We start from the raw sequence: 288,358 nt of genomic DNA, 5'->3' as shown, positions 1-288,358 counted from the left end.
CCGGCTTTTAATACAGTCCAGGGAACAAAACGCGGATCTTGGCAAAAGTAACCATCATGTAGCGTCGTCGCTAGATATTTTTATTCTGAAGTCTCACGCGGAAGCCAAATAAGTTGAAACGATATTCTAGTCACTGTTCTGTTCGGTGCTCGCAAACAAGCGATTAGAGAGAACGATCGAATGAACCTGCCACGAGGCCGAATTGCTTCATGCCATAGGCATGGCGCAAGAATGATTCAAAGGTCAGTGGCACATTTTAACCGGATGTACATCAGTTCGAACATACAAAATTCGGATTTCGATATGAATTGAAACCCACATCCAGAATATGATTTGTACTCGGAAATATCAAATTTGCATATGTGTGATTTCATCAACCTACGATTATAAATTTATACAATCAGTAAAGACACGAGGAGACGTACGCCGTAATACGTGCGCCGCCCCGCAGGACATCTACAGAAAAGAGTCAAAGTACAGACCATATATAAACGCCATAACCAATCCTGTCAAAACACGCGAAGCGTAACCTATGACAGTTAATTCCAATCCTATTACATTTGCATGATAAAGTCACGGGCTTACGGCATAATATATTACCGAAAGTTCAATGTAACCATGCCTGAACACGAAAAGTATTCTTATCTGCTACAGTTAGCAGGTTACATCGCCAACAAATTACGAAGCAATGTCAGTGAATTCTTTTCGGCGACGCTGTTCTCAAAAAGCACGCAAAATAGGACTATTTGTCTGATACAAATCTATATATGAGTGATATAGACGATTATCTCTATGTCTCATATATATGTCTGTATAAAGCAGTGACGCTACGAGTTGCGGTGACTACGATGAGATGTTCGTCATTCGTGATGATCAGTTGATTTCATTAGGATTTACTTTGGAAACAGAAGTGAGATTAACAACCATCAAACCGAATCTGAATTTTGAGTCACGCCGCTTCCCATGCGGTGAGCAAGAAACGCGAGAATCGCAAAAATAGAAGAGAATCTAATTTTGTTGGGAAATATATATACGCGCTCTTATCCCTCCTTCAAACGAGAAGGCTATAGATGCTCTTGAACTAAACTGCTTCTAGAGGAGAGGAGTTGAGTGTTGTGCTAAAATTTGACTTGCAAGACGCGCTGACGGAATATAAAACATGAAAGAGGGCAACGCCTATGAAACACCTGGACCGGGGACTTCTGAAGTGGCGCCAGGTGGAAAAGTTACCGGACCAGCACCTGTCAAACGAGAAAAATGGGCTAAAAAAACTGACTTCCTCCTGTCTGTAGCAGGCGGTTTCATCGGCCTGGGAAATATTTGGAGATTTCCCTATCTCTGCTATAAAAACGGAGGAGGTATGTTAAAGCGAATTGCATTGCTTGTGATGACCTAATTTCTTATATTCGCATTATAATCACTCGAATCATCAGCTATACGACGCATCTATAAGAGCTTCTATACCAAAATGCCTAGTTGACAATAGACTATATCCTAACGTGAACGAAATTGAATAAGTTATTGAAATGTCATCCCCTGACTTTGAAAGTCAGAGTTGAGTCGCTCGTCCCGCCTACGGGAGCTACATGGTTACGAGTGTTCGCATCAATTCAATTTTGTATTCATTTTACTGCATGCCGTTGAGTCATCGCCGTGTAAATATCATGTTTATTGCTCTGTAATACGATTGTAAACCATTTCAATACGTGCACGTCTTGAATGGGTACATTATTACGTTATTTTTAAGGTGCATTCCTCATTCCGTACCTGATTTTCATGGTTATCGGCGGGATTCCTATTTTTTTCCTCGAAGTGGCTTTGGGACAATACACATCCGAAGGAGGAATTACTGCATGGAAGTTGGTGCCTCTTGGAAAAGGTACGTAATAACTTAACATTGCAAAGAGCCAAATTTGCGAAATGTTTTGGTGATTTCACAATCAACGTAAATACGCATCGCTAACAGCAGTCACGTACGTTTTGATGATTGCGTCTATATTCATCGAGTGAGATAGATTGGTAATTGAACAATGCCGACTTAAGCTATGTAGATCGCGTTACGGAATATTTCCTATGCTTTCCCGTCACAAACATATGCAAACGGTCGATGTTAGTCCACTACAGCTTGGAGCAGACAAATGGCCCGAGGTTAGTATATGACTTGTAAAGGAACCCACAAACCAGTTTATTAATTAGAGGAGACGTGTACGACGGTGCGATTCTATGATTAAGGCATATCGTCTATAAATCATTGTAACACGCGGTGAAGGTCGAACATGTTGGCTATTATTTCCTCTTCAATTGGTGGCATGATTTATGAAACCCTTTTCAAGTGAAAACTGCGGTAGCGTAAGTCATATATATCTGCAATTAGCGGGTACTATTTTTTGACATTTGGCAAACTCGCGAAATTCTCCTTATTCCATTGTTGTTGAATCTTCAGTCACACTATTCACCCAAAGACGGACGATTCATATTGGGTCAACAAACTCCAGTGTCTTTGAATTTTGCTCCGCAATCTCTAACACGTGCCTCAAAAGGGATGTTGTTTTAAACTAGGTCCACTTATATGAAATTGGGCAGGATAACTTTTACAATTCTCGCGTTCAGAGTTGCAGCGTTCACAACTGCGTTTTCTCCTTGTTCCATATTCATTGTTCAAGATCATGCTAGCACGTGTCGTGTAGCTTAGATGCCCATTACCCTGCTCATCCTGACGCTCACTTCACAGAACAATCCGGAATCGTCGTGTTGGGGGGGGGGGGGGTAATGTCACATTTTACTAATTCCCCTTCCCCTACTTGCAGTTCACTATCCAAATGCAATCATTCGCTCGCAGATTATTATTCGCAGGGTATGCATATAATACAGATATTTCGCAAAGGCCATGTACTTTCTTTATGCCGCTTGAGGAGATTAGGAAACAGATCGCAGCCTAAGTGCGTTACGCTTACTTACTACTACTTAAGCATCTACCAGGTATCAAAGCCGGTAGAACGACGCTTTTAGCATATCTACTTTCATAAAATGAAGCTGTTAAGCTTGCGTTTGATCCTTGAAATATTTTTGTTGCTGCGAGCTAATCATCGTAGGTGTGTTTTATTTATATTTTGATGAACGCATCATCATAACTCGCATACGTTTGTTTTCAGGAATTGGATATGCCTCGCTTGTGATCGTTGCTCTACTCAACATATACTACATCGTCATCTTAGCTTGGGCGATATTCTATCTTCTTCAAAGCTTCACCTCGCAATTGCCATGGGCTCTGTGCGGGGAATATTGGAACACCGACTGTTGCGTTCAGGACTTTCAGGAGGACATGAAGTATATGAACTACTCGGAAGAATTCATGCTAGACGGTGGCTATATCAGCATTAACAACGGCACAAGTAACGAGTCCATTCCAGCTCTCGGCTACTACATAAATTTTACGGAATGCAATGGAACCTTTACGCGTCCGGAGACTGAATATTGGGAGTAGGTATTTGATGTCTCCGCCAGCACCTAAAGCGTAATGTCGGGTTACGTACGCGACAATCGTCGAATTTTAGTGAATATCTCGAGGACATTTCTTGAAACGAGCCATGATCCAACATATGCAATCACTATTTTGCACTCATTTTCCGCCTGTAAAATATGTTCATGTATTCAATACCTCACTTCAGATACACGTGTTGTTCTGTCAACCATGACTAAGTTCACCTAAGCTGAAGTGATCTCAAGAATCACATCGTATAAACTCCGCAAAACTTTTCATTCTACTTGAAAAGGAAATGCACCATCCAACACTTGAGAGAGTTGAAGTTAGATCAGATATCCAACAAATCCTTTGACGGTATATTAAATATATTGTAAAATGGTGCATGTGAAATCGGACATTCAGCGTGAATGTATCTCGATAACGAACATTCGAATACTGTATTTGTGAATATAACTGCCTTCTGCCCATAACACTATGCAATATACAAGCAGGCATATTCCAGATTTGTTTTTCAAATAAATGTTAACGCTGTATTGTTTTGTAGACGACGTGCCCTAGGACTGTCTGGAGGTTTAAACGAAGTTGGGAACGTGCGGTGGGAGTTGGCGCTGTGTCTGTTAGCGATATGGATTATTTGCTACTTTTGCATCTGGAAGGGAATCAAATGGACTGGAAAGGTAATATGAAGTTTGCTATATTCGTGACTAAAAATTTCCAACAAATTTTTTGAAACTTGCGAAGGTTGTGTATTTCACCGCCACCTTTCCGTTTCTGATGCTCATCGTCTTGCTGGTTCGTGGAGTGACTCTGCCTGGTGCTTCTATAGGGATTCAATTCTATCTTACTCCAAACGTCACCAGACTCGAAGATCCGCAGGTGAGTGGAGCAGAGGTGGTCAGCAACGAAGTACTTCTACTTTTTAGAAGGACTCAAGTAGATTTTGTGTACTTGCAGGATCTACTCAAGTGGTTCAAGTGATCGACTCAAATGATACTTCTAATTCTACTTAAGAGTTTTCAGTTTTCAACACAAAACTCGGCTTCCAATAATTACTTTTTCATATACTTGTAAATAGCTACTTTTGCTTATACTTAAGTAGAAATTTACTTGAGTACCAACGAGGACTACTTTGATCACTCTGGAGTGAAAAAAAACGATTATGTTTGTAATGGGGAGGAGTCTGAATTCCCATAATAACTTATGCTCAGCAAATGCGATTCCCAGTTATTAGAACAGGGCCATAACCGCTGCACCACTACTCGCTTACCCCCAATTCCAAGCTGTCCAATCTTGAGCGAGGTAAAAAATGCTTACTTTAATCTGCACAGAGTAGAATATTCCTTTTAAGTTTTAAGATTACTTATAAACTAGCATTCATGTTAGCCACGTTCAATCTTCGATTTGAAACAGGTCTGGCTTGATGCTGGTACTCAAATCTTCTTCTCTTACGCGATTTGCCTCGGAGCGATGGGATCCCTGGGAAGCTATAACAAGTATCACAACAACTGCTACAGGGTAACAACCTTCTATTATTGATTACTGAACCTTCGCGGTGTATATTACGCTGCCAAATTGTTGTAAACTATTTAACCGAATCGGAAGCGTTTATAGCCTACGCCCAAACTCCTCTTTTACTGCATCATTGCGTTATTCCCCGTATTCTATCGGTGCGTTACGTGCTATGCGTCGTTAGAAACGGTCTGATATGTTTGAACTACTGTCAATTATGTGTATTCGTGACGTACTAAGTTGGGTATGGCATTGAGTATTATATCAAATATCGTTCGCAATCAGCAGCCGATGCGGTGCCCTGATCACACGTCATCACATCACACTATGTATTTCATTTCTACTTCCGGCCTTGGTCAAAAATCCGTACCTGCGCAGTGTGCATCCGGTCGTGTCTCGCTGTTTCCAACGCTTATCGCTTCCAGCCTTACAGGCTGTTTGTCAATCTGTCAATCATATTAGGCATTCTGACCTTTTTAAGTTATCGTACCGGGTCGCCCTTCGTGAAAAGGCGGAATAGTGATTTGAGTTGAAATTCGGTTGTGTACATTCTGAAACCATCTCTTTAATGTGTAGATTTTCGAATTTTATGTGATTCTTACTTCATACGAAATTATAGGCCCGGCTCAAGAGAAGTAATGCTCATCCGGGATAATTGACAGGTGATCTGTTTTTGTCGCAGGATTGCATTGCGCTCAGTCTTCTCAACTCGGGAACCAGTTTCATCAGCGGTTTTGCAATTTTCAGCGTACTGGGCTTCATGGCGCAGGAGCAGGGAGTTGATATTGCCGATGTGGCCTCTTCTGGTGAGCACTTTTGTAGTTTCTGTCACAGATCTATTGATTCGGCAATCTGCATACGAAGTGCGAGTGCTGTCGATGCGAGCGATCGGCAGATCACACGCCATTGTAGAACAACATTTCAAGTATTATCTCAATCAACCTTCATGAAGCTAACAATCACTGGCATTTCAAAATGTATAGGATTTACAAACTGAACTTTTCAGTAAGTTACGGGAGTGTGTCGTTCCATCGGGACAACTGCATATTTTCAAACTTAAAACTATATCCAAAGTTCATTGTGATACACCGGCATGTACTAATAACCACGTACGACCGTGTACGACGTATGTGTAGTTAAATTTCAGTTTATTTATCTTATTCTATTGCACAAAGCAATGGTATGTTGACGATCTGTGAATTAGCGAGTCATATTCAATTTCTATTCAACCGAAAAAGAAGTTAATGACGCTGGGTTTCGCTGCCACCAATACATCAACTAGGTTGGACACATTTCGAAAGTAATGAATAAACAGACACTCCTTTATTTCAGGACCGGGATTGGCATTTATTGCGTATCCAAAAGCTATCACGTTGATGCCGGTGTCTACATTGTGGGCTATCCTATTCTTCATTATGATTCTTCTGTTGGGGTTAGACAGTCAGGTAATGTCTGAATGAGTGTGGCGGTTCGCCTACCGCCAATTCCTATAATGCCTTTTTAAACAAACGAAATCAGGAATGCTTCAAGACCCTTCGAAAGGCTCTGCTTACTCATGTAGAGTTTCGTGGAACCTTCGCGAAACACAATGCCTTCTGCTATACTTTATGTACATTGTACAACTCAAGTTGTTGCCAATATACCTTTCTAATGACAACATTTTTTATAATTTTCAGTTTGTTGAAATGGAGGGCTTTGTGACTTCAGTGGTTGATTTATTTCCTGTTCGACTGCGAAAGGGCTACAATCGTGAAATATTCATCGCCATAACTTGCGCCATATCGTATTTGGTCGGTCTCTTCATGGTCACCGAGGTATGGAATATTATTATAGATTCAAAGCACGCAGGCAGTAGGATTTTGTAATTATTACTGATACAAGCACGGTCTGCCTATATGACGTAAACTCTTCGGTGATATAGGTTGTAGTTCAGGTTTTGAAGATGGTTCATGGATCATATGTGACACCGCAATGTAATAAAATTATATACTCACTACTGAGTCAGGTTAATTCAACTATATTCCACTGTAAACATATCTCAATTCCCATCCTACTTCTATTGCATCAAAAGCATTCTTTTCATTGTTCACAGCATGCTTATCCACCTCACGGCTTAAATGTTTTACAGGGAGGAATGTACGTCTTCCAATTGTTTGATTATTACGCAGCAAGTGGCGTTTGTTTGTTATGGGTTGCCTTCTTCGAGGCCGTTACGATTGCTTGGATTTACGGTAAGTTTATTCAACCATTGTTAATGGACCAAGCGTTCTGTAGTCTCTGCTGTTCGTATTTCTTACCGTCCGTGATGGAAACCTCATCCATCAAAACCTTATTTGCAGTAGCGTTTCATATTCATGTGTATATCCGCCGGAGCGCACTAAGATGCGAATCGAATAACTTGTAACTCGTGATTTGTATCGGGATGATCACCGAATGTGTGATATATTCAATGCAATATGTAATATATTCGCATTTCCCACATCCTTGAAAAGTGTTACTGAAAAAATGATGACATACATAACTTTTCAATGAATAACACATTACGATTTGATGCATATCACTTGCTGGACCAATCTTTTCATTGCATCGCAGTCTTGTGATGTTTTGAAACGATGAAAATATTTATAAACCTGAGTGATTGATGCTTTGAAATCGAAGCATTTAAAGGCTACGTTCAGACGTAATTTGGTGAGAAATATTTGAAGCATTAGCGAGTTGATGCACTACATTTCCAGACTTTTTCGCCCATTGATTTCCAGTCTAAAACATTGCTACATCATTTCAATCCTGACGTAAAATGCGATCACGATGTCATTTCCCACTTGATAATTTCAAGCGCATCTGTTGTGAAAAACAGCGAGGAACAGCGATTTCGAATTTTGATAAAACAGTGATTAACTCATATACGCCTGCTACTGACTAAGGCGAAAGTAATAATGATATCAGGTGACCGCATTTAAATCTGTCTGGACCCGTAAAATATATGATGATATTCATGTCATATGTATGTCGACTCTTTCCGCTACAACTGTGATATATATTCTCGTCATTCAGCAGACCGAGCTGCGACGTCACAATTCCGATTATTATCTCATTAGTGACATCATCGTGTCCTATATGGTGTGGACACAAGCAAATCTCACGGCTCAGTGAAATTGATCTACGTCACACTTTCCATTTGGTCAAAGGCAACTTAACGGCCATTTTTGACCGGCTTCGAAAATATAAATTTTATCCTGCTCATGGTCCTGGAACCCCCCAAAATCAGCCTAAAATTTTGCATTGTGATCAAGTTCTGATATTGTGACGCAACAATTCTGTCTGGCAAAACGAGAGTGAAGCTAAGAAGAAAGAGCCAGACAGTATTGTTGCGTCACAATTTAAAACTCGATCACGATGCAAAATTCGAGGCTGATTTGACCCGCTGCTCCCACTGTGGAATCCTAAGTACAATAGTTCATTTCAACACTTTCGTGCTATTACATTTCAGGAGCCGAGCGCATGTGGGGAAATATCTCAAGCATGATCAGATACCGACCTTTCCCTCTTATGAAGTATTTCTGGCTGCTGTTCACTCCGGCCCTGACGACGGTGAGAACGTTGTTTGAATATCCCGATATTTAAAAGAATGTTCTTGCCTGAGTGGCAGAATTCGTGCAAAATGTGTATTTATTGCAGGGGTCTACCGCACTGGCGTAGCCAGAGAGGGGCGAAAGGGGCGATCGCCCCCCCCAAATTTTTGAAACTTTTTCGTAAAATCAGTAAAATTAACAGTGTTTTAGGGCAGATGAATGCAACCTAAAAATTTTCTTCGCGCTTCGCGCGATTTAGTGGCCAGGCATGTCTTGATTTTATTAACGGTATCCCGAAAAAAATTCTTCCGCAAATACCTATATTCTCAATTATGAGAATACAACAGTACCAGTAGATACACGAGAGTAGCCCGAGGTCGTTGGGTTGATTGAGTCTATGGGTGTCAGTTCAGTATGGGGTTTGGGGACTGTTAGTTCTGGTAATTTCCGTACCGGGACACACAAAGACATATAAAGTAGGCTACATGCGACTCCGCAAAGTGCGATCCCAAAATGATTGACGGTTATAAAACCGACGCATGTATTCCGAAGCCTTAGATATAGCTTTTTGGGTGCTTAAAAGGCTGGCGCCTAATGATCCTGTCCCTGCAATCAGACCCCCCCCCCCGACATAAATGCGACTGGCACAGGAAAATATCGCCACCTCCCGTTAAAAAGTACTAATTTGAAATCGCACGAGTCTCATCAAAGGAGTTCTGTAATCTGTTCAGGTATGTATCCGCAACTGCAATCTTTAAAGTGGCGCCAATCTTTACCAGAGGTTGCTAAATAACCGTGCTTCAGCAAAGAAATTGATAAGACTGGAATCCACTTGCTCATATGCACACATCAGTATTATTGATAAAACTCTTTTGTTTATTCAAAAACATTTTACGCTCCGCGCGACTAGGTCCGAAATACACACTGATTGTTCATCACTTAATGTCAGCGATTTGGGTTCGTCCGTGAAAAGATCGCCTTATGGAAGCTATAGTTGGCAACTGGAAGCTTCCATAGGGTATGTGTGTGTGTGTTTGTATGTGCGTCTAGGAATCGTATGGATAAAGGGTAGTGATGAAATTGCCCATGGCAGGATGTACGGTTCTGCGAGGTGTTCTCACGGGGGAGCTCCCCTGAACTCATAGGGCCATGTCTTGAAAATCCGCGTCGTCGATTTGATATGAACAAGTGCCGAAAATCCATTTCCACAAAGATAGGTGGTGGCGAATGTGATAATAACGCGTACTTTGGCTATGATGGTAACATACATGGACCAATATAACCTCCAGCCTAGTCATTTCTATCTAGCAGCTCATCGTGAAGTTATTCTGGAATAGCGCTCTTATAGATGGATCTCTGCAAACAGTTTTTTCCAAAACCCCAACATCCCTAAACATCAATAGGTTAGTATAAGTAGGCGATTGGCAATTTGCAATTAAAATGACTTATGGCCCAGTGGAATATTTCATCTCAGACGGCCATTTGTGTGAGTCCTGAAGTTTTAACAGTTATGAAGCGAAAGTGCTTCGAGATTTCTCTAATTTGAAACAAACTAAAAATTAGGTTATCAACCATTTTGCAAGTTTGGAGGTTTCGCGTACCCCTTGAAAATGCTTTGCGGATCCTCGGTTGAGAACCACTGCTCTAAATAGTCTTGCCGTATGGTATGAACATATAGTTCAAGTGTGCGCCCTGAATGTTCGATGACAGCAGTTCTATCAGCTCTACCGGTAAATCTGATAATGAAAACGTATTTGCAATATGCAAGGGACAGTATAATGAACGAATTCCATTCATTGACCATGAAAAATTTTCGCGCTTCGCGCGAAAGTGTTAACGCCCGAGTTTTACGCAATCATTCTATTATCACATCACTTTATGTATGAGTGGAATATATGCCCCAGATGTTGTGCTAATCATCCAATAAGGGCCCAAGACCATCGTTTTGACCTATTTTTTCCTTGTCTGTAAGGGGGATGGGCTTATTTACGTCATCAAATTTTTCGCCCCCCCCAAATATTTTTTCTGGCTACGCCCTTGGGTCTACGTAGAAAGCGTAATGTATATACAGTAATAAACCACAAGTTTGACATGCCGCCACATATACTTCTCTGATGTTAAGTGAGCCATCGTTGCTGACGCATTAGGCCATGCAATTTTTACTTCGCGGAAGATGCCAATGGGATATCAATAATCCTCTACCGTGGTTGCATTTATAGCCTGTTCCTTTGAATTCTTGTCATGCGTTCGTAATATATGTTTATAGGTCCGTGTAATTGGTATTGGCGCCATCGGTTGATTTACTTTATGGCAGTGACGTCACATACGGCCCGCGATGCCTTGCTCAGTAAATGAAAGAATGACAGTATTACTTAGCACATTTCCATCAAAATCGGAGATTTCACAAACAAACGCTATGATCCCTCGACATAGCAAATGTCGAACATGCACAGAAGCCACACTACATCCATCACCAGCTGCAGTAGACTCGATAATCAACAGATCACTTCGATGCAGCTTCATCTTGCAATCATAAAGCATATTGACCTTATTCTATTAACTGTACATCGTACAAATCTCTCTTTGAAATTGACACTGTAACCATTTTTTTGTATGGGTCCGTGTGTTTCTGATGTTTATGCTATTTTGTTGCCTGTTTTGTTATTTTGCGATGACGAATAAAAAATTTCCCCTCTCTCTCTCTTTCACCATATCGTAACAAGTCTGTCACGTCAACACAATTCCAAAAAATGTAAAAAGTACACACGAATGCAAAGTTTCCAGGAAACATGAACCAAAAGCTACTCAATAAGAGGCGACAAGGCTCAACGAATCCATGCAAGTTCAAATAAAATAAAACGGCAACTAGGCCTATATGTGGTCACACTGCAGCTTAATAGGTAGGCCTACCAGCCTTATAAATCCATTTGGTCAAATTCTATCCAGCAAATGCGCATTTTAAAAGTATGTCAGTTGGGGTAACATAATTTCTTCATGTCTCGAACCATTTAGTGTGATTGTGGTTCAGTGCGGCGTTTCCGTTCCGAAATACTTATGGACAAAAGTCGTTTACGTAGGCCTATATATGGCTTTATTTTCTTGTATTCCTGCACACGCAGGGCCAACACCGCATCACGAATGCAACAAAAGGAGCATGGAAATAGGTCAGCTTATATTGTTGTGACCCGCGGCTAATGTTATTATAGGAGTGATTTTGAGATCACTTGGCTGGTGTGACCCGCAAGCGATTAAAAGGTCCACGGCGCGGGACCAAATTGAGTTTGAAATTGCTACTTTACGAAATGCAATTCAAGTCATCAGACGTATGGTGCGGGCGCACGGCTGTACGAATACGACCTTATTCGCTTACATATATGAATATAGTAGAGATATGTCATGGTGTTTTTTATTGTTACATGTAAATTACGCAGCGATTTTAACGATGCAATATTTTCAGGGAACGTTCCTGTACGCGCTGATAAAATTCCAGCCGTTGGTCTACAACAGTGTCTACACTTATCCTGCGTGGGGTGAAGGAATCGGTTGGGTTTTAGCTCTGAGTTCAATGATAAATATACCGCTATACGCAATTTATGCTTTCGTTACAACTCCTGGAACTATGCAAGAGGTGGGTAGTGCACGTTATTGTTTTCCTCAACTGCAGTAAAGACATGTAGGATCGACGTTGTCGCGTCACGCAACCTTCATGTATAGTATACATTGGTAAGATGTTCATTGTTCAACTATAAACAACCGTATACTTCAAGAAAGTTTGAAACTACTTTCTTGCAGTATTTCACGAAGCAGAGAAGTCCAAAGCCGATCACTCAAATTGGTGACTCAGGTTTGAATACCCGACTTTAAACGTCAAGATAATATCTGGGGCAAATCGCTCTGTATATAAACTGACGCTGTCCCGGCCCTAGGTTAACTTTTCCATCAAATCTCACCACGCCCGTTGTTATCAATTTTCAGAGATGGACGAAACTCACCACTCCACAGCTTCCCTCAGATCATCCCGATTACAGGAAAGTCGAAATGGAAAAGCAACTGCCAAAGCCGTCATGCCTTGCTACCCTCAATGAAAACTTCAGCTACTTCGGCAAAATAGATAATCCGCCAGCTTACGACTCGCAATACGACAATGCGGCGTTTAGCGACAAGCTCTGATTATGTTAGAATTCTGTACAGACCATGCGGTCATTGTTTTTAAAATGCTTGAAATTCTTTACAAAACTGACGCACAGAAGCATCTTGCATGATCCTTATACCGGGCCTACAATCTCCAAACGCGAGTGGTAGCTCTGCCTTTGGTATGCATATCGAATTATCGAATGTGTCACATGCATTCAACAGTGTGAGCTATTTGACTTTACCTTAACTTTACTTTAATATGCTGATGTTGGATATTTAGAGATGAGACACTATATGCACCTTGATTTTCGAGAAATATAGTCTGCCTATATGGTTTGCGCTTCTATAATATCCGGAATGATATGAAGTGGTCGAAGTCATGTTATTGCGCGCTTGTCTGTGAAACGGAAGGCAGTGAGAGTTGTGTACTATTTTCTATGTTGCTGGCCATACGCATATTCTCAATTGGTTTGTTTCAAAATCACTTTGCTTAGCAGGCTACAGATAGACCTATTTATCCAAAAACTTATTACCGAGCAGGCATAACGGATGACATTCGACGAAATGATGATGCCATTTTTGTGTACAGTCAAGGATGAAGTCTGACGTTGAATTGTACGCGAACATCAATTCCCACACATTATAATGGACTATTATTATGAACTTCCGATATACTAACAAAAGACGGGTCTTTCATGACACCTCGTGTTTTCCGTGAGAATTATAAGTTTGAATTGTTACGTCGTCGATATACTTCTCGCATTCATGTGTGCGCTGTTCTAAAAACAGTGTTTCTTAACCTTGTCGCCAGAGCCCTCCACCCCCCACCACAGGGGCGATTTGGATTTTGAAGGGGCGGAAACGCTCAGGGGGTGATATGGGGGCGCTGGGCTCAGGGGCTGTATGAGGGGGCGCTTAAGAAAATGGCGTCGCAGCATAGGGTGCGTTAGGGACATATGGTTATGTAGTAGAATAACAGTTCTATGTATCCGCGAGTTCTCATTGTAAATTTACATTCGACAAAATCTGTCCAATCGCGAAATTTTTCGTCGCGCTGCGAGCGAAATATATGTCGACAATGTTTGCTATACATGTTTCCATGATTGCAGTGGTTTACAATAATTCATGTAAAATTAATGGTGCGTACTTTTAGATCGCCAATTATCCGTTAAAATACTCCCATCACGCTAGCTCGGGTTATTTTCCACAAAATGTTTCGAACTATGTATTTTATCCCGCAGCGCACATCGTGTCGAAATCGAAAAAAGAGGCACTGTGTCGCATTCGAGAGTGAGATCCCTTTGTACAATGGTGAAGCTTTTTGGTCAAAATCAATAACTAAATATATTTGTATTTGAGAGCAACAAAATTAAATTTTCAGAATACATCTTCGTGGTGTTTAGAGCAGGAGTTCTTAAAGTATGGGTCGGGACTCAAATATGGTTCGCGAAGGGTAAAAATTTGAGTCGCGTCAGCACCAGAACGATCTTTTAATATGCATGTATCATTAGCTGAATTTCTTGCGCGGAACAAAAAACTTTGCTTGCGCTTCTCGCGATCTCTTGTCGATTGTTTATTCCTTCCACTCAGGTTGTGTTGGGTACTGTAGTCAATATGCAAGAAACGCAGAAAAGTTGTTACGACGATATAACTTAATCTTGAAAATTACCGACCGTTCTTAAATCATGTGTACAATGTAATTGCCTGTTATTTACAGCAGACTGTAGGCCACGGTGGGTTTCTGATCAAAATACTAGGCTACTCCAAGTCGTTTCGGCACCCTCCTATCTTTTAATCGCAATCTTGTGGAGTATTTTTTGATGATGATGATGATGACGATGATAATAATGAAATTGGTTTGACGTCATGATGAGATTTGTCTGACTGGTTTCTATGGAAAGCTCAACCTTACGCCGTTAATAATTATCGTATGGATTTGGGGGGAGCGCGCGGCCATAATTGCCGCACCCCATATTTTTTTAATACGCGCAATTTACAGAAATGACTCTAAATTTATGCGCAATTGAGAAATGCCTGTATATTCCTAGTACCATCTATCGCGCCGGAGACCATGGGGATGCTTAAGTCTAGTGGTGTACAACCTGCAGGTATTTCTTGGTCTACCCTTTTCGTACCGGGACGTATGAAGTTTTCGCCATCATGCAGCCGGGCAAAGCGCGTTGCCAATAAGACCGTCGTTGTCCGGACTTCGAACTGTCAGCACCAAATATAGCCTACTCGTCCTTTCAATGTGAGACCTGCAGTACAAATGCGGCTTGCGAAGGAAAATTTGCGACAGCACAACCGTTCGTCCGCATCATGGGATGAAAATGCTAGCATTGATATGGGAATGCAATACTAATCCTCTGTTTACTCGAAGAGTCGAACACCCCGATTTAGAACATATCATGGTATGGCGCCCTCTCCCGTATTATAAGGCCCGTAGTTTGGTCTAATGTCTAATTCAGGGGTGTCAAACATACGGCGCGCGGGCCGCATCCGGCCCGCCAGACCATTTCATCCGGCCCGCGAGTAGTATAGATCGCTCTGGGGGTGGCAGGGGTTCTTATGGGCGGGGTGGTGAGCGGCTGGGAAACCGGGGGTGGTGAGCGGCTCTTATTTCTTATGGCGGGGGTGGTGAGCGGCTATTGCGTCTTATGGCGGGGGTGGTGAGCGGCTCTTATTTCTTATGGCGGGGGTCGTGAGCGGCTAGAAAACCGGGGGTGGTGAGCGGCTTTTATGTCTTATGGCGGGGGTCGTGAGCGGCTATTGTGTCTTGTGGTCGAACGGTAACCCTTTTCAGTATAGGGATAGCTCGCACGCGGCTTCGTTGTTAGCATGTCGTACTTCGTGTTGAATATGTATCAAGTAAATAGTCATGTGATTGGTCCTTAGGTAACGTGTATATTCCAAATTACGGCGAGTACGACATTGATATATCGTTATTCTTATGGATGCGGCGATGATTCGTACTTTCAGGCATCTCTCGACCGGTAACCCTTTTCGGTATATGAATCGCTCAACCGGTGCTAGTATAGCCATCTCTCGACCGGTAACCCTTTTCGGTATATGAATCGCTCAACCGGTGTCGCGGTGGTAATTCATACTTTCGGGTATATGCATCTCTCGACCGGTGTTGAATATGTATCAAGTAAATAGTCACGTGAATGAATCTTTGTTAATGTGTATATCGTGAAAACTCGCGGTCGTGACTCGCCTTTTTTGCTATAGGTGATCGCCGTTGTTTCTTATGGGTGCGCTCGCATGTCGCACTTTCAGGTATAGGCATCTCTCGCACATCGCAGACTCGCCATGTGTTCTTATGGGTGCCGCCGTGAATCGCCCTTTCGGTATAGACATCTCTCGCACGTCGTACTTTCGGGTATAGGCATCACTAAACAGGAAATTCACTAATCCGCAGTGCATTGTGCGATTTTGAAAACCAGACGTTGGCGGTTGTATTTTGGACCTGTGTGACCCACTAAATACGTCCGTTTTGGAAATTCGGAGCGCGCACTATCGTATCGATTATTCCACTAATCCAGTCGGTGCTATTACGTTCGGCAGTATTCAGTATTCAGCAGCGTCACGAAAAGCGAGCAACAAATAACCGCGCTCGTAAATTGACACTTCAAAAAGTGTAAAATAGATTGCAAATCCCGCGATCACTAACAAGATAATGTCTCGAACATAACCATTTTTAGTGACTTGGTGTTAAAGACATACCGATCGCTCACAAGGTAATATTTCCGCAATAAGTTTGTCACAGAGCCGGCGCAGACGGTGATTCGTAAACCAACAATTTGACACTTTCTGGTGGTCGCTATATGTTTTGACACTTCGAACAGTGGCTGACTTTAGTTGCGCGATAAGAATTATGAGAATATTCAATCAATGTATCAATTTGCCAACTCGAAATGAAACTTACTACACAGCTCAAGTTGATTCGTATCTGAATGTGTTAATTCGGTACAATTCTAATTATTTCGAGAAATCTTTTCGTGATCTTTTGATTCGACCGTAACTCGAATATTACTGACACCGACTTTCAGCCACATTGAATTATTCGCACACCAGCGCCGCTGTTTTCACAACTATAACTCTACAAGAATCAAGAATCACAAGTATGTGCATTATACAGTTATTGTCTTTATCAACACGAAATCAAACTCTTAACAAAAACACGCATCTTATCACTCGTCAACTCTATCATGAAAATCCTCGAGTCCTTATCATCAAAAATGTTATAGCGCGGCGTCGGAATCCATTCGTGGGATGTACTAAAGGTAAATCCAAATAATCCAGAATGAAATATTTGGACTTGACATTGTGTGAATTGAAATATGTTTGACAAACATGACTACCAACTTTCACCCAGTCACATTTCGAGATTATACGCACATTGATTTGAAACAAGTAATGAAACATTACAACTCTATTCGCGACCTGTCTTTACGTTTGTCAAAGAGAGTTTCAGAAATATTATCACTATGACATCTCAACATTTTAACATCTTGCCACCAACAAAAGAGTAAAATACAAAAAACCTTGTCAAGTCAATCCGTTTGTAACTCACCGAACCAAAGCAAAAAGTGTCCACACGAAAAGTAGACAAGACTACGCAAGTAATCACTACAACCCACAAACATATCAAGTTCGGTTTTAGGTATATACCACCAACTCGTCTTTTTTGTTCAACTGTAAAAGTCGTTACTATACCGCAAGACTAAGAAATTACTATGCGGTATATTTTGTAAGACAAAAGTAATTAGTTCTCGGTGTCGGCGACTTGAGGTTAACATAATATATTTGAGTATACGACATTTGAAAGTATGACCATCGTAGTTTCTTACAATCGAACGCAGGTGTTATATCGAAAATTATCGTGATGTAAACATAAGGATTGTCACATCGATTTAACATATGAGATTTTGTAATGGTCTATCATGACTTGATTATTAAATTATTCGCGTTAATTAGACCCGGCGTTGTGGTAAAGGTTATTAGGACAGCAACAAACTTTTCAGTACCGTTGTTCTTAACATATTGAGTTGTAAAACTATGCGTGTCTGAAATGTTCTTGAATGGAAAATTATTCCACCTTGGTACATATCACCCTGCGTATCGCAGATATCACTAACCAAGACTAAAGATGAAACAACAATTTCCTTTGTTAAACAATAACCGGTACAATACTTTATCATCGTAATCAGCAGTGAGAATTGAAACACTTTCGCACATTATCCGGCGTCAAGATATCACACTAGGTGAATTGACATATCGCCGCTTGAATAATACCTAATCCGTTCGAACCATTTCACATACTTTGATCATTACAAAAGTAAATTGTGATATGTTTGTTAGATGCATCCAATTCAGTTAGAAGTGTCTAGTGCCCAACACTCGTAATATCAAAAAAGTACTTGCTACACTGTTATTTGCTAAACGTGTTTTGCATTGTTGTTCATTTGTAGTATTGATTGAAATTGTTCTTGAACCCTCAAATAATAATTCCCGACATGAAACCAAGCCGCTGAAAGTCGTTACCATCACGAAGATACAATGTGCACGATGTTTGTCAAATGTGTCCTACCTGGCCAACAGAAAACAATTTTCACTCACTCGAAATGAAACCAATGTGATGGTCTCCATTCGATATTTTGTTTGTGTCAAATACTTTGCATTGAACACATTTGCGTGGTTGAGCTTTACATCATCAAGCTGTTATTTGTAAATCAAGATTTCGGTAAACTTGTAAATGTATCGTTTAACTAACCGACATTTAGTGATTGGGAAACATACCAGACGATACACATCCATCTCCGAAATACTGCATTGATCTTAATTTCCATCATCGTGATAATCGAAGTACATTTCTTCCGAATTCGTAACAACCGACTATGACATGATAAATTTTTGACAAGTTATGCTTAAAAGATTGGTTGCATATCGCGAAAAAATAATATACCACTCATATTGATACTGTTACTCCATTGATCGATATTTTCAAACGAGTAAAATTTATTACTTGAGTTTCCCCGCTTAATGTAAATGAAAACTCAGCCGTCTTTTAACATCACAAAGACATTGATAAAAAGTAGGCAATCAAACACACTCTACGTGGTTAACATTCTCGTCGATTCTATTGTGATTAATGTATACTTCATGTGATCTGGATTCATTTCGATATGGTTAAACATTCAACCTCGACGGATACGAATTGTCACACACTCAAGTAATATCATACCAAATAGTTATTTACAACAACCGAGACACAGAAAATTTGTTTTGGCCATTTCGATTTTATTACTGGAGATACTCATCACTTTGCTTAATACAATCTAGATTTAAACTCCATCGAACCTTTGGTGCCTATCGTTTTGTTGGATACGAATTATGCTAGTCTAAGAGTACACAATTTTCACTATCTTGGGTTATGAACTCAGTGTGTTAGCGAGCATTCAATATTTTGTAGTATCAACTAGTTACTTCGTAATATACGAATGATCATCCTCACAACTCTTACAAAAGTACGAAGGATATTTACATCACACAAAGTAATCGACTTTACTCAATATCCTCACACTACGAAACTGAATGGTTTGTTTGACTCTACAAACTGTTCTGATGTCACAAGAACTTTTTCATACGCATGGTTACGTATCTAAATATTCAAATAATCCAACACACAACTATAGTACTTACAGAAATATCATAGTTCTTGTAACAAAGTTGTATAAGTATAATGTTTATCGTAAGTCCTACATAGCCATGATATCCGTCCGAGTTTGACTTTTAGAAAACATTATACCGACATCGCGACATCTTTCAAAATTAAAACCACAGTGACTGCTTCAGAGACCTACCAATGATATCACAGTAATACAGTTACTTCCACAAAAGAGTATGTATTCGACTTACTTACCACAAATCTAACGCACAAAACAATTTACTTTGCTAACGAGAAGCGCCGAGCCTCACATCAAAACAACTAGAGGGTGGAACTATATTAAAAAACGTCGCTAACCTTTGTGCACCAGCTGTAAATCACACAAGCAACATGTTTCAAGATTCTGGTTATTGAAAAACGTTAAAGTGTTTCTCCTGCGCCAAGTCGTTATGTTGACAAAAGCATATATTGTAATATCATGATCGATTTGCATTCGTTGGTCCCAAACTGTCACTACTCCAAATAATTATTTTTCACCCAAACACAAAAGCATACTTGTCACCATTCGTTTTCATCAAGCACGAGTTCAAGAAACTTACTTACTACGACATGAATTTTTATTTTTATGTTGTGTAAATAGGTAATAATTAATTCAAGTAACACTATATCAACATCATCGAGTTGTGCTAATAGATTTACATGTGGTCTTGTGGTTTTCGTCGGGACATACAGCACGAACTAACTGTAGACTACTCTCTGTTGTACAGCTACTCGGTAATCGAAATGCATTAACATGTAAACAACGATCTTGTATCGTCACACCAAAAATATGTTCACTGTCGCGATACTCCGCACAAGACGTGCATAGCCTTTTCACACTCGTAATAGTATACCAACGTCAAGCGATAACGTTTAACAAGACCAACGACACTGAACCCACGACGTTTACCTATGTAAAATTACCACTTTCACTTGCCAGTCCATCGTTTACCTGACTAAACATATTATTTTCCTTTGGAGATCTGACGTTTACCCAGAGTAAGAAACCATTTTCACTTGTAAATATTTTTTTTCCTCGGCTAACAAACCTTTTTTCACTTGGAAATATATTTTTTCTCTGGGTAACAAACCTTTTTCACTTGGAAATATATTTTTTCTCTGGTCAACAAACCTTTTTCACTTGGAAATATATTTTTTCTCTGGTTAACAAACCTTTTTCACTTGGAAATATATTTTTTCTCTGGGTAACAAACCTTTTTCACTTGGAAATATATTTTTTCCCCGGATAACAAACCTTTTTCCCTGAGCAACAAACCATTTTCACTTGGTGGTCCGTCGTTTACCCGAGTAAAAATATCATTTGCCTTTGGAGATCCGGCGTTTACCCAGTGTAACAATACATTTTCACTTGGAAAAATACTTTTACCTAGAGTAACTAATCATTTTCTTCTGGGTAACAAACCCTTTTCGTCTGGAAACTATCATTTAACTGAGTACCAACACCGTTTTCACTTGGAAATACATTTTCTCCCGGGTAACAAACCCTTTTCGTCTGGAAACTATCATTTAACTGAGTACCAACACCGTTTTCACTTGGAAATACATTTTTTCCCTGGGTAACAATACCATTTTCGTTTTGAAAACTGACAACCACACCGGCCAATTTGATATTTTTGTATATTGTTACAACGGACAGCGACAAAATATACACCAACAACGACTCCGATACATTTGTGTAATCGCATACTCACTTGCTCTGGCGCATCCCATCAAAATCGACGGTTAGCCACACACACACACACACACAAACACAATAACAATGCGCTATTTCGATATGACTGCGATGTCCGGGTTCGTGCTTTAGATTTTCCAGAACCAATCCGTCTAAAGTTGTAATCCCCCACCTTTGTTAACTGGTTGATACACGGATAACAATCTTCGGAAAATGTAGGAACGCATACTACCCATCGTGCTAACGATTCCGGGTTACTTGTGATTAATTTCCTTGCTCACCCTATACAGATTATACGTACAGCGATATGTAGCGGTAATCGGTTTGGTCAATACACATTGCCCCATTCAGTATGGAATTACAAACCCAATACAGGTCACTTCATAACCGGATCCGGATATTCAATGCAAAGCGATAAAGCAGAACCAATGACCAAATGTAATTAAACATGTAGATTTACAACCCTTGATTTTTTTTTCGTGAAAAATGACAATACATATCGAATATATATTTTACGATGGTTCAACCCTACCAAGTATTCACGTAAATGTGGTTTATGACATTACATACAATGTATCAGTGTATCAATGTTAAGTGTTTATGCACACATCGGTATGACCCATAGACAACATCATCATACCCTCCAGGACTTCGTTATTGCATCGTGAGGTCAATAAAATCAATCGGTGGTATAGACGACAGAAGGCTTGGAGATCCAATGTAAAATTGAGACAAACAAACGGATATATTTGTCCATCTTGGTTATTCACTCAACTACCATTGGTGCTCTCGATACAGCGAACGGTACAGTATGCAACGCATATCATTAGAGTGATATATCCACAGGTAAATATGGGGCCTGCCCACAATAATTGTATCGAGATTTAACCCAGATTACTATCCGTTCACTGATTCACTCGATGGTTTTAGCAACTTGTAACAACACAAGATAGATACGACTGGAATTACTAATATTCATAATGTTTATGATAAGTGTCGTTACCGATCGTTCACTAAGTCGATATGAATATTCGAAAAATCGGATATCACTACTCTCAACACCAGTGATTCGGTTTAAGTTTAAAATCGATTTGATAATGTAATCCAAGGTGTGTTTCTGTGGGATCTGCTAACCTTTACGAGAGACTGCTGTCTCTTCGATACAGGAAACAATTATTATCAACCACACCTTGCGTGCATCGATTTGTCGGCGTCGTACAATTATTGTGGGCAGGCCCCATATTTACCTGTGGATATATCACTCTAATGATATGCGTTGCATACTGTACCGTTCGCTGTATCGAGAGCACCAATGGTAGTTGAGTGAATAACCAAGATGGACAAATATATCCGTTTGTTTGTCTCAATTTTACATTGGATCTCCAAGCCTTCTGTCGTCTATACCACCGATTGATTTTATTGACCTCACGATGCAATAACGAAGTCCTGGAGGGTATGATGATGTTGTCTATGGGTCATACCGATGTGTGCATAAACACTTAACATTGATACACTGATACATTGTATGTAATGTCATAAACCACATTTACGTGAATACTTGGTAGGGTTGAACCATCGTAAAATATATATTCGATATGTATTGTCATTTTTCACGAAAAAAAAATCAAGGGTTGTAAATCTACATGTTTAATTACATTTGGTCATTGGTTCTGCTTTATCGCTTTGCATTGAATATCCGGATCCGGTTATGAAGTGACCTGTATTGGGTTTGTAATTCCATACTGAATGGGGCAATGTGTATTGACCAAACCGATTACCGCTACATATCGCTGTACGTATAATCTGTATAGGGTGAGCAAGGAAATTAATCACAAGTAACCCGGAATCGTTAGCACGATGGGTAGTATGCGTTCCTACATTTTCCGAAGATTGTTATCCGTGTATCAACCAGTTAACAAAGGTGGGGGATTACAACTTTAGACGGATTGGTTCTGGAAAATCTAAAGCACGAACCCGGACATCGCAGTCATATCGAAATAGCGCATTGTTATTGTGTTTGTGTGTGTGTGTGTGTGTGGCTAACCGTCGATTTTGATGGGATGCGCCAGAGCAAGTGAGTATGCGATTACACAAATGTATCGGAGTCGTTGTTGGTGTATATTTTGTCGCTGTCCGTTGTAACAATATACAAAAATATCAAATTGGCCGGTGTGGTTGTCAGTTTTCAAAACGAAAATGGTATTGTTACCCAGGGAAAAAATGTATTTCCAAGTGAAAACGGTGTTGGTACTCAGTTAAATGATAGTTTCCAGACGAAAAGGGTTTGTTACCCGGGAGAAAATGTATTTCCAAGTGAAAACGGTGTTGGTACTCAGTTAAATGATAGTTTCCAGACGAAAAGGGTTTGTTACCCAGAAGAAAATGATTAGTTACTCTAGGTAAAAGTATTTTTCCAAGTGAAAATGTATTGTTACACTGGGTAAACGCCGGATCTCCAAAGGCAAATGATATTTTTACTCGGGTAAACGACGGACCACCAAGTGAAAATGGTTTGTTGCTCAGGGAAAAAGGTTTGTTATCCGGGGAAAAAATATATTTCCAAGTGAAAAAGGTTTGTTACCCAGAGAAAAAATATATTTCCAAGTGAAAAAGGTTTGTTAACCAGAGAAAAAATATATTTCCAAGTGAAAAAGGTTTGTTGACCAGAGAAAAAATATATTTCCAAGTGAAAAAGGTTTGTTACCCAGAGAAAAAATATATTTCCAAGTGAAAAAAGGTTTGTTAGCCGAGGAAAAAAAATATTTACAAGTGAAAATGGTTTCTTACTCTGGGTAAACGTCAGATCTCCAAAGGAAAATAATATGTTTAGTCAGGTAAACGATGGACTGGCAAGTGAAAGTGGTAATTTTACATAGGTAAACGTCGTGGGTTCAGTGTCGTTGGTCTTGTTAAACGTTATCGCTTGACGTTGGTATACTATTACGAGTGTGAAAAGGCTATGCACGTCTTGTGCGGAGTATCGCGACAGTGAACATATTTTTGGTGTGACGATACAAGATCGTTGTTTACATGTTAATGCATTTCGATTACCGAGTAGCTGTACAACAGAGAGTAGTCTACAGTTAGTTCGTGCTGTATGTCCCGACGAAAACCACAAGACCACATGTAAATCTATTAGCACAACTCGATGATGTTGATATAGTGTTACTTGAATTAATTATTACCTATTTACACAACATAAAAATAAAAATTCATGTCGTAGTAAGTAAGTTTCTTGAACTCGTGCTTGATGAAAACGAATGGTGACAAGTATGCTTTTGTGTTTGGGTGAAAAATAATTATTTGGAGTAGTGACAGTTTGGGACCAACGAATGCAAATCGATCATGATATTACAATATATGCTTTTGTCAAAGGGGCGAAAAATGAAAATGTTATTACCACTGTAAGAAAGTTGTTGTATGTTGATTTGATTTGTCGGAGTAGCAACCCTATCATTCGCATATGACAAGCAAAATCATTACCGTGAATACATGTAACTGACTCGCTAGGTCTCGACCAATGCAAAATAGATGATTCGTTTTTTGAAACCGTAGCGAAGACCACATGTAAATCGATACGATAGACTTCTATCCCCTTGCATTCAGTTGCGCCGTGTCCATTTTAATACGGGGTCCACAGGTATGACATACACACACTAACGCCGTAAACAGAAGTCGATGATTTTGATTAATAAAAATATTTCTTGACTACATCGGAATGTCTATGTTGTAGGAAGTAAATACTTTTATGGAGTTGTGTGTTTAATGAAAGCGATTGGTTACAAGTATGTGTTGGAGAAAGAAAATTTATTTTTCTGTATGTGACAGTTTGTGACGGAATGAAAATAGATTCGTGGTTTTAATTGAATTGTGACTGTGTTGTTTTAATGTACGTTTCAACAGGTAGACTTGACGCTGAACAACAATTCGATTCACTAAACAATTTGTCACTGGTGTGCAAAGGGTTAGAAATATTTTTTGAATGATAATATCTTCTAGCTGTTTTGTTGCGAGGGCAATCATGTGATGACTCAGCACTTTTCGTTAGCAAAAGTAGATTGTTTCGTGTGTATGATTTAAGGACTGCGACTAGAAAACATATGTACTCTTTTGTTGGAGTAGCTGATTTATTGTTATGACATTGACAGAACCCTCGGGAAGTGGGCATGCTTTTCTTTCACGAAAGTTTACACGGCTTCGTTGTAATGAATTTGTGTTAAATAAACTTGGATGGATACCGCAATTGGGCTCGACTTACACATGGTATTCGCATACTGCACGCATACAAACTTTTGTGTAAACAACTCTGATGTTTCTGTTCGTACTAGTTCTGTGTTGAACTATTTGATTATTAAGATACATGAACAACCATTCAGACAATAAAGTTCTTGTTACATCGAAACAGTTTGAAAGCGCCACCAATCATTGTACAGGTTCGTAGCATGGGAATATCGAATATTTTCGTGTGTCATGAATATCTTTCTTATACACTTAGTATGAAATGAGATAATAATTAGTGTCCTACAAAAGTAAAACATGTTGTGTTTGATTGCATACTTTTTATCGTTGTTCGTTGTGGTTTTGAAGGAGGGATGAGTTAACATTCAAATATAGTAAGCGGAACAACTCAAGTAATAAATTTTACTCGTTTGAAAATCGGCTCGTTTGAAAATATCGATCAACGGAGTAACAGTATCAATATGAATGGTATATTATTTTTTGTGATATGTACCAACCTTCTAAGTATAACTTGTCAAAAATTTATCATGCCATAGAAAAGTCGGTTGTTACGAATTCGACACAAATGTACTTCGATTATTAGGATGATGGAAATTACGATCAACGGAGTATTTCGAGGTGGATGTGTATCGTTTGGTATGTTCACCAATCACTAAATGTCGGTTAGTTAAACGATACATTTACAAGTTTACCGAAATCTTGATTTACAAACGACAGCTTGATGATGTAAAGCTCAACCACTCAAATGTGTTCATTGCAAAGTATTTGACCCAAACAAAATATCGAATGGAGACCAACACATTGGTTTCATTTCCGAGTGGGTGAACATTTTTTCTGTTGGACCTATATGATTTACATTTAGAAAAACGATCTACACGGATTAGGTGACACTGTTTAATATCCAGCGAGTGAGTGAAATTTCTTAGGGTTTTGATTTACCGAGTTAATTATCAGCGATGGCCAGGTATGATTTGTATTTATAAAAAGCGACCCACGCCGATTAGGCGACACTGTTTAATATCTAATGAGTGAGTGAAATTTCTTAGGGGTTTGATTTATCGAGTTAACTACCAGCGATTCAATCACATCCAACTAACGTATTTTAGTGACCGAGTATTGTGACGAATGACAATGGGAAAATTTCCAATTTCTCTGATCGTGTGCGTTGCACAAATAGTTCTAGTATGCAATCAGTGAACATCATACAAATTGACAACGACTTTCCTTAGTTTGGTTACATGATGACAATTATTCTGGAGGTTCAAATCGATATCGCTACTATGAGCAGCAATACAAACACATTTTTGTAGATTTCAGTGTAGCACATACTTCGATATTATTGGTATGGGTTTTGTATTAACCAAGACCAGTTGAATAGAATCGATCCAGTAAAGATCACTCTATTTACTTTTTTGATGATCAAAGTCTTAGAGTGTGACCTCGTGATGTTTTTACATTTCACGCATTTTCGACAGAGAGTGTGAACAGAGTTTAACACAGATTAAATGACACCACCCCGGAGCCCAAAGTGATATTTTCGTACTGCGTAATGTGCGTATGTTTCAATTCGATGTCGCAGATTCCGACAATAAAGTATTGCACCGGTTGTTAATCAGCAAACGAAATTGTTGTTTCATCTTTAGTTTGGTTACTGGATACAATTACATTTGTAAATATTTCCTGATATCCGCGATACGCAGAGTGATATGTACCAAGGTGGAATAATTTTTTCAATCATGAACATTTCAGACACGCATAGTTTTACAACTCGATATGTTAATAACAACGGTACTGAAAAGATTGTTGTTGTCGTAATAACCTTTACCACAACGCCGAGTCTAATTAACACGAATAATTTAATAATCAAGTCATGATCAACTATTACATACGGTACATCAATGTATCAATCCTTATGTTTACAGAATGGTAACTTTCGATATAACACCGGCGTTCGATTGTAAGAAATGAAGTCGCAACTATACGTTGATCAGACTTTCAAATCTCGTATACTCAAACATATTATGTTAATCTCAAGTCGCTTGCACCGAGTGGTAATTACTTTTGTCATACAAAATATATCGAGTAATAATAACTTTATCTTACAGAATATACCGCGTAGTAATTCCTCTATCTTACAGAATAGTAACGACTTTTAAAGTTGAAAAAAAGATGCGTCGTAGGGATATGAGTAAAACCGAACTTGCTATGGATTTTAGGTTTTAGTGATTGTATGGACTAGTGTATGCTTGGCTGTTTTTCATACTGATACTGTTTCAGTTGGTCGGGTAACGGATTTACTTGACACTGTTTTGTGGTTGACTCTTTGAATATCGTAAGATGGTAAGATGTCGAGACGTAATACTATTTCTGTACACTCGATTACAACAAAACATAACCCGCATTCAAATAAGCCGTAAGCTACAAGTGGATTTAAAACTTGATGCTGTTTTGTGGTTAACTCAAGTCAGTGGTCATGTTTGTGTTGATTTCGGGAATGATCATGACGAGTTGGTCGGGTAAATTAGCGGTAGTAACTATGACCTTACAGAGTTGCTGACATTCCAATATCTTTTACGCTGTAATATACGGATTTAATTGTGATAAATTATTTCTCAGTTATTGTTCAGACATTCAAATCTCGTATACTCAAAATATAATATGTTCAAGTCAAATCGTATATGTACCGAGTAGTAATTACTTTGTGTTATAGATTAGTAACGACCTTTACAATTGAATAAAAAAAGACCGATCATACGAATACGGCCAGGATGAATTAATTCAAATTTATGAGTTGCAGTGATATAATCAAGTAAGTGAAAACTAGATTTTTAACACTTTTTAATGTTGTGAATAATTCTTTTGAGTATGGTAAGATGTTAAAATGTCGCTTTGAAAAACGAAAAGCCGGATCGTGAATAGAGTTGTAATGTTTCATTACTTGTTTCAAATCAATGTGCGTATAATATCGAAATGGTACTTGGAAAGATGGTAGTCATGTTTGTCAATCCTATTTCAATTCACACTATACCAAAGTCAAAATATTTCATTTTTGATTATCTCAGTCTACCTGTCGTACATCTGACGAACGGATTTAAAGTTGTCAAATTACCAAAATGATTGAATATTAGCGGGTTAGAGATAGTTGGTATTGACTCTATAAGCGTTAAAACAGCGGCGTGGGATGTGTGAATGATCCGGAAACGGAGTTGAAAGTTGGTCAAGTCAAGTAATATTCAGTTTCAAGAGGATTATACTCTTAAAAAGATTCGAGTTATACCAACAATTGACAATTTGCGGGTATTCAAGTCGTTGTCGTTGTGGTTCTGTTATTCCTTACCCTTGTGAGCGATCGTGGGATTGTGCAATTATTTCACACCTATTTGAGTATGCGGTAACCATACAAAGGATTAGGGTTAGGGCGGAAATAAGTGGTAATTTGTTACCGACACTGGCGGTTCTGTTAGTCGTTACTTATTAAATCTTACCAGCGGAATCAAGTTCTGTGACAAACTGATTACTAAAATTTCACCGCGTGAGCGATCGGTATGGCTATAACACCAAGTCGTGAAAGATGACTATGTCTGAGGTGTTATCTTGTGGGCGATCGTAGGATTTTACAAATATTTCACACCTTTTTGAAGTGTTAGTATGTGAACGCGGTTATTGTTGATATTCGAATCACCGTCTACGCCGGCTCTGCGGTAAACTAATTACCAAAATATTACCTTGGAAGTGATTCCTAGATTTAGCAAACTATTTCGCACTGACTGGATTAGTGTAATAATCGATAGTAGCACACAGCTGCATGGGAAACAATTCAGCGCGCAGGTCATTCGAAATATAGGTCGCACGCGCTGCGTAATCCTCTTACACAAGCCACGTTTCCGTCTGTGCGGTTATTGTTGGTGACTATTCAACACCACGCGAGAGATGGTTGAAAGTGCGAATCACGACCGCACCCATAAGAATACATAGCGAGTCACCACAGATCCCGTAAGAATACATGACAGGCGAATCACCGCCGCAGCCCATACCTGAAAGTACGAGTCACCAACACGAGTTTTCACGGCGAATCACGACCACACCCTATACCCGATGTAGAAGAAGTGGGTCGTCTGATAACCTGCTAGAGTTGTAACCTGAGTCCCACGTAATGGGTGGCTGGGTAGATATACTTAGCTCAGGGTAGTAGGCACACGTCCCTGCGTTAGTCCTTGGTCTGACAACTTCAACGTGAATCCAACGACAGTATTGCCTCAGATAGATATATTGGTCGAATATGCATGGAATATATACAGTAGGATATCGCAGATGAGTCTGGTTTGTAATTGAAATGCACGAGCTGATAAATGGTAAGTCACGTGGTAGCGAGAAGAAAGATATAAATCACGTGATATACGATATGGGCGATGTACCATAATGATGTTGTATCTTACAAAGTGTATGAACCGTGAGAGGGCGCAGGGCGTCCTACATCGCCTCTGCTAAAAAGGCGTGATTAGCGACAATAGAAAATGAAATTTACATGCATTGAATAGCAGTACGATTACGAAACGTAATAATTTCAACATATAACACATAGCATGTGGTGTAACGAGGTAAGGCCGAAGTGTGTGGTTAATAAAGTATTGGTAGAAGGGTGATAACGTCAATTTAAAATGCGATATTGTATGACCGCACTATTTATACAACATGATAGCAATGAAACCGCATAGTGTATTGATAACACGTTAAGGCTAGGTTAGATATAGTCAAAATGGCGAATTGGTTATATCTGAGGCAATTTTTGTATTTTATTTAAAAGAACAATAAATGAAAGAAAAAATATGTTCACAAAGGAATTGACATTGGGTCTGGTGAATGCGTCATACGCTAGAACGAATTGGTGGTAACTCGAAAATGAGTGTCTGTTATTTGTAAAGGCAAAATCCTATAAGCGGAATCCAATGTATGGTTTGGGAGCATATTAAAGTCAAAATTACTTTTCAAATTAATCGAAACACGTGGTATTAGAAGATAGGAAGTAACGAAAGTAGGAAACTGATGTCTGGGTTTTCTAGCGACCAGAGACTGCTTTTATGAGTCAATGGAGTGAAATAGAGAAAATTATTCAAATGGCGTCCCGTAGTCGAACCGCGTAGAATGGCGAGATCTGTGGGAAATTTCTTGAACCATTAAGATTAATGACCAACGGAATAGTCACAAAGACCGGGGCCCGAAATTATGTGAGCCGTATATATTTTCGGCAAGAACAGTCGTATTGACGCATTCGCTAATGGGTAGCCTATACGAATGAATTTTAAAATGCTAATAAGTCCGCATGGGAGAGATAGATACAAGTATATGAATCATAATCGCGTCTATAGGGATTACGAAATTCGCCGCGTTTGAAAAGTGAACAGTCCATCAGTCTTTAGGAAGACCGAATAATTATTTATATACAGTTAAGCCATGCACCGTGGGCCGCGAACCTGCCTGGAATAATTAACAGTCAATGCTCATTGCTCAATAATGATTGTATTTAGATCCAATTAGTTCACTCCGCCAAGGTTAAAACGCGTATCGCCTGTTCTGCGAATATTCTTCACGACTGTCGAAGTCGACTTAAAAGTGCGTATATATAAGTGGTGTTACCAAAGCCATGTTGAACTTGTATGTCCCGAAATATTGACATATGTGGCTGAATCGGAGAGCGGAGGAATGTCGTGTAGTAGTGAGCATTTCGGCAGTACGCGAGACCCGTTGGCAGAAGACGACGAATCTGGGATGCAAAGCAATATCGGCAGCAAATAGGCTATTTCACAAAGTAGGAAAATAATAATAGCAGTAATAGTATAGCCTAATGACAAATTGAAAAAGAAATTAAACACAATAAACACATTATGTGTCAGCGAACCAGATATTTAGTGGTGAAAATCTGCACCGATAGGGATGATACGATAGGGAGTATACGCTATAATGTAAGCGTAAGTGCTAAGTATTGAATCGATTCCATATGTGACGGAGTGACGCAAGGCGTTTATATAAGCCTTGTGAGTAATTTGAGCTTTCAAGTAGAAATTAATAAAAATTTACGTAATCTCGAAGTGAATGGAAATTATGCCGGGTTAGCCTGGTGTATTAATTGGCTCAAAAGTATCTAGAAATGGAATATTCGCATCAAAGCATGTCAAGATGAATGTAATCGTAGCGTAACGCGGGGAATTCGTCATTTAATTATATGACAAAGTAAGTCGTGAAAGTATAGTGTAAAAATTATAAAGAGAATGTAATTACAATAGCCGAAGTCATGACAAATGTGTGTATTGTTAGGTATAGCCTAATGGCATGTACGAATTTAGTGCTGCGAAAACGCAGTCATGTCAAGAAAAGTCCCTAGCGATATGTACGCCGAATGGTATACCACAAATCCAGACATATCGCTGGATCTGCGCGCCATATGCTATCCAGATATAAAAAGGTTTCCGGAAATAAATTGACGTGTGCCGTTAAAACACGTCGCGACAGTTAATGCACAATTGCGTAAGTAAGAATCGTGCCTCACATTAAAAGTATATATATAATATACAGTGACTGTAACGCTTTTGTAAGTACGGACTTCCTAGGTAGATCGAAGAAATGACTCAGATTGCGGTGCGAACGTCAGCATCAGATTTCGTAAATATCGCGAGACTGAGCGCTGTAGACACACGAGTCTAATCACAACACTGACCCCGTCCAACCGCTTGATCAGGGCGGAAGTTCCGGGCCAGGGTATGCAATCCCGTGGCCGACGCTTTGAGAAGACTCGGATACCCCCGGGTCGAAATCGTGCCTTGGATCGCAACACCACCGAAACCACTCTTGATTTCCTAGGTCGGAGTAGCATATATGAATGGGAAATGTCCGTGGCCAAAATATATCACGGGATGTTTAGATAATATTGCGTCCAAATGGCATTGCGGGTAAAATAAATGTATCGTTAATCACATGTAACTAGGTTGTAAAATCTGAGTATGTTAAGATGACATTATCGCAGGTAGGTATTAAGGACGTAAATTACGATGAAAAATGACAATTTGTCAGCGTGTTGAAGAGGCCTTATGTAAGTATGGGTAATTAGAAGTAAGCGAATATGTAAAAGACCTACTATAAAGAAAGTAATAATAAGTCAATGTTAAAAAAAATGGGAAATTAATTCCGTATTCACAAATTCCAGCTTAAGGCTGAGTTATAAGTAATGCAAATATGTGATTAAAATCAAATAACCATTATGAGAAATTGTAGCAAAAGCGAGGCTAGGCGAATACGCGCAATTAGATAAGGTGAATTGAAGTTAGAAAAAAAAATTAATTATGAAATCCCAATTCCCAGTGCTACTGGTATATCTTAATAGTTCATAGCCGAGAAAGAAACTCTCGGTTAAAAAGATTCGATTTTGCCGCGGAATTATCATATAGACTCCCGGTGAAATGTTATGATATAGTCGGGCGAAAAGCCGCGTCAATATTTTTATCGAAGACACATTGACGGTATAGTTACGGTAGGTAAAAAAAGACAGCGCTCAAATACGCGCAAAAGTCAATGTCGCATGAATGACATATGAAATCACAAAAATTAATGTATGAATTAGGTTTAAAGAAATATCCCGAAATTTGGTAGTTATGTTCCACGGAGATGCCGTGAATATAACAAAACGAACAAAAAATAGATTGGTAAATAACCATGGTGATTGGTAGTGATTTACGCGGTAATATGAGGGTAGGAAAACCGCAAAATTTATAATAAAAATCGAAATGGAGTTGTTGAACAATTAAACAACTGTAAGCAAATGGTTTGGTAAACGAGTCAGGTAGGCTAATCGTGCGAAAGTGAAGTTCTATATAAAAATATTGAATAGTGGATCGGTGGTTATTATTAGATTTCGCGGGGTAGAGAAGCGATTTTATCGGGCGGCCAACAGTGAAATTCCCGACGCATAATGTATGTGATAATTTCGTTAGAAAGCCAGACGCTAAGATTCAAATAATAGTTTTTAAGGCCGTAATATAAAAACGAAACCAATGAACAATGTTCTGTCAGTGTCAGAGTATCACTCAAATCTGGTTCTCTGAATGGCATGGCATTGAATATAGGAACACGAACAAGTAATATAATTATATAGAAAGTACGAATCGAGCAATAACGATGAAATTTGCTGCTAGCCGATAAAGCCAAGTGAGATAAATCATTCTCACTGCAAAATGCATTCCCGAAATTCGAAGTCAAATGAACGGATTTACCGTGTAAGGGTGGAAAAGTCCTGGATGGTTCCATATAGCAGTTGTAAGTCAAATTGTGTAGGAGGCGATTCGTCCTTCGTTGAAGCTGAAATCATCTCACGAGTTGGCACCATGTAGAAGAAGTGGGTCGTCTGATAACCTGCTAGAGTTGTAACCTGAGTCCCACGTAATGGGTGGCTGGGTAGATATACTTAGCTCAGGGTAGTAGGCACACGTCCCTGCGTTAGTCCTTGGTCTGACAACTTCAACGTGAATCCAACGACAGTATTGCCTCAGATAGATATATTGGTCGAATATGCATGGAATATATACAGTAGGATATCGCAGATGAGTCTGGTTTGTAATTGAAATGCACGAGCTGATAAATGGTAAGTCACGTGGTAGCGAGAAGAAAGATATAAATCACGTGATATACGATATGGGCGATGTACCATAATGATGTTGTATCTTACAAAGTGTATGAACCGTGAGAGGGCGCAGGGCGTCCTACACCGAAAAGGCGAATCACGACCGCACCCATAAGAACACATGGCGCATCACCGCCGAGAGGGGGGGTCTAAAAAGGCGCATCACCACCACGAGTTTTCAGGCGCGTCACCGCCGCACCCATAAGAACCCCTGCCACCGGTTGTGCGATCTATACTACTACTCCCGCGGAGCAATTCTGAGTATATTGAAATATGGTTATGTTATCCACCAAATTGGTGAGAAATGTTGAGATTTTTTGTAAGAAATACTTCGATTACATAATCTCTTAAGACAGCAGATATCGAGCATGTCCATTGTCCATAGGCCTCACTAATATAGGCCTCATTATATTCATCCGACTGTTGTGTTGTGGTTTCACTCTAGTTACCATTAGGATCAAGTCGGTGACAGTAACACTCTATTTCGAGAACGGGAAGAATCCGCACTAAGTTTAGTGTTTTTTTTTTGAAAAGTGGACCAAAAATGCAATCATTAACAGAAGCGAAACCGCTATATGCAGTTTACGTAAAGAATGTATTAGTTATACAAAATTATATTTCAAATAATTGTTGCACTGCGGTGTCGATTTTTAATTAAAAGGTCCTCAGACTCCAGTAAACCGGAATCGGGATTTAAAAATATTAATAAACAAATTACAACGGCCGCGTTTACAGTTAAATCTTTTATTCATCACTCCTCATACGCCGGGCTAACGCCTGATTACGACTAAAGCAAAGCAAGTATAGAAATATGCCAACTTATATCGTCGTTAGCGTCAGTGACGTTGGTATTCAACTGGTCGATCATCGTATGTTTGCCAATTCCATTGTTCTCGAATAGGAGTGCTGCCACTTGGTAGACTGAATAAAACCACTATGATCCGTGGTACATTGGTACAATGTAGGCTAATGTAGGCCTAGGCTACTGGTATCTATATCTTCTTGATGATAGAGTATTCAAGTGAAAAGATGGGACATGACATGGGGATACATTTTGGGATCAGTTGAATGGTGCGGCCCGCGAGCTATTTGAAGGTTTGAATCCGGCCCACGAGGCAATTTGAGTTTGACACCCCTGGTCTAATCAATCAATCAATCAATCAGGTTTATTAATATTTTCATCGTTTCAAAACATCACAAGACTGCGATACAATGAAAAGATAGGAAGGTGTCGAAACAACATGGAGTAGCCTTTAAGATCAGACACCCACCTTAGCCTCTAGGCGAAGTAAATAAGAGGCATGCACACTCAGGGCCGTAACAGCACTTCGTCAGGCCCCTCCTAAACGTTGGTCTTGGGCCCCCCACATAATGATGAACCCAACCTCTGGGCGGCTTCGCCCCCCACACCCCCCTCACGCTATCCGCTGTTTACCATGATACTTATCATCTACATTGGGGGCCTTTCACTGTGTCAGATTTTCTTGCCTAGACGCGCGAAGCGCGAAAAAGTTATATAATTCATGATTGAATCGGCCAATATGATCGGGAATTGCATATATATTGCTATCAATTTTTATCCTCTCACTGATCACGTAATCAGATTTACAGGGGAGGTGTGTTTGAAAAGGTAAGACCCCTCACCTTCGGGCGTATACCCGTTGGCAGGAAGAAAACAGCACTTCATCAGGTCCCCCAAAAAAACTTGGGTCTTGGACTACCATAGGGTGATAAACCTACGCCCAATCACGATGTTCGCTTTTGCCACGAAATTAGCCGTACTGTGCAGTTGAGGCAGCGCCAAGCGCGAAAATTTTCGATAAATCATGATAAAATCGGTCAAAAAGATAGGGAATTGCATATCTATTGCTATCAATTTCATGTCCTCTCTGATCACGTAATCAGATTTACCGGTAGACTTGGGTGAGGTGTCTTGGGAACTGTAGGGCCCTTTGATATGACTCCGTAACATGATGTTATTTAGTGACCTCCTGTCTGCTATATTAAAATATATAGAATCGCCCAAACGTAGGCTACTAAACTAAAAGACCCCTCCCAATTGGGGGTTTTGGGGTGCGGCAGTTACGGTCCTGTGCACACTGAATGAAAAGTAATGCAATATAGAGAATATCAGACGCAAGCAATGATATATATCATTGGACGCAAGCGACAAAATGAGGTGGTTCTCAATTAGTCAAATTTTGAAATTATGCGCAAAATGATTCTAGTTTATAGCAAACGATCTGTAATCTAAATCGGCTCGATGTGAAGTTTGTACACTTGACAAATCAAAATTGATGCCATGCCCACAATCACCACTTCCCTAAATTTGCTTTACCCGACATATTATCGCGTGCCCTGAAGGCTGAATTCAGATTTGCACAAAACTGATCACGAATGTCATTGGACCATGACAAGACAACTCAGCTGGCGGCTCACCACCGCTCATCTCATCTCGCTCAGTCAGCTGATTTTGTTTTACCTGGCTACATCCGGCCAACATGATGTTAATGATATTCAAAGATATATTCTCGAAGTAGTCTAGAAAATGATTTGAAATGCACGTGCATGTAATATCCGATAGATTTCAAGATGTCTTCATATTGAAGTCGATTTAAATATTATGGGTCGCCTTGATTATAACATTGCCAAAAACATGAGAAGTCAAATTCATACATAATGAGGACGGTCAGATTGTCAGAATAATACAGCGTGCAACTTTGTAATCATGATTTTTTGGGACTCGAGGTGTTCGACTGATCCTAATTTACTTTATTTACCTGTCATGCACTTGACCCCCGCTATAAACTCGTATTGATATTTAAATGCTTCTTTCGTTTCATGACTTTGAAGTATCTAGTCTATACCATCGGGTTTTATATGCTTACTTCTAATGAATTCTCTGCGGTTCAACTGTGTTCTCGAAGATACTGTCCAGCATGGTGAAAAGTGTGGTAATCTGTTATCTTATCTTACTTTGTGACAAAGTGTTATGTCATGGGGGTCACGAGGAAAAAGGCTCATCAGCCGGCACATCAGCATGTGATGATGGGAAGGTAAGATTAATTTATTATAAAAATAGGACAGAGTTGCAGTCAAATTTGAAGTCTGGTCATGGGCATACTAAAAACACCAACTGGTGCAAGATACCAAGATTCCACTCCTAACGAGCACTTGAGCAGAGTGTATACTGTGTCTTTTAATACGTGGCTTTGCCTATATATGATACTATTGTAGGCTCTAAAATTTGTCGTACCTGTCTACCGTCCGGAAAACGTAGACAGGTAGACTGCATAGAGAATTGTCTCTTGTTTTACTGTTGAGGGACTTCATTCCATGTTGAGAACTTTTTCATTTTATTTGCTACATTAAAACCAAATCTGAGTAATCGCTTATTGGTTGTTTGTGCTTTAGACTGGAATAGAAATTGATTTATATGCGGAAAAAGATTGGCAATGTCACACCGATTATTGGCCTGTGAGTCAATGGTATATGGAGAATCAGAGGTGCTACACACTTGAACGAGTAAGTACTAACTAGGCTGTTCTTACATCCTCATTGGGAGTAAGCAGGGTACTGTAGAGTATCCAATAATGCAGTCCTTCGCAACTTTTGTGCCATGTCACCGTTGTCTTTGTCAAGCCGAAAAACTAGGCATGGATTAGATTTAATGCTTTTGAAGAAATCCTCGCGTAGCAGCAGTCCGTTGTGTGCTCTGTATGATTATTACCTAGTACTAAGCAAAGCCATTCATTGTCACCATCACACAAGCATCCTGATATTTTGAAGGTTGCCTCGGTTTGTTCACCGAGTATTCAGGGCATGAATTGACCTAAACCAGTGGTTCTTAACCTTTTTTCCTGCAGCGCCCCTTTCGAAAATTGTCAAGGTCTGCCGCCCCCTTATTTTAAGGACAGCAGTAAAAACAAGGGGTAAGAGTTCGAAGTCTGGTCGGTCTTTCCGGGTTGACACTTCACTATTGGAAATAGCTTGAATCGTGCCCAAGGACCAATCGACTAATTAACGCTATGATAATTGTATGACTGTATGTGCTATATTCGCAATCAAATCAGCCTTGATTTGATAACAACCATCCGGTGCGGGCTCATACCTTCCGTTCTATCAACTTCAACATTACTGTATTCCAAACAAAGAAAACCATGCTATATAACGTTCATGTAAGGTTGCGGGTGACAACACCAAACAGTCTTATCCTTCATGATGCGATGAAGAAATATTCTGAAGATTTAATTTTGTAGCTCTCAAATACAAATATATTTAGTTGATCATTTTGCTCAAAAAGCTTTAAAGCATCTGTAATGTACAAAGGGCTCTCACTCTCGCTCTTAAAATTGGTGCAGTTAGGGTTGCATTTAAAACAATCGGTGTTTTAAAACACTTTGTTTAAAACATGTGAAAACAAATGCCTTTTTGAAAAAAACATTGTTTCTTTTTTCAAACGTTGTCTAATTGTGCCATACTTGTGTAAATGCGCTCGAAAAACCATGTAATATGAGCCTACAGACGATTCGCACAAAAAATAGCCAACGCATACGATGTGGGGTGGCTGGAACCCTCGAAATCGTCATCGGTTCAACAGTTTTTGCACCTAGATATAGATCATTGGTATGGAATAGGTGTTTTGATGATGATGACCGCCAACCGGAAAAATGCTACATAACGATGTAGTCCTGGTTAGAAGCCCTTTTTGTCGAAGGAGCCATATTTACCCTATGTTTTCACTTGTCATTGCCAATCCACTGTGATGTCACAATTAAATATTCGTGACGTGGCTAAAAAAACAGCAACAAACAAGGGCCTTGTTTTAAGCTTGTTGTTTTAAATTGATCTTTGATTTAAATGCAACCCCAGATACAATGGCTTTTTATTTGACTGCGGCACGCAGTTTGCTGCGGGATAAAATACCTAGTTCGAAACATTTTGTGGAAAATATAATAATAATCGTTGATTTATATTTTGCATCTAAACAAGTCACACACAATGTATAATGCGATAAGACACAATGCGATGTCATGAACAGATAAGAGGATGTCGAACGTCACGCAGTTGCGATCCTTTTAATCTAACATCCACCTCGGCCTAGAGTTCCTTATGTCACAGTTCTTTTGCGATGTTGGTCTTATTGAAGCCGCGGCCCTTTCTACTAGTTCTTTCCATTCCTTGTTAGTGCTTTCTTTCGTCGGGTCTTTTTCTGGGCTTTTTTGTCACCGTAAGAACGGGGGAAGAGGGATCCAGATAAACCTCCGACGGGAAGCGAACCGGGTCAGCCAGATTAGTAGGCGCTTTTCGTCACCACTACGCTATCTCCCCCGCCAAATAACCCGAGGTAGCGGGATAGTAGTATTTTAATATGGGATTGGCGATCTAAAAGTATGCGCAATTCATTTTAAAATGAATTATAATTAACCACAGCATACATGGAAACATGTTGCAAACATGGCTGGTTTACATTTTGCGCATATCGCGACGAAAAATTTCGAGATTTGACATATTTTGTCGAATGTTACTTTGCAATGAGAACTCGGGCATATATAGAACTGTTGTTGTACTATGTCCCTACTGCACCCTCTACTGCAAAGCCATTTTTCTTCAGCGCCACCCCTAAGCCCAGCGCCCCCCATGTCGCCCTAATGAGCGTTTCCACCCCCTTCAAAATTCAAAACACCCCTTTGGGGCGCTGGAGACAAGGTTTAAGACACACTGACCCAAACTTACTCGAGCATTGAGGCATATCTGACATGCTATAAGAGGATCTATACGGTACTGTAAACTGTATAGGCAAATAATTTTCACCAAACCAGTGAGCTCATTCTTTTCCACAAATTCGTGTTCATTGTTCAATATTTGAATCGCTTCAACTTCTTACTCTTGATTTAGGTTTGCTTTCCAAATAATCTAACTCTCGTGTTAAGTAACATTTCCCAAAATGGCACATCCATGTTTGTTGATTATATGACGTAGCTATGTTGGACTTTAGTACCAATAAAACTTTCCCAAGTTTAAGAAAGCCTGTTATTGATTTTGTCACTAAATGTAACAAAAGAGCATTTCTGTTTGTTATAAAATAAAGCAATCCAATCGCGTTAGGCTTATGTTGTCATGAATAAGAGAATAGCCTAGTATAAAAGTTTGCTGCAAATGATTCCATTATACTCATGGTGTTTATTCTGTACAGGCATATCATGTCTGCGTCAGCGATGACATAGACAGCTTGTATAAAGCAACAATACCCCACAGTGGACCTCACAGACCAGTTTGGGCACAGTACGGAGAATATAAATACCTACCGCCGGGGAGATACGTACATAATCTTGAGGTGAGCTTTAGCTACTATTCTCACATACCTCAAATAGCTAAGTACAGTGCATTGAAAAACTTGATCTTGCATAGCCTGTAAAATTTCAGTTACTTGCATTGCGATTCAAATTCAATGTATTTATTTTTCACAGCATGATGCTGTTGTCTTTATGTATCACCCATGCGCTAATCCCAGAATGGTGGATGACCTTCGTCGTACGGCTACCGGCTGTTTGTCTCGTCACATAATCACAGCTTTTCCTAATCTGACCATGGAATATGTGAGTCAATTTCCTTGTTTTCGTTTTGTGCTGGATCTACCTGTATTGTATGAAATATATTCCGCTGACTGAAAATAATCAGAGAAATCCAGCTAGTTCTCAAATGGAGATGTGTTTTCATCGGCAACATCATCGAAAAACGCTCGACAAAGTTGGTTTGACAAAATGACCTCGTAAACTTCTAGTTTGATGGCCAGCACCATCAGAATTTTGATGCAAAAATGGTTGCGCATACGGTAGCTTTGCCTGGCGATAGTTTCATGAGAAATTGCCATCATGTTTATTTTATTGTGTCTATTACTATTTAGTGGGTAGACTACTAAAAACCAGCTACGCAACACGGCTGACGCCTACACCCATATGTAACTTGGAGTATTATATTGTATATCGATCGACTTTCTAGGTCACTGTGTGTGGATACCAAAATTGAGGTAAATTTTGTCTAAAACATAGAACAAGGTATCAGGTATGCACTTCTTGTGATATCTCTTCCATCTTGATTCGTAAATGCAGATTTGGCTCAAGGAGTAGACTTACGTCAATGCGCTCCCTGATATCAAGCTCGAGGCATAAACATATTACCGATTTACCGGTATTGTAACTCGCATGCTGCACCAGGCTCCAGTATTCACTTCACAGTTCACACCAGTGCACGGACTGGTATTTAATTTGACAGTTTCCATGCTATGAGGTATTTATAAACACAATAGATCATTCATATTTTCATACCGTGTGCGTGTGTTTCTATTTATTTTTGTTGTTAAGTGTTTTCTAGTGGGCTGCTTCATGATCTCGTTATGATGACCACGAATCTTGCTACTCGTTGGTACATATTTCATTAAGTAACAAAAATCGTTGGTAGCTTGAAGACGTTTAATTTACTAGTGAAGTAATTAAGTAGGCCTACACTTCATCTTCTATCAGGATGCTATGAGTTTTGTATTGCATACGACTCTATTTCTACAATAAACCAAGCAATTTCACATCTCCATTTTATGGTATTTCCAATCAAACTAGCCTCAGGCTTACAGAATGGATTCAGATTGTAACCGCATCATTGTAGTGCAGTGCTCAATATTTTCTTTATCACAAGGGTGTCGAACACATTTTGATGACGCGTCACTTCACCATAATATAAGTTTTAATTTGCCAAGTGTTCAGTAAATGCTTTTCACACGAATATAGAATGCAGCCGCAATGCCACAGTCCTAAAAACGAATGGTTTCCTTCCTTCTCACAGCCATTTGCAGTTGTCACATATGGATGCGTTTTCCGCATGTCGAAAGTTGATCCTGCGGCGATCAGGAGCTGGGTCCGTGGTCGCTTTGGAAAAAGCCCCGAACCGGACGTTTATGGCAATGGGAAGTACAATTACGGATTAATTAACCCGGCTCCAGAGAGAGACAATTATGACTATGATGGCGAATCATCTCCTTTTTGCCCGGACGAAGATTTGCCGGCACCACCACCGCCACACTACACTGATAAGGTAACAGATAAACATCACCACCATTCGACCTTCTTAGGTGGAGATGTTTCAAAATAAGCTCAATTTTTCTTCGTTAAATTCATTTTTCTCTGCCAGAATTTTTTGTGTTGAGCCAGCTGGGCCGTTATGTGATGTGTATTATGCGCAGGTCGTCCGGGTAGCCTACTATTTATCCACTGATATGGGAAGTGTCTTTGATTACAAAAATTCGGTGTTGCTACTCAATGGCAAAGGCAACGTCTACATATTCCATCGGCATGTTTTTATCTCATCGGAAATATTAATGAATATGAACACACTGATAAATGCAAGAATCTGCTGTATCACATTTGATCTTTTGTTCTCTAAATTTTTAGATCGTTTTTTCATAATACAGTACAGTTCTTTGTTTTGAGGAGATAATTGCTACTTACTATCTATTTAAACTTGAACAGATTGCATACCCTCCATATTAGCGGCATTGACCATCGACAAGTTTACGCAACCTATGTAGCGCCATACAGCTCAAACATGGGACCGCACAATTACGGCCCATAATAATAATATTTCCGCTTTGTAACTTGGGATATCATAGGCTTCTCCTATTCCGTTAAATGCCCAAGGTTGTCTTTTTTCAAACCGCAATACTATAATGTGAACACAGGAACTGATTCCATGTTTGTGAATGTGCTAAATTTGATTGAAATCAATTTGAAATATAAGAGTCAACCCACCCTTGCTCTGGTGTCAGAAGTATTTCTGTTCAAGGTGGTTTAAACATTTCGCATACTGACAAAATGTTGAGTTACTCGCATTCAATTCAAGAGATTTTTAGGCAGGGTTGTTACCATGTGGCATGTTACAACCAGTTGCTAAATCCGTGTTTTGCGTCATGGTTGCATTTGATTTCCTGGTATCATCGCCTGTCACTCTTTTACGCGTTCGGATTTGACCATTCGATCTTGTTGCAATTGGTTTACAGTCATGAATTGATCCACAACAACCTTATTTTCCAGGCGATTCAGAATTCGTTGGAAACCAAGACCCTACCAGAAGTGAATCAGTTCATAACCGACAATCCTGTCCCAGTCAGAAGTAGCATGCCCGATCACAATAATATTCCAAATGCTCCAGACGTTGACAAAACGTACTGGGATCCACTTCGAGCCTGGCCAAGTCAAGCCAACGCGTACACAGACTCTTTACACACTACTTTATCGTACAAACCCATCCAGGCCGAAAACAATTATAATGCAGTCACAAATGAAATTGTAGCAAGTCAAAAATCAAATCTGAAATCAAGTACAGTGCTTGGCGTGGATGAGATAAAACCCGACTCGCGTGGTATCGATACTGCAACTTTATTACGAAATTCCAACATACTAACGCAAGAGCCTTTTGTGGAAACAACCCTATCCTCGAATCATGACAATATCGATTCAAAATTGTTCAATCAGGATGTTGACATCACCACAACACACACCGATTCAATGGACGATAACAATAGTCACAGGCAAGCAAGTACAATGCCGGAACCAACTTTGAAATATGAAGGCGTGCAGATGGAGGATACTTCACAAAACCTCCCGGATACTGTGAGCACTATTTCAACACCAGATTGGCATGATCAGAAAATCAATGAAGACAAGAAACCCTATCACTATAAAGATGAAGGCGTGCAGATGGAGTATAATTCACAAAACCTCCCGGATACTGTGAGCACTATTCCAACACCAGATTGGCACGATCAAGAAGACAAGAAACCCTATCACTATAAAGATGAAGGCGTGCAGATGGAGTATAATTCACAAAACCTCCCGGATACTGTGAGCACTATTCCAACACGAGATTGGCTCGATCAAGAAGACAAGAAACCCTATCACTATAAAGATGAAGGCGTGCAGATGGAGGATAATTCACAAACCCTCCTGGATACTGTGAGCACTATTCCAACACCAGATTGGCACGATCAAGAAGACAAGAAACCCTACCACTATAAAGATGAAGGCGTGCAGATGGAGGATAATTCACAAAACCTCCCGGATACTGTGAGCACTATTCCAAAACCAGATTGGCACGATCAAGAAGACAAGAAACCCTACCACTATAAAGATGAAGGCGTGCAGATGGAGGATAATTCACAAAACCTCCCGGATACTGTGAGCACTATTCCAACACCAGATTGGCACGATCAAGAAGACAAGAAACCCTACCACTATAAAGATGAAGGCGTGCAGATGGAGGATAATTCACAAAACCTCCCGGATACTGTGAGCACTATTCCAACACCAGATTGGCACGATCAAGAAGACAAGAAACCCTACCACTATAAAGATGAAGGCGTGCAGATGGAGGATAATTCACAAAACCTCCCGGATACTGTGAGCACTATTCCAACACCAGATTGGCACGATCAAGAAGACAAGAAACCCTACCACTATAAAGATGAAGGCGTGCAGATGGAGGATAATTCACAAAACTTCCCGGATACTGTGAACACTATTTCAGCACCAGATTGGCATGATCAGCAAAGCGATGAAGAAATCAGTGCAATCGCCAACATGAAGCCCTATCACTATAAAGACACAGAATCAGACACACGCTACGAACACGTCGATGCTACAAGTGCATCAAGAGCATTTGATAATCTGGACAACAAGAACAGTGCAGATGCGTTTAATTTTGCCGCGACGCCACCCCATGACAATTTCTTAAACCCACAAACTGCCAATAGTTTATCGATTAAAAATGGCTACGACGCCACAAGATTTCAAGGGATGATTCGCAACAACGAACAAGCCGTCGATATCCACGACTTAGACACTGCTGATAGCCAAAATATAGATCAATCATCAATAATTTCCAACACCAATCAAGGACAGGACGACATTGCCACGAAATCAAGCACCGAATCTACACCGGTCGAGGTTCTGACATCAGAACGCTCGTCGTTATCGTCTGTGTTTTTCATGGCAATTCTGCTTTTTGCGGCCGGTATTGCGATGGGCTGCCTCGTGATAAGGTGCTGTGCGAGACGCAGTTTGGAAAACCTGCAGGAAAGCAAGGTTTGGCGGGATCACGACGGATTGGGCTCTTTCAATATTGCCGGTGAGATTTTTCATCCTATCTGCATATTGAGATGTCTCCTGATTTTGAAGGAAATGTGTTATAAGATCTCGTCCTTACAGGTTTTCACTTTATTTTTAAGAATTCGTTGAACCGAATGCACACGATATAGATAAAATAATAACATCTTGGTTGCTTTCACACCTTATTTAACGTCCACTTGCAAGCAAAATTTATAATGAGTATGACCGATTCTTTTGGACACAGCATGTTTCGTTGAGTTTTCTGTCTATTTAAACTTGTACCTAACAGGTTCTGAAGCAACACTATTTATTTAACCCACACTATTAATTCTTTTGCACTTCGGATATTGTAAGGTAGAAAGCAGTTTTTGGGTAGCATCATTTTCACAAGTGAAATTGTCATAACAACCGGTCAAAATAGCCCACGTATCATAGAAACTGAATACTTGTTCAGAGAGTGTATCTCTTTGTAGTGTCATTTGTAATTTTGTGTTGCTTCCGAAAGATGTAACTAACTAACTTTCAATTTGGAAGGTAGCCGACGTCCAGGTGACTATTAAAACTGACACTGGGCAAGGCTATTTTTTAAAACTACTTTATTAATTTTTGGCCCTGTCATTTTTCAATTCTACTCCAATTAGTTTGGTATATCTTTGAAATTGCTAGTTCTACATAACTTGAAGTAGAAACTTTATCGCATTATTTCTACTTAACTAAATAACTAGCATTGCTTTGTGCTTTGACCAACTTCAATCTTTGACACCGTTAGAAGTTGCTTTTACTGTATTTAACTCAAGTCACACAGAATGGACCATTCCAATTTCCGTGTAGGACTCGCATCCGTCAGATGTCATGGCTACTGATCTAAGACTAGAATTTCATATTATCCGCTTAATTCCTGCCACATTGTGACCATTTTGTGTACTGCATTTGATTTATAGAATGATCTTTCCATTGCAGCTATTGTACGAAAAAGGCCTCATTTCTCCAGGCGGGGAGTATCTTACGATAGCTACCAAAAGCTCGAAAATGGCTTTTCTGATGATGACAATTTTGCCTAGCGACTAGGCCAGACCTGCGGCTTACACTTTGCTGTATTATTATAACTGATTCATCGACGCCCTTCTTTGTTTATAAGTGTCTTACAGACATTTCCTTTCGTATGTGTTTTTAACATCCACGACAAATTGCACTTGTTTTACTTACTGCAATCTGGTACAGCAGCCAACTATTTCACAGGCATGATACGACTAGTACTTGCCTTTGAGTATTCGAATGAGATTTCTTTTTATCAGCGAATTTCATATCTGACATCATGTAGTGAATTTATTTAATCATGTATTTCTTGTTTTCTTTATAACACTGGTCAGTTTCTGATTTAGGACTTCAGTCCAACTTGCCTTAAATCGCGTTCCTGATATCTATTTCTCAAATAGCAGACTCTCACTTCATTGTAATTCTTAATTCTTTATTTTGCCTGCACTGACTTTGCTTGCCATGGGCTTCGTAAAGTGCTCCTCCACATTCTGATCAATTGCGATCATATATTTCATACTCGAGTCAACACAGCCCGATTTCTTCGTCTTTTCACGCTATACTCGTTACTAGACTGGTTTGAGAATCTGTTAGTTGAGGCATCAAATTTTCCACAATGAATATCTTGAACACGGGCGATAGTGGACCCTAATTTTTGATGTTCAGAACGTTGAAATTTAGTGCTCTGCCACATCCTCAACGTTCTTGAGACCAACGATATTGATTATTTAGTAGAATATAACAGCTGTTTACACTCCGAGCTCCCAGTATCCTCCCACAGTGTCTGTGTTGTAGGATCGGTACTTTTTCTATCAATAAAATTGTGCAAGTTCTTGTGCGGCGGAAAAGTTGTTGGTGGTGGTGGAAGTAGCGGGTAAAATGCTTAAGATGAATATATTATTACGGAGCACTGAAATGACTGGACCCAGAATAGTTATAGAAGAAAGTTTATGCAGAAGTCAGGTCTTTACAATTGTGTAGTTTAACTACCAGGCAATCATAGACATACCAGTTTTAATAAGATCACTATGCCCACAAGATTGCGATGCAACGAAAAGATAGGAGAGAGAGAGAATTTATTTGGTTCCATGAACATTGAGAATACATAAAAAGCACAGCATATATAATTTAATTCAGAACCAGGCTGTAGCGAAGGGGTCGAGAGATCAACAAGTCAGCTACAGCCTGAAAGGATGGTTGTAATATGTAATAGGAAGGTGTCGAAATGACTTGGAGCAGCCCTTGAAATGGTGAGTTTCGAATCCACTTATACTGGCGACCTGGGTTTGACTCCCGCCGTCATAGGTTTGTCTGGGCTCCTCTTACCACGCCACAAAAACGTACTCAAGAAAAAAGTGAATGGAAAATTCGCATAGAATGGACCTCTGACCGAGCGAGATAGTGTAATGGTTATGCGTCCGGCTTCTCGAGCGGTAGGTCGTGGGTTCGTTACCCGGACGGGTCATACCAAAGACTCGATAATTAGTATCCGCAGCTATTCTGCTAGGCGCTCAGCAATCACGGATGGCATGGAGGAGAAAATAACGGGGGCGCAGACTAGATGACCTCATGGGGCCGTATCGCAACTCCGTAGCCAAAGCATCTCGATGGTGCAGGCGAAAAAGAATATCATATCTCTCTCTCCTGAATAAAGATTTACACCAAAACACTGTGACATCGGGCACTAGGCCGAGGTGGATGCCAGATTAAGAGACAGCAACTTGTCGTTTTGGCATCCTTCAATCTGTTTATTGCATCGCATTGTGTTTTGTGCATCGCATTGTACATTGTGTGCATTGATTGGATGAAAGTATAATCTGACCTTAGATCAAGCACTGACGATCATAGATTTGGTGAATAACATTAAAAAAAGAATAAGCGTTAAAAAGGAGATGGCACATATCAATACTATATCACGATAGTCGCTTCCCGTCCAGCAGTATTCAGTAATGAAGTATTTCTACTTCAATTAGATTTTGTTTCCTTTCACTCCTTCCCTATACTACCTGCTTAGTAATGTATTCAGACTACTTTTACTTGACAGTTTTCTTGGCAAAAATCACTTAATTTTCTAGTTACTTGGAAGTCTTTACTTCAACTTGAGTACCAACCATAGCCTTTGACCATAGCCTTTATAAAGGGAGAGCGCGACATCTAGTGAGAGTAAAATGACTTGATTTTATCAAGAGGAATGTTGCGATGACGAGATCGAGAAGAATGAGGAATATTTTCGATTCTTCATCATCTCGTATACGAATACATCTTAGAGAATTTGTTCTGGGTGGAATGATGATTATTGTCAACCTATTTCTATCGATACGTGAAGGCGATGGGAATGAAGTTATCGCATAATGGACATCCCGTGGAGGGCACGGAGATTCTCGATGTCGTATGCGTATTGCGCCACAGTGTTCTAGAACCTACCGTAATCTGAGGGTTTATCAATGATTGGTATTTGATAATCTATTTTCTGTTAAGGCGACATGTCTATGATATATTTTTCGCAGCGGGTATAGTATTTTATACTATATAACACTCATGATATGTCCAGCACTCGTCTGTGGTTTGGTTAGTACGGTACTTATTATGATGGCCGGTGGTCGCTACCACGCTCGGTACCGGTATCCGTTATCATACCTGGTTTCTGGTTGATGTCTTCAGAGGTGTCGGGTGAGCGCGCAAGTATTCCGAATCGACATGCCTAATTTACCGAGCCAAAATAATATAATCCTGAAGTATACCTATTGTAACCTATGCACATACTGGTCTGGTTCTGTTACCATTCTAGGTTTTTTAGTTCATATATACTAGCCTCTTCTGTAAGGAGATCTGTCATAAATATTAGTACGGTATTTAAGTGGAAAAATTGATAGCAAATAAAGTTCCTTTGCTGCGTGGCATGCAATGCAAACTCTGCATAAGCCAGAGTGGAATTGGTGGCAACGTCACGCAGAACTTTCTGTTTAATTACTGGATTATTCTATGCAGAAAAGCTCTCATCACGCAGGATTTATTTTAAAAAATGAACCGAGATTCCATAGGGGTGCATAAGGGCTGTTACTCTATCCTTAGCCTCAGTGGGCCTCAGGTGGCAACGTCACGCGCAACTTCCCGTTAAATTGCGAAAGGAACCCTTCTGTCACTCGCAACTTACTGCCAAAAAAAAACCATTGTTTCCAGTCTGGCTCTACCCCCGAGACTTTACTTTGAAAGATGATTTATTTTGATTATTAGCTCCACAAATTTAGGCCTATCAATAATAATAAAATGTCAAGAAAGTGGACAAATATATTTCGTAAGAAGAATAGTGCCAAGGCCGATAGCCATGGCACTACAACTGCCGACGAGGAGTTTCAACCAGTGTGGAATCATCACAAAGAGCCATCTCATTTCCCTACTAAGCAACATGCCACTGTGGTGAGTATGAACCATAATATATATATAATAGCCTATCAATAATTTTACATATGTGAGCACTGAGCATTTCCAAGTCAACATATGTAGCTATTTTACAAGGCCCCGTGGATATACTCAGATATCGCAGATATCGCAGGTATCGCAGATATCGCAGATATCACTACTGTGGATACACTCAGATATCGCAGATATCGCAGATATCATTGTGGATATACTCAGATATCGCAGATATCACCAAAAACCGCAGACATCGAGGTCATATAAAGGTCACGCTTCGTTTAGAGCGCAGATATCAGGTCCGGACAATGCCTGGGGGAATTCTGTGCGCAGATATCAGGTCCGGACAATACCTGGGCTCTTTTGGTGCGCAGATATCAGCTCCGGAGCATGTCCGAATACAAATAGTGCGCAGATATCAGGTCTGGACCATACCTGGGCTCTTTTGGTGCGCAGATATCAGCTCCGGAGCATGTCCGAATACAAATAGTGGCACAGATATCAGGTCTGGACCATACCTGGGCTCTTTTGGTGCGCAGATATCAGCTCCGGAGCATGTCCGAATACAAATAGTGCGAAGATATCAGGTCTGGACCATACCTGGATTCTTTTGGTGCGCAGATATCAGCTCCGGAGCATGTCCGAATACAAATAGTGCGCAGATATCAGGTCTAGACCATACCTGGTGCTGTTTCCTGCATAGATATCAGGTCCGCAGCATGTCTGACGCCAAGCGATACGAAGATATCAGACCCGGAGTATGTCTGGATACAAATATTGCGCAGATGTCAGGTTTGGACCATGCCTGAGCGTATTTCTTTGGTCGATATCAACTCCACATCATGTCTGGATGGAAATGGTCAGGCCTGGTCACTGGTCAAAGCTGACCAGTAACAGACCACTTACAGTTATTTTGGAGTCCTCAGGCAGATTTTGCCTGCTTGCATCACTTAGGCTACTCTAGTGCAGGGGTGTCAAACTCAAGTTGTTTCGCGGGCCGCATTCAAACCTTCAGAACATAGGGGATTATCGGGGTTCTATTCAATCGACACGTTTATTCGCAAACAATGGAATTTGCAAAAATACAAATATTGACTGGTTGAATATAGTTACAAATCGCTAAAACATGGCCTCTTACGACGTTATAAGCATATTTCTATGATCTACTTGTTTCAGTCGTAATCTGGCGTTAACTCTGCGTATGCGTTGGGAGGAATACAAGAGATTTAACTGTAGATGTGGCCGTTGGAATTCGGTTCATTCAAATCGCGATTCGTTTTCCTCTGGTAGTCGGGAACCTTTTCAGTCAGAAGTGATACAGTAGTGCGAACGCAGATATTTGAATTACATTTTTGTAACTACTATATTCTCCATATATTCATGCATGCAACGATTTCACATTGGCCTTTTCGCTTCTGTGAATAACTAATTCTAGGTTAATTTTATCCATGAAACTCTGAACTCAGTGTTCTCCATTTTGACTTCCCAGAATTGCGTGTCAATGTCACCAAATTTTAGCTAATACTGCTAAAGCGAAACCACAAAATAATAGTTAAAATGTGGCCTATGCACATATTTGACCTTTGTTGCATTGAGGGATTATTTAATAGAAGTTTCACGGACTAAAAATCGGAACATTTGTTAGAAATATGCAGGACAAGCATTTCTCCATCAACTCGAAATTTTTTCGCGGGCCGGATAAAATCGTCTGGTCGTATGTTTCACACCCCTGCTCTAGTGGTTATATATCTTTGTACTATACATCCAATTCTACTTGAAAAAAAATTAGGGAAATAATAATATTTTTTACACTTTGGATTTTGTAAAGTAGAGAGTAGTATTGGCACATGTTTCTATCACGCTTATAAGAATAATTGTCATGATAAATGTTCAAATAGCCCCACACTCCTTGCGAAAAGAGTGTGTATTCACACCCGAAGGGCGGAGAAGAGTGGTACAAGAAAACATAACCTAGGAATTATATAGCGGTCATAAATCCTACGTGCCTGTACGTGCATACCATTCTACGTTACTACGAGCATGCAGAATTTGGATTAAAATGTTGTAGGCCAGGCTACTGTATTTATGCCGTGGTTTAAATCTGAGGTACTTTCAGGTTTTGTGTGTCATGAGTACGCAGCGTCGTTCAACAATAACTTTTTTTCCAGATTCCAGCCATTCACTAATAAAATTGTCAGGTTACCCTAAAAAACGCTGCACGCTAAATTTGGTTAAATTCTAACAAGTCTATAAGCCACCGCAGAGCCAATTTAAATTTTTAATTTATTAGAAAAAATGTTTGAAAAAATTTCAAATTTTCCTGTCAACCCCCCGAAATTGTTGAATTTTCTTCAAAGACGATGCAAAACAAATTTGAATCAATTCCAACTAGTAGAAGCGGAGTTATTTGAGTTTTTCGTTGATAATTCTCGGATTGTTTACCAATTATTCCCGAAGAATTCGACACGGCTCGAATTTCGTGCTAATGCGTGAGCCGAACAAAGCGCAGATGGTCGGAGTTTCTCATTTAGCTGTTTAAACAGTATTTACCATGTTTGTCGACTAGGCCTACCTGCGTATTCGATTAAGTTGACCGTCGCAACGCTCTATTTGTATCCGGACATGCTCCGAAGCTAACATCTGCGCACGAAAAAGACGCCAAACCTGATATCTGCGCACCATTCGTATCCGGACATGCTCCGGAGCTGATATCTGCACACCAAAAGAGCCTAGGTATGGTCCAGACCTGATATCTGCGCACTATTTGTATTCGGACATGCTCCGGAGCTGATATCTGCGCACCAAAAGAGCCCAGGTATGGTCGAGACCTGATATCTGCGCACTATTTGTATTCGGACATGCTCAGGAGCTGATATCTTCGCACCAAAAGAGTCCAGGTATGGTCCAGACCTGATATCTGCGCACTATTTGCATTCGGACATGCTCCGGAGTTGATATCTGCGCATCAAAAGAGCCCAGGTATGGTCCAGACCTGATATCTGCGCACTATTTGTATTCGGACATGCTCCGGAGCTGATATCTGCGCACCAAAAGAGCCCAGGTATGGTCCGGACCTGATATCTGCGCACTGAATCGACCTAGACATGCTTAAGACGTGATATCTGCGCACAAAATTCCCCCAGGCATGGTCCGGACCTGATATCTGCGCACTGAATTGACCTAGACATGCTTAAGACGTGATATCTGCGCTCTAAACGAAGCGTGACCTTTATATGACCTCGATGTCTGCGGTTTTTGGTGATATCTGCGATATCTGAGTATATCCACAATGATATCTGCGATATCTGCGATATCTGAGTATATCCACAGTAGTGATATCTGCGATATCTGCGATACCTGCGATATCTGCGATATCTGAGTATATCCACGGGGCCATTTTACAACTGTTGATTTGAGAATTTATGATAAGATTATTTTGACTAGGATTTTTGTGGAAAGATCCATATGGCAGATATTACGTGATTCGATGTCATTAATGGACTTTGTCTTGTGATCACATTAGCTGTAGTAACTGTAAATTATGAACAGAAAATTATTGAGCACTATAATGAAAATGGACCTAGGGCTTAAAGAGTTTTGGTTTTGTAGGGAAAATCTGATGAAATAATTGATCATGTCATGGCTTCGTTAAGTGCTGGCCATATTGTATTAGAGTTTCTCTACCAGAGATTGTTGAAGTATTCACCTGTGATTTGTTCCTGTTGATGTTGACAGTATTGGGCTTGTTACTTCTTGTCAACTCATTCTCAGTCATGCTCTTATTAGTAATTGTCCATTGTTCTTGGTACTTTTATTTGAACGCTCAAACTATGTTACTAAAAATCGCTGTATTGTCACAGAAATCAATTGCACTCTTGACGTCAAGTACATTTTAACAGTGATATATCCAATATCAATTCCATTTTTACAAACTCCGAGATCTATTTTTCAAATTGATAGAAAATCAAGTTTTTGTACAATTTCTCATTTTATCAGCCACATCTTGGCCATATCTATGTTTGTCACTGGCCTCAAAGTTAAACACTGAAGCCAAGATTAGCTGGAAGAAAATGAAACCTTTATAACAGTCTCAAAATTTGTAGAATGGACATGCTCTTGTCGTTGGAGCAAATACAAAATTGGTTAGCCAGGCTATATGAAGGGTTGGTACTTGGAAGGCTAATCATTAAGTACATCTCCGTATCAAAAGGAGGTTTGTCGCGCAGATTATTTCAGGGTGAAGCAGATAACTATCAAAAGTACACTGTTACGTGGTTGATTATTATTGAACGTGTAGGTTTAAGGTGCTCTAAATTTGCAGTTCTTGTGGTGGATATTTGTCAAACAACAAGCAAAGTGTGAGCACTAAACAGATTGCTAGTAAATATTGATTTGAAGTCTCCAACTTCTAAATATATTGTGATTTTAAATGTCATAATTGTGTCATACCATCCACAGTCCACATGATGATGCTACATTTTGACTGATACCGAACCTTTCACCAATCAGAATATGTCCCTGTATGAAGTGTAACTGGTGAATGCGTGTAGCTATGCCATTGGTTTTTGATTTGACTTATGGCAGTTACGTTCCTACTAAGCCCAAGTGGGTTAATAGAAGGGATTAAGCACCAAAATCGTTGAAATAGCCATGTGCTACCATTTCACCTGATTGTGTTTAACAAAATGTTCAACTGGAATTTTGTTCTCGCTTTCCGCGATTTACCTCCAGTTCGTAATTATTGCTCTGTGTATAGTCCGAATTCCATATTTGACACGTGTCTCAACAGCCATAACACTTTCGATGCTACCAAAGTACCAAACAATGCATTGGGATTGCAAATATTAATATTTTTTGATATGACGATAAGGGGGCGCGGAATTCCTCTCTATCATCAATAGGGCCGTGTCGAAAAAAGTGGAAGAACCACTGTTATCTATACCCTTTGTAATCATCAAATGTGGAATTGTGAATATCTTTTGAGGAGCGTTACTTTTTCGATTATTACCTGTCTAGTTAAGCGGCCATCCTTTTCTGCACAATTTTGTTTCTCATCCTGGAATTCACACTTGGCACAAATCAACACAGTAAAAAGATATAATCTGTATTGACGTCGGCCACCTTGGCATCATCATAACCACTATTACGTGCTTTGTATAAGAGACATGTTAGCTTCTCATTGTCAGTCAAAGATTTCCGCAATATCTGAAGGTTCTGTACATGTATGGTTTATGTGAATAAGTTTGTGTCTTGGTAAGGTGGCAAATTAATGCAATTATATCGTAAGGCATGAGTAATCTAGGGTCTTTTAGTACCACAATCCTGCAGGAGAACCGAAATAGAACATAAGTACATTGATGGTAAAAGTTGATTAGAATAATAACGTCTGTGACTCATTTGGAATGACCACGTACCTTCATTGTATTTAGTTATACTTCTGCCAATTCAGCATTCACAACCATACACCTGAATAGTCATTGATAACCGGATATAGATGCTCACAAACCCATACACATCATCAAAGTAGCATGATGTAACAGCTAGGTGTGTAAACGGACCGTGGATTTGAGCTTGAGACTGGGCAACTTACTTCCAAATGATTCAAAGCCACAGCTTGAAACTTTGATGTGTTGGATCATTTCAGTATGCTGACAAGTACAATAATATTGACTGTAGTGTGGCTGTCAAAATTCTAGCCAGAATTGAATACTATATCAATTGGAGTTCTAAGATTGTACAGGCCTACACATATCAGTGACTAATTCCAAAGAAAGGGTATATAATTCATAGGAGAAAGTGACATGATCAAATAGTTCACATGAACTCCTAGTACGCAACTGTGTTGACATTTTCCAACTTGACAAATTCTACGTTCCAAATGTTACTATACATCAGTCATACCTTTCAGTAAGCTTTGTGTTGCACCACACATTATAAAGTGTTATTTGATTGCATAATAATTATGTTTGTGCTAAAATGAGCTGTTTAGCTTGGCGATGGTTCTATGTGTTGAGTTTTGTCATGTAAAAACGTGATATGGATAGGTTCAGTGTGTTTTGTAGGGGGAATCTAAGCAATCACTGTAGCTATAGGCTGTAGCAGCCTACATTACTACAAGCGTTTAGAGTTATTTCAGAAATTCCACATCTTCGGATCATTCTGGTTTACAGATACGATGTGGTTTTCTGTCTCCAAGCTCCATCTTAGTATAAGCTTTGGTCAATTGTTATCAATTTTATCTTGTTTTGTAGAAATCTTATCCCGGGTCCAACGGGTTGGAGGATAAATTGAAAGAATCGCTTCATATAAAAAGAACAAGGGTTCCGGAATCTGTCGGGCCATGTACGACAGTTGTGGGTCGTTTTCAGCGGAGAAGATTTCATATCATGTATTTTTTTGTCACAGATAATACCGATAATCACAATAACACTGAAGAGAAGGTTCATAGAGCGATTACAATTGAGAGCGATGCTCGATACGACGCTACTGATCCACATTCAGGGGTTTCAATAATAAAGCCACCGGCTAATTCCCAAACGCTCGGCAAGGTACAGTACTCGTCGGTTCTGCATTATGTATGTGTTGATTTCTTTATTTTCATGGGATCATGCTAGAATCATTCTAACTGGGAAAAATATTTGCACCCCTAACTAATATTCCTAGGCTTATGTTGTAGCTGCTTAAGTGTGGGACACTGGGACTAGCCTTAATAATTATGAAACGGGATAATTTTGTGTCTTCTGTATACATATTCAGAGCAACGTACATGCAGAATGTCCAGACTAGATCGGTTCGATAATGGAAGGAATTTAATAACTTGACGTTGCCTTGGTAATTGTCGGGTTTCCTTTGCTTTGAAGGATTTCAGCCTAGCGGAGGTACTTAACAGAGGTTACTAAAACCACTAATCGGTTTAATCTGTCCGCTGGAACGCAATTAAATTTGATGTGCCTTGTAGGCGGTTGTAGTGTTCACTTTTTGTCCAAGTTGCTTTCAAACAAGGGTGCGAATTTATTCCCAATGGTCTACGGTGTCACCTGTGCGGCATGGTACTATTTGTTTTCGCACTATGGCATCTTCAAAGGTATTTGTGGGCCTCTATGCTAGGATTTGATTTGACATGAATAACAAAGTCAAAATTGGAGTATTTACAATCAAAACAAATACAGAAGGAATTATTTTAAAATTTATCTGTAATGTTTTCGTAAAATTTTTGACGTCGTACGCACAACAATGTACCGCAAGTTTTTGTACTTGCAAAGAATCACCTCGTGCTGATTATTGTATCTCTATCTAGGATGTGACGATACTAAACGAATACTCGGATCCGTTTGACATGCTGAAAAAGAATGGCGAGTCGCTGGCGCAACAAAGCGCAGACGGGTACAGGGAACCTTACAACTTGGACCACTTGCCGGGTGAGACTTTGTCCCGGAAAACGAAAAACAAGGTGACGTTAATCCGAATTTATTTTTAGACGATGGGCTGAGCGGGAGTCAAGGACAAAAGTCTCACGGAAATTATCATGATCCTTGGGATAGCAATAACGGTGAGTGATATGTCGTGCTTGCATATGCGCTAGCATTTCTGCAAGTCCTTGATTAGCGATTAATAACTATAGTAGCAGGTAACTTCAACTAGACAATTGAATTCTTTATGATAAATCACTACCCACTCATAATTTTAAATTATAATTTAGGATTTGTAGAAAACCTAATATTTAGAGAGATTTACCAAATTCCATTCCTGATTTGTCGAGTGAAATCCGTGTGCATACCCGATGTATCTCCAGTTTAAATGTATGTGTTTCCCTTGCCCCTATGAGTTATACTATCAACAAAAAGTTTAGTTTTGATACTTTCTCCCTATCGTGTATGTGGCTCACAGTTACGCATGTTCATGTGATGTGAATGTCGTATCTGTGAATTTGTGATCAACCCACAGCTTTTCGATTACATATGTAGGTCGCACCTTGCACACAAAATTTTTCAAATGTTGAAGCAGAACGCCCTGTCAGACTTACTATTCATACCGAAACCGCGAGTAGTGATGTTATGAAAAGCAATTGGCACTCTTCGGCCAGTCGCGCGGAGCGTGAAAATTTTTTCCACTTCATGAATGATTACTTCGATAACATTGGTAGTGGCACTCTGGCACATATCATTATCAAATATCTATCTATTGTCATCCACATGATCAGATTTACTGGTAGAGTTAATGGAGGGGTCTCTTCGAAATTATGGTGCATCTTCAGGTTCTTATTATCTGTTTCCTGGCCGCCCATCAGGATTGTCGGTATGGTCTAAATATGTATTGGAATCGAGACGCACCATTCCAAGTTGTTATTCCTTTATGGGCCGGATCATTTTCTTCTGCGACTCGCATTTGTACAATGAAGTTCATATCACAAGGACACTAATATATTAAAGACGATTAAAACACGCGACAACAATTCAAAAAGCATCTTTACGGCCGCCAACACACCCTTTGAATTCAATTATGTGTAGACGGCAGCAGGTTGGCCACCTGTGGTCTAAAACTACCATTATAATCTTTAATGTGAATCAGAACTGGCCTTGGATTCTTTGTGGTTGCATGTGGTCCTATTTGAACCTTCCGAATCATTGGTACTGTTTTGACGACATAACGCTAATAAAAAGCCTAATACTCTATTCAGAATCTAATCGATCAGTTACTCGATTTTGCCCTAATGAAAACTCCTTCAAATCAGAGTATGAAGACCCATGGAGCTCCACCATCAACAGCGGCCTCGTCGAAAAGCTGACCGCCGGGTCGCCACGCCCGCGAAGGAAACTCGACAACGGCGACGCCCAAAGTTCAAACGCCTCTTCCACGTCCGCGTCGCCCGACCCGGGAAACAGTTCCGGTCGGCGGCCCCGAAACCCCCACGTCAAAAACCCTTCGAAAACCTCGTCGGAATTTGACGGGAGGCTGATCCTAGCCAAAGGCGAATCCGGCGATTACTGCGAGCCGTGGTCGCGGAACTCGACCCGGCGACACTTTGACAACAGGCTCGTGAAAGCAGAGCCTTCGCTGGAGGAAATGAGAACGGCGTGCGGCCACAGCACGGACGGTACTAACAGCAGCGGACGCGCCACGCCAGGCGATTCGTCTCCGTACACGAGAAAGCACCTGATTTTAGACCAATCTGCGAAAGCGCAAGTTCATTTCCCGCGTTTGGTACACCCGGGGTGGGCTAAAAGCAGGTCGCTCGATATTCACAACGGGGGCGACGGTTGCGCCAACCCCGCGTTCTCGAAAGACTCGACTTTCAGACGTAGCATGTCGGACGATAATCTTATCGCCGCCGCGCCTTCTCATGCCACAGCCACTTCCGCTTCTAATCCTCAGCTTAACGGTAGTGATATATACGACGAGCCTTGGGACAGGGCTAGTTCGGCCGGTTCGGGTCGAGATTTTGTAGATAACGCGACTACGGCGCCGCGGAATCGGCGCGAAGTCAAAAATCCGTCCGATCACTGTAAGTCTAATGTTTTTTGCAGTTGTTTTTAGCGGAATGTGCCCGCATGGTCGTTTTCTTTGTTTCCGCAGTGCAATCTATGCAGAGATTTCAAGAGCGCAAGCTGGAGCTGCATCCCGCGGAGGCGATCAACGCGAGGGATATCGACCCGTTCTTGCCGTTGCATAATCAAGCGTGAGTACGACTTTAGAATCGTTCGAATTCGACACGCAAATACTGTGGAGCACGGATTTGTGGATTTAGTATTTCTATTACAAAAATATAGTGCTCACTCTAGTAATACTATTGAAAAATGTCATGTATTACTGTTGTTTTCGGTACATTGCCTACATAGTTGTTTTACCCAGGCCGATATTCTTTATAATGATTCAGTCAAGTATGAAGGTTAATTATAATAGTGCAGGACATTTGCGACTGTGCTAGTGTGCTTCTACTTTTCGGAGTACTATGGTAAGTTTTTCCCACTCCCACTTGAATGGTTGTGATTTCAGACTTCTTCTACTCAAGAGTTTTCGGGTTTTAGGTAAAACTAGGACGAGAACACTTGCTTTTCCAGTTGCTTGCGAATCGGAACTTCTATACTCACACGCAAGGTTGACTTTCCCCGCTTGATTACCTATGATGATTGCATTGACCAACTATGTGCTGGCATATGCCGATGCGCGACTATTCGTTACGACACCCAATACTTTGACTCACTGTCTGCTCGCTGTGTATTGTCAGGTGGTATCACGGGGATATATCTCGCGAAGAAGCCGAATCAAGGCTGTACGGTCACTATAACGGAAGTTTTCTTGTGCGAAAAAGCAAGACTTCTAAAGGGGGCTACAGCCTTTCCGTCCAGTAAGTCTGTGCTCTACCAATGTCTGTTCCGATGATCTAATTTTGTTTCCTCAGATCTTCCCAAGGCTGCGTTCACATACTGCTCAAGTGCACGCGCGACGACAACTGGATCTTGGGCGAATTCAGCGCTCCGTTTTTAAGTGCGTCGGATATGGTCGCGTATTATCGGCGGCATCAGCTGCGGATTAGCGACACCGAATCGTTGGTGCTTTCAAATCCTATCGAGAGCGGCGTTCCGTAATCGGTGATTCCAATCCTGCAATGTTCATATATACTTTGTACGTACTTCATAAATTATTTCCACTGCACGTACGTCTGTTGTGGTTTCTGAGTGGGGCGGCGGGAGGAAAGGCATAACGACACTATTTCGCACGATTCTATTGATTGGGCGGTCTCTCGCATGATCCGACGCGATCTGATACGTGTGGCGGCGTCGGTATGATTACGAGGTCTTGGTGACAAGGCAGATATAAAGTGCAGTTGGGTTACCATATTTTGAAAATCTGAAAAGAGGACACTTTTCAGGCTTACAAAACTGGAGTAAAATCCGGAAGAAAAGGTGAATTTTTCCCGACTTCGTAGGTGAGAGGACGAATTCTTGAAAAATAGGACACTTTCGAAGAAGTAAAAAAAGAGGACACATCTTCTCACGAGGACGTATGGTAACCGTAAGTTATGTCTTATGAGCGTTATTAGCCAAGGTGGGTAACAACGGAACAATACGTTTTAAGATGGTTATCAGTTAATCGATAATAATTTACACCGCGAGATTGCAATATAATGAAACCATAGAGAGGTGACTTATAGTAGGCTAGTGTTTGAAATCAGGCACCCATCTGGGCCGAGTTGGTGGAAAGAAAGGCATGCGCAGTACGCAGTGAATGAATGATAGGCTGTCATAGCTGATAGTAGGGCTGCAATATTTTCAGAACCCGAAAATAGGACACTTTAAATTCTTGGCGACAAGTTTGGTGGTTACAGGCCAAAAAGTTACAATGACCGACGGGAAATTCATACAAATCATTTGTGGTAGATTATAACGTATTTCAGTCTTCGTCAGTCATAAAGAGAGGACATTTGGGCGTTTAAAGAGAAAAAGTACTAAAAGAAGACATAAAAAAGAGGCGTTGGAAGGCGAGGTCGATATATCAGATCGAGGTACGGTATAATCTCGAGCGCAGACTAGTAATAAATCATGTATCAGTCTATTAATATTTTCATCATTTCAAAACACCACAAAACTGCGATACAATGAAAAGATATAGGAAGGTGTCGAAACGACTTGGACCTTATTGATCGAATTCATTAATCACTTTAAAAAATTTCGTTCTTCGCGCGACCATGGCATGTACAGTACAGTTGCACAGTGTGTTTTCATGACATAATTGTTATCAGTTTTAAAGCATAGTCATATAAGTCTTGTTTTCAATGTTATCGAATTCGGTTCGTTCCTATCGAGCGACTAAAAAAAGGTTATCAACATTCAAGTTGCCTGTGCAATGGTTCGTAAATCTCATGTGGCCCTTTGGCCGAAAAGGTCGGCCACCCCTGATATAGATAGAATTGAACAATATTTGCAAAAATACAATTCAGTTGCACAGAGGAAGAACTCAGCAATATGCATCTTCGCGATGCAGTCACAAATTGATGCAATTTTTGGAAGTATGCCATGATATCAAAAGCGCACAAGTAGGCTACAACACACCGATAATAATTACTATCTCTTCAAGTACCAGTAAAAAAACACCAGGTTTGCCGAATTTAGAAAGAAAATACGCTGGGACACGAGGTCAAGTCACAAACTAGATCTAGTGTAAAAACACTAGAAGTGACACCACTGACCATAAATAACGATAACGCAGGATACGTAAGTAGCTATCAATCACACACCACAATTAAGGGTTATAGGTATTGCAGTTGAACGCAGCATAAAGGCAACAAACAACGACAATGTAGCCTATGCAAGTAGCTATCACATATAGGGCTGGGCAAAATGATTCGAGTACTCGAATCTGAATCGCGTAATAATTTTAATGATTCGAGTCGAGTAGTAAAAGACGATTTTTTCGAGTACTGAAATTATACGGTCCTCGCAACTGAAAGTTAATTTACTGACGAGAATTATAGCTTTGATACTATTTTCCACTGAGGACGCCGTGAAACCTTGATTGGCTGTGTTTTCGCATACCAGGCACAGTACAAAGCTACGGACATTACTGGAAATAAAACATTTCCGAAGTCATTATCATCCAACAAAATTGTTAAGAAGTGCAATGAAATCGGTTTGGTCGAAAAAATACCAAAGCATCTTTAATGTGATGGATAACAGGCATTACGTTCTTTGTGGTGGCATAAAAGGTTCATATTTGGACTTCGACATACTACATCCTGTTGTGACGTCATAATGAATGATACTCGATTACTCGACTCGACTCGAAGCATATTACGTGATTCAGAATCGAATCACTCAGGTACTCGATTTTGCCCAGCCCTAATCACATACCACAATTTAACGTAGCTATGGATGGAAATACATAACAACTATGTAAGTAAGGGAATGTATTTGCTCCGCATTACGTGTTGGCCGTCGCTACTATATTATTCCTACAAGACTGTTGTATTCCGAAATCGATAACGCGTTTCACTGTGCTGCGATTGTCCAATTGTTAGCGAATAGTGCATGAGGCAGATTCATTTGTGCCTCACCTGGGTATTGTTTCTCTGCGATGGCATTTTCTGTAATAAAGCCGAATGCCACCTTCCTTGGCGATTTTGGGAGGGTTCTGATGCTCTGATACCGGTAATATTTGGATTTTCGGAATCAGTGTGACGATAGCATTTGATTGATACCAGTTATCATGAATTCCTCGGGAGCTATTTATGATGAATTGCATTGTCGCAGGTGAGACACGACTCGCCCGTGCCTCACCTGTGCCTCACCTCTCCTTTCGCGCTGTATTTTTGAATAATAATTACGCAAATCGATGATGTTGGGTGAAAAAATGTTCAAATTTAGTTATTTATGGCATCGATGTAAAATATCAATAATCATCGACTCATGGAGGGTTTTCACAATTTTCAATTATTTACCCTGACGACAGGTGAGGCACTGCCTCACCTGCCTCATTGGACCGCACGTCACTGTAGTGCATCCTCAAGATAACCGGACCACGACTGACCTATCGATCTCGCCTTCCATGACATGCCACCCGATTTTTGTCGCTTGCTTTTTTTATACTATCTTCTTTACTTTTAATTCAGTGTGCTTGCCTCCTCTTTACGTCGCCTAGGCCAAATTGGGTGATTGATTCAATAGACTACTCCAAGTCGCTTCGACACCTTCCTATCTTTTCATTGTATCGCATTTTTGTGGTGTAATGAACTGATAAAATTGCTAATAAACCTATGATGATGATGATGATGATGATGATGATATTGATATAGAGCATATATATCGTCTGGTAGTAAAATCGATGTAAATATAACCAAACGCTCCTTCCCATATGATAAAATTAAAAATATTTGTAGTGTAGCTTAGCTGCTTGGGTCGAACAAATGATTAAGAAAGACTGCAAGTCCTAGTCCTTGAATACTTGACTATTAGTTGCATGTAGACTAGACATATGCAATTTGACTACTTCCTAAATTTTGTTTATGACCAATGTCTATTGGTGAGAGTGTGTGTGCTTGTAATCAGTATAGTGTGTAATGAGAAAATTAGTAAGATGTATCTCTGTAATAGTTGCTGACTCATACACAAGAGCAACACTTCGATTGTTTTACCTACATTTCAATTATACAGTATGGGATGTATGTCGTGTTCGAATGATCCACACATATTAGGTTATTAGTCCATGTTATGAAAACTGATAAAATATGAAAAAGGAAGTAAATTTAGAAAGGCAATCTTTCATGCACATTGCACATTGAATAATTCGAGCTGTGTCACAATGAAACAATGTTGCATGCCATCCTTAATCATATGTTCGCATATGTTTAATGGTTATTTGATAGTCATTTAACCGTCACTGTGGCATATAATTTTGACGTATAATTTTCGAAGTAAATTGGTAATACTGTTGGAGTAGGGTTGGAGTCGGAGTCGGAGTCGGTATTTTTAAAGACTCAGGAGTCGGAGTCGGTCCATTGAAAATGTGTGGAGTCGGAGTCGGAGTTGGAGTCTATGGTAAAATTTACCGACTCCACAGCCCTGCTTCCAAGACATGTCCGAATCCAGTAAAACACCAAGGTATTTGGCATTTTTAGCGTTGGAAATTGGTGAGCCAGCGATGTCAACGGTAAGGTTATCGCAGGACGTCCGGCGCTGACGATTTCAAGCGTTCTGCGGTTCAAACGGCTAATTGCGCAATTTTAGCTTTCAACCGCTAGGGTATTTTAGTATCATATTAATAAAAAATATGGCGGATTGTAAAAATGCCATATATACTGTAATTTTATTTGCGGAAAATAGAGGCAATACTATATTTGGTATTAAACTTCAACACCTTCAGACAAAAGAATTGAACAATCAGAACAAATAGGCCTATATTTCTAAAATCGGTAAATATATTTTGTTGTCTTTGGTCCAGAAAGCTTCAACGGTGGTCTGCTAAAACAGGTGTGACGCTAAAAAAAGTTGGCGGAGACCACTTTTCCGGATTAGGACAAAGCCATACGATACGATATATCGGTAGATTGCTAGATTGCGAAACGTTTTGATGAGCCATATTTATTGTGATGAAACATGTCACATGGGCGATATGCGGTGTGAACGGAACCACGCAACCCGCTACCTAAATTACATTCACCGATACTTGAATTTCAAGAAAGCATATTTGCGACTCCATATCTACGTGACGCGAAGCATGGCGAAAATTCTGGGCTGTACTTAACTTTTGTGAAAACTAGATTCTTGTTGGCACTCCATGAAAACAGCCCCGAAGACCCTCAGTCATACCTCTAAAATTGGTGCAATTTATTACTTCTACTTGACTCTGAAAATAGCTAAAAATTGGAAAAATACTAGAGTACTTCGAAAGAGTAGAAGTACTCCGTTACTGATCCCCTCTGGTCAACACCAGGACACTATGGTTTCAGCCAGTCACTGGAATCTAGACTTGTTCTTGAATCGCATATATGCGGGCCGGTAATCCTTTATTTTGAGTGGCATCAATGATTACTTTTGACTCCTCTCGTGATTCACTGATCTTGCAGAACATAAGGCGGAATGGAAGTTCGAATGCACCACAAATGACTACAGGTGCAATGCAATCGAATAGAAGGATTAAACTGCACAGTGCACAGGCACACATACAGCCTTCTGTTTCTGACCATGACCGACCGAGCCTCTTGTACCGGAATAATTCTTGCTAAGCATTAGTAGTAATTGAACATTGATTATCGCAGTGTTCTGCAGCACACAATCGTGATCTCGTTATGCTTCGACTTCGAGTTCGACGCAGTGTCAAGGACTCTGTTATCAAGGTAGCTGATAATGAAATATTTCGCAAAAAGGACGCGACTGTTGAAAATCTCCATTGGATCTGTACTGTCGGAACTAAACAAATGAGCAAAGTTAAATCTATTTTCCCGGCGAAACAAAAATACACATATGTCGCATGAACGATGTGAGTTAAGCATTTGTCAATATTTTGAAGAACGTGTACGCTTTAGTTCAGCGATGTAGTGATGGAAAATACGAAAATTACGATGTGATATGTAGCCTACTTGGGCATATATACACAACACATTTTTAACAGACATATATACACAACCCATTTTTAACAGACATCCTTTTTCAAGAAGACCTCGACGGGCTTGAAAATAAATCTGATCTTGATCACATGTATCGAATTAAAAGATGTACTGATATAGCAATTATTATGTACCTAACTATTCAGCTAGAAATTGATATTGTGTTACAATTTGGGTTGCATTTAAAACAAATGGTTGTTTAAAACAGCCAAGGCCTTTAAAAAAAACAGAATTGTGTTTTTTTCAAGTTGTTAAATCATGACATAATTGTGTAAATACCTCCCAAAAACATGTATTATGAGCATACGAACAATTAACACCCGATTTAGCCGACGTATATACGATATGGGATGGTTGGAACCCTCAGAATAGTCGGTTCAACAGCTATAGTGCGTAGATATTTCGTCAAAGAAGCTATGTTTATATAGCTCAGTGTATTTACCCTATATTTTCGATTGTCAATGTCAATCCATTATGACGTCAAAATTGAATATTCCTGACGTCATAGCTTGAAAAATAAAATAAAAAACATGTTTTAAACAAGGGCCTTGTTTTAAACACGTTTGTTTTAAATGATTTTTATTTTAAATCCAACCCAACAGTGCAACCCAACAATGAATTTACCATATGTTCGAAGTCCACAATTGAGATCGAACCTCAGTATCTGCCGGCTACAACGCAATGGCACGTCGACGTAGGATTAGTGCTAACATAGCTTCATGGAGGTACAAAACTTTAATATGCAATTGAATAGTACATTCATATTGAAATGAACCCGAAGATTTTCGGCTGACACTCGTCAGGGGTAATCGTCAGCAACAAGAAGAGAATTGGAAAAAACATTGTATATCAACAATTGTATCACAAAATATGACGTCATCAGCATGAAATGAGAAAGCGTTCAAATAAGAGAGCGTTCAATGTACTATTTTAAGATGGTACACAAACTCCTTTTGTAGACAAAGCTTGGGCTGGTATATTTTGATAAAGGTCGACTCCAAGGCACACAGATGAAACTGTGAGCGACGTAGCGTAGCGTAAAAAAACTCGGCCGCAGCAAATTTCAGCTTGTTCAGTAATTCACTGTACTGAATTCAGGCACTATAGTTCGATGGAATATTAGGTCTTTACATGTCTTCCTGAGCTTTCCACGTAACACTAAAAATCGCATGCATTTGCAACACAATGAAGATGATCATGAAAATGAATGAGACAGACAACTCCATATGCGCTAATTGCTAAGTATTGGCTGTTGTACCTGATGTTATCCGGTTATATATCCGTTCTTAGAGCCATATTCTATTTATCCAGGAGACCGATGCGAACCAGTAAGATTTACCATTCATATAAGTTTTTCAAGTTCGTAGTCACAACAGAGCTATTTTCAGAATCGAATTTTGGACTATTCTCCTGATAAAACTGCTTGAACCATCTTCTGTGTTTGGCAAGGGCGGCTTCCTCCTTGACCAGCATAGGAGCCGTTTCGTATTTCTTGTTGTTCCACACTTTTATATCTCTTTCAATCTGTAATCATTGAGGCGTGTCTCATATTAGCTGTGCATTACGAATATGCGTAACCTATTCTAATCACGTAACCTCAGTTCTCGCAGGTCTCACTCGTAAGATTATAGATTCTGGCACGATAAACTATGAGTCTGAAGCATCACGATTAGCCTTTGTCTGAGGATAACTCTTAATCCTACATCTCAGTATATCATTCAAAGATTCTAAAAATAGTTTTTATCGATCTCCAACATGAGGTAGGAGTAGGGAATTGAGATTACATGGGTTCCCACTTCCCATAGCTTCAACGAAAATTGTGCGCTTTTCTTTGCGAAAATAATAGATCTCCACGTGGATACAGAAGTTCCAGGCAATTTCAGACATACAATATTTACCTGGGTGGCCTCAAGAATCAAGAATAATTTCGCGAATGCTAGGGGAACCATCGGGTGGATGTAGAACGAATGCCGAAGTCTCTGGACCATCGGCTCCGTGGGCGTTATTGTCTGTATCAGCACTCCTTTAAAATACGCCGTGTTCACGTATATATGGACGTTGCCAGGACCCAACTAAAACAGAGCAAAAGATGCGCTGAACTTTGTAACTACGCCGAGTATAGAGCTTTAAACGATTGTAATTTTACCTGCTCGACATCGAATACTAGCTTTTTTATCGGGATCCGAAAGCCTTTGACTGTGCAATGAATGTTGTCTTCGACATGCATAGTTGCTCTATGCTTTGATTCCTCGTCAGGACTCCAACTGGCCTGTATTATAGTTACGGGGATAGATATAATTGGGACATCACTCGATTCGTCTTTCGCGAACCGCGATATTACCTCGATCACATGTTGCAGAAACTCCGACACAATATTGTGCGAGTTTCCAACGTCCGAGCTGAAAACAGGCTTGTGCAGGTGACCAAGATGGGCGAAATCCGCCGCGTTCTCCGGTATTTCCTAGTGAATAGTTGCATCAAGTTCTATTAGGAGTCTCACGTACATCATCCAGCAGTGGAGGTTGTGCAGTAGCAAACTTCTCTATGGTAGCCACAAGTAGGCCTACATGCAAGTAAGATAAAAAAAGGCAATTTCTGTTGGCAAGACTTACATGCATTTGCTTTTCTGTATAGGATTATAACGTCGGTTTACGACAAATTTGTATCGCTAGTTAATAGTTATTTAGGGCCTGGCGAGAAGGAGCGTGGCCAAGAAGACGTAGGCTATATGGCATCTGCTCGTATATATCAAATCAGGAGACGACGAAATTTGGCGGTGCACGCACACTCGCATATGTAGGCTCATATATAGTATGTAATAATGTATACTGTAGTCAGGAAGATTCGAAATATGATTCCAGTCCCCCTGTATAGCTCCCCAGAGAGAGATTTGTACAAATGCTGTCGTGATGTCACGGTGACTTGAAAACATATTTACTTGATGAAGTATATCGGTTATCCAATACGCAACGGTATGATCTTGACATTAATCACCTGTACGTGTGCGTTGACGATGTGCTCAGTTCTTCCGGCATATTTAAATGTGTTTAGCTGCGATATTTCGGGTATGATCCAATCCGGCTCCTTCCTGTCACAATGATACCAGAAATAGATCTTTCCATTGACTTCGTCCGCTGGCCATTTTCGAACAGCAGCTTCTGAAGGCACTGAAATCGCAGACATCGTTTTTTTACAGACAGTGTTGTCTTTATTTACTACGCGAGATTAAGCGTAGTCATAAATACGTGATGGAATGCAGCATTAAGTACAAAGATGGTCACTGGCCAGCGGAGGTGGTCAGTAACGAAGTACTTCTACTTTTTCGAAGTACTCAAGTAGTTTTCCTCTACTTCTGGTACTTACTCAAGTAGATCTGAATTTCACTACTTCTACTTCATATTTTTTTGTGATCTACTTACTTACTTTTCGCTATTTTCAGTTTGTCAGGTAGAAGTAGTTTAATCCTTCAATCAGGAAGATAGCTTGAGTAATGTCGGGGCTGTTTTCACGGAGTATCGACTTTAAATTTTCATAAAAGTTGAGTTAAGCCTAGAATTTTGGTCGCGCTTCGCGCGCTGTGAATGCGGAGTATCCAGTATGATTTCACGAAAGTATTGTTGAATATAATTTACGTAGCGGGTGGGCGTGGTTCCGTTCACACCGCATTGTCACCCTTCGCCATATCAAATATTTCATTAGTGTATATTTTGCTTATCATGATGTTTGAAACTGATGTTTCGCAATCTAGCATTTACTTATCATATCGTAATCTAGCTGTCCATGGCGTGTCCTAATCTGGAAAAGTGGACTCTGACTTTTCTTTAGTTTTAGAGCTGTTTCAGCATACCAACCTTCGAAACTTTCTGGACTAAAGACGTTAAATACATGTTCCGTTTTTAGATTTAGATTTCCCTTGCAATTCCCAGTACCATATATTTTGATTTCTAATTAATATCAGTTTTTTTGTGTGGATAACATACATGTTGAAGTATAAAAGCAAGTGTATAGTAATGCCTTCAATTTCCAGAAATAAAGCTTGCAGCAAACAATACGTTCATATTGCCAAATTTATTCCGCTGGTAGCTTTTCGACTTGCTCTCTTCAGCAGTGAACGCCAGTAAATGAGGTTAACCAAGTTCGAAATATAGAAAGAATTTTGTTGTTGTGACATAATAATGACAAGTACACACGAACGGCAGTAATCAGTAGGGATTGTGTGAACGTGAGGTTCACGTTCGCGTTCTGTGTGGGAACCTTGGAAATTTAGAGGTTCACGTTCACAACAGAACCTTGGTAGGCTCTGCACTGTGAACCTTTTTCATATATTACAATTTTCACTTCATTATGACATCTTCCGTTCGAATTTATTGCATTTCAACTGCGGGCTACTGTATTCATGGTGCTGGCAGTATAAAAATCTACAGTAAACGAGCATGCACCTTGACAATCTCAAAAGTTTTACTTGCTTTGTTACAAAAGTTTGCTCGAAATATCCAGCTTAATTACCGTTTGTGACTCTCTGCTGTGAGCTTGGCCCGCAATCACACAACATCACGAGCAATGATGCTTACTCGAACAATCAATGAGATTGATATCGTTTTCTGATGTAAAAAATCTAGCAGGTGTTCGGGGTCAATCTTGACTTCATAGTTTCACTGTATCATTAAAACCAAATCCGTACGATTGAGGTGTTGGCTACTGCTGTACAACTTGTTAATGGAGTAAAATCGGTAGCAAGTATAGAAACTCGTTTTACACTCTGCCTAATATCAATATAGCAATACTCAGACGCCGAATACATTGTCCGGTCTGGGCTAGACCGTTAAGGCGTAAGCTTTTATTCCATGTTAAGTCGTCGTCGAAATTGTTGGCTAAACGACGGAAAATATTGATTTTATGGGATTATTATGTCCTTTGATTGCCTCAGTTGATACATTTAGCGACGTTTAAAACGCCAATATGTACCTCAGCATTGTGGCATTATGTGGCCCGAGTCATCGATAGGTATCGTGTACAGTCAGGACCGTAACTGCCACACCCCAAACCCCCCAATTGGGGGGGGGGGGCGAGCTCGAAGGGGCCCCCAAATTATTTCGTGAATTAACATAAATTATAGAGTATTTTTTGAAAATTTATTCAAAAAAAAAAACGCGATATAAAGTTGCCGAATAACTTAATTATTTGGTACTCTTCCCCCAAGAAAAAACACGCACGATTTATAGAGATGGACATATCGGCGTTGGCCATTACCACACCACTACGCACCAAGATATATAACGATTTAGGACATATTACATGCGACTCCAAGAAGTGTGCCAAAACGATCGGCAGCGCGAAAAGCTTGGCCGAAAAGGACTGCCCTTACGCTGACCGAAAACTTCGTTATAGGCCTACATACAAAATAATAGGTTTAATTGTCCATAGGCGCCTAAATGACTGGCACCATATGTTCCTGTCTTGGCAATCTGAACCTCAGAAGACAAATACCATCTCGCAGGAAAAAAAATATATACCAGTGAAGAAATACCAATTTGAAATTGTGTGCGTCTTTTAGTTTAGTACGTTTGAGCGATTCTATATTTTTTATATAGCAGACAGGTGGTATCGAAATAAAATCATGTAACGAAGTCATACCAACGGGTCCGCCCGCCCGAAGACGGTTAATTATTGTTTACCGGCCCTACAGTTTCCGGTAAATCTAATAACGTGAGCAGAGAGGAAAAGAAATTGATAGCAATATATATGCAATTCCCGATCTTATGTATTGACCGATTGTATCATGAATTATCGAACATTTTCGCACTTCGCGCTGGCTCACTAAACAGTGCAGCTAATTTCGTGGCAAAAGCGAACACTGGGATGATGGGGTCGGTTTATCACCCTATGAGAACCCAAAGCGCAAGTTTTTGTGTGTGTGCTGACGAAGTGCTGTTTCGTTCCTGCCGAGGGTATACGCCTGAAGATGTTTAATTATTATTGGGTGGTCCTACGTTTTCAAACACACCTCGGTCAGCTCTACCGGTAAATCTGATTACGTGAGCAGAGAGAGGATCAAAATGGATAGCAATATATATGTAATTCCCGACCAATTGACCAATTCGATCATTAGTTACTGAAATTTTTCGCGCTTCGCGCGTCTAGGCGGGAAAAGCTGACTCAGGAAACGGACACCCAATACAGATGTCAAATTGAGGCAAAAAGCGGATAGGCAAAGGGGGTTCGCTTTATCACCCTGTGGGGGGCCCAAGGCCATCGTTTTTTTTTTGGGGGGGGGGCGCTGACGAAGTGCTGTTACGGGGCTGTGTACAGTGTACACTGTACACATTTACATTGATATAGGCTATCACTTCACTGAAAGATAGGATTGGAATTAGCAATAAGACGTCACGTAACGTCATGAGGTTCACGTTCGCGTTCACACTGAACCTGAACGTTTCTGTGGTTCACACCATCCCTAGTAATCAGCGCACGGTTACGGTACAGCACACACAAAATCAGCTGTAAAACTATAGATAACTAACCTACGGACGTTAGTTATCTCTAGTAAAACAGTCGAATGACAAAACAACACGAATGGAAGATTCCTAGCGTGTAGAGATGTTCCTTCTGGCGACACAATATAGCATTTTTACGGTCCACCATATTTTTCATTAACGTTTACTAATCGCACAATGTGTTTACACCGTATCCAACACACCATCACCGTATTGCTCTTCGACTAAACTGCAGGCCTTATAGTATGGGGGAGTGCGCAATACCATGATATTTTCTAAAACGTGCTGTTTGAGTGAACAGAGGATTAGTATCGCATTTCCATATCAATACTATCATTTTCATCTCATGATGTGGACGAATGCTTATCCTTATGATATCGGAAATTCGATACCTGCTGGTATGCATCAATATGAATCAAGCTCGTCACCTTTCGCATAGCTCAATTTGCACCTTTTTACAATCCATGTGAACGAATTAGGATCGTTTTCACAACTACTTACTTACTTGAGTACTTTTAAAGTCAGTCAATTCTACTTCTACTTCAAGTAGTTTTAGGTTGCTCATGGAAGAAGTACTTCTACTTGTACTTGAGTAGATTTTTTCGTCGCTACTTCTACTTCTACTTGAGTAGCTTTCTTGACTACTTTGACCACCTCTGCTGTAGCCAGTAACCTAGTACTCATACTTGTTCGCAATACTCAATTAGGTCTTGCCTACATGCTGTACTTACTCAAGCGTATCACTTCCCCATCTACAACCCGAATGAACCGGATACCATTTTAGGACAAATCGACAACAATTTTAACTTACTTTTACAGTTTAGATTTTACAGCGTAGTATGCATATTTTGGATGTGCTTGTTCGTGCGAATGAAAATGTGTCAATTAGGGCGAAATAGATCACGTATCACGGTAACTGTATATATTTTCGAAAGTTGTGCCTATTTGTCGAGTCATTGGTCATTTTGAGTTAGTCGTGTAGCACCCCCCAATTTTGAAAGTTGCCACATCCAATTAACTGCTGAAAGTAAGCGAACCGTCGACTATATCTACTTTTTGAAATTAATATCTTGATTACTTTTAAATCTTCATTTTCTACGTCAAATCTATACTCCTTCATGGTTCATTCTTCAGTATATTGGCGCTTAAACATCAAATTCATTCATTCAACTGTTTGTTTTAGTTACGACCATAGTTAGCACCCTTTGCATTTCCGTCTGTACTGCAGCAGGATATTTTGTATAACGGTTTTGTTAAGTCACAGTCTGTTTGGTTTAACTGTTATGTTCGTGTATTTACGTTGGTATCGTCTCACTCTATTTTGTATAGGACTAGTAATTAGCGCCAATCATTATTTCCTCGTGTGCCTTGCGTTGTATTTATACCCTGTGTTCTGTTGTCTCGTCGTCTTTTCATTTAACTGCACTCTGGATCGTGTCGCCTGTCTTAAAGTTATATTGCTGATAATATACTGATTACTTATTGCGACCTCGTCGCATTGAGTTATTGTTCAAACAAGATCAAGAACATAACAATTGGTGTCAGAAGTCGGATTCAAAGTTTTTCTGCGACGATTATATATCATGGAATCGGGTATTTTGAAAATTCTTGAGAAGCAGCAAGAGATGATGGTGCAACAACAAGCGAAGCAGCAAGAGATTATGGCGCAACAACAAGCGAAGCAGCAAGAGATTATGGTGCAACAACAAGCAAAGCATGACGAAGCAATGGCAAAAGTCATGACAGAAATGGCGCAATTGACGCAGAGGTTGAATCCCGGTGCGTCAACATCTGAAGCTACCGCTCCCAAGTTTGATTCGTTCATCAAATCAAAGGAGAAATGGGACCAATATCTGCAGCGATTCAACCATCACCTAGCAATTTACGGCATTTCCAACATGGAGAAGAAAAGAGCGTGTCTACTCTCATGGGTCGGACCTGAAACGTACTCGCTCCTACGTAATTTGTTTGGTGCTGCTGATGTCAGTGCGCAAACCTTCGACGCGTTGACTGAGAAGTTGTCTACACACTTCAAGGACTCAATCCATGTGCAAGCAGCCAGGTACGAATTTTACAATTGCAAAATGCAGCCGGGACAATCGTACACCAATTGGATCGCAACTCTACGCGGAATCTCCAAGGATTGCAACTTCACATGCTCAAGAGAAGGCTGTGATCAGAGCTACGTTGATGAGCTAATGCGCGATCTCATCATTAAAAAAACGCCGCACGCGGATGTGAGACGGCATTGTCTACACAAACCAATCCATCCCTTGACGACGTTCTCAAAGTAGCCGCAACATACATGAGAACGCTGGAAACTGATAGGGTTATCCAGGGCGAGAGTAACGGTAAAGATACTTCTATCGTCAATAAAATGACGGGAAGTTATCAGAAGGGGAACAAACCTTCCAAATCCAACCAAGGCAACTTCCCAGAAAGACTGAAATCCTGCAGCCGCTGTTTCATCGATCACCAGAGAAAAGACTGTCAATATCGACATGCAGTAGGCCTATGTCAGAAATGTGTTCTTAAAGGTCATATCAAACCTGTGTGCATGTCAACCAAACCTAGTATTACGCAACAGGTCACATCCGTCAATTTCTGCTCAGTGCCGCTCCTCTCCTTCGACATCGAACAACTATATCGACGCGTGGGAAACCAGCTCTGAACAGACTTGTACAAACTACTGAATTTTCAAAAAGCGCAACTATAACTAGAACTAGAACTACTCAATTTTTAAGACTCGCGACTAGAACTAGAACTAGAACTAGAACTACCCAATTTTCAAATTCCGCAACTAGAACTAGAACTAGAACTACTCAATTTTCAAAACTCGCAACTAGAACTATAACTAGAACTAACGAAATTTAAATATCGGCAACTAACTAACTAAAACACAACTAACTAAATTTAATTCTCAATCAACTCATCCATTTTTTTTATTTGAATTCGGCGTTCCAGCCTTCCACATGAACGTCGGTACAACGAAATTACTGAAAAATCAGACAGACAGAACTATTCTGTAATCAGTACAGGATAAACTAAACCAGCGGTTGCTGATTGCAGCGAATCAACATGAGTCGCGAAAATGTTTTTTCGTTGAATTTTGCCCTCTTTGGGGAATACAAAATCCCAGCATGCGAGAAAGTCCTTTCACTGGGCGCAGATGTTGCAGTCATCCCAAGAAAATCTTTCGCCAAGTTCCGTAATTCTGGCAAGTCGGTCATATTCCGCCAACACTTTAGCACATTCTGACCCAGGGGTCGTCGCTGTTCCCTGGCATACTTTTTCACCTCAGACGGGCCGGAATTAACTTCAAGCGGACGACACTGACTTGGAGGTAGAAAGTTGAAGAGTGAGAGTCTCGGTTTCTTGTGCATTGGAGAGCCAGGAGGAGACGACCCAGGCAATTTCTGCAATTTCCTTTTAAAGATACCTTGGGCGAATCCAGATCGTCTTCTCTTTGTACGAATCAAATCTCGTAAGTTAAACAGACACGACAGCTTAGTTCCGAGATAATACTCTCCAGCGCACAGCAGGAGATCACTAATTCACATTCCAATTAGTAAACAACCTCAGCGGGAGATCGCGTGCGCTGCGCACTGTCGATTGTTGTAAATTTGCCGAGTTATCAGTGAACTCGGCATAATCAATGAATTAACTATGATCCAACAATGAGCATTTGATCCTTTGTCATTATTACATTAGTAACCCTAGTAACCTCACTTGTCACGCGAGGAGAGTTCTCATCACGCAGGACACACGAGTGTTTTCTAGTTGTTTGGCAACTAATATTTTTTTGAAATGCCCAACTAAAACTAGAATTAGAACTACTGAATTTTCAAAATCTGCAACTAGAACTAGAACTACTCAATTTTCAAAATCCGCAACTACAACTAGAACTAGAACTACTCAAAAAACTGTTAGTTAGTTGACCGTCAACTAACTAAATATTTAGTTTGTACAAGTCTGGCTCTGGATCAACTCCAGCATCAACGGCATTCCGTTGCCGACTCAGTAGGACACTGGTGCACCCTCCGCCATGGTGGGATTGACTGGGTACAAAACTTTGGGCTCTCCGAAACTCTCAACATACCATTGCTGTTTCGTAGCGTATGGCGACAAGCCACTGAAAGTGAAAGGTATTTGCACTGTAACTGTGCAGGTGGGTTCCGAAGTTCGAGTTGGCTTAAAATTGGTGGTTCTCGACGAACACTGTGGGCAAAACATTTTTGGTCTCGATTGGAGCGATGCCTTCTCCATGACCGCTAAGGGGACGTCTCCTTTGGATGCAATTTCCTCGCAGATGGTCACATCGCAATCATGTAATACTATTGACATTTGTGATTCGAACGACAAATTGGTATCTTTTCAGTCCAAATTTCCCTCCGTTTTCTCTAATGTATTAGGACGATGCACCAAGACAAAGGTGACGATTCACTTGCAACCTAGTGCCAAGCCCGTATTTAACAAGCCACGTCCTTTGCCTTTCGCAAGACAAATCGCTGTTCAAACCGAATTGAATAGATTAGTCAATCAAGGTATCCTCGAACCAATCAATTACAGTGATTGGGCAGCACCAATTGTTGCCGTCACTAAATCAAATGGATCAGTACGCATTTGTGGTGACTTCAAAGCATTGAATCAACGAATTCAGATAGATTAACATCCCCTGCCCTCCTTGGATGAAATTCTTCACAAGTTACAGGGTGGTTGTATGTTCACGAAAATTGATCTTGCCGATGCTTATTTTCAGCTAGAATTAGATGATGATGCGAAGAATTTGTGTGTCATCAACACGCAATTCGGTCTATTCCGTTATCGACGCATGTGTTTCGGAGTCGCATCTAGTCCCGCAAATTTTCAACGCTGTATTGATGCCATGATCGCTGGCTTACCCGGTGTTGCTAGTTTTATCGATGACATAATCGTTACTGGCATTGATGAACGCGATCATTTTCGCAACTTATCGCTACTCTTTGAGCGCCTCACCGAATACGGTTTCACCGTCAACTTCGCTAAATGTGAATTTTTCAAAAGTAGTATCGAGTACCTTGGTCGTATAATCGACAAGGACGGCAAACGCCCGTCTAACAAATCCGTTGAAGCAATCAAACAGTTGCCTAAACCTCAGGATGTTCGCCAGCTACAGGCATTCCTGGGCAAAGTCAATTATTATCGCGCGTTTATTCCTAATTTCACGAATAAAGCCGCTGCCTTGTACCGTCTTCTTCAAAAAGATGCGGAATTCATTTGGAATACGGACTGTGACGCAGCTTTTCGCATTCTCAAAAACGACGTAATCGACGCTACGCAGTTATCTCATTGTGATGTAAACAAGCAGCTCATTTTGTCAGCGGATGCTTCTCAGTTCGGAATCGGCGCTGTCCTTTCAATCGAGCACAATGGCGAAGAGAGACCGATCGCGCACGCATCGAAAACACTTTCAGATTCGCAAAAATCCTATTCTCAAATCGAGAAGGAAGCTCTGTCAATCATTTACGGAGTCACTAAATTTCGTCAGTTCTTGTATGGTAGAAAATTTACGCTCGTTACGGACCACAAACCGCTTTTAGCTATTTTCTCGCCGGACAAGAAGATTCCCGTGAATACAGCGCAACGCTTACAGCGATGGGCACTAACGCTCATAGCTTACCAATACGATATTTGCTATAAACCGACCAATCAGCACGGAAACGCCGACGGCTTATCTCGCCTACCAAAGGGTCCAGACCCTGAGTTTGACGAACTGGAAATTCGTGAAAACGCGGAGATCGTTCACGCTATTAATAAGGCATTCGATGGCTTACCGTTAACTCGCAATGAAATTCGCGACGCGACGCTGAAGGACAAAACCATGAAACTAGTAAAATTATCTGTCACTCATGGTAATTGGAATCCAAAGACGCACATTGATGATTTTTCTTGGTTTACGACTCGCAAACATTCGCTTTCTCTGCACGAAGACATAGTCATGCTCAATATTGATGGTTTTCAGCGCGTAGTAATTCCGCAGTCACTTCGCTCGCAAGTCATTATCATTGTTGCACGAAGGACATTGGGGTATCGCGAAAATGAAGCAGATGGCTCGACGTTACATCGCATGGCCTTCCATTAATCGCGACATTGAAAATCTCGTTAAGAGTTGCGACGCTTGCCGTAAGGTAATGAAAGCGCCTGATCGTCAGTATCGCGAATGGCCTAAAACGTCTGAAAGCTTTGAACGAATTCACTTGGATTTCGCAGGTCCAATAAACAATAAGATGTTTCTTGTCATCGTCGATGCGCATTCGAAATATCCTTTCGTTAAAGTAATGAATGTCGGTTCTACCACAACCTTGTGTGTGGTCAGTGGTCAACGCTTTGCGGGCAGTCTTTTCTATTGAAGGCTTGCCCATAACAATTGTCACGGATGGCGGGCCGCAATTCACATCGAATGAATTCGATACGTTTTGCTCTAATTTGGCAATCCGCCATATCGTATCACCCGTCTTTTCACCCTGCCTCGAACGGGGAAGCGGAGCGTTTCGTCCAGACTTTGAAAGCTGGATTAATAACAAATTGCGACGGGGGAAAAGATCTCAACTTCGCGCTCCAAACACTTCTCGCTACGTACCGATGTGCACCGCACCCGGGCATAGACTGGAAAACGCCTGTCGAGATTTTACATGGTCGACAGCCGCGCAATTTGTTAAGTTTGTGCTCGCCCTTCGACAAATCGAAACCCGTTACGCCTGGACAATCAGTCACTCATTTTGAGATCGGTTCCTCGGTTTACGCTCGCAGTTACCGAAGCGGACCAAAGTGGGTTGCTGGCGTGGTGACGGGAATACTGGGACGTGTTGTGTACATATTAATAACAGATCATGGTTATTGGAGAAGGCACAAAAACCAACTCCAACCACGCTTGATTTCAACTGGCAATGATACAGCCACACAGGAAGTTGCTCAGCCTCAACAGTCCCAAGCTGAGCAACCATTGGTCAGTAATAGGGCACAACGTCCTGCAGCTAGTCCTGCTCGTACGTCGGTTAGACGTTACCCCGTTAGAAATATAAAACAAACAGATTTCTATCGGCCGACGTGAATCACCTTGTACCATTTAACTGACAGGGGAGGACTGTTATGTTCGTGTATTTACGTTGGTATCGTTTCATTCTATTTTGTATAGGACTAGTAATTAGCGCCAATCATTATTTCCTCGTGTGCCTTGCGTTGTATTTATACCCTGTGTTCTGTTGTCTCGTCGTCTTTTCATTTAACTGCACTCTGGATCGTGTCGCCTGTCTTAAAGTTATACGGCTGATAATATACTGATTACTTATTGCAACCTCGTCGCATTGAGTTATTGTTCAAACAAGATCAAGAACATAACATTAACCAGATCCAGTATATCGCACTCGTATCAAGAGTTGCGATGCTCTTGAAAATAGTTTCTTTTACGAAGAAACTATAGTCTCCTAAATGGGTGTATAAAGTGCGGAAATGTCTAGTAAAAGTCTAGCTGAATCACCTTTCCGTGAATATGGGATATCCACGCATTTTCCGGTTTCGCCGCTGAATACCCAACCGTGAAACGGACATTCTAAGCAACCGGATCCCACTACGCGCCCACCTTCCGCCATATTAGCTCCCAAGTGCGGGCAGTAAGCATTCAGAACCTTCACCTCTCCGTCGCTACCGCGGAAAACTGCGAGGTGCTCCCCTGTCATCGAAAATTTTCAGTTTATCGGCCCGTGATACAGCGGTACTTCTCCGGCTTTGCACGAACTTACCCATTGCGAATATACTTTTGACTTCGCCCTTTCCTACGTCGGTAGAGTCCAGTAAATGAAACCAACCATTCGGGTACACGGGAGGTAAGGTTCCAATTACTCTGCAGAAACATGTGAGAGAGTTTGGTTTACTGGTCAGGTGAGTGAAATTGAAGTTTAGTCTCATGGTGAGTTTCTTTTGATGTTCTCGGGAGCAGGGTTGTAACCAAGTCAAAAGGCTCCGAGTCACAAGTCAATCTCACTTTTATATTTTTGACTCGAGTCAAGTCGAGTCATTTTCAATTCCCACCGAGTCAAGTCCGAGTCCAAGTCAGCGAACAGAGGATCGAGTCCGAGTCATGGTATTATGACTCGAGTCCGAGTCCAAGTCATTGTATTGACTGCTCAGTTTCCAGTTAAAGTCTTCCTAAACACACTTTTTTAACTCTGTTTGGTGATATTGAATGGTTCGCATTTATAATATATCAATTTTCCTCACTTTTAGCAGTTTCTGGTCGCATTTTCAAGCACCAGTACCAACAAACGAAATCTCAATAGTGTGTGTTGGCTTCGAAATTACAATAAAATGTCGGTCTTGGCCGTCTGAATCTCGAGTCAATGACTTGCTTCGAGTCATGCGCAATGACTCGAGTCCAAGTCGAGTCAATACACAGATTGACTCGAGTCGAGTCGAGTCATTTCCGTATTTTGAGAAAATGACTCGAGTCGAGTCGAGTCATCCGAAAATCGTGACTCGAGTCTGACTCGAGTCGAGTCATGACTCGAGTCGTTACAACCCTGCTCGGGAGCCGCATCATGTTGGAACGCGAATAACTGAGACAGTAAGATGAAGATTTGTAACCAAGTCACAAGGTTCTGAGTCACAAACCAATGTCATGTTTTTCGTTTTGACTCGAGTCAAGTAGAGTATAGAATTTCAATTCACCACTGAGGCAGGTCCGAGCTCACGTCAATCAAGTCAGTGAGTGGAGGTTTGAGTACGAGTCACTGTTAAGCTTGTATTTAAAACAAAAATCAATTAAAAAAATATGTTTAAAACAGGACCCTAATTTAAAACATGTGTTTTATTTTTTTAAGCCAGGACGTCACGACTATTCAATTGTGACGTCATAATGGATCGACATTGACACAATTGAAAATATAGGGTAAATATAGCTCCTTTGACGAAATATATCCGTATTATAACTGTTGAACCGACTATTTTGAGCAGGGGTGTCAAACTCAACTGACGTCGCGGGCCGGATTCAACACTTTCAGATCGCTCGCGGGCCGCACCTAAATTCCTCAATCCCGAAATACGTCAAAATCCATGTTCTTGTTTTTCATTTGAATACTTCATCAACCAGCCTATATATACACACAATAGTATATTACATTATATTACGGATCATAGGGGTTATATTCCAGCTGCACCTTTATTCGCAAACAGTGGAATTGACAATACTACGATGATAGGCGGTTGAATACAGTAATAAACCGATAAAACAGTGGCTCTAACTATAGAGTACTCATACTCTATACTCTAACGATGATATAAGTTGGCATATTTCTATGCTCTCTTCGTTTTAGTGATATATTAACATTAACCCTGCGTATGCGTTGTGGGGGACGCAAAAGATTTAACTGTAAACGCGGACGTTGGAATTTGCTTCAAATTATTATATCGAGATTCGGGTTTCTCTCAAGGCTGGATATAGGCCTACCTCTATAATATTTTCCATGTAACCTGCAAGGGTTTCGCATTGGTGTTTTCCCTTCTTTAAATAACTACTCTTTGGTCAGTGAAATGAATTCGCACTTTCTTGCCTTCTCGGAATTGGGTGTCGATGTCAGCGACCTGCTATAGTAATGGTCACCAGAAACCACAACACCGCAGTCGGGTGGTTATAATGTAACCTATAAATAGGCTTACCATATTTTGGAAATCTAAAAGGGGGACACTTTTTCAGAAATTTACGACTTGCGAAACCGGAGAAGTATTCTCAAAAACCGGTGAATTTTTCCAACTTTGTGATCTCAAAATACCGTTTTTCTTCCCCTCATTGCCAGGTGGATGACTAAAAAAAAAGGTCATATTTTCGCTCAGAGCTAAAATCAGCGTTTTTCACTCCGAAATACCCGCTGGAGCGTCACTTCGGTGCTAATTAGCGGCCAGTCACTCGCAATTTGCTCTACATCTGACCTAAATTTTCAAAAAAGAGGACGTATGGTAAGCCTATACCTTACGGGCTTAAAAAGCGGGACGTTTGGCTGACTGGTCGGGACGCTGGGACAAGACGTTAAAAATCGGGACTGTCCCGCCTAAAACGGGACGTATGGTAAGCCTACCTATTAACATACTCGACATGGTGATGTCTTGAAGGACTATTTAATGGAATTATTTTAACTAAGAATCTCAACATTCGTTAGAAATGTGATGGATAATACACGCATTTTTCAATCTACTCAGAGTTGCTTCGCGGGCAGGATGAAATCATCTGGCGGGCCGAATGCGACCCGCGAGCCGTATGTTTGAAACCCCTGATTTTGAGGGTTCCAACCATCTCATATCGATATACGTCGGCTAAATCTGGCGGCAATTGTCCGTAGTCTCATACAACATGTTTTTTGGAAAGTATTTACACAATTATGGCATAATTTTACAACTTAAAAAAAACTCAATTTTTTTAACGCCGGAATCGGTCAACTTCATCGGGCCCTATCTATATTTGTCTACGTCATATAGGCTTCATTTTTGTTTGTAGGGAAAGCTAGCAATCTTCTGATTCTTGTGATACCAGGTTTATATGTATAAGTCGAATATTTTTTAAACACCAGCGATTTTACACGAGACGCTCGGTCGAAAATAGACGAGTCCAGCGCTTGAAATGCGTCAGCCAACTTTATGCGTACATCGACATACGGCTATTAGCTGTGCTCAGTCAGCCGTGATGAGCCAGCATCGCCGTGGAATAACGCGCCTACCGAAATTCTGAACAGTCAGCTCAGCATTCCCTACGTAATACCGAGATGAATAATGCTAGAGAATTGAGTGATGTTTTGTTGAAAAGATATTATCATAATCTCTGAAGTAGGTTATGTTCGAGAACGCAGAACGAGGCTACCAGAGTTCACACCAGGTCATAAACACAAAATTGCTGATCAGAACAGACACTTTTCCATCTTCAGCAGACCATAGCACTATGATAACTCTTGTGGATAGCTGTTTCTTAGGCGTAAAACGCTAGAGGGCAATCTTCTCGTTACTATGATACCAAACACGCCTTGCTTGAGCGTGTAGAGATGTAACTTAATCGCAATTTTAGCAAACCGATTCAAATTCGGTGAAAAGTGCAGATTTTAAAAGGGTTAAACATGTTTTAAACAAAGTGTTTTAAAAACCGTTTGTTTCAGATCCAACCCAAGTCATAGTGTTGTGACTCGAGTCCGAGTCCAATTCAGTATGTTCACTGTTATTTTTTTGAGTTTAATCCCGTTCAACCCACTCTACAACTCTGCTCGATTGTTGTAAAATGGATCACATTTATAATATCGCAATTTTCCTCAGTCCTAACAGTTTCTGGCCCTATTTTCCAAGTATCAGGACTGATAGACTAAATATCAATAATGTGGTGACTTTTTACTATTCCTTGAAGTTACCCAAATTGACTCGAGTTGAGTCATTTTACGCATTTGAAAAAATCACTCGAGTCAAGTCGAGTCACCAAAAAATTGAGAGTCGAGTCATTACAACCCTGGTAAGATGGTAACATTTGAGCCAAGTTTTGATTTATTTTTCCAAATGGTTTGCAGTCACGAATCTGGGTATATCAAGGTTTTGTTGTGGGTTCACGCAAGGCTCGCGCCCACAACAAAAACTACAAAGGTGAACGCGCGATTACGGCGCCCACCATTACCACCTGCTTTTCGATTTATTTCAATGTGTAGGCTATTTCTATGCTTTTAACACAGTGAATTGCCGATTCTCTCGTTGCGTCCGCACAAGATGTCCCTCAACTTCGGCAGAGCATTAGTGGGTTGAGTGACTGAGTCATGCGCAATGACTCGAGTCCAAGTCGAGTCAATACAAAGATTGATTCGAGTCGAGTCGAGTTATTACAAAATCGCGACTCGAGTCTGAATCGAGTCATGGCATTACATCCCTGTACTGCAGATACTCAAATTAATTGAATTGACAAACTGACAATAACATTGACAGAGCCATTGAACGTTAAACTTCATATTGTATACCTTCGTCGCAATGATATTTCTCTTGCCTTCCTTCTTCTGCCTCCTTTCAGTTCAGCAAACTCGATTTCCTCCCGAAAGATGTCTAGGGGCGAGAAAAGCAATTGCCACGTCCAATATAATAGTAGAAGTGCGGCGAATCCAATCGCGTGGCTGACAGACGGTTTCATAAACGATGTTGAATAAGTACTGCAATGAAAGTTGGTTGAAAATGTATAATGACATTGCAAACGTGTCGCTATGTGTATCTCGCTGGATATCGTCACATTTAGGCTATGCCATTCATTGAATCGTAATAACTAGCCGAGCAGCCGAATGACTAATATGTAAATATGCTATAAGTCATAGATGATTTTATCATTCAAAATGATCGAGGTTTTATGGACGTCCCTCGCTCTGTACAATAGTACCACATAACATGTATAAAGGATATATGTTTCTGCACGTAGTATAGGCCTATTACGAAAATATCCTTGAATATGAGCGTATTTTCATGAATGGGTGTAACAGCAGTAACACTCCCCAACGGCAGAGCCCATTAGAGAACATATTATGTCTAAAATACGCAGTCTCTTTTATAGTTGCGCTAATTTTTCAGTGATGTCGTGTTATCGCGAACGGTAAGCTACAATTGATGGTTTGCCTTACGGATATTAATCGGTATCTGTCTATTGAAGCATCATTCACCACATTCTACTGAATTCGGAACATTCTACTGAATTCGGAACAATCCACGTTGCTGAGTAAAAAATGGTAGAAAAAAATATTTCCTCAATCCACAGTCCGCCATCCCTGTATGTGTTTTGACATATCGCAATATATCAGGAGCCTATTAAAGTATTACCGTATTGTGAGTTACAGACGTATACTATAACCTAAAACAATGAGTATCCACTATCCAGCTGTGTTATACCTAGGGTTGCATTTAAAACAAAATTCGCTTATAAATTCAATCAAAAATTCAATTAAATAATTCAATTAAAAACGAACATGCTTAAAACAAGGCCCTAATTTGAAACATGTTATTATTTTTAAAGCCATGACGTCACGGATATTCAATTGTGACTTCATAATGGATTGACATTAACAATTGAAAATATCGGGTAAATATAGCTCCTTTGACGAAATATCTGTACTATAACTGTTGAACCGGCTATTTTGAGGGTTCAATCCATCCCTTATCGATATACGTCGGCTATATCGGGTGGTATAATTGTCCGTAGGCTCATACAACATGTATTTTGGAAAGTGTTTACACGATTATGGCATGATTTTACAACTTAAAAAAAACAATTTTTTTTAAAAAAGGCCTTTGTTTAAAACACTGTTTAAAACATGTTTTAAACAAAGTGTTATAAAACACCGTTTGTTTTAAATGCAACCCTAGTTATACCGATTCGTGTGATTGCAATAATATGGGAAATGTTCAGCGAATACAATATGTAGGCTATGCACTGCATATGTCTTATCTTAGGCTATATCTGTTTTTCGATAAACCATTTCGCTACATCAAGCATCAAATTCACACGAAGTGTAGATATATAGGCTGAGCAATAATTCCATGTTATCATAGATGAAAGAGTTGCCTATATAGTATTAACCATCCCGAGTTACATATAACACAGAAGCGGTTATTTGCTATTATATAGCGATAACTTTTTTCCGATTGAGAATTAATTGACAAAAGCATGACAGATTGAGGTATAAGTAAATGTTGGCTTAGATGCGTTTTAGATAACACCCCACTAAAACCCGACAAAGTCTCCAGACATGGCGTAATATAGTGCACCCGAGAAATGTAAAAATTGTTACCACTGTATAAGAACCCAATTATTTATTAATAAAGTCCAGAGGTAAACCGTTCTGGTTTCCCCATTGGATGAAGTTTTAACATTTCGTTGCACTCGCGACCCGTGGGTTACTATTATCGCGTTCAACGAATCCGAAAATTGACAGCGGATTCACAATCCCACTACAGCCATTCCAAAGCCAAAATGCACCAATACCCAACCACACGAAAGCATGGAGCGTAACCTACAATCGAGACTCAAAAATCTGGAAATGCAAACCGATTGTAAAATGACCTATCTTCGGCAGACCATTACTTTGCGGACGAATGCTTTGATATTGAATTGACTGAAAGTCATGAAGTCCGCACTCATGATTCGTTTCTTTGTATCAATTAGCAACACTCTTATTCTAATCTTGGGAGTTTATATTTGTTTTTTGTCGTTAGCTCTGATTATATCATCCTTGTCATAGATCCTCGATACGCTTCCAAGCCATGGAAAACAATCAGTTATGCACCGGCCTCTCCTATCTCAATCCTTATCGGTCTGAAGTATTGACTTATAGTAGCGATCCAGACGCATATCTATAGGCAGAAAAATAATTAGGCTAACCCGTGATGATGAAGCGACGTTGTTTCGCAATTTAATCCAGCTTTTGCAAAAACCTCGAGTCTATGTTTATTGTTTAGCGATCGATTGTATGCTCCGCCATTTTCTATGATTTAATGTATTTCCTCGCTCAGTATGTGATTAGCTCTTGTAGATTACTTAGCTTCACTATATTTCAATGCAATTTTATAGGACCAGGTGCAGCGCTTGATAAACAAATACACTTCATAAAGTCGTTTCAACAACTTTCTGTCTTATGGCAGAATGACAATGTTGTGGTGATTTGGAAAGATTTAGATAATATAATGTATGAATAACATAATATCCAATATTCATGCATTCGTTGAAACAGATCACAAGAAATACCCGTACTTCAGTCTTGAATATAAAATACGACTCACCTCATGTTATCAAGAATACCATCTCGCAGCTGTGAAAAATGCAGCGATGTAAACTCACGAATACTTCCAACACCCAATGTGTTGTTACTGGGCAAGCCTCCGTAGCAGTAATTCATTTTTTCAATATATATATATATATTCAATAAATATAAGTGCGCCTGCCCGACCAAACAAATCAATCAGACTGTCGTCTAAAACAGAATGTGGGAAATTGATGTTGACTTTTTCATTCTCTTGAATGATGATACCGCTTTTATATTCAATACACCAGGTCATTCATGCACAGCGGTAACTATTCGATGTTGGAATTACGAGTAAAATTAGTAGGCCTATTCGGCATAGCCTACACACGGCTTGTGTGCTATGGACTGAATTCATAATGACCTACTGGTCACATTATTTCATTCAACATCCTCATCCTCATTGTACTCCAACTATTGGCTTTAAAAGCAAAGTAGTGTTGTCGTTGGTTTTTACGGTAACAAACTTCTATTTAACTCTACTTTACGGTAACAAACTTTCACGTAATTATTTATATATGCATCAAACACTCCAAACGGGTGGCGACTGACTCTGAAGGCCTAACGGCCACTCGTCGTCTCCTAGTCTATACCGCAATTTGTTTCGTATACTTCTTTATTTATTGATGTGACGAATAAAAGACTATCTATCTATCTAAATGATAAATTGCCGGTACCTGATCCTGTCGCTGAGTTCGGGTCTGATTGTTGATTACTACAAAACAGGTGTTTTGTGATTACAGGCTGCATTGCAAAGATTCTTGTAATTAAATGTTCACCTATTCAGTTTAAATGCTGTATTTATCACTCAAACCCGTTTAAACTTCGTTCCCTATCGACTTTGAGAACATAAGGAACTAAATTCCCAAATTATACGTTTCTCGTCATTTTATGGTGTAGCGCAGGGCTGGCCAACCTTTTTGGCCAAAGGGCCACATTCGATTGACGAACTATTACGCGGGCCACTAGCCGCGCGAAGCGCGAAAATTTTTCGAACTTTATAGGTCAATAATATTGTCACTTGACTATATTACGGGCCTGCTGTATATCGCTGGGCGCAGTTTGCAAGGACTGGACTATTCGTCGCCTGGACATATCGATATCGAAAGCTTCGACCAACATGCGTCAATCATTTTGTGCCTAGGTTTCATCGTCGACGGTCTTTCTGCTAGCGCAAACGCAAGGTCGCATATGTTGAACGACACTTTGTCTCGTAATCGCGAATAAAATTAGACTCAATCTGACACATAAGGCGTTCTTTCATTTTCACAAAGGGGTAACAATATTTAAAGCAAGAAATCGAGTGACAACATGTTGCGCGAAACGTGAAGAAAATTTTTACTTTTAATAAATCTATCTCAAATTATTCTGCTTTATTGTAGTGTACGAAGATCTACCAAAATGTGACTGGCTCATGGATCTGCCAATACGTCGGAACTGATATTTTGGTCATCACATCTCAAGTGCTACGGCAAGACTAATCAAATTTTTGATTGGCCTTGCAAGTTCACAATCTGTGCAATCCATTTTGTATTATATTACTAATTTCGGAAATTTGCTCGCGGGTCACTCAAAACCTTCTCGCGGGTCACATGTGGCCCGCGGGCCACGGGTTGGCCGGCCCTGGTGTAGCGGAAAAGTTGTCGGCGCAGTGTACCCGTTGAATTGTCGCAATCGTTAATAAGAAAAATGCCTCTCGTTTTGCAACATCGCCAGCGTACAGGACGGTAGCTTTAGAACACTATTTTAAACTCATGTACCCAGGCCGTATTATTTTTGGCAATATTGTCAAGTCATAACCGCGAATTCACGACGATTGTTTTCTCGATATGTTACGGAACTGATATAAATAGATGTCATGGGAAGTGAGGCATCCGACTTCAAGCAGACGAAAATATACGTGACCCGACCCGCACTGTAGTCAGTGATATTATTGGATACGCATCCAACTGATGTCGTCTGTAGCTTATGCGTGTTTGTTTGCGTCATCATGAGTATGTTCCGCGAATATTTACCAATTGTGCCGGGCATCCAAACTACGACTGTACGATGATTATGGTTACAACCTGACAACGTATAAATGACAGTTATCGCCCCGCTCGTCAATAAAATTTTGGACATTGTTAGATATGGATTAAGAATAAGAAACCAGCTACTACCAAAGTCACGAACTAGAGTCTTGATTATGACGTATCGCTGATTTAATTGGGATAGCACCGCGCTGCTGTCTTCCATCGATTTGCGCCAATCTATCGTCGTGACTCGTGAGCCAGGAGTGGGCAAACTTTTCAGCTCGCGGGCCGCATTCAACATCTTGATCCATTCGCGGGCCGCACTATATAAAATTGGGATTATAAACCAGAACGCAATATCGGTATTTGAATACATAGTGAGGATATGGAAAGAATGTATATGTTTATTTAAAACAAACCAGCCATTTATTTGATGATGTCGTACACGCGTCAGAAACATTGTCGAGACTTCAGAAGCTGATCAACCTCAATAACCAATTTTCAAAAAAGTCGGTTGTCCCGATCCTTAGAACAGGACGGGGATTTAAATCTGTGAGCAGTGATCTGTTTAAAGATTTGCTGATTCTACTTTTGGTTCAACTCCAGGACGCACAATGCTGACAGCGTCATAACAATGCTGCCTTCCAATACTGTCACACTAAAATATATAAATTTTATAAATATAAATAATTCTGCACCTACAGAGAACGGATCTACCTAACCACATGCGCGAATCGGGTTTTCCAAGTCCAGCATGCACTAAAAGTAACAAACTTACTGAAGTGGCTAATGTGAAATTACACTCGTGATCCGTAAGTCATTCCCGTTTTGACTTTCTGCGATGTTTAGCAGTTGAAACCTTTTAAAATGCGTGGGCCTTCAGGTCGGGCTATCGCGCCAGCAATGAAATAAAAATATACCGGGGGCTGGCAACCTTTCGTAAGCAGCGTGCCAAAATGTCGAAAAATTTCACAATATTACCAAATGGCGTGCCAAACCGCGGGAAATTTTCTCAAGATCAGTAAAATCAGCCTCAAAAGACTCTATTTGATCTATTTACTAAATAATTTTGGGTCGCCAACGAGCTTTGTTCATTTAGACGACCAGGCATATCAATATTGTAGCTTTTGGCAACCAGCGACGGTCAATTTTGGCCAAGCTTTTATCGACATCGATATTTTTGGCACCCCACTTTGCCCAGCCGTATGTTGGCCGAAACTTAATGTCTTCATGTGTCGCGGGCTCTCGGCACACCCGCGCCTCATAGTTGTGTACTCGCTCGTTGTACGTCCGTACACTAAAGCATCCCAACGGTATCTGGCGGTATTTTCCAGAGCATCCAATGTCGTACAATGTCGGCGCATTTTCATGATCAAGTGTAACAAATTCTCCACGTGTTTCGCTTATTGAACCCAACATACAAATATCCCGCGGAGCGCGAATAAATTTTTGTAAGTAATTCAACAAATGTCACATATATATTAAAATGTCCCTCTGATGCAATCGCGACCCAAAATTATACCTTTTCGCGACCCTTTGTTTGGGTTGCGACCCATACTTTAAGAACCCTTGTTTTAATATATCGTGTGCGTCAAATCATTTGTCGTACCATGAAAAATCATCTCGCGTGCCACAAATGGCTCGCGTGCCGGGGATTGCCGACCCCTGAAATATAGTATATAGTATTAATATAACATATAATTATCGTGGTGAAATATTATTAGAAAAAGTTTAATCGAGTCCCTGCAGTAATTAGATTTTTGGTACGCATTTTATCAATATTTTTAATACGTTTCCTGAGCCTTTCGCGGGTCGCACAAAACGGTGTTGCGGGTCGCATGCGGCCCGCGGGCCGTAGTTTGCCCACCCCTGTCGTATAAGCTATACTATCATCAAGTTTATATACCGCTTTTAGCTTCAGCCTATTTCGATGAACATTGCATACTAAATATCGTTGATGTCTATGTAGTTTCAACTGACCCACGTGAGGAGCTACCAGAAATACTTTCGGATCTGATCAGTCTGGTGTTTATCTATATACTCTAACGCTAACCCTTCTCCTGCGCAACGGGTGTAATAAATAAATCCTCTCATGTCCTCTTACCTCATTGGGGCAGTCTGCGATCGCAACTTTGAGGAATTTTGCAACGTAATATTGTACACTTAGGCGTCCCAAAATGTCACGATTTACATCTTCTCTTGGCCTCATTTTAGTGATCCCATCACGCTATCACTCATAACTTATTGGCTCCACGTCGCTAATACATTGGTTATTTTTTGTGCCATCTCTACATGATCCACGAATAGCTTTTGAGTATCGAATGTATCAGAATATTACGAAATTATTCATTCCAACCGGTAACTCAACGTCTGCCTCCAATCTGGCCAGCGGAAGATGTGAATGACTAACTAATCTACAGCATATATATCAGGATGCAAAAATTGTGTCAGTGATTTCGAATGCGTCAATTAAAAACATGACGCATTGTTAGTGCAATAAGAATCTGGCACAACAAGCGCATGAGAATTCGTATGTTTGCTAAATATGACCCTAACCCTCAGAAACTTTCTCGAAATGGCGTTATCAAGTTTATCGGAGATTTTTTATTTGTCGAGGTTAACCCCATTGACCTATTTGTCTGCAAAATCTGTAAATTACACTGGTTGTAGGATGATCGTAAACAATCGGCCAAAAACATTAACCGATATTGTAGTTCTCTTGCTGTGTGACTTATAGAGTAGATTTAGAAACTGAAATATTTATTATGTACATCCTTATTACTTAACAGGATGCGACTTGTGACTTGTCGAGCTAGCGATCAGCTGCGAAACACATATAAACTTGACACCAATAGCAAACATTGCAATTGTTTCTTTTGTATACTTAGGATTCCTGGTTTTGCATTCTTGCGAAAGTAATACATCACTTATATTTTCATTCAATTGCATTCACGTTTTTCCGTCTCAGCTGTGGACTATACCAGTTAGGACAACCGCGACCCGCACAGTAAAAGAATTAGGCAGGTCCTGGCGGGACAACTTATGATAATAACCAGAATATTACGATTCACATCTATATGAGTGGCGAAGGCAGGCCTGTGTAGCTCATGGGTATTTTCAAAAATTCGTTGCGACTATAGTCGATTGATTTGATAAGATGATGATACTAATTATATCTCGTTTTCAACGTACGAAAATTCAGTAATGATGATCGAATGCCAGATTTTGCAAGTCATACTACTACAATTAGGATATACAGCAGCGGGTTATTAATATTACTGTTGCAAATATTCCCCTTCCGACGACTTGTTGATATTTGCCATCCGGCAGTTTCCCGCTACTATGACGTGAATTTCTATCACAAAATGTTGTGTATTTCATGAAATAATACGCCTAATATGATGTAAGTCACCAATGTAAGTTGTATTGCATCTTTGTTGTGGTTCGCCTTCCGCGAGAATGCTTAGGATCAGTGTGTATTTGTGAGATTCGCGAAGTACGATTAGTCATTGGTTGAAAGAAGGGGCGGTTTTTACATGTGTTTGTTCGCGCTGTGTCATTATCATTATTATCATTATGTGCGGTTTCGCACGTAAACGTTAGTCGAAACCAGGGATATCTAGAAACTTCAAGATATCCCTGGTCCAAACTACTCGATATGACGTCAAAATGAAAACCTGGAAATACTCAAGTACCTTGCTCGAATATTACCAGATTGGAGTTGAATCTTGCATAACACACGGAAGGAATTATCAAAGCATCATAACCCCGCTGTCTCCAAAGGAATACGAGAGACTGCCATCGGCGCGAGAGACCGCGGTTTGAGTCTCGACTGCAGCACGTTCGGGAGTGTAGTCGGGTCTGCCGTCAACCTTGGCCATTGCTTTCATCCCTGCCTGAGACCGACTCTCAAGTCCCAGAAGTTCAAATTCTATAACTAACCCGAAACAAACACACCTAATTCGAGTGAATGAATATTTATGAAGTGAAAAGTACCGGTTAACATTCAAGTCGAAATACAAGCAATTACTACTAAATAAATACAGTCCATCCTCAAGATTACCGGACCACGACTGACCTATCGATCTCGCTTCCCATGACATGCCGCCCTATTTCTTGTCGCATTCTTTTTCTATACTATCTTCTTTACTTTCATTCAGTGTGCATGCCTCCTCTTTACATCGCCTAGGCCAAGGTGGGTGTCAGATTCCATAGACTACTCCTTGTCGCTTCGACATCTTCCTGTCTTTTCATTGTATCGCATTTTTGTGGTGTATTGAACTGATAAAATTGCTAATAAACCAATGATGACGGAACCAACATTCAATAATACCATAGGCCAGAGATGCTCAATTGTCGGACCGCGTTCAGAATGCGGACCTTTGAAGTGTTTTGGACCCGGACGCCGGACGTTACATGTTTGGTATCCACAAGTAAAATATTAGGATATTGAAGACAGGCGGGAAATTTACCTTATTTTTAGCCATCACCACAAGTATACTCTTACGGAAAAAAGTATGTGTTTTTACACCCAAAGGGCTGAAAATGGTGGTGCCGAAAACAGAACCTAACTCAGAATTATATCCCGGTCATAAAACATCCCTGCTTCCGTAGGCTACATACCTTCCTATGTTCCTATATCCATGCATAGTTTGTATTAAAATGTTGTACTCGATTTATATCGCTGTATTACTCTGAGGTAGATTCAGGTTTCGTGTATATTCGCGTCCGTATATCAGTTGTGGTATGGTACACGGGTGGAAACACACTCTTTTCGCTAAAAGTGTAGGAGTCAAGCAAAAAAGCTCGGTATGATTTTCTAGTAGATCTTATAGAATTTCAGACTTCTGAAGATGGACCTTCGCTAATATTAGTTGAGTATCACTGTCATAGGCGAAGCTCCCGGATATATACAGTAGGGCTGTTCAAAAATAACTTTTTATTCCGGATTCCTGCCATTCACTGATTAAATTGTCAGGTTACCTTAAAGAACGCTGCACACCAAATTTGGTTCAATTCTAACAAGTATAAGCCTCCTCAGATTCAATTACAAAATTTAATTTATCAGAGAAAATTAAAAAAAAAATCAAATTTTTTTGCCAATCCCGTAAAATTGAAGACAGAGGTTGTCTTCAAAGACGATGAAAGTTAATTTGACTCAATTCCAACCAGTAGAAGCGGAGATATTTGAGTTTTTCGTTGATAATTCTCGGATTATCCTTGATTGGTGGACAATATCATGGGGTTGACAGAAAAATTTGCAGTTTTTTTTATTTTACCTAATAAATGAAAATTTTTAATTGGTGTGCAGCGTTTTTTAAGGTAACCTGACAATGGAATCAGTGAATGACTGGAATCTGGAAGAAAAAGTTATTTTTGAACAGCCCTAATATACAGTTCTATATGACATTTTTACCGACACACATTTTTAGACAATGGCGTCACGTCACGAATATGAATCACGTTATAAAGATTAAGCCGAAATTTCTAATGGTTATTCCCGTCTTTGATTATTACGGTGAATTTAATACATTATCGTGATTTCGTCAATAGCTTCCTTTGAGCCTGCCATTGGTAAGTCAGGATATACGTTGCGTCGACCAGCATCCCGCGCTCGGAATGTAAATGAATGTATATGCGCGAGATTTCGTCTTAATTTTAAGCGGAAGTCAAAAGATTGCAGAACACGTGAATAATTTGTGAATTTCCGGACTCTTCTCGTATAACCTTATTGGTCTTTTAAATCAATGCATTCCACTTATGGGTTTTGATTTACTTCATAATTTTGGCCTAAATTCAATCAATAGCTAGTGTATTTTGTCAATATAGTATTATGTTGTAGGCCAATCTAATGTTTTGTTCCGGGGTACCAATAGAATATAAGGAGTTACCTTATCTCCCCACAGTACATACAGTGACTCGATATAATTTTGAGTGCAATTCGAAATATTGCGTCAGTCCCGCCAAATTGCGTCACACCGATCACCGCTCTGTCTGGCTTGTGTTGTACTTACGTCGATCGGCAAAGCGATTTGATAAGAAATGGTCGTAAATTGACACATGATTATCTAAATTTCTACCGTAAACTATGAGACATAAATAAACATGTTGAAATCCAAGCCATAAGGCCTACAACGTGGGTGCTATTGTATTTCAATACATATAACTGGCTTTAGTGCAGTAGCCTTTTAACTGAACTTCAGAATCAACAAATCGTGTACGAAGTAGGCCTGTAAAATTATAATTATAGATCTGAGCTTCAAATTTACTCAGTCAGAAATACGGTGCCTGATATGTAGGCTAAGCTCAAATAGCATCTGAACGTATATTTCCTCGTTGAGTATAGGGTTACCTAATTTGAGAATGCGAAATCCTGGAAAATTATTGATGCTATATGCAGGTAGAAGGAATATGCACAAATTTCTACTCAAGTTGAAGTAACTATAGTTCTGAGCTGTCCCAAATGTAGAGCCTACTTGAAGAAAAAAAACAATATTAGCTAGGGTTACCATAATTTGGAAATGTGAAAAGAGGACACTTTTCCAAAATTGTCCTACTTACAATTCTGGAGTAAAATCCGGAAAAAATGGCAAATTTTCCGCGACTTTGTAGTTGGTTGACTAAAAAAAAATAGGTCAACTTTCCCGCTCAGATCCCGAAATAGCCGCCGGAGCGTTACTTCAGTGCTGATTTACCGTATCTCACTCGAATTTTACCCTACATTTAAACAAAATTCTAACAAATAGGACAAAATCTTAAAAAAGAGGACATTTAGGCGTTCTCCGAGGACACTTTCAAAAAAGTCAAAAAAGAGGACAAATCATCTTAAAAGAGGACGTATGGTAACCCTAATGACAGCGCTTTAATGAGCGCACATGAAAATAATTCAAAAAATACGCAAAAGACAAGCTTCAAAGTCTTCTGAATTGGTTCAACTGGCCAGGACAACAAAACCACAATAGTAACGAGCGCAGTGCACGTAAACACAATTTTCCAACTTTAAAATAATACGAACATCCAGTGGTGGCCCTACGAACGGGGGGGGGGGCGGGCGAGACTTACCGGGGGGCACCTATAAGTATCTAACCGTAACTCCTGGGGGGCTCCGCCACCCAGACCCCCTTTCGCGTCTGTTATTATTATCTATCTTTCACCACGTCAAGGTTTGGCCAGATGCTATGGATTCGGCCATATCTATTATTGCATGTGGGCGAGGATAGACTACATCAAAACTAAATAATCCTACCGCATGCATAGGCGTGATGATTATCGGGATACGGGACTTTTCTAACAAATGCAGAGATTTGATGATGATTGACACATCTGCACGGAATCATATTTTTGCTTGGTACACGGATTTCCATGTTTATTCGCTATTATCCTTAAAAAAAGCGCATAAACCAGGCCCACCCCAAAAGCGCCCACCCCAAAAGCCCACCCCAAAAGCGCCCACCCCAAAAGCTACCACTGCGAACATCTATAGCCGTTATCGATATTTTATGAAAAAAGATGAAAATGTATATAGCAGTATGAAAACAGAAAATAAATGTTAAAATGCGATGGGCTAATGAAAACCGTAATGCTACATATGGAAAAAGTGATGACCGTATTACAAGATAATATGGGCCGGTCGGTCGGCCGAGTTGCCAGCAACAGCGGGTATCGGCTTAGTGTCAATGACCATTGCAGTCGAAAATCGCCAAATTCGTGCCAGCCAACAACTACAGCTTTTGAACGCCTTCTCTCCGGTTTCGACCTGCTATACAGCTAGCGTAGGGAGATAGCGTAGTGGTGACGATAAGCGCCTACCAAGCAGGCGGACCCGGTTCGATTCCCGTCGGAGGTTCATTTGGGCTCCTCTTCCCCCGCTGTCGCCGTTCTTACAGCGACACAAAATCCCAGAAAAAAGACCCGATAAAAGAAAGCACTCACAAGGAATGGAAAGAACTAGTAGAAAGGGCCGCGGCTTCAAAAAGATCAACATCGAAAAAGAACTGTGACAACGGGCACTCTAGGCCGAGGTGGATGTTTGAGTAAAGGATCGCTACTGATGCGTGTCGTTCGACACCCCCTATCTGTTCGATACATTGCATTGTGTCTTATCGCCTTGTACATTGTGTGTAGCTTGTCCAGATGAAAATTATAACCCAATGTATTGTATTGTATTGCATATATGCAGGGTTGCATCGGGGCCTACGATATCGTAGGCCGCAGTTGCATTTAAAACAACAATCAATTTAAAACAAACATGTTCGAAACAAGGCCCTTGTTTACAACATGTTTTTTATTGTTGTTTTTAGCCATGACGTCACGAATATTCAATTTTGACATCACAGTGGATTGGCATTGACAATTGAAAATATAGGGTAAATCTATGGCTCCTTCGACGAAAAGAGCTTCCGATCACTGTCATAAACTCACCAAAAATATCTTAACCAGTACTACATCGTTATGCCGCATTTTTACGGTCGTCGTCATCATCATCATCAGAACACCCATTCCGTATCAATGATCTATATCTATAACGTGAAAAAAATGTTGAACCGACGAGGATTTCGAGTGTTCCAGCCATTCCACACCGTATACGTCGACTATCTTGGCCCTTGGGTGCAAATCGTCCGTAGGCTCATACTGCATTGTTTTTCGGACGTATTTACACAATTACGGCATAATTAGACAAACTTTGAAGAAAAAAAATTTTGTTTTCTAAAAGGCATTTGTTTAAAACACTGTTTAAAACATGTTTTAAACAAAGTGTTTTAAAACACCGTTTTTTTTTAATGCAACCCTATATATATGCAACAATGCCTAATTTAAATACTTGGTTTCAAAATTTTGTCAAAATTCATTTTTTTTCATGTCAGAGTTTGCAATTTTTACGTAAAAATTGTATATTTTTTAGGTAAAAAAATATTCGCTCTATTTATAAGTAGATAAAATATAATGAATTAGTCAATGCTTCACTGCCACGGACATCTGTATTCAATTCAATTCAATTTATTGCTACAATTTTCATCATTTCTATGCATTACAAGACTGCGATACAATGAAAGATACGAAGGTGTCAAAACGACTAGGAGTAGTCTTCGAAATCAGACATCCACCTGGCCTATAGGCGATGTAAAAAAGGCGGCATGCACACTGAATGAAAAGTAAAGGTAGATAATATAAAAGAACAAGTGCAAAAATAGGTGACACGTGTCGGAAGGCGAGATCGATATGTCAGGTCGTGGTCTGGTAAACTAGAGAATTAACTAGTAGCCCATTTATTCAGAATAAATTATTTGTAATTCGACTTGAATGTGGTCATGCTCGATGACTGTCGGATAGCCGGCGAGATGCTGTTCCACAAATCAGGTCCGGCATATATTTGATAGAGCGATGATCTTTGTTTTGTCTACCATATAGTGGTAGACAAAACTCAAACTCAACAATCCAGTGTGATTCGTACCCCAAAAGAGTAATTTGGTTGGAAGCCATGGATATATTTAACAAAGACTACAGTTTTTGACTGATTCAAAACTGCCACTCACCCGCGAAAAGATTCCCAAGGCCAACAAGAGACAAAAATTGCGAGAAAGCTGCACTTAAAGTTGCAGTTAAAATTTGCATTTTCAATTCTTAATAAATTATTAGGGTCTGAGACAGTCGAAGGGTTTCGGTGCATAAACCAACAGGCTAACAGTTTGGGATTTGCAGGGTGCGTAAATGCCTGTTCTGGTTCTTTCCTCGCTATTCAAACACTTCTATGTTCTTTTGGTTTGAATACTGTGGAAATAACTTTCCCGCAAAAGCCAAACAACGTAGCGATAACTCCCCCTTTCCCCCTCCGCCTACAATAAGTCAAATACCACACCCCAAGCCCAAACACCCATGGGTTTGCAAAGATTACCCAATAAGGCATTGCAGAAAATCTCATTGTTGGCGACTCTAACGAATCAAAATCAATTTTCGGCGGTGTCTCCTGCTGGGGGTCAAATTTAAACGACAGTAATTAATATAGCGATCTATTTAGTATTTAGCCTACATATTGTTATCGTACGGTCTTGCTTGGCTGGGGTAGTTGAGCTTCTAGCTTGCAAGCCATTATTGTGTCATATATAATGTTGAAATGCAGCTAGCCCATTACATATAGCTCTTCGTTATGCAAATCAAAGAGAATAGAACCATAGTAGAAATAGTTTATTGCATTTTTTTAAAATAATTCAAGGGATTTCTAGAAATTTCCATTTCTAGAAATCCCTGAATCATCCCTTTACATTTTGCGCAATAGGTCTACCTGACAAAACTTGCAGTAAAAATGTGCATGAGAAATAGAAAAAGTTGCAAAAAGTCGCACTATAAAATTCCTCCAAACAGCTTCAAACATCATGGTACATAGATTCTGAGTATCTAGGAAGCTATGCGCGAAGCTGTAAAGTTGCAATGCCAGTAATCAGTTTAGGCCGAGCTCTGAAAAGATACGGAAAATTTGTATGATAAACTTTCGATCATACACCCCTTTGACCAGGGTTGTAACCAAGTCAAAAGGCTCCGAGTCACAAGTCAATCTCACTTTTATATTTTTGACTCGAGTCAAGTCGAGTCATTTTCAATTCCCACCGAGTCAAGTCCGAGTCCAAGTCAGCGAACAGAGGATCGAGTCCGAGTCATGGTATTATGACTCGAGTCCGAGTCCAAGTCATTGTATTGACTGCTCAGTTTCCAGTTAAAGTCTTCCTAAACACACTTTTTTAACTCTGTTTGGTGATATTGAATGGTTCGCATTTATAATATATCAATTTTCCTCACTTTTAGCAGTTTCTGGTCGCATTTTCAAGCACCAGTACCAACAAACGAAATCTCAATAGTGTGTGTTGGCTTCGAAATTACAATAAAATGTCGGTCTTGGCCGTCTGAATCTCGAGTCAATGACTTGCTTCGAGTCATGCGCAATGACTCGAGTCCAAGTCGAGTCAATACACAGATTGACTCGAGTCGAGTCGAGTCATTTCCGTATTTTGAGAAAATGACTCGAGTCGAGTCGAGTCATCCGAAAATCGTGACTCGAGTCTGACTCGAGTCGAGTCATGACTCGAGTCGTTACAACCCTGCCTTTGACCAATAACTTGTGAATAATAGGTATACACAATGACTTAAAAGTAATAGAAGGGACAAGCGATGAGAATGAAGTCGCATGTGTATGTAGCCGAAATCAAGTAGGTTATATACTATAGCCTAGATAAGATAACTAATAAGGTCGCAGAACAGAACGGGATATATTGTCAGTTTTACTGGTAATAGAACTTAATAGGTTGTTTCTGTGAAGAGTACATACCCATACAGTTAGTCCAAACATGCTAACAGTCGAATGCAAATCGAAGTAACTATCCAATATTACTGTGCGTATATTCCCTGCCAACGTGTGGCTATGCAGTATGCACGTATAATAAAAAAATCTATCACATAGGGACATCATACTCAGTAGTAATGGTATTCATTTGTCGTTTGTTTAAATTGATAACACTCGCTAATCTGTGTCTATCAAAATAACAAACATAGAATCTATAGAAGTCTATGTGCAATTGTGCATGCCGAATGGTGGTATCCTCACTCACTTCACGTAGGCTACATGCATTCAACTTTTCGTAATAAGTACTTGAGTGTTTTCATGTGGCTGCATACGAACTCTGAAGTTTGAAATACAGCGCCGACACCCAAAAAGATTGAAAATCACTGGTATATTCTGTCAGATATACGACCCAATTTGCTTTTGACCACATTGACGAGACATGACAGTTGGGATATGGCTCTGTGTACAATCTAATCATTCGAGCGTGAAAATGCCGGTTAAGTTAGCCATGGAAACGTGTTTAAAGTGCAGAAGCGGGGACGCTATCTCCGTGCGAGGTTTGTTTGTGGGGATTTGGGTCTTGGGATTGCATTACATTGTGGCGTAATCAAGTAGCCAAGGTATCCAGTAATACATGCCACTCACAATGCACGTAATCTGATTAGAAACTTCACTCTGCGATATGTATTCAACCAACAACGGTACCAGTAGTAAGGAATAAGGATAGGTAAATAATTGAAGTGGAGTCGGCAAGTGTTCCGATATGACTTTCTTGAGCTGAAATATAGGAGGCCATTATATTTGGTTTTAAGTTGCAGTTTTGTTTTCGGATGTGGTATTTACCGTGAAGCAATGTACAATTTGATTATATTTAGTGGTGCTGGTTGGTCAGTTACCGTACAATGTACTGTACATGTATACTGGTGCAGCAGACTGGAATCAGTCGTTGCTTTCGGTTTTCGGAAAAAAAATTGCGCGTGACAGAATGGTTTCTTGCATAGCATCATTTTGTAAATGAATAAAAATTGTGCGTAACGTTGCCACCAATTCCACTCTCGATGAGTTCTTGAAAATAGATATGATCAATTAATGTTAGCTAGGCCTATAGCTAATGAGTAAGAAGCTGATAGATGACTTTTGGCAGTTGATATTTAACCAACGTCTAGGCGTTGATAGTGATCTCGATACGAAACCTGTTTCCCACTTTAGTCAACTACCACTGAATCTCATGACCCTCTCTGTGAAGACTGTCCTCTAAATTGTCACTAATTAATATCAAATACAAATACTTACAATCATCAATATTACCTCTCTGATTTTGATTGATTAACATGCGAATGATCGTGTACTGCACGGTAATGCCTTGGTAATATAAAGCTGAAGTAAGACCTTTCAATACCCCTCAGCTCAATTCAAATCTAGTATAAATCTGTTTAATAAGTAATGACCAGTCTGTTCTGTCACTTGCCAGTTTAGTTACACAAAATAGGCTTTATAGCCTAGATATCTTCGTGTTGATGTGGTGACAAAGAATACATCAAGAAAGGTATATACGTTATTTCTGTGACAGTTTTTACTTTAAAAACTTATTAATACCTTTTTTATACCAAATATTTTCTCTTATAATAGGAAGCTTTTCAGTACAAATCTTTGGTTGTGTTGTGCAGATAGAACTATCGATTCTGACACCGTTATTGTTTTGATATCAAGGTAAATGGACAATATGCGGACATCTTTTTGGCCCTGTTCAAATACTGTCAATATGCAGTTTGACTTGCATTTTGTACTTGTGGACTAGACAATGTATCCTAAATCAGAAATATGCCATAATTTTACCTCACAGCTATTTCGAGATAAATCCTGTGCATGGCCTTCTCATTCAAATGTCTTTTTATAACTTACATATTCTTGATAGGTGACATTTGAGTATTGATGCTGTTGATTTATTCCTCTAACACCCAATCCTAGCCGATCTATTTTGGACATAATACTTTTGGAATTTATAGCCTCAAGATTTTGTTACTCCGTTGGGTGTAAGAGTTTTGTTATGGAAATGGCTTATTTGTCGTTTCATTTTTTGGGACACAAATACACCACTAAATGATTCTTCATGCATCTGCTTTAGCATCAATACGGAATCATGAGTAAAGACCGACTCAACAATTCAATGGAAGGCGCAACGACGCTGGAAATTGCGTCATTAGAGGCGAAAAATCGAAGTAATGAACGACTAATTGCTCATCTGAACATACAGGTAAATATCTCTCTTTTATGAATACCATGGATCTATACCAAAATGGTCACTTCTTAACTTCATCATCGTATGGTATGGGCTAGGGCTGTTAAAAATCAACTGGTACACTGATTAAATCTTTAGTTAGTTTGCTTAAAAATGATACATTGTATCTGTTACCCAATATTCTAGTCCAGTGGTTCTCAACCTGGGCGGCGCGCCAAGAAGCAGTCAACTGATTTTTTTTTTCGCGCTCTGCGCGATTTATATCCAATTCACGCGTGTTTCTCTATATATTGACCGATTTTCGTATTTTTGAATTCTCTCATCAACAGTCATAACCTTCCATGCCATCAAACAATCTGTTGGGGTTGCTAGCATCCCGGTGGGATTTTGTGATATGACGATAAGGGGGGCGCGAAATTTTTCACTATCATAAAGGCGGCGTGTCTCAAAAAAGGTTGAGAACCACTGTTCTAGTCCATAAATTCTTTTAAGCCATTATCAATATAAATGAAGGTGGATCTGTCACATCTGTGTATAGTAGGGTTGTCCAAAATTTGGAAAATCTTAAAAATACCCCGTGATTGTGTCGCATTCCATAGATTATTGATAAAAAATAACAATGAGCCTGAAAGAAGCTCACGGGAAAGCCGTTAAGATTTCGGCCAAAGCGTTTGAAAGTAGTTGCCCAAGAATGGGCGTGCCACCGACCATAGAACGGCGAGAAGACTAGTAATCAAATAACCACGGCCCTTGATTGGCTAATTGGCTATGCTTCAATGATCACCACAGCAACAGCTTTCTGATTATGTGCTCAAGGAGTCTGCTAACGGTGGGATTCTGAAATCGCGTTCTTGGTAGGTTGGCAGATGATGATTTAAGATTAATTCAGGACATGTTAAGGTACGAAATACATGATGAACAATCAACAGCTGCTTCACAAAAACTTCTACAGCATGACTTCTTTATTGGAAGGAAACGGCTGTAGCCTACATGCCGTGTTTTCATCGAGGGAAAGCAAAGGCGCTTATGCAAGCGGTAAACGAATTCCCCGTTTGGAAAGGATCCATCATCAGTGAACACAAATATAAAGCTTAACAATGACACGATACCGTAATTTGTGTGATCTTATTAGGCTCAAGCTGTAATATATAGGTGACGTTTTGAATGATATTGGAATCGGCTGAATCAGCGGGTTATGCTTGGCACTCATCAGATGCTTACAGTAAATTGAATTCACTTGTAAGTGTTGCTAAAGTCCCTAATGACAACGCACACTCGCACAGGCTATGCCCAATGTGGTATGTCAAAGTCCCTATTGATCCCGCAGAAAATAGGTGTAAAGATAATCACAGACTATACTGCATAGTATCCAGCATAGTTTGGACATGATATCCAGCATTGTGCTTACTTTACACCTCTCTTCTGCAGCATCATTAAGGACTTTAACAACACTTACATGTGAATTCAATTTGCTGTAAGTATAACTGCCAAGCACAACCGGCTGATTCAGTCAATCCCTAGAGCATTCAAAATATCAACTATATACTACAACTTGAGTCCAATAAGCTCACACAAAGTATAGTGTCATGGTCAAGCTTTATATTTGTATTCACTGATGATGGATCCCTTCTGAAACGGGGAATTCGTTCACTACTTGCATAAGCGTCTTTGCTTTCCCTCGATGAAAACACGGCATGTAGGCTACAGCCGTTTCCTTCACAATAAAGCAGTCATGCTGTAGAAGTTTTTGTGAATCAGCTGTTGATTGTTCATCATGTATTTCGTACCTTAACATGTCCTGAATTAATCTTAAATCATCATCTGCTAACCTACCAACAGCGCGATTTCAGAATCCCCACCGGTAGCAGACTCCTTGAGCACATAATGAGCAAGTTGTTGCTGTGGTGATCATTGAAGCATAGCCAATTAGCCAATCAGGAGCCGTGGTTATTTGATTACTAGTCTTCTCGCCGTTCTATGGTCGGTGGCACGCCCATTCTTGGGCAGCTACTTTCAAACGCTTTGGCCGAAATCTTAACGGCTTTCCCGTGAGCTTCTTTTGGGCTCATTGTTATTTTTTATCAATAATCCATGGAATGAGACACAATCACGGGGTATTTTTAAGATTTTCCAAATTTTGGACAACCCTAGTGTATAGTCTGTATAGAGATATAACTTGTGTAAATGAACATGGACGGACGGCTTCAGAGTACTTAATCAAGGTTTCATGGATAGTCCAGTAGTATAGATGTACTGTTTATGAATATGAGCTACCCAATACCATTCGCAACCCTTGTTTTTTTTGGGTCATCTTACATTCACTTATCTACTAGTAGTCTGGTACTTGCTGTAGCCTATGTTTGAGATGCCTCTCATTTTACTGGATTGCGGCTTGCATTTGTGACATTGGTATGCATCAAAAGCTAGGATAACTTAGCGATGCATCTTTTTCAATTGGCATTTGGTTGTGAGAAGGGGATAACCTTTGCTGTTGCCAAATAATCTCTGTCGGAATTCACTTTACACTAATCGCAACTACGCAGGTAGAAAGAATCCCACATTGAAATTCAGGTAAATTCCATGATTAAATTTTACACTTTGGGAAACAAAGGCGCAAATACCATTATAATCTGAATTCAGTTTCACAACACGTTACTGCTCAAGTTTATCTAATATTTGAAAACTATATATTGCCACCTTTGGATTTTCCTTTGAAATCATTAGCCAAGTAGTGACAATATGTGTTAGTAAAGATAAATTTGATACAGATATAGATATCTTGCTTGAGACATCTGAAATGATCAAACCCAATAATATTAAGACTTGCAATATTATAAATTCCACTAGATATTTACTATCGGGATGGTAGTGGATTCTCCATATTGTTGTCATGATGAGCTATGCACTTCAAATCAGTTTTGTTATAGCTCCACCTACGCTGTTTTTCTTATTCTAGCTGCTATTAGAACAGTCTTACCTCTTCAAATGCAATCTGCCTTTCTGGTTCTAAGGCATGACAGTCAACTCTTAATAAGTAATCTCTCTGGACCCTAATAGTGCATCTATTATTATCCGGCAAAATATCAATTACAAATTCGTTCTCTGGAGGGAACAGTATATAATCGAGGCAATAGACTTAATCCTTTAACTACCTGATCTATAACTCAGGAGAGAAGTTAGAAGTTCACTAACAGGCTGCGCGTCAATAAATGGGACTGTCATAAAAGTGTAGCTGATTATATTTCAACTTGGCGACTTTGACGATGTTAAAAGGTTGAATATCTGCAAAAAACGAATCAAGAGCTGGAATGCAGGATTCGGGAGCTGGACGAATCGAAATCCATGACGGCGAGGGCGAATCAGCGTTTGGAAGGCGATGTGGATCGGCTGCATGCTGAACTACGAGACATCGATTGCCTTGCGCAGCAAATGGAGGCTGAAAAGAAGGTAGGGGCAATGTTGTGTTGGAGCTGATGCGACTTTAATGATGAATACAGCTGCAATCATGCTATGGTAAAGTAACTAGGTGATCGTGAAAATGAAAGAAGTCAAATTGCTAGCGTTCAGAATAAACACAAACTGTATTTACTGAATACCGTATGATTCAATTCTTACTAAAAATACATTTTTCATAGAATCATATTCACATTTGAATGCCTAGGGCGTGTATTCAGTTGGTAGAGTAGGCGTATTACTGTTCTTGGTATTAAAATATTAGTTTGCTTTATATTCTTGTTGTTGGAATGATAAGTCGTAAGATAAGAAGTAGCTTTCAATTAGGCTTGAGGCCTACGATACAAGACGGCGTTGGTATTGAAACGATCTGTTCTCAATTGTTCAAAACTTTGAACAATCAAATACATCTCAGATGTTGCGATGACGTGAAACTTGCTTCGGATCAGTTTTTCCTTTTAGTATTGAGTATTTTTGCCAAGTATCCATATTGAATCATACCCATGTTTCTCACGTCCATTGACCGATACAAAGCTGCCTATGCACAAAAATGTTACTGCTTTTCATAGTCTTGTACAGTATCGTGCAAAGTGTGGGTGCTGCTGCCCTTGATTATGTATTTCGTCATTCCACACCAAAATCAGGGAGCAACTGGTGGAATGGATACCGGTGCAGAGTGAGCCATGATCGCGATAATAAAGAGCCAATATGTATACGGGCAACTATTATTATCGTGAAATTATGTACGAATGACGGCCTGTGTCATAGACCAGTGTGGTAAACTGGCTTTGGAGTGAGATTCATCTCGGTGATATCAGAGGTACAAATATATGAAAGTAAATAAGCAATAAACTTAATGGCTCCAAGAACGGGCATTGTTTGCGTAGTATCGGTGATATAGGCTCGCAATCTCACAAGTTGTATATCCATCACAATGGGATGGCTGAATCTTGCCAGCCTGCGGATACTCAGCACCAATGCAGTTGAACAGTAACAGTGTCAATTTGTTCGTTCAGAATGCGATTCAGTTGGCCGACCAAGAGCTTAACAGCACTCACAGTGAATTGCGCGACTCCAAGAAACGGGAGATTATGCTGGAGACGAAGCTTCTCGAAGCGGAAGAGGTTTGTTTCCTTGTTGGCTTATAAGGTGTACTTTTCTCTTGCCGGTCTGATTCATTTAGTAGGATGCGTGTTATTATGTGGGAAGGGTGAAATTTGAAGTTTTTTTGGTTACGAGAATTGTGGGGGGTATAATCTGATAGGTACCAAGGGTGGCCTTTGCCCGCTCTGAATTTTATCCTTGATTATTTTAACATCATCTGTGTTCACTACGCTATAATGGATCCACGATGTTATACCAATGTTAAAAAATTTATCCCCTTTCAATGTTTTACCCGTTGAAACTTCACCACATTTATGGTAAGGAGATTTACATATAGAACAAGTTACCGGTGCTTTAACATATCCTGCACATTGGCGTACGTTTCAAATGGTTTTCGTGAGCCAGTGCTGTAAACTTTTCATGCACACTTCCCTAGTTTTGGGTATGGAGGCCTTTCTTGCAATGGACTACCGTTGAATTTAGGCCGTGTAGTCGAGGGAAATGGTAAAAATCTCGAAATAGGACGACGTACCTGAAATTTTTCGTTTGTCTTTCAGTATCAAAGAAAGCTGATGGAAGAGAATGAGCAGATGCAGGAGAAATTCGCCGCGGCCAATTCGGAAATCCGAGAGCTGCGGGACCTGATGAACCGGATTCAATCCGATAAGAAACTTCTCAGCGACCGCGTTTCAACTCTGTCCGCTAAAGGTACGACATACAATATATACACGGAACAGACAGGGATGTAGGCCTAATATCGACATACCGTGTTGATTTAAACATTACTCAGAGGTTAGGAAATAGTTAACTATGCATCACCGTTTCAACATGGGATAAACCAGACTAGAAATCAGTTGCATCGTGGGCTGATCTTCAAAAACTTTGCAAAACATCAGAGTTGCATTAATACGTACTTGAATTTGACCGAATGGTTCAATTCAGTTTTTGAAACCATCTGGGTTTCCACCCAATTTCTGTTCATAGTCAGTCGGATACTTTGGGATTAACCGATAACCGTGTATTCAGTGTGCAGAAACTGTGAAACCCGATAGTCTGGCTAATATATAGTAATAATGACAGAGTTTCGGAAATATGCTCTTCCTGTGTGTAATTGATAGGGTACTATGCAAAGTATGTCATTTGAGTTTGATCAACGTATTCAAATTATTTCCCTGTTTTATTATGGATGACTAGACTGTTTAAATATACACTGCAACTCTGTTTGTATCATATGCGAAAGGGTGTGTAAAATCATTACGGCGAATGAGATTCATATCATGCTAAATAGAGGTGGTTACTGACAAAGTACCTCTACTTTTTTCGGAATAGGGCTTGTGTACTCGAGTGATCATGTTTCAGATCCCTTAGCAGTGGTCTTGGGCAAATCTACTGACTTTTTCGCTTCTGTAAAGTAGGATATAGTTTTCGGATATGTTTGCCTCATAGTCTTTGGATTGGATTGCATCTGAGTGAAATTATGATACCAATTGTACGGAAGAGCCCCTTCACCACTGTAACTGAATAAATAATCGGATTGTCGTGAAGAACCATCCCGCTATTCTGAAAGTAGCCGTCGCCGATTGACCGCTAACAACGTACTACATCTCAAGCAAATCTACTTTTTAAATATATTCACCCGAGTACTTTTCAGAACTTCATTTTTCTATTTCTCGTAATGGCGTAGAAATACACGGTGTCACTTCTGCTTCGGCTTGAGCACTAACTCTGACTTGTGATATTGTAAAAATGTAACGACATTTCTTTATCTGGATTATATCAATTGTAGATACGGTAGGCCCAGGTGATATTGCAAAAGCGGCTTTTACTTCAGGGTAATTCCACGCTAAATGAACCAGGGGGTTGCACCAAGGTTGGGGAAAGCCTATAAAGTTTGGCACAGCGATAGATGCAGTAGTACATACTCTGAATCCGAATTTTCTCTGACAAATTCTCGACGAGCTTGAAGTTATGAGGCTTTGAAATTGCTGATTTTTGCTGTCATGCTTCAATGAACAATTTCGATATTTTTTTCATCAAAGTCAATATTATATGGGTAAAAGGCATGGTGCGGGGGTGAAACTTGATGAAATGATATTTCATGGTTTGAGGAGTTCAAAAATTGTTATTCAAAGTACTTCATAATGCATTCACATAGGCCTATAGTGAAATGCATAAATTTATTCTTTCAGCTCCTTTTGGGGTGCAAAGTTTAAAATTGTGTATCTGAAAAGGGGAGTAATTTTAGAACCTAAAATTCAGAGGAAGTGTCCTTGAATGTATTTTCGTTCATTTAGTGTTAGTTTAATTAATTACTTTCCAACTAAACTATCAAAAAACTAAGTATTTGTAATTGTAATGCCATATTGCTATTTCTAATAGTGATGTCACAATCCATCCATTGTTTTTCATGGCTGAGTGCAGTTTAAAGACATGAAAGTAGCTGTAGCTTACTGTACCATAATGTAGGCCTGCAGTTTTAGTTGTATAACTTGTCCAGTTTTAGTATCTTTGTGGTTAACAGTTTATAGCTGAGCTGCACTGTTTCGCAATCTTTTGACCATCTCTGACGATGAACAGTGTATTGAGTCGTATTCGAGAATTGGTTTTGTATGTGTTATTCTCAGAAAAATCTCTTGCCATCGAAATCGAGAGGTACCGCGTTAGTCCGTCGAAGGCTCATCGTTCCGACAAAGGCGCGAGCAGACTCGACGCTTTTATAAAGACCCTGGAAAAGGAACGCGACTACTACCGGGACGAGTGCGACACGCTGAACGCGATGATGCAAAAGGGCGGGCGGTCCGCCAGGTCTCCAAGCCCGGCGCGGATGAGCAGGAGATCGAAAAGCCCGGCGGCGCGGCCTGGCCGGCAGGCTGCCAATTCGGTTTGTGCTATCGATTCTATTACGGTATTGTGAGTAGGGGTGGGCAAAATTAAGTACCGGTACTTCAGTGATTATAATAATAATAATATTAGATTTCGAGTTAAGCATTCGAGTATTACTCATAACAGTGTGGAGGGTATGAAAAGTTCCAATACCGGTATGTGTCTTAGGGTTGTTCAAAAATAACTTCTTTTTCGATCACTGGGATTCATTGAGTAAATTGCTTGGTTGCCTAAAAAAACGCTGCGCACCAAATTTGGATCAATTCCACCAGCAGAAGCCGACGCAGAGCATATTGCAATTTAGTAATTTATTATAAAAACTTTCACATTTTACTGTTAACCCCATGAAATTGTCGAGTCGTCTGCACAAACGAAGCGAAACAAATTTGACGCAATTCCAACCCGTGGTAGCAAAGTTATGTGAGTTTTTCATTGATAATGCTGGGTTTTCCCATCGTCAATGCTATTTTTGCAAATTCAAATCTTTCAACTGCAATGACTTCGCATTCGGAAAAAAGCATCGAAATTATAATTCTTTTTACTTGATACTGTAAATTTTAGTGGAAAGGTGAGTGTGGTTTCACTGCTGGTACTCGAAAAATCGTCTCTCACTGCTCGAATCATTACAATTTGAGTACTGGAATCATTGTGGCCAGGCCTAATTGTGAGAGAGCTATCGGGTTTCGAGCGGTAGTAAACAAAAGCGGTTCCCATCCGTGGCACGATTGTTGTAAGACACGCCGTCTTCAGTTCTGTAGTGTCAAATCGACACAAATATCGGAATAGATTTCAACCCCTCGCGGTGGTCGAAATAACACACAATCTCTGCGACCCTTTGTAGGTTTCACTTTCCCTTACGCACACGCCTGTGATAGTAACAGTTAGGAAGTTTATCTGCCGCCAGGTTATCGCTATGGAAGCAAATCCTAATTCCCGATTCGATCGATCAAAAATCTGAATTTGTTGAATATCTCTAAGTTTGGACGTTAGTTTGGGTCACATTTATGATCCCATTTCAAATTTGGAATATGTTGAGGAGTTTTGACCAAAATGCCTGCAGTAACGGAGGAATGAGATTTTCTATGTATCCATTCAAATTTACACACTCCTCTTTAATGAATTTGACTAAGGCATCAAATATCTTGCGTTTGGACGTGATGCGAAGTATATTCGCGGGATTTCTTATCGGTACCGGAACAAGATTTGAGCATGAACATATCAAATCTGCTTGCCTCTACCGCATTGTCTGTATCGGCCGATAATAACGATTTCATCCTCGTTTGAATGCGCAGAAAAATGGCGATCTCGTGAGCAAGGCGACTTACATGAAGATTGTCCGCGAGCGCGACGAACTTCTGAAAATGCTTCACAAATTCGAGAATCACACGGCGGAAATCGAAGCCAACGTACGCGTGCTTTCGCGAGAACGAGACCGAAGCCACACGCTATACGAGCAGGTACTGTACGATGGTTTGAGCTATTCATTTCGTACACTGTGCGCATTGTTTTTTTTTGTACGGGCCCAGTTCTTGGTGCTAAACAACCTTGATTGAATACGCTGTTGGCAACCAATCACAAGCACTGTAGTCAATTAGGCCCCCATTCATTTCTTGTTGACGCCTAATGAGTAGGTCACCGTGTCATTGTGGGAGATGTATAGAAACATATTGGCCATGATAAGCTTATTTTTTAGGCGCTTTTCCTTGCTCTTTTCATTCATTTTTTTATATTTGTCTATTGCAAATTAGATTACAATTAAAATTACTGAACTTGCGAAAACTGGCACGCTGAATCAATTAATATCAAATCATAGTTGATTGTTATGAGGAGAATAGCATTTGTCTGTACAGCAAGCTTGGCCCGTTTCATACGATAAAGTTCTTCTGTAGTGACAACTCTGAAATTGGATTAGAATAAGATTACCGGCATTTTGCGCTCGTATCAGCTACGTAGGATAGGGAGTAGCCCAGATAAATCTCAGACGCATGAATGTGCTACTGCCGAGACTTGAACCGAGGCCCAGCGTGCCGATGGTGGTGGCTTAACCAACTGCGCCAACTCCTCCACAAGCTGACTTCCTCACTTGCCGCTTGACTAACTTTCTCCTTCTTTCCAGACCGTGGACGAGTTGGAGCAAGCTCGTCGTAAAGCGATCGCATCGCCGGCCAAGGCGTCTCTTGCCGCTCAAACGATTATTCACAGAATCGAGAAAGAACGTGATAACGCAGTCACCGATTTGCGTAGGATGGCGGCGGAAAGAGACAGTTTGAGAGACGCTCTTGACGTACTTGAAACTCAAACATCCTTGTTTTTTGAATATTTTAATGCCCCGTCGGTCTTCGTAGATTCGTCAGGAACAGGCGATGGACAACAAAGCTCATTTCGAGCGGCGCGTAGCAGTTTTAGAAGATCAAATTACTAATCTTGAAGAAGACAAGCTGGACCTGCAGGTACGCGGTTTGCGATTTACTATTGTGTATTGTTTTGTGGTTCGTAGTTGGGCCCTTCCATGTAATTTTGTGTCATAATTTCGAGTCTCACGTGAAATAGCGCGAATATTGCCTGTAGATCAGTGGTTCCCAACCTGGTGGCCGTGAAAGCGTCTGAGGGGGTGCGAAGAAGCGATAAACTGAAAAAAAAATGTTTACCTCGTATTCACGCGTATTTCTCTATATATAGACCGAATTTCATATTTTTTAATTCTCTCATCAACAGTCATAACCTTCCATGCCCTCAAACAATCTGCTGAGCTTCCTAGCATCCCGGTTGGATTTTGTGATATGATGATAAGGGGGGCGCGAAATTATTCACTATCATAAAGGGGGGCGTGTCTAAAAAAAGGTTGGGAACCCACTGCCGTAGGTCATGGTGTTATCTCACCACTATCTGTCGACAGATGGTAGTAATTGGTTATGAAGTGTCCACTTGTATGGATCATTAAGATCACACTGGATTTAGCTACCTCGGCACAGAATACAATTGACGGTAAGTCAAAATAATTCATTGCTAAGAAGATTAGTTGCATGTAATCACAGTTTTTTACATGTTAATTGGCTGCGTCCGATGCCAGGCAACAACACCAGCATAAAATTCTGCTGAAGCTTACTTGCTACTTACGAAGATAAGGTATATCTAATTATCCAAGACCTTAATGTAGTATCTACTGGGATTGATCGCTGACTTACAGGTTAGGCGTTCTATTTACATAAACATGACTTTCAAGTATAGGGGTATCCAAAACAAAAGTTATACAATCACACCTTCGCCATTGTAATTGCTTTATCAATTTTATTAATCTTATGTTATGTCAATAGGTGTTTTGGCTGCTTCTAATTCTAAAACTTGCATCTGACATCAGGGCACGATAGCCAGCCTGAAAACTATCAGCACTGGTCAGGAAGAAGAGCTGAGGCTGATGAGATTGAAGCATCAGGAATCGGAAGCGGACCGGCAGATCGTACAAAAGCAATTGGACGAAATGAGGTCTGTATCAAATATGCCTGGCCATGATTTAAGATAAGGACATTGCATCTTTGTGATCTATTGAAAAATATTATTTAATTGTGCCACAAGGCCATTGTGGGTTGATGAAGAGGCCATTCACTACTCTGATCAACGTTTCCTGGTTTTACTTGAAATGTATATGTATACTAGGCGCGTAGCCAGCCGGAAAATATGGAGGGGGGGTTGAAATGAAAGGGGAGGGTTCGATTTTTTTCGCATATAGTAATATAGCATCAATTCATTAGGGTTAAGTACATGCGTATAACGATTATACAACATCCTCGTGCTGACGATAATACGCTTATAAGCTTTTCGACGAGTCCGGAAGTGCTGTTAATTAGCGACTCCCTGATCTGTCGCGAACAATGAAATACGCGCGCTTATCAACGCATCGAACAACTAAATACGCGCGCTTTTCAATGCGTCTTGCGTCTTACGCAGCCTCGGCGACGATTTGCGCAAGTCAAAATGTACGAGTTTTTATGGAATATGTGCTATAATGACGCCGATTTCAGGTGATTCAAACCTTACCTCTTTTGTAACTCAAGCCTTGACACACATCTTCTTATGGTTATGATCAAGTATTGGCGGAAATCAGTTACGCATGTACGCACGCGTCGCACATGTTTGCGGACATTTGATGTCATTCAGTTTCAAGATGTCACTCTTCAATCACAATCGCTAATCTGCATATACTTAACGGCATTTTATCCAAGCTATCGGGAAATAGTAGCCAAGCATGGTAGGCCCGACGCCCAAGACGCGGTAGTTAGGCAAGCGATATCTATCGTACTAGGCCTATTGCAGATGCGGTTGTGTAGGCCAGCGATGATATCGTGAGCACAAGGCCTATTGCAGGTGCGATTATTCAAGCCAGCGTAGCTAGGCTTGTTGGAAACGCGAGAAATCAGGCTAGCAACGCGTGGCAATGAATGACCTGATTTCGCAATCATCTCAGCGGAAGATTGTGTCGCGTTACATTGTGCAGTGCAATGCGCGCTGACGAATCTCGCTATTTGGCAACACGCCTTTCGTTAATTCGCGCAACACTGATAATACGACTTATCGAATTGCAACCGAGTATTAGCGTCATTAGCGGTCATTTGAAAAGGAGGGGGTTTCGCGATCAAGGAGGAGGTTTCGCGTTTCTAAAGGAGGGGGTTCCGACCCCCTGAAACCCCCTCCCCGAGCTACGCGCCTGATGTATACTACTACACATTATATAATTAGTTATTCTCCTTATGGCTTATTACTCGAGCCGGGCAGGGTCTTTGTGGTGCCACAGCTGGTCACCTCCCAAAGTTGTGTTAACACACATAGTTTATGTGAACTGAGCTGTTAGAATAGTGTCTATATTGCTGTGGGGTGTTTGGATAATGTAACAGTGGGCCCTGTTGTGATGGTGGTATATTGACTTGTGGGAGTTGCTGTTGTCGCCCCAAATTTTTGACTTGAGATTGTGACCCCATATTTCATCTTAACATCGCAATGGTTCTGAAATTATTTGGCATTTCGTTTGCACACAAAATTTTGGATTTTGACATCGTGACACCATATTTAAGTGTAAGTCGAAATGGATCTTAGAGGATTTGTTGCCAACATTGAATTTTATGCGTTGGCCTCAATTTACAACGCATCGTTCCACACGCAGAATGGACAAAGCGCAAGTCGACGCCAGTTTGGAAGCAACGCACAGACATCTCAACAGAAAATCCACCGATCTTGCGGCTTCCGACGAGCGAATTAAAGTTTTGGAGGTGCGTTGATAACGTGGTTCGACCTGCCCTAGCATTTTACAGTCAACAGCAATATTTTATTGGCAGAACCGAGTGTCGGATTTGTTGGATTCGTCCGGCAAGCAGAACGAAGACATTTCGAAACTCCGCGCCAACGTCAGCTCGCTGGATCGAGACAAGAGCGAGCTGCAATCGGGTCTCGACGACAAGACGGACCGCATCCACGCGATGGAAGATCAGATCAGCGCGTTGGAGAGAGAGAAAATTGAAATGAAACTGACGGTCAACAATCTGGAAGTGAGATTTGCGCTGTCAGCGACCTCGTAGGCCGCGCGTACTTTTAGTTGGAAATTGGTAGGAAGGCTACTTTTGGGAATATCAAGACTAGAGGTCGACCGATATTGATTTTTACAGGCCGATACCGATATTTCGACACTCACACGGCCGATAACCAATATCATAGGCCGATATTAATATGGAAGGAGCAGAGAACAATTTCGCCAAAAATATTATATATTAGGCAAGATGGCACTTGTTCATGCCACAGAAAGGTGAACAACAAACGAGAAAACTGAAATCGAAAAGACTTATTGCTCAATTGTGAACATTCGTTGAAATTTGGGATAACCCGAAAATCAAAACATGATACAGAATTGCAGATCAGTTCAGAAAAGGTAGATTGTAATGCAGGAAGCAAAGTTTCTCTGCATGCTCACCAAATTAAACTCTTCCTACAATGGTAAATCTGTCGTATATTATCCTTTGCGTCGTCAGGTTCTTGAGACTTAGAACACGGGGCATTGAATTTCCAATATTTTTAATTTTTTCTAAATATAAAATATCGGCCGCGATATCGGCCTTCATAGACGGATATCGATAATCGGGCAAGCTCTAAATATCGGCCTCGATAATCAGCCATCTCGATAATCGGTCGACCTCTAATCAAGACGCGTCTCTTTGCAACTGTGCAGAACGACTGAGGACACTACAAAGTTTGAACTACATAACTACAATTTTCAAAAATATATCATGATAGATGGTAGGGTTGTAATGAGTCGAATCACGATTTTCTGATGACTCGACTTGACTCAAGTCATTTTCTCAAAATACGGAATTGACTCGACTCGTGTCAATCGGTGTAGAACTCGAGTCATTACGCATGACTCGAACCAAGTCATATGATCTGAGACTCAGACGGCCAAGAGCGACGTTTCATCGTAATTTCGAAGAGTAGTAAAGTATAACCACCCTATTGGGAGTTCGTCTACTGGTACTGGTACTTGAAAATGCGACCAGAAACTGCTAAAAGTGAGGAAAATTAGTATATTATAAATGCGAACCATTCGATACCACCAAACAGAGTTGTAACAGTGGGTTTAACAAGACTTTATCTGGAAATTGAGCAGTCAATACAATCACTTGAACTCGGATTCGAGTCATAATACCATGACTCTGACTCGAACCTCTGCTCGATGACTTGGACTTGGATTCGACTTGGTGGTGAATTGAGAATGATTCGACTTGACTCGAGTCAAAACTAAAACAGTCAGATTGACTTGTGACTCGGAGCCTTGTGACTTGGTTACAGGCCCTGAATGATGGGCCATTTCACCCGGTTGTTACAACTATATTTTTACTTACAAAAGTGAAGTGATGCAAACTAATAAAAAATCACTTTCATTAGAAAGGCCCAACTGTGAAAAGTAATTAGTTTTGCTGCCAATACTCTTGAGTAGAAGTGGAAATATTCTGAAAACATAACCGCTTGGGTTAGCAGTACTCAGCACTCCCGGTAAAGTATAAGTAGGCTACTTTGTTACTGACCATGACCACTCTGTGTATCTCCTCATGTTGATGGTAAATTGGATTATGGTCCCTAACATAAACATAAGCATACAGTAGGATATTTTTGTCTTTGATGTGTTTGCGGCATATGCACCATAACTCATGATATAGGCCTACAATGTACATACACACGATCTGTGCATATGCATGTCACGAGTGCGTGATGTGCATATGCCGCTGGACAAGGGAGATGCAGAAATAGTCTTGTGATGTTTTTCAAGTCTTGCACCAGCCCTCCATGCTATCCCGGTAATGCTTAGCGCTAATCGGCATGCCACAGATACCAGTGTTACTGATCAGGCTTTTGGTCCGACCCGGCCGGGAATTAAACCCTCGAGATACCTATTGAAAATCCGGACGTTACACTATCTAGTCGGCAAATAGTGGGCGCTCTCGGACCTCAGTGTTATACCCTTTTACAGTCGAAACTAGAATACGCCAACGAGGAATTGGCAAACACGGAACGGGAACTGCGATTGACGCGACGAGATTTGGACAACGCCAAGACTGATCTCTCCGCCGTCGCGCAAGCCAAGGACGCCTTATCCAGGGACTCAAAACGGTGAGCTCCATCAGATAGCTTGGCTGTCCTACTTTTAGTGAAGTTCTCGTGAGCCAAATAGCCCCAAGTCATGATAGCTGAATATATTGTTGAAAAGCGCGCCTATTTGCATTGTCACTTGTCATTTTTTTGTAATTAGCCATCCTGTCAAAAGTGTGCGACCCCCGCTTTTTCCGCATTTTCAAACTGCTTATGATGAACCTGCTTGTGATGAAGTAGAAATTTATGCTATTACTTCTACTTCTACTCGAGCACTGTTGTAACCAAGTCACGAGGTTCCGAGTCACGAGTCAATCTCGCATTTATAGTTTTGATTCGAGTCAAGTCGAGTCATTATCATTTATCAAATCACCATCGAGTCAGGTCGAGTCTATGTCAGCTAGCAGAGGGTCGAGTCCGAGTCATAGTGCTGTGACTCGAGTCCAAGTCATTATGTTCACTGTTCAGTTTTCGGTCCAACCCACTTTTTCAACCCTTCTCTAGTGATATAGAATGGGTCGCATTCATAATATAGTTTCTAGCTCTATTTTCCAGCTATCAGGACTTATAGACAAAATACCAATAATGTGTTAACGTTACTATTCTTCAGAGTTACAATGAAATGTCTGTCTTGATCGCCCTAGTGTCGAGTCATATGACTTGGTTCGAGTCATGCAAAATGACTCGAGTCGAGTCGTTTTACGCATTGAAAAAATGACTCGTGTCAAGTCGAGTCATTATAACTAGGGCTGGGCAAAATCGAGTACCTGAGTGATTCGATTCTGAATCACGTAATATGCTTCGAGTCGAGTCGAGTAATCGAGTATCACCAATTATGACGTCATAACAGAATGTATTACGTCAAAGTTCAAATATGCACCGTGTTTGCCACCACAAAGCATATAATGCAGTTTATCCATCTCGTAAAAGATACTTTGGTATTTAATCGACCATACCGATTTCATTCTACGTGGTGGAAATGTTGTGGGATTATCATAACTTCGTAAATGCGCTACGTCCAGAAACCTTCGTAGGTTTGTACTATGTTTTGTAAGTTACAATACCGCCAATCAAGGTTTCAAGGCTTCAACAGTGAAAATTATTATCGAAACTAGAATTCTCGTTGATAAATTAACTTTCAGTGGCGAGAAGCGTATAATTTCATTACTCGAAAAAATCGTCTTTTACTACTCGACTCGAATCATTGAAATTAATACTCGATTCAGATTCGAGTACTCGAATCATTGTGCCCAGCCCTAATTATAACCATGTACTCGAGTGACAATGCGGACCACTTTGACCACCTCTGCACAAGCTTTTGAGTACCGTAATAGAAGTAATGCTGCGAAATTCTGACTGATTTTGAAAGTCTTGGGGTTCCGACACACTGTGGGTATACACTAGATGTGTGAGAGCCAGTAAAGAATACAGGGATGAAGCGGGTATGTGACCATTATCAGTATTGACGCGTCCTGACCCTTGCCCCCCACCTCTGATCAAGCATGCATTCATGCAAAGATGAAGGGGTTTAAGCTTTCCGGCAAAATTTTGTTTGATAAGAGCAATAAGCGTGTCTAGAATGTTGATCCGATTCATTATCACTAGGGCAATTATTTTTTGACATGTCAAACCAAGTCAAAATATGTCAAAATTTTTTACCAAGGTAAAGCTTTTTTGCAACCTGCATTTCGTTTGTATCGCAGATTTTGCACTGTTGGTGAACTTATCATTTGACATTTTACAGCTTGTAGCCTACTTTATAGGCCTACCGTTGTAGACGGCACATTGTCTGCTCATTGTGAATCATAAACATTCAAATGAAACAAATAGGTTGACATGGTGTTATTCTCAACGTACCGCAATATCCTAACTGAAGCACGACTGCGTGGGCATTGCATGGCGTGATGAAAAATTCTGATGTAGACACCATTGCCAACATGGTTTGTCACCAGCAGTGTACGCACAACTTCAGTGTTGTCAGCCAACAACTGCTGCTGTTGAACGTTCTTACTCCATTCTTGGCAACCTACTTAGTCAGGACAGACACTTTCTGCCCGAAAATGTAGGAAAGTATCTTTCGTTGTACTACAAAAAATATTTCAATTATTTCTACTGGAATTCTTCTGGGCCAGATTTCGTTAAAATAAAGTTTTTTCTTGTAAAAATTTGTCAGTTTTTGAGACAAAAAAGTTTTTCAGGCGTGTTTTCAGGCCAAACTACTTCGTAAGGACAGATAGTTCTAACCAGAAATGAAGATAAGTAGTATAATTCTAACTAGGGCTGGGCAAAATCGAGTACCTGAGTGATTCGATTCTGAATCACGTAATATGCTTCGAGTCGAGTAATCGAGTATCACTCATTATGACATGATGTCAAAGTTCCAATATGTACCTTTTGTTTCACCACAAAGAATATAAGGCCTGTTATCTAGCAATTTAAAGATACTTTTGGTATTTCTTTGACCCTACCGATTCCATTGCACTTAGTTACAATGTTGTAAGAGGGTCATGACTTCAGAAATGTTTTTCTAGTAACGGTCGTAGCTTTGTATTATATGTTTTTTCTATGCTGCGATACGACCAATCAAGGTTTCAAGGCTCCCACAGTGGAAAATAGCATCCAAACAATATCTCTTGTTGATAAAATAACTTTCAGTTGCGAGGAGCGTATAATTTCATTACTCGAAAAAATCGTCTTTTGCTACTCGACTCGAATCATTAAAATAATTACTCGATTCAGATTCGAGTACTCGAATCATTGTGCCCAGCCCTAATTCTAACATTATTCGGGAAAACACCTAATTTGCATACGTTAGGTCAAAATTAAGATTGATGAGGTAAAAAATGTCAAAATTTTGATTTTTAGGTCAAAATCCCGTCTTTTAGGTAAAAAAAAATCGCCCTAGTTATCACGTTGCGACATAAGAATACTTTTTTATGCTCATTAATCTCCACACCAGACTGCAAGACGATTGCTCTTCTCTCGCGAGAGAGAACAACGACCTCAATAACGAGATTGACGAACTCACGTTGGAGAGAGACAACGAAAGAAAACGGGCAAACGACTTTCAAGCACAGGTCAAGGTCATGGAGAACGATCTTTACGCCAAGGTTTGTTTGATAAACAGCTTACAGCTGCGTACAGTCAACCGCCGGCCCAATTTTGAATTGTCGGTGAATGGGATGAACCAAGTGCAAATGCGCATGATGCAGATTTTCCCTCGGACATAATTCACCCATAATCATGTGCCTTTGCAAAACAGCTCCAGGAATAGAGCAGTGTCAAGCTCATCCATCAAAGTGAAATGATGTTCGAAGATGTAAATAACTTACCTAGTTTGTTGTATTTTTCAGTCAATTGCATACACTTTATGCAACTTAATTTTAAGGGGTACCCCATCCATGCAGATAAATCGAAAGGGTAAGCAGTAAACAAAGATTGAGAGCCCCTGTGTACATTCAACAGTAAGGCTATTGACGAACGTTACTGGACGTAGCATATTTCCGAAGACATGATCATCCCACAACATTGTCACCAAGTGGAATGAAATCGGTATGGTCGAAAAAATACCAAAGTGTCTTTTATGTGATGGATAACAGGCATTGTATTCTTTGTGGTGGCATAAACGGTACATATTTGACGTATTACATTCTGCTTTAACGTCATAATGAGTGATAATCGATTACTCGACTCGAAGCATATTACGTGATTCAGAATCGAATCACTAATATACTCGATTTTGCCCAGCCCTAGTCATCGTAGCATCTCTGAGACAGATATCTTTGTGTATCGAGCAAAAATGGGTTATGGAATATGTTTAAAGCCTTTCAGGACACTACACTCATTATAGTTAAATATATTAATTCAAAAACTTTTCCTTATCGACATTTAACGGCACGATAACAAACATAATAAGCAGAGATTCAAATGGAAACAAATTTGATGAAATAGTAATAATGTAGTTTTTAAATTACCTCTGATCGAAGTCAGGTATATTAGTAACTACGCGGTAGTCATGTGTGAGAATCAAATTATACGATACACGGAAAAATGCTGGACACGCATAGTAGTATATAGGCTATTAATGAAATATTTTCTGGAATAAATCTCTATTATTGAATTTAATAATCGTCGACTCCAATACATATAAATGAAGTGCAGATCTGCTTTAGACCCAAGAAAAAAGAGGGATATTTTTCAAATAACTTTGTTTTCTGCCTCAGGACAAAGAACTGCAAGACGTCTGTAAGGAGTACGACAAAGCGGTCGGTCAGCGGGACAACGCCGAAATCAAACACAGGCGATGCAACGACGAGCTGAACGACCAGAAGCTGGACATGATTTCGCTCACTAGCGAAAACAAACGACTGACCGACAAAGTCCAGGACCTGGACCGGGAAATCATCAACTACATGCAGGTAGGAAAGCAGAGACGTGGGAGTGCGTTGTTGTGCCTCACTTGAAATCTGACTGTGTAACACGGCATACATTGATTCGTAATCGCCCATTATTCCAGGGGTCTTAACATGAGGTCCACGGAATATCTTCAAGGGGTCCATGAAAGGCCAACGTTGAAAATATAATTATAAAGCTACATTTTCCTTGATAACATCTGACATTATTACTCTTTGAAATCTTTTATATGTAGTTTCAATACGGTGACTTTCTGAGGGAAGATTGCCGCCCAAATTTTTTTCACACGTTTGTCTTCCATGTGAGACCAGATCGTACTCAGAGTTCAGTACCCTTTTTGTAAACTGAACTGAACTGAAGTCGAACGACGTTTTTGCGTTTAGAACGAGAAGGCCCTGGAGGCGAAAGTGAACGATCTCAAAGGAGCGATGTTGAGGATGGAAGGCGACATGAGACACGCGGAAGACGAAAGGAAGATTCTCATTGACGACGTCAACTCGGTTTCCAACATAAGATCCAAAGTGGAATACGCAAAAGACCAGGCCCTTCGGCAGTTGGACGCGAAGACAGCGGAACTGGAAGAGGTAATAGAAGTTTATCAGCATGGTTTCGAAGTCTAGAACTTCGGAATTACGCGAAACTGCTGGCCATCAGTAATGGAATACTACTCGACGAGCCATAAACGAATGCATTGGTCCGACTCGAATACGTTTAGTACCAGCGCTAGTTTAAGTAGTCAACATTTGCATGGTGTCTTAGGAGGGCCCGTGATCAAAGTAGCACAGCGCTGTATTACTGCACTGGACCTTTATAAACAATAAACCTTTGAAAATACAAGTGATACAGTAAATTTATACGTAATTACAAGTAGAAGTAGCAATTTCCAAAGACTACTGCAAGTAGAAATAGAAAATGAAGGTAGGAAAAGCCCACGAGTAAGTAGTTCGAAAAAGGAAATTTGGTCGAGCGGTTACATGGTCTTATCAGTTGAAAATGGTAGTGAGCATCTTCGCGGCTGACACGAAATGACCCTACAAATTGATGCCATTGTCGACGTTATATTGAGTGACCCTGATACAGGGGCTATTTGGCATTCCACCTCACAAAATCCACAAAGTGTAAAAGCGAGTGGTTTCACCTAATTAACTCTCAGGTAGAAGTTGAAGTAGTAACAAAACCTACTTGATTACAGCTAATCCATCACATAGCTATTTATTAAGCAAATGAAAGACAGAACCATACTAGAAATAGTTTTATAGCATGTTTTTTTCAAAATCATTCCTTGCCGTTTAGCGCAATACTTGGTAAAAGGTGCATGGAGAAATGGAAAATGTTGCAACATGAAATTTCTGTTAACAGCTTAAAACATACTACATATATTCTGAGTATTTTGGAAGCTCTCGGAAGCTGTGGAAATAGTTGTAAAAGTTGCAAAAGTTTGCCCCGGTAGTCATCCATCTGTTGTCAAACTCGAAATGAGCACTCACAAAGATATCGACCGCCGGCAGTAACTGTGACGTTATCTCGTTTCGACATTTCGACCACTCGTATTTCGCTAGACAAACGCGACCTTTCTGTAAATCATCATAATAGTTACTTGACTAACATTGACCTCTTCTGTTCTCTTTCGTACTCGACCCCCAGCTAAAAGCGAACTACGAGGACCTCTCACGGGAGCTGAACATCGTCCACAAGCACCTCGACGACGAACGGGCCAATTCGAAAAAGCTGGAGGACACCGTATCGAATTCGCGCGAGAAGGAATTTCAATCGCAGCTGGAGTCGCAGGAATGCAAGTCGGAGACGCAGATGCTGAAAGACAAGCTGCTGTTGGCCGAAAGCAAATCGTGAGGCGCTAAACTGTTTCGGGGCCGGCCTCGTCGCCGAGCGCCGTGTGTCAGAGTTGGATAACTAGGAAATTTTCTTCTTTCCGAATTAGATTAGAATTATAGCCACACTGATGGCGCTTTAAGTACAGCATAACTCATTTCGGATAGATGTTATGGCTTTGACGTATTCATGTCTAATGCTTAATTACTGATAATTTTCCATGTTCATAGTAAGGTGGCCATGCTCTATCCTTTAGCTACTTTCGATTTGAAAAAAATTGAGAATTTCGGAGACGTTTTGTGTTCGAAAACAGGTCTAGTCGGAAAACGAAGTTTTATGAAGTACCAGGAAGTAGTTCATCGCTGACTGATTCCAAGAAATGTCAAATACTACTGGGTACGATTCATAATCTTGATATCGATGAATCGCGTGTTTGAATAATGGTGAAGTGAGGCAAAGTAATGCACTCCGTTGTGGTCAACACCAAATGGTTCAATGTTACAGTTTTCAAGGTTTTATCGAGCAGCACAATGCAGGATGCTCGCAGCACCCCTATGCAGGAAAATTGGAATTCAACTTCCTTCAAATTATCTAATCTTTTGATTATGAACCTATTTTTTTTCTTTCAGCCAAAGTATTGTCCGTGAACTGTCTTCGATGAGAACAAAGATCACCCAACTCGAGTCAGAGCTTGAGGCAACTAGGCGACATCTTACCAATGAGAGATATGAAAGGTATGTTGAGCAGAGGGAGTCGGCGTTGGTACTTAATTACAAATAGACAGTTAAGCATGTAACTACCTTCTAAAACAGATTTGGTCGAGGGGTCGCACACTTTTGCCAGTTAATCGAGGTGACAACTAGGGATGGTGTGAACTTGAGGTTCACGTTCGCGTTCTGTATGTGAACCTCGGAAATTTAGAGGTTCGCGTTCACAACAGAACCTTGGTAGGTTCTGCACTGTGAACCTTTTTCATATATTACAATTTTCACTTCATGAATACCTCTTTGGTTTGACTTTATTGCATTTCAACTCTATGTGCATGGTGCTGGTAGCATCAAAAATCAACAAAAAACGAGCATGCCCATTGACAATCTCAAAAACTTTACTTGCTTTGTTATAAAAGTTTGCTCGAAATATCCAGCTTTCCGGTTGTGAAAATTTAGTGACTCTCTGCTGCGATATTAGCCCGCAATCACACGACATCAAGAGCGAAATACACTTCATGTAGTCAGCGAATGATGCTTACCCGACCAATAAATGAGATTGATATCGTTTTCTGATGCAACAAATATAGCAGGTTTACTGTATCATTGGAACCAAATCCGTGTGATTGAGCTATTGGGTACAGCTGTATAACTTGTAGTAAAATTTCAAGAGCAAGTATAGAAACCCGTTTTACACTCCGCTCAATATCAATGTAGCAATAATCAGACACCGAATGCATTGTCCGGTCTGGCCTAGACTTTTAGGTCGTAAGCTTATATTCCCTGCCAAGTCCTCGTCGAAATTGTCGGTAAAGCGTCGGAAGATATTTAATTTATGGGATTATTATATGATTAATTGCCTCAGTTGATAAATTTGGCGACGGTTTAAAACGCTAATATGTACTTCAGTATTGTGACATTATGTGGCCTGAGTCGTCGCTAGGTATCGTGTACAAAGCCTATCACTACATGAAAAGATAGGACTGGAATTTTAGCAATATGACGTCATGTGACGTCATGAGGTTCACGTTCGTGTTCACACAGAACCTTTCAAAAAGGTTCGCGTTCACACGAACCTGAACCTTTCAGAGGTTCACACCATCCCTAGTGACAACTTTATAAAATTGCAGGGGGCGTCTTTGTGGCTGACGCAGAATGACTCGTGACGCTACAAATATGATTACTTTTCAAAAACAAAATATTGATCTACCGTGCTACAGGGGCTATTTGGTATGGGTAATATGACGATTTGATGAAAGTTATGCAAACAAATACGAAAACTATTTTCTACTTCACACAAGCCAGATTCAAATATTGAATGCAGAATTGTAAAATAACGATTGGTGTCCGTTTCAAGTAGGGTCATATTCTGTGAATAAGATTGATGAATAAAAAATTCTGCTATTATGAATAATAATGCTTCTTGTAGTTGAACATACATATGCCTACAATCCACAGATATTGCGAGCTACCGTTACAAGTAATGAGAAAAAATAGCTCAGTTATGATTTAGATCAGCAGCCATTGATTTTTAATGCTTCGATGTTAAAATCATCATGTTTCATTTGACGAGCACAAAATTCCAATATATAGCAAATATCAATGACCTGATATAAAATCACACTATTCCTGGTCGAAGAATGTTTAGTTTATGTCATCGTACCAGGAAAAAGTATCTGTTCTTTTACAAATGAATCAATTAAATATGTGCGATAATTGATTACGACGACTTCGTATTCTCTGGTCTCGAAATATCAGGAAATCTCAGTCTTAGCCCGCGGCCTTGGCTAGTTTGACAAATTCTTCGAACTCCTGAACAGAACGCGTTGCTCAAATGCTGGTGCTAAGCTATATAGTGATTTAAGATCCATCTGAAGCATTCAGTGCTTATGGAAGACAATTTTAATGATAAATTGCCGACTGTACAGCTTATTGTCATGAAGCAGCATTCAATAATGTTTATATTAATACATTAAATTCAGTGTGAGCATATAACAGGGATATATTTGAGATGATGAGAGTAATAACTACTTTCATTAAAGAAGACGATTAACGTCTGCTGCGTTACGCTAATCATTTTCGTTCGGCGTTTTCGTGACCATAATATCGGCAAACTAGCAAAATTCTCTCGTAACACCTGAAATCTTTCGTGGAACATGGTTGAAAAACACCGACCGAGAGAATTACGACTACCTATGTTAGTTAATCATTGTAATGAAGTTTAATAGTATGAAAATTCCAATCTTTCGTGGAACATCGGTTGAAAAACACCGAGCGAGAGAATTACGACTACCTATGTTAGTTAATCATAGTAATGGAGTTTAATAGTATGAAAATTTCAATTGTCTTCGCAGGGAAAGAGCAGTTCAAGAGCTCCACAGGCATGGTTTACCTTCTCCTGGTTTGTTTGGATATGGGAGCCCGTCCTCTCGATCTGGTAGCCCTACAAGAGCATCGTATCTGGATCACTAATGGAAGAAGTGTGTCCACTGTCTCGTGAATCTTGGATCATGAATACATCAAGCGTATCATCATATTCTTCATCTGGATGTAGGCTGCAGATGCCCGGAGAAAGAAAAGTTATACCATCCATTCAAATCTACCTTTTTAGACTGATGGAATATGCATTTTATTCTTTTTCATCAATGCCCGCTAGTGGTATCTGTCTTCCTACTTCACCAAAGCGACTTCCTTCACTGAATTTTATACGTTTTACTGGAATGAGACACTTATAATGCTCAGTGTAGAGTAGTTAATTTTTGATAGAAGCAAAATGAGTTAATATATTATATATTTTTGTATGTTGGGAGTAGTTTTCCTTATCGAAATTTCATGACTCTGTTTTTGAATATATGTGGTACTGTTAGTGTATGATTGTTTATAGTCTCTTGACTAGTAGTGTGGAATGTGTCAGAGTTGCTCAACACTTTATGTAGCGACAGCAATCTTCTTTGTTGTGTCTGTTGCAATGTGTTACTATTTGTTGAAAGAATTGATAATTTCAGTCTGGAAGTTTTGTTCACGTAGTCAAAAGTTTGATGTCGAGGTATTGATTAGAACTGTAGGATATAGTCAATCTATTACAGCATGCCAGTACTTGACATGGAGTATTAAACCAGTGTTATTATTGTTTCACCGAGGAAATAAAGAAAAGATGTGATACGGAGGCATATATCTGACAAACAGGTTTAAGGTAGAATCACCGTGTCACTGTACTGCGCTATCTCGGGTCGTGGTATTACCATCCTGTAGCTTCGATTATGAGGCAATGCTATGCCAGATTAAAAAACTACTACGAATCGTTTCAACACCCATCTTTTCATAAATAGCAAACTTGTGAGGTCTTAATCTGGTCAACTTGAACTGACTGACTGTTTTAACCGACATTATGTCAGGATGAAAAACCTCTTGGATTTGAGATATAAGATTACTCGTGCAGGTTAGTGATGAATAACGTAACTAGCTTGCTGTCGTAATGCTAAAAGAGATTACAGCAAAGTCCGAAGTTTCTATCTTGAATTTTTTTGATTATCCATTCTGTCTTTTTACGTCCATAAAACATCTATAAATGAGCCAAAATCCTCTATTTGTCGTAGTCCTTATTTTACCGTTTATAAATGTAGTATCGAAATCGAAGAGAGGAAATTATTTTCAGAAGCCCCAGTTTCGTTCCGCGTAGCGTATAGTAAAGTGGAATGTTTGCGTCATTTAGTACAAAGTTTATGTGACGCTGTATAGAAGTTAATATTAGTCGAAATAAAGCATGTCCGTAATAGTATTTGGATCAGACTGTATGTGTTGAAAATTGAATTATCTACATAGGCCAACATTAGGCTTATATGACCTGCTCTCTTTCTCCTCTTTCTCGTGAAGACGTGAACTAAAGTTCATTTTTCTTTATGCCTGAATCGGACGTTTTCGGCTAAGTTGCTTTACTGCGGGTAACGTTGTTGCTATAGCAAGTTAGATATCACATTGAAACGTGTCATAAGTAAGCCTAACCCACAGCCCACAGGAAACACCAGGACAGAGATGTTATTACTAGGGGGCCTGTGTTTTACGATTTTTAGCAAAATTCCAACTCCCCATTATAAATCCATCAGTGTATTACAGTACTATATATTCTTATTTGAGTATGTTTCTATATCGGTATCATCTGTAAAAAAATGTAGGCCTAACTGACTTGACATCTCGGTTGGTTAACAATGAAGGCTATGACCCGAGTGTAATGCAATGTCCAATGTCTGAATCCCTGTATGAAATCGGTGCCCCATGCTTACACTGTTTTATTATTTTTTATTAAATCACAATAACTTGGAAAATCATCGCTGCTTGCATGTTATATTAGGCAAAACGTACCGAGATTCCAGCAGGGTCTGAATCTGACTTCAATAGGTTACAATGCAACTCGGAAGAACCATACACTATAGAAGACTTGGGTGTTTTGTATTTGCGACTGAAACCTCTGTTAAATAATGCTATTGTTTCAGCTAACGTCTGTTGGTCTATATTATGCACCCATCGTCTGGCTCCCAGCAGATTGTTCTCGAGTGCGCCAGTAGTTCTGAAGATGCACAGATGTCAAATTTTAAAAATGATGCAAACGACGTTTCGGTTGACAACGAAGAATTAATCACGAGTAGCGAAGAAAGTACTGAATTACAGACGGAGGATGATTCACATTGTATCGATGACGAACCTTCGACCACTTGTGTAACCCCATCAGAAACGGATAACTTAAATCACTTGTCATTTACAATATCCGAGGAATCCATCGTTCTTCCAGAAAGCAATTATATCCAAATGGAAAACACCCCTCCGACCTCATATAGCAATTCAAGGGAACTTCATATATTATGTGACGATTCATCATCACACGACACTTTACCACCATGTATGATTTTCGCGAATTCCGTTCCAGCGCCAAATGATGATTTCTTTGCCAGCAACGGCGAAGAATCGTCTATGGACTCTGGTCTTGGCTCGGTTGAATCGGTTTACCCAACAAGTGAAGATGACACCGTGTTATCTCCTATCAATTACAAAAATGAAGAGCAAACTCCTCAAGTCTCATCCACTAATGAAGTAGTCGATCAAAGTGGCGGCGTTATCGCAAAGATAAAATGTGACTCGCCACCGACTGTGAAGCTGTTTGACGTTGGTGCTACGTTACTATCTGATACAGTACATACTCCCAATCAAGGTACATCCACAACTGCCACTAAAAGAACTCGAGAAGGTAAATATTAGGTTAGCAAGGCTATAATGAGTTTGTATTTGTAAAATGATGAACTGTATTACTGAGATCTGATGATTAATCTTTGATTAGACAATTGAAGAGTAGCCTATATTCATATTGGAATGAACTCAAAAATTTTCGGCTGTCACTCGTCACGGGTAATTGTCAGCAACCAGTAGAGAATTGGAAAGAACATTACTTAGCCTATCAACAATCGTATCACCAAAAAATAATATTATGACGTCAACGGCATGAAATTTTGAATAATCAGGTGGGAAGAAAGCACGCAAGTTTGGTGTACATTGATTAAATTAAATCTCTGATCTGCAACATCAGAATTGCAGTAATATATATACATGTTGATTTGGCCAATTTCAACTTCAATGCTCGATATATGATAAAACCCCAATTACTTAATATGTAGTCCACCTGAATTATTACGTGCGCAAAACTATGGTAATGGTACTTACGTAAAGACAGCATAAATTGCCATATTTATGCGGGAGCCTTATCTGCGAATTTTGTAACCCTAGAAAATTCCGACAATGAGGAGGGCCTCTTGACTGCCAGAAAAATACCTCGGAAAAAGAAGAAAGTCAATTTTCAGGATGTAACGGTGTTCTATTTTCCTCGTAAGCAGGGTTTCGTTTCTGTGCCAAGTCAAGGAGGCTCAACTTTGGGTATGTCACTTTATCCTTGTGTATATGATTGAATATTGCGGTAACTTTCCATGGTGGTACATTCAAGGGAGGGAAAATTGCAAGATTTGCTTATATCTTGATCATGATAATAAAAGTGTTCACTGCACCTATGATGCAACATTGTTTGATAATTGAATAACAATTTGTGGTAATGTTGGCGAGATCGGAAATTGGAATGATACTCTATACTCAAGAACTGGTGCGAATATCAACCAGAACTACTGATATAGCTGTTCTGTGCTGGACAAGGCAATCCTGTGTTTATTTGGCGTGAATGGTGCAATGTAGTCTACCATTCAGTAAATACTCTAAATTACCTCCTGAATATGATGAGTCATAGCTATGATAATACATTCACCCAGCTGAGGCAGTGTTTACTCAGTGTCATTCGTTATTTACTACAGATACCTTTAAATGTATTTAGATGTTGATAGTTTCATTGACTATGACGTATTAGTAGTTTGATACTATTTGTACAAGTAGGTATTATGTGGTATAGTAATACAGTTCATTGCTTTATGGTAACATCTTGATCGGAGTTATTACTACGGCAATATCATTCTTAGCCATCTAAGCATCATTGATGAGACTTTAAAAATTTTTCAACTGGCGCCCATCCTTTTTCTATTCACAGACCCAGCAATTTTATCAAGCTCATATAACACAGAATTTCACAAATCCCCAGATAGATTTATAAATTCTAGTAAACTTTAAATGGGATTTCATAGACGGTTTAAAATAATGCTTTCAAAAACCATAAAAAATGAAGAAGTTCAAATAGACGAAGTTACACTTGTCATTTTGGTACCAAAGCACCAAACTTTCATTGAGTTTACTCACCGAGTACCCAAATGACATTGGTGTTTGGTTTTGATTGTAATAACACCCTAACATGCAGCACAGGAGCAGTTGCTGGAGCAGAACGTAAATAAATCACACAAGTCTTCAAGTCAGACATATATGAATTGTATCAATTGAGGACCCGACAGGCGACAATATATTTGTATGTTGTATCGTAATAACCACATCAACTTATCTGGATATTGTTACTAATAGGGAAGTTCCAGTACAATTGTCACTTAGTTACCCAGGCACCGCTGAACGAAATACTGGGACTTCCTTGAAGCATGCATCTAACAGATGGCCCAACCTTATCCAAGATTTTAGAGAAACTTGGTGTAAATTAAGTCCAGGTCATTCACTCCATTATTAGTCATGCTAGTATCCATAAATGTGCGGTTTTGGGCTTTGCTCAGATGATGCCTAGATGAATACTTTGATGGTTTACTAAAATTTATCATTAACACTTCCTTGAAGTCAGTCAGACACTTCAATAGGATCTCCCCAAAGCTTAGAAATGCTATGCTGCATCCATGGTGTTTTTGTCACGCAACTCATTCATGCAAGCTCCTCGACTTTTATTACCCTACCCTAGGCTATTCAATACTCATGAGCAGTTGCAAAGAATACAGTCGTATATCTGAGAATCTAATTAACAGGTTGAATTGTGTTCAAATTTTTAGTTGAGTTTCACATTTTTATAAATGATTCTTGTGTAGAGTGCTTTGTATATATTGAAATCTCAGTGAATATGAGTTAAAATTCTGCCCAAATTTTGGGAGAGATGATAGAAAGAAAGGTTCAATGATACTATACCACCAGTACTGCAATGTGTAAAACTTGGTTTTTCATACACTTTTGAAATAGGAATGGCCATGAAGCACACAGAATTTACTACCATGACCATTCAAGACTACCACAATGTTATTAATGAACGTCACTACGCCAAACTCCGCGAGCATGTGAGAGAACAGAAGATGGCCAGTGAAATGTTACAGGTACTATACAAAATGGTTGTTTCCGACAATGCCGGATTAACATTGTTTTCTCTCATTTTCCGCTAGCTGCAGTACATGAATCAAGGCTATCAAGCCAGCAATTTAGCGAGCATATCCGAATCGAGTTTCTCTTCCGGTCAAGGTGCGAGTAACGCAGAAATAGCGCCGTCCCTAGACAGTGTGGATGAATACTTCTTTCTTCAACCGGTCACAGCAAAAAAAAGGAGAAAGCTTTTGAGGTTTGTCGGTTTTCGTTGTGTTTATTCCGATGGTTTTGACATTGTCGGTGGTGCTGGATCAGGCCTGAAGCCAATTTTCATAAATGGTCCGTATTAGCGAATTGCGATACAATGCAACATTTTAAGAAATTAGAACAACCAATGTTGTGCGGGTCTGCTGTTTGCAATAAAGGTCGACCGATCATCGACATGGCCGGTATTTAGAGCTTTCTTGATTTTCGATCGGCCGATATTTTATATTTAAAAAAAAAATTAAAAATTTTGGAAATTCAATGCTCCGTGTTCTCAATCTCAAGAAATCGACGACGCAAAGGGCGATATATGACAGATTTACCCTTGCAGGACGAGTTTAGCTGGTTGAGCATGCAGAGAAACTATGCTTCCTGCATTACAATCTACCTTTTCTGAACTGATCTGCAATTCTGTATCTTATTTTGCTTTTCGGGTTATCCCAAATTTCATCGAATGTGCACAATTAAGCAATAATTCTTTTCAATTTCAGTTTTCTTGTTTGTTGTCCAGCTTTCTGTGGCATGTACGTACAAGTGCCATCTTGCGTAGTTTATAATATTTTTGGTGAAATTGTTCTCTGCTCCTTCCATATTAATATTGGCCTATCTATGATATCGGTATCGGCCTTGTGAGTGAGCCGATATATCGGTATCGGCCTATAAAAATCAATATCGGTCGACCTCTAGCTCACAATAGTAGCCTAAACTTGTTGAGCCACGAGCTGTATAGTGCTGTAATTCCCAAACTGTGTCATCACAGATTCTCAGTTGTGTCGTAAACCTTATTCGAATTTCGAAATAGAACTGTGTGCAGGCGAAGCTTATGTGACTTGAAAGCGCTCCAACTGCTCTACTGCAGTGATTCGTAACCACGGCTCTCAGAGCCGCATGCGGCCCCAAGGTATCCGTCTTGCGGCCCTGATTGACCTCCAAATGTGCCACAAAAATATAGTAACAACAGTTGTTGTTTGATTCTATGAATAGCTGTAGTCAATTTCTGTGTATGAATGTTAAAATGAGGGTTTTTAGCTATGTCTAAAGCCGTCCAAGTCCGCTTCTGAAACCCGGGAAAGAGAATTCTTGCAGACTAGCGTCTAATGCATGGTTGGATACCCGTCAGGCAAGGATATATTTTGAGTTTTGTTGGTCATAGACCTGTATATGTGGTCTCTGTGGTGAGTAAATTTCAACACAATTTTACTAGCATCAAAATAACGGCTCGTAGTCAATTACAAACTGCACCAAGTCCAATGTTAGCCTGCTCAGCGTATAATCCCTCGCGAACTTGTGCATTAACTGCTGGAAAATATGAAAACTGAAGAGCTATCACGTAACGGCATAATAATGGTAGGCATATGTTGTAATAATGATGTCCATTTTCAGTTTTTTTCAATGTATAACACTTGCCAATCTGCATCTACTATTGATAAAATAACCGGTATAGAATCTATGAAAGTCTATGTGCATACTTCTGAATTAGCAGGTAGGTGAGATCCAGAGGTAGGCTAGCTACCTTTATATTTTTGTAATAAGTAGTGTAGTGTGCTCGAGTGTTTCCGTGCGGCTCCACACGCAAATGAAGTTTGAAACGCGGCTCCAACATCCAAAAAGGTTGGGAACCACCGCTCTGATGGCTGGCTGATAGTTTTGCCAAAAAATGTAATCCATTGACTATCACTATTAGTCTACTGAATTGAATCGCTCTGGTAGTCGATTCTGCCTGTCCCGCTTACAACCGCCGGAGTAGCCCTTGCAAATACAGGCGGCCCACATTGTTTGCCAACGGCAAAAAGAAGTACGTGGTTACTTGACCTCTTAGAACCAGAGTTGGCCAGTAGATCTTCAGTTTCTGCGGCTACTCAAAGTAGCTTTGACGTGTCTTTGTAATCGTTACTTCTACTCGTAATTCAGTTTTAATTTATGGCGTTGGTGACAATTCTACTTTAGAACGTACGTTTTGGTCGTTGCCTAGCTCGAATGATATTGCGTTATATTGGTCTGGGCTTGGATGTCACAATTTAGGCTTGTCGAGTAACTTGAGAACTCTATTGCCGCCTGTTATTATCCGAGCCTGCCCCTGAGACACGTTCAAACGCAACTCAAACAATTGCGGAATATGATCACAATTTAACACTTGGAAAGTTCACGTCAACATCGAGGTAATAGTCACAATAGGTTAGGAACAGCTGACTCTCTAGGCTCTAAATCAGGGGTCATAAACGTGTGGCCCGCGTGGCGTGGCTTTGTAAAGCATTTGAAATGCTGAAATTGATTTCAGATTCAAAATATTGTTGTTGTTCGAAGTTTGCCATGCTCCTGTGTCAAACATCACTATTCCTCACTAGCTGAAACGGCTGTGGCGATGGCTACAGCATTGCAATTTGCATCGAGGGAGGAGTAATTGATATGAATGGGCATATTGGCTTGGTGTGCAATGGCCCAGACACTGCCAGCACTGAGACGCTGAGAAAACGGCTTGGTGCTCCCCACGCGGTCAAGCATTGCGAGGAGAGATTCATTCAGCTAGTACCGTGTCTCGCTAGCCCCAATGTCGATTATGTAGCCGCTAAAAGACTCTGACGGGTATCGCACGCGGCTCGTAGTTCAAAATAAAAGTGATCATGAATCATGATACTTTTGTTGTATTTGTATATCTTTGATAAAATAATTACTTCTTTCGTGGTAACTATAACTATGCCCGTCGCCCATGTTAGAGTACGCAGCTTTTTACTGATGCAAAGTTTTGATAACGTGGTAGTTAAACGGTGTGGCCTATTTTGTCTTGATATTGCATTCTCGCGGCCCGCGAGCTGTTTGTAGTTGACACTTGACAGCCCCTGATCTAAATCAATAAAATACAATCAACCAGAATGATGACCTAATCGTATAAACCAAGACACTAAAAAATAATGCTGTTTGGTATATTATATTCCTAAACTCAAATCACTGAAATAGTCCTATAACGAGCAACAAAGCGACTATCAAGATACAAAAGGAAAATCTCCGCAGAGAGAGCACTATTTCGGTGTGAGGCTCACAATCGCTTGACGAATTCGCGAGTTAATGCTTCGTTAGCAATGCCGGCTACTTTGACAGCCTCAGGCTTTGACTCAATCCATTTTTTTCTTGTCAAGGGCGGCCGGGGTCGAGAGGATCGACGGGGAAGAGAAGCTGGAGAACCGCTTTCTGAGAGAGTCCCGGGAATTGTGCGGTTGCAACTGCCAGGGCGTTTGCCTGCCGGATTCATGCGAATGCCACCAGGCCGGTATTCAGTGCCAAGTGAGAAGACCTTCTTCTTCCCGCTGTTTGATGACTTACGCATCCCCGCTAAGCAACTTCGCTCCTGTAATACGAGATCCTAGTCACAGGGTAATATCTACTTACCCCCCATCCCCGAATAGCACTACCCACCCCCCCACCCCCCCATCCCCGATTAGCAACCTATCGATAGATTTAAAAAAGACATACCTATCTATCTCCTATCGTCATACTAACACTGTTGCTTCTACCCTCGCCCAGATACTGCTTCATTGATTTGTTACTTTCTTTCATCTTTCTGTAATTTTCATTTGTTACAGCCAGATTGTATGGGGACGATGTACTTATTTGATGCAGGGGCGGTCAGACTAGTTGACTTCCAGGGTCGTATCGATCATTCCTATCAGATACCAAATACTGTGCTGCCTGATTTCTATGTCATAATTGTTGCTTTGTTGTTCTCCAATTAGTGATTTCCTGTAGGTAGTTATGTGGTCTGTTCTGCAGTCAAAATAGGAAATGTGCTAGGTTTTATTGTTAATAGCGCTGTTGTGCTGAACATATAACATTCTACATTGGGAGGCGTGAAATTGCACCTGTTGACCTTTTGCGTTACATAGTTATAGCAGGATTTTCATTTATTAGTCATAGCATGACTGATATTTTGACGTCATACATTTTAAGACGACACGTCTGTATATAAAATATACTGCACACTCTCATTTGTGTGCCTTGGAATCTACTCTATTTAAATATGCCAACCTAGTTTGTGCTGACAGAAATAATTTGTGTACCATCTAAAAATAGTACACCGATCGCCCCGATTATTCAATGTGTCATGCTGGTGACATCATATTTGGTGATGCAATTGTTGGTATGCAATGTTCTTTCTAATTCTCTACTAGTTGCTGACGATTACCTCTACGAGTGTCAGCCGAAAATATATTTATATCAATATACTATTCGATTGTATATTGACGTTCTGCACCTTCAAGAAGCTCTGCATATATATTTTAAAGGCATGTGTCTGGTCCGTAGAATCTGTCGCTTGAAACTGCAGTCGCAGCGATGCACTTTTTCACATTTCCTAAGACGTGTGCCTGGCAGTCAATTTATTTGATGATTTTTTTTTTGCATACAGTTAGTGGTATTCCAACATGCTTTATTCTTCACTCTTTATCTTCCGGGATCTCCGATTGCTTAGCCACAGCGGATCGATCTTCTCCGTAGACTCCTTGTCACAGTGTCTTTCACTATAACTCTGTCCCTTGTCATATCCTCTTACTACACGTGGGCATCTAAAGAGTAGATTACAATTATTATATTATTGATATACAATGTTCTTTTCAATTCTATCCTAGTTGCTGACGATTACCCCTGACAAGTGACAGCCAAAGATATTCAGGTTCATTTCAATACGAATATACCATTCAATTGTATATTGAAGTTCTGTACCTCCAAGCAGCTCTTCTAATATTAGTTACTCATGTAATCATTGTGCGACAGACACTGTAGAGTTACCTTGGTCTACTCTCATCGGACTGCCTCCTAAGAACCCAGCCACTTATGAGTGAAACCAATGCCAGCCCCGGAAAGGAAGTCATACGTATAAAATAAATGGGTATCTTTCTTTAAACTGCTTTAAACTTAACAAAGCGGCTAATCTCGGAATTCAAACGAAATTTGTTGGATTTGGGATAGGCGGGATTGCCTGTAGCCCACAAACGCCATGATCTAGTTCAGTGGTTCTCGACCTTTTTCACCTCGCGGACCGGTAAAATTTCAAAAAATGTCTGGCGGACCGGTAAACTTTCAAAATTGAAATGAAGCCAAAATGTGAATTATGCTATGCAATTATGCTATGCTATGCTATTTTAGAGAGTGACATTTGGAGGGTTTTTATCGTAATCATTATCTTCATGATGGCATCCATGTGATTTTGTGGTAGTCAGTCTGCTGGGTCGAGGTAAAATTGCCTTGTCCAGATAAACGTGTACCGCCCAAAGTCGTTTACAGTCTTTCGCGCAGAAGGCCGTGGATTTAACCGAATACGCCAACTCGAATAATATTCTTCTCTTCGACAATATCGAGAGAAGAAGCATTTCGGAGTTGAACCAAGCACCTTGTCGTGCTACCTTGCTCATTGCCCGCTGCCACCGGACGCATAGGCAACTATGGTAGGGTTACCATACGTCCTCTTCTAAGAGGATTGGTCCTGTTTTTTGACTTTTTTGAAAGTGTCCTCGGAGGACGCCCTTTTGTCCTCTTTTTTGAAAATGTCGGTCACATTTAGAGCAAAATGCGAGTGATATGCCGTAAATTAGCACAGAAGTGACGCTCCGGCGGGTATTTCGGAGTGAAAAACGGTGATCTGAGCTCTGAGTGAAAATTTATCCTTCTTTTTAGTCAACCGATCACAAAGTGGGAAAAATTCACCGATTTTTGAGAATTATTATCCGGTTTTGCAAGTCTCAAATTTCTGAAAAAGTGTCCTCTTTTTAGATTTCCAAAATATGGTAAGCCTATATGCGATGGAAAAGCCTTCAACTTTTCATCTGGAATTTAAGTTATAAAATTGTAAGATACCTGGCGGACCGGCACCGGTCGGCGGACCAGCGGTTGAGAACCACTGATCTAGTTGGCTATTTTGTTGCTGACCACAACTGTCGCCATGTGAGTCGCTGTGTTCTTCGAATTGCAGGACTTCCTAACCTATTCGTGAGCGTTTTTCCAAGATTTTACTGCTCCTAATCGTATTTGAATTGTTCAAGGTGGATCGCGAATCGTTTCCTTGTGGATGCATTCCGTCTGGTTGCCATAACGAGAACGGGAGGATCGAATTTAACCCCGAGCGTGTGCGAAATCACTTGTTAGAAACTTTGAAGAGGTTTACGGAGAGTGAAGGTAGATTGATTGCACCGTTTCGATACTGCTACTTGGCTATTGCTCAGTCTTCCGTCAAATCATTCCAGCCGTCATTTGTGTGAAGCTGTACCGATACTTAATATTTGACGATAGCGATCTTTCCCTTATATAGCTTCTGGCATATTTTTAAACATTTTATAGTCGCATTTGAAACATATCTCATCGCATATGTCACTGAATCGTACTACTTATTTTCAAATACAGTCATAGATAAGCCCACTATTTTCAGCCCGATGTTGAATATCAAATATTTGCCACTTTCACTGTGACACCAGGTTTGAATCTGGGGCCCCCGTGTGCTCGCAGCGCCTATTGCGATATAATGATCGAGCCCAGAAGTTAGATTGGCAGTACAAAGTTCACACTCTCATTTGACCTATATGAATTTCAAGTAGAGTTCTTCCATGTCCGTCTAACAATCGGTAGTGCATTGAAGGATAGCTGATTTAATTCATTGCAAATAAATCAAATTAAACTCGTGTAATGACTGACATGTGTAGTGTATATTCTAAATTTTGTTAATATGATTGTTGATATGCGATGTTCTTTCCAATTCTCTACTAGTTGCTGACGATTACCCCTGACGAGTGTCAGCCAAAAATATGCGAGTTCATTTCAATATGAATATACTATCCAATTGTATATTGAAGTTCTGTACCTCCAAGAAGCTCATCAAAATTTGTTGCATCTCAACTGTTGTTTGTACTATGATAGCATCATCAGCATTGCCTCACATGAAATCGACTTACCTTAACTAGGAGTTATTTGTCGCTCCAACGAACACTATTGGGATTGTCACGTGAATGAAATCAGCCTCTCTGCACTTAACTATGTGTCACTCTGAAGTCCATCATCGACCTTGTCACGCGAATGAAATCGACGTACCTTGACTAGAATTATCCGTCACTCGAATGATATCCATTTCTTTTCATTTGCTTCTATTCATTTGTCTCACGCAATTCAGAATGTAATGATGATGATGATGAAGAGGCCTCTGCGAGTGATTCTGAACAATCCGCAACTTACCCCGAACGCAAAGAGGATTTGTCGGCGGTGCAATGCGACTCGACATCCGCAAAATCCTGCGATCACTCGGCCAATCGGGAAGAGCCAGAAGTTAGAAGTCCGTTACCCGCCGATTACCTGAGAACGTTGCATTTGAAGCGTGTAGACTTTCCCTACTCGGAAGACCACTGTCTGTCATCTGAACTGCGACCTGCCCCGGTTACTACTGCCTTGTCCGACTACCAACGTGTGTCGGACGTTACCTCGTACCCGGAGCCTTACGCACAACAGATTGCCACAAATTGTATTCCGGAGCATTCGGAGAACGCACAAGGACAATTAGTACTGCCGATCGGTATTTCCGATCATGACGTGTTCTCTCCGTCTGTTTCGGTGTCGAATATTCTGAACGAATCGTACCGGGACGCCAGATACGACCACACATTGTCCTTGGAGCCTATCGACACTTTCATGTCGTCCAATTTTGTAGTGTCTTCTGCCGCCGACTTGCATAGTACGCTGAATTTTAGCAGCTCCTTGTGATGTTTTTCTGGTCGTTCGGAAATAGCAGATTATGTCGCGCATATTCTTTCGTCCTTCTGTCGTAGTTTACTGCAGTGTCACTGTAAATGGTAATATATTTGCTACTTTTGACTTCGCAGTCTTACGTTGCTGTTATTACAGAGGATATCGGATTTTCTCGGAAGTTTGTGCTATTGTCGCCATTTCAACTCTATTTACGATTAAATGTTGCGGTTACGACAAACTTTCCGCGATCGTATTTATATATTTCACTCTGATGAATAAATTCATGGTCCTTGGCGTTGATCAGTCCACTTGGTTGATTCTACTTCTTCATGGAAGAAAGGGGCTGACAGCAGCAGGCTAATAAACTTCAGCAGTTTCAGGTGATATGCAAGTACAGTCATAGGGTAGCTAACAAATTAGATTTGAATAAGCAGAACAGGATACGCCTGATCATCTTCTGTATTTTGTGCATTGACTTATGAGGGAGCTTAAATCATCCTATGAGATCGGCGAGCAAGGTGATTGTACCCGTAATTTCGTATAAGGAAAGAGCCGGGCGCATTTGATGCATCGAAGACGGAGTCATGGCCATGGTAATAGGGCATAGAGGCTGGAATGTGTTGTCCTGGTACCTCTGGCTAACATGATGTGGACTAGTACAACCATCCAGTCGGCTTATAGAATTCCCTTCCAGCACAAGTTCCTTTAACATGGGCCACATCGGAATTTGAAGTCTATTATTTTGTTCATCACGTTCACGGTTCGATATTTCTTACGACACTAATGACTTATTTTTGAATAGACCCACATGTATTGTATATGTGTTATTTACATTAACCAGCGCGTATATTGAGAGTGTGGATTTGTACACAGTGCTCTATCATGCCGTTTTCGAGACCTGATTTGGGGCTATTTCTCAATCAGTGTGCTGTGCTGTGAATGCCTTTTCCCTTTTTACTATATTTCAAGGTCGCAGTGGAATCATAGCAATTTCGATGCTATGGTGGAAGTTAAATCGGCTGATAACATAAAGTAGTTCCAACTCTTTCATATCTTTTAAGTGTGCCGCAATCTACTGAAATTGACCTCGAACGAGGAAAAATGATGAAATTTTTAGCAATAGAGTGAATAGACACTTACGTGACCTTTGACATGAACCAATCAGGTTGCAGCAGGATGTAAACAAAGAACGAGGCCGGGCTTGCTTACTATGAGCGCTTATGGAAAAGGGTTGAAAAATGAAGGTTTTTAGCAAAATTACATTGAATTGGGAATAGCTGACTTTGGTGAATGGTAAAAACGTAGAGCTAGTATGTATTTGCAGTGTTCTAACCTACAATAAACATGAATGGTGGCAAGCACTCGTCAGCATGGTATGTCCAAATTAATGGATTTCTGACAACTTTTCAGATGAAGCAACTATTGCTGTATTATCCTTAATCGTATACTATAGGACTGTCGTACCGAATAGCATGTATTAGATTAATCTTGAGTGAGGATATGTGGGCTTTGCGTTATCTGCGTTCTATTTATGGAATCGTATATAGTACAGTCTACACTCTACACTCTACAGTCTGCATCATTATCTGGAAAATTACTGTTACACTGGACACTTGTCTGCATATTCAATGATCATATTAATATGATAGGCAATAATGATCCGTTCCCAGCTGAAATTGTCATTTTTTGTTCTAGCTTATGTATTGAATCAATCAGGACAAATGCCGGATAAACACTGTGCTAATAGCCTGTGTAACTTGGAGATGACTACTCAGACCGTTCCTGGTGTGCGCTTGTACCTTTTCCAGAGCCAACATGCATGGAAGAATGTAAAATCTGGATAAAGGCATGTGAACTTCCTTGTAGTCATCTGAATTCTCATGTTATTAATAAAATGACATATCTATTACTGTACCAAAAATATTGAATCGTGACATAATTAAGATGAAATATTTCTGTATTTCAGAATGAGTCTAATCTGAAATGCAGTGATGACACTTGACGCCACAATCGACTTGGTGTGTGTCTCGTTTTATTCCACAGTTTTGCTGCATGATGGTGTGGGTAGAAATTGTTGAGAGCAATATATTCAATAATGAGATGAATAGTTGAAATTGGTAGCGGTGATACGTTGCATGAGTCTGACGAGTACGCCTTGATAGGTGCCTGCACAGCAGTGTTGATCTGTAAAATAAACATATTATATATTTTGTGCAGGCTTGATGGATATCTTTAATGAAGCTGCAGAAAGAGGAAGTCGATGGATAAAACGCATGAATATCAAATTTCTGGAAACTCGTCCAGGAAAATTACAAATTGACGGACAATTATTGCTAGTGAAGTTCAGTTCTCAGAGGAGCATCATAATGTCAAAAGATGCGGAGAAGCTGAAATTTTATGCTAGACTACAATAAATTCTTTCTGAATTGTCCGACTTATCCTACTGACATCAAATTTACAGTATTGCTGTGAGCATAGTATTAAACCATTGGGTCAACCGTATGTAACTGTTTCATAAAATTTCGATTTGACCATGTAGATATGTGGTTCTTAAAAATGCACCATTTGCATTCATTCATGATTTCTCAAAACTAGAATGATTACTGACTGTCAATAAATTACATACAACTTTGAAAGGATTGATGGATTGTGGTGCACTTACTTTTGTGTTGGAACTGTTCACAGGGACCATTTCAGATCGAAATATTAGTGAAATATGTGGGTTCGACAAGAAATGTGAGAAAATGATGGAGTTCAGCTATGGTGAACCAGGAAATGCTATCATGGCAGAAAAAGGATTCACCATTGAGTCTGAAATCAAGAAATTGAATCTAGATTTAAATATTCCTGCACATGATTTGTATGCCTGAGCCAGACTGTTCCACAACAAGAAAGATGGTGGGACAGCGTATTCATATTGAACAGCTGATCGGAAGAATCAACAAGTATAAAATTTTGTCTGGTTTCATACTATGCAGCATTGTGTATCAACTAACCAAATATGGACTAATTGCTTACTCTAATTCAAGATTGAAAATTAAAAATGAATGATACAACATATTCAGCAATTGTGAAAATTCAGTTCCATTGTGAATATCGTAATGCCTAATAGCATGCTACGGATCGTAATTGTGCGGTGCCATGGTCTATGTCTACCAACAGTGCATGTCTATTCATACTATATTCCAGTGGTGTGCATTGAAGCTCATTTAGATGCCCAATTTGTTGAATGAACAATTCTCCAGGTGAAAATGTTCCAGGATTATTTGTGTTTGGTGGAATGTTATAAAACTGAAGACACCAGATACGCACCAAAATCTACCTTGAGGCAGGAGTTGATCGGTTGCGAGTACTATCGAGAGATGGTTTGTCAATCACGATCGAGCTCACTGATGCTGATGCAAATCATAATGCATGAGAGCATATATCAGAACCAAATGAGAAAATAAATCATGGTTACAATATCTATTGCAGGAGTCTCTGACAAAATGTCTTTTTCCTTACTTACCCTGTCTTACAAGTGCAAGACGAATCAATAATGGATTTTATGAGAATGTGTATTTCCATTGAGTGTGATATATCTCTTTTCCGCAAGTTGCGATAACATTGGCTGTTCACTAGAATAACCCTTCCACAAAGAGTGAATTGTCTCCTCAATCTTTGTCCCTAAGTCGTGTGCATAGCGCTCCATGAAATACTTCGTAGCTTTCTCCGCGGTGTTAGAAGAAGATGCTGTTCCACTCAAAACCAGAAATTCGATAGAATCTCCATAGCTTTCAAGTTTCATAATCAATACACTAAAATTGTGATGTGTGGCAGAAGCTGTATTTTATAGCATATATTTCTGAACATGAGATATGCTTGAAAATTTCGCTCCAGACCTGGAGCCTATGAAATCGTCAACATATGCATTACCACAATCCTATAGTATAGTATACAACAATCGTCGCTTAATCCGAAAAGTTGTCAAAAATCCATGCATTTGGACACAGCACGCTGATGCGTACTTGCCACCATTCATGTTCATCCTAGACTGAAAGCTTCAACTACATACTAGCTCTACGTTATTAGTATTCATGAAGGCCAGTCATCCCCAATTCAACGTAATTTTGCTTAAAACCTTCATTTTTCAACCTTCTTCCATAAGAGCTCATAGCAAGCTTGCCCGGCCTTGTTCTTTGTTTACATCCTGCTGCAACCTGATTGGTTCGTGTCAAAGGTCACGTAAGTGTCTATTGAATGTGTAAATAAAAGGCAATCACAGAACACGGAATTGAAAATTCATGATAATTTTTCAGCAGTTTCTAGGTTTTCGTCGATTGTCCAGTCAGAGCAGGGTACAGAATGTATAATAATACAAATCGAAATGTTATAACTCATTGTGTATTGCGAGCCAATCCGCATCACGGTTACGATACTCTCATCGAGGTATATTTGTGTTCTCTACTGCAGCAATTAGAGCTTATTGTCTCTGATGATCTGTATAAAAGTACAGCTAACCAATCGTTTTGGTGCTCGGCTATACAATACTCATCTCGAGAAGCTGTTGCCTTGGGTGAAGTTCTTCGTACCAGATATATGCTCAATACAATGGTATATTCGACGTTGATGCAGTAGTAGCGTATAGAGTCTCAATCATAATAAAAGGTAATCCTCTAACACGTGTTACATACACTTATATAGAAGTCTCGAGTAATCACAAGAAGAAGTAGTTTTTTATCCGAGACATAGTGAAATATCATGGACGAGTGATCACAGCTGGATAGCTGCACAGTCTCTTCTCGAAAAGGAACTTAATTAGGAGTAATTAAGGGAAAAGCCAATTAGATTATACGACCATGAATGACAAAATCGATTTACTATGTCGAATACAAATTTGGTACAGAAAGGTCACCCCGTCCCCCATCAAAAATCGGATAGGAACAATCACGAGTAAAGACTTTTAATTTCAACGACCCTTTAAGTAATTAGGCTACATGAAATGTTATCCAACAAACTATACTGAACTAGTCCTATACAGTTTCGGTTTTAGTATGAGAATTGCAAGAGTAAGGTTTTCTACTGCTTTTCTAATATACAAGTTATCCTAAATTGGAATAACATAAAACAATGTAGTCCTAAGCAATTAGTAAGCCTAACAGATACAAATACATCCACGTGACAGCCCACATCATCATGAGTGGTACCGCCGCTGTTCACGTGAAGGCAAAATTAACTTCAGTGTGTGGCCGGTATATATACAATAGTGGCCAGTTCAAACATTGCAATATCTCGGTCGATATTGTACTGTGACTTAGGGTAACCAACATACCCAAGTCCGCGTAAACTTCAGCTTCGGGCCGTGGCCCATATGCACAATTGTGTTCCTGGTCAGTGAAATCGTACAAAATCTCGATCGATAATGTACAGGCGTTTCCGGCGTAAACTTGTCACTCAACTCATGTGCTGTCGTGCACGTGCAGGTTTCCTGTGGGGTCTGGCATCGTCTCGGGTTGTAAGAGCTGCGTAATTTTCGTCCGCGATTCATGGCTTGTCTGATTCACACAGACGTCAGCGTATATCTGTGGGGGCTGGAGATTCAGCATGGCTACGTACGCGTGTTGGCGCTGTCGTGTAGGCCAATGGTCGCAGAAGTGGTTATCGTCGGTCGCGGTATATCGGTACAGTTTCGTCGGTGAAATAGCGGCGAACTGTTGCTGTCGACTGTTGCAGACGTTGCAGTGAGACGGCACGTGGTGTCAGAATCGTACCGAAGTATATTGCCAGGTCGTTGTTGTTGTTGAGTAGGTCGAAATCGTTTCGATGAATTCGCACACATGAGTAGAAGATTGGTACGCCGGAACGCGGAGCGTGGACGACGGACACGTATATATTCGCCAACTCTGCAAAAAACCTCACGACAGCATCACGTGGAAAGGGCATATAGCACTATTACAATTGGCACAAAATAACGATACAAGCATGAAAGAAAACACACAATCTATCAATAAGTGACCAGTCTGATAAGGCAACCCTAAACCTAATTATGAAGGTGTTGACAATATCAGAAACAATAAAAAAAGAATAAGGCACGCTATTCCCTGACAGCGTTGCAAGCATAGGGGTCAATCTCTGGCGCATGCAGAAAAAAATGTAGGGAGCAGACGTGCGAAAACAGATTTCTGCACGTGGCAGAAGTAAATGCAAAATGTACAGGAAGTCTGCTAACTAGCGAACTCCTTAGTGTAAGTCAAAACAGGTCTGCTACATTGCGATTCAAGTAATAAATTCTCGGTGCCGCCAGGGTCAAATTTTGCATAATCTTGACAGCGGATATGCGATTGATAGGTACTGCTGAGTTTTGTAAAGCGAATTCCAAACAACTCATCAGATTTCGACCGACACGCAAGGAGTTACAGAATAGATGCTCTGCTCACGAGGCATGGCGTAATTGAAAACAATTCAAAGATTTATTAGATATGTCAGTCAGTAATGGAATTATCATTCAAACTCACATTGATCAATGTAGGATGTTATCATACAGACTACTGTTATGTGTCTGCGATGATTTTAAAGCTGAAGTCCATATGAAATCACTTTTTGAAATGCCGTCAGAATACCATTACTCAATGTGGAGTCATGGAGTGGATTATTTGAATGACATATATGCTGAGCAAGAAATCTGTATTGCGAATTTACACTTATTTGCTAAAAGCGTTACGCAACTTGAGAATTCACTAGGTTTGTAATCAGCGGAACACGTGGCGATATGGTGTGTGCCCTAAAACACTGTTTTAATATCGAAAGCTGAAAACCACATATGCGTTTTGTGTAAGGTATCCGAAAATGCATTGAAGAAAAAAAAACGATTTCCGTAACTAGAATATTTCGTTATATTAACGGGACCGTTATCTATGAATCCAGAACCAATTTACGCAGTTCAGTTATATCATCTGACCGATAACAAGATATGTCATATTTATACCGAATTTTATAATAGGTCTTGCGCTGAGTACGTTGCATTGCGGCGTTCACAATGTTGACTACGAATTCACCGATTACACCTAAATAGCGGAGGCCATTATAGCTAAGTAGGTTACTCATGATACGCGTTGTATCGCATAATAATGCTTTTCGACATAACATTCAAATGTACTTAAATCAGACACGAGGTTGCGGTACTGTTCAAACGTTTTATCGTGTAAACCAGGAGATTCGCTAAAAGAAGACGCATTCAGCCCTGTCTCGTTCAAACTGCCCGCAGATTGTTTAGAGCAAGAACTTTATGCCCCAACCTTACAGCTAATTGGAACATCTTAAAATCCCTTAACCATAAGTATACCAGATATTACATCCAAATACATACAGTCACTCCGGTTCACACTCACGCGCGTAACGAAATCACAGTCGCCGATTTCCCGCATCTAATCCCCAAATACAAGTGAGCGTGGCCGTATAATTGCATAATTATCGGTGATTCTTCTCAAGCTCATGTGGGACAAATCCATTATTGCGTATGGTAATCCCATAATATTGGGCTTAACGAATTCTACAACTGTGGGATAAGTTCATTATATTTGTACACATGATACTCCCTATATTAACGAATTCAAGCAAAAGCTACCCAAGATCTGATTACATTCGTCCATATCTTAGCGTAATATATTGGTTTGAAAAATCATAGATTAGTGATTACTGGAATCAGATATTTGTTTCGTTTCCCATTGGCACGTACTGGGGTTCCCGCATTTAATAGCCTTCTTGCCATGTTTATGGTGATGCCAGCAGAGGCTGAAAGAACTGCGCGATTGTGTCTTTTTGCTAAGGCCGATGTCATTTCTCAAGTCATCGTGTAGCTTCAACAGCCTCTCAAGCATTTGCATAAGCGCCGCAGTGTGGTCTTGGTTGGTATTGCTCTGCAATCTATCAAGCACGCGTGCCCCATGGGTGGTATTCGAATGTATTGCGTTCACATGCGGGGTCGTGTCAAACTCTCTAGCGTGGGGTGACAGGTTTGACTGTACTGCGTTCACATATTTATTTCGCTCAGAAAAACCAGCGTCGGCACGCTGGGCAATGGTCAACAGTTCCTGTATGCTAGTATCGGGGCCTTGCGCGAACATAGAAGGTCTTAGGCGGGAATCCAAAAGTTCAACAAACATTGATCTCTTTGAACACGTGGTAGCTTCGCATTCCGGAAAGCCGGTGTGATATTCAACGGTATTGTCATATGCTTCCTCCGGTGACAGATTCCCAGCGTTAGCAATGGTCAAAATACTCCGGAAATTATTCGCTAGGGCCTTTGATGGTGGGAGGAATCTCTGAAGCAAAGCTTTTTTTGTGTTCTCGTAACTATCCTCAGCCCTCGTATCGACGCCCCCACTGAAAGTACGCCTAATTATATCCTGATCAAGGTTAAGCAGTACAAACGACGTACGCGCGTGGTTTGAAGTGATTCTGTTAGCCTCAAAAGAGATTTCCGCTAGCATAAAAAATTGATTCGGGCAGCGCGTATCGAAAGTAATCCGCTTCAGTTTGTTCGCGACTAAGGCCATTTGCCTTTGTAAATCATCCAAATAATTCCTCATAGAGGGCGACGTATCAACTGACGGCGCGACACAATTTTGAACGGGAAGGCGATTCGATTTTTGCGGTGCCATGTAACTATGTGGTGCGGCAATTTGCGCTGATCGCTGACCGGAGAACATGGCGGCGTTATTTTGACCAATTTTAGCAACTCGAGCTTCGCCTAAATACGTAGGCTCGTTTTCAACAACGCTGATAGGAAAAGCGTGCCTAATACTTTCTTCGGCAATACCGGGTAAAGCAGCTTTTTGCTTAACATCTTTAGCGTGACCGATTTCAGAGTTAGATTCGGTTTCCTTATCAGCAACTGATTTCTCATTATCATTACTCGCCATTTAGACACTTTAAGTGACATTTGTCTATGGCAATATTGAATATGCAACGACAATATAACAATAACACTCAAAAAATCACCAACACCTACACAGTCATAGGGTCTGCTGTCGTGAGGTTTTCAACAGAAATCGACAATTAAAACGTGTACCGTGTTCGTCCGTGAAGAATGTCCTTGTAGTCGATAGCAAAACGTCAGTCTCAGTATTGAAGATGTATATCCACGACTGTTCTCGGGGCCCATGCAGCAATTAGAGCTTATTGTCTCTGATGATCTGTATAAAAGTACAGCTAACCAATCGTTTTGGTGCTCGGCTATACAATACTCATCTCGAGAAGCTGTTGCCTTGGGTGAAGTTCTTCGTACCAGATATATGCTCAATACAATGGTATATTCGACGTTGATGCAGTAGTAGCGTATAGAGTCTCAATCATAATAAAAGGTAATCCTCTAACACGTGTTACATACACTTATATAGAAGTCTCGAGTAATCACAAGAAGAAGTAGTTTTTTATCCGAGACATAGTGAAATATCATGGACGAGTGATCACAGCTGGATAGCTGCACTACACCTCAATGATCCGTTCCATTCCACTGACACCGTACGAAGCGGAAGAAGGAAGAAGAGGGTGATTGTTATTTTGATTCGATTGAAGAGATTGATCAGCGACCGGAATCGCTAACCTGATGCGGCCTTTCCTGAGTTCGGACAAGTAACCACCTAAACACCGCAGGTAATTTTGTTATTTTACTACAGTCTGCCCTCACCGTCGATGTGTCGTGCTCAGCGGGGCCCCTGCTCGTTTTTAAATTAGATCAGGTGTGTATTTTGACTTTGAGCTTGAACCATTGTTTCTCTTTTCGTGTATTATTTGACAAAATTATGTCTATATCGTGTGATTGGATAAGGATGCTACTTTAATGTGCTTCACATACCGTAGTGTAAAATGGTACATAAAACTAATGGTAATTGAATCGCCGGGTCTACACCAAAGATTCTATTAACTACACTTACGGTTACACGCAGACGCAGGTGTGACGCTGACTCGCTGAGAACCGTCCTTCTTGACACGCCAAATATACTACGCTAAACGTACTGGGATTCCAACCCGGATAAAAGATGAAAATGCATCTTGGCCTGTATGGAATCGGTGTCCTGTGCTCACACTATGTTTCATTTTTTTATTTTTTTTTATTAAATTACTTTAACATGGACAATCATCGCTGCTCACCTGATATATCAGGCAAAACGTACCGAGATTGCATAAATGCAGACCGTTTATTAAAGCTGGGAAACTTCTATGTTGATATCTGTTTGAAGCATAGGTGGTTTTATATGAAGACGACAGGGATGAGCCAGTTCAGCCACTAATCTAACCACCTTTCTTATACGAGTTCGAGTCTGCAAGGTTCCCCTGGTCCAAATTCTACAACTAACCATGATAACAGCCTCAATTTGAGAGAGCGTAAATAAAATACACATCAATAGCACCTGATGTCAAAAAAAAATACAAAACAAAAGTGATTACTTTGTCATTTTGCTGACGCTTCCCTCAACCCTGTTCGTCTTGATTCATTTCCATCGTAGATTAATGTCACTGTTTTACCCTACATTTGATTTTTGATCAACATTTGTCGATTCGTAGATAACACAAAATGTGCCACACCATCAGCTGCGCTTGAGATTAGGCCAACATATCGTACAGATATTGTTACTTTTATTGTGTTTCATTGAGATGGTGCAATAAAACTGGTATGTGTGACTGAAAAGCCACTGAATAATAATTGTTTAATGAAAGATTTGAATTTTGTATATTGCAGCCTGATTTATGCACCTAGGCTTATATGGGTTTCTTCATTATCTACAGGTACCACAAGAAATGAACAAATCAATTGGAGATATGTCAAAAGACAAAACGGCAGATTCTACATTCCTATATCCTTCGGATATAATAAAACCCACAAAAATCAAGGAGCTTGTCTACTCAGCGACAGCTCTATGCTGCAATGCGCAGGCTTCTCACACACCAATGTCACTTTCTCCTCGGAAGTCGTTGGCGACTGAACAACTGACAATGAACATCACTGGCACGCAGGATGACAAAGAAAACAAAAACCAGTGCGGAAGTCCGGTGTTGAAAAGTCGACGATTACGCAGGAAATCCCGTGAACTGGGACTTCTCGAAAACTCTGAGAAAAAACACCGTAAAGTGGAGCTAGAAATCTGTGAGAAATCAACAAGCAAAACATTGCCTACCAGTCCGGACCCACACATTTTTAAAGTTAATCAGGAAGCATGTAAAAATGAAACGAATGACGTTACGTTTGATGTGCGAGTTACTAAAGGACTATGTGAGAGTTCATTGCCAGAATGCCCCACAGCTAAAGCATCGCCACAAGTCATTTCCCCATATAGTCCTAGCAAGGCGGTGGACTCTATTTCTAACATAGATTTTTCGACCATATTCGCAGACGAATTCACGCCGCCACATGAAAACTTGGATACCTCTCAAAACAATGCAGAATGCAATACCGATTTGAACAACGTAAAGAAGTCGAACACTAATGATACGTTTGATAGCATGTTTTCATTTACAGACGACGAATTGCTGGCGAGTGTATGTGAGGAATTTGATAAGCCGCCAATGCGCAACATTGGTTCTTTAGCTGAGCCTAATCATAATGAACCTTGTAGGGATGACTCTGTGCTGGATATTAAAAGACAAGACACATCTACTTGCGCCTGGAGTAAAGACAATGGTCATGAGCAAATGCTCGGCTTTCAAACCGCAAGCAGAAGAAGAATTGTGATTTCAAAGACGTCACTGCAAAAAGCTGAAAGTTTGCTCAATTTTGATTGTCTTGGTGACCCTCTCTGATTCATATTGTACTTCTGTGTCAATTGTTATTTATGTCTATCAAATTGATGCATGCTTAGACGTGGACTACGGTATGCCACTGCCGTATTGCACCGCACCATATTGAATCTATACTCCTACCTTAAGATTATTGCACCGATCGTCTGGATTCTGAAATGGCACAGAAAGAATTGAGTGTTGAAATGACAAAATATGGAAAATGAATAATTTCTTGGATGTTGCAATGGGATATGCAATGTTTAAATCTACTGACATCGTGTTGGACTCTTAGGAGTTAGTATTGATTAGGCCAGTATGTAATATCTTGCGTTGGATACTTCAGCAGTGCTAATTGTTACTGGTCTATTATATCCACCCTGTTGTATTACTATACTGTAACCTTCATATTTTGCTTGCTTGGCATTGCATTAATTTAAGATGTGATGGGTGCATCAATAGAAAAGCCATTTCTTCCCAATCCACTGTTCCAGAGAATCGGGGTTTGATAAATGTCCTCAATTGCAATTTTGCACTGCGTTTCTTGCCACTATTCTCGTTTACGATGCACATTTGAGCACGATCACTCGATCTGTATAATTATTTCGAATAAAATTAGATATCTTCATATCATTCTGCATTAAAGTACTGATTAGTGGCCGCAATCAAAGAATATGTTGCCGCTCCATTACGTGCACCCGTAGGTTGTAGTGTAGATGCACGCAATGTACTTCTTTCTGTAAGCGGTCTACTCCAGTGGTTCTCAACCTTTTTCACCTGGCGGACCGGTAAAATTTCATAAGATATTCGGCGGACCAGTGGACCTTAAAAATTGAAATCAACCCAAAATGTAATATGGACAGCCGTTCTTCTGCAAGTATGGTGCTAGAGCAGGGATGGGCAACCATTTTGCTCTTCACGACCGCATCCCGATTACTTATATGGATTCCAGGACACAGTTGTAATGAACTAACTGGACGCGAAATACCCATGTTAAACTGTGCATGTCTATTTCTGGCGAATTCCGGACTTATAAACTTTTTCATATCGTCTTGCTATACGCACCGAAATCGCTACGTAGTGGTCATGTCCGGAATACTTACTGGAAGCAATTACGATCGCGCGAGGTGCAAAAATGTTTTTCCGTTTCACGAATGAAATTCGTCATTAACATTCGTAGTTTCACATACTACTTTAAAATATTTATCCTCTGTCAGCCAATGCGATCAGATTTATCGGTAGAGTTGATGAGGGAGTTTTTTCGAAATTTTAGGGCTAGTTTTAAATGATGATGCATCTTCGGGTGGCCCAATTGCTATTATAGTCACTTTGATGGGTGATGTTATTTCTTGACCTCCCATCAGGATTGTCGGTATGGTGGAAAGATATTGGAATCTCCCAAACGTACCAGAAACAAATTTCTTTCGTAAGGATCGCACGATTCAAAGTTGGTAATTTTATATGGGGTGCATCATTTTCCTCCGCTGTTCGCATCTGTAGTGTGGAGCTCAGATTGCAAAGGGCGCTATACGACTATCGAAATAGAAAATGAAGTCGCATTGAATCGAGCCTAGCGCGAAGAAAATGTCAAGGTTAATTAAAATATATCAAAAATTCGGGAGTCTATCCGTTAATTCAGTTTTCATGTCGACTGCCGCCAACACATACTAATTGAAATAAGTGTCTATGGCCGCACAAATTCCTTTTACAGCGGCAGGGTGGCCACTGGCCATCCCTGTAGCCTACTAGAGAGTGACATTTTGAGGGTTTTGTTCGTAATGAAATATGTTTGTGATGGTATTCATGTGATTCCACGTTGGTGTCTGCTGAGTCGAGGTAAATTGTCTTGCCCATATAGTCATAGGCTAATTTCGCGCCAAAGGCCGTGGATTAACCGACCGCGGCAGCTCGAATAATATTCTTTTCGACAATATCCAGAGATGGAGCGGTTTGGGGTAGGACCGGGCACCTTGTCGAGCTATCTTGCTCAAATCCCACTACTATACCAGACGTAGCCTACTACGAGTAGGGCTGGGCACGATGATTCGAGTACTCGAATCTGAATCGAGTATTAATTTTAATGATTCGAGTCGAGTAGTAAAATACGATTTTTTCGAGTGCTGAAATTATATGCTCCTCGCCAGGGAAACTTAATTTATCAACGAGATTAATAGTTTCGATACTAATTTTCTCTGTTGAAGCCTTGACACCTTGATTGGCGGTATCGTAGCATACGTATTACGTATACATATAGTAAAAAGCTACGAACGTTACTGGATATAGCACATTTCCGAAGTCATGACCATCTCACAACACTGTCTCCCAGTGCTGATGAAATCAGTATGGTCGAAAAAATACCAAGGTATCTTCAATGTGATGAATAGCATGCATTATGTTCTTTGCAGTGGCATATAAGGTACATATTTGAACTATGACATGTTACATCTTGTTATGACGTCACAATGTGGGATACTCGATTACTCGACTCGAAGCATAACACGTGATTCAGAATCGAATCACGCAGGTACTCGATTTTGCCCAGCCCTAACTACGAGTACAACGCGCCGCACGAAAACACCTGACATCAGCTATACTTGGCCAGCCACAACTGATAAATCGAAAACGAATGATTGCGCGATTCAGATCTTACTTGACAAGTCGCTCGTATGTCCTCACCGGTGACAACGTGATTTTTAAGTCAAATAGAACATGTTTCCGAGCCTTATCCTACCTCACGAATTTCTGCAGAAGTTTAAAATTAGACGTTAGATATATTTTACCAATGGACAAGCCTTCAACATCTTGCATCTTAAAATTTAGGTATAAAATCCTAATATTCCTCGCGGACCGGCAGGAAAGTCGTCGCGGACCGGTTGAGAACTACTGGTCTACTCCATTTGACATCTCTCCGCTAACCCATGCATTCATATCTACTAGGTCTTACTGTCGCAGATTTAGATGAGACTAAGACCAACGAGCAGACAGAAAGTACGACTTTTTCAGAGTAGTCAGTGGTTGTTTTATTTAATTACATCAACGGTTAGTTTGAAGCAACATATTTTTACACTTTGGGTTTTGAAAAGTAGTAGTACGTGCTGCATGAAGTAGCCCTGTATCACGCAAATGAACATATTTTCAGAGATCGCACACATCGCAAATATTCCGTCTTCAATATTATGAGACATGTCACATCAGATGACTGAAGCATGTAAATCATTCGCACAAAATCTGCTTATTGAAATTACGTCAGCTCTTTTAAACATTCCTTTTCCAATTAATCTGGGCATGTATTGAAAGGCACTGCTTCCGCGCTTGTTATTCGATCAGCAGAAATTTATAACTCCACTAGAACATATGAAAGTGACGAAACTAGAAGTGACGAATATAGAACCGACTACAACTTGCTATAAGTCGGCAGATCAAGAATAACAAATAACGATATTGGCTGGTGTAAACCGGATCGTGTAGTTAAAACACCATCAAGAAAATTTCTTTCAGAGTAATCGGCGATATTTAGTGAATGCCTCTTCTCTACATCGCCTTGGCCCAGGTGGGTGTCTGATTTAAAACACTATGGTACTCCCACACCATCCAATCTTTTCATTGTATCGCAGGTTTGAAATGATGAAAATATTAATACTGATGCTGAAAAATAGGGGATCTCATAATCAATGTTCCCTCTAATTTTTGACGAGTCTGCTCGCACTCACCAACTCACTGCGCAGTCCCCCTTGGACAACAGTGCGTAACGATTAAAAAAAGGTCATTACTTGATTTTGTGTGCACTGCTTGGATTTTCTGTGCGCATAGACCGCGTCGGAACTGCGCACATGCGCAGCTTAAAGGGAACATTGCTCACAATACAGGTTTTGAACAACATATCAAAGACGATTCAACGTTTCTTCCGATCGGTGGTGAATTTTCAGTTTGTTCATAAAGCCAGACCGACAGGCAAGTAGTGTTGCAGATTATTTTTAGCAAACCCCGTAACCATATTTTACCATACGAAACGAAGTCCCTTTCGTTTATAACTTGAGTGTGTAAACTTGTACGACGTATCAAATTTTTCGAGGATAAATTCAGTATACTAATCTGGAGACAATCACAATACGTCCTGCTTGAAGCAAACTGAATCTGATTCAACTGAACGAGCCAACCATATGCAATGTAATAAAAATAACCATTGTATTGGACAGATAACGAAAAATGCAACTGCTCAACATGAAAATATAATCAAATAAACCCACCCCATCAAACAATAGTTTTTTTAGTATTTTTATCGTTGTTTCAAAACATCACAAAACTGCGATACAACGAAAAGATGTAAGCAAAATGAAAGAAAACAGACCTGAAAGAATGAAAATTGGTATTAAATAAGCCCATATATACACATGCATCACATAAACCTTGAAAAGAAAGTGCAATATTTGCTAAAATAAATCATGAATAACGTGGATATGACTTCTAGCATAATCAAAATGAATTTACAGATCAGTTTTTGAAACTTGTCACTGAACAATATCCATTATGAAATCAGAATCATAAATGTGATGTTTGCGGAAAAGAATTCACTTAAAAACTCATTGATGATATCGAGTCTGCCGAGGTCAGGTGCTTTCTAGCAAACTTCGTAGTATGAAAAAAATCATCAACCTGCATAATGAATCTTCTTGGATAAAAGTCACAATGGATTTACAAATTCATTGAATTGATTATATATCATCAACATCCGCCCGATTGGAGGTGAGTGTTCATAATGGATAAGAGATCATGAATGCGATGTATATGGGAAACCATTTGCTCGAAAAATCAAAGGACCGTGATCCAGTCTGCACTTGGAAACGCTCCATAGGCATAAACATCCAATGCTGCATCTGCGGCTGCCAACCTGTATTGGAAAATATCAAGTCAAATCCAAGACAATGTGGAATATATTGACATACTGCAGGGTGAATCGCTTAGCCAGATAACAAGTGACTTAACTCGTCAATATTGTTGCTGGCAAGGTTATATACGTCGCAGTACCATATACACACCAGACATGGGGTGATTACTTCATGAATGTAATCGATTGCGATTACGATTACTTCCGAATGACGCGATTACGATTACGATTACGATTACAGCAAAATCAGGAAGTAGTCGATTACGATTACGATTACATTGGAAAAGTAATCACGATTACTCACGATTACATTTATTTTGTATCTTAGAAGTTATATTGGAAAACAATATATGGATTGCGCTGAAAAGGCCAAATGAGATAACAAACTTCTTTTAAAAAAGATGCGTCATTTGCTTGTTACGTCATAATGTACCCATTGCCCATTTTTATAGAGAACGATTTATCGCACCCAACGATTGGCATTCTTGCCAGGTCCATGACTGCCGCACCCCAAATTTCCCAATAGGGCGGGGAGCGAGCTCGAAGGGGACTTAAAAGTATTTCGTTCATAATTTATAGTGGGCTTGCATTTAAAACAAATGGTTGTTTAAAACACATGTTTTTTAAACCTTGGTTTAAAAAACCAATAAATTGTGTTTTTTCAAGTTGTAAAATTATGCCATAATTGTGTAAATGCTTTCCACAATCACCAACCGATTTAGCCAACGTACATCGATATGGGATGGTTGCAACCCCTCAAAATAGTCGGTTCAACAGTTATAGTAGGCCTACAGATATTTCGTCAACGGAGCTATATTTACCCCATATTTTCAATTGTCAATGTCAATCCACATTCGTGATGTCATGGCTTTAAAAAAAACATGTTTTAAACAAGGGCCTTGTTGTAAACATGCTCGCTTTAAATTTATTATTCTTTTAAATGTACCCTAATTTATAGCAATAGGCATTTAGGTTCCAGTCAATACCGTGCCACAACACACCAAAATACATATGCAATTTCGACCAACACGCGACATCACGGAGTGTGCTACTAATGAAAGACCTTGGCCGAAACTTAGGTCATGTGTCCATTGTCAATAGCCGCGCTGGGTTGGCGTGACTAAGAGTCCGGTCCTTCCAATCCGAGCCCACAATTCAAATGCCACCAGGACACCCACAGAGCATTAAAGACATGACAATTTGTGTGTGCGTCTCACGAAATTTTTTCTTTTAGTCTGCTACGTTTGGGATACAACAATATCTTTTGATTATATAACAGACCGGAAGTCACGAATTACCATAACAGACGTTATAATTATGAATTACGTGCCCCCAGCTCTACAGGTTAATCTGGCCATCGGGGGCAGAGAGAGAGAGAGAGAGAGAGAGAGGGGAATAAAAATTAATGATAATATAATGCAATTACTAATATTATTGACGAAATTCAGTCTTCAACTTGAAAATATCACCCTATGGGGGCCAAAGACCAACGTTTGGACTGGAGGGCGAATTGCTGTTTTGGTCCTGATTCTAGCTGCAGCCCGCGCTAACATGATATATAAGCCCATGACTATGGTGGCAGATCCCAATGTTGAGTAAAGAAATATGAAATAACGATTGGGGCCTGTTTCAAGTAGAGTCATATGAGATTAAGATGAAGAGAACATAAAATTCTACCTTCAACTTAATACATGCAGATAATGTACTGCAAGCTGCCGCTACGAGAAACGGCAAAAACGGCTCGGTTATGATATATATCAGCAGCTGTTGATTTTTATTGCTTCGTTGTGGAAACCGTGATGTTTTATTTGACGAGTACAAAATTTCAAATCTCTATCCGGTGTAAGTACGTACTACATAGGCCTACTGCTCGCCAAGCAGCAACGCTCAAACTGCGTTTGCATTACCGAACATCAATACACAAGTTACTAGGTATAGAGTGGTGATTAATTATCCTGCTGTGGATACTTCTTACGCAATGACTAGCAAAGCTGATAGGCTACTTCTGACGTAATAATGAGCAATGGCAGTTAAAAATCAGACGTTTGTGCTATCATGAACCTGGTATAATACATCTTCCTTGTTCATGATGAATGTTCACTGTTCAGTTTATGTCATAGTACTTGTACAAATAAAAAGTAATCGTTCTTTCACAAAGAAATCGATTAGATATGGGAAGTAGTCGATTACGATTACGATTACTTTGGAAATTTTTCGAATGTAATCGATTGCGATTACGATTACTTGAAAATGCTGTAATCGTCGTAATCGATTACGATTACTAATCGCGATTACCCCATGTCTGATACACACCGCATGTAGATTCTAAATTGGATGAGCGATAATTTAATGGTGTACCATCAATAAATTGCAACTTCTAGTTGTAACTTGAAAGTAACGAATTGCTCAGAGGCATATATACACTGAGTATACTCTCCCACCCAGTGCGATATGCTTTACATCAGGGGTGGGCAAACTTTTGAGCTCGCGGGCCGCATTCAACATCTGAATCCATTCGCGGGCCGCACTATATAAAATTGGGATTATAAACCAAAACGCAATATTAATATTCAATTGATTATATAGTGAGGACATGGAGATAATATATGTGCTTATTTAAAACAAGCCAAACATTGCTTTGATGATATCGTACACGCGTCAGTGGTGAGATTTCATAGGCTGGCGGACCTCAATAACCAATTTTCCAGAACTATAGAGATGAAAGTCGGTTGGCCCGATTCTTAGAACAGGATTGAAATTCAAATCTGTGAGCAGCGATTTGCTCATAGATTCAATAATTTCACTTTTCGTTAAGTTCCAGAACACACCATGCTGGCAGCATCATAACCATGTTAGCTTCAAACACGCTTCTACTATGTGTAGATCAAATATAAATACCACAATTCTACGCATACAGACAACGAATCTACCTAAGACACGCCTGAATCGTTTTTTATAAGCACAATACTGAAATAATTAAAAATGGAGTGGCCAATCTGAAATCCCCGCACCCGTGATCCAAATTATGCTAATCTCGTTGCAGTTGCAGCTATCCCACTGTGATATCAAGTATTTACCTTAGATCAGTGGTTCTCAAACTTTTTAACCCCCCCTCATTATCGTCATATCACAAAACGCAACCAGGATGCTAGCAAACCTAACGGGTATAGTTTGATGAGATGGAAGGTTGCGACTGTGGATGAGAGATTTTTGAATATGTAATTCATATCAAATACAGAGCAATAACTATGAGTGGGATGTAAATCGCACCGTTGGGCACAGCTGCGCCCCCCTTTCCAGATGCTTTCATGCCCCAAGGGGGGGGGGGGCGCCCACCAGTTTGAGAAACACTGTATTAGAATTATCAGGGTGAAATATACTAAGAAAAGTTAATCAAGTCCCTGCATTAATTTGATTTTTAGTACGCATTTCATCAATATTTATAGAAAGTTTTTTCAGACTCTCGCGGGCCGCACAGAACGGTGTTGCGGGCCGTAGTTTGCCCACCCCTGCTTTACATCATTTCAAGCATCGACATGGCCGGCTATATTCACCTCCGGTCCCACTGCTGCTTCATGAAGTATTCCTTGTGCTGATCCTCATCGACCTGAATTCCTTCGACATTCACGACTTCCCGTCCAGGAACTACTTGAACAACGCACCCCACAACCGTTCGGTCAGACCACGGGAAGACGACGGCCGCCGCACGTGTCCCGCCAGATAAGAGCGTGCGGGAGCACGAGGTCAAAAGGTGCTGGCTGGTGAAACGCAACGATGCGTTAAGTTAGATTAGTAAAAATCGGTAATCCGTCATCAACGTATACTCAGAGCATAGCAACTTACAGCGTAGCTACGCTGTAATAAATTGCTATGCTCAGAGAATGATAGTATAGATAACTAACACTGGTCAACACAATTTTTGTTGACTGTGATCCGACAATTGATTTTGACTAACTTTATGACGCTGAATTCGAAAATGACTTCCGTTTTTCTCTACCACGTCAAGGTTAGGCACCGCCCTCCACATATGTACATTGTCTCATAATTAAGTCATAACCCACATAATAGCACTACTTTTAAGATTTTGTGTTTATTGTATGAAACGTTTCAAAAACCACAAGTAGTCGAAAGTAAATCAATAGACTTCAAATAAACATTTACACTGCTTTATTTAGTTGATTTAAACTGATATTGCTTCTACAGGACAAATAAAGTGTGAGTTTCAGGGTCCAAATTCACGCAAATAAGTTATTAGTAATAACTATAGGGCAGGTTTTGCAACTTTTGCAACTTTTTTTACAGCTTCTGACAGCTTCTTAGGTACTCAGAATCTACGTACTATGATGTTTTAAGCTGTTTGGATGGATTTTATAGTGCAACTTTTCTCAATTTTTCATACCCAATTTTTACAGTAACTTTTATCAAATATATTGCGTAAAAATGTAAAAAAATGATTTAAAAACAGGCTATAGATAAACTATTTATAGTATGGTTCTATTCTCTTTGATTTGAATAACATAAAGAGCTATATAGTGGGTTAGCTGCATCTCACTATCTATGACACAATGGTTTGCAAGCAAGAAGTTCAGCTACCCCCGCCAAGCACGACCGTGCCCGAACAATATGTTAATAGATCACGTTATTAATTCTGTCGTTAAAATTTGAGATAGTTTGCCATTTCACGAACGCCCAGCGAGACTACCGAAAATAACATTTTCACTCGGTCACCTTTCTGACTATTGATTTTGTTAAAGACCTGGGGCAGGGGTGGGCACTGGGCAGCCTTTTTGCTATTCATGGCCGCATTTCGATCAGGCCTACTTATGTAGGCTATCCAATGGCCGCATTCCTGTTCATAAGCCGTAATCAACTAACTGGGCGTCAAAGACCCTTGTTAACATGTCCATTTCCGTTGAACTCCGGAATAATCTACTTTATCATATCGGCTTTCTATACACACAGAAATCGCTAGTGGCAATGTTTTGTATAATAAATACTTGGTCACTTTGTTGTTTGACCTTCCATCAGGATTGTCCGTAGACTTAGCGGAAATATATTGGAATCGTCTGAGCCAGAGGTTCCCAACCTTTATAAATGTCGGACAGCATATTCAAACTTCAGAGTACAATGGAGCTGCATGAAAACACTCGGGTATAGGCTACTTATAACGAAAATTTAAAGGTTGCTAACCTACCTCTGATCTCACCATCCAGATAATTAAAAAGCATGCACTTATTGCACATGGACTTTTATAGATTTTATATCGGTTATTATAGCATTGATACAAGCAAATTAGCGAGTACTATTATGTCGTGATGTGATAGCTCTTCATACATTCCTGCACTTTATGCACAAGTTTACGGGCAATAATACGCTGAGCAATGTTGGACTTATTGCAATTTATACTTGTCTATGAGCCTTTATTTTGATTTTAGTAAAATTGTGTCGAAATTTACTCTCACAGAGACGATATATAAGGTCTATGACCAGCAAGACTCAAGATACATCGTTGTGTAGTCTTGATCGGTGGATAATCCAAGAATTATCATCGAAAAACAGGAATAACTCCGCTTCTACGGCTTGGGATTGAGTCAAGCTTGCTTTGCATAGTTTTTGAAGACAGCCCAACAATTTCATGGGGTTGGCAGAAAAATTTGAAAAACAAAATTTGCGTTTTTGGGCAAATTCAAAATTTTCAAACTCCACGAAACCCGTGAATATTGGTTGGAATGAATTCAAATTTGGTGTGCGTCGTTTTTTAAGGCAACCTAACGATTTAATCACGTAGCCAGCAAGATTCAGGAAAAGGGGTTATTTTTGAACAGCCCTAGTGCCCAGTTTATTTGCATCTCCCGTGGATAGGCACAGCGGTTGCCAGTGAACTCGGCACCTGGTGAACTCGGCACCTTTAACTCGGCACCTTGAACTCGGCACTTGGTGAACTCGGCACTTGATGAACTCGGCACTTCGTTTGACCGTAGATGCTGTGCGATCTCTATTGTTTCGAGTTTATGACAATACAATGTCCCCCATGACACCAATAAATGTTTCCCATGAACACATCGAAACTTACGAAGGCCAAAATAATCAGTTTTTGCCTTCAAAGAAACGGATATTATAAATTAAATATCGCCCTTTAACTATATTTTGTTAGCAGGATGTTTCCCTAATGTCACCCTTCAACCTGCTCCTGACCAACTACCTGTGACAAAATCACACCTTCCTATAAGTAATCAGCTAATACAAAATCAGTATTGTTGTGTTGTATTGAACTTATAAAATCTCTAATAAACCTAACAGTTGAACTTATCAATAACTATAATCAACTAATAAATGAAATATATATATTTTGCACGATTCTTGCATCTCCAAAGAATTGAGGCATGTTTTTTTTTCATCTTCCTGGTGTAAGAACGATCGACTTTAGTCGTCAAACAGCATATCTCATCCTCTTTGCGATACACCCTTCAATATTTTATTAGTTGACTCGTCCGAGCATGACATTTCAGAGTTGACCTGAGCAGCGGACACATCGGATAACGACGACTCAATGAGATCATCTTCCTGCAAACAAAATTATAAGTTAAAATCTGATCACTCATATCGAATTAATTAGCACTATTCGACTTACCTGGTTGTTAAGATCGGCTACCGGTAGCGGCCCCACTTCAATCTCAACGGCATCTTCCTGCAAACAAAATTTAGTTAAACTTTGATAGCTCACATCGAATTAATTAGCACTATTCGACTTACCTGGTTGTAAAGATCGACTACCAGTAGCGTCCCCACTTCATTCTCAACGCATATGTCCATGTCCATCGCATTTATCAATCATTCCCTCTATCCGTCAAATTAGCAATACATGTACCGAGTATAGACCAACACCGACACACGACATTGTTGCGTCACAATACAAGCGCCGATTTCACCAGGTGCCGAGTTAAAGGTGCCGAGTTCACCAGGTGCCGAGTTCACTGGCAACCGGCACAGCTTGCAACAGGTTTGAAAACAGATTAGATCCTCCGTGAGAATCAACCATTATAAAGCTGCAAAAGCCAATCCTCTGCCGCCAGAAGGAACATCTCTACACGCTGGGAATCTTCCATTAGTGTTGTTTATTTGTAATTCGGCTGTTTTACAGCTGATTTTGTGTGTGCTGTACCGTAACCGTGCGCTGTTTACTGCCGTTCGCTGTACTTGTCATTATTACGTCACAACGACAAAATTCTTTCAATATTTCGAACTTGGTTGGTAAACCTCATTTGCTGGCGTTCACTGCTGAAGAGAGCCAATCGAAAAGCTTCCAGTGGAATAAATATGACAATATGAACGTATTGTTTGCAACAATATTGAAGTTCTGTACTTCTAAAATCCAATTTTTAGATGATACACGAACTCCTTTTGTTGACACAACCTTGGCTGGTGATCCTATAACTTTTCATTCAGCGTGCGGCCGACAGGACAGCGTAATATATAGTGAAGCGTCCGGGTTCTTGATCGGTAGGTCGTGAGTTCGATCCCCGGCCGGGTCAGACCAAAGAACTGAATAGTAACACTAGTATCCATGGCCTCCCTGCTTGGCGCTCGTGCATTACTGGGATAGCACGGAGGGGTGGTGCAAGATTTAGAAAACCGCAAAAGTGTATATCCGCACCTGCCTTGTCCAGCGGGATATGTACATTACAGATATACATGCATTGCATATACAGATCGTGTGTCGTGTATGTATATCATGAGTCGGTGTATATGCCGCAAAAACATCAAGGACAAAAATAAAGTACGTCCTTTCCCTTTCCGCACATGCCTACTCGTTACCTCGCCTAGGCCAAAGGTGGTTGTCTGATTTAAAGAATACCTCGAGTTCCTTTGGCTCCTTCCTATATTTTCATTGTATCGCAATCTTGTGGTGTTCAGATTGCATGAAAAATTTAATAAGATACTGAGCTTGTACATCCTCAAGATTACCGGACCACGACTGACCTATCGATCTCGCTTCCCATGACATGCCGCCCTATTTCTTGTCGCTTCCTTTTTCTATACTATCTTCTTTACTTTCATTCAGTGTGCATGCCTCCTCTTTACATCGCCTAGGCCAAGGTGGGTGTCCGATTCCATAGACAACTCCTAGTCGCTTCGACATCTTCCTTTCTTTTCATTGTATCGCATTTTTTGTGGTGTATTGAACTGATAAAATTGCTAATAAACCAATGATGATGATGATGATTGTAGAACACTATGATTCGATGCTATGATATGTTCGATCCATGTGACGCTTAAGTCATTTAGTTGCGAATTTTTGATTTCGGGGCTGTATATTAGGGCTGTTCAAAAATAACTTTTTTTTCTGAATCTTGCGGGTTACGTGATTAAATCGTTAGGTTGCCTTAAAAAACGTCACACACCAAATTTGAATTCATTCCAACCAATATTCGCGGATTTCGTAGAGTTAGAAAATTTCGAATTTGCCTATGAATGCAAAAAAAAAAATTTTTCAAATTTTTCTTCCAACCCCATAAAATTGTTGCGCTGTCTTCAAAGATGATGCAAAACAAATTTGACTCAATTCCAAGCCGTAGAAGCGGAGTTATTTGACTTTTTCGATGATAATTCTTGATTATCCTTGATTGGGGGATAATCCCAGAATTGTCATCGAAAAACTCAAATAACTCCGCTTCTACGGCTTGGAATTGAGTCAAATTTGTTTTGCATCGTTTTTGAAGACAGCGCAACAATTTTATGGCGTTGGAAGAAGAATTTGAAATATTTTTTTTTTGCATTCATAGGCAAATTCGAAATTTTCAAACTCTATGAAATCCGCGAATATTGGTTGGAATGAATTCAAATTTGGTTTGCGTCGTTTTTTAAGGCAACCTAACGATTTAATCACGTAACCCGCAAGATTCAGGAAAAAAAGTTATTTTTGAACAGCCCTACTGTATATTTATTTATAGTTATCTTAACTAAACTACGGTATAGGTATTTAATTTCTAGAGCTTCCTCTTCTGGAGGTACAGACCTTCAATATACAATTGAATGGTGTATTCATATTGAAATGAACCCGAATATTTTCGGCTTACACCCGTCAGCAACTATATACACTACAAAAAAAAATTAGACAAATTTGGTCTCAAATTTAAGAAATGAGGATGATTTCATCATCATCATCATTGGTTTATTAGCAATTTTATCAGTTCAATACACCACAAAAAATGCGATACAATGAAAAGACAGGAAGGTGTCGAAGCGACAAGGAGCAGTCTATGGAATCTGACACCCACCTTGGCCTAGGCGATATATAAAGAGGAGGCATGCACACTGAATGAAAGTAAAGAAGATAGTATAGAAAAAGAAAGCGACAATAAATAGGGCGGCATGTCATGGGAAGCGAGATCGATAGGTCAGTCGTGGTCCGGTAATCTTGAGGATGGACTGTATTTATTTAGTAGTAATTGCTTGTATTTCGACTTGAATGTGGACATGCTCGTCGACTGTCGGATGGCCGGCGGGATACTGTTCCACACATCAGGTCCGGCATATTTGATAGAGCGATGATCTTTTCGGTCGATCATATGATATTTGGACGACGTGGACGCGCGTGTGTTGTACTTGTGCGCTTTTGATTCCGAGGTAAAGAAGTCATTGAAATATTCGGGGCAACGACCGCAGTGGAACTGATACATAAACTTGGCGATTTCTAGTTTCCGCATATCTTCTATGTTTAGGACGCCGAATCTCTTCAGCAGCGACTTGTTGGATGGGCAGCCAGGCCCCTTTGGGGCCCTAGCTATGATTCGGAGTACTTTATGTTGTAGTTTTTGCAGTGGCTTGAGTGCAGTTTTACTGGCAGCCCCCCAACAGAGGATGCCATAGTGTAACTTCGATTGGATTAAGGATTTAAAGAGTATCAGAAGAACCCATGCTGGCATGAAGCGCCTAAGGCTGTAGAACAGGCCGCACTTCGGTGATAATTTAGTTTCTAGGGACTGAATATGACTCTTCCAGGACATGTTCGAGTCCAGTAAAACCCCGAGATATTTGGCATTATCTGGCATTATTTGGTCTCATTTTCAGCAATTTTGGTCTCACTGATGAATTGAGGTCTTAAAATTGAGACCGATTCAGCTTTGTAAGACCATATATAATTGTCACAATTATTTGGTCTTGAAAATAAGACCAATAAAACGCATCAAGACCAATAAAACGCATCTTATAAGACATATTGTGCTTATTAAGACAATTTTTGCTGTGTCAGTATTTTTGGTCTTAAAATTGAGACCGATTCAGCTTTGTAAGACCATATATAATTGTCACAATTATTTGGTCTTACAAATAAGACCAATAAAACGCATCAAGACCAATAAAACACATCTTATAAGACATATTGTGCTTATTACGACAGTTTTTGCTGTGTCAGTATTTTTGGTCTGGTTTTTAAGACAAATTTCGCTAATCAAGAAACGACATGATTTGTGGTCTTAAAAATGAGACCGGAAAGTTGACATGGGCCAGGAGCTGTAAGACATAACTAGCTTATTGAGATAATTTTTATGTGTCAGTATTTTTGGTCTTGTTTTTAAGACAAATTTCGCTAATCAAGAAACGACATGATTTGTGGTCTTAAAAATGAGACCGGAAAGTTGACATGGGCCAGGAGCTCTAAGACATAACTAGCTTATTGAGACAGTTTATGATGTCTAGCATATTGAGACAGTTTATGATGCATCAGTTTTTCTGGTCTTGTTTTTTAGACGAACGTTGCTAATCAAGAAACATCATGGTCCGTAGTCTTATAAATCAGAATGGAAATTGTTATGAGCCCGGAGCACAAGACGTAGTTAGGTTTATTTGACAAATTTTGATCCATCAAAGGTCATTGCAAATACAATCTAGTGCTAACTTGAGAGCGGAGAGCCAAAACGTATTTGGTGGTGCCATGTTTGTCCATTTCTCGTTGATCACATGTCACACTTCAAATAAGTCAAATACAGGATGCATTTGCACCAGAACAAAAATTCAAAGTACTGTACCTTGTCACTTTTCACTGACACAATGGTGTTGGCACGTCGCTCTCACCACAAATACTATTATACACTCAAACTACACTATATATTGTTTGGAGGATTGTATACAAATTGGTGAGTATTATATAGAATGATAATGATATATAATAGGTAGGCTAGATAATGAACTACGAATACAGGTATATGTGTTACGCTTCCCTTCATGCAGAACCTAATACTGACATGAATACCCCCACACAGCACTCGTGGGCGACAATGGTCTTATTTTTCAGCGATTTCAGTCTTAATTTTGAGACGAAAAATCATTGTTAAGACCGATTGGTCTTTAAGACATTTTTTTTCTAAAAAGTCACTTTAAGACCATAAGACCAAATTTGTCTAATTGTTTTTTGTAGTTTAGTAGAGAATTGGAAAGAATATCATTGCCGGTATGAAATCGGTGTCCTGTGCTCACACTATATTTCATTTTTTAATTATTTTTTATTAAATTACTTTAACCTGGAAAATCATCACTGCTCACCTGATATATCAGGCAAAAAGGCCAGCGATTCCAATCAGGCATCATTGTATATCAACACTCGCACCACAAAATATGAGGTCACCAGCATGAAACTTTGAATGAGAGAGTGTTCAATGCACTATTCCCAGGTGGTATTCTGTTGACAGAGTTTCGGCAGATGGCAGGTGTATTTTCATAAAAGCCGACTCCAAGGCACACAAATGGAAGTGTGAACGGCCCCTCCCAATAACGCGAAATCTGTCGTCTCGATGAATATTCGCGCAAATCGTATTATCAAACACAACAGGTGTTTGCCGATTGCAGAATTAATGGCCTTTGATCACTCAGCATCAAGCTTGAGTGGATGAGTTGAGGGTGTTCAGATGAATCTGGGGACATGCTGGTTTATGCGTTCCTGCAAACACTTTGACGTTTTTCCCACGTAGCCACAATCACAGTGGCACTTATATTAGTACACTACATTACTTCATTATATTATATTTTATCATATTACTTACTTACATTACTTCAACAAAGTAATGTAGTGTACGAATATAGGTGCCACTATGATGTGATTGTGGCTTCGTGGGAAGAAAGTCAAAGCGTTTGCAGGAACGCATAAACAAGCGACAAAATGAGGTGACATGTGACGAAAGGCGAAAGAGATCGATATGTCAGGTCGTGGTCCAGCAAACTTGAACACTGACTAGTATTTATTCAGTAGAAATTGCTTGTATTTCGACTTGAGTCTAAGTGCTGACAATATGGAGGACATGCTCGACTAGTGTCAGTGAGATGGTGTTCCACAAATCAGGTCCGGCATATTTTTGATACAGCGATGATCTTTCCTGTCGACCATACGAAAGTGCGCTTTTGATTCTGAGGTAAAGATATCATTGAAAGTTTCTTGTCCGTGACTTCGCTCTATATTCACTGCAATGGAACTTATACATAAACTTGGCAATTTCTAGATTACGCACATATCTTTTATGTTTAGGACACTGAATGTTTTGAGCGGTGATTTGTTGAATGCACAACTGAAACTGGGCCCCTGGCTATGATATGAAGGACCTGATGTTGTAGTTTTTTGTGGCTTTGCAGCTGAGATTAAGTGCACGACAAGGATAGCCTATATGTTCAATTTGTTCATCTAGAAATTTTATATATTGATAATTGTGTGATATCTGAAAAGTTCGGCTTCTACATTCATCTGAATGAATCGGTAAGGGATATGTATCTCTTTCAAGGATCTGTTGAATACACATGAGCCACCCATAAAGTGTAGAAGCAACCTTCTTGACTGTTATCGACACGATTTGCCCATGTCTGCATAATATTTATATTTTCGTATTCAGTCCACGTCGTCCAACTATCATATGGTGGACAAAAATGATTATCGCTCTATCAAATATGCCTGACCTGATTTGTGGATTGGAACTGTATCTCGCCGGCTATTAAACATAGGCAGTCATCGAGCATGTTTACATTCAAGTTGAAATACAAACAATTCCTACCGAATCACTACTAATTAGCGCTTTCTTGTACCGGACCACGACCTGACATGTCGATCTCGCCTTTCGACACGTGCCGCCTTTCTTATCACCTGGCCTTTTATAATATCTTCTTTTACTTTTCATTCAGTGTGCATGCCTCCTTTTTATATCGCCTGGGCCAGGTGGGTGTCTGATTTCAAAGAATACTCCATGTCGTTTCGACACCTTCCGATCTTTCATTGTATCGCCATCTTGTGGTGTATTGAAAGGATGAAATTACTAGCAATAAATTGAATTGAGTATGAGAACAACTTTGCGTCAAAATCTATTGAAAAAATCTGGAGATGTAATCACATAGTATTTCCTGGAAATCCTAATGTTCATTTAAATATCGTCATGGCATGTTCTACGCTTTATATAAGATGTTTATTTATATCATCAACAGATTGGCAAAATTAATGCTACTTTTGTAATGTCTGCTGCACAGAAACATGGCGGCGCCGTTGGAGGCGAACCTCCGAGTGAAAGTTTCAGCTCAGACGATGATGAACTGCCCAAATATAATAACGAATCACAAGACGACGTGCCTTTGTTAGCTGGTGAAGAGGTGTTGATATTCCTCCCGAAAGACGTCAATTATGTCTGCCCATATCTGGGATTGATACCAGGGAAAATCACAGTCACCAATTACAAGCTGATGTTCCACGGCGTTACAAAATCGGAAAGTCCTTTTGTGTTGGAACTGCCGTTGTGTACTATCAGTCGTGTGGAGAAAGCAGGTGGCGCTACAGCGTCCGCAAAGAGTTCGGAAGGAAAAAACCCGTACGGAATCGAAATTCTATGCAAAGACATCAGATCGATTAGGTTCACGATGAAACCCGACAATCACAAAAGACATCAGATTATGGACGAACTCAACAAGTACTGCTTTCCGATTACTAGCAAGTTGCCTTTTTTCGCTCATCATTACAAGGAAGTGTATCCAGAGGACGTGAAGGGATGGAACGTGTACAGCGTAAAAAACGAATTCTCAAGGCAAGGCATCTCAAACAGTGGCGACGGCTGGCGGTTTACCAAAATCAACACAAAGTACGACATGTGCGAAACCTACCCTCACATATTAGTTGTGCCCGCCACGGCCACTGATGATGACTTGAAGCATGTCGCGCAATTTCGTAGCAAAGGAAGAATTCCCGTTCTCTCCTGGATTCATCCAGACAGTCAAGCTACAATTACTCGAGGAGCGCAACCTCTCGTAGGTATATCAAATAAGAGAAGTCGTGAAGATGAAAGATACTTGAAACTAGTGCTTGATGCGAATCCTCATGCTCACAAGCTTTTAATCTTCGACGCGAGACCCCAAGCCAATGCACTTGCAAACGTGGCTCTCGGCGGTGGATATGAGAAAAATGATGCGTATCAAAACACTGAGTTAAACTTTTGCGATATCCACAACATTCACGTCATGAGAGAGTCGTTGCGGAAGCTTCAAGACATCTGTTTCTTACCAACGTCTTCCTTGTCGAAAAACTGGCATTCAATGTTGGATCAAACGCAGTGGCTGCATCATATCAAAGCGATACTGACCACTGCGTCGCGGATTGCGTATCAAGTCGAATGCACAAAGGCGTCTGTTTTTGTGCACTGTAGCGACGGATGGGACAGAACCTCACAGTTAACTTCGTTATCCATGATCATGTTGGATAGTTACTATCGTACGATCGAAGGTTTCGAAGTCTTAATCGAAAAGGAGTGGTTGAGTTTCGGACACAAATTTTCACAGAGGATAGGACATGGCGATAAAAACCACTCAGACGCGGAACGCTCGCCAGTTTTTGTGCAGTTCATAGACTGCGTCTATCAGATCACGCAGCAGTTTCCCGCCGCGTTTGAATTTAACGAAAATTTCCTGGTCACCATTTTGGATCATCTGTATTCTTGTCTTTTCGGGACGTTCTTGTGTAACAATGACAGAGAGCGCAGGCGAGATGTGAGACCTCGCACGGTGTCGCTTTGGTCGATGGTGAACGTGCATCGGGAAGATTATTTGAACGCGCTGTACTCGCCCACTTACAATCATCACGTGTTGATTCCGGTGGCGTCGATGCGTCACATTGATCTGTGGTTGGGATATTATTGTCGGTGGAACGCGGTTTTTAAGTCTCAGGAACCTGTCGCGGTGCGACACAAAGAGCTGTTGAACGTGAGAGAGTACTTGAAAAAGAAAGTGGAGGAGCTAGAGAGGAAAGTCGCTGAAAAACGAGAGACGGAAAAGGTTTCCGGAGCAGAGATACCTGCCGTTTCGGTGACCGCGCACACATGAAAACCGCACCCCTCCAGCAATGATTCGTGGCGTTCCACTTACCGATAGTATTCAAGATTTTATTGTTTATTTCCACGAATTGTTATGTAGGGATAGGAAAAAATAGAGTGGGTGAGATTAGTCTCTCTATATCAGCGGTTCTCAAGCTTTTAGCAAATTTCGCAGACCGTTCGGGTTTCAATTGAATCGAAGTCAACCCGACCTGTAATTACGGCGAATGTATGCTACTCGAAAGCTGATATTCATAATTTCATATGCTGCTTCCTTTTGGATGGTTCTATGAAAGTTTATGCGAGACGAAGTCGTGTTTCTGGAAGAACTGCCACTTACGCTGTTTGTTAGCCTCCATCATACTGCCAAACATCCCGAAAATACAGCCTACTGTCGAAATGTAATGAAATTTGCTTCAAAAGTATTCTATTACTGGTCTTGGACGAGTTGTTGGCTACTTTGAATAGTTTAGTACAACATTGCAACATTGTGACGTACCTCAAGTTCGAAGTATACCATGAACTATATATTACGACACAAGGCAGAAAAGTACGTTTCAAAGATATTTCATTGGTTCAATTACGAATTGTTTAAATGCTATGTTCAGCAACCTAGAAATATGGTTATTGCGCAATTTGTCGAAGTTGCATGGTAGTAGCCACATAATGATAGAATCATGATCATTGGCCACTGACATTGGTTTCTGTGTAGATAAATGGATGTAACGTGCAAGATATGATTAACACGTTTCTATAGAAAGTTCTCAATTTGCATTATTAAGATGACCCTACTGCTGGTCAACTTTCAACATGGCACAATGATTAAATGCTAAGTGTGATGCTTGACTAGGACCATACTACTTGCCACACCTTGATATATCTTTATGGGTATATTTAGTCCCAAGCAAGTATAATTGCTGATGGTCATATTATCCTTTCAACATGAATTTTGTACAACTTTTCATCATTCATTCAATTTTTTTGTGATTTACAAAATGATGCTAGTAAATGGAATATACTCTATATCTAATGAGAATTTCAGAAGCCTTTCCGAGACATCAGTGTTGCAATTGCATGCTGCATTTTACAGGAAAAATATTGGTGATTTGGCATACGTAGCAGCGTAGGTTCAGTGACCTGGCATTGTTCATCTGTTCAACTTCATCTGATAAATGTTGTGACAGGCATACGAAACCTCTGATGAATGTCAGACAAGTAATCGAGAAACGACATGTGCATCACTACTATAACCAGTGGGGTTGGCAAACAATGCAGGCCTATTTTCCAGTAGAATTACTGCAGACTGTATCGAAGGATATTGTAGTTGACGAGTGACCATTATAGGTGACGGCAGATTAGTGTAACAACGTTACGCAGCTCAAATTGCAAAATAAGGACAGGACAGTAGTACCTGAAAGTGGCTTCGTCTCAATTATTCTCAAACTGGCAGCAAGTCAAACTACAATCTGACATGACACCAAAATCACTGAACTGAACTCAATTTAATGGATCTTGCAAAATATGAAATCAATAGGAAAAGAAAATTCAACTATTCAGCAGCACCTCAATTTCATGACGAAGACTCGGCGCGACGCTTGTAAAAATACAAGTAGCCCAGATTTTTCGGAGGCTCTTCCGATTCGGCCACTTTTTCATCGTTGAAGATAATCCATCTGCCGTTGCGTTTGATGTGGCATACGTAATGACCACAAAGAGTCGACGTACCCATGTGCGAAATGAACGCAAAGAGCTCGTATTTGCCGCAACCATCTTGGTATGTGTTAGGGCTGCTGTGGTCGCCAGATACTTTATTTGAAGATTCGCCATCGCCTTGCACTTCGGAGCCTGCGTTGATGTCGTCGATATGATTGAATATCCAATCCACTGCGCGCTCCACATTATCGTTGGTAGCTTTCAACGCGGTCAGAGCCTGGTGTCTTGTGAACCCCATGCTCATTACCATTGCGATGTTATTGTCGTTGATTTCCGCGATGCTGGCCGGTTCTGAAGGGTTAGACATGGGCGTAGCAAAGTCTGCGTCGGTGGTGTGATCCATTAACCAATTCATTGCGGCTTCAATGCCGGCACCGCCAGTGTAATGGACGGCTTTAACGCATGCTTCACGAGGGAAGCCAAAGGACGTTAATTGCGCGACCATCTCCTCATCCACTTTAATTTTCGGTTGTTGTTCTTGTTCCTCTTCCGGCAAAGGCACTTCACCATCTTGTATACCTTTAGCTCGAAATTTTTCTAGATCCAAGAAATCCGGCATGTCGACGTCAACATCTAACTTCTTCGGAACCCAATCGTCGCCTAACGTGAACTTCTTCAAATGCACGACCAAAACGTTGGGAAACGAGGAAAACCGCGACGATTTCAAGGCGGTGGTCTTCTCTTTTACGGCCGGGCTATAAAATCCCTCGACCACCTCAGGCTTAAAGTACGACTCCAAGCAGGCAGAATAGGGCACGCGCATTCTCGGTTTCTCCGTAAACTTCACCTCGTTATTATTCCCCTTCTGCTCCAACTCGTATTGCTTGAGGTCTTCCAAATTTGTAGCGGCTTCCGTCGGTATATTCAGCTCCATAATATATTCAGACTTGGCCGAATACCTCACCATTTTGCTCTGCCCGCATTCGAGCCTTTCCTCGACGCCAAATTTAAACACGTTAGTCGGGTTGATCGCGATTTTCCTACCGTGTTTTTCCATGAGCGACAGCACATGCAGCAAGTATTCTTGTGCGTCTTGCTGTCTTCCCGATGAAAATTCAACGTGATCCTTACCGACTAGTTGTTTGAACATGGATGGTTTGATGCCGGACTCTTCGTTGTTGTTAGGAGAGGAGTGCAGCCCTGTGGACAAGCCCCAGAATATTTTAGCCATTTGCGTGTTGAAATCCGAGGCCGGATCATTCCCGATCGAGGCTTTGTAGATGCTTTCACGTTGCGACAGATATGCATTTGATAATTCTTCAATACTACACAAAACTTGAACGACAGTATTCAAGTAACAGGTGTTGCCCATGTTAATCAAACCAGTCAGATACGCACCGTGGACTGGCGTCAGTTCTTTTCCAGATTCTTGAAGTATGATCCACTCGCTACCAAGCTTTTGATTGATATCGATTTGTAACTCCGTCATCGTTTTATCAGATTTCTCCATGTTCATCATGTTAATGCCGAAATGAGCAAGATGCTCGGCTAACTTGCTATCGATAACCATGTCATCTTCGTCGTATGAATATACATCAGCGCCGCCTGCGGTGATTGTGCCCAACTTCACCGCTAGTGGGTAGCCCGTTTTGCGATAATGCTCTAAAGCGTGATCGTTACCTCCCGAACCATCGTAATGCCTTCTACCACAGAGAATAGTACCGTCTGTTAAATTAGCCCAGAGGTTTGCGGTCAAATCGCAATTTGTGCATTTCCACCCAGAAGGCGGTATCTTTACTCCGTCGAGCTGTTTCAGCGTCTCGCTGTGACGGGATACTTGACGTACATCTCCCTCCCAGGAAACTAGAGCCTGCTGCTCAGCGGAATCATGCCTAATCACAGCCTCGACGCAATTCAATAGGTGAAATGGAATGCTCTCGATATTCGATGTGGAAATCTCGATGAAGTCAGGCAAAATAACGATCGTGTGCTCCTCGGAGTATTCCTGCTCCTTTTCGGTACCTTGAAAACCGCCTTCAACGCCGATCGCTAGTTTAGTCGGAGCTTGAGTATCTTTTTCGGTCTCAGTTTTTGGTATCGGGTTCTTCTTGAATTTCAGAAAGACGCGGTTCCCGGTTGCTTGGTGGTACTGCATCACGAACTCGTGGCCGAATGATTTGAAAGTGCGCATACACATGTACAGCCCCTTGTCGGACTTTGGAGTGTCAAACCCCAAGCAACATTCATCTTTGTAGATTCTGTCGTTGCTACGAGGGAGCTTTACTTCAGGTAAATAGGGCACTAGAAACTCTCCGATGTCTTCAACCATGTTTATTGCAAAAGATTTCTGTAATAGCTAGGAATGGAGGTAAATTATTAGACGACTATAACAGACATTTTTACCTGGTTGGAATTGGTGGCAACGTCACGCAGGATTTTCTGTTTAATTCCTTAATTATTCTATATAGAAAAGCTCTCATCACGCAGGATTTATTTCAAAAAATGGACAGAGATTCCATATAGGCATTTTTAGACATCAACAGAAGATACCGGTACGACCGTATAGAGGGCAGTTATCGCCACCCTTAGGGGTTAGGGCCTTGGCGCTCAAAGTGGAAGAGCTGTGTGATATCTTCATCATCATTTTTACTATACTTTTTGCAATTGAAGATGCCGTACTCAGTAGTAGTACGGCGTACTATACAAGAATTGCAACAGTGAAAAGAAAGGTATAGCGGTCAATCAATCAGATCTACAGGCCTCACATATTAGCAGGCTCAGTCTATTGATAGTGCAGACAACAGATACGAAATACCTATGAGGTAACAAATGACTTCGAAAGACACCGTGTCCGCCCACGTCTATAAACCAGAACTGATGTCAAATGTCGAGGAACATCTGTTACACACGCGCAACTAGACAAGGGTACTTGTAGCGTAACCAACGGTATTGAGGGGCACTCGGGCACTCAACCTCTCTATGTGTCGACGGACCAGAATGGATGAAAGACAGATGTCGCCGAACATGCAAAATTTACTAGAAAATGTTTTGTCGGTGGGAAAATTAGGAATCATTCAATGCAAACTTATGTCTCTGATAAATGAGGATGAGCGATATAGTGATGGACGTTAGTTGATAGCTTCATTTTGAATGAACAGACCCACTTTACCTACTTTAGAATACCAAGATCTACCTAATGAGCTACGACTGAATTTCAATATATAATATTCAATACACCAGAGACTCCAACCACTGATATGGAGATAATGTTTCCATGGAGCTGCAAAAACCTACATAAGTATATGACACTGACGTACTCACGTGTGTAGCGAGTACATATATATTCATTATTCATAGATTAACTAATGTAACAATAGTTATATAACATGCATGAGTTTTGAAGGTACAAGGTATTTGATATAGCTGTGGTGTGCTGTGCAGGTGCAGTTACAAGAAGGCACACTAGTTCTGCAACTGTGTCTTGCAACAATCACTGAGGCATATAATTCACAACAAAAAGTCAAAACAAAAATTCAACTCGACGTGAGCAGACCTAAGTAGGAGGCTTCTGCACATTGCACAACTGGCGTTTAATAAATCTCTCACAGTTGCGCAACTGGGAATTTAACAATTCGAAGCCACATAGATTGCACCGTGGAATAGTTGATGTATGTTATTCTGTGATATTGGTTGAAATGTATTTGAAATATTGACATATTGTTTTTTTTAAATGTTTTCCTTCAGCTCAGCCTGAACTATGAGGTGAATTATTATAATCTGCCAAAATGCCTCTGCTAAGAGTTGGTCTGTGTCCGTTAATGACCGAAGTTGTAATCGATTCCTTTGCAGCTCAGGGGATTAAAACAGGTTTGTAAGTAGGCTACCATGCTATTTTGTTCATATCCTGCATTGCAATCAGACTTCAACTACCTAGTTCAAGTTCTTGATACCTGCCTTGAAATGATGGGCCCAATAAACACAGGGAAACTGAAGATATGTTTATCCTAATGCAAATGCTCGAGCTACTCCACAAATAATTATTGATCACGAACACAGCACAAGGAATCTTCATTTATTCGACTTCTATCATTTCGTCACAGTCCATAATGATGTATATTGCAGGCCTTTGTTGTTTGGTATTGTCAGCAAATGACATCAAAATGTTGGTGAGGCAAATTTGCATGGCTAAAGGTGATGGGAGGGTGTAAATGAGGGGAGATAATAATATATTATAAATGCAAAAAAGTAGTGTACGTCTGATATTACTGTGTCACAGACTGGCCTAAAAAGAGCTTCTTGAAGGTACAGAACTTCAATATACAATTGCATAGTATATTCTATTCATATTGAAATGAACCCGAATATTTTCGGCTGACACTCGTCGGGGGTAATCGTCAGAAACTGGTGGAGAATTTGATAAAAAAACATTGTATATCAGAAATCGAATCAATTCTCTACTAGTTGCTGACAATTTTGAGTGTTTCCAATTCGTTTCTAAAATATTTAGATTAAAAATAGTTAACCTTGCAGCTCCTTCACATCTCCATCGTCAAACTAGCAGATGGTGCAGATGAAAATAACCACTTTTATAAATTTCCTTTATCTCGTATATAGATATGAACTTCTTATTCATTGATTTTTACAGTGATCGATTTCGTTCTATCCGACCCAATCGAATTGAGCCGTTCCAGTAAAATACCAGTACAGGTTGCATCGCATACTGAAGATGCGTAGTTTGAATGGATTTTGCAATTCATTTTTTCTCAGACCATCACCTCTATCAAACGATACCTACTCGCTCAGCATTCTTCTTTCCCACTTAACGGGTTGAATTTTTTGGAGCAATCCATTAAAACCTTATCCATTCTTTCGACACGATGCGGAGCGTTGGATGACATCTTATGCTCCGGTGTCTATACTGGGGAGGTAACTGAAATTATCGGCTCATCATCTTCAGGCAAAACACAGGTAAAGATGGTAGTTTTATTGATAATTTCAACTATTTGCTGCCTGATCGATTTTTATGATGCATAATACTGTCTAGGCTGGCTATAGTAATGAAACAAGCCAGCCGGAATTCGTGATTATGCACAAAAACCAATGTCAGTAACTCTGTATTTCCAACAAACTTACGTAGGAATGATATAATTGTAAATTACTTGCTACTGAATGTAAGTATACCGGGATGATATAATTATATATATATAACTTGTTACTGAATGAAATTATAGGACTACCGAACACGTTATATTTGGCGAATTCAAATCTGTGTTGCATTTAGCACACTCTTTCTATTTTCAGTTATGTACAAGCATTGCAGTCGATGTTGCGCTAACACTGGGAAAAAGTGTGCTGTATATCGACAGAGATAACGGATTCAGTGCCGCTCGGGTGTCGCAGTTAGTGCAGAGCAGGTGCTAATATTGTTTTTTATCACTCGATATGCGATACGGCACTTGATCAGCTTCTCAACATCTCTTTTTGAGGTCAGCTGCTTTGGTAAGCCATACTGAAATTTTTTTAGTCTGATTACCAACGATGAGCACTATTAATCACTGATTGCAATCATTTTTGTGCTGTTCGATTCAAATCAATCAAATCGCGTGTTTCAAATATCAAATCGGATGAATTGACGCGAATCATGAGTGTGCCTTTGTGTTTTATGTAATAAACTTCACATATTGAGACATTTCTACATTGTTGCCACTTGGTATTTGTTTGACAGCTCCCAACAATGATCTTAACTGACTTGCTCTAGTCAATCGCATGCTGAAAGACCTCATAAGCTTCAGGTGATGTGCATGTAACCATACACAATACCGTTACATGTGCACTGCTCCAGTGCTCACACTCATTCAAGACAAGTAGATTTTAAAATATTGCTGGCATTTTATATCACTAAAAACATTAGAAAGCTGTAATTTGATTCAAGCACGGATGGCTGAGCCATAGTTACTGGTTTCTGGAACACCGTGTTTCTTTGATAGATTACAGGACTGCTCTATTGGCGAAGTGCTATCTCGAATACGTGTATGCTGCTGTCCTGATGTGCAATCTTTGCTTGACGCCGTAACTGCCACAAAAAAGTTACTTGGTTCGGGCGATTCCTTCGCGGGCTCTATGAAAGCTGTCATCGTCGATTCCCTTGGTGCAGAGTCTATGATGATGGAATTACCATTTGTTGAAGGTATATGGCCTATGCAGTTTATCATCCCTTGGTAGTCTCAAGTAAATTCATGTTGAACTGTGCTGGTATCTTATATGGCATGGTACATAATTATGCTAGTGAGAATATAAATATATATGAGTAAGAAGTAGCAATGATAGTAATTACTCTCTGAATTTGTTCAGCGCAGTCGCTGTTGACACTGATACAGCAGGAACTGGCCACACTCGCTAAAGATTATGCTCTTGCAGTGCTGGTGACTTCACAGTCATCGGATGATGGTAAGGGTGTTTTTGTTGATAGAGCAACGGCAATGTTGTTGGTTATGTTGACCTCTAGTTCCTAACGGAATGAAGCAGGCTTTTTTTCCTGTACTCAATTAGATTGCCTCAGCTGCTTCAACTTGAGTTGCCTTTTGCGACATTGAAAGTGTTTAAAATATGCAGTCATAGAGTAGCGTAAGGATTCATATCATTTTTATTTGTAAAATGATCACAGCTTCTGGCCAATTTATCTTCTGTACTAAGCTCTAAACATTCTCAATTTTCCCCAAAGCATGACTGTTTCGATTCACCATTTCATCTGACAAACTGAAAAGTGTGTACTTACTTAACTGGGGTGGTAGGAAAATGCTGTTAAAACATCAATATGGTACACGAGTAAGACGTTGGAGAATCACCGCTCTTCAGAATAGCTGAAAGTTTAGCAGGATGGATAATTTTGACTTTTTCTGTGTATATTTCTGCAGGCCAAAGAGGATCTCTCTTGGGTACCACTCCTAGTACAGTGCTTTGCTTGGAGAGATCCAACGGACTTCGGAATCCCATGTCGATTTTAGACAACCCAATCACTGTGAGAATTGTCAAATCACCGCATGCTGTCGCGGGCGATACGGTCACTTTGAAAATCACCAACGCTGGGTGGGAAAAGTCCCGAGGCAACGCCCAATTTTCATTGACATTAAAATGAGGATGACACATTTTTTGCTGATACACCTGATGGGACAAATGCTGCTAAAAATGTGGGGTTGACTGTTTATTGTCAATATAGAGGCGCAGTTCATATAGAGAAGAGATGCATTGCAGCATGCGTGTGAATCAATGTTTTTCTGCCATAGGTGCTAATACATGGAAATATTCTATATATATATAGGAACAAAGTTATTTAGACAGAGGAGTCTCCACTTATCACCAGCTGTTGAGAAACCCTGCTGTATGGCCCCGCTCCGGCATTGTTCTCTGCACGTGCTCTGAAGCGACAAGACCTTCCGTTGCGTAAGTTTCGAATGCAACAGGTAGTGTCTTTGATCATGTCCTCTGCCACCACCCATTTCATATCCTCTGTAATCCAGAAATGTATAAATTACGACACAGCGCTGTGGGAATTGAGTAAGTCGTTTCATAAATTGTGGAGACATGAGTAATGCTACAACCTACACACTACACAGGGGACTGCGTATTAAATGTTAGCAGCACTACAAGTATTGAGTTGATAAAAGGTTGATAAACCTCTAGATTTGTTGGCAATACCATACCCTGATCTCTATATTCCAAGCGGTATTGAAGGGGATTTGGAGCACAATTGTCAGGTCGGTTCCACTTTATCCAAACAGCACCATCGATGTGTTGCATTGCAACAGGACGAGATGGTTTATCCGGGACAACTGCAATGCAAAATGAATATGTTCCATATTGCAATATAAACAGAGACACATATAGCCTACACAATGCAAAATACATTCGGAAGTGTGCAAAGGCGATGTCACGTACTTACACTGTAAATTTTGAACCATCTTAAGTATTCATGGGCAGGGGGTAAGCAAAATGTTACGACATCTAAATTTCGCTGTAGCATATCAAGAATAAATGCATACTGTACAATAATATTGTAGCATGACCACGTACTATCTTTTCTCAAGGGAAATATGTATGCACTGCACATAAAGGGATACTAAATGGCTCATAATTCCATGACAGATACCAAAGTATAATTGAAAAATGCAAGCGCCATACCAGCCACTGACAATGTACACGAGCTTTCTATAGTGCCAAGCTTGTTGGTTGCCTTGACGACGTATTTTCCGAAATCGGGCGGCAAACGCAAACTTCGAATTTTGAGCTGGTATCTTGAGATGGATGGTTCCGAAATAACGTCGAATCGATCGCTGTAATCTATTTCCACGTCATCTATCACCACAAAAAACAACGATTTCAATGATAGATGAGAAAGCATGGTTAACGGCGAACTCATATGACTAACAGCCCACGCTAGACCCAGGTTGAAGTTGGATGCGTAACTAGGGACCGTCAAGGAGTCAGTTACTCCAGTAGAAGTTGAATTGTAAATTTCGGTGTGTGGATGTCGCAATTTCCAAGACGCCAAATCTACAGGATGTTGACATGGAAAAGGAGAGAGGTCGATGGCTGGGTTATAACCAAGTCGCAAGGTTCAGAGTCACAAGTCAACCTCACTGTTATAGTTTCTCAAATCAAGTCATTTTATATTCCCCACCGAGTCAAGTCCGAGTTTAAGTCACGGAGCAGAGGGTAGAGTCTGAGTCATAGTGTTATGACTCGAGTCCAAGTCATTGTGTTGAATGTTCACTTTCAAATTGAAGTCACGTGAAACCCACTCTTTACAACTCCGCTTGGTGATATCAAATGCTTCGCTTTAAACGTTTTTTTTTGTAGCATTTTCAAGTACCAGTGGTTCCCAATGTCGCCGATTGAGAAACAAGGGGGCAATAATGTTAGAAAGTCCTGTGAGATATATTTAATTAACACGACCAAAAATACATCTGTAGACATCTCATTCTGCACATGACACGAAAGTTGACTAAAAAGGTCAACTCAACAGAAAGAAGACGCGCAAACCAGTGTTCCCGAGCACCTACTCGGAAAAGTGATCCTTTTTTTAGTCAACTACCAACGATCAGAGTTAGGTGAATAAAATTTCCATATATATGTCATGTTTTTCGGATACGTAAGTATCGGGGGCGAAAATTTGTGTCGAGCTTGATAAGGGGGCGATGATTCGAAAAAGGTTGGGAACGTCTGTGACAGACGAAACACCAATAGTGTTTTAACTTTACTATTCTCAGGAATTACAATGAAATGCCTGTCTTGGCAGTCCCAGTCTACACTCTACAGTCATATGACTCGGCCTGAGTCACGCGCAATGACTGAGTACAAGTCGAGTCAATACACAGATTGATTCCAAGCCCAGTCATCATATATTCATATTCAGTTACCAGGATATTATTTCATTGGCTTCTTTTGCCAATGTCACTCATAAAGGTGACATAAACTTTATATTCTTTAAAATCCAAATTGCAGAAAGCAAATGGTTTTGCCTAAAACCTGTTCGAATAGAAGTAGAATGAAAGCACAACCACTTGAGTATGTAATACTAGTAGGCAAAATCTCCGAAATACTCCCAAAAAGTGAAAAGTATTTCATTACTGACCACCTCATCGAGTAACTTTCACATCAAAACGTATCATCTTGGTTAAGTTGCAATATTAATAATATTAAGTAATTATGCAGATGAATCCAAATCACAAGTATGCTTTTCTCCTCAAATAAATTATTGATAGATAGGGCGATTTTTTTTTTTGACATGTCAAAAAAAGTCAAAATTAGGTCAAAATTGTAGCGTTAGGTAAAAAAATGTCAAAATTGTTTACAAAGTTGAAACTTTTTTGCAACCTTCATTTTGTTTGTATCGTAGATTTTGCATTGTCCGCAAACTTATCATTTGACATTTTACAGCTTGTAGCTTAATTTATAGGTCTACCGTTGAAGGCGGACCATTGTCTGCTCATTGTGAAACATAAACATTCAAATGAAACAAATAGGTTGACATGGTGTTATGCTCAACATACCGCATTATCTCAACTGAAGCAAGACTGCGTGGGCATCGCATGGTTTTTAGTTCAAGAAGCGCACGTTGAAAAATTTTGATCTAGTTGTTGACACCATTTCCAGAATGAAGCAACTCGGTTTGTCACCAGCAGTGTACGCACAACTTCAGTGTTGTCAGCCAACAACTGCTGCTGTTGAACGTTCTTTCTCCATTCTTGGCAAGCTACTTAGTAAGGACAGACACTTTCTACCCGAGAATATAGGAAAATATCTTTCGTTGTACTACAATCTTTTTTAATTATTTCCACCATAATGTGCAATGTAACTACTGGAATTCTTCATAGGGCAAGATTTTGTTAAAATAAAGTTTTTTCACATAAAAAGTTGTCAGTTTTTGAAGCAAAAAAGTTTTTTTTCAGGCCAAACTACTTCGTAAGAACAGACAGTTCCAACCAGAAATGAAGATAAGTAGTACAATTCTAACATAATGTGAGAAAACACCTAGTTTGCATATGTTAAGTCAAATTTGGTCAAAATTTTGTTTTTTAAGGTCAAAAAATGTCAAAATTTTGATTTTTACAGTCAAAATCTTCCGTTTTAAAGTTTAAAAAAATCGCCCTATTGATAAATGATTGGACTAGACGGCAGTTTTCTTTAGGTACTGTTAATTGATTGATGCTACTCAGACACACCATTCAAGCCATGTTACTATTGTAGGGTTCACATGTACGCTTTAAATATGTTTCAACGATAATAATGCTATATTCCGTCGTTACCTTTGAACCATGTCACCTCTGGTGGCGGGCTGGCATCGAGTAAACATAGCAGAGTCGCGGAAACCTGCTTGCTTGTCACTCCTTGGCTTACAAGTTTTGTTTTGAAGAACGGCGCGTAACCTATGATATTATGAGTGTGATTGTGTGGACAACTGGACATATGGTGGGGTAACGCAAGTCCTACGTACAGTCAGTGGCGTGCCATTTCGACGGACTTCGGCTTCGGAGGAGTTCAGTACGTACCGAGGATGATGACAGCCTGGCAGAATCAATCCTTGTTTCTGTGAATGATGTGGGTTACTGAGAATCAACTGTTAGGGCCAAGGCAATGTGTTTTTAATCGCAGAAAATGGTGTGATCTAAAAATTAAAAACCCCAAACACAACGCTGCCAACCGCTGGTTTGCTGCAACCTTTGAAAAAAATTCAGCTGCGATCATGATGTCTATTTCATACGGCTCTTATGACGATTTCACAAACAAAAGTGTTGTAAACTCATCCCAAAGGTAATTTTGACTTTTCAAAATATAAAGTGTGAAAAGTATGTAGTTTTGCCTGGAAAAACTGTTCAAGGACAACACATAACCACTCGAGCATGGAGTGCAACGTAGAGAAACCTGGTTGAGTACTTCCTTCGTTAGTGACAAGTGACCGCCTCTGTGTTTACAACATGATGAAACTAAACTCACTGTTCTTGGTGGCAAAATCACTTCTGGAGCGAATCAACTCGTCCGAATGAGCAACAGACTTGAAATGATCTTTAAATGATCCTTCCAGCACTGGTGTGTTTGGCGTGCTGGATTCGACCGAATAACTCGACAGAGAACCCCCTGAAAAAGACAATAAGAATACCGAATGCAACAAGATTGCATCAAATAAATTGTTACGTACTTCAGACTAGTAATAATTAGTAGTACTAATTAGTTCCCACAATCACCTCATGTATATTTAGTGGTTGGTCAATATGTATGTACTACAGTGTGTATTTATAGTATAGTTACGATGTTTCCGCATGCGTTTTATATTATAGTGCGAATGTTATATCGCCTATTGGTTTATATATATCTTGTGTTGTATACAAAATGAACAATTTTTGATAATTATTTGTAATCTAGTTTCCTATGTCTTATTTTTCACTGTCATATGCCAACACTGTAAGTATCAGTCTATCTATTATGCCTCTTGGTATCGTTGGCTGCGATCTGCGCAATGCCATTCCAGCAGTGGGTTCGTCGGCGCGATTCTTTTCCAACAGTGGTAGTCGCAGACCGCCGAGTCTCGAGTCAAGTTTTTTGGACAGCACCGATTCTACAGATGACCCGCGACGCATGGCGGCCCGGCGTTTTTCCGCAGTCAAGGTTTGCGTCTCTCCGCCCGTGTCATTGGTGATACGCAACTCCGGTATCTGTGATAGTCGAGTAATTGGCAGAAGAGGTCCGAAACGAGGTACTTAATCGGAATATTCATGTAGGTTTTGCCTAATTGTCTTAGTTGAGTGGTTATGTCATTACAGACCACCTATGCGTACACTTCAGGATTGATAAAACCAAAGTACATTCATCATTTCATGATGTACCAAGCAGGGAGCAGTTTACACATAGCTTTGTGTCACTTATATCGTGATTTGCCATTATGTAATGTTGTTTAAAGAATCAGCATGACCAACCAACAATAATTCAGCCTATTCTCAGCATAACTAGCCAAAAGCCATCTTTCGGTAGTGATAGACGGGCGTTTAAAATTTGGCGTCTTGGATTCTCCAGTGAATAGGTGGTGCACCAGATAAAATTTCTTTCAAAAGCTACACTAACACATTGAAACCACTCATCTCCAACTTCAGTAGTTTTAGGCGGCTTTGGCAAGGTACGGGTCAATTATGAGTTTACGAGATCACAGTTGCTGACAATGCTGATAGCGAAATCCCCAATAAACAACAATACAGTCCTCACGCTCTGGATATCCAATGAAATTCCGCGCTTGAACAGCTTGGTTCTGAACGATTTGGGAGTTCGACTTCCAGCTGAGGAAACCCGACTCCGCGGACTGCTTATCGGCTTGCCATCGTTTCTGGATCCTAAATTGAGATAAGTTACAGCAAACTTCCTCCTCTCTATGGTCAGTGTTCAAGAAATTATACTCGGTATTCAAATATATTATGTATCGAGTAGCGCATATCGAGTGTATTATGTCCGTCTATGGCTCACATACACGAAGAACTGCTAAACTACATCTGTTACTGTCAGCCAGATGGATGATGTTATATGAAACCTCAGAAAGTTGGATCAAATTGATATGATGCCATACTTGATCCACATTCATATCCATCCATACGATACAATTTCAGCCTGCACCAATTGTAAAAGACAAATATAAATGTATTAGGTATATCAGTCCAATCTAAATCAGAAAACAGAGTCGTTAAGGTGAGGGCTGAATCGTGTATAGAACAGAAATACACTGCTATAGATAGAATACTACTAGTTTACAATAACGTAAGCTCTATCAGTTTGTTAGCAGTCAATTTATTTCTGACATATCGACAGTATAACCCAGTGGTTCCCAACGTGGGCGATATCGCCCCCCAGGGGGCGATTTGGCGGTCTAGAGGGGCGAAAATGACGAAGGGGGCGATAGGAGGGCGAAAATAGCGAAGGGGGCGATAGCGCGTCAAAACGACTGACCTGTTTTTTTTTTAGGTGACCAACGGAAATCTAGTTGCAAAAGTATCAAATTTGACGACATCGAGCCGAAAAGTTTTGACCTATTTTTTTTTAGTCAACCCGCCGGTAATTACAGTATTATTCGGTACCCAAAATTTGGGGGGCGATAATCGGTGTTGAGCTTGAAAAGGGGGCGATGGGTCGAAAAAGGTTGGGAACCACTGGTATAACCAGTCCACGCAATCGTTGTATGACTGCATGTTCCAACAGGTCAACGTGTCGAGAGCATGTATGACGTACGTACAGTTACAGCAACTTAATCGACTGATTACTTGATGACTTGAAATTGACTCGAAAATATTGCCTGGAGTCAAGTGTCAATGCACATTTTTGAAACACCAAGTCAAGTCAAGTTAAATCATTTTTGTTAAGTGAGTCAATTCAATTTATGGCTTAAATTTTATCATTTCAATACACCACAAGACTGTGATACGATGAAAGATAGGATGGTGTCGAGTCAAGTCAAGTCATCTGAAAAGTTGACTCGAGTTGTCCCAACACTGCCTGGTTGTAACTGACAAGGGTGGAAGCAGGGATATGTGTATGTATCCCTGGGTGGAAGGTATGACCTTGTGGTTTTACGGGGGTTCATTTTGAAAAATGCAACCCGACTGAAGTTACTTATTTCACAAATCAAAACGGCATTACTTGGCATGCTTCGAGAGGAACCACTCTTTAATATCCCGCGAGTAGCGTTCTGGTCAAAATCCGGGCTGGCAAGAAAGGGCGACGCGCGTCCTTTCTTGACCGGGCCGAATTGCGTGTCGCTGTCGTCGTTGTGAACAGTGTGGTCGCTATCGGAAGAGGACCAGTCCATTCTGTTTTCCGCCGAGCATTGCCGCCGTATTTGAGCTGCGCTGTTAACAAATATACGCTTGTAATGATGTTGTCAGTAGCAAAGTACTTTTACTTTTTCCAAACACTGAAGAAGTTTTTGCCCACTTGTTCTCCTCACTCAAGCGGTCACGGTATTAACTTATTTCCACTCCTACCAAGCAGTTTTTTAGGCAAAACTCCTTACTAATCGACACTTTGGATACTGAAAAGTGGAAAGTTGTTTCGGGATATGTTTGCACAATTTTCTCGAGTGATACTGTCCTAATTCCTGAGCGATATGGCCCTTCCATCAAGGTAACAGGGTATCATTTGTAAAATCGCACCATTTAATGTGCTGTTTGTTATTTTGCTTTAGTGAGGAGCGTGTATCTTGTAATTTTTAAAGTGGTCGCCTCCGATTAACTAATCAAAGTATGTCATTCCTCGACCACATCTACTGCGAATTCTACTTGTAATTAAGTTGAAAATTTTGACTTTACACTTCTACCTCTACTCAAGAATCAATGCTGACTACTTTGATCACAGGACCAGAGCTTGAGTAATAGCACAACAGGAGTGGCACGAAAAATACATAGATAGTTTTGAAAATCTGTTCAACGTTTGTGTTTGCTTGTCGCCGTGACACGTAAATTTAATAGATGCGCGTTAGAGCTAACAAAGTGACTGCGACGAGGTTTAATTTGGAGATCATTGCTGTATGCCTCACTGGGGGCTTTTCCCATGCAAAAAATGGAAATCTATCCTTGAACTACTTGACCAAGGCGTATAAATTGAATACTTCAACTTTCAACATTACTCAAGTCAAAGTAGTTTCAATCTTCTCAGTTTGATTGGAACGGCACTTGTTTATCGGCATATATAAGATACCTTTTCTTCTTTAGATTTCTTTTAGGAGTATCAATACCGTCTCGCGTGAGTGACGTCACCCGGTCCTGAAAGTATGCACAAACTATTATAACAGCTTTATACGGAAGATTAAGATGAATCCCCTGTGATATTTGGAGGTTCAATACTGAGTCGATGGTTCTTTTTTTATTACAGTATTATTGGCTCGTTGGATGGGATGATTATGGTAGTTTCAAAGAGTTTCTGGGGCCCAAACTTACGAATTCTAACTGCATAATCTGGGCCGAGACAAACATGACCTTAAAAATAGTATGTGACAAATTCCAAGTAATATACAGAGTGTACACTGTTGTAAAACGCTAGTTCAAGTTACGATGGCATGCGGCTGCAACAGTGTAAATTCTCAGAAATTATTCTCTTGGTGTACCTGTCTGCCGTAAACTTCCGTCAGTGAGCCTGCAGACAGTCCCCTCGATTTTTTCCCGTCTTCAAGATGAATATCATCTTCAAAACTGACCTGTAATTTGATTTATTGCCATAAGTGATACCATATTATAGCTGATTGTTACCTTCTTCCCAATTGATCTCATGTAGAACTTTCGAGTCACCAACTTGCTGTCCGACGATCTGAATGAAACGCAGATCATTATACTTGCGACACATTCAATTTTCCAACTGATCCAAAGATATCGAATCAAACTCAATTACTATGCTTGTAGTTGATGAATTCTGCACATTCGAGAAACATGATTCCCTAAATCTAGCGACTTTAAGAGCAAGTTTTGAGGTTGACCTTTACAGATCCTTTGGCGCCAGATTCCCGTTGAAATAGCTGGCGAACATATTCATAGTCTTCTCAGATAAAAGACAATTGCAAATTCGTGAGACAGGACAAAACTAGACTAAGTAGATTATATGGTTAAAATTTGGTTTGTCGTCAGTTTCCATAAAAAATGATGCAAGTTTATAAATAGAAACGATATGAAGAGATTTTGAAACCAGCGACTATGAAATTTGGCTTAAAAAACTGTTAAAAAATGAGTCTTGGTACGCTAAAGGAGCAATCCCCCCCCCCCCAGCAATGGCACCGTAACTGAGTTGCTATGTAGATATTTTTGTTACTTGTCACCCCTGCTTACCATCGTGAGCAAAAAGAAGTAGGCACACACATACCTCATATTCGCATTTCCAAAATGTATCCCTGCAACAAGCATAATATTCTAATCGATAAAATACCGACAATGCACAACAACATGTTAGTGGGTTCTTAGCCAACTACTACAACAGGCCGACTACACAATTTTTAGAAACTATAATGACCGAGTTTTAACATACAGACAGAGTAATACGATAGATAAGGAAAAACGTGAAATAAATAATGTTCATACTTGGCATGGGAAAATCTGCTTTCTACATTCTAATGAAGCTTGCAATCTATTAGAAATGACCTTATTCAACCCAAGATTGTCCACGGCAAACAAACTCAAAATGACACGAATACAGCATTGAAGCGGATACAGATAAAGAAATATAATTTACCGAAACTTCCTATATCGCGTCGCTTGTCGGAGTCATCCTTCTCCATCTGATATCACAGAAAACGAAGAACCCATATTTGAATGAAGCATACGTCCAAAATTTACTATTAATCCTTCCACACCTTGACAGGACTTCTACTGCCTTTCCGCAGTTCGCGAAATTGCGATCCGGACCGTGGCCACGATTGGTACGTCGCGCCTTCGTCGTCGGATTCCGTCACGGTGGAAGAGCTCACGGCGTCATTTGCCAGTTCTCTCGGTATAGCAATTGAGAGAGAGTCGTATTCTTTTTTGAGTAACGACGATATCGACCGGTGGGTTAGGGTTGTTCTGGGTCCCACTAGTGATCTCTGTAATCGCATAGATATTTCATTCTAACTTCGAAGAGTAGTAAATTCACCACACTATTGGTATTTCATCTATCACTCCTGATACTTGGAAAATAGGGCCAGGAACTATTAGGACTGCAGAAAATTACGATATTATGAATGCGAGTCATTTTATATCACTCGAGCAGAGTTGAAAAAAGTGGGTCGAACCGGAATGAACTCAAAGCTGAACAGTGAACACAATGACTTGGACTCGGACTCGACCCTTTACTATCTGACTCTGACTTGAAGTTTTATACAATAAAGCACGGTTGTAACCAAGCCGCAAGGCTCCGAGTCACAAGTCATTCTCACTTTTATGGTTTTGACTCGAGTCAAGTCGAGTCATTTTCAATTTACCACCGAGTCCATGTCAGCGAGCAGAGGGCCGGAGTCACATTATGGTATTATGACTCGAGTCCGAGTCCAAGTCATTCTGTTGACTGCTCAGTTTCCAGTTAAAGTCTTGTTAAACCCCCTTTTCAGAACTCTGTTTGGTGATATCGAATGGTTCGCATTTATAACATACTAATTTTCCTTACTTTAAGCAGATTCTGGTCGAACTTTCAACCACCAGGACCAATTGACGAAATCCCAATAGTATGGTAACTTTACTATTCTTCGAAATTACAATGAAATGTCGGTCTTGGACCTTTGAGCCACGAGTCATGTGACTTGGTTCGAGTCATGCGAAATGACTTGAGTCCAAGTCGAGTCAATATACAGATTGACTCGAGTTGGGTCGAGTCATTTCCGTATTTTGAGTCGGACTCGAGTCATTACAACCCTGATTAATAGATCAGCACAACTTGGAAAATTGCAAGAGGCTTATTAGCGACTAATATAAAATAGCTGCAAATTTATGATTTCAAAACTATATTACATGACAGCATTAATTAGAATATATAGAGAAATAGAAAATGAGCTATTACGGAAACCATGTATCTCTGTGTATTAATAACGCTACCTCATCAATTTTTGCATTCACCCGTAATGTTTAAAAGAAATAGTTGCGAACCTGCCATTTTCTCCGCGAACAGAAGTACTTCAATCTGTTACTCGAAAGGGTACCAGAGTTCTTGATGTTTCCGTTCAACCAGTCGTGGTGGAGAGCTTTCGCCGAACTCATTCTGATCGACATGTCGGCCACAAGCAATCGCTTCAAAAAATCAATGGCCTGGTCTGATATGGCTGCGAACGATTTTGTGAACCCGATTTTATGCTCCTTTACTTTTTCCAGAGTGTTATAGTCGCTGTGAAACGTGGAGTTGAAATGATAAAATGACTATTTGTATGCCGGCTTGGTACCTTTCGCCGTGTGAAGGTGAAATTCCCGTGAGGGCGACATACACAGAAATTCCCAGAGACCACATATCCGTCACTGTTGCGACAGGCTCACCATTGACAATTTCTGGGGTAACAAATTCTGGATCGCCAAAGTCATGCAACGGTTCATTGTTTACCTGTGAAAGTATATTACACCCATTGCTGATAGCAAAAACAAAATATATTGGAATCAGATCTACATGTTTTTGTTCGGCAATTTCAAAGATAATATCAATACAATAGATACCAGATATGTCAGAGTGGGGTCCTGGGAGTTTTTGAGATCTACGATAATATTTTATGAGCCGTTTAAACAGCCATTGAGCACGTCATTGCAGAATTTGAACAAACGGAATTCGATGTTTTCAAAGTATACTTCATTTTGTGACACACAAATATTCTTCAGTCATTGCTTCAATGCACCTCTCTATCTCTCTATCCTTATAAAAGATGAGACTTTTGGCATCTCTCATTCCACATTACTGACAAACAGTCCCAGATGAAATACCAATCAGGCCAGCATTACAATTTTTATGTTATCCTAAGTGTGTCAATTCCACAAAGGCACATCTCTCACATACAGGTATTTATTCTTGCTCTTATATTCTGTCAAGAAAAGTACGACGAGCATAAGGCAATACAAATACATGCATAACTTTCAGATGTAGTCATGACCTGTTATATTCTCCACACAAGCTTTTACTTTCAAATAAATCCGGCATTTGCTCCAAAAAAGTGCAATTATGAAAGCATTCCTAAGCAGCCCCCTATGTTTCCTTGCTGAAGTCGTGACTCCTTAAATATTAGACGATGTTCCTCCAGTGTTTGAGTTCTTTGATTACAAAAATTAGGAACGCAAGATCACCGCTAAATCTAATATATTCCTGGATGGTTCACAAATTAAAGCAATCTATGCATGTAAGGGTTGCAGTAAAATTATAGAATATGTTTTAAAAAGCAACAACTGTATCATGCCGGACTTACAGTAATCTCCTTCGCACTCCCAAAATCGATGATTTTCGTCTGCTTGGCACTCTTTGCTACCATTATGTTTTCCGGTTTGATGTTCAGGTGTACAATGCCGTGAGCGTGCAGATATCCCAACCCGGCACATATCTCTCTGACCTGCATCGCAATCTGGAAAATTGTCTAGTCATTATTACTGCTGACGGAGATTAAAACACGTGCAATCACCTCAAATTCACTCGAACATGGTTCTTCTATTAAGAAATCAAACCATTCCATATCGGCGTGCTCTGTGACTAGGATCAAATACTTTTTCGCAACAAAATGATCCTCGTAGGCGATAACATTCAGATGGAACAATCTGATGTAGATATAAAAATATAAATTATAATTTTAATAATCACTAGACTATATTTTGCAGCATTTTATGGTAACTGTTTGTAAGCTATCCTCTGGTTCAAGTTGATCGTTATTTTATGAACAGGAGACAGAGATCATTTTTTAACCAACAAAGTGTGGCCATTCAGTGAACAATTATGGTAGCCGATCGATCTGTCTTAATTTACATTGCTCTTATGACCAACTATTCGAAATGGTGGCCAAGCACCACAGACATAGCCAAGCTGATGTTCAAACATTAAATGTATCGATGTATGTAAATGTATATATATTATATATACTGCAATGCAGGGTTGCAACCAAGTCACGACTCACGAGGTTCCGAGTCACAAGTCAATTTCCCTTTTACAGTTTTGACTCGAGTCGAGTCGAGTCATTTTGAATCACCGCCGAGTCAAGTCCGAGTCCAAGTCAGCGAGCAGAGGGTCGAGTCTGAGTCATGGTATTATGACTCGAGTCCGAGTCCACGACATTGTGTTGACTGCTCAGTTTCCAGTTAAAGTCTTGTTAACCCACTTTTTATAACTCTGTTTGGTGATATCGAATGATTCGCATTGATTTTCCCCACTTTTAGCAGTTTCTGGTCGCAATTTCAAGTACCAAAGTACCAGTACCGATAGACGAAATCCTAATAGCGTGGTTACTTAACTATTCTACGAAATTACTATGAAATGGCGGTCTTGGCCGTCTAAGTCTCGAGCCATATGACTTGGTTCGAGTCATGCGCAATGACTCGAGTCCAAGTCGAGTCAATACACAGATTGAGAAAATGACTCGAGTCAAGTCGAGTCATCAGAAAGTCGTGGCTCGAGTCGAGTCATGACAACTCTGCTGCAATGCATTTTAAAATTGGGAACTGCCACTGGGAAAAATAATGAACAACCTTTTCAAGATATCGATTTCTTCCATTGAATGTTTTCTTTCCACGGCATTCCTGCAGTAAATATATTTAGCGGCATACTCAGTAGTTTGGTTTTGAATCGATTTCGCCAAGCGAACTTGGGAAAATGCACCACTGCCAATAACATCGTACATTCGGTAGTGGTCTGGAACGCACAATCGAGAGATAAGTTCATGAAAACTATCTATACACTCACTACTCACCTGTGAAACGACGTTCGTTCATGAGTTTCGTATTTTTAGAAGAAGAATTATCGGAATTTACATTTGTTGCTGCCAATTCAGCTTTGCAGCTAATTTCGCCAGCGGTGTTCTTAGCAATGCAGCAATATATCCCGTAGTCCGACTGATTCAAGTTGGAAATGTGTAAAGTGTGGACACCGTAATCAGCCGATTCCATTCTGACAATGGTCAAGTTCATATATCAGTGATGCATTTCATCGAAATAGAGTGCAATGAATAGCAAAGGTGGTCAGCATTGCTACTCAAATAGAAGTAGTAGTAAGGCCACACAATTCTACTCAATTGTAGTCATTAGCAGTGAATTTCAAGATGTTTCAAAACTTATAAGTGAATAATTTGAATAATTATTCAAGCGGAAGTGACAAATGAAAGGTTAGGATTGTATTAGAGTAAGTAGTTATAAAAAGCAGATTTGGTTGATTGACACCTGGCATACTTTTAGAAAGGGTTACGTTTGAAATAGCAAGTTGCGTCTTTACCGCTAATGCAAAAATGAATAACTACAATACAAACTGGTTAACTTTTCGAGGAAATATTGTATTTCAACGATACAGGATTCGATATTTCGTCAAGTTTTTATAACTACTTTCCAGTTTGAAAAATCCCACGTGCAGAAACCACTTCTCTTTTATGACATGGTAGTAGGCTTAGAGTAGAAAGTTGTTTAGGGATAACTTTGCATTTTTCGGAGCGAAATTGTCACAACGGGGATAATTTATTTTGTAAAATTGCACATATTGTTAGGGTCATTAGTCATTTTGCGTTAGTCATAAAGATGTACCTTGCAATCCAGAACGTACCCAACCCCAATGAACCTCTAAAATCTAAATCTACTTATGGAAACAATTTACTGAAATACTTTTTAGGCCTTCATTTTCTACCAGGGTTGTAACCAAGTCGCAAGGCCCCGAGTCACAATTCAGTCACACTTTTACGGCTTGACTCGAGTCAAGTCGTGCCATTTTCAATTCACCACCGAGTCATGGTATGATGACTCGAGTCCGAGTCCAAGTCCTTGTGTTGACTGCTCAATTTCCAGGTAAAGTCTTGATAAACCCACTTTTTACAACTTTGATTGGTGATATCGAATGGTTCGCATATATAATAAACTGGTCTCCTTTTCGAATACCAGTAGCAATAGACGAAATCCCAATAGTGTGGTTACTTTACTATTCTTTGAAATTACTATGAAAGGTCGGTCTTGGTCATCTGACTCTCGAGTCCTATGACTTGGTCTGTGGACCGTGTTTTGGGAAATTGACTCGAGTCAAGTTGAGTCATCAGAAAATCGTGACACGAGTCGAGTCGAGCCCTGTTTTCTACTTACTCTCAAAGTAGTTTTGACAGATCTTGCAATTCACTACTTCTGATTGTAATTGAGTAGAAATTAACATTACTTTTACTTTTGTACCAAGACCAACGCTCAATACTCTGAATACCTAATTCTTTCGCCAATGCAAAGATTCTCGCCATTCCTTTTCCATGCGATGTCAGGAGTAGGCCATCCATAAACGGCAACAGTAAAGGCGACGTTTGCCCCCAACGAAGCGGTCACGTCCTCAGCAATTTCGTCAAAGCGCGGCGGACTTTGCTAATCAATTGTATTGGAATATAAACCCGCTACTTCTCTGGAAAACTTCTATACCTGCAAAGCCAAATGCTCGCTGATGGATGAGTTTAGAAATACGTCTTCCACGCTGTCTTCGCCGAAGAAGTCCCTGAATTGTGAATGCAATAATTATGGCTAGGTTAAATCTGGCACCAAATCAAGTCGATACATAGATTGAATACTCGTATTGACCACTGGCGCATGATTTTATGCATAGGTGCAAAGACAGTAACGAAGAGCTTATCAGATATGACAAAGTAAAGTATTTATGTATCATGATTGCAAATCTCCACACAAACACTGCATAGGCTATAGCAGGGGTGGGCAACATACGGCCCGCGGGATTTTGTCCAGCCCGCGGACAGTTTTCCGTCTTACATGATAATTTGGCCTGCAGCCCCAGTCTTCCGAGATTCCCCACTACTTGCTTACATACGTCAAATTTTAGTGACTGCGTATGTCATTATACACATGTATACGCACCGAGAGAGGGCGGAGCTTATACGCGTGAGTTCGTCGAAGCGACAAGACTTATTGCATTATCGGCATTTACGATGATCTCAGCTCTAATGTCATTTGTGGTAATCATGGTCTTTGTCGTCTACAATGGTAGATATTTCTTATTTTTGATTCCGTAACCGTCGACTTGTAGCACGGCACACTTCTGGGCTTCTGTAAGACACCGCTCATGCCAGGGGTCGCCAACTCAACACGGGTTTGGGCCACTTTCAAATTTCGTAGGAGCCGCGGGCCGCATAAATTCAATATCGAGATAAAATAGGCCACACAGTTGAACAACCCCGCTATCTCGTCACCTACTAAACCCTAATGACTTCATATCTTGGTAAATTTGGGGTACCGGGCTTATCGAACACCTTGAAATCTTAATTAAGGATTGCACCGCATGTTGATTGATCAGAGAGTAGCAGACATGGTGGCGCCTGTATGACAAAGCTGTTCTCAAATCCACATTGTCTTGAGCATAATTGGCGAGATATGGCTTTGCAGTGACATTGCTGTCATTAAAATACTCTCATTAAATACGATTTATTCCTTGTATATGTCGATAAATGGTCGAATGATGTACAGCAATCAGGCCCGCCAAGTTCTTAATTTTCCTATATCCGGCCCGCCGACTGGAGAAGTTGCCCGCCCCTGGGCTATAGACACTATATGAAGAAGTAATCACTACAAAGGTTGCTCACACAGCGCCAAGGCTCGGAGAAAGTACATCAATACAGAGCTTCAATAATTGCTCTGTTAAAATAGGCCTACCAAAAATCAACAAGATTGATTGGTGAAATGGCTTCAATTAATTTCATTATACAGTAATTCGGCGCCAAAACCTATATATAACAACCCGTTATAAACCTTGCAGCACTGCCAGCAGTTCCATCGCAAGAATCGTCAACGAATATCTCAAACGCCCTTTCACAATATCCAATTACATTCATCGCACAGACCAACACCTGGCCTTCGTCATCCAATTGCAGATTTGAGATGGTGAAAGTGTACCTGTTGCGGGAAATAACAAAAGGGTTTCACAAAGCAGTCTGCAAAACAGTTGCCATCGCTATGGTCAACTGAATGATGATGAAACATTCAAACTACAACATTCAAATCTGAGGATCATACATGGTTCAGCTAATTCATCATTTCAAAACATCACGAAATTGCAATACAATTAAGAGACAGGAAAGAGTCAAAACGACTAGATTGACAATGAAATTCCAACCTTGGCCTGCAGACATGTAAATAAGAGGAGTGCACACAGAATGAAGAGTAACAGAATATAACATAAAATAGGATAGGCAATGCAAATGATATGGGATGTGTCAACAAGGCCACACCAAGGTTCGTCACCACTTTTTGAATGGGTTGTAGGCTGGAGGCATTACGTGAAATACTTTTATCTCCCACATAAAACATCAACATACCTCCCATCATCGGATTTGTCCAGAAAGTATTTGCTGCCAGAGATTTCTTCATTGTTATGCATCACAGTCACATCAGGCTCGGGCTGCCCTTTAATATAAAATACCGCACTTCCGCTTTTTCCTTCGGTGCCGTTGACATCAGAGATGCTACCGATGAACGACGGTTCAGAAAATTCACCGCTTTCGTTCGCTGCGTCCTACGGAAAAGTATTGAGAATAACATGCAATACTTTACACATAGAAGAACATATGGTATAAGTAAAGAACCCGATAACGTTCAAAACTGTACATTTACCTCTGAGGCTATCGTGGCCACGCATGCCACTGTTACTGTACCGATTTGGTTTGATGCAGACACTGAATATTCTCCCGCGTCATTAGTTTTACTCTCTTTTGCGATGAATGTATATTTTGTCGAGCTGAAATTGACATAAAGTTGGATTTCCGTCATATTTCAACACAGTTACGAGAGGTTGGGATTGGATGCTTTTGAGTGGTTATGGTTACATATGGGGTCATGCTTGAGAACACAATAATTGGAGTGTAAATTCAGTGCCGTGGGCCCCTAGCCCGGATAATTAGGAATGGTTGTAGCAGCAAAGGCAATCGACTTAGAACTTCAGCCAAATCCTTGCGCAGATAACTGAGCACTGATCCACTGTGGCAATCCAACAAATGGTGACAGAATTGAGTTGTTGTTGATGATGCTTTCATGATATAGAAGGATTTAAGGAGATTTCAGCTTTCCTCATCATGGTCTCTACAGCGAGACCGCAAACCACGTGATTGCTATTACATTCTGATTACAAACAGTGGGCATTAGTTTGTATTTATTTAATATTGTAAACAATCATGGATAGATTGGACAAAACTAGGGTGCAAATCCCTTCAAAAGTTCTCGAAATCAAGAAATAAATATGATACTTTCATGTGAGTTTAAAGAACATTGTGACAATAATATAACACTCAACCGCACTTCACTCTCTGTTAAAAACATGCAACAAAGATGATTACTGATTTGTTTTGCCTATTTTCATAGCACATGTTTGAATCATGCCATTCCGAATTTAATTGACTATAATATTATACCAATTTTTATCAGGAACTTTTCTGTAGCATATGTAACCTACATCCACAAGCATGAATCGCTCTAAAATATATTGAAAATTGCAAAGTTAAAACGAAAAGCTATAACGAGATAGGCAAGATGCTTCAATATTTCTGGGGATAAGTGTGATTGCGGTATTTGTAAGCATAATTAAAATTCAAAAAAGGACAGATACAATGGATACGGATAAGACGCATCTTTATGACAGAAATGAATTCAACATCGTAATGTGCTCAATTCACACAAATAGTTATGGCAAGATGCACTTGCTTGACACATACTTGAGATCACCGTCGGAAGATACTTCGGTAGATATTCGAAACCTTTCAGAATCGCTGCTGAGAAACTGCGTACCTTGAGCAACCTTTACCCCGTTATGATACCATGACATTATTGGAGACGGGTCACCAGTAACATAACAGATTATCTCCCACTCGCCACCAACAGCAAAATGGAGATCTTTTGGAGGAACGAGAAATTTAGGCAGTATCATCTCTGCCGTTGATGTTGACCTTTGCAATTTAGAAGGCACCGGAGTGACATTTCCACTTCTGTCATCCAGTTCGAATGATCTTTCCTGCCAAAAGAAGAGTTGCTGCTGTAGTTTACGATGCAGACAAGTACCAAATCATTTACTACAACTGGGACCAAACTAGAATCAATATCAAATAAGTACTGATGTAGAGTTCAAATTAAGAGCACCCCCATGAATGTCCGACCATATACAGTCGTACACTGTACACCAGTGATTCCCAACCTTTTCGGATGTCGGAGCCGCATTTCAAACTTAAGAGTATGTTGAATGAAACACTCGAGTAGGCTAAAAAAATTTCAAGGTAGCTAAGCCTACCTCTGGATCTCACCATCCAGCTACTTCAAAAGCATGCACGTAGACTTCTATAGATTCTATACCGGGTATTTTAGCATTGATAGTCGCAGATTGACGAGTGCTATACATTAAAATAAACTGAAAATGCATATCATTATTACAATATACTAATATGTCGTTATGTGATAGCCCATCATACATTCCTGTACTTAATGCACAAGTTTGCGGGGGATTATACGCTGAGAAATATTGGGCTTATTGCAATTTGTACTTGACTGTGAGCCGTTATTTTGATGTTAGTAAAATTGTGTCGGAATTTACTCTCCACAGAGACGATATATAAAGGTCTATGACCAGCAGAACTCAAGATATATCCTTGTCTGACGGGTATTCATCCATGCGTTTGATGCTAGTCTGCAAGAATTCTCTTTCCCGGTTTCCAGAATCGGTCTTGGGCGGCTTTAGACATAACTAATATCCCTCATTTAAGCATTCATATACAGAAATTGACCATAACTATTCATAGAAACAAGCAACAACTATAATATTTTTGTGGTATATTTAGAGGTCAATCAGAGTCGCAAAAAGGCTACCTCGGAGCCGCGGTTGGGAATTTCTGCTGTACACTTTACAGCCAATTTGTACGTTTACGCATGCACAATTTATACTACGCCATGCAGGTTCCGCAAAATGTACTTGATAACGTACATTTAGTAACCAGAATCAACAAAATCAAACATCTAGAATAATCTCGATCATAACCCAAACCCTTTTCAAGTACCCAAATATTTGTGATATTAATTTATACTTACATGAGACAAACTTTGATCACGAGCAACGGTTAGTCTTGACGAAGACCTTGTACTTTTATCTTCGCGGGCAAAACTATAAATGAGATGTCACAAATTTAAAATCATGAAATTGTAGCTCAACAAACAAAACTTTCTGAATAAACTCTGATATTAATACGATGAATTCAATATGGCAAGACATCACCTTTTGTGCTATATTTTTTTCTGATAAATTTCTAAAATTTCATTTCATTACTGATTTGTCCGCGGATTTGGGTGGATTATTAACATTTCATATTGATAGCGGCCGTAAATTCGAATATCAGTTACGCACTTGCCTACATTCCGATCTCATAAATAATATTGTGCATTGGGATGGTGCAATTACCATACAGGCTTATTGAGCACAATCAGTGATATACAATAAGCCTAAATTGCAGCAAAATTACAAATTAATCAATTACGATAGCAGCACTAACATTCCAAGACTATTGCTCATGTTAAAGTCGCCGAGGATTCCTGAGTATACACATAGCGGCATACTGACCTTGTTAGCAGCTCTGACGAAAAATAGCAGTCCGCCGACTCAGAGCCTTCTTCAACAGTTGTGTAATCATCGTCCCATTGCGCTGAATTTTATTTTGGGCGAGTTGAAATATGAAACCAGATACACAATATTACTGGAATTTCCAATTTTTTTCAGCATGGACCCCTAAATATTTTTGAGTGGCTGCGCAGACCCCCAAATGTGACCTGCATAAGTTAGGACACCCAAAAGGGTCACCACTTCTGCCTAATCATGGCATTATTCCCATCTGACCTATTTGATGACCAAAAAGCTACACCCGATGACAGAACGTAGATGAGAATAATATACCTCCTATCATGAAAAATTCGAAATCGTTAAGGCTGTATCAGACGAGGCGATGTCGGCGGAGCGTTAGTGTTTGTTTTATCATTGCTGCCATCGGCCGGATCGCCGCCGATGTTATTTGACAGTGTCAATTAACTCGGCGACATCGCCGGCGATGAGAGAAGTGGGAGATGCGCTCATGCGTATCCATATATAAACCAGTGTCGAGACTTGGATAGCGTCACTTTTGCTCAAGCCGTTTGGCGGACGGACTTTCTGGCGAAACATTGCGAAACGAATTACTGCGATGTAGTACTAAATTATTGAGCTGCTTCACGTATCCAGTATAGGCCGGCGTTGCAAAATCGGATGCACACACCACCTTCGAGTAGCATCATCACGCGCACATTCTTCTGCAGCTATCACGGCAGTCAAAACTCGTGCTACTTTCAACTGTTTTGACCTACCTTTACAAATACCATACTACCATGGTTCCGAGAAGGTTTCATTCGACAAGACATTGTACCATGAACACATTAGACAGGCATCATAACCATATTACAGAATTAGTTTCGAATATTTTCGGCTAGTTGTTACTTTGTTTCTGGATAATTTTGACCAGACGTGACGTGGCTTTTAACTTCAATTCGAAAGAAAAAAATCGCCAGCTCGACAACCAAAACGGACAGTGTACCCCTTGTTATAGGACTGATGGCACTATTAAGTTGTTCTGTCAAAGGTCCAAGCAAATATAAACCGGCCAACTCTAGGCCCTAAATGTATGTAGCTCCGCTGCACCATTGGGACTCTTCGGAATGTTTGTTCTGTTCGGATTCTCTGGATTGTGGACAAGATTTTTCAGATTTGCATGGGTATTTGGATGAGACAGTTCGTATTCGGAAGGATTGCTCCTCAGAGCTTTGAGCTGTCGGATGGATTCGGATTCTCAGAAATCACTATCCGCCCATCACTGATCATAATACGGTAGTATGTCCACAGTGTGCCTGACCTGTACAACAACAAAAAACCGAATCGCAGATGTCAATCATCGCCGAGCAGGTTTAAATGCAACGGGTCAACGCCTTCTGGAACTAATCAAGTGCAACGATCTCTCACATGATAGTAGAGAAATTATCGGCCTTTATGTTACATGAACACCACTTCATTTCTGATGACCCCTCCATTTATTCCGTCTACAAACCATGCCAGGATGACATGAGGGCACTGCTGACAGTAGAGTCAATGATGGTAAGATTACAGATTACTGCTAACTAGAATTATGGTGGTTCTTCTGCAACGAATAATGCTACTCGTAATAAAAATTCTCAAAACATTCATAGCTTCCAGCTTAACCAAAATGCATAAGCAATTACCGTCAGACGACCAAAGGTCTTCTTCGGCCGTTTCAAAGTTTGCCGTGGAAACGCTCACCAAACTAATTACAGATCCAGCCAGCTTGGAAGGAAAGATTTCTCTTGTGGTGACGCGCTCCTCCATCTCTTCCGCCTTCGACCGCAAATAATCAACGAGCGACCTCGACGACACCTTCTTCGCGGCAAGAGCAGAAAATTAGGGATTGCAATTTTTTTCTCGCATACCAGGCACCCTGCTAACCTCTTGACAGGGAATTTGAGATGGAGCTTCTGTGTTGCTCAATGTAGTCACAACTGCTTCAACTGGAGTTGAATCTTTGACAAAGAAATTGTTCTTATTGTGATGTAACTGCCTTGACAAGGCCGTGCTTCAGCTGCTCTTATTACCATGTACCATACCCGTTTACGTGTCAGTTTATGCACAGTTCATTTCAGAGATGAGTAGAAGTAGGAATGAAAAGTTAGTAGCTTGCAAAAGTGGTTTGTGACAACCGGACCTTATTATCATTTAAACAACTATTATGAGAACTAGTTTGAGAGCTATCTTCATGAAAAGGGGTAATGTCTGATAGTGCCGAGAAGAAATGCAATTAGGGAGCTTTTTCGAGGGATCACAATGCAATACTCCAGGACTGCCACGATTATTCCACTGATGAAATCGATGCTAGTCTATCGATATCTTTCATATCAGGTTCTGAAAGCATTTGTACTTTGTGAATTTTGTAAACAACAAAGTCCATAATACCAGCTTCTACGTGACATAAAATTCCTGAGACAGGCAATCGAAATTGACGGCCTACTTTTTTTGTAACACACGGTATATAGGCCTACTGTACTAGTTGAAATTGGATGTTCTGTATTCCAAAATGTCATCTCAAGAAAGTAATCAACCGAAACTCCATAGAGGTTGGCCGGGACCTACAATGACTTATCGTAGGCCCTGCGTTGGCCTGCGCTCACCTTCATTTGGGCCTGACGATTGTATGGTTGCCGAAGTTATCGCCTCTCCCGCAATATTCCTTGCCACACACGAATAAGTTGCTTCTATGTGAAATAACTTATCGATAGCCATTCCGGCTTTGTCGATATTCAGCGGAAAACCATCTTTGAACCAGTACAGTTTGGGTGGCGGATATCCTGTCACCGACACGTTTAGATACACCTCATTGCCAGAACCAATTTCAGCATCCTGTTAACATGAACGCTAATTGTATCTTGTACATTACCGCAAATGTGCATTGTATGGACGGGATTTCCAATATTGTAATCTATTTAAAAAGCATTCTTCAGCATATTAGTAATCTCCCAGGAAGTGACACACAGTACCAAATCCAATTTTATCTATGATCAAATTTATTTAAATCAAATGGACGTAACAGCTGAATCTGATTACAGTCGATCTTGGTTGGTGAATTCCAATCGAAGTGCAAAAAACCAACATAGAATTTTACAAAGGCCGATAGTTGGGAAACTGGAATCAGCCGGTGTGCAACAACCATACCTCAAGTCCCAGTACAAATTTCGGTTTTTGGTAAGCCTTGTCTATGTCTGTGACGTCAAAATCAGTCAAACTTTCGCTTTTCTGCTGCGTCATTGCCGACGAGCCATCTTTTTTACTGAGCAGGATTTCATCAACCATCGCGTTTGTTGTTCCATAGTCGCGGTCAAGGTTTTCGCGGCAGTTTTTGTCTGCAATGACACATAATGAACCGTCCTGTTATACTGCATGTACAGATTTTATTTCAAACTCTATCCATCCATTTCTACAGGCATAATAAGGTTTATCATATCAAGACATCCTAGTATCAAGTCAGTAGCTGACAGTAAGCCTGAGATATTATCTTTGGTAATTGTTATTGGGTAATATAGACAAGTTGCGGTCAAAACCAGGAGCAAGTTTCAACTCATGGCCTGTCTGACAAATCTGTGCAAGTTATTTATGTATTTGGTTTATGTTTCAATTTTCATCTGTTTAAAGCAGACCAATAGTGTGATAAATGGTCCCGATATGAACCCATCATTCAAAGTCCATCCGTGCTTTTTTACACCTATGATAAATATTTCAGCTGAAATGAATATCGCAATTCCAATTCATACCAATAGCAAGACTTGATACGAGAACTGTTTCTTCATTGCTGAATTCAACAAGTCTCTCAATAATGTCATCCAATTTTTCAGACACATTTCTTCCATCCGATATCTTTTCGTTATCTGCACAAATCATTGAAATACACAACAATCTATCATCTTGAATTTTAAATCATGGTGTCGGATTCACTAACAGGATGCAGGAACTTATCGCAACACATTGGAAAACTTGTCAGATTTTGTGTTACCACTAAATCACTGATTTTGATCCAATGATTCCCAAATATAAGTTGATGTCAGTTTCACATAATCATCCCATTTCATGATTATAAGTAATTCATCATTCAATTTAATCTTGTTAGAACCAATTCAATAGTGGCATGGCATAGAAAAAAGAAATTTGCAAAACCAAACCGGCTGTCTCTACTTGAGAATCTTGAGGCTTGCTTTCTAGCAGATTTGGAGAGAGTATCTGTGAAATTCTAGGTTCTTCAATGTCTTTGATGGTACTGCAATGCAAAAATAAGAAATATATCTCAAGCATTCCATCGTTCGATCGTAGATTTCTAGTTTTTTAATACATTACAAAGCTATATATGAAGGAAGTTAAATGTTGTTGTTCAATATTTTTAATAGGCTTACCATATTTCGGAAATGAAAAAAGAGGACACTTTTTCAGAAATTTCAGACAAGCAAAACTGGAGAAGAATTCTCAAAAACAGGTAAATTTCACCCGCTTCATGATCGGATGACTAAAAAAAAAGGTCATCACTTGGTGGATGACTAAAAAAAAAAAAAAAAAAAAAAGGTCTTTTTTTCGCTCAGAGCTGAAATCACCCCTTTTCCCTCCGAAATACCCGCCGGAGCTTCACTTCTGCGCTAATTTGCGGCATATCACTCGCGATTTCCTCTAAATATGACCTAAATTTTCAAAAAAGAGGACAAAATCTCAAAAAAGAGGACAAAAGGGCGTCCTCCGAGGACACTTTCAAAAAAGTCAAAAAAGAGGACAAATCCTCTTAAAAGAGGACGTATGGTAAGCCTAATTTTTAAGAATTTTGATTATTTCAAAATACAGCACGACTACGACACAATGAAAAGGTATGAAGGCAGCGAAACGCCTTGGAGTGGTCTTTGAAATCAGACACCCAAACATGTAGGACTTGTACGTGTGTGTAATGTATGAATATATATAACATAACAAACCAAAGATGCCTCAAGACATTATACCAGTGTCTCCCAAACTTTTTTGAGCCACCGCCCCCCTGGACAACGAAAAAAGTGCCAGCGCCCCCCGACCCCCTAAATCAAATTAATGTTGTTTTGGATTTATTTCAGCTAATAACGAGGCGGATCAAGATGGTTTATTATTATAAACATCCTCGTCATACTGGGTTAGAAATTTGATAAGAGCAATCTCAATCTGAAACCTCCAGTCTCCACGTACCGTACTGTCAAGTCGGTTTCTGCCGTGAGTCAGAAACCTTGTCACGGTATTGAAGACGCGTTCTATCAATATGAACGGGGAAGGACAACGACAAAAAATGTCACCCGACTCCAGTGAGAGTATTTTTATTTGATTTAATTGTGTATCCAGGACGATTGATTCGAGATATTGAACTTCAGTTCGAACTCAAAATTGTTCTACCTATAGGCTCAACTACATAACAATGTAATCAGCTCCTGAATCAATTCATGCTCGGTAACTTTACAGAATGAATTGATAATCCGGTAAGGAATTTTTAATTGGAATATATCCCCGAATCAACCCACCCTATCCTTGTGCAGTTTTTTAAGATGATTGATTTATGCTTCTCTGTTAAAATCGGGTATTCGAGCTGGGCCAGTAGCTCATGCGAGCTTGATAGTAATGGGAACAGTTCAGGTCTTGCAAACTTTCGGTTAAATATCACGGGCTTATCACTGAATCCGGACAGGGCCATTTACGTCTTTAGCAGGTTTCATTATTAGTAAGAACGGAAATATTCTACTCGATAATTTTAGAGAATATGCCCGTCAAGCAGGCCTAGAAATGATGTCGCTTCTCGCAACCAGAACGTCGTGTCGAAGGCCTCGGTCGCAGCACTGTGTATAATTCACAATCGTTTGAATCAGAGATTAAAATCACACAAGGCAGTTTCTATCAAAAAGTCATCACACCTTGTAGTGAGCAACAACTGCTCAAGTAGCTCTCATAGCATACAACGAACCACGCTTTCTAGGGATTCTGACGACTGCTAAATTAGTCCATTGATGGCCGGATCAACATTGTCAGGTAACAATGGACTTTTCCGGTAAAGCTGACAGAGACGGACGACCCTAAATTGCCTTGAGTGAATCGATTTTGCATGTTTACTGCATATTTAGCTGCTTTATTCATCAACCGTTTCATTACTACGGAGCAGTTGCCTTCTAAGCGTACAACGCGGTCATTTGCTCTCAGCGCCCCCCTGCCGCCCAATTTTGTAGCCAGCGCCCCCCAATCGCCCATTTCACCGCCAGCGCCCCCTTCACGTCCACGAGCGCCCCCAGGGGGGCGCTGGCGCCCACTTTGGGAACCACTGCATTATACGGTAATGTTCCAGCAACAATTTGTTACAATTTACAGTTTACAGTAACTTTATTATAACAAAACCACGTCCAAATGAAGATAGAACTCCAAACCAAGTCAACTATCTCTCATTATGGAATAGATGGGGTGGTAGAAAATAAGTTATACAGTTAAATGGGGTTATGGGTGTAAATAACAACTCGAAATTCCAGGGTAAAGGTGGATGAGACACCCGCAGACATACGTTTACACGACTTTGATATTGACCATGCTTATTTATTATCGTGTCTCATAGTTTTGGTGAATCATCATTGGATACAGTAATAAATGAATGATGAATGTAGATGCCTCACCTTAAATTCAAACTGGTACCATTCAATCCTTTTGTTGTCTTCAATTCTCTGCTAGATCTAATATTATGATATTATTACATTCAAATATCTTATATTACCATTCATAAATGTGCTGGATAGTTTGAGTCTCAGAACATATATATCTAGGCGTTGGAATTAAAAGTCTCATGACGATGCAAGACATTCTTATCGGCATCACTGCTACCATTTGTAATCCACACTGGATCCCTTGGGACAAATTGGTAGTGCATCAAATCAAATACCCATACTTGAGTGCAGTGATGAAAATCGGATAGTCTTATTTCTTATAAAGTCATTATATTTGACTGAATTATGAAGTGTAAATAATTACCTCTGGCTAGATGGACAATTGGACATGACATATATTTTCAACAATTCATAAGGTTTATTATGAACTTGCATGCAATAATTAATAATAATAGAGACAGAGTGTTCAACCAAATCAATTAGGAGACGCTTTGGAGTACAGAATTTCATGATACATTTGAATAATATATTCATATTTATTCCCGGTCTGTCCCGTATTTATTCCCTGTCTGTCAAACCTTACATCTCGCAATCGCAGCAAAACAATTTGCTTGTTCTCGAACACCACCAGGACATGGGTCAAAAGTCTTCTATCGGCAAACATTTACTGGAAAATCATATGTGTGCTGCTAATTATCATGAGGACATGTTCTCCATATTAGCAAAGGGTCGCAATTTATTCCATTTGTCTGTTCTTGAGTCCATAATCATCACTATGAGTCGATCTAGTCCAGTGATTCCCAAGCGCGGCCACGAGGGCCGCATGCGGCCCCCAGATAGCCTTCTTGCGGCCCCCAAAATATATTTAGAAATTGATTTATGACAAAAAATAAAATTTATATTTATAAAATACTCTTGATTAACTTGGCCTCTGTAGTTTTTAACTATAGAATTACAGGAAAGTTGTGAGTATAGACTGCTAACGCTACGTCACTGCTGTTACAATGCAATGTGCACTAACTTTCCAGTTGAACGAGCAGTAGCTATAGATATAAATAGTTGATAACTTTCAAAACCGAAGGAAAATCCTGAAAAAATGGTAAATTTTTCCCACTTCGTGGTCGCTTGACTAAAAAAGAAAAAGAGGCTCAACTCCCGGAAAATAGAGTTTTTCTTTCACATTAACAGGTGGTTGACTGAAAAAAAGGTCAACTTTCCGATCCAGCTCCCGAAATAGCCGCCGTAGCGTTCCTACAGTGCTGATTTAATGTATATCAGTCGAATTTGGCCCTATATGTAACCAAATTCCTCAAAAAAGAAAACATTTGGGCGTCCCCCGAGGACACTTTAAAAAAAAATCAAAAAAGAGGACAAATTAAATTAAAAGAGGACGTATGGTAACCCTATGTTAACTAGATGTGCAACACGTGACTCACGGGTGAATACGCCGAGATGCATACTGCTTAGCCGACTAAAAGCAGCATAATTGGTAGTCCTATAGTCAGGGCTATAACTGCCGCAGACCAAACCCCCCAATTGAGGGGGCCGAGCTGGAAGGGGGCCCAAAACTATTTCGTGAATTAGCATAACTTATAGAGTATTTTTTGACAGATTATGCAACTTTTTCAAAAAATTTTCGCGCTAGGCGCTATTTCAATTCGCCACATATCTCGATTATTGGGTACTCTTCCTCAAGAAAAAATACGCAAGATGTATAGAAATGGGCACCACAACGCACCAAGACATATAAAGTTTTAGGATATATAACATGTGACTCCAAGAAGTGTGTCAAAACGATCTGCAGCGAGAAAGCCTTGGCCGTAAAGGACTGCATTTATGCTGACCAAAAACTACGAAATACGAAAAACATCGTTATATATACTAAATACATATAGGTTTAATTGTCCACATAGGCGCCTAAATGACTGGCGCCGAATGTTCTTGTCTTGGCAATCTGAACCTCACAAGACAAATACCATCTCGCAGGAAAGAATTATATGCCAGTGAAGAAATACCAATCTGAAATCGTGTGATCTTTCAGTTTATTAGGTTTGGGCAATTCTACATTTTTTGATATAGAAGACAGGAGGTCACGAAATAAAATCATATAAAGTCATACCTAGGGGTTCACCCGCCCGAAGATGTTTAATTTTACTGGGTCTGCAGTTTCAAAGACACCTCTCACTCAGCTCTACCGGTAAATCCGATTAAGTGGGCAAAGAGCACAACCATGCAATTACCGATCTTATTTGCCGATTTTATCATGAATTATCGAAATATTAGCGCGTCACGCTGTCTCACTAAACAGTACAAGCTAAATTTCATGGCAAAAGCGAACAACGTGATGCGGGGTCAATTTATCACCCTATGAGAGCCCGGGGTCCTGACGAAGTGCTGTTCCGTTCCTGCCAACGGGTATACCCCTGGAGATGTTCAATTACTATTGAGGGGGCCTATACCTTTTCAAACACACCTCACTCAGCTCTACCGGTAAATCAGATTACGTGAACAGAGACAGGATGAAAATTGATAGCAATACATGCAATTCCCGATCATATTGACCGATTCAGTCATGAAACTAAAGAAATTTCTCGCGCTTAGCGTGTTTAAGCGAGAAAACCTGATTCACTCAACGGACACCCAATGCAGCAGATAAGTAGCGGTAAACAGTGTACAGTTTTGAAATCTCGCCAGGGCAATAAAACTACTCAGAAATAGCCATGATGAATGTTTGGCTCCGTTTCATAGCCGTAGTATTTGTGTGGCCCCGACCGTACTCTGAAATTCTAAATTTGGCCCTCACACCGAAAAAGTTGGGGAACCATTGATCTAGTCTATGCCAATAGAAAGAATTTGTGTATCATTTGCAAATCGCGCATTATTTTGTTTTGTTTCGCTATCTCCGTGCCTGCGCTACAGTTCTCTTATTGTTTCTCACTTTGTATTTACTCTGTGTGACGTCATGATTAGCAATACTGATTGTTGTTAAACATAGTTATTTGAATGCACGAATCATTATTGACGGTATCTCCTGATGAGTGTCAGTCTGAAAGCTTCTCGAATGAATATGAATATATTATTCAAATTTGTCAAATCAATTAAGTAAAAAGAACATGTTGTATTAATTGGAATGGTGCCATATATCTTGAAATAATTTAATAGAGCAGAGTAGAGTGAAGAATTGTAGTGCGGAGTTAAGAAGTAATCTCAAAATGGACTCAATTCAAGTGAAACGACAAGTTGTAAGAAATTCCACAGCTACTTTCAATCACAAAAGAGCCAAAAAGTTCAGAATCTGTTTAATATTCACAACAATTCGAATTCCATACAAATGCTTACCGAGTTGCTTCCTTCTGCTTCACTGTCTTAGACTTGAGCTGTCGACTTGATTGCTTGTTTTCACTGGTTACTGATTTAAGTGTGGATTTTACACATTTCTATCATGCATATAAGGATGATACGGCTCTTACTTTGAAAATCTAATACCTTACACATCTTCGGTGTGGAACTTATGATAGATATACCGTTGGGTTCCATAAAATCGTGTTTGGTGGATTTGTTACTCTTCTGTGTCGTGTTTTCAGCAAATTCCAGAACATTTTTCGTACTCCGCTTGCCATGCTGAATCTCTATTGTTTCGTTACTGAAAATGTGGATAAATTGATGCACCTCAAATGGTTTACGGATTGCCAATTCTTACATTTGTATTTTTGATTTTCGAATACTCCTTCCTGAAACAAAGAAACTGCATGTCATGATGCTGTCTATGGTGATAACAGTAAATATATATATATCGACTTTTCAATTAGATAAAATAAAAAAGGGCAAAAGAAAACAGGAGACAAAAAGAACATCGAGATAATCAGTTTTGGGCTCGTGTTAAGCGTCTCCAACGTGGGCGGTCGTGGGCGTCTTCAAGCGACAGCCCGCGTTGCGCTAGATGAGAAACAGTAAATGCATATCTCCACAAAATTATGCCTAACCCCATTGACAATGCATACTTGGAACATACGTATGACTGCAATATAGATGGAAAACTCGCATTCATGCGACATAACCTACCCTCAGGCTTGCTAACAGCATTGGACTCTGGAATCTGTAGATCTGCGATGGACCAAGCCTCGCCGGCCAGATTCTTTATCTGTAAATACATATCCCATATCAGCTGTATGATGTAAATATCAACTAACGTAGATAGATTTTGTAATTGTTACAAATGCAATATACATATTCGAAAATATAAATGTTTTATTTCACCGTTGCAGAACTATAAATTGTCTTGTGTCAGTTATTAGTCACACACAACGAATTAATATCACATGAATTTCATTTTTGCTTACCTTGCATGCGTAGACCCCTTCGTCGCTCGCACAAGCATTGTTCATAACAAGGACTATTTCATCTCCCTCTTCCCTGCATTGATATTTTTCTGTATTTTGGCTGCTTGCAACATGCGCCGAGTCAAATATCTTGATGTTTCCTTTGTACCATTCATAATCTGGAGCTGGAAATCCTCTTGCAACACATCGAAATTGAACAAGAGAATTTTCCACGTTGTCCAGATTTTGAAGTTGTAGCTTGAAGTATGGTGGAACTACATGAACAAAATACATAAAACATGTTTCACTAACCAGGATTGAACTTGAATGTTGAATGTTTTGCAATCGATTGCTTGGTTAGGGTATCTCAAAACTATTGATACTTTACTAGAAGGAGAAGTCGATGTGTTTAGATAGTCCTAGCACATTGCAATACAACCAATGCTCCATTATTTCCTTCTGCCCAATGCACACAATAATGCAACACAAGATACTAACTATAGTTAGTGATACTCATTACAATCGGCTTCCGATTCCAATTCCAATTTCAAGGAATTCCAAATCTACTTGGCTGGTGTAAAAAAGACTCTAGGAATCTATTTATGGTTTTAAAGATTAGTTTGGGAGAAAACACCTTAAAATAAGTTCCATTAGGCTTCCCTCTCGAGTTAGGAATGTAAGTTGAGGTGATTTACTTGAGTACTGAGAAAAGTAGACGCAAGCTTACTTCACTACAGACTACCGATTGGATACAACCAACAATTTGATACTAGAACCAGAAGCTATAGTCATCATGCTCCAAGTCTCATAGCTTTCACGTAGAAGGGATTAACAATAAAGTACTTCTACTTCGGTGGAGATAGCATAATAGTGCTGAGCGTCGGCGCCATCCAATCAGGCGCCCCGGGTTCGATTTCTGTCGTCGGAGGTTATTCTGGGCTCCTAGTCCCACGTGCCGCTGTTTTTACGGCGACAAAAAAGCCCAGAAAAAAAAGACCGGATAAAGAGTACTAAGTACGGTTTGCCTACTTACGCTCCTTACACGAGTGGTTATGATTTAGAGTACTTCCAGTTACTTAACAGTTGTTGGTTGACACATGCAAAACTAGTTCTAAAATACCTACTTTTTACTTACTTGAGAATCACTACTTCTACTTGAGTAGAGAGACATCGTTTCTACTTCACTGCCACTTATGACTACTTTGACCACACCTGCCTCCGTGGTATGTATATGAAGACGCTGCTCTAAGATTGAAGTAGCGAATCTAATTTAGGAATCCCTACATAGTGCGGTGAAGTAGGTAGGCTAGTAGTCAAGGTCACGATTCACAGTTGCGAGTTCCGGGCCACTTGGGAATCAAAATCTCATTTATTAATCGCTTGGAGTCTAATTTTCGTTCTTTACGTAAAAAAACGAAAAACTTATTGTAAGTATGAAAATGAAATGAGCCCCTGCCCTTGGACGCCAGGTGGTGTTGATTTGGTTCGAATGGAGACTACAACAATTCAACTTTCAACACGGATCTCACCTGTAAATTCTCGCATCCTCTCCCGATAAATGATATTTATAGAGTTGAAAGTTACCCCATCTGCAGGCGTCCATGGTCCAATGTTCTTAGAGCTTATGGTTTCCATCACAGCAACAGTGTGTGAACTTTAAAGCGAGTTTCCGAAAGATGAAGACGAAAATAAAGAGATGCAATCTAGCCTTGCTGAGCAACTGATACAGTAAAAACCATCACAGCTCGAGGAAACGAACACACACCAGTTTATCGCGACAACGTCCTACCTCTGTTTCACATCAGTCCATATGACACGCTGTTGAAGCGATACTGATAAGCCTTTTGAAATTATAGGACTTGGTGGTTCCCAAGGGACTGATTAAGGATTCCTTCAATCCATGACGATTACTGACGTTGATACTGCTCGACGAAACAGCTATATATGATGGAAATTTCGAATTTGACTAGCTTTTGAGGTAATCTATTTTGACTCTGCTTGATTGATAGCAGCCTGGGAGAGATAAATATCGAAACCAGCGACGATTATTCAAGAATTTTATCATACCACGAACTTATTGAGGTCGGCCACTGCCCAAACCTTATTTAGCGGTATATGCTGAATCGATACATTTGTGCTAGCTTCCTCCGAGACAAGATGCAGTTACCTTTAGAATTACAAGATAACCAGATCATAATCTCGAAGATTATTGCAAATAATCAAGCTATTCACGAGATTCAATTTGAACTATTCCAGACGCCTCACGTTGCAGACATTGGAATAACCCAATACAGCACATTATCCGTTCATCCTACACCAACCTATCAGAGACAGCAGCATTGGAGTTAGGGTGAAAGATCTCATAGTAACCTCCACACTCCCATAAGCTACTGACATACTTCGGAAGGCGACAGACCACCGTAGCCAGCTATATCTTTTCAGTTTTAACCCACAGGGCACTACAACCCAAACACAGAACAGAAATCATACTTGTGGAAAAGATGTAATATTGGAATACCGAAAGCTCATCAACAATCAAAGAGACTACTCGCATACTTAAAAAAAACGCACTTCATTAAATGCAGCACTGTAGATAGGGGGGAAAGAAGTTATCTCAACTTGACATCACAATATCGAACGATCAAAATTATCGAAACCAAAACCCAAAATGGCACTACTGTCCAACAGATTATTTCCTAGCATTACGTCAATCGCGTATGCGACATGTCAACAGTGGGGGAGGCTTGCGCTGCCATACCCCGTCGCACGGGCATTACCAACCAACGCTGAGGCAGCAGCGCTCGAAACATAACTAAAATTGAACTAATCGCATAAATATTCGCCACCGTCATCAGGCTAACATCGCAGACACTCCGGCCTCGTTTCAGGCATTTGAAGCTTCGACTTTCACTATAAAGTGTTCATCCCTGTCACGGTAACGACGCTTCCAATTCAAGACAATCGCCAGGCAACGTTCAGGCCAGGACACAGTCCGTGGACATATGAGCATGCGACATAATAGCGTGCGACACTTGAGCGGATTGGAATAGAGTGAGGATTAGGGTTATCAAGTCCCACACATCAGTGATACATGCGGACATATGGGTACGAGACACAATAACATGCCATGCTCAAGCACGGATAGGGTTGGATTAGGGTTTGGGTGAGTGTAAATTTTGCTGTTAGGTCTGGGGATGAGTCAGTTTTCAAGTAGTCTATATTTTGGGGTTAGGACTGGGGGTTTGAGGGATAGGTTTAGCTTTTGGGCAAATGTAAGTTTGTTGGTCATGGTTGGGGACCGAGGCTAGTTTTGCAGTTACAAAGTCACAAGGTAAAGGGTCGCACGCTTAACTAACGTCGTTCATTGTGTCGCACGCTCAAACGCCGGGGGCAACCCAAGACACAATCGAGGAGCACGCACCCACTCACCCATACCGGCGCCTGCCACGACAGGCGTCGCACTCACCCACGCGGGAGCGCTATTCGGCAAAGAAAACTGCGCATGAAACGAAAGGAATGTGCATAAGGATTGCTTATCCGGGAGGAGACACACATCGCAGGCACGCACACTTCATTCAGACTTGACGCAATGGGTGTACTGTTTCCGGGGGTCGCTGGGTGGGTTGCTACACTTTGTTTTTCAACTTTCGGATTTCTTTCGTCGCCCAGACGGCGAGGCTTTTGGTTTTGCTCGTTTTGGACCTTCGGCCCTCAGTCAGCAAGTCGTCGATCTTCGGTTTGGTCTCCATCAGCTTGATAAGATGTGACCCGAAATGACCGCCGAAGGCGGCACACATATCCCTATTACAAAAAAACAATAATTCATTGAGTCTGATTAGGATTAGAGTCTGAAATCAAGTTTCGATTTGAAACTACCAACTCCTCTTATCTGTAGTTGATAAATAAAAGCACGTAAGCAGTAGTTCTTAACCAGGGTTCCACGGAGGTTCCTTGAGTCAGTCTCCGGGGTTCGCCGGAGGTCAAGACTCTTACCGACTCGTACAGCAGAAGACACTGATTTTCAGGAATTATATCCATCACAATCTTTTTTCGCATGAAAATAGGTTTTGTTACTGTAACACTGTTGTTGATAGACTATTTATTTTGTGCACCAGTATTCTGTAGCAATGCATTAGATGATATTGCATGACTCGAACCAAGTCGCATGACTCAAGACTTGGAACGGCTTATAGACAGACATTCCATTGTAACTTCGAAGAATAGTGAAAGTCGCCACATTGTCGGTATTTCGTCTATCAGTCCCGATACTTGTAAAATAGGGCTAGAAACTGTTAAAACTGAGGAGAATTACGATATTATGGATGCGAGCAATTCTATATCACTCGAGCAGAGTTGAAAGAGTGGGTTGAATCGGATTGAACTCAAAACTGAACATGACATGGCACCCTATTTTTGTCGCTTGCTTTTTTCTATACTATCTTCATTACTTTTCATTCAGTGTGCATGCCTCCTCTTCATATCGCCTAGGCCAAGGTGGGTGTCTGATTCCACAGACTACTCCAAGTCGCTTCGACACCTTCCTATCTTTTCATTGTGTTGCATTTTTGTGGTGTAATGAACTGATAAAATTGCTAACAAACCAATGATGATGATAATGACTTGGGACTCGACTCGGTGTTGAATTGAAAATGACTCGAGTCAAAACTATAATAGTGAGTTTGACTTGTGACTCGGAACCATGTGACTTTGTTACAACCCTGATCAGATGTGTAACGTGGATATTTGTCTTAATGATTCAACGAAAATTTAGGGTTCCTGGAGTCTTACAAAAATTAGCGCAAGGGTTCATGACGTTAGCAAGGTTAAGATACACCGTTGCGAAGGCAACGTTTTGATTACCCGATCAGGCCAGACGACGCAGCCACCACGCCCTCGCTATGCTCCTCGTCGTTGGCGATAGCTTCGATAAAAGTCAACATGAACAGGATGTGATCCTTCATCACCATCACGTCGGCTGCAAAGCGGCAGAGATTTAGCGCCACGGAAAGTGTTTACGAAACCTCAAAGACATTACGGTTTGGTTCTGGTTGGTCGCCTTTCAGTCCTTGAATGATGCCCGTGTAGGACTCTAGACAGCCTTCGCGAAGCTCGTTCAAATAGTCGATCATGTCGTAGTCGTTCTGTTCGATGAGAGAGAAAGCGTGATTCTGCAGGAACCGCAAAGTGGGCGGCAAGGTGGTCGGCAACTATGTAATTCTCTTTTTTTTTCGGAGCACTCAAGTAGCAGTTGATTACTCGCGCTAATTACCATAATTTTATATGTATAATGCGCAAAATTTACCGATTCTTTGCCGTTTAAATAGGTGGTGCGTATTATACATGGGTACAGCAAGCATTGAAAAAAATAACCCTCGATCAAAAACTTGAAATCACACCTTTCTTCAGGTTTGTTTCCAATCGCGCATCACCTCTAGCCATCGTGCCCCGTACTTCGTATTATAGAGTATAACGCGCTGTGTTGCCAATTAACGAAAAGCGAGTTGCCAATTAACGAGAGTCGTCTGCACAGCACGCGATCTCTCGGTGAGCTAGTTTACCGTTTGTACGCGAGCGAAATTAGGACGCTGACTGCTACAAGCGTGCGCGGCAATCCTTGCTGATTCATCGCATCAACACAGGCCTCAGCACTCGCATACACGAGAGGTCATGTGCGCCTTGCGCAAGATATAATCGCTTGCGTAATCAGTCGCATCTCCAACAGGACTAGTGCGTCCGATATAACCGTTGGCCTGAGCAATCGCATCTGTAATTGTAAAAGGCCTCGTGCGCAAGATGTCGTGTGTCGCTAGCCTGAACTATCGCGTCACCAGCCTTGCAGGCTTTGGCGACTATCTACTTTCGTTTAGAGACAATGCCGTTAATTGTATTATGGTTAGCGATGGTTATGTCATGATTGTTCGACAGTGCCATCGCAAAACAGAACAACATCGTGTAATAAAACAACTATTCATGTACTGCGAATGCAGGGTGCGCACTAGGGGTGTTCAAAAATAACTTTTTTTCCTTAATCTTGCTGGCTACTTGATTAAATCGTTAAGTTGCCTTGAAAAACGACGCACACCAAATTGGAATTCATACCAACGAATTTTCGCGGCTTTCGTACAGTTTGAAAATTTTGAATTTGCCTAAAAATGCAGAAAAAATTTTTTCAAATTTTTCTGCCAACCCCATGAAATTGTTGGGCTGTCTTCAAAAACTATGCAAAACAAATTCGACTCAATTCCAAGCCGTAGAAGCGGAGTTATTTCAGTTTTTCTTTGATAATTCTCGGATTATCCACCGATCAACCGACAGAATTTACCCAGAATTTACACGCTATATTAAGGGTGCGTATTATACATGGGGGCGCACTATATTCGGAAAATTAAGGTATTTAAGGGTTACATGTTCAGACTGCCTCCACTTGTGTTTTTTTCCTTCGGCTAAACCACTTACTGTTTACACTTGTAAAACAGAGAGTATATTTATGGTGAGTCCGCATCACACTCCAGGTGATATTATCAGAACCACACAATAAAGCCACAGCATCATGGTAACTGAATATCTTTGAAAAGATATTCAGAAGTGAAATATAACCACCAAGTATTGCAAGTAGGCAACCCTACTGGAGCACGCCCCAACAGTAAATGTACTTCGCTACTGACCAGACAACCTCTGATCGTACGATGAGATATACGAGTTACGATCAGGCAACACAGCATTCAGAACTAACCATGTCCACTCTGGCCTGTGCGGCCTGCTGCAAGGTCTGCAAGACGACCTCGACGTATTTCTTGAATTCCGGCCCGATCGCGAGGGCGATATCGCCAAACACCGACAAGATGTGCGGCTTCACGCTGCGGTGAACGCTTGGGTCGGACAAGTCCTCCAGGAGGCTGGACATGATCAGGTCGCAGTAGGGGCCGATCTTGGCGCCGATGGCACGGCAGATTTCACCCACCACGCCCACAGCAACTATGCAGACCTGAGGCGAAATAGGTGGCATCAAATGATCCGCAAGTTATTTAAAAAGTGAAAAATGAAAAGTACCTGATATTCCGTTGAGTTGCGTAGGGCGGGAAAGAGAAAGTTCTTGAACGCGGGAAGGTAGTTGATAAAGTTGGCGCCGACGACTGAAGAATAAACAAAACAGAATCAAGGGTCGTGCGACATTGTAGACAAAACTATTACGTCAAAGGCTTATCGCCATGACAGCTATGGCAGGATGACAAGTTTGTTCTCTGCTCAATATTATATCATGTTTAGTCAGATTCAAGTCACTAGCCATGGGGTGATCGAAACCGGGATATATGTCTTGAGCTTGGATTCGACAGACTTCAAACCAAGTGTTCTGAAGGAGGGAAAAGATAACTCAAAGGGGACTGTGGATCGTTTGATTTCAAATCATCAACTGTGAAGAAATTCATACCAAAACACATTTTGACAAGGAACAACAGAGCATCTGTAATCTCGTACAGGACATCGACACAAATTTGTGCATGGCTTTATAAAACTCTTGTCGCAGCACAGTCATTCGGTCAAGCCACGCTAAATACTCTCACATGTCTACAAACTTGAACACTCGATAATTTATAGTCCCAAACGAGCTAATTCCGATGCATAAAGCCATCAATCAACACTACATCAACTCATGCTCAAGATTTGGGTGGTGAATTTATGAACTCGCCTCATTACTGCTATTAAAAGTCGGTTGAGATGGGAATTTGCTAGTGCCAATGGGCTCAACAGCAGACCAAGTATTCTTCTCAACACCACAATTATTCATCTATAGATAGAAAAAACAATGGCAAACACCGGGCTTATTTACCTTCAATAAAGGATTCCACCGTCAGCATGATGTCTTCGTGCACACTTCCAGAACCGGACGAGAGCATATGCAGTAACGACGCCATGATGTTATCGGCGATAGCTGGAAAACGAAAAACTATGATCACTTAAATTCCCAGCTGCAAGGACCACACAGCAGTGTAATGTCAACAGCCAGTTAGTTCGACAGACAAAAAAAAACAATATTTAGAGACGAATGGATGTTATACTGTCAAATCTAAACAACTCTGGATTTGAGATTAAAATCCAAGATATACAGTTCATTTATATTGCAGCCGAATCCATACTTAAGAAGATTATCACAAGTCATTAAACAACCTACATTCGACGTGTTCCGCCTTGACCTTTTGCAGTACGCTCTGTAGGGTCGCGCAAAGGAGAGACTGCAAATCGTTGAACTGCGACCGATCGCTGCTTGACTGGATTCGCGACTGAAGGCAAAAATTCGAGTTTTCAAACAGATAGAAGTAAAAAAAGTAAGGCGATCAGCACCAAATAGAACTTAATACCACAAAACAGATAAGCTACTACGGCTCGGCAAAAGCACAGACTCTAGGACGCAGTGCAGACTTGCAGGTGCGAGTGGCTGCACAATTTTCGGCTGACCTAGGACTATACAATGTATTTACCACATAGGACTGAGATATGAAGCCGCCCCTTCAAAATTGACGGACTGAGTAAGCTCGGTAATATCAAGCAAGTCGCGTAAAATCATGTGCGAGAGTTACAACAGTAATAGTACGCATTCTTCAAACTAGGCTTACACGCGGAATAGCATGCAATAAGGTATGCAACGAATCTTATTTGAATGTAAAACCGATCGTTGCCAGGTTTGCCGTTCTCATGGCGAAATCGTTAAAATATGGTCTTATTTTCAGATAGTTAGATAACTATATCTGGCTGTGAAAGCGAATGGGCTGCAAAACCAACTGGTCAGCAAATGTACTACACAGATTACGCACTGAATGCCACGCAGTATCATTCTGGTTCCCGTGATGCAAATAGTTACTACTACTTCCAGAAATGACGACGATTAAACAAGCAACACCATGACAAAATTAAAATTATCTGTTACGACATCGTTGGCGGTATTGAGTCGGAGCAAATTCGCGTGCTTGCCAGCGACGTATAGGAGTGATCTGACAACCCTAATCGTCGCAAATCACGATAGACCGTCTTGAGGTTACCTCCATCTGTATCAGCTGGTTGATTCTCTCCATAACGACGTTAGTGGTTTTCAGCACGGTCTCGTAACAATCAGCAGGGCTGTTCTTGATCATCTCCATGATCGCTTCGTACGCGGAGCCACGCAAGTTGTTCATGTGGCCGTCCGTGCGGTCCGTGGTGTTGAGCAGCTTCTCGATGATCTTCTCGTACACGTTGGACATGGCGTACGTGGCGGGGTCCTCGTCGGACTCGCCCGACGCGTGGTCGTACGCAGATTCCGCCAGAGAAGACAAGGCCTGGGAAACAATCAGGAAGTCGATACTCAAAGCTACTCTTGGAGGCGCCGATGAACAATTTAATCATATATTCATGTTTAATGAAATAAACCTGAATATTTTCAACCAATACTCTTCAACTAGTAGAGAATTAAAAAGAATTGTGCCTATCACGATACGAATGTTGATACACAATGTTATATTTAATTCCCTACCAGTCAATGATGATTACCCCTGACGAGTGTAACTCGAAAATATTTGGGTTTATTTCAATACAAATGTATGATTCGACTGAGTTTTAGCTGCTCATTACTAAAATGAGACAGTCCTGTTTTAGTGGGATAACGTTATGAAATCACGACCGATCGATTCTTGGCTTATACGTAGGACATCTACTTTTTAATAACATTGGTATAGGTTTTGCCAGTTCGCACCACTTACTCAAGTCGTCAAGTTTTTAGACTTAGAGTAATTCCACTTCTACTCAAAACAGTTTTAGGCAAAATCAACCACTCTTAAAAATTTGAATTTTGAAATACAGGCAATGTTTTTAGCTTCAGTTTGCATCTGTTTTGCGAGTGAAATCATAAAATACATATTTGAAGATCACACCTTTTGTAGTTCCGTTAGTTGTTATCGTCTTTAGACCCACTTTGACCGAACACAAACAATTTCTCACCCAACAGATATTGGCGGCGACCCGCGGCTCGGCGTCGAGATTTTCAACCATGGCGCTCAGTAACGGCATCAGATATTTCTCGTTGATGACAATCTCAGGAGTGACGTTGCATATTCTGAAAGAGCGAGTCGGCTTGTGAAGAAGCGTAATTTTCGTATGTGCCTGGGCTCGAAAAATAAAACACTCCGAAATATCTCATTTCAGAAAGATTGTTACAGTCAGTTACTAAAATACCATTGGTGATTTCCGAGGTGGTCAGTAACGAAGTACTTCTACTTTTTGAAAGTACTCAAGTAGTTTTCCTCTACTTCTGGTACTTACCCAAGTAGATCTGATTTTCTCTACTTCTACTTCATAATATTTTGTGATCTACTTACTTACGTTTCGCTATTTTCAGTTTGTCAAGTAGAAGTAGTTTAATCCCCCAATACGAGAGAGAGCCTGAGTAATTTCGGGGCTGTCTTCGCGGAGTCAAGTAAAGCCCAGAAATTTTGTTGCGCTTCGCGCACAGTGGTTATGGAGTGACAAATGTGTTTTCACGAAAGTATCAGTGAATATATCTTATGTACCGGATTGCTTATGGTTCCGCTCACACCGCATTGTCGCCCATAATTATCAACTATTTCACCACAGTAAATATGGCCCACTATAATAACGTTTGAAACCACCGTCTCGCAATCTAGCAATTACCTATCCTGTCGTTTTCTAGCAGCCCATGACATGTTCTGCTAATCTGGAAAATCCAGCTTTTTGGAACGTGTTACACCTTTGGTCACCTTTGAAGCTTTATGTACCAAAGACATAAAATATATTTTCCTCATTTTAGAAGTGGTATTTGTATTTCACTTCCAATTCCGAGTATGATACTTGGAGTATCATACTTTGGGATCTAAATACTTTCAGTTCTTTTGTCTGCAGAACATACATGTTGAAGCATAAAAGCAAGTGCATGTAGCAATGCCTATATTCTCGGAAAATAAAGATACACTATATATAAATTTCACAATCCACAATATTTTTCATTAACGTATACTAATCGCGAAAAGTGTTGAAACCGAATCCAATACAACTTCTCCGTATTGCTCTTCGCCCAAACCAGGGGCCTTAAAATATAGGGGTAATAGGGCGCCATGCCACGATATTCTCTAAAACGGGGTATTCTTGTAAACAAAGAGTTAGTATCGCATTTTCATATCACTACTATAATTTACATCCCATGATGCAAAAGAATGCTTATTCTATCGAAAATTGATACTTCGTTCCTGGTGTGCATCAATACGAATCAAGCTCTCTCCACCGTCCGCCTAGCTCAATTTGCAGCTTTCGACAGTCCTTGCGAACGAATTAAGACTGTTTTCAAAACTACTTACTTACTTGAGTACTTTCAAAGTCGGTCAAATCTACTTCAAGTAGTTTTAGGTGGCTTATGGAAAAAGTAGTTCTACTCGTACTTGAGTAGATTTTTTCGTCGCTACTTCTACATCTACTTGAGTAGCTTTCTCGACTACTTTGACCACCTCTGGTGATTTCCCATCAACAGTCTTACACCTAGCCACACCACTTGTTAGCAAGCGATAATGTCTATATTCTCATCGGTTACATCATCTCTTTTACCAATATTTGGCTTGAATTAGCAACTTCGGAAAAAGCCCAACTGAGTGACAAATGGAAATAGTGTTCGTTCAAGTGAAAAATAATTAAGGTGTTCAGGTAGGTCAATTTCATTGAGTGACGTTTCATTATAGTAATGATTTACTACTGCCGACGATGACTTAGTGTCAGGATGCCAATTTAACTGTAACTTGACTCGCAATTCTGTGGACAAACCGTCACAACAATTAAATCAAACGTGCCATAGCCATTGCCAAGCAGTCGGAAAGAGTCCTACCTTCCGATCGCCCAAGCGGTGGTGTCCCGTACCACGACGCTATCGTCCTTCAACAGCTGAATGAAAGTCTCCATGCCCTGCTCCAGTATGGGACAGAGCACGTCCGACGTAGGGCCCTCCACAATCGAGCCTGCGTGACAAATGAGAAATCAGCTTCGAGGCGAGCGATCACCATCAACAGTCAAAAGCTACTTCGAGTGATATTGGAAATAATAGGATATTGAAGCAGTTTTCAAAAGCAGTGAAGTGAAGTAAAAATTACGTACACAGGCAACAACAGATGTTACCACAAATAATTGCCATTTAGCAACTATATCTTTGGCAACGGAAAAAGAATAACGGCAACTCGAAAAATTAGGTGGTCGGCAAGATTTCTTAAATTTACAACACGATAATTAAATACCGATGGAACAAAAACTGTTGTGATGTAGCTAAAATGCATGATGTCATGAAGAACATATCAGATATTCTTCAGCCTACGTCACTCGAATACAAGAAAATACGCACAAAAAATATATTGGGATAGCAGTAGTCTACAGCGCATGTAGACTTCACAAGAAGACCTACTAGAGTGCATTGAATGAGTAGAGACCCGTCGTTTATAATTGCATGCCAGAAGGGGGGGTCACTTTTAAATATTGTGAAACTACGCCCAGCAAGAGAACAGGGCAACGACACGAACCCAAAGACATGACAGCCGCGTCACGACAACGCCAGTCCGGATTCAAAATATTATCCTTGATGAACGGCACCACGTGAGGCACAATATCGTTTTCGCAGCAGGTCGCCAACAGCATCAGACATACGCCTGCCGCCTTCGTGGGATTCCATTCGTCGTCGTCATCCTTCTCGTCCTGCGATTACGACAGATGAGATTCTCCGTACCACAAACGGAAGTCGCCAATTACACGTACCTGACGGGTAAGTATGGTGGTTAGGATCGGAACGAGATACTGCAGGGCTCCTTTCGCATAAAACTTGCTGGTCCTCGAAGGCGGCTGGCCTGCTTCCGCAGCCTGAACGCACAATGTTTCATAGATGACATTCATTACTCGGGCTAGCAACGTTTACTCTGGTACTCGAATCGAAATCGACTATTAATTGTAATGATTCGTGCACAGTAGCCTAATACTCTATTCAGAATCAAATCAATTTAGCCCTAGTCAACTCTGTAGTATACATTACGCTCACTTCCATTCAAGCATGGGTTTGAATCCTATGAGAGGATCTTCAAGCCTGATTTTGCACGCATCCACTTGAACTATTCAATAAATATATCTATTTTACTTCTTAAACAAGCCTGTGACCAAGTTTGATTACAGACATTTTGGATTTGAAAAAATAGTATTTACAGTTGGTAATTCCAATAACTACTTATACAACTACTCACCGTGAATACCACTATTTCAAATCGGATATACCGGTTGGAATTGATCCAAATATGCTACACATCATTTTTGGACAACTTGACTTCATGAAAAAACTTTATTTTCATTATTTTACAATAAACAAGACTATTTTACTCCAATAGCTTCGCTTCTCGAGTTTGGAGCAGAGATGCCACTCCTGGGTTTTTCCACCCAGATCTGGGTTTTTTGAGCATCACCTGGGTTTTTATCCTTGAAATCTGGGTTTATTTTCAACATCCAGTTCGCCAGGTCAGTTTTACGCTCGAAAATTAATTATCGGATTAGTATGGTCGCAATATCGTAAAATGCACGCACTTCAGTTCGTCGTTGTTAATGGATTTTGCTGTTATTGTAACAACAGAGCGCTGATAATCTATTTCACTACTAAAATTAGAGTCTTCGGCTTGATGCGATGGCGCTTCATTCAATGGTAACTTCCAGATCGCAGAAAGTCATGTTCATGTTCATATAGGACGATTGCCAGTTGCGAACTCGGCACTTGATGAACTTGGTGAACAATTCGGCATGTATCAATAAATATCATGTAACCGTATGGCAAGCACAAGCACATGAACAGACCAGGAGATGATCCGACTAATATAATCCTATTGTTATCTGAGTATATTTATAGTTCCGACAGGGACACTCAGAGCGAGAGAGAGAGAGTTAGTTAGTTGGACACCCCTAGCAAGTTAATCAGAGGCATTGGTTATCACTTATCAGCACATTCAAACCCTAACCCTGAATTTCATGATTTGGCAGTTATTTATTTCCACTATACATTGGTCTGTGATTATTCCAAATAAAAGTGATTGTCGTAGGATTAATCAATCGAAGGCCACTTTCAATCTGTTCAGGTCGCTGAAAATACATGAAATCATCCTTAGAAATAGGGAATGGATGGCATTGCATTGAACTTTCGCAGCGCGATGATATCATTAGTACCGGTACACTATTAAGTATTCGCGCTGCGCCCCAATTGTTTCATTGCGATGTGTCGAGAGGAAAACAACGTTTTTTGTGCGATTCGCAGTGTTAACCAAGCAAAATGTGTATTATGAACTGTTTTAAATTCAATATCAAAGGCTTCAATGACTGTATGAGTGTATTCGACGACTATCAGGCTCCACTTTCACAGCTCTCTCGTGCCTTTTGAGTGAAATATAGGATCTGGGTTTTTCTGGGTTCATTTCGCCTGCACATCTGGGTTTTTCTGAAATATCCCACTGGCATCTCTGGTTTGGAGACGAGACAAATATATCTCATACGGAAGTCATCGCAGTAACCCGTACCTCGGTCATCTCGATCGCAAGGTCGAGCTCCTCGTCGCAAACGTTCGACCAAAATTCGATCCCTTGCAAAGACACGTTCTCGTCGTCAGACTTCATCGCTTCGACCGATATCTGGAGTAATAAAACGCAATATTAATAATGCGGCGACAACGACACCAACGGCAATGCCCATACCGCGAAAAGAGCGGGACCCATGTACGCCTCCATGTATTGGTAATAGAGGGACATGATCTTCACGAGACATTGCAACGCGGCGACCCTGATCTGCGAGTAAAACAGTAAATGATCTTACCAGGAAAACTCGGGCGGTCCAGTACGAATAATTCGTGACAAGTCATCGAGAAGTTTTGAGATACGGTACGTAAAAATAATGGGAGTCATTTATTCTCAGGTCAGAGGCGCGACTGAGCCACTGTGGTTGTCGTGATCAGAATTGAAAAATTAGATAATTCCCGTGATCCAAATTTTTGAAAATTCAGTAGATCAAATTTCAGTCTAATTTGGAAAAAAACTGTGTGGCTAAAATACAAATTTTAATTTAATTCGGAAAAAAACTGTATAGCTATAATTCTAATTTCAATCTGAAATGTAAATAACTGTGAAGCTATCATTCTAATTCTACTCGTATGGAAAAAACTTCGCAATTCCAATTCTAATACAATTTTTAAAAGCTGAAAATTTTCTAGTCCAAGTCGGTTGTGATTGTTGAACACAACGTCTCCTGGAACAAAGCTTGCACAACGTTTCCGCTTGTTTGACAACGTACAACGCGGCGTATCCTACCGAATTCGTCTCCCCCCTGGTATCTTCGACTTGCGTGGCCTCGCAGATGACTTGCATGATGAAATGCCTTTCCGACTGCGAAACAAAACAAAAATCAATACGCACGTATTCCAGTCTGCGTCATCCCATGCGCCGTAGCCTACCTCTTTTTCAAAATTTCCGCGAGTGAATTCCAGAGAATTCAGCATGGCGTTGGTGGCGGCCAGCTTCACTTGGACGCTGGGCTCCTGTTTACGCATCCCTTGCACGATAGCCGTCAGGATCTCGTTGGAGTGAGCTTCCAAATGCTGCTGATCCTGCACACAAAAAAGCGACGCTGAAATCTCTTATCAGGATTTCCCTTCTTACTGCGACTTCGAGGTAGCCTACTTCACAGACATTTTCATTTTGTACTTACATTCAACGCAACCTCATTCCCGCTGTGCTTGTATCACCCCTGTCTAGCCCGCAATCGCTAGGTTATCATCACGGAAAAATATATGAAATGTTAGGCTATATGCTTTCTGAAACTCACACCCCATTCAAAGCTATAACAAAAAACCAATTTGGAGCTAAATCCTCAAATTTTTGTACTATAAAATCATACTTTTCAGTGTTCACGGCTTATTGAACGTCCGTGGAATTAATTTTGCTCAGTTTGATACTGATGGAGATTGCTTGGAAATTGAAATTAATGTTGCTTTTGAAACCTGCGGGTAACCGCCTTCTTTGATAACAGCTTAAATTACTGCTAGTTTCCAAATTTATTGTTAAAACCTATCAAAACATTGCCTTTTACTTTACAAATCAAAGATGTAATCAGTTTAGTTATTTTTCCTCAAGTAGAAGCGAAAGTAGTCTAAACACGCTCGACTCAGTAGCACAAATAGGCATAGCCTACTCGAGCACACGTTACTAATCCCTTTAGAGTATATCTACTCCTACCCGTGACAAAATTTAAGCCCCACAGTGGCAGAGTAACTTTTGACCAGTTCGGTAACGTGTGAGTAAGACACTGACCATATCAGCACAGATATAGCCGATCGCTTCCAACGCAGCCTCTTTCAGGTGTTCCGTACTCTGCTCGGCCGTCACACTCTGCACCAGCTGCGGAATTAAGTCCTTCCAGTGGCCGAAAGGCATTTCGGCGCACGCGATACTGGCGATTACTTGCGGCGCCGAAGACGGCTTTGACGTTTCTGTGCCCAGCGCCTGCAGCACCTGGAATGAGAGATCGTCACATGTTTTGTGATAATTGTGGCCAGATGCACGGTCGGATATCTATATATACTAAGACATGATAAACGGCTACTGAAAATTACTTTCGGAGCAATGTTAGTATTGTCGAGTTTCAAGACTGTAAAAAAAAATTTTCAACATAATTCTCATGTATGACTTGGCTGACAATCAGTCCATTTCATCTTACACTCATCAACAGACAGGTTAAAAAAACAAAATGTGGGAATAAAACACGAGAGTGTTTGAGGACCCAGGAAAAAAGTAATTGGCCAGCACGGAAGTCCCCCAAGAAACACAAATCCCAATATCTGTGGCATGTCCATCATTTTAAAAGATAAATGTTACGGTACAGTCTTGGTAGGAGATGCTACCAAAACAGAATCAGCCATATAGACAATGTTCGAGATGAATGATCTTGATCCGTTCTGACAATTTCCGGAACAGCCAGTAGGCCACACATAACAAAGGGTCAAATCTGCAAGTTACACTTCAGTTTATTAGCCTAAAATCAAACAAACATTTACACCGCAATAGATTACTTACAAGTTTTTTTATTTCCGCCCTGGGCCCGTCTTCCAGCATGAGCCATCGTTGCTGGTATTCTTCTTTTACTTTCAGATCTTTGGCAGTTAGATAATTTTTTATCTGAAAAAGTCTTTTAAGATTAACAACGGCTAAAGTTTCATAGACTGTAACCGCACAGGGCCTGTGAGATCGTTATCAGACAAATCTAATATCAATGTGAGGCAAGTCATATTACATCACATCAAAATACACACCACTCCATTACCATGAGCGAAGCTGATAAAAAATATATAAAAAATAACTGCAAGCAGCATCGCAGAACTGAAGATTATGTCTCCGTTTTAGCAATTCAAAGATCATTAGTTCAATACGAGTGATAATGCTGATTTTGACCTTCTTTATTAAAGGGGTAAGCCCGATGTCCAGATATATTGAGGACTTCAATATGCATGATAAGGCAATTCAAGTCATTCAACCACTGTAGCTTCTTTTGAGGACTGCTAGTTGGAGCATGTAGTGTGCTAGTTTCCTCTAATTTTTCACGAGTCTGCACGCACTCACCAACTCACTGCGCGGTCCCTTGGACAACAGCGCGCAATAACTTGGCTTCCTTGTGTGCCGCACAGATTTTTCTGCATGCGCGCAGCTTAGATGGAACATTGGGAGTGTGTGAGCCTAAAATATACTACAGCCTAGAAACTGTAGGCCTAACATTTGATATTTTGAATTCTCAACAGATTCAACTATATTTCAATCCTGGATTTGCGCCATCCGTAAACTAGTGATATACGGGTGGCATGCAAAGAATCATAAACGAAAGACCTCAACTTTAGAACGATTTGGATATATCTATTCACAATGGATTCCACATTCTAGGCACAATCTAAATAATACATATACCAATTTTAAATTCAACACAGTTGGTTGATTACAGAATGGAAGCTACCTGAAGACCTGCTGCCATACGAGAGACTTCACTATTGGTTGGAGCAGCCAGCACTTGACATAAGCTGACGAGGAAGTTGGACAAGTTAGCACCGGCCGCTTGCTCTAGATATGCTTGCGCTTGCTTCAGCTCCTCTGGATCTGAAAATAAAGGTGAGAGCTGCGTCAATTACAATTATTCCAAGGTAAAAAAAGACAAAAAAAACTCTTCAAGAATGCGACTCGTTTTAAAGGGAACATCAAAATAGTTGTAGGCTACTGCAATGAAGGATGTAATCTCATGGGTACTTGGTGTCACCCGGAGTGGAATTGGTTGGTAGCAACATCACGCGCAATTTTCTGTTCCGTTACATCATCATTATTCAGTGACAAAATCCGTTAAGATATTTGTGTGTTACCGCAAGTGAAAAGAACATTCTTACAGATTTTACTTTTACATAATGATGATGATATCTCAATATATTTCAGAAAATAATTATTGGAGACTAAAAGTCTTCGGGAGAAACGTTGATTGAATTCTTTCAAATATCAGACACTGTTATACGTATAGACTACAAATGTAAACCTATACCTAAGAATGTATTAATTCCGAGATCTGTCACACATAATATAGTAGCCTAACGATATTATGTAACAGACATCAAACTAACATGCATTTCAAACTTTTTAATTCGTAAGAATTTATAAATAGGAGCAACTGTCTAATAAAAAAAAACGAACCTGGTGATACAGTCTTGTCTAAAATTGCTACAAGTGACGCCATTTCCCCGGTTTCTCACGTTCGCGGCAAATAAATAATAAATATAGACTACAACAGAATTGCTGAATTATAGCGACGAATTCTGTTACTCTGCAAAGAGAATACAGCATTACAAATGGTAAAATTTAAATGACAGTCGTGGTCAGTGCTATACACACTGAACGTCCGTAGAATCGTAGAGTAACCATGCCAGTTAACATGCCAACTCATGACTTATATGAGCTATGCTGAATAACCACTTAAACCACAGCGCACTGGCCGTGAAATACTGATAGAGTAACAATAAAACGTTAGAAACTACAGGTCGAACAATTTCCTGTCAAGTATTACCAGAACTAAGAAATCACAAATTGGCTAGAATATATTCAATAAGTGCAAGCCAACTCATCAACAGAAAACTGTCACCGCCCGGCGCCCGCATGAGATGCGGAAGAAGTGCATCCCATCGGTACATTCACTTGAGCGCGCGAGGTCAAAGATCACAATGCTGTGGATTATACAGCACAGAACACACAGTAGACATTGGACATGGACATGGACATCTATATTCCTGTGCAATTTGTATTCGCATAGATACTTATACCTAGAGACTGCCTTAACCAAACAAAGCATTCGTCTCTTACCGGATTCCCGTCATTCGTGAGGGATATTCCAAGTAATACACAGATAAAATATGAGTGCTGACAGTAAATTCAAAAATAACCTAACCGTTAATATCGCTGGTCAGCCCGTTTCCAACACAGATAATGCCAAATATCTCGGAGTTTTACTGGACTCGAACATGTCCTGAAAGAGTCATATTCAGTCCCTAGAAACTAAATTATCACCGAAGTGCGGCCTGTTCTACATCTACAGCCTTGGGCGCTTCATGCCAGCATGGGTTCTTCTGATACTCTTTAAATCCTTAATCCAATCGAAGTTACATTATGGCATCCTCTGTTGGGGGGCTGCCAGTAAAACTGCACTCAAGCCACTGCAGAAACTACAGCATAAAGTACTCCGAATCATAGCTAGGGCCCCAAAGGGGCCTGGCTGCCCATCCAATAAGTCGCTGATGCTGAAGAGATTCGGCGTCCTAAAAATAGAAGATATGCGGAAACTAGAAATCGCCAAGTTTATGTATCAGTTTCACTGCGGTCGTTGCCCCGAATATTTCAATGACTTCTTTACCTCTGAATCAAAAGCGCACAAGTACAACACACGCGCGTCCACGTCGTCCAAATATCATATGATCGACCGAAAAGATCATCGCTCCATCAAATATGCCGGACCTGATGTGTGGAACAGTATCCCGCCGGCCATCCGACAGTCGACGAGCATGTCCACATTCAAGTCGAAATACAAGCAATTATACTACTAAATAAATACAATCCATCCTCTAAGATTACCGGACCACGACTGACCTATCGATCTCGCTTCCCATGACATGCCGCCCTATTTCTTGTCGCATTCTTTTTGGTATTGGTATAGAACCCGTCATATCTCGCAGTCATGAAATCTCATGGGCAGTTCATATTTATTATTATTTGATACTATTTCCTTCGTCAAAACAACAACAAAAGTGTGACGCAATAAAAAAAATGAAATGTATTCGAAACGGCTTGAAATAGTCTTCAATCCAACGCTAACCTTGGCCTACAGATAATAAATAACCAATCAGTCAGATATTATTTTCATCTGCCCAAGACACACACACAATGTCCAATGCGATATACAAGATTCACAATGCGATGTAATGAACAGATAGGGGGATGTCGAACGTACCAACCAGCGGTTGGGGTCTCTTGAGCTGGCACCCACCTCGACCTAGTGCCCGATGGCACAGCCTGATTCGATGCTGTTCTTTCTTCGTCTATCCTTTTTATAGGCTATTTCTCTTGCTCCTTTTCTTTCTTTATCTGGTCTTTTTTCTGGGCTTTTTTGTCGTCGTAAGAACAACGACAGGGGGAAGAGGAGCCCAGAAAAGAAACTGAACTCGGGCCGGCTGCTTGGATAGCGCCGACGCTCGATTCACCACTACGCTATCTCCCCCTATAATAAAGAATAATAAGTAGGCTATACTGCGTCGCTTTTCTTAGAGTCAGGATTGTAACCAAGTCGCAAGCTTCCGAGTCTCAAGTCAATCTCACTTTTGTAGTTTTGACTCGAGTCAAAGTCGAATCATTTCAAATTCACCACCGAGTCGAGTCCGAGTTCGATCTAGGTGCGGTCTTGGAGCAGAGGGTCGAGTACGAGTCAATATCTTGACTGTTCCTTTTCGAGTTAAAGTCTTGCTAAACCCATTTTTTTACTACTCTGAATGGTGATATCAAGCTTCGCATTCCTTTCCCGATTCCAAAATATGCTATCCGTAACCATTAGTACTTAGACGAAATACACCAATAGTGTGGTGTGGTCATGACTCGACTCATTACAACCCTGCTTACAGTGCATTAAAAAACGTCCACATAAGAACAGCTGAAGGACGGATACAAGGAAAGCGAATGAAAATAAGAGCAAAGATGAAAAGCGTGTAAATATGACAGTCGAAGAGATCAAAATCGAACACTGTCTTATCGGGCATTAGGTCGTATTGTTTGTTTCAGCATCCTCGTATTCGTCCATTTCGATCCTCGCATGGGGTATTGTGATCGCATCGTACATAACGGGTCTTGAGCCGACTAAAGGAATTAAACCGCCAAATATTATGATGAATATTATTACTGCACTTTTCAAAAATATTGCAATGTTGTGATGCTTTTGAACTGGTAATTAGATATGAGGAAAACAAATCAGCACTTTTCATGTTTATTATCATATTTTATTATTTTATTGATTGAAATTGACATTGGGATAATAGGCGCAGATGTGGTCAGTAACGAAGTAGTTCTATACTTTTTTGAAGTAGGCCCTACTCATGCAGTTTTCCGCTGCTTGGGTACTACTCAAGTATAGATCTAATCTCCCGCTACTTCTACTTCAACTTCGTGATATTTTGTGATCTACTTACTTTTCGCAATTTTCAGTTTGTCGAGTAAGCCTTAATCCTCCAATCAGAAAGATAACCTGAGGAATTTCAGGGCTGTTTTCACGGAGTATCAACATTCAATTTTCATAAAAGTTGAGGAAATCCCAGAATCTTCGTCGTACTTCGAGCAAAGTAGACTAATATGATTTCACGAACGTATCATCGGTGAATGTAATTTATAGGTAGCGGGTTGCGTCGTTCCGTTCACATCGCATTGTCGCCCATATGAAATATTTAATCATAGTAAATATGGCCCATTGTAGCGTTTGAAACTACAATTTCGCAATCTAGCATTTATACCTATCATATCGTAATGTAGCAGCCCATGACATGTCCAGCTGTCCACCCTTGGGTGATTTCAATATCTTTTGACATAGCAGACATGAGGTCAAGAAATAACATCATCTATAACCATAGCCTTCATAAAGGCTATGATCTAACGATTGTCATCATACCAACGGGGTCCGCCCGAATAGCCTATGTCATTATTATTTACGGCCGCTAAATTTTCCAAGACAACACCTCACTCAGCTCTATACCGATAACGATAATACTGATTACGGGAGCGGAGAGATGATAAAAATTGATAGCAGATATGGGGTGATTACTTCATGAATGTAATCGATTGTGATTACGATTACTTCTGAATCACGCGATTACGATTACGATTACAGCAAAATCCGCGAGTAGTCGATTACGATTGCGATTACTTTGGAAAAGTAATCACGATTACTCACGATTACATTTATTTTGCTTCTAAGAAGTTATCATTGTAAGACAACAATGCCTCATGAGAAAAGGTCTTTCTTTTTTAATGAGACATCATGACGTCATTTCCTGTATATGACATAATATACTATTGCATAATTTACGCAGAAATAGGCATTTCGGTGCCGGCCAATACCGCGCCGCAACACAGCAAGACATGCTGCACTGGCCGAAACATTGTGTATTTGTCCATTGTCCATAGCCGCGCTGGATGGTGGCGAAGAATAGTCTTCTCAATCTCTGACCCTCAATACAAATGCCAACGGGGGCGCCCACTGAGGAAAATGATGAACCACGAGTATAAATGACAATTTCTGGGTGCGTCTCACGAAAGTTTTTCGTTTAGTTTTCTTTTCGTCTGCTACGTTTGGGCGACTCCAATATCTTTTGACTATATAGCAGACAGGTCACGAATTAACAACATACAATACAGGTATAGTTTTAAATTACGTGCCTATATATTTGCGCTTGGCGCGACTTGACAGTAAATACACAGCGAATCCATATCGCATCAAATCGTGCTTCCAGTTCTTGTGAAAATCCCGGTTGGTAAAGTGGATCTGAGGGACTTCGCCTGCCACAAGCTTTATTGATCGTCTTATGGGGGCCCAAGATAACCATTTGTGAGAAGGGGGTGGCGAAATGCTGTCTCCGTACTGATTCTAGCTGCAATCCACGCTAACATGGTGTGTAAGCGGATGGCTATAGTGGCAGATTCAAATGCTGAGTATAAAATTGCGAAATAGCAGTTGTCGCCCGTTTCAAGTATAGGGCCGTGTGAAAATATGATACGGTAAACATAAACTTCTGCCTACAATTCACTTAATAAGTATATTCCGAGCTGCCGTTATACGTGTAACGGAAAATAACCGCTTGGTTATGATTTTTTATCAGCAGTCGTTAGTTTTTAATGCTTCGATGTTGAAATTGTCATGTTTGATTTGACGAGTCCAAAATTTCAAATATTTGTCCGTTGTAGCCTATACGTAAACATCAGACATCAAACATCAAAACATCAATACATGGTACATACGTTACTATTCCAAACTAGGCAGAGTGGTGATTATTATCCTGCTGCGAGGTAGTGGCGTCTGCAGTGCAGCGATTATATTTATTCCTATCGCATATTTTCCTTTTTATGATTTCATGCGAAATAAAATATTTCAAACAAAAAATAACCTGACATAATGCACAGCGGGTGTTCTTACAATCACAGTACTACATGTACATCGAATATCTATTTCCTACGTGCGGATAATTCGTTACGCAATCAAGAACCAAGCCAATACTTGTGACGCAATAATGAGCAGAGGCGTTTGAAAATCCGACATTTCTGCTATCCAAAACCTGTTTTAAATCACACTCTTCGTTGTTCAGGTTCACAAATGTTCAGTTTATGTCATGGGCATTGCACAAATGAAAAGTAATCGTTCTTTCACAAAGAAATCGATTAGATATGTGAAGTAGTCGATTACGATTACGATTACTTCGAATTTTTTTCAAATGTAATCGATTGCGATTACTTGGAAATGCTGTAATCGTCGTAATCGATTACGATTACTAATCTCGATTACCCCATGTCTGATTGATAGCATCTCTGTCTTGCATTAGACCAAGGGTCGGCAACCTACGGCCCGCGGGCCGGATCCGGCCCGCCAAGCGAAATCGTCCGGCCCGCGACATCATAATTAGTTATCACAAGAATACGGCCCGCCGTTTCATAATGAGTTTGAATCTGCAGTGCAGCACTGCTTGGAAAGAATGCGGCATTGCTCCGATATAAGTAGCCTACATCGTATTAGTCCATTGTTACGCCATAAAACGAAGGTGGCTGAAGTACGAGATGGAGATTGTCGGTAGAGTAGACTACATCAGTACTTATCAATCGGGTGTATCTCGCAACCGAAGGTGTACCATACTTTTTATAGGGTTTACCACTCTGATGGGGTGTGACAATAAAGGTGTTCTTCCTCTGCTTGCTGGAATCAATGAATCAATCGTTGAGTTATATTTTTCATCTGAACAAGTCACACACAATGTGCAATGCGATAAGACACAATGCGATGTCATCAACAGATAGGAGGATGTCGAACGACACGCAGTTGCGATCCTAGTATTCTAACATCCACCTCGGCCTAGAGTGCCCGATGTCACAGTTCTTTTCGATGTTGATCTTTTTGAAGCCGCGGCCCTTTCTACAAGTTCTTTCCATTCCTAGTGAGTGCTTTCTTTCTTCTCTCGAGTCTTTTTCTGTTTTTCTTGTCGCCGTACGCGGGGGAAGAAGAGCCCAGATAAACTTCCGACGGGAATCGAACCGGGCTCCCAGATTGGTAGGCGCTTATCGTCACCACTATACGCTATGCCCCCCGCCAAAAACGCTTGGAACATCTCAGACGCAATGACAAAATCTCAAACTTACACTGTTTAATTATAGATAACTAGCCTCCGTAGGTTAGTTATTTATAGTTAAATCCACCAGAAGGTATTGGGCGCCAAGACAACAAACCTGAATAGTGTTTTGGCCACAATGATGAAAACTGTTTATATGATTTGGTCTCACAAACTGAATCACCAACATTTACGCCAGATAATATTAGAAGCAGAGAATTAATATGGCGATGTCCTGTATATCTGTTATGTTCGTGCATTAAGTCGAGCAGCTATACTTGCATGAGTGTACGAACTGTGAAATGAAATACAAATATCAATAGTAATCAACGATGAAAATCGCGAACAGCAAGCTAAGATCACTATTTCGGACGCCCATTTAAAATATGGTCTGATTCTTGCTTCATCTGGCTTGTTACCAGAAGTTGAAAACCTTTCACAAAGCAAGCCACGTCAATTGTCACATTTATTCTGCGTTGTTGAACCGTAAATAAATGTGTTTTGTTATTAGTATGATTGAGATTGCAGCAATGTAGGATAATATACCGAAGTGAGCATAAAATATAGCATCAAGAAAAATTCCGGCCCGCGAAAAAGTTGTACACTCGAAATTTGGCCCGTGACTACCAAAAGGTTGCCGACCCCTGCATTAGACAAAACGTCACAAAGTCTGTTCTGCAAATTGTGAATTCAAATACCGGTGAAAAACTTTCAGACTCTGCGATCGTCGCGAATCACTTCAATGAATATTTTTGTAACGTTAGGTCCTAATATTGCCTCTTCTATTGCGAAACCTTCGTCATCCAGGCCGGAGGTAAGATCGATATCCCACTCTGTTATGCCCGAGCCTATACCAATCACGCCGAAGTAGAAGTAGCTATCCACAAACTGAAATCCAACAAGGCCGCCGGTTATGATCAAGTCCAATAATGGTTTCTGAAAATGATCAGCTTGCACATTAAACATGTTATTGCTCCTTTTTTCAACTTCATGATAGAAAACGGTGTCTATATCCCAGCTAACTGAAAACTGCCAGAGTGGTCCCGATACACAAAGCTGTGGTTCCTTAGAACTATAATGTCACTAGCTACAGACCGAAATCTGTTCTTCCGTGTATTGGGATTGTCTTCGAAAATCTGCTCCTGTCCCGCCTAAGACCCATGCTCAAGATCCATGCTCATTGCTCAAGCTGAGGAGGATATATGAGCGTAAGATCATCTAGAACAGTCAGTAGATTGGGAGCTGTCGATCAAAACAGATTTATCACCAATGCGGTTATCCCTGTTGATTCGATTCGACATGCATGAATCGGTTCATATAACAGGAAAAGCGATTCGATTCGATTTCGAATATGTTATTCGTTTTGCCGATCTCACCCATCCCTCCTAGTAAATGCAAGTATATTGGGTAAATGTGAATTGAGTATTACCGGCTATAAAAAAACAATTGCTAGATGGAGCATCGTAGTCGGAGTAAATAGAGACTCTGCGCTCTCTTATTTTCTTATTTGTGTTATGAGCGTAATGGAGGTATAGGTATTTTCTTCGGTGTACTCGCGGGTTGAATGTTGTAGCAGTTGCAGTGTAGCATTACTACTTAGCTTTATTATGACCATATAGGAATCGTGAGACAATTAAGCGGTTTCTAATGCAGATATAAGTTTTAGAAAGGTATTTGAATACTGACGCACGGATCCGTATAGATCGTACGTTGCGCTGGTATGGCCTGCAATTTCCGGACTTCGTATGCGCGACCTATCAACTATCCTATAGGTGAGCTGAACACAAAAAAGCGCACGGGTTCGCGACTATCAAGCAATGAAGTGCGATCCGGTAGATGGACGGTCTCTGTCTTCTCATTTTCTGCTACAGTATCATTGCGCCATTGCAGTAATATACATGTATTATCTTATCTTAGTTTAGTTAATCAAAAAGTCATCATAGACTATATGGAATATCGGTATTTTAAAAGAAGTTGGCATGAACTCTTCCTTAATTACCATTTCATTATTATAACTACGAAAAATATGATTGGGAGACCGTTCTGAAGTCTTTTAATAGAACTACCCACTCGACTATAATGTTCGATATAGATGCCTAGACGGCACTGTCCCCATTTTCTGTGGCCTAGGGGAGTGGCGGCACATGTACTGTACCATTTGGCGTTCAATTGGAGGTTTCACTCTTGCCCCAAACGATTGCATACTGGTGATGGTGAGTGGTTTACATGTATTTTTAATGTGTTTAATTGATCAAATAGATCAGTGGTTTCTAACCTGTGAGATGTCCCCAAAAGGTTTTGTGGGACTCGCCGACCATCGTGACCATCAGTACTCTGGCGTCCAACTCATTGAACTATTGTTGCAAATGGGATCTCGGAAACATGTAAAGTTTATACAAGTATGACGGCACTATGCGAAAAATAACACAAATAATTTGAACGACCAAGCCTTATCGAAAATTATAGTTTATCAGTCAGTGGCGTCACCAAACAAAAAAGATCCACTGAATTAGATCGTTTCTACTTATAACTTTGAAATTTCCTGCATTCATACTTGAAAGTTATCGAATCTATATTGAATTTATGTATTGAAGTGATTTATTCATATCATTCCAGTGGAATCATCGCAACTATCAAGCATAGGAATTTTAACCATTTTGCAAGCTTATCGACGTCAAGGGAGGGTTGTAGGCTTTAATAAGTCCGAATTTTTGACTGCTGTTGCTTGTTATTGGCAAACTAGCGTCTATGTACTGTCTCTATCCAACCACTCTTTCAGGCTACCATTTGAATCGATTACTTTTCAACCATTCATTTGATATTTCAAGTATTAGCTAGCCATGCAAGGCATTGCTTCTATAGCATATAAGGCCCTTCATTCAAACGTTAAACACTAGCATATTGCTACTTCATTAATGACTGATATATGAATATACTTTGGTAGCGGGTATTGTAGTTCTGTACAGTTATAAAGCTTATTCATTCATTTGCCACGATGTGATATTTCTAATTAAACCGTTAGCATTATTATGTTCTTGTTGTTGCAGTTGAAAAACAAATTAATTTATTTTATGTTGTTGACAAAGTAAAAGCGCAATATCAAAATGGATAACTTGGATGCTATGTTTGAAGATATGCTCGGTGAGCTAGATGTAATATCACAGGTAAGAAGAGTGGATATAATTTTGAGTTGTAAGATTTGTGACTCAAATATTTTTTATAAATTAAATGACGTATGAATTTTATATTTTTATGGTTTCTTAATGATAGTATAAATTGCTGAATCACATAAAGTCTATGTAGATTAGTGATGCCAAACTGATTGTAATGTTGAGTTTTGTGCTACATTTTAGCAGCACCTTGGTGGAGAATTATACGACAAAAACATATATTGAAAATCTTCGACTTTGTAAGCTTGCAACGTATGCTATACTCAGGTAATTGGGGATTCGGATTGTACCGAGTCTTGAAATAGAACAGCAGTAGTAGCAGCGGTGAATTGGTTATTTAACAAATTTTTCAACTACTTGAATGGCCATTGAAGTAAGTGAATTGCTGTCACTTTTGTCGACTCATATTTTGCTAGCGTTCAATATGAAATAAATATTTTGAGTATGGCCTGTTTATTGTAGTAGAAATGCATGATCGGCTGATCGATTTTTATAATGTGGAAGCCCCATCAACAAATATTCTAGCAGACCCAAATGTCGAACTTCTTACCCTTATAGTTGCTACATACTATGTACTGTACACTGCACACAGATGCTTAAGAAAGACATTACGCATAAACACTGATTCACATTGTGAAACCTCTTGTGATCTTATTCTATACAATCTATAGATATCCGTCCATGGAGCGGAGTGCAATCTTCTGGCATTATTTTTCATATTAGATTACTATAACTCCTTGCATATTGCATTGTGATACTGCGACAGTCATAATATTCCCAGACCCTACTAGTAACACCTTAAAATTGAGTGATCTTTTTCGTATGTTCAATAGTAAGGTCTGTTTCCCTTTCTAACAAAATGTCAAAAGTTTTATGTTGTAAATTGTTAAAATACGGGATTATTGCGGGGCAGATTGCTTCTTGTTTTGTTTCCTAAGTCTCTCGTTATCGCAAAACACCTTGGGACATTTTTTTTTGTGTTTTATGAATGAAATGCTTACACCATGGGAGGAAATCATTTCAACCTGTCAAATCTCCAAAAGTTGTAATATATTGCGATTCTGCAATATCGGTATCTATCTTACGTAGAGAAATAGCCTACAAACATTTACCAACTGGGAGATTCTGTAACCTTCCAGCAGCTGTGTATGGCTTTGAAGCCTGGACCCTACACCATGTGTTATAAGTATCAAATGTCAATAATTGCACTCTTTTATACCAGTGCCTGGTTTCGAATGTTGGATTACAAGTTACCATGAAGCAGGGTGAATAGTGGTCTAAATTTTATGACTTTACCTGAATCACCATGACTCATAGGATTGTCTGGTGATAGACAAATCATAGCCAATCTATTTATCAATATAGTGATACACTGATACAGTTCCATAGATATTTCTATGAGTTGTGCCTACTGACTGTTGAAAATCATTATATTTTTCATATTTGCCACGTATTTGTAATGAAATATTTGCTCTGGTAGAACTCGGTAAGCCTTAACATAAGCAACTAGCGTGGTTGTAGCGGCTTTAGCAATGTATGAGCTGACATAGGAGTTTGAGTTGTTTTCTGTTGTAGTTTTATGTTGTCAGCAGTAATGGAATATGTAGCTAACACGTCACATAGGTTTTCTATTTGTGGTACTAATCCAAGTGTAGTGCACTTAGGTATTCGCTGAAATTGATGCTATACTGTTATCTTTGTGACCATTACGGTATGCTGCTACTGTTACATCAGCCGAGGCTAAACAGTGACAACACCCATCCGAAATTCATGAATATGGATCTAAAAATATTGCATCAACAAATTTTTTGGAACTACTATCGGTTCATGTTAGTGTAATTTAAATTTGATTGGTAATTTGATGTTACTACCAGACCAGCATTCTTAGTCCTGTTCCACTCTAACACCTGAGTTTAATCATGGATTGGTCAGTAGCGTCACCATAAAAACCGTAAACATGTGAGTTTCCTGAATAGTAGACCATGCAATAGATGTTTATGATATATAGATTGCCTATGTCGTATGATGGGAAGTGAATGATAAAATGAAAGGTTTGACACTTCAAACGTATAGCAAATTCAACATCCTGAATTTTTTGTTGCATAAATACAAGACCTTTTGGGTGAGCTGTGATGCGATATATCACCACAATTAAGGATACTCCTCTGTGTCATGAGGATTTGTTATTGAACAGCTGTGGGTTCTTCTAAGAAATTTTATCATTGTGATTAATCGGATGTATCAAAGTCTCAAGAGAATCTTGTCTCAAGAGATTGTAACCGCAATTGTAGCCGTCCAATGGAATTGTGTTTTGATTTCTTGTGGCAAATTTTTGTTATGTCTAGATGAGTCGTGATTTTGTCAGGTGACATCCATATTCTACATATTTTGTGGGAGCGTAAATGCTTGTTCCGGGCAATGCATGAAATGCTATGGTTACACTGACATTACTAACCTATTTTTCAGCAACTAAATGACACGGATACCACAAGAAAATCAAACACTGAACCAAAGGTTGCAAAACATACACCTACTGTAATTCCAGTTGCTCCAGGTGGGTGTGGCATATGTTTCCACAACATGTTAAGTAGCGGTACTTCTGTGTGTCTGCTATTTTCGGCTATCGATCTTATATATATTGTCAGCAGTAGGCTGGTGGACGTCAGTCTGGTTTTGTGATGATGTAATATTGCAGTACCTGATTGATCTGTTAATATCAAAAGTCAATGCCTGAATCGTATGTCTTAAGGCATTTGGGGGCATGGCTCGTGTGACACTCTCAATATTACTCATTTCTGAATCCTTTTGTTGAGGATTTTAGTCATGGATATTTTTCATGATACTTAGACACACACCAAGTCACTCCAAGTTTGTAAGGGCATACTAATGACAAGTAAACCTAGTGTAGATCTTGGTCCTTTGAAGTATAACTATCATGTACATGTGCTACCTTGAATGGTAGCTAACCACTATAAGTCTTGGGCTCAAGTATTTTTATTTTGTCAGTGGTGATACTTTGAGCTGTTTCCGTAAATAGAGTGGATGAAGTGTTTTAAGTATGAATGTCTAGTTCTGTTGATTGGATTTGCCCTCTAATCCTACTGAAGAATGTTCATTCCAGTCTCCCGTCTGTGACGTTATTTACCAGCGTAGTCCGAGGACAAATCCCCGAAATCCATGATCAATATTGATCAAGTGACGGTAATTTCTCCCAAACTGTAACCTATTAGCTTAGCAACATATGTGCGGTGGATTTGCGTCAGACTGTTTGATCAATAGCTGGTGTATTCTAAACCCTTTGGTAGGTATGATGCCATTCGTCCGAAGAATTAATTACCTAAACACAAATAGTGGCATATAGGATCTTTCTGGAACATCTGTGGATGTTCACTGATCTCGATCTTCAAAACAATGCCAGAGTTGTCTTCACATCCATTCCATGGCAGGATTAACAAGAATTTAATCCAGGATGCTGTGTCCTAGATACAGTTTTCAGATATTGGAAAATCTTACTTAGCATCATTGGGAGTTCCTTGTTTGTATCTGTTGTTGGTTTCAAGCCCCTGAGTCACAAAATTGTGTGTGAGTTACCAGTAGCATCAAAACGTAGTCTAATTAAAACCGCGTGAATGCTTACAGATATGCTCATGTGTGGTGGAATTCATTGCTGCATGAGAATCACAACAATTGTAGTCACCTTAGTTTGAACTGGAAAATACATGGACAAGAGCTGTATTCTCCCATCAAATATATCGTATTTTAGGATATTATGCCAATTTTTATCGACCACACCGAAAAGTTTTTAATTGCTGCTGATCCAGATCTGCCGAACATCTATTTCAAAGACCGGGTATCACTCCTAAAACTTCTTTCAAAGATGTCCAATAAAATAGGAATGTGCAACATTTGCTATCTGACGGGGACAGTTGTTGCAATGTGAACCCTGTTGTTAAAATCAAGTTATGCGATATCTCACTCTCACATATTTACTTTGTGTCTTGTTGAGTATATTTGTTTATTGCCACTGTTATGAGTCTCTATGATGATAACCTTAATAAACCCTTGTTGTTCAAGTATGACTGGTGACACATGAATTGTAATGGCATCAGCAGCGCATTTTCATCTTTGAAATTTATCCTTATTGACAAATTTTAATTCCTGGTCTGTGCCATTAGCATGGTCTAGTTTCCATAAATTCACAGCATTTACGGGCCATGAACATTTCACTGTTAATGTATTGGTATGCTGTAGTGCTAATAAGATTGTCACACATAGTTTTCAGGTCAGACTGGTAGGAAGGTATCAACACCTGGTTGGTGCAAATTTTGTGCCCTAAATATAGGCAGTTGGCACCAACTGTATTGACTCTGAACGTCTCCACTCTGGACAATATCAGATTCATGTCGCCCTTTGTCTTGATTCATGTAAACAATTCTCTAGGGTCAAACAAAAGAATAAATGTCTACAATCACTATAATAATATTTCCATAATGCCTCTCAATGGAGAAAATGGTGGATATTTACGTATGCACTGTAGTGAAAGCAAGCTCCTTGTTGTCCTTAATCCTTCAGTAATCTTTACATAACTTGTAGGGATTCTGTACTGCCGGTTCTGAGCTTGTAAGCTTCCCCAATCTATAGTGCTTGTGATATAAGTTGTGTATTACCGCCATACTGGAAATTGATCGCTATGTTGTTTCCGCCTAAATATTTGTAGCTTCCTGAATGGTAGTTGTAATCTACTGTTTGGACATATGTCATGGCTTCCAGCACATCTAGCTTCCTGAACTGTACACTGCGCAGTACATGGCCTTAGACTGGTGTTGCTAGCAATTCCTTTTTCCCGCTGTCTGTGTATTCATGTTGACTGAACTGGCGGGGCGGGCTACTACTGTTCAACCTGGCGAGTTCAAAAGGTTGTAGCTATCACTCTTGTTGCAGATGTGGTCGTTGATGCGGATCTCGATGCGATGCTCAGTGATCTCACAGACTGGGAAAATAACTTAGCCGCCCCATCGTCTTCCTCCGGTGAGAATTTTAAGAAAATTTCAAAAATGTGTGATTTAAGCAGAAAGTCATTCCTCATCCTGTATTATGTTGTAATGAATCACAAAATTTGTCGGGCATATAATGAATTCGTCTCGTTTGTCCAGGCTCCAAAGTCAGCGTAGGAGATGACTACCAGCAAAGCTCTGGGGACCTACACTCTGCGCACAGTTCCGAAATGTTACACGCCACTTACGGGATGGATGTTTCACCCCAGGTAACCTTATTTCCGGTCAAGAAATTGCAGTATCCTCGATATCGTGTGATACAAGACATATCTTGTCAATACAGCTCTATATTTTTTAAATTTGGTGACTTGATAAGTTCACTGAAACTATCCTGATTACTAAAGTACCATAGTTAAGCTAATAGAAAAGGTTTCATGATTTGTAGTTTCCATGCCATTTAGATCTTGTACATCTGCCCTCGTATATTTGGTTATGACGTCAGTGCTACCTGCTATTGTATTCACTGCTGTTTTGATCACAACAAATGTATGTATGTTGTGGTCTTTCTTGGAAACCCCTGTGTCTCTACTCGGAAGTGCTACCAATCTGCAGCTCATATGAAGTTGACAGGATTTGTTGTAGTTGTGTTCCTCAAGGTTGAGTTATTATCAATCCATTTTATTCAAGTATTTTAATGGAATGATTTGCAGATGACCCTGAAATCCTCGAGTTCATCTATCCTCCCGGTGTTTATCGCAAGCCTTGAATAAGTCTGTGTGAAAAAGGCACTATCGTTAGTGAATTGTCGTCGTTGTTGTTACTCAGCTCTAACTTTGAGGTGATCTAGCAGTCAATGAATTGCAGGAAGCTAGTGACCTATTTCGAAAGTTCGACACTAGTTAGCAGTAGGCTTATATTTCAGTGTTTGCTCTTGTACATGTTACTTCCTGCCTTTATTTGTCTGGCGAAGGATTTAGGAATTTGTTAAGTACTTCCACGCAAATAAATTGGTGAATTCCGGGTAGAAGCACGATTTTAAGCCGCTTAACTACACGCACGGCTGTCCCTCTGAAATCGAAATATTGCACAGAAAATATAATGCAACTAAAGCAGAAACAACAGGGCATGTATGAGTCGGCAAAATATTTGTTGTCATACCTGTACCACAATGACATAATGTAGGTATGTAGCAAGTGACGCATAGGTGTGCAATATGTTACGTGCGTGCGATCCGCTAGCATTGTTGCTGGCAATTATATATTGCTTCTTCTCATTATGAGCACGCTGATGTATTTACTCATCTATTGCTGGCAAATAAATGACCCCGTTTGTAAAATGTTTCCGATGGTCACGTTTCAATCTGTAAAATACCATGCTAATTCTGCTTTAACAGTCTTCTACATGTGTAACGTCGGCTAGACAATAGATCATTAGTGGGATTTTCTACATCTCTAAATAACATTAATTTATAGTTACAGGTCACTTGATAATACTTTCGTTACAGAGTACGGCATTTCTGAAATATATTATAAGGAATGGCATTTCTGGAACTGTTTTTTGTGTGAAATCCTAGCTTCATTGTATACTCATCCAGGATGTAACATGATCCATTTGCAGTTAATGGATATATCCACCAAAGTGTGCGTAATGCTCTTTTGGCTGCCCCCTAACACTGTTGTCAGTTTAGTCATGGATTGTTATTGCATTCACGTGCCATTGCTGGTGGTTAAGTGTCGCCTGTAGGATTTTGTAAATATGTTGCCTTCCTAATTTTAATGATTTAGAGTGGTTATACATGCATACAAGGGATACAGTCAAATGTAGTTGATTTCAAACTGCCTCTGCATATTACCGAAGAGACATTTGAATATATGAATTTTGGGAGGTAGTATAAATCTCTGATATCATTTGGGTCCTTGTGAGACTGAGAAAGCGCTATCACTGGCACTGCCTAAAAATGCAGCTGTCCAATACTAGGTCACTGAAAAGTTTGACTCGATATGGATATTTACAGACTTATCTGTTATATGTTGTGATCGGAGTTGTTTGAACTGTAGAGCATGCATAAATAATAGAGATAAACTGACCTATTTCACAACTGATATCTCATGTAACCAAATCATTCCCTGTCAAGCAAGACTTTCTTTACCCTGCACTGCACACACAAGTTAGACTTTCAGCATTTCATAATATAAACTCAGTCGATGTCAGCTATGTGAAAGACTATTAATGTGTCTGGTTCGGTGTGATGGTGCCCTATTATAATTGAACAAAAATAGTTGTCATTATTCTTTATTTGAAGCGAAAGGGGTTCAACATTATGCATGTTACAACGATTGAATTGTATCTCCCGTACTTGTACATATTGAAAAACAGTTTTAGCCTACTCTGCATAGTTAAGAGGCTTGAGGCCTTCACAAGCCCTGAGAGGTCATTGCTTGCTGGAGTAGCAGTCGACTGCCGAAACGTACTCTTGTTGAGTGTATGAAAACACACCTTTAGTTGATCTTACCATTTCTGAAGCTTCCAGGCTGAACATTGAACAATGTTGTGTTCCTTCTCAGTTCAACACTTTAAAAAGGTCGGCGGGCGGAGGCCCGACCGTCACCTATGACGATGGAGATCTCAGCCTCGAAAATCTCGCGAAAGACATCGAAATCGATAAGCGCAGGCAAGACAAAGCCCGGCAATTGTCGGCGGAAGAGCTGGCGACCCTGTCACCGGTACGGGAACGAATAATACGCTCTCTTCGTACGAATGCAAACGTTTTGATTATTTATTTTAAATGTTTATTTTTCGTTTTCATATCTGCATGGTTATGTTTCTACCTTTCCTTTCTTTTGGTTTGCGACGCAGGTCATGCAAGATCTTGACGACTTGGTTAATGACCTAGCTAACATGGGATTCGTCTCGCCGACGTTGGAAGAGAATTTACCATCTCCGAGTCCAGAGACATCGGCAAAGACTACTGTGACCTCGAATAACTTTAATTTTTCGCGACAAACATCAAACAGAACTGTGTCACAGACATCAGACAGAACTGCACCGTTGTATAAAAAGCCGTCCGTGTCGGATAATATTGTGGCGGCTAACATTCGACGGAATAGCGCAAAGGAAACGCCGGCGCCAAAAGTAGAACGCTTGTCTAGCGATTACAATCAGTCAGCGCGAAGGCCCAGCCTTGAAGAACTGAGGAAAAATAAGCCGGTGGCTTTGAATAAGCCGAAACCTCCTCCAAAGCCGCCTGTGTCTGCCAAACCGCAACTGCCAAGAAAACCAGTAAGCTATTGTCGTTGCCAGTGTATCTTAGCAGGCCTGATTGTGGCCAAAGCTCTCCGAGCTACCATACCTGCTTTGCATCGATTTCGTATTTTTACGGCCTAGATCTTATTCACCCACTCTTTTCCTTCTAATACCTAACAGCAATTATGATCCGACATGTGACCATAGACAATAGGCCATCTAGTTATAAATACATTTATGTCTTCCAAGTCTCAGAAAAGACTGTTCTGGTGATTTTCAAGGAGTTAAATTATCCAGCAGTTATTCATGCTACTTGAATCTAGACATAATTTCATTCATTTTCATTCCAATAACAGTAGAAATGGTGATAATCAAGGTGTGGCAAAACTATTTGAAGTAGAATAATGAAAAATATCTAGATTAGTGCTCGAACATCAATCATGACAAGGTGTCACCGTCTTGATTAGCAGTCACTTGCAAGTGCTATCTTCCAAATTGGATTTAGATGCGTGTTCTCGACTATTCCAGCACCACCATTCTGAAATTTTATTCTATACTCCTAATTTCTAAGTGTCGGTATTGAAAAAGCGTTTGGTCTTTAAAATTTGACAAATGATGGGAACCAGTCTAATCCCACACCGCTTTGGCCGGTAGTGCACAAGTAGAAGAAGTTTACTGTGAAAAAGGAAGAACAATCATAGAATTGTGCAAATAACTGTATTATAATTGTCAAACAGACTGTTGGAGGTGCAAAACTTCAGAATACAATTGAATAATATATTCTTATTGAGGTAACCCGATCATTTTCGTCAGCAACTAGTAGACAATTGAATATAACATTGCATATCGATTGTTTATTTCAGTATGGATATATTTTTGTACAATTCATTATAAGTACCTGGCTTGAAATAGGTAGAGTTCAATAGTTCACTGATCAATTAACACTCGAACGCAGGTCACAAACCTTGCAAGTCGCATTCATTACTCAGTTATACTGACAAAATATTTGCAAGTAGACACACTAGGGCTGTTCAAAGAAAACTTTTTCTTCAGATTTCACTGGCTACTTGATAAAATTGTTAGGTTGGTAAAATCATCACTGCACATCAACTTTATCTCAATTCCAACCAATAGAAGCAATTTTCTTGCGGTAGAAAGTTTTGAATTTATCATTAAAAAACAAAAAAGTAAATTTTCAAAATTTTTCTGTTAACCCAATAATATGGTTAGGCTATCAGTGGAGATGAGCCACACCAAATTTGGCTCAATTCCAACCACTAAAATCGAAGTTATTGCAGTAGAAAAATTTGGATTATTAGAATAAAATAGTGTTTCCGGTGACCCCTTGATTATTTATTATAAAATCACGGGATTGGAAATTTTTCTACTGCAATAACTTCATTTCTAGTGGTTGGAATTGAGCCAAATTTGGTGTGGCTCATCTCCTCTGATAGCCTAACAATCTTATGAAGGTTGAAAAAAGTTTTGAAAATTCATTTTTTCGTTTTTTAATGATAAATTCAAAGCTTTCTACTGCAAGATAATCGCGTCAACTGATTGGAATTGTTAACAATTTTATCAAGTAGCCGGTGAAATCTAAAGAAAAAGTTTTTTTGGACAGCCCTAATACACATGCAGCACCTTCCAGTACTCACCTCCCGTCATTACTCCAGCAGGACGTGCCCCCACCGAGACCGGCCAAACCGAAGCCCCCGACACCCCCGCCGTTAAAACGACAGCAGAGCGCCAAAGCCCCCGAGAACCTATCCAGCATCCTAGAGAGACAATTACAGCGACGCGCAAGTCAAAATCAAAACGACCGCAGGTCGTCGCGGACTTCCACGTCGTCCGAGCCTACCTACGACCCCGTCCCAGAGCGCGGACACCCCAGTTCACCCGCCCGACACGCGGTTCCAAACAGTTCACCCCATCATGTTCCAATCAGTAAACACTCGAGTGTGACGTCGGTCGTGTCTAGTTTGAGCGCGAGCAGCGCCGCCTCTGGGAGATCGGACAGCAGCAGTACAGGGTCGTCGGGGCCGCAGGACCGGTCCCGGTACTCGGCGGAAATTCCTAACGAAAAGCACGATGACATCAGGAATATGCTGCACACGTTGCAGGGTAGTCCGAAAGACAAAGATTTGACTCCTGTAAGGCGTACTTTTTTTGTTCGTTCGGTCTAATTGTCGCTAATTTCTGTACTGCTCGTGCTCGGATTGGTTTGCTCGTAATTTCCGTTTAGTTTGCGTTTAGCATGATCGGGGGGATGGGTGCTATGATTCGAGTACTCGAATACAGATTGAGTACTAATTGTGATTCGACTCGAGTACAGCGAGACAATTTATAAGCTCCTCTCCACAAAAAGTTATGTAATCGAAGAAAATTATAGTTTCGACACTTTTTCCCAACATGGAATCCCTGTAACCTGATTGGTGGCATCACAGCAGGGTCGTGATGGCGCGAGTCGCGATTTTTTGGTGACTTAACTTGCGTAAAATGACTCAACTGAGTCAATTTTTGTATTGACTCGACTTGTACTCGAGTCAGTGTGCATGACTCGAACCAAGTCACATGACTCGAGACAATGACGGCCGCATTATTGATATTACTTCTATAAACCCTGATACTTGGAAAATAGAACCAGAGACTGTTAAACCTGAGGAAAATCACTATATTATGAATGCGAGCCATTCTATGTCACTTGAGCAGAGTTGAAAATGTGGATTGAACTTGAAACTGAACAGTGGACGTAGGGTTTTGGACTCGAACTCGCTACTAGCTGACTTGGACTCGGACTTGACTCGGCGGTGAATTGAAAATGACTCGACTCGAGTCAAAACAATAAAAGTGAGATTGATTTGTGACTCGGTCACAACCCTGTATCGCAGCATCCTAAACATGTAGTAAAAAGCTACCCACATAAGTTGAAATGATGTATCTGCAAAGTCGTGATCGACATAGATGGATTATCTTCAATGGGGGATAAGCTGGCCTTATTTTTGCACCTATTTGAAATTTACACATCACACTATTTATCACGTCACGAAGGATGATAGGGTACGCGAATACTCGCATCCAATCACTAATGTAGTCGATTTTGCCCAACCCTAATGCTCAGCGATCATTTTTACTTATCCCTGTGTTGTATAGGAGGAACGAGAGGAGAGAATACGGAACGAGAAAATGAGAATCGCTTTGGAAAAGCTGAAGGAAGCTAGGATACAGAAGGTATTTGAAATTTACATCGACTTTGAATGTGATCGTGGAAATTTTGTGGGTGGAGGCAGTTGAATCCCATTTTTGTATTTGATGAATCGTTCTGATCATTTTGATGTACGCATTCAGTATAGTTTATGAATCATTAAAACTCTGCGTAATAACGTTTAGGATGTGTTTGCTTTGGTGTATCTTGCGTCTACGCTGTAAATATGACAGGATTTATGTTCTGCTGTGCTCTGTAGGATGAGTGAACCGGAGGCTGTTGTGCACTGGGCGGCAATGAAAACACTGTTGTTTGCTCAGTGTTTTGACACGGAGGTGTGATGCCAGCTGTTTCAATGAATCAACATTGATGTCTCGTGAATAGACGGTATCTTACCTTAGCTGTATTCGATACGTTTGCTCATTAATATACGTTGAAGCAAACTACAGCTTGTCGGACGATTTGCGATAAATTGAATGTCCTTAACGCCGCTGTGGCAACTGTAAACAAATTTTAGGCGAATCCGAAGCAAACTATATATTCCTTTCATGCATGGGTGTTTTTACTGTGAACTATTGATACTTAATATCTTTCGAGACAAGCCAGATGACATTTTTGCGTTAGTGAACATGCTGAACAAATGTGTTGAATATATATAGTTGTGGTTGATTTAATCAAATTGATCTATGCATATAGCATGGAAAGAGCAGAAATTATGGCTTCAGATAGGTATGGTACCTGGTACGTGATGTGGTATGACACAATGCAATAAGTTTCGGGGTCGTATTGTTTCGTATTGTCAAAAATTTTCCAAACATAAGGCTCTGCGAGTTCTAAATTTCGGTAGTCGTGATTGTATGCTGTTTGAATTGTCTGTAAATAGGAGTATCGCAAGTGTGTAATAATGAGCTTCATACTTTTTTGATTCTAAAAATGTTTTTAAATGATCGGGGCAGATTTCATATTTTCAAATCCAAATCCACAGTCATGGACGGGAAATGTAATCGACTTACTCTCTCAAGCACTACCCTATGACACAGCCTGTTTTTCTTAGTATCTTATCGAGTTTCAGCGAATCTTTGATATTCCAAATCGAACTCAAACGCTGCACCCTTTGGTGTTGGTACTGCAGATCACACTGCACCATTTGCACATACATCGCCGAGCGTTTGTTTGTACATTTGCATCCCGTATGACAGCTTGTGGTGAAAGTCTTCAACAAAGACGACAGCTCCAAAACCCTCCTGGTCGACGAAAGGATGACGGCGCGAGGGGTGATAGCGCAACTGCTGGAGAAGAACCATTTCGAAAGCAGCGTCAATTGGGCGTTGGTGGAAGAGCTGCCTTCACTTTATATGGGTACGTCGACGTTGTGAATTTTGGGTGTTTGGACCGGGTGTATGCAACTTTTTGAGACATGGGCCGAGTATAAAGAATGCGATGAAAAACCGTATGCTGATTGGGTTTCTGTTGGATTCAAGCAGGGTTGTAACCAAGTCACAAGGTTGCGAGTCACAAGTCAATCTCGCTTTTATAGCTTTGACTCGAGTCAAGCCCGAGTCCAAGTCAGCTAGTAGAGGGTCGAATCAGAGTCCAAGTTATTATGTTCACTGTCAGTTACAGTTCGGTTTCCAGTTCAACCCACTTTTTCAACTCTGCTCGAGTGATTTAGAATGACTCGCATTCATAATATGGTAATTTTCTTGAGTCTTAACAGTTGTGGACCTGCTTTTCAAGTATCAGGACTGATAGACGAAATACCAATAATGCGGTGACTTTACTATTCTTCGAAGTTACAATGAAATTTGGGTCTTGGCCATCCTAGTCTCGAGTCATATGACTTGGTTCGAGTCGTGCACAATGACTTGTGTGCAAGTCGAGTCGCGTCATTTTACGCATTTGAAACGCGACTCGAGTCATTGCAACCATGGTTTCAAAGCCCCGCGTTGCATCAGGGATTGTTAACGGGGAGACTTTAAAATCAAATTTAGTATTAATATATTAGTTTTTGTATTACGAGTCGGGCTAAATTGTGATAAGTGCAGAATAATTGTAGGTTGTTGACAGGGGTGGTCAGTAACGAAGTACTTTTTATAGTGCTCGAATACGTTTTGCCTATATGCACTCCTTTCTACTTCTTCAGTTTTAAGTTTTTCAAGCCAAACTAGGCTTACTTGGACATCGCTGCTGAACCACCTCGCGTTGTTGAGAATATATTTCTCCAAAAATATTCATGTGAAGTTGGCACGTGAATATTTTAGCTTTTTGACCCTCTGTTTTCCCAATTGAGCTTAATTTAACTGTAAAAGAGTAAGCTAAATTCTGAATCTAATTCATGGTCCGCGCATCATTCGAAATCGGTTCTTCCTTGCTGGCCGCATGCCCGTGCTTTAACCGATTGTCGCTACCGCGGATTCAATTTGCAGAGCGTATCTTCGAGGAGCATGAAAGTTTGACCGAGATGCTGGCCTATTGGACGCGGGATACGACGAATCAAGTTCGATTTCTCGAACGGAAAGACAAGTACGCCCTCTTCAGAAATCCGCAGGTGAGCGGTCCTATGATCTGCATCGGCGCGTACGATGGATGATACATTAGAATAAGTTCATTTCGTCAGGAAATGACTTATTGCGCGCTTGTTTTGATTATGCGCCACGGATAAGTCAGGTTTGAGCGGGATCTGATTGTTCTCGGGCCGCAGAACTATAAAATGAATATTTTTCTTTGTAGACTGCTTAACCTTTGCAGGTTTGTATTTGCTTTGTTTACAAGAATGCCGAGGAATATTTGCATTGATTTGTATTGGCCCAGTCGTAAAAGTAACTGTGTTTACTCAATCCAAACTAAAACTGCTCTCTCCAATTTTCTACCAGTTGCTGATGATTCGTGTTTATTTCAATATGAATACAATATTCGATTGTATATTGAAGTTCTGTGCCACCAAGTCAGCTCTTTAAAAAGAGATTATAAATCGATGGTGATATTTTTCTTTTAAAAGCGACCAGTGGCCAGTACGTCCCCGAAACGGGTGGAAAAGACGGTCTCGTCAACTTGTCTACTTATTTTCTGTGGAAGCACCGTTTTAAAAATTGGTCATCTCTTCTACAGAAAAATTGCTCGATTCATTTCTTCCAGATGGATTATCTAAACAACGAGTCTGTAGGGTGTTATATAATTACGCCTAGTGTAAATAGTATGGTTAATATAATATAGATATTTCTGTATGTGTATCCATGTGTCCTGATACTGATTATTCAGTTTATAAATCGTCTTACCATCATTAATGCCACGATTCTATAGGGTGCTATAAAATTGCGCAGTGTTCATAGTATGGCTGAAATTATATGGATATGTGGGTACGCATATGGACTAATGCTGATGTAATATCAATTTTAAAATCGCATTACCAACATTATTACCATTAAGCTGCATTTTACTATAGTTACTGCCAAAACATCATCAAAATATGCGATATTGGAATATCATTTGGGCATTTATATCTGTTGTGGAAATCCTACATATGGTTATTTGTCAACTGAGGAAACGGGCGATTTTTAGTCGGTTATGCTTTTTAGTAGCATATGCACATGCCTTATTTTAAATATTTATAAAGTTCGTTTCAAAATCAGAAGATATTCGCAGCACACTTGAGAATCTGTCCTGGCATACCAGTGTACCACGTCACACTGTTGGAAATCCCTGGTGTAGACGATTGTCATCACTCTCTGCCTTATTTCAGCACTACCTCCTATCCGTATCGGAATCGGAGAAGCAGCTAGCCGAACGGCAAAAACTCACATTGATAGAAGTAAGATCCTGCCGTTTTTGTGGCGACGTAAGCTCTCAAACCGTGATTTCCTTGTAGGAGTTCTTCTCTGGCCGTACCGGTACAGGCGTGCCCGAGGTGCAAGGCGTTTTGTACATAAAAACCGAATCGAAATCGTGGGCTAAGAAGTATTGCGTGTTACGTTCTTCCGGATTGTACATAAGTAAGAGCGGCGAGCCGAAGAAAGGGAAAAAGGTAAGTTTCCGACTGTTTGCTCGAAATCTAGGCTATCGTGAAGTGAGCAAAGTAATTTGTTTTTGTAGAGGTAGTCTCTAGTAAGTAACAAAGTACTTGAGTACTTGAGTAGGTTTTTCCTGCTTGCTCTACTTTTTGGAGTGTGCCACTCCTCGACCGAATGTACTTTTTGAAACTACTTACATTCCAAACCTTTTCTTCTTGCACTGGAACTAGTTATGAGATGTTTTGGTTATTGTTACTTCTGCTGGATTAGCAACGCCGACTGCTGTGGTCACATCTGAATGTGTGCACTTTGAGTGTATGTGGCAGATTTTTGTTAAGGATGAATGGAGGTTAATATTAAATCGATTCGAACACAGTAGTAATTTGGATACTGTACCATCTACAGCTGTGAAACATTGTTGATTTATTGTGTCCTGTCTTCAATTATTCTAGGTCGTTTCCTGCTTAACAGATGTAGTACCAGATTCCTGTAAACATTAGTCCGGTTTAAGCTAAGTTTTCAGATCGATCACACACTCAGACTTAAGGTCTACTGTAAAAACGAGACAAATTTCTCACCCTCGTATATCATGGCGTTGGGTCAAGCCCTTGAAGACGAGATGCAATCAAAGCCGCGTAGAACGTGATGTTGGCTCTTTTTATGCACAGCGTAGATTTGTACTCTATTTGCTGTAAGGCTTCTGTTCTTGTTTCAATAATTCATGGATTTAGTCAGTAAGCGGTTCTTCCACTGATGTAATGTAATCGGTGTAGCTGTGTAATTGGCTTACGCTACGCACCAAAGCCGTGAAGATGTTTAAGACCACTGTGTTTAGCTAGGATTTTATCTGAGTTTCAAGAGTCCAAACTCTTGCAAACCAGTCTGATATGTATCACAAATACCTATCTATGATCATAATAATCTCAAACGAACGGTTGAGCGTTGATTATAATCCTTCTAACAGACTAGTAGATGAGCTTTTCAATTAGATTGATCTATATTCAGTTATTATCCATACACCTTCATCTATCGATTGAGTGAGTTGAATTAAACTGATGCCATGTTGATATTATATAATCAATTGTGTTTGTGTAACTTGTGAACTAGATTACCTGGGATTGTTTTGCACAAGAATTGAAGGTTGCTTAGTCTGAATCTGATTAGCAATTTTACGTATACAAAGTTTTGAGATTCTATGTGAATGGTTGAGAGAAAATGTTGTACGGACAGTCAGGGGCATAGTCATTAATATTGTAAATCCAAATGATACAGGTTGCTAATGGCCATCAATATTGTAAATCCGTGTCGAACAATATATTGTGCACAACTGTAGCCAGACTGACTTAATTTTTAGTTGTTCGACAGCTCATAAATTCCACCGTTACTGTCACATTACGAGTAATCCTACTCGTTAGCTAGGTTATGCAATAAATAGTGCTAGTGGAACTGGGTTTGAATAATTTCCTGTTAGACAACGATTGCTGCGTAAAGTGGTGAAATTTTATTTGTCTCGTACCGTATTGAAGTCTCGGTTCGATACGGCCTTGGTAAATAGAGCTTTACGACGCGAAACATTCTTTTTCGTAGCTGGCCGATTTACATTGCCTGGTCATGTTTGAACAAGTCTGCGTGTATTTGGGAAGAGGGTGGAAAAAGAAGTACAAGTCCCCGACGGATTACGGCTTCGCTCTCAAAGTGAGTATCGACTTGTTGGCAAAGGGGCTCTGTGTCAGCGTACTCAAGTATGTTATGCGTACTTGTGCTGCTTAATCGAGTGGTTATGTTTTAGAGTACTTTCACTTTTGCTTGAACAAATTTTAGGCAGAACTACTTATTATAATTTAGATTTTAAAAAGTAAGAAGTACTTCTGGTATAAGTTTGCATCACTTTTATACGCGAAATCGCCATGAGAACCATGTAAAACAGCTATCGCAGCAACTGTGGAATATATTTTCGAAAATTGCACTTACTTGTAGCCTCACAAGTCATTTTGCGTTAGTCGCAAACCAAAGATACTTGTTGCAATTTCGAAAGTATTCACCATCTGATTGCCTACAAAAAGTATGTGATCCTACATACTACATACTTGGATACCCTTCGAACATTTCCATTTATAATCTGCCGTTTGAAGTAGTCTTGACGCATCTTGGAAATTGCTGCTGCTACTTGTAATTGAGTAGAAAAATCACGGCTGCAACTCTACTTCACTTGAGTAGCGACTCTGCCACCATCTCTGCTTGTTTGTTTGTGAGGCGATTTTGTTTATGCGAAACTTTCTCTCTAGCATCCCGCGATTCAGACCAAGTCGAAACACATTCGATATTTCTGCTGCGACGACGTGCGTTCGTTAATGCGGTGGATCGTCGGTATACGCTGTGCTAAGGTAAGATGAACGAAAGAGAGAACCTTGCTTATTCGATTCGAGTCTGGCATCCGAGCATCACTCATTATCAGAACAGCATGGATGGTGTGGAAAGTTTAAATATGTACCTTATATGCGACCATAACGAATATAATACCAGTTCTACATCACATTCTAGTGAATTTTATATTTTAAGACCATATCTATTTCAATAAACATTGTAACAATGGTCTGGGTTGATCATGTCACGACTTCTCAAATATGTTGCGTATTCCGCGATACGACCACTTGTGATTTACAGCCTCCACAATGGAAAATAATATGTGAACTATAATTCTCATGGATAAATTAACCCAACTCACTTTATCACCGTGCTGCGGGGTTGATCATAGAAATCTTGTTTCCGTGAATAAGTGCTCGAATCATTATGCTCGGCCCTCCGTATAACTGTGTTTTTGTGGTATGATTTTGTACGAATGCGCATAACGTGACCTGAATCATTCGAGTTTCCTTGTTGATCTCGGGCTGCCGTGTTGAGTCGCGCAAACCATTGTGGTTGCTTTGCAAAACGAATCGAAACTTCCTCGCCGAATACTGAGACGTTGCAGTTCGCCTTACATTTTCCTGTCACGATATATCCTCAGTGTTTTACTTCGTTGCCGCGAATAACCTTGTGCTATCGAAAATGAAAATTTGAACTTAGATGTATCCGTTTTGAAATTTACATGCGCCTGGGCGGAGAGACTCGTATAGTGATCAGTTTGCAGCGCTGCAGAAACGTCATTACTTTCGCTTTCGTTTGTTTTAGATATTATTACATCACATGCACAACTTATTTACTACACTTGTAACTTAATTCGCCTAATCACCACTTGCTACTGATGAGAGCTTTCAGTGAATAAATTAACGATATGCAATTGTTTTGTGTAGAATTCATATACTTCTAAGTACTTACAAAGTTGAAAGTAGCATATCAGGAATATTGTAAATGATAGTAGAAGTTGATATTGTAGCAATTGAAAAACCAGTCACTTTGACATGAGCGATTAGCTTTGCACATGCAGGGTTCCTGATTTTGCGATGCAACTTTCGAGTGCGTTATCGTGATTTATTTCAACAGTACGGCAAGCAGCTGAAGGACAATTACGACAAGACCGAATCTGAAGTAAAAGCGTCAGGGATGACTGCCCCGATTATGACCGCACAGCGAGGTAATGAATATTTGTCTTATTGTCCTGTGGTGGTCAGTAAGAAAGCAGTGATACTGTGCCAAGTTACTTCAGTAGGTTTCACCTATTTCCTCAAATGTTGCTTTTATTGACCACTAGAAGTATGCAATGTCTTGACGACTTAACCAGCTACTTTTTCAACTTTCTAACTAGAAGTAGCTTTGATAAGTCTCAGAAGTCACTGCTTCTGATCGGGTACCAACAATGAATCTATTGACCCCGTTTTAATCACCTCATTAATCAATGTGTTCCATCTTACGTTGTGTTTGAAGTGTGTCATTTTGACTCGGATACAAATGTCCTAACGCTTATCTCGTTTTTGTAGAGGAATCTTCAACCCCGGAGGTTTCGGACGTTCCGCGGCCGTCCATTTCGAATATGTTCGGCGGAGCGTGGCAGAGAGCCAACCAAGGCGAAACTCAGAGTACCCCCGCGGTGGGTGCATGAACGTTAGGGTCTAGTGTACTTGGGGAACAGTCGTCGGTGGTGGTCATGGTGAAACTGTAGTGTACTTTCCTGTCCGCATTAGGAAGTGTTCCCTGGGATCATGTATCAAGTTAGGGTGTTTCGCGTGATCATCAACTGTGCCCTCCATGAATACTCCTCCTACAATACTCCAGCTCAAACTCTCAACCCTAACCAATTAGACCGAGTTTTGTGGTGAACACAGTTGATGATCACGTAAAATGCTACAAACTTTGAAATATTGATCTGAAATACTCACTCGTGATGGTCATAGGTCACACTGTTCGATGTGATAAGAAAGTACGGTAGACCCAAATTTCGTAGCACGCTACTGTCAATAGGATTCGTACTCTATTTGTTTAGTATATGCTCAAGTGAATCCATTAATATTTAGAATATTTATTGCGGAGTATAGTATGAATAAAATGTAGTTTAATTGCGAATATTATATGGTAATATTTACAATATTCCTCAATTCGTATCCGACAGGCTGACCCCAATAAGACCAAATCGGTTTGGAACAGCGGCGCTGCGAAGTCGACCTCGAGCAACTGGTGGGACCTGGGACCGGCGCCAGAATTGAAGGAGCTCGCCGACCGCGACTCTGTCGGTAAGATGGACTCCTGTCAGACTTGTAAAGTCCAATGGATTTTCAAAATGCGCAACTAGAACTAGAACCAGTGTTGGGATGACTCGAGTCATGACTTGACTCGAGTCACCTTTTTGGTATGACTTGACTTGACTCGAGTCACTTTACATAAATGACTTGACTTGACTTGACTCGGCGTATCAGAAATGTGGATTGACTCGTGACTAGGAGCAAAATTCACGAGTCAATTTCAAGTCATCAAGGAAACGGTATCGATAAAAATCATTGTATCTTGCATATGTTCGGATTGTTAGCGAAACGCTGGTGTAACCCGTGAGAGCTAGGGTTGTTCAGATTTGGGCAATTTTTTGGAAACTCGTTTTGCGTAATTCCAAATGATAGTTTAGTGCATAAAAACACCTCTAAAACCGATTTTGGTCATTTTCATCGCGGTCTTCCTTGCGCGCAAAGCCCCCAAAGACCCACAGGCCAATTCTCCTTACTAGCGACAATTCACCATTGCTGGTTTGTAGCTTTTGTGAAGTTTGCGGTAGAAAACGGCTGAGTAGAGCTGGGAAATATCAGGTTGAATCATCTTTTTGACAATTGAACTTACCTATATTCCTATACATGCCAAATGCGTTTCACAATCCCGTATTTGGTATAGGTAGCCGGGTGGTAGGCCTATGTATGAACGAATACAGGCATTTTCAGCCGGTTTTAACTCTGTAAATGTTAATCAAAGGCACATTGTATATGAATGTAATTTCACCTTTATAGTAGCTCCAATTCACCTAATCCGCATCAGGTTTGCAGTATCTAATAAGTCTGAAAGAAAGTTGACACCCCCCTCCCCCCACCTCCGAACACAAAAACTCAGGCCTGTCCTGTCCAAGACGTTGTCACAGTAGCGAATACGGCCAGAATGCAAATCTCAAAAGCTCACGACACTAGGCTTCTTCTCAAAAGATCATGACAGTTAAGTCTAAATAGGGGTCCTGATCCTCAACTACCAATGCATTCTGTCAGAAAACGTCCACGGTGTTCTTACGGAAACAGAAACAATAATCTCAATACATTTTAGTCATTGTCGTCACCCACTATGGTATGTGCTTACAACTGAGTTAACATAAGAAAAAGAAATCTTGCACAGACTAAGAAAAAGAAATCTGGCACAGACTATGTTTCTGAAACTTGATGAATTTATTATAAGGAAATTTGCATTATCAAACTTGAAAAGCAGAATAAGGCAAACACAAATCCGGACATAGTAGGCCGACCATTTACGTGACTTGAGACAATTGTGAAAGATGAAAATACAGTTGTTATCATTGAAGAACATGTTGAGAATTAGGTAAGCATAAAAACAAAAAGTGGATATCAACAGGCTCTAGTCTCATGCAGGCTTATAGGACTTAAGTGTGGATTTATTGAAGTTGTGATACTTCTGACGGTGTAGCTCAACAACTTGCAGCCGACTTTTCTTTTGGCGCTCATCATCTGTGATGATCGAAGCAAAGTCGGTGTTGAGTTTTAACTCCTCGTTCAGCAGCGTCATTAACGACTTTGACATTACTTACAAAATGGCTCATTTCATTGTATGATTCATACTGAAGGCCATTGTTCCACAGGCTGATTCAACCAATCTGCAGAACACTCAAATTCGTTGAACAAATGCCATGACTGAGGGCCCACTAAATCAGCCAAAGTGGTGTTATCCTCTATAGTCCTTTCTGACGAGAGAATGGGTGGCCCACGTCGATAAGATTGCGGTTTTTCAACTTTCAGTAGGCGGCTTGCAATACTTTTTCTAGTATCGCAACTTTCTTTTTCCGAGAACAAGGCATAAACCACAGTTTCTTCCACAATGTACCATGGATGCTTCTTCAACTTATTGAGAGCAGTTTCAGCAACATCTTTATCGGTAGTTGCGTAACCGCGTATCTCCTGAATGAACCGCAAGTCGTTTACCGGCGCGTCACGCCCAATGCTGCAGTCCAGCCAAGCAGGAACATAGAATAAGCTTAGAAACAAGTTCATGCGTTCCAGTTGAGTCGAGAAAATACTGTAGAACTTGGCATAGAGTGGGTAACTTGGAGTGAATAATACACTCAGATGAATATCCAATCAAATAATGACCAGACTTCGATCTCGTTCTTGGTGGGTCCGACACAACATTTCTCCGCTTTGTTTCAGACATTCTTCTTCAACCAAATTCTAGCCTACCAGCAAATTGGATAACTCAGTATTTTACAGTAACACTAAAATTGAGGCAAAGATTACTGACATAACTTATTACATACCTTCCAGTAACATTTACTAGCTTAACACCAGCTGGAAATATCTGCGCATCTGTTCTCGAGCTCGACTCACAATCACAACACGATGGTGCTTCTTCGGTATACGATTCATAACAAACGTGCAACCAATACATGTTTCCCATGAACACGATAGACCGGTTCTGCATGGTATAACGAAGATACATCTGGCATTTATAGGACTGCATTTCAGTACAGTTATGAATACAGATATATTTCCCATCCTTACATAGCCGTCTTGAACTGATAACTTCACAAAAGCTCCAAACCAGTGACACGGTCAACACTACAGATAAAGATATGACGTAAACACTCTGGTGGATCGTCAGAAGTAAGGAGAATTGACTCGTGGGTCTTTGGGGGCTTTGCGCGCAAGGAAGACCGCGATAAAAATGACCAAAATCGGTTTTAGAGGTGTTTTTATGCACTAAACTATCATTTGGAATTACGGAAAACAAGTTTCCAAAAAATTGCCCAAATCTGAACAACCCTAGTGAGAGCGACCAATCATTTAACGATCGTGCGTTTTACTGAGCCTCGATTGTTCTCTCACAAATAAATTGAACGCAAACGAAGTGATCGAAGCTTACAGCTTACGTTTTCGTAGACTAGTAGAGTAAAGTAATTTCTGTTCTCTGTTTTTACCTTAACCAAACCTCTTGTTTTACTGAAACTGAATTTGGATACACTTTATACAGTCCTCAACCATTGGCGCAGGCTCGAATTGTATCATATCGATTTGTAAATGCGTAATGTATTGCATCTTCTCAATTCGTATCTATTCTTTCTTTGGCTGGTAACAATAAACTGAGATTTAGCAGTTCTACGTATATTTGAGCGATACAACGCCTTCTTGCGTGTATATTTAACTCTATATTCGTTCATCGGTTCTAAATCAATGACCACTCAATCCGTATTTCAGACAGCTAGCAAAATGCAATGACGTTATCATGCCTCATACTTCGACTTGACTTGAATTGTGACTTGACTCGTGGCTTGACTTGACTTGACTCGAGTCACCTCCAAAAATCGAGTGACTTGGACTTGACTCGAGTCACCTTTGAAAATCGATCGACTTGACTTGACTCGAGTCACCTTTGAAAATCGATCGACTTGACTTGACTCGAGTCACCTTTGAAAATCGATCGACTTGACTTGACTCGAGTCACCTTTGAAAATCGATCGACTTGACTTGACTCGAGTCACCTTTGAAAATCGATTGACTTGACTTGACTCGAGTCAAAATGTGCAATGACTCGAGATGACTCGTGACTCGAAGGTAGTGACTTGATCCCAACACTGACTAGAACTGCTCACTTTTCAAGACTTGCAACTAGAACTACCCACTTTTCAAAACTAGAACAAGAACCTATAAAAATCCACAACTAACTAACTTAGACACAGCTAACACACTTCTGAAGAATCTCATAAATTTTTATTTTATTTGAATCGGATCGCTTTCAGCTTTGAAATGGGAGGAGTTTCGACGCCATAAACCCAGCCCCTGAAGCTTTCTGAAGAAATTCGCTGTTGCCAAAATTTTTCTTTTGATCTGTGCTTCAATTTTAGACCGCATCATTTTTTGAGCGCAGTGCCCCTTTAAATGCGCAACTAGAACTAGAACTGCTCACTTTTTAAAATCCAGCACTTGAAATAAAGCTACTCAAAAAACTAGTAGTAAATTGTCTACTAACTATATTGCTAGTTTGTACTAGTCTGACGCTTGTGATTTTCTCTGGCCCGGAATTAAACCGTACCCAATTTTTTTCAGGCCCCGCCAAGCCTGTGAACCGTGGCGTCTCTGACTTACCGCCTCCGCCCCCGGCATCGGCCAAACCCGCCCCTCCGCTAAAACCTCACAACAACGCCAACCACAGTTTTCCACCTCCTGACGATTTACCGCCGCCCCCCATGGACGACATGCCACCCCCACCGCCTATGGACGATCTACCTCCGCCGCCTCCGATGGACGACGACATGCCGTTACCGCCACCCATGCCGCTCGCCCCGGGCCACCAGCTGCCGGTACTGCCCATGTTTAAAAACGCGAACAACAACGCCCACGGGCAAAAGCCGCCACGTCGCCCCGGTCCGCCGCCGCCGCCTTCCCGAAATTCAAACGCAAGCAATAATAAGCCGCCGGGCCCGCAAGTGGATAACGGCAGGTTGCCTGACCCAGCCCACGTTTCGCCACCCCGTCCGCCTATGACCGCTTATTACACAAACGCGATTAAAAGCGGGCCGGTCCAGTATGCGGCACGTGACCTGCCCCCTGCGCCGCAATTTGTGACGGATTTGAAGGTGATTTACTTTTTTGCGAAAGTGACATAATTCGGTTGTTTTATGGTGTATTCGTTCAGGATACTTTTCACGGCGTGTCGAGAGGAATGAGTAACGGTGCGGTTGATTTTGACGATTTTCCTCCGCCGCCCCCGGAACTGCTTCTGAATGAGGTGAAGAGCCGTAAGGGTCAACGCGATGCGTGAGTTGACTATCGTTTTTTTGTGAAGTTTTTTTATTTTAAACTTTGAAGAGCTTCTTGGAGATACAAAACTTCAATATACAATTGAGAAGTATATTCGTATTGAAATGAACCCAAATATTTTCGGTTGACAGTGTTCTTTCCAATTCTCTACTAGTTGCTGACGATTACGCCCGACGAGTGTCAGCCGAATATATTCGGGTACATTTCAATGTGAATATACTTTCCAACTATAACCTTAAGCAGTTTCTTTCATCACTATGGCGTACACTAACTCCATATTAAATCATGAACTCTATATCATAACAACATGCCTATAAATACCTTCCAAATTTTTAAATGAATTTAAAATTTGATATTTCATACCTCTAATTAAGGGACAACCACCCAACTTCTTGTAATTTGAAATAGAGATAGTAATTGTAATATATTTCGTGGAGCGGCAGGGAATTTGTTATGGACCAACGGTTGAGAACCACTGGTTTAAACTACTTCTACTTTTGCTTGACAATTTTCAGTTTTTGGGCAAATCTAGGCCTAGAATACTTACTTGGAAATTGAAACCTCCTGCATACTCCGAAAAAGAATAAGTGCTTCGTTGCTGACCACCTCTCGTAATGAAATGCATAATGGATGGAGACCGTCGAACTTTTTTGGACGCGTATATCATATATTTCATAAAATACTTTTGTACCGTTGGTGTACGAACGCAGTAGTCTGACTGTGCAGTGTGCATCTTGCATGTCGTATCGGCACCGCTCAAACAATAAAATTGGAAATAACTTTTCAGACGTAAAAAAAGCGTCAAATCCGCTCCGCCACCACCAAGGAGAAGCGACTCGACCAGGCTGTCGTTCAAACGAGCGTAAAACAACCTGCCCCGGCAGCAGCCGTCCGCGACTGCGGGTGCAAAGATGACCGGACCTATCGGGACACCGTGTCGCAGCGCTTGTAGGATAAAGCTTCCGTAGCGTTTCGTCTATACTAATATTAATATGCTTTGAATTCCAAGGTCAAAATGCAATGGACTCACCCCGCTTGGTGTTATATACAGTATTTTATTGCAAAGTCAACTTTCTTTTTATTTCCGCTTCATTATTTATTTTCTTTGTCGATTTGACACCTGGTTGGTTGTTAGCCGCGATGTTGGGAGAGTGGATTGCGATGCAGTACGTACGTTAAATATGTATGGCGTACACAGGTGTTTTCATGTAGTCGTAAATAATCGCTGCGTTCATTCAGCGCTAGGGCTGCGCGCAAGGTATTTGATCCCAAGTCTGATATTATAAAAGCTGCCTTTAACGGATGCGAAAATATGTCCAACAGACTCTACCAGATAGAACATTGTCATATGTGGCAATTGACGAATGTGACATACTGCCTTTTTGTCGATGCTGTGTGCAGGTGTTAAAGTGGCTTAAATCTGCGCTCAAAATACCTCGCTATTCAATATCCATGATGATTTTGACGTTGCGGTAACACGCAGGAATTTAACATTTTTAATGTCTTCAGAAAGCCCAATAAGTGTTTCTTGTTTGTCGTGTAAGGGGCCAGAAAAAATCAACTGCCACCCCTCAGTTTACGTCATTACAATTTAAGCTCAATTCCAGAGACTCTGTGGTTCCAGTGGTTAGTTGTAGTGCGATCATGCGTGTCAGCCGTATTTTGCACTTTTTGGTTTTATCGCTGTTTACCTGAATGTAGACGGACGGATCATGTTTGTGTGGTTATTTTCTGGTCAGCTCTTTCTTTCAGAATACGTTTTCGTTTTAACGATGCTTGGTCGAGTGTCCTACCTTTTTTTTTCGCCCTTCGCTATTGTGCTCGGTATGAGCCGTTCCATGCATGATTTGTGTACATAATCGAACTTTCGCCATATTTCATTTACTTTGTGGTTTGCAGTAGTAGAAATACAGTTACCCGGGAACCAGATTGCGTTAGGAAACGTGGCGCTAGGCAGATAAGAAGTGATGAGGATGGTCTTGAGCATTACAAGCTCTGTGATATTGTATTGCACGGTTGTAGTGTCGTAGGGATGTCGATAGAGATAGGACTGCACAGCCACCAGATCTTATTGGTTGCACACCCGGTCTTCAAACCAAAGATCTTGACTTTGGAGAACCCAAGATCTTTGCTGACCTAAACCAGTGCCAGTATCAAGCCCAGGTAAGGTTCAAGCGTGGACGCCTGGATGGCGCTGTGACAACACCCCACATATGGGAGAAACCTATTGACGGCCCCCGATGCTGAAAGATTTATAGTTTTTACCAGCTCTCGTGCTTAGACTGTTAGAGTACTTGTCTTCGGTGATGGGAATACATAGTCACGTTTTCTGACTGACTAGACTTAATCGCCACCCTAAAATGACTTGACCTGTATTCGACATGAAAGATATGGAATAACTCGTGACTCGGAGATAAATTCTTGTGTCATTAAATGTTCTACATCGCAAAGCCAAGTGATCAATTCTAATCTGGATTCCAGCAGCGAAATCATAGACAAAGCTGCTTGGGTAAGCTGTCGACTGCCGCCATAATGGCCTTGACTGGTGTAACGTTGCGGCCATGAGCAAAAATATTCAGTCAGAAGTCCAAGAATTAAAGTTTATCAGAAAATTTGACTATAGTTCGTTGTGGTGAAGCAAATATGCAATTTTGCGTATGCATCCGCGCATAAAAATCTCACAACACAAACTGAAAATATTTGATGACTTGAAAATTCTGAAATTACTTGACTCGAGTAAGAGTTCACAATGACAGTAAAAATGAGATATATTTGAGCAGAAATCATGTCAAGATAATTAAGTTAAACTAATCAACCAAGGATGTGTGCTGACAATTCGGTAACGTTACTAGCTGTGGCCGGAACGCTTTTCTAACTTATGGTTCAACCACCAGCTACAATATGTTGTGAGAATAGGAGTAATATGGTGATCTAACGCACCAGCAATGGAGGGTAATTGCAGATACTTTTTGCTGGTGATTATCAAGTCTTTTTCAAAATATTTGATGGCCACAAAAAATATGCACAAGACAGGTCCTAGTTCATATTCTTATATTTAATCTTATAGCCTATCTGCCTTGCACTAAAAAGGTCGCAGAAATCACATTTTTTTCGCCAAAACTTTATATAATTTCGCAGCAATAACAAACATTTCATTGAGGTACAAAATCTACAGGGTTAGCCTATGTGAGAAGACTCAATTTAAGCTTGGACATTCCGGGCTGAGAAAGTTCCTTGGCATAACCATTCCTCCTTGCTTGGCTCTGAATAAAACAGGCAAGTGTTGATACTCGAGGCATTTGCTATGTAGCATGGTAGGCATGATTATGATACAACACGATCGACTACTACTGGGAAAATAGGTAAGATGCATTATTGCCGGAGAGGTTGAAAGACTCCCATTGCTAGTATCGATCTAGGATATTGACTGTAATAAAATTATTTTGAGAAATCACAGATCGCCAGTTTTTGTGACCTCATTTATCGACTGCATGAGAGTTTATGACGGTACACAGTATCAAATCCCCTGTGATGTCACTGATTTCTGACAGCCATATGGAAGATGAAATTCGCATTGCTATGTGTCTGTCTTGCCAAATGCTGCCAAACTTGTTAAAGAAAAGCAGTGACTAACGACACATCTAGATATCCCTGACATTAAAGTATTAAAGTCAAAGCTTTGCTGGCCTTAGTTGATAGTTCTTGTAATCCCCAGAATTGAAAAAAAAATGCAATACACAGTTTTTCAATTACAATTTTGATTGGGGAAGGGGGGTTAATTAGAAAGAGTAAGATGACCATTTCTAACAACATTAGTTTGCAGTGAACACTTGGGTGGATGGAAGCAACTTTTGCCACACACCCACTTATGAATATACTTGTTTTGCGACAATGAAAACAATTGCTATTACAGTTGCTCAAAACTTGGTTCCGAAGCAGAAAAGTAGGGGCCTACAAAGCCGAGAATAGTTTTGCAACTGCGTCTTTCTGTAGCCGCTCGGCGGTCACAGAGAAATTGCTGTGTTGGCTGGAACCTAGCAGTGGCAGACGTGGTGTAGCCAGGGGGTGAATGTCCCCTCCAAATTTTCGATATTTTGTTATATTTTCGAGATTATATCATTCGTTTTCACAATGTCATAACCGATACTTGTAATTGCACGTCCTTGATTAGAAAATTCCACCCCGTGAATTGGCAGCAAACGATATGTCAAATTCACTCACACATCTTCTTGTAAGTGCTCGAGCACGGAGTCGATCTGTGCTTGCGAAATTTCCCTGTTGAGACTCGCCAAATATTTGAATAACGTCGTAAAAGTCTCGAAAGGTATGCGATACGCTGAGCCGTCTGGGTCTTTCGTTAAAATTTGGCAGACGATTCTCATTGCCTGTGTTACGTTCTGCAAAGCGAATTTCGGTGTTGGATTAAATTTATGAACAGCCTTCAGTAATGAATAATTACACGATAATCTCGGTCTCCGTAAGGATCACAAATCTCAAGTAACTAACCAAGCAATCTATGCAGTCCACCTCACCATGTTGCTCTTAAGAAATGTACGTAGGGTTCAAAATTGGGCTGTTATAACGATTTTTAGTTCAGGGTCAGACCAAATTATTTTGTGGTTCGCAATTAGGAATAGTAATATAATTATAAAATTTTGATACAATCACAAGTAAGAGTAGCGATTTCCGAGACCTGTCAAAGCAGAAATAGAAAATGAGGCTCTGAAAAGTACTCGAGTAAATCATTTCAAAATTAGATTTGGACAAGGAATCTAATACTTTCAGCATTTAATCGGAGGTGGTTACATTTGAAATTGTAAGACACATCTTCTCTACTATAGAAAAATGACTAGCGACATTACAGGTACCAATAGGTGCAATTTTTGAAAATATATTCAGCCAGCGTGACACTTTTTATAACAATAATCTCTCGTAAAAGTGATGCAAACATAGCCCAAAACTATAGTTTGCTTCAGAATATCCTGTTAAGTAGAAGTAAAAGTAGCTTAAAAACAACCACTTGGGTAAATAGTACAAGCAGGCTAAACCACCTTTGCGCATGCGTGAAGTGCAGACGAATGGCAGAGCCAGAATCGCTACCGCGGCCACTTACTTTCCCTCCGAGATGACTGCACGCGACGGCGAAAAATTTCATGAATTCAAATTCTTCGACAAAGTTCCCGACCGACATTATTTCTTGCAACTGTTCCTGAGGAAGTCCCAGTTCCTTCCACTTCTGTCCGATCAAGGCAGTGCTGATCATCGTATTTTCGTGCAACTGAAAAGAATCGACATCTCAAGCTGACGGGTAAGACTCGAAATTACGGTATGTCGTTCGTACCTGTTGGTACAATACGTCCAACAAGCCAATCGTGAGCCCAGTTGCGCCAGGTTCCAATCGTCGCTTGATTGGTAAAGTTTCGCCTTTCGCTAAAGCCGAGAAATACCTGCAATACCAGAAGCAATTCTCAGATACCGAACTCACTCTCTGAGGTGGTAAGTAACGGAGTTTTTCTAATTTTTGTACTGTACTACTGCCATCTTTTTTATGAGTGAAATTGTCGTTAGCGTAGTGGTGACGATATGCTCTTGCTACCCAGATAACCCGGGATCGATTCCACATCATAGGTTTATCTGGACTCCTCTTCCTCCGTGTCACTGTTCTTATGACGACAGAAAAGCCCAGAAAAGGACCCGATGAAAGAACTCACTTACAGGTAATGGGAAGAGCAAGAAAGATTAACACCGAAAAATAACTGTGATATCGGGCTCTAAGACTGCGGTAATGATAAGATGTTGCAGCAAACAATACGTTCATATTTCTAAATTTAACCCCCTCGAAGCTTTTCGACTGACTCTCATCAGGAGCGAACGTCGGTAAATGAGGTCAACCAAATTCAAAAGATAGAAAGAATTTTGTCGTTGCGACACAGAGTTACACGGTTACAGTAAATGACTTGGAGTAGTCTTCGACATCAGACACTCACCTAGTCTAGGCGATGATAAAAAGGAGGCATGCACACTGAATGAGAAGTAAAAGAAGATATTATAACGGGACACGGGATTTTTCGAATGTGGCATTAAAAAGCCATGATAGGTGACCCTCAACACCGCAGAGATTGATGAAGTGCAAGAAGACCATCCATGAAAATCTTTCAGCAGGGTTGTAACCAACTCACATGGCTCCGAGTCACAAGTTAATCTCACTTTTATAGTTTTGACTCGAGTCAAGTCGAGTCATTTCCACTTCACCACCGAGTCAAGACCGAGTCTAAGTCATCGAGCTGAGAGTCGAGTCTGAGTCATGGTATTATGACTCGAGTCCGAGTCCAAGGCATTGTGTTGACTGCTCAGTTTCCAATTAAAGTATTATTGTCAAACCCACTTTCTATTATCTGTTTAAATAGCTGGTTCGTGGTACAGAACTTGAATATAGCTTTCAATACAACATCCATTGTAGCAGTAAATTTATTAAACTCGAAGACTTTTCGGGTGCCTCTTTTCAAGAGTTATCGGCACACTGAAGGGATTTAAACAGGTTTAAAAGCAAAACCAAAAATTGATTCGGTCAAAAACATGCGCAAATGATCGCACGGAGCTCGCACGTCAGTGCAAATTGGCGGCAAAAACAGACTGCTATGATGATTACCAAGCATATGCTTCGTCAATCGGTCAGCATCTGAGCGAAAACCTTGCCTGTGCACAGCACTATGATGACAATATGTTCACTGTCATTGCGCGTGGTAGGTCTGTGTTTCATTTAAAAGTGTTGGAGTCTACTATTATTCAGTTGAGCAAACCTATTTTATGTAGACAGAAAGATTTCCTCTATGACCTACAAATTTCTCATTAGTGCGTGTTGTTCCGTGCGTGTAATTGTTTATTTACAAATTGTGCTGCTAGTATAGTACCGTATGTCCGTATACTTCGTAGTTTGTTATTGTTGCCATTGATACAATGCGAATTTCATGGTCTGTGATTTTGATTGTTGCGTCATACTTTGCCTTTTTGGTTTTGCTTTTAAACCTGTTTAAATCCCTTCGGTGTGCCGATAACTCTTGAAAAGAGGCACCTGAAAAGTCTTCGAGTTTAATAAATTTACTGCTACAATGGATGTTGTATTGAAAGCTATAATCTGTTTGGTAATATCGAATACTTCACATTTATATGCTAATTTTCGTCACTATTAGCAATTTCTGGTTGCATTTTCAAGTAACAATACCAATAGACGAAATCCGAAGAGTGTGGTTACTTTACTTCATTTCGAAATTACAATGAAAAGTCGGTCTTGGCCGTCTGAGGTCGAGTCATATGACTTGGTTCGAGTCATGCGCAATGACTCGAGTCCAAGTCTAGTCAATAGACGGATTGACTCGAGTCGAGTCAAGTCATTTCTGTATTTTGAGAAAATGACTCGAGTCAAGTCGAGTCATCAGAAAATCGTGAATCGAGTCGGACTCGAGTCGAGTCATGACTCGAGTCATTACAACCCTGTCTTTCGGCTGCAATTTGAATATGGTGGATTTCGGAGGAAAATGGCTACTGTCAAAAATGTTTTCACACTTTCAACATTAAACTGAAACCACATCATAAGAGAACAGTTCCCCTTCAATAAATTCGGTGAGATAAAAAATGAAAAAATTTCTCGACTTACGCTGCGGACCATGATAAAACATCAGGGGGTTGGGTGCGGATCGCTGCCTTTGTGAATTGTTTGAGTATGTCAGGTAATTCAGGCGGAACATTGATTTGCTCTGCACAATACATGCTGTTTGGAGGCGGCATATTGACTGTTAAATTTGCACCAAACCAAGACGATCTGTGAAAGGAAAATTATATTGTAATATTTCTCCATGAAGACGGCAAATGATAGCCAATACCATATGTATTATAAAAATGATAATATTTTTAGCCTACTAGCAGAACGATACATTTACATGTTTGAAGGTACCGTAATACCGGTATGGTATTCATGTCATGCAACAGAGAAAGCCAGAGCAACAGCATGATCCCTGTATTATCATTTTGACTGTAATACCGTACGAATGTAGGCCTACCGTACCTAATGCGTCACTGAGTGAAATGAGCAGAAAATCTTCTCAATAAAACACGGTTCTTAGTCCTGTTCGCACTAAATTATGGTGTCATTAGATCAATTAAAATACATAACAAGCAGTGATTACTATTATTATTTTTATACCTTGGTTCTTCTTCTGGTAAGGACGTCCCACTAGTGCGGCCCCTATAATGTCAACTGTGGCAAGCCAAAACCACAACAAACGTACGATAAAAGACTATAATAAAATGACTGTAAACGAAAATAGAACTGAAGAAAGTTTGGCATAAGAAATATGCGCAGTAAAACCTCACAAGATACGATTCTTCCACAGATAAGAACATTTGTAAACAAAATCTAGCGTAATTATCAAGAATTTGTAACCGTGATTTTGTTACCATGGCGACGGCTCCAACGCCATTGAGCCATAAATGACGTTCCCTAGTTGGTAATATATACCATACAAGGCATACATATCTTACGGCGACTGCCAGTGTTTTCACTTATGTTGAAAAAAAAACAATTTTTTCCGTAAAATAATATTTGTTCTTATAATGGTAATGTTTCAAGGTGACTAGCTGACTTGATGGCCCAATGGTCGTATCGCTGGCCACCATTTCACTGAATTGTTTTGGAAATAAACTCCTGTCTGTCTGTCTCCTCTCATCATGTAAATTCTTGTTTTAGCGAAATGTCAAATTTATGCATTGATGGTATGTTTTGAAATGTCATTGATGTCCAAGAGGCATTGTAAACTGCGTGCTATGAAATTGTGTCTATACCGTGTGTCTACCAGTAATGAACATCAGATGGGCTTTTGATTACTTACCTACGGATAGATACGCTGCGTATCTATCCGTAGGTTAGTAATCTATAGTCCATACGCAAGTCCCGTCGTTACGCTCCGGCAAGCAGTTGCACTTGTTGCTGTGCAATCTAAAAGCAACATAATTGGTGGAGTTTATAGCAGTGGTTCCCAACCTTTTTCCACTCATCGCCCCCTTTGGAAGCTCCACACCGATCATCGCCCCCCCCCCCCCAAAAAAAAATATTGGGAACCGAAAAATGGGTATACAAAATGGGATCACCGGCGAGTTTACTAATAATAATAATAAAGCTCAACTTTTTGGCTCGACTTCGAAAGTACACTTTTACAGCTAAATTTTCGTGAGTTGACTAAAAACAATAGGTCATTAATTTCTCCGGCTCGACTCCAATCCACTGGCGTAGCAGCATGTGCTGCCGCCCCTGGCTCTCTTGAAAATGCCGCCCCCCTAGGTAGACCGCATCAAATTTCGACATAGATTGATGTTCAAGTAATCTTGTCAATAGGAATAATTACAAATAATATGCCGCTTCTCAGCCTCACCGTCTCGACGTTAATGACGCCAAAAATAATAAAAACAAGAAATAGCGAACGAATGTATTGTACAAATAGAAAATCAATGGCCGCCTCAAAGAAAAAGCAGCGATAATATCCTCAAATTCAAGTTTTTGAACGTAGTCTCTTTCTATAGACAGAATGGATGGAGCTGATAGCCGATCATTATTCATGATAGAACTAAATATATAAGACTTAATCAGTTTGAGCTTTGAGAAGCTCCTCACACAGCTCGCAATTGAAACACCAATGTTCAGATAAAGTTTCAGACACGAGCATAAATACGGTGTCGAATCAAGTAGCTTTGCATTAAACAACCACTGTAAAACATCAAACGTTGTTGCACTACGATCAAACGTGGTTTCACTGCTCCGCACCAGCCTCTTAACCCTGTTAAAATCTCAAGTTGAACAACTTGATATGATTATAACTTAATTTGTGTTCGTCCTAGAGCAGTGGTTCGCAACTTTTTTTTAGACACGCCCCCCCCCCCCCTTTAGGATAGTGAAAAATTCCGCGCCCTCGTATCGTCATATTACAAGACGCCCTCGTATCGTCATTTTTAGTCATCCACCTGGTAATGTGGAGAAAAAACTGTATTTTGAGCTCTGAGCGGAAGTGATGACCTTTTTTTTTTTTAGTCAACCGATCACAAAGTGGGAAAAATTCACCGGTTTTTGAGAATTCTACTCCGGTTTTGCATCTTGCAAATTTCTGAAAAAGTGTCCTCTTTTTACATTTTCAAAATATGGTAAGCCTATTCTAAAAGCGCTGGTGAATAAATTGTGACTTTCGCTTTGCAGCAGCGCGTGGGAATTCAAAAATCCAAATATATCATTTAAGTGGTGAATGCCGGTAAACCTAGTTTCAGCTTCAAGTTTAAATCTGTCCTATGCTTGAAACATGCATTGTCTAAATTCTTCATCAACACTGAGGCCAGCATCTTCTGTTTGTTCGCCAGACATTCTCCTTTTTCTGCGAACTCTCCGAACAATCGGCCGTGACGGCTATTTCGGAGTGATTCCATCGCCATGTTAACATATTAATTCGTGTTTTCGGAATCAGCGCGACACTAGCTTTCGATTGAGGCCTGTTTGATTAAATTTTAGCTGACGGGACGCCAGCCATAGGACTACCAAGCACTCTTCTTTTAGCCGGCTGTCTACACGCCGCGCGAGATAGTGTAATGGTGATGCGTCCGGCTTCTTGATCGGTATGTTGTGGGCCCGATCCCCGGCCGGGTCAGACCGAAGACTCGAAAACTGGTATCCGCGGTTATCCCGCTAGACGCCCAGCAATCACGGAGAAAAAAAACGGGGTGCAGACTAGATGGCCTTACTATAAAGTCCGAATCGCATCTCCGTCTTCAAACCATCACGATGATGCAGGCATCTCTCTCACTGTGCAGCCTCATTTTGCCGCCCCCTTGGAGCCTGCCGCCCCTGGCGCAGAGCCAGAACCGCCAGGTGGCTGCTACGCCACTGCTCCAATCATGACCGTAACAGCACTTCGTCAACCCCCCAAAACGCTGGTCAATGGGCTTTTAGTGGCTATATATCAGCTATACCCTATTTCATGTACCATTTGGTGAGTCACCGTATTTCGCCTAAACGCGCGAAGCGCGACAAAATTGTATAATTCATGCGTGAATCGGTCAATATGGTCGGGAATTGCATCTGCTATCAATTTTTTATCCTCTCTCTGCTCACGTAATCAGATTTACTGGTAGAGCTGAGTGTGGTGTGTTGGAAAAGGTAGGACCACTAAATAATAATTGAACATCATCGGGAGGACTCGTTGTTATATTGACTTCGTTGCATGATGCTTTTTCGTGACCTCCTATATATGCTATGTCAAATTATATGGAAATCGCCACAACGTACCACACACATGATTTCAAATTGGTATTTCTTAGCTGGGAAATAATTTTTCTCTGCTGGATGGCATTTGTCCTGTAGGGTTGAGATCCCCAAGACGTGAACAATGAACATTCAACGCCAGCCATTGAGGCGCCTATGGACAATTAAACATAGGCCTACATTTAGGCTATATAAATCGAAGTTTTCGATCAGCACAAGGGCATTCCTTTTCGGCGAAGGTCTTCTTGGTGCGTTGTGGCGCACTGACGCCGAGGTATCCATTTCCATAAATCATGCGTATTTTTGTTGGGGGAAGGGTACCCCGAAATAAACATATATGACAATAGTATTGATATACATTTTCAGTGTATTTCAGTGTATAGCACTCGCCGATCTGCGTCTATCAATGCTAAAATAACCGATATAGAATCTATGTGCATATGCTTTTGAATTAGCTGGATGGTGAGATCCAGAGGTAGTAGCCTATCTAGCTATACCTTTATATTTTCTTTATACGTGACCTGTGACTCGAGCGTTTTCATGCGGCTCCGTATCTGTGGGCTAGGTATATAGCCCTACTCTGAAGTTTGAAATGCGGCTCCGACATCCAAAATGGTTGGTAACCACTGCTGTATAGGTTAGTTATCTATAGTCAAACCATAGCCACGCACCTTCAATGTTCCCTCTAAGGTAAAAATTTGTGCCGCACACAAAGAAAATCCACCTGTGGATCCACAAAAATTATCACTATATCTTTCGCAGAAGGCACTGATGATCATCAGACCAAATTGACGACCATTTCAGATGTACTACATCACTAATTTGAAATCAGTAATTCGTAATCAGACGAAGCGACACTATCTCTTTTTGTAGAAAATGTATTAAATAATGCGCTAAATAACTCGAGTCAGTCGCAACAAAATTCGAGGAAATCGGGAGTCGAGTGAAGGTGATAACTGAATTCTTTTCGTCAACACCAGATATTATCGTAAAGAGTGGCTAATTCGTGAATCGAGCCGAAGTGATGACCTTTTTTTGCAGTCAGCCCAACACATTAACGGAAAAATGCGGGTAATTCGTCGTAGTAGATATGGCTCATCATATCGTTTGAAACTGATGTTTCGCAATCTATCATTTACTTGTCATATCGTAATCTAGCATGTCCATGGCACGTCCAAACCTGGAAAAGTGGACTCTTGACTTTTTTGTTAGTTTTAGTGCTATTTTAGAATACCGCCTTTGAAACTTTCTGGACTGAAGGCATGAAAAACGTGTTCCGCTTTTAGAAGTAGTATTTATGTTTTATTTTCAATTCCAAGTATCATATACTTTGAGTTATAATTAATATCAGTTCTTTTGTCTGGATAAAATATATGTTGAAGTATAAAAGCAAATGTGGTAATGCCTTTAATTTCCGGAAATGAAGCTACACAATATGACATTTTTACGGTCCCCCATATTTTCAAAAACGTTTGCTAATCGCGTCAAGCGTTTGCACCGTATCCTATGTATACAACATCTCCGTATTGCTCATTGCTCTTCGACTAAACTACGGACCTACCGCCATACCATGCTATTTTCTAAAACGTGCTATTCGAGAAAACAGATGATAAGTATCGCATTTCCATAATAATACTATCGTTTTCATCCTATGATGTGGACGAATGCTTATGCTATCGAATATTGGATACCTGCTGGTATGCATCAATATGAATCAAGCTAGTCACCTTTCGCATAGCTCAATTTGCACCTTTTTACGATCCATGCGAACGAATTAGGATCGTTTTCACAACTACTTACTTACTTGAGTACTTTTAAAATCGGTAAATTCTACTTCTACTTCGAGTAGTTTTAAGTTGCTTATGAAAGAAGTACTTCTACTCGTGCTTGAGTAGATTTTTTCGTCGCTACTTCTACTTCTACTTGAGTAGCTTTCTTGACTACTTTGACCACCTCTGATAAAATGTCAACTTTCCGGCTCATATCCCGAAATAGCCGCCGGAGCGTTACTTCAGTGCTGATTTACTGTATCTCAGTCGAATTTCGACGTATATTTAACCAATATTCTCAAAAAAGAGGACAAAATCTCAAAAAAGAGGACATTAGGCGTCCTTCGAGGACACTTTCAGAAAAGTCAAAAAAGAGGACAAATCCTCTTAAAAGAGGACGTATGGTAACCCTAATTCACGCAACTTTCTCAAAGCATGCGCTTGGCGCGATTTAATGTTGCCAACTGTCTTGATTACTGTGTAGGCTACCCTTCCCCCAAGAAAAATTACGCATGATTTATAGAAATGGGCATTTCGGCATCGGCCATTACCGCGTCACGACGCACGAAGACATATGAAGTTTTAGACCATGTAACATTCGACTCCGCGTAGCGTGCCAGAAAGGACTGCCCTTATGCTGACCGAAAACTTCGATATAATACATCTGTATGTTCAGTTGCCCACAGGAAGTCACGAAATAACATCATGTAACGAAGTCATTCTACCAACTGGTCCGCCCGAAGATGTATAATTTTTATTTACGGTCCCAACATCTTCCAAGACACTTAATTCAGATCTACCGGTAAATCTGATTACATGAGCAGATACAGGATCAAAAATTGATAGCAATATATTCGCAATTCCCGATCATATTGACCAATTCAATCATGAATTATAGAAAATGTTCGCTATTCGCGGATGGGGCTGACGAAGTCCTGTTTCGATCCTGGTTACAACCCAGAGTAATACACAACATGACAACAACGAAACAAAATATAGTAATGATTTACTCATCAGATGTAAACATCTTTCCTCGAGATTCACAAATATCGACTTTTGTTGCTTTATAACCGCATCCTAAACTTATAGTGAATTTTTGTCTATGCTATAGATAGATAGTAGTGGGCCATAAGTAGCCTATACGTCAATATGAAGTTATTATGTTTTGCAAAAACCAACTCATCACAAGTCTTATCTATACATCATCAAATGGATGTTTGTGTTGTATAGTACAATTAGTACATGCATCCACATTCCACATATCGCTAATGCTTGAAGTGACTGCTTTTCGCAGAAACAGAAAACGACATTATCTCCCATATTGGCGGGTAGTATATGATGTAAGAAATTCGCACGTATATTATATTCTGCAGACTATTTACACATGACATACCCACAATTACCCAATTGATGCGGATGTAACAGCAATCAATTAGCGTTTTGCGGCCAATAAACAATGCGCTATGTGGCTAACTTCCTCATATGTCATGAGACCAATTTTTTATTGCAGTATACGTTTCCGAAATAGCTTACTTTTGCGCCGACGTAGTTCCAGGTGCTGGGTTAAGACATCTTTGAGTTAATTTCCCATGCAAAACTGCGAGGTAGGCCTACATGAGCTGATGTCTGGCTTGCGTATCGAACTAATCGAACATTGTTATTATTTTATTCAGGAATTGAAATGTATCTACGAATAAAAATATCTGGTAATAATTGAGTCGATATCTATACAGTTTAATTATTTTTATTATTGTCTATCGAATGACAGCAGTGTAGTGGTTACTGGTTATATGATTTGGGACATATTGTAATCTAGGGTTGGGGAAAATGGAGCACCCGGTTGACTCTGAATCAAGTAATAGACCAGTCTAACATATGAGTACCACTCATTATGAGTATGAGAGGTGTGAAAAGTTCAAATATGTACCGTTGATGCCAGCTCTGCATTACATTACAGATAATTTGTCACTTATTACCTACTGTATTTCATTGCACTTCGTGACAATGCGTTATGTTGATCACTTCCCCGCAGTGTTTTTTAACCTGGTGGCCTGCGCCCCCACAGGTCAAAATGATTAACTAACTATGCTTGTATGTGAGAGCTACAAATTAAAAAAAAACAATCTTCAGAATATTTCTTCATCGTATCACAGAGGATGATTAGTGTTATGACGCGTAGCCTCACATGAGCGATATACAATATGGCTTGCTTTGTTTGGAATACATTCATGTTCAAGTTAACAACTGGGTACAGTACTAAATTCAATGTGAGCAAAGATCTCTACCGCTATCTCAGTTGATTTACCAGTCACAGAAAGCAATAAAACAAAACCCAATACCATGAACGTCCCAGTATTGCCAGTCCCTGAAGTGAATTCGGGATGTGTACACCGGGCTCGAACCAGATGGTCTGAGTCCATATCCGATGGTTGTTATAACAATAACCTTGATTTGATCCCGAATATAGCATATACATTATACAATTATCATAGCGTTAATTAATCGAGTGGTCCTCGAGCGTGATTCAAGATATTTCCAATAGGGAAGTCCCAACCCGAAAAGACCGACCAGACTTCGAACTCCAACCCTTTTTTTCACTACCGTCCTTAAAATATGAGGGGTGGGGGCGCCAGACCTATAGGGAATTTTCAAAAAGGGGCGCTGCAGGAAAGAAGGTTAAGAACCGCTGCTTTGCAGAATGTCAGCGAGCTGAGGCTTGTCTGGTATGCTTGAGATGCCGATTTCGATCATTTTAGTACTCGTGAAAATCGTATCTCAATACTCGACACGAATCATTACAATTACCACTCTATTCGGATTCGGGCAATCGCATCAAGTGCCTAGCCTGGGTTGTAACAAATAATAATTATTAGCAAGGTAAAAAGCTAAGAACTATTTTGATAGAGCACTGCTTGCTTATACACCAATAGCTAGTGCACTTATTTGCCACGGGTCATCGATTTAAATCGAAAATTCTCAAATCCCGCAATAAATCATTGTAACAACTGCGTATAGTTCGTATTATATTCCCCAGTTAATTAGTATCACTAGCCTCGGCCAGGGACTTGTTGTCCTTTGGACGTATATAATCTCTTGTTTTCAAGTTGTAAGTCAAAGAATAGGAAATTAAACCGCCCTGATGTGGGAATTATATCAATATCTTTAGGGCCAAGCATTTCCCATGGGCCATATCGTCACGTATTTAGTTTCAAATGCATAACTTGATGATTGGGCATATTGGCCTCATAGCCTTAAAGTTGTTGACTGAATTAATGATCGAATTTCAGTTCCTGCACAATGGATATTATGCTGCCATCGATATAACTTGTATCGTATATGTAATTAGGAAACATTCTCGAACTGCACTGCATGATGATGCTGAGCGTCGTGTATTGGCACTCACCTTCCGCTGTCTGGCTATCGCGGGCGAATGCGTAACTCGGGGCTTCTTGTGAGTGAGTCGTAGGACTGGGAGTCCGAGAACTCGGGATGAATCGGAAGATATATGAGAGCTGACTCGCATACAGAGTAGAGCAATGAGCGGTCACTATCTTACTAGACCCTGCGTTGCGGCTGCGCTGTCGCAAGATTAATCTATTTATTACTCCGCTCCGAAGCGCAGCACTGCATTTAAGTACACCCAGTGATACATATATGTATATTATAAGCGCTGGAGACTGCGTGGGAAGGACCGGATTTGCCAGGTTGCAATACGCAAGAGTGTGGTTTGTGCGCGTATGTATGTATGCACTATGCATGCTTGTTAGATATAGTACACCAGTACAGACTCCGTAAACTGCTCTTGATTGTGGCTGCTAGAGATTCGAAGTTGAATGTTAGACTCTGGTTTGCGAGTGATGAAATTGCTCTTCAGAAAAGGTAGTATGTGCGCAACATTAAATCTCGCAGGTTTTCACGGTGAGGGACATACATACACTACAGTCAAGAAGTGTCGTGACTATCACCAGTTGTGGGAATATAAGGGACCTTCGCGTTTCAGATGTTCATAAAGGGGACCATATAGTGTAGTCGTACCCGCACGTATAACAATGCCTACGGTAAGGTGCGCGGCACTTGGCACTGGAAAATTAGATTTATCCATTTCATGCGCATAATCCATTATAACCATATTTGTATCCATAAATATGAGGGGTCTTGGACACTTACATGCGAAAGTTGCATTACAGTTTGTCCTGATTAGTGTCAAATTCACGTTCGATTGAAACGAAGATGATGTCATTTAAAATCGATGAAAATATGCGGTTAATGGTCTTGCACGTATGTGCTGTGCATTGTATGTATTGTATATAATATATACTGGATAACTACATATGCTATAGCATGACGCAAATGAAATATGGGCAAGGGGGATCAATCCTGAAGCATAGGGATCTAGTAATTTACGATCTACAAATTGCAATTGATCGGCTTTATATCTTTACCTCGCGGCGGTTCGATGGATCCGTATATGCATTTTTCACCTTGAAATCAGTACACAATTATCTTAGAAGTATAGGGTTTTATCTCACAAAGCGCCTAAAGGCTATTTCAACTGTTGCTCCATTATTCCGCTATTGGGGACACATATGCCATATCATTAACATATAGGTGCGGTCAACGGCAGATTCCCGACCCATAGGATGGTGACTATAATACTCTCATTGAACTTGTATTGGGCCATGGATCTCTCGATTATTTTATGCTCTGCAAATCATTTTAAAAATGATTATTCACTGCATCTCTTCGTCGGTATAGCCTGTCTGGCACAGATGAGGGTGGAGTGTTGACTTCTTTGACTGCGAAACCTGTTTAGATTTTCCTTATCTATACCAGTTACCGATATGTATACCAGATCAGTTAATACAACAATACTGTAGCAGCAGAGATTTATATACAAAACAAACCGAATGGAGGTAGTTCATTGGCAATCTTACGAAGCGGCGCCCGCTAGTATCCCAATATCAACATTAGGGCTCTTCAAAAATGACTTTTTTTCTCAAATCGCACTGGCTACTTGATAAAATTGTTAGGTTACCTAATTTAAGCCTACACACCAAATTTGGTTCAATTCCAACCAGTAGCCGCATTGCTACAGGAAAAGAAAGTTTCTATTTATTATATAATAATAAATAACAAAAAAATTTGAAAATTTTCTGTTCACCCCATGAAAGTGTTGAGTTGTCTATAGAAACTATGTTCATCAAATTTGGTTCAATTCCAACCAGTGGAAGCGGAGTTATCGCCGTCGAAAAATTCGGATTTGAATAAAATAGTATTTACGGTGACCAATTCTTTGATTATTTATTATAGTGGTGCCCACCGTAAATACTATTTTATTCAAATCCGAATTTTTCGACGGCAATAACTCCGCTTGTACTGATTGGAATTCAACCAAATTTGGTGAACATCTTTTCTATAGACAACCTAACACTTTCATAGGGTGAACAGAAAATTTTCAAATTTTTTGTTATTTATTTTTATATAATAAATAGAAACTTTCTTCTTCTGTAGCAATGCGGCTACTGGTTGGAATTGAACCAAATTTGGTGTGTAGGCTTAAATTAGGTAACCTAACAATTTTATCACGTAGCCAGTGGGATTTGACAAAAAAAGTCATTTTTGAAGAGCCCTAATCAACATGTCTTAATTCGCGAAAAGCTACCATTCGTTCGGCCTGATTCCGTTTCCTGATTTCAAATCCACAGCCGCTCCAAATCCTTGGGAAAACAGCGGGAAAGCGGGCTACGTATAACGTGGTGTCAAATTACCGTGCGTGCTTTTTAGTTTCCGTGGAAACTCTGAAGTCACCATAAATTGTATTATTCGCGTACAGGCAGCCTATCAGTTTTGAATAGTTGCTCAATGTCTTCATGGAAAGTTAGCTCATCTATCTTTGCAGGACTGCAATATATATCGGAGCGAATGAAATATCAAATTTCGCGTGCACTGCAGCTGTGCGTCTCATTCAAAGCCTACTTCAAGTCTTTTACGGTGATGCCTGGAAAGAGCTTGACATCAGTTTCGTACAAATCACCGTGTCATCGGTGAATTTGTTAGAGACAATCCCTTACAGCTTTGATAGAAATACTACAAAACTTTTGTTGATGCATGGAGCTTTGAATAGGTTCATAGATCTTGAATTATTGCCGATCATATACAATATACATTATACATTACGTACAATTGTGTCGTATAGTACACCATTCATGTTCCACGTTAATGGCTCAGTTAAAATCCTACTATCAATTGTGCACTGGAATGACCATCGGCTAATGACGAAGGTGCAATTCTTCTTGTCTAAAAATTTTCAGCGAATATCAATTTTTAAATTCGAGATCAAAATCATGTCCAAATAAAAAGTGGCGTTGAGGCCAGACTTGGACAACTAGAGAATTTTCAGCTTTTCAGCTATACACAGTTTATTTCAATTTAAACTATAGACATAGAATTATAGCTACACAGTTCTTTTCTTCTTCAAATTAAACTAGAATTAGAATTATAACTACACAGTTTATCCCAAATTAGATTAGAATTAGAATTACTGAACTCGCGAAAACTTGGAAATCGAATCAAGTTCAGTTCATTCTCGTAAGCATGAGAATGACAAATCTCTGTATAGCAAGTTAGGCTTGTTCCACTCTGTACAGTTCTCTTGTAGCACTTTCCGTAAAACCAGAAATTAGATTACAATTAAAATTAGAGCATAGAAACATTCCACGGTTTGGAATAGAATTAGAATTAGGGCAAAAAAAGAGTTCACAAATTAGATTACTGGCATTTCGCTCTAATTCAGGGGGGACTACGGCCCGCGGGCCGCATGCAACACCGTTTTGTGCGGCCCGCGAAACCTCAAGAAATGTGTTAAAAATAGTGATCAAATGCGCACTAAAAATCTGATTATTGCAGGGACTTGATTAAACATCTTCTCAATCTATTTTCAAATGATAAAATCAGTTTTCTGTAATTTATTGCTGGCGCGATAGCCTGACCTCACGGTCCAGGCATTTTAAAAGGTTTCAAGTGCTAAACATCGCAGAGAGTCGAAACGGGAATGACTTTATTTGGATCACAAGTGTGAGCAAGTTTATTACTTAGTTTGTACTTGGAAAACCAGATTTGTGCGTATGTGTAGACGAAGTATTTCTATTATCTATATATTGTAGAAGCGTATTGAAGCTAACATGGTTAAGACACCGTAAGCATCGTGTATCCTTGAGTTGAAACAGAAGTAGATCAGCTAATCTATGACCAGATAGCTGCTCACAGATTTTCGATCGTGTTTTAAGAACTGGGAATACCAACTTTCATCCCTATAATTTTGACAAATTGGTTGTTGAGGTCGACCAGCTTATAAAGTCTTGGTAATGATTTTGACGCGTGTACGATATCAGCAAATCAATGTTTGTTTTAAATATCTCCACGTCCTCACTATAACCAAATACCAATATCGCGATTTTGCTTTTAATTCGAATTTTATATGGGGCTGCCCGCGAATGGATTCAGATGTTGAATGCGACTCCGAGCTAAAAAGTTTGCCCGCCCCTGCTCTAATTGGACGACCAAGTCTGGTTGAGTCCACTTGTAATGCTGTTCTTAGATTACGCAGTCTGAGTTGCGACTGCGAGTTCCTGAAACACTTTTTACACCTATAAAAACGCAATAATACCGCACTTCAACCTCATAATAGCTGCAATCAAAATTATACTAGACTAACTGTCGATTCAAAACCGCAGCTTCGAAATCGCATTCGTTTTGTAAATATTTTCACGTCTAAATTAACGGCTCGGGGTTATTTGCGTTGGCGATTCTAAAATCTAAATATTCATCTTCTCGTAACGTAAATCACGTGTGTGTGTGTGACGTCACTTTGCAGTGGAAAAAATTCACTTTAATGCAATGATGCCAAAGTTCAGCCCGCAGTGAATGAACTTGGGAAGTAAATTTCACATTATGTTTCAAGTAAACAAACACCGATACATGACATTGACAATATGTCGTCATTCTGACGCGACTATTCAGTTTCCATGTACTGTCTTTGGGGTTAATTTAGTTCGCGTGGCCCGCGACAATTGGCATGCGCAAGAACACTTACGTCAAACATTGTGCAAGCAGTTGTGTTTACTCCAAACGATGAAATGGCATCACGTCCACAGTTTTCCGTCATTCCGCCATCTATACGTACAACGCGCACACAGCACATGTTCTATCCGCAGATAAAGAGTAGGGATTCGGTTCTAGATATCCCTGATAAGATGTGCAAAAATACGCTAGAATCGATCGTCTCAACATTAACGAATGAGATTGTGGAACCAGGGTGGATATCGACATCAATGCGATACATCAGTCTCCTGACAGAGCTCATGGGATCTCTTGCGTCATTTTATGAGCGAATTTGATTGAGCACCACGTCTTACGCCGCGACTGTCTCTATAATCTAGAGCAGTGGTTCTCAACCTTTTTGGCTTCGCGGACCCCTTTTGACCGTCACGGACCCGCGCGGACCCCCTAAAGTTTTAGCTCAATTTTAGCTCTATTATGGTGCAACCTTCATCTGTCTTGTGCAAATATGAACTGTAGGCTTGTGATAAACAGCAAAATAGTGATTTTTCTTGAAGATAACATCATACTATTTATGTAGAAATTAGTGGACTTTTATTATTTCAAAGCTAATTTTGCTGCTGTACTTCTTGAAGTACGTGGTCGTGTCTTGAAAATCCGCGTCTTCGTTTTGATATGAACGAGGAGTGCCGAAAACCATTTCCGCAAAGATAGATGGAAGCTAATGCAATATTTACGTATAACGCTTCCGACGATACTTTTGGTGTGATCGCAACATTTATGGCACCAAAATGAAGAAACACATATTTAATGAACATATCACGTCCAGCATCTAGCGCAGGGACGGGCAACATACGGACCGCGGGCCGGAATCGGCCCGTGACGGCATTTTGATCGACCCGCAGAGAGATTCTACCGTCAAAGTGAAATCCTAATCTAAACGTATAGACAAATATTATGCTCCAGAGCATGGATCCAAGTTTTCCAACCAGAGACTGTCGTGAAACGACTTGTTCTGTTCGGGTTAAATATATATCTACGAGCAAACATTTTCGACCATGAACAATTGAACATTAACAAGACAAGGCTGCATACCAATATAACTCGTGATATGAATTTCAGGGTTGGAGCGTAATGCTTTGATAGCAACGAAACACTCCTTGTACATCAAAAAATCAGCCTTGTCGATAGGGCATCCGCAATAAGAATGCGCCACATGTGATAGCCGAGCTTTAAGAGCAGGTATATCATTGTCCGATTAATGACGAGTGTCAGCCGAAAATATTCGGGTTCATTTCAATATGAATATACTATTCAATTTTATATTAAAGCTCTGTACCTCCAAGAAGCTGTTCCCTGCATTGAGACAAATTCTGGAAATACTTCTGATTTTGTTATTTCAAACGACTGTTCACTAACTTGATGAGACTGACAACTTCAAATCGAGAAGGATTCGTAGACATTACGAAGTCACCCTGAT

At 40.3% G+C, this 288,358-nt stretch overlaps 14 protein-coding genes and 4 long non-coding RNA genes across 25 annotated transcripts; 9 read left to right on the top strand and 9 right to left on the bottom strand.

The window, feature by feature from the left end:
* The first annotated feature begins 1,004 nt into the window (after positions 1 to 1,004).
* LOC145439744 (sodium- and chloride-dependent taurine transporter-like) lies at positions 1,005 to 13,033 on the top strand. The gene is made up of 13 exons (XM_080317354.1): positions 1,005 to 1,358; positions 1,748 to 1,879; positions 3,153 to 3,480; positions 4,029 to 4,161; positions 4,226 to 4,360; positions 4,895 to 4,999; positions 5,676 to 5,799; positions 6,326 to 6,438; positions 6,670 to 6,807; positions 7,122 to 7,224; positions 8,484 to 8,584; positions 12,023 to 12,193; positions 12,541 to 13,033. The coding sequence occupies exons 1-13, from the start codon at positions 1,160 to 1,162 to the stop codon at positions 12,733 to 12,735; spliced, it is 1,977 nt and encodes a 658-aa protein (XP_080173480.1). The 5' UTR covers positions 1,005 to 1,159; the 3' UTR covers positions 12,736 to 13,033.
* Positions 13,034 to 29,589: 16,556 nt separating this feature from the next.
* On the bottom strand, positions 29,590 to 34,096 carry LOC145439774 (uncharacterized). The gene is made up of 2 exons (XR_013915346.1): positions 33,602 to 34,096; positions 29,590 to 31,101 (listed from the first exon to the last, which is right to left on the bottom strand). It is a non-coding gene; the product is annotated as an uncharacterized LOC145439774 (long non-coding RNA).
* A 2,421-nt stretch (positions 34,097 to 36,517) lies between these two features.
* On the top strand, positions 36,518 to 47,047 carry LOC145439732 (uncharacterized). The gene is made up of 7 exons (XM_080317337.1): positions 36,518 to 37,064; positions 37,423 to 37,533; positions 40,205 to 40,345; positions 40,479 to 40,607; positions 41,848 to 42,096; positions 43,092 to 45,183; positions 46,125 to 47,047. The coding sequence occupies exons 1-7, from the start codon at positions 36,948 to 36,950 to the stop codon at positions 46,223 to 46,225; spliced, it is 2,940 nt and encodes a 979-aa protein (XP_080173463.1). The 5' UTR covers positions 36,518 to 36,947; the 3' UTR covers positions 46,226 to 47,047.
* Positions 47,048 to 48,432: 1,385 nt separating this feature from the next.
* On the top strand, positions 48,433 to 60,270 carry LOC145439746 (uncharacterized). Its single transcript, XM_080317356.1, has 9 exons — positions 48,433 to 49,616; positions 55,865 to 55,955; positions 56,019 to 56,161; positions 56,911 to 57,031; positions 57,091 to 57,162; positions 58,345 to 59,115; positions 59,187 to 59,289; positions 59,839 to 59,958; positions 60,013 to 60,270. The coding sequence occupies exons 1-9, from the start codon at positions 49,467 to 49,469 to the stop codon at positions 60,197 to 60,199; spliced, it is 1,758 nt and encodes a 585-aa protein (XP_080173482.1). The 5' UTR covers positions 48,433 to 49,466; the 3' UTR covers positions 60,200 to 60,270.
* A 5,212-nt stretch (positions 60,271 to 65,482) lies between these two features.
* On the bottom strand, positions 65,483 to 90,473 carry LOC145439754 (cholesterol 7-desaturase nvd 2-like). The gene is made up of 9 exons (XM_080317376.1): positions 87,012 to 90,473; positions 84,215 to 84,400; positions 79,985 to 80,085; positions 79,723 to 79,914; positions 68,707 to 68,879; positions 68,054 to 68,173; positions 67,859 to 67,981; positions 67,611 to 67,784; positions 65,483 to 67,236 (listed from the first exon to the last, which is right to left on the bottom strand). The coding sequence occupies exons 1-9, from the start codon at positions 87,125 to 87,127 to the stop codon at positions 67,048 to 67,050; spliced, it is 1,374 nt and encodes a 457-aa protein (XP_080173502.1). The 5' UTR covers positions 87,128 to 90,473; the 3' UTR covers positions 65,483 to 67,047.
* Positions 90,474 to 101,062: 10,589 nt separating this feature from the next.
* LOC145439733 (centrosomal protein of 135 kDa-like) lies at positions 101,063 to 127,792 on the top strand. The gene is made up of 19 exons (XM_080317338.1): positions 101,063 to 101,921; positions 102,501 to 102,629; positions 105,888 to 106,061; positions 107,084 to 107,191; positions 107,729 to 107,879; positions 109,796 to 110,052; positions 111,347 to 111,511; positions 112,171 to 112,338; positions 112,400 to 112,504; positions 113,413 to 113,537; positions 115,210 to 115,315; positions 115,382 to 115,591; positions 117,562 to 117,701; positions 120,640 to 120,790; positions 121,904 to 122,098; positions 122,477 to 122,677; positions 123,738 to 123,940; positions 124,553 to 124,657; positions 126,985 to 127,792. The coding sequence occupies exons 2-19, from the start codon at positions 102,516 to 102,518 to the stop codon at positions 127,100 to 127,102; spliced, it is 2,796 nt and encodes a 931-aa protein (XP_080173464.1). The 5' UTR covers positions 101,063 to 101,921; positions 102,501 to 102,515; the 3' UTR covers positions 127,103 to 127,792.
* A 506-nt stretch (positions 127,793 to 128,298) lies between these two features.
* LOC145439743 (uncharacterized) lies at positions 128,299 to 140,603 on the top strand. The gene is made up of 7 exons (XM_080317353.1): positions 128,299 to 129,869; positions 130,403 to 130,549; positions 132,278 to 132,408; positions 132,475 to 132,647; positions 135,793 to 135,937; positions 138,688 to 138,820; positions 139,806 to 140,603. Exons 1-7 carry the CDS (start codon positions 129,143 to 129,145, stop codon positions 140,387 to 140,389), a joined length of 2,040 nt encoding a protein of 679 aa, XP_080173479.1. The 5' UTR covers positions 128,299 to 129,142; the 3' UTR covers positions 140,390 to 140,603.
* A 9,269-nt stretch (positions 140,604 to 149,872) lies between these two features.
* LOC145439760 (uncharacterized) lies at positions 149,873 to 152,759 on the top strand. Of its 2 annotated transcripts, none has more exons than XM_080317382.1 (2): positions 149,873 to 150,007; positions 151,142 to 152,759. In XM_080317382.1, the coding sequence occupies exon 2, from the start codon at positions 151,154 to 151,156 to the stop codon at positions 152,150 to 152,152; it is 999 nt and encodes a 332-aa protein (XP_080173508.1). In that variant the 5' UTR covers positions 149,873 to 150,007; positions 151,142 to 151,153; the 3' UTR covers positions 152,153 to 152,759. The 2 variants fall into 2 exon arrangements, with proteins under 2 accessions (XP_080173508.1, XP_080173509.1); XM_080317383.1 differs by having other exon boundaries at positions 149,878 to 150,093.
* A 3,530-nt stretch (positions 152,760 to 156,289) lies between these two features.
* LOC145439771 (uncharacterized) lies at positions 156,290 to 160,823 on the bottom strand. The gene is made up of 2 exons (XR_013915343.1): positions 160,568 to 160,823; positions 156,290 to 157,016 (listed from the first exon to the last, which is right to left on the bottom strand). It is a non-coding gene; the product is annotated as an uncharacterized LOC145439771 (long non-coding RNA).
* Positions 160,824 to 163,261: 2,438 nt separating this feature from the next.
* Positions 163,262 to 163,899, bottom strand: LOC145439767 (uncharacterized). The gene is made up of 3 exons (XR_013915339.1): positions 163,767 to 163,899; positions 163,645 to 163,701; positions 163,262 to 163,577 (listed from the first exon to the last, which is right to left on the bottom strand). It is a non-coding gene; the product is annotated as an uncharacterized LOC145439767 (long non-coding RNA).
* Positions 163,900 to 169,138: 5,239 nt separating this feature from the next.
* On the top strand, positions 169,139 to 173,362 carry LOC145439745 (phosphatidylinositol-3,5-bisphosphate 3-phosphatase MTMR2-like). Its single transcript, XM_080317355.1, has one exon. It carries the CDS (start codon positions 170,499 to 170,501, stop codon positions 172,347 to 172,349), a length of 1,851 nt encoding a protein of 616 aa, XP_080173481.1. The 5' UTR covers positions 169,139 to 170,498; the 3' UTR covers positions 172,350 to 173,362.
* Positions 173,363 to 173,822: 460 nt separating this feature from the next.
* On the bottom strand, positions 173,823 to 176,386 carry LOC145439737 (ubiquitin carboxyl-terminal hydrolase 5-like). The gene has a single exon (XM_080317348.1). The coding sequence runs from the start codon at positions 176,319 to 176,321 to the stop codon at positions 173,910 to 173,912; it is 2,412 nt and encodes an 803-aa protein (XP_080173474.1). The 5' UTR covers positions 176,322 to 176,386; the 3' UTR covers positions 173,823 to 173,909.
* A 1,350-nt stretch (positions 176,387 to 177,736) lies between these two features.
* Positions 177,737 to 181,127, top strand: LOC145439761 (DNA repair protein RAD51 homolog 4-like). The gene is made up of 7 exons (XM_080317384.1): positions 177,737 to 177,859; positions 178,638 to 178,699; positions 178,760 to 178,960; positions 179,294 to 179,406; positions 179,980 to 180,179; positions 180,344 to 180,439; positions 180,907 to 181,127. The coding sequence occupies exons 1-7, from the start codon at positions 177,778 to 177,780 to the stop codon at positions 181,125 to 181,127; spliced, it is 975 nt and encodes a 324-aa protein (XP_080173510.1). The 5' UTR covers positions 177,737 to 177,777.
* A 51-nt stretch (positions 181,128 to 181,178) lies between these two features.
* LOC145439716 (uncharacterized) lies at positions 181,179 to 214,540 on the bottom strand. Of its 4 annotated transcripts, none has more exons than XM_080317278.1 (42): positions 214,268 to 214,535; positions 212,760 to 213,013; positions 212,482 to 212,560; positions 212,120 to 212,150; positions 211,890 to 212,062; positions 211,759 to 211,828; positions 208,432 to 208,488; positions 205,942 to 206,036; positions 205,537 to 205,650; positions 204,941 to 205,128; positions 204,400 to 204,628; positions 203,681 to 203,754; positions 203,440 to 203,614; positions 201,761 to 201,842; positions 201,235 to 201,307; positions 199,875 to 200,170; positions 198,781 to 198,904; positions 198,486 to 198,682; positions 197,920 to 198,063; positions 196,585 to 196,657; positions 196,379 to 196,530; positions 194,901 to 195,097; positions 194,680 to 194,842; positions 193,626 to 193,758; positions 193,416 to 193,568; positions 192,414 to 192,568; positions 192,124 to 192,358; positions 190,860 to 191,087; positions 190,739 to 190,784; positions 190,373 to 190,400; positions 189,769 to 189,826; positions 189,627 to 189,716; positions 189,221 to 189,285; positions 188,165 to 188,373; positions 186,746 to 186,870; positions 185,976 to 186,201; positions 185,486 to 185,626; positions 184,986 to 185,078; positions 184,798 to 184,917; positions 182,171 to 182,344; positions 181,693 to 181,821; positions 181,179 to 181,498 (listed from the first exon to the last, which is right to left on the bottom strand). In XM_080317278.1, the coding sequence occupies exons 1-42, from the start codon at positions 214,371 to 214,373 to the stop codon at positions 181,323 to 181,325; spliced, it is 5,730 nt and encodes a 1,909-aa protein (XP_080173404.1). In that variant the 5' UTR covers positions 214,374 to 214,535; the 3' UTR covers positions 181,179 to 181,322. The 4 variants fall into 4 exon arrangements, with proteins under 4 accessions (XP_080173404.1, XP_080173405.1, XP_080173406.1 ...); XM_080317279.1 differs by having other exon boundaries at positions 203,440 to 203,611; XM_080317280.1 differs by lacking the exon at positions 208,432 to 208,488.
* Positions 214,541 to 215,225: 685 nt separating this feature from the next.
* Positions 215,226 to 231,649, bottom strand: LOC145439735 (importin subunit beta-1-like). Its single transcript, XM_080317340.1, has 20 exons — positions 231,488 to 231,649; positions 230,769 to 230,908; positions 229,841 to 229,942; positions 229,079 to 229,279; positions 228,223 to 228,375; positions 228,080 to 228,154; positions 227,471 to 227,560; positions 227,297 to 227,407; positions 225,510 to 225,611; positions 225,278 to 225,449; positions 224,596 to 224,725; positions 222,708 to 222,822; positions 221,774 to 222,049; positions 220,909 to 221,017; positions 220,567 to 220,668; positions 219,789 to 219,871; positions 219,472 to 219,723; positions 217,774 to 217,879; positions 217,599 to 217,713; positions 215,226 to 216,539 (listed from the first exon to the last, which is right to left on the bottom strand). The coding sequence occupies exons 1-20, from the start codon at positions 231,528 to 231,530 to the stop codon at positions 216,365 to 216,367; spliced, it is 2,652 nt and encodes an 883-aa protein (XP_080173466.1). The 5' UTR covers positions 231,531 to 231,649; the 3' UTR covers positions 215,226 to 216,364.
* Positions 231,650 to 239,193: 7,544 nt separating this feature from the next.
* On the top strand, positions 239,194 to 267,684 carry LOC145439727 (ras-associated and pleckstrin homology domains-containing protein 1-like). Of its 4 annotated transcripts, none has more exons than XM_080317312.1 (20): positions 239,194 to 240,854; positions 243,327 to 243,414; positions 245,802 to 245,888; positions 246,014 to 246,123; positions 248,419 to 248,577; positions 248,711 to 249,133; positions 250,774 to 251,247; positions 252,248 to 252,325; positions 253,499 to 253,658; positions 254,726 to 254,847; positions 256,039 to 256,107; positions 256,165 to 256,320; positions 257,894 to 258,001; positions 258,592 to 258,690; positions 259,790 to 259,880; positions 260,224 to 260,333; positions 260,853 to 260,973; positions 265,042 to 265,571; positions 265,631 to 265,752; positions 266,543 to 267,684. In XM_080317312.1, the coding sequence occupies exons 1-20, from the start codon at positions 240,795 to 240,797 to the stop codon at positions 266,619 to 266,621; spliced, it is 3,246 nt and encodes a 1,081-aa protein (XP_080173438.1). In that variant the 5' UTR covers positions 239,194 to 240,794; the 3' UTR covers positions 266,622 to 267,684. The 4 variants fall into 4 exon arrangements, with proteins under 4 accessions (XP_080173438.1, XP_080173439.1, XP_080173437.1 ...); XM_080317313.1 differs by having other exon boundaries at positions 250,771 to 251,247; positions 265,631 to 265,723; XM_080317311.1 differs by having other exon boundaries at positions 250,771 to 251,247.
* Positions 262,133 to 263,760, bottom strand: LOC145439772 (uncharacterized). Its single transcript, XR_013915344.1, has 2 exons — positions 262,867 to 263,760; positions 262,133 to 262,811 (listed from the first exon to the last, which is right to left on the bottom strand). It is a non-coding gene; the product is annotated as an uncharacterized LOC145439772 (long non-coding RNA).
* A 1,107-nt stretch (positions 267,685 to 268,791) lies between the features above and the next one.
* On the bottom strand, positions 268,792 to 274,069 carry LOC145439764 (ropporin-1-like protein). The gene is made up of 6 exons (XM_080317388.1): positions 273,956 to 274,069; positions 273,410 to 273,574; positions 271,097 to 271,202; positions 270,869 to 271,033; positions 269,977 to 270,152; positions 268,792 to 269,018 (listed from the first exon to the last, which is right to left on the bottom strand). The coding sequence occupies exons 2-6, from the start codon at positions 273,538 to 273,540 to the stop codon at positions 268,952 to 268,954; spliced, it is 645 nt and encodes a 214-aa protein (XP_080173514.1). The 5' UTR covers positions 273,541 to 273,574; positions 273,956 to 274,069; the 3' UTR covers positions 268,792 to 268,951.
* Between the last annotated feature and the right edge of the window lie 14,289 nt (positions 274,070 to 288,358).

This window comes from Botryllus schlosseri, chromosome 5, assembly GCF_051294905.1.
Source record: "Botryllus schlosseri isolate E-star chromosome 5, Bs_hap1, whole genome shotgun sequence".
Lineage (NCBI taxonomy): Eukaryota > Metazoa > Chordata > Ascidiacea > Stolidobranchia > Styelidae > Botryllus > Botryllus schlosseri.
Note: the sequence above shows the minus strand (reverse complement) of the source record. Positions and strands in the feature narration are given on the sequence as shown.

What these genes read in the sequence shown, in the direction of transcription:
- LOC145439744 (XM_080317354.1), top strand. Translation starts at nt 1,160, where the DNA reads ATGAAAGAGGGCAACGCCTATGAAACACCTGGACCGGGGACTTCTGAA. An exon ending in GAATCAAATGGACTGGAAAG is followed by an intron (nt 4,162 to 4,225) that starts GTAATATGAAGT and finishes AAACTTGCGAAG; the next exon opens with GTTGTGTATTTCACCGCCAC. An exon ending in TGCCGATGTGGCCTCTTCTG is followed by an intron (nt 5,800 to 6,325) that starts GTGAGCACTTTT and finishes CCTTTATTTCAG; the next exon opens with GACCGGGATTGGCATTTATT.
- LOC145439732 (XM_080317337.1), top strand. Translation starts at nt 36,948, where the DNA reads ATGGTGAAAAGTGTGGTAATCTGTTATCTTATCTTACTTTGTGACAAA. An exon ending in CAGCATGTGATGATGGGAAG is followed by an intron (nt 37,065 to 37,422) that starts GTAAGATTAATT and finishes TTTGTGCTTTAG; the next exon opens with ACTGGAATAGAAATTGATTT. An exon ending in GGTGCTACACACTTGAACGA is followed by an intron (nt 37,534 to 40,204) that starts GTAAGTACTAAC and finishes TATTCTGTACAG; the next exon opens with GCATATCATGTCTGCGTCAG.
- LOC145439746 (XM_080317356.1), top strand. Translation starts at nt 49,467, where the DNA reads ATGTCAAGAAAGTGGACAAATATATTTCGTAAGAAGAATAGTGCCAAG. An exon ending in TCCGGAATCTGTCGGGCCAT is followed by an intron (nt 55,956 to 56,018) that starts GTACGACAGTTG and finishes TTTTTGTCACAG; the next exon opens with ATAATACCGATAATCACAAT. An exon ending in CAACTTGGACCACTTGCCGG is followed by an intron (nt 57,032 to 57,090) that starts GTGAGACTTTGT and finishes ATTTATTTTTAG; the next exon opens with ACGATGGGCTGAGCGGGAGT.
- LOC145439754 (XM_080317376.1), bottom strand. Translation starts at nt 87,127, where the DNA reads ATGAATTACTGCTACGGAGGCTTGCCCAGTAACAACACATTGGGTGTT. An exon ending in GAAATATCATTGCGACGAAG is followed by an intron (nt 80,086 to 84,214) that starts GTATACAATATG and finishes ATGTTTCTGCAG; the next exon opens with AGTAATTGGAACCTTACCTC. An exon ending in CAAAAGTATATTCGCAATGG is followed by an intron (nt 79,915 to 79,984) that starts GTAAGTTCGTGC and finishes TTTCGATGACAG; the next exon opens with GGGAGCACCTCGCAGTTTTC.
- LOC145439733 (XM_080317338.1), top strand. Translation starts at nt 102,516, where the DNA reads ATGAGTAAAGACCGACTCAACAATTCAATGGAAGGCGCAACGACGCTG. An exon ending in TTATCCAGGGACTCAAAACG is followed by an intron (nt 117,702 to 120,639) that starts GTGAGCTCCATC and finishes TCTCCACACCAG; the next exon opens with ACTGCAAGACGATTGCTCTT. An exon ending in AGACAGCGGAACTGGAAGAG is followed by an intron (nt 122,678 to 123,737) that starts GTAATAGAAGTT and finishes CTCGACCCCCAG; the next exon opens with CTAAAAGCGAACTACGAGGA.
- LOC145439743 (XM_080317353.1), top strand. Translation starts at nt 129,143, where the DNA reads ATGCACCCATCGTCTGGCTCCCAGCAGATTGTTCTCGAGTGCGCCAGT. An exon ending in TCAAGGAGGCTCAACTTTGG is followed by an intron (nt 130,550 to 132,277) that starts GTATGTCACTTT and finishes CTTTTGAAATAG; the next exon opens with GAATGGCCATGAAGCACACA. An exon ending in TGGCCAGTGAAATGTTACAG is followed by an intron (nt 132,409 to 132,474) that starts GTACTATACAAA and finishes ATTTTCCGCTAG; the next exon opens with CTGCAGTACATGAATCAAGG.
- LOC145439760 (XM_080317382.1), top strand. Translation starts at nt 151,154, where the DNA reads ATGAACAAATCAATTGGAGATATGTCAAAAGACAAAACGGCAGATTCT.
- LOC145439745 (XM_080317355.1), top strand. Translation starts at nt 170,499, where the DNA reads ATGTCTGCTGCACAGAAACATGGCGGCGCCGTTGGAGGCGAACCTCCG.
- LOC145439737 (XM_080317348.1), bottom strand. Translation starts at nt 176,321, where the DNA reads ATGGTTGAAGACATCGGAGAGTTTCTAGTGCCCTATTTACCTGAAGTA.
- LOC145439761 (XM_080317384.1), top strand. Translation starts at nt 177,778, where the DNA reads ATGCCTCTGCTAAGAGTTGGTCTGTGTCCGTTAATGACCGAAGTTGTA. An exon ending in AGCTCAGGGGATTAAAACAG is followed by an intron (nt 177,860 to 178,637) that starts GTTTGTAAGTAG and finishes TGATTTTTACAG; the next exon opens with TGATCGATTTCGTTCTATCC. An exon ending in TCGCAGTTAGTGCAGAGCAG is followed by an intron (nt 179,407 to 179,979) that starts GTGCTAATATTG and finishes TTTCTTTGATAG; the next exon opens with ATTACAGGACTGCTCTATTG.
- LOC145439716 (XM_080317278.1), bottom strand. Translation starts at nt 214,373, where the DNA reads ATGGAAACCATAAGCTCTAAGAACATTGGACCATGGACGCCTGCAGAT. An exon ending in GTGATCAAAGTTTGTCTCAT is followed by an intron (nt 200,171 to 201,234) that starts GTAAGTATAAAT and finishes TTCTTTTGGCAG; the next exon opens with GAAAGATCATTCGAACTGGA. An exon ending in TCTTCCGACGGTGATCTCAA is followed by an intron (nt 198,905 to 199,874) that starts GTATGTGTCAAG and finishes TGTCAATTTCAG; the next exon opens with CTCGACAAAATATACATTCA.
- LOC145439735 (XM_080317340.1), bottom strand. Translation starts at nt 231,530, where the DNA reads ATGGCGTCACTTGTAGCAATTTTAGACAAGACTGTATCACCAG. An exon ending in ACCAGCTGATACAGATGGAG is followed by an intron (nt 221,018 to 221,773) that starts GTAACCTCAAGA and finishes TTTTGCCTTCAG; the next exon opens with TCGCGAATCCAGTCAAGCAG. An exon ending in CGACCAACCAGAACCAAACC is followed by an intron (nt 217,714 to 217,773) that starts GTAATGTCTTTG and finishes GCCGCTTTGCAG; the next exon opens with CCGACGTGATGGTGATGAAG.
- LOC145439727 (XM_080317311.1), top strand. Translation starts at nt 240,795, where the DNA reads ATGGATAACTTGGATGCTATGTTTGAAGATATGCTCGGTGAGCTAGAT. An exon ending in GGATGGATGTTTCACCCCAG is followed by an intron (nt 246,124 to 248,418) that starts GTAACCTTATTT and finishes GTTCCTTCTCAG; the next exon opens with TTCAACACTTTAAAAAGGTC. An exon ending in GCTGCCTTCACTTTATATGG is followed by an intron (nt 253,659 to 254,725) that starts GTACGTCGACGT and finishes TTCAATTTGCAG; the next exon opens with AGCGTATCTTCGAGGAGCAT.
- LOC145439764 (XM_080317388.1), bottom strand. Translation starts at nt 273,540, where the DNA reads ATGCCGCCTCCAAACAGCATGTATTGTGCAGAGCAAATCAATGTTCCG. An exon ending in GTTTTATCATGGTCCGCAGC is followed by an intron (nt 271,203 to 273,409) that starts GTAAGTCGAGAA and finishes CTGGTATTGCAG; the next exon opens with GTATTTCTCGGCTTTAGCGA. An exon ending in GAGCACTTACAAGAAGATGT is followed by an intron (nt 269,019 to 269,976) that starts GTGAGTGAATTT and finishes TGTTTTATTCAG; the next exon opens with AGCCAAGCAAGGAGGAATGG.